The sequence below is a fragment of the Anticarsia gemmatalis genome, chromosome 26 (genome assembly GCF_050436995.1).
Source record: "Anticarsia gemmatalis isolate Benzon Research Colony breed Stoneville strain chromosome 26, ilAntGemm2 primary, whole genome shotgun sequence".
In the NCBI taxonomy this organism is placed as follows: domain Eukaryota; kingdom Metazoa; phylum Arthropoda; class Insecta; order Lepidoptera; family Erebidae; genus Anticarsia; species Anticarsia gemmatalis.
Window position 1 is genome coordinate 2,599,029 of NC_134770.1, and position 251,267 is coordinate 2,850,295.

Genomic DNA, 251,267 nt, shown 5'->3' on the forward strand with positions numbered 1-251,267 from the left:
AATGAAAAAAAGGGAAAATTGTAGATCAAAGAGGGAAATGAGGACGAAGCCGAGCGGCCATAATGCAATAAATTTACTTTTTCGGACGCGGTTTAAGCTAACATGGCGACAAATCGAATCGTAACGGTTTAACGAACGACGCCACGAATTCTTTTTGCGAAAACAAAATATCGATTTCTTTTAAGAGAGATGTTTTTCTTTTTGGTTTTGCATAAATATTGGGAAGTAAAAAAGCTGAAGCCTATTTCTGTTTTGTCTAATCGCCATCCGCTAATCTATTAAATAATTTCCATACGGTAGGTATAAGTTTTTTATAGCATGTATAATGCTATAAAAACAAAAAAATATGTTTTGTATTATATAGACGATATTGACATGCTAATAGGACATGAAAAAAAATATTCTTCTAAATTATTCTACCTAGGTAATTAAGCCACCGAAAACATAATTAAAATTACTTTATTAACCACTCTACAATCATGAGGCATAAAAATATAAATCTCATTGCGTGTTCTTACCCTATTAAACACAGCCTAAAAAGTTTTCAAACACGAAAACCGAACATTCCAATTGGCAGGAAAAGTAAAAGCGCGCGAAAAACAATATCCAAATGACATTTCCATGTTAAAGGGAGGCGCCATTTTGCACGCTAAGTAATTTTTAGTCGATTTATCGAATTAAATTGATAAATTTCTTTGATGTGGGTTCATATTGATCATTCGATTACGTGGGACTCGACTTTTCAATTTGCCGCCCCTTTTTACTGATGAAATGATTGGTGTAAGCATAAAACAGGTTACTGACAATTTAATTTTGTTTTAGCTGACGCAAAGGGCCTCTAGTACCGTTATAGTAGGGACTAGGGATGTTTTAGTGAGACATTAACTTAGTAATTGAATCATGAAGATTGGGAATCGTGTTAGGAATGACACAGATAGCAGGGGTTAGTAATGGGATCATGATCGTAGTTGCTTTGAGAAGGTCAATATGTTTGGACTGTTAAGCATGAAATAGGTAGGTAACAAGTTCTCGGGAGTTATTGATGAAACATAAGCCTTTGTTTGTAAAAAGAAAAACAGCGTTGAAATACTTCTGAAAACAATTTAAAACTATAAAAGGTTTCTACGGGTTACTATTACAGCTATAGAACGTTTTTTCTTCTTGCGAATTGAACCTTTAAATTATTTTCAAGCTTTTCTAGGTAAAATAATAAAACAAGTAGTTTCAACAGCAACATTCTACTGTCAAAACACCTTTGGAATAAATACAAACATCCTTACAATAAATAAGTTTAGTAATTTCGGAGATTATACTCCACAAACGAACATACGTACTCTTTCATAACCACAATACGTGTAAGCAGAAGCAAGTCTTCAAAATCACAGTAATTCCTGACATATAGCAGACATAGACGGACATACGTCCAATATGACAAGAGATACATATATTAGTCACCAAACTTGTACGGTGGGTGTGAAATAAATATTATTATCTAGATTGAATTAATCAATATGTTAATTTAATTACACGTGTATTTAAATGTAAATGTTTTTAAATATTTCATGTTGTGACTTGTGTCGCGAGGATTTTTACAAACATACAAACAACTGACACAAAATACATACAAGATCGCAAAAATAATTATTTTATTCCGTGTGTAATCGAACCCACGACCTCCCAAGGCAATAGTAGCGGCGTGGCGACCTTAACCACTGTGCCATGGAGGCAGTCATAGATAACGCTTGTCTTTATTAAGTAAGCAGAGGATAGATAGATACTAAGATAGAGTATTGAAAGCGGCCGACAGAAATCATAGAGAAATCTTGGTTTAATCTGCATTGCTCAATTGTGTAGGATACTATTACATTCTGAAATACAGTACCACCGTTCAACACGGAGTTTTGCCTTAGAAGTAGAGAGATGAACAATACTTTCTCAATTTTGTGTCTCTCTCGTGTAATTTTAATTTTAATGTTTTCGAAAAAAAGGAGTTCTATAGTGATAAGCCATTTTATCCCAATCTATATTATGGCGTTTCGGAAAGTCCAACAATTCTTACAGCTTTTCTATAACCTAGCTTTGCTTTGCTCCTATTAAAAGTTCGTATTTCTCGCGATGCACGTACTCCAAACCCCAATACCTCATTTATCTAAAAAGTCCATAGCCGCAAGGCCAATAACCCGCTCTTTAAACAACAAATAAAACAGCATTACTAATTACTCAATACCATTTAATCCAAGTTTATCCAACTACCCTCTATTTACATGTTCTCACCTCGGCGATGGCGTGGCCGTGCGTGACGGATGTTTTGGCGCGCGATTACCCGCCAATCCTCTTGATTTATTCGATTTTCGAACGACGCCATTTCAAGTCACGTGCCTGTCTCAAATGTGGCGGATGATGTACATGGTGTGGGTTTTTGGTTTTTTAATTAAAGTGGGAATTTGAGCGGTGATGTGAAATCTAGTTTTGGCTATTAAATTTAGCAAATAGTTATTTTAAAAACAACTAGTTTTATATTTTGCTCTTCGTACTGATTGAACGAAATTATTTTTATTGCTTACCAGACTAGATCTAGTTTTGTAGGTTTTTGCTAGTATTCAGTCAATATATGTTAGGATTTGAATTGTTACGTGTTTCAAACATCTTAAAACGCGTGGAAGCAAATCACTTGTTAAAAAAACTTTTTTCAATTCGGCAAGTAAAGATCATCTCTATAACACCTTTTAAAAATAACAATAAAGTAAGTACGATGTACACAACTTTACAACTTTTCCTCCTATTACATACATATCCATACATCAAAACCACATTTTTTCCTCATAACAAAAACACAATCATCCTGTACACAACACCCGACACCGTAATTGGAGCACTCAATTTACGCCACTTGCCGCCGTCGCGTGCCGCGCACGCGTCCCTATCAATTGTCTATGCTCTGCCTCTATAGTCTATGGCAGACAGTCTCTTTGTACAACTACGTAAACGTTACTTTATGGTTTTTTGAAATATTAATCGCTGATGATGAATATAGGCGATAAGATCTTTTCTTTTATAGGGATTCTGTAATTGTTTGGGGTTTGTTTCTCGCGTGTATTGTATTTGAGTCTAATATTGAAGAACAGTACATGAGGATTTTTTATTTGTGGGTTTTCTTTATTATTCTATACGTCGTGTGTATTGTATTTAAGATGTAATAGTAAAGGAATAGTTCATAAACTACTATTGCACGTCTGAAATTCTTGATATTCACTTTGGCGACGGCTAAATCAAGACCTACCCCGTCTTTCGTTCTTGGGGAAACATTAACTCATGAAAGTTCAGCATTAACTTTCGTTTCTTTAAACGTAAGTAAGCATATTATGTTTATTTCTGTATTTTTTTTGTGACATCGCACCTATTATACCGAAAGGTGGGCCTAAGAATACATCCTATGGACAGATTTACGATTGGCATACTGATAAGCTGTAAAAACATAATAAAGTAAATTAGAATAAGTAGGTACATCAATACTTTACACGACCTGAGAATCCAGCCCAAGACCTCGCAATCATCAGTTGTATACACTACCGCCTAAACCTCAGGGGCTTTTACTACTAAAAATACAACAAATATAAACAATATTACAAATTATAATAAGACACTATTGTTCAAACCGTTTAAGACAGAATGACGGTAACAATGCACATTTTTTACAACCATAATTTAACCTCCTTTCACAACCTTTTCGCACCTAGGCGTCATAAATTTTGCTACCGTGGTCATCAATGAGCGTTTAGAAAAAAAAACGTGAGAATTTGTCTACGGCCCGGCACATCCTTTGTCGAAAATTTGTCAGTTCCGTTTAGTGAATGGAGTTTTGTATTTTTTATAATGGATGTGTGCACAGGTGTATATGTTTGTAAATGTCTGAGACCAGCCCCTGTCTGTCTGTCTGTCACAGTTTGGTTATTTGTTACAAAATAAATATCAAGTAACATGTCGTACGAATTGGGATAGGTTACAACAAATAAAATGGTTGATTGAACACTTGCTACTGTGACGACGATGTAGGTACTGATGTTTGTCAATTTTAAACTTATTCGACAGTACATTTATATAGTCCGACTACTCAATAAAGAGTTTAGTCTGTGCCTCGGAGAGCACGTAAAGCCGTCGCGTCGGTCCTCTGCCTGACCTCTCACTGGTCGTGTTGGTTATCCGTCCCACCGGGTTATGAGAGCAAAAGAATAGAGAGTGTACCTGTGTATTGTGCACACACTTGGACACTATAAACAAAGTCCTGCACAGATGGCCAGTTTCAATGAAACTGACCGCCGTAGTCGTATATCAGCTGGGAGGACATTAGAGAGTCTAGGCATAGATTATAGCAGTGAAGGAAAAAATTGTGATGGATTCTTACATGCCTAAAAATTGTTTAACGCATTTCTTGAGGGAATAAAAGATCCTCTACTCGCGCTTGGCCAAGTTGGTGGACTCAAGGTCTAACTCCTCCCTCAAATTCCTCAGACCACCGTTAGGTTCATATGTCTGCGAATCTCTGATTATCAATTTTTTATTTATTTTGTACACCTCCGACAATCTAAATAGGGCTATATCTATACAACAATATATCGCAAGCTACGACTATATAGCAAGGACTATGACCTCCAACCTACACAATCACTGAGAATTTCTAGCGCAAATGACAAAATACTGAATCTTAGTTTTATGTTCTTAATGTAATGTTTAGGTTTAGAAACCATGAACATTATTATTTGTTATCCAGTGGCTTATTCAATGGCTACCTAAGTGCTTAAAACGCAAATGAGCGCTTTTATTGAGTCTGCTACCGCCTAACCTGTTTAGTAGCGAGCACCTTGAATATAAAGAAAGTCATTCGAGATAAACTCGGCCATAACACAGAATTAAACTTACACATCGCTACCACCCTTTAAAAAAGTTTTAATTCTAAATTTAAAACTCGCCGAGCGTTGGCGGCAAAATGACCATAAACAACTTTATTTTTTTCTCGCCATGGCTGCCGCTGTCCCGCCTTTGTGGCCGTATCCTGCCCTTTTCATTCGACCTTTTTAAGGAAGAAATTTATAATGTATACTTTTGGCCATGACCAGTAGCCGTTTTTAATTGTGAGTTATGGGGTTTATAGGTTTTTTTCGGTAACTTTTTTACTTGTAGACGTTTCCTGACCGATCGGAAGGTCATATTATTTGTATTTTTTTATAGATGAGGATTTATTTGAGATGTATTTTTTGTATAATTGATTTAGTTACAGGTCCTTTTCGGGATTATTCGGACGGAACAGGATCTTTAATGTGTTCAAATATAATAAAACGGATGTTCTCATATGAATGGATAGACAGGAAATACCCTAATTTAGTTTCGGATATGATATAGGAGTGATATTTGCTTAACTGTTTTATTAGTATTTACAGCTCCTAATATAATTTTATTAAATATTTTACTCACGATAGTCATGATTATAAATAAGCAAAAAAAAACAAATTATGCAGCATCTTCCCTACAACAATAGACAATAACGTGCGTCTAATTTTAATCGGATTAATTACCATACATAATATATCTTTTACAGAACAAAAAATATCTCAATAAGATGCAATTCCTAAAAAGTAAATGCATAATTATATAAACAAAGTATTTGATCTTTTATTCTAAGATTAGCGACCTCCCGTAACGAAGGGTATATTGTTCGTCAAATCTTTATGAAATTCTTTAAGGGTTGCAAAGACGTATTGTATCGGAACGTCCCAATTAAATAGTATTCTGCACCCACCTGGACGGAAAAAAATGTAGACACGTTTTTTGATATTGATTCTTTATGGTCGACGGGTATGTATGTCTGTCTATGTGTATGTCTGTATCGTATCGTTTTTGATGCAACTTTTAAGAAATTGTAGTAGACATGAATAGTTTAAGTACGATGACTTAGCAAGTTCGCAAATATCTTTTAGTCTTTTTGGCTTTGTCATAACCTACATAGCTATAAAGATTAAAAGTGTTATATGTTTATTTTTTAACAACACTCTTCTCAATTAAAGAGATTTCCCGTGTCCCACTGACCAATTACCGTACGTAAAGATTTAAGGTAATATAGATTTAGCAATATAAACATAAATATCTTTTGCTAAAACTGAAAAATGAAATGCATGAATACCTGTCTAATTTTAAACTTTAAAATACCTCAAAACTCAAGCAGAACCGGGTGAATACCCAAGTAAAAATCTGTAACAAAAAGCGACGCGGATTCTTCCAGTAAAATTATCATTGGCAATGAAGCGTGTTCCTTAATCCAACGATTCACGTATTTTTTCGCGACGAGAACACCATTTTTATATTCTTTTTTAATCTTCAGGGTTTTGCGTAACGGTCTTTTAAGTTTTTTGTCTATTGGTGCATAGGCTGTTTGCAGTTGTTGCCTTTGCTAAAGTTATATTATGTCAAAATTTCAATCTTAACAATCTATTTAATGGAAAAAAAATTTATGTATTTTACGTAACCTTCAAGCTGATTTACAATGTAATACAATATATTTCAAGATTTTTCTTTGAGATACAACTTCACTGTTGGGCCAACGTCTTATCCTCCTCCTCGCTGACCAAGTCCGGGTCGGAGACTTTGCATATCTTCAAGAACTGTGTTACAGTACTCTTAGGAATGCAAGGTTTTGACGGTGATTTCCTTCACTGTTAGAAGTGTAAAATATTTAAACGGTACCAGACGATTACGTGAAAGAAATGGCCTTAAATGAAGAAATACTTAATACCTATATGTATAAAATATTCCAAACACAGATTTCTCAAGGAAAAACTAACCTCAAAATCATACACACACACATTTCGTAACCTTACACACACTATACCTTTGTTCTATACAATACATACCTACATAATTTCAATTAAACCATCTCAAAATTGCCCAATTCCCTTGCGTTTGGAGCATTTACTCGCTATTTAGTTACTGAGGGCCATTAATATTGTATGCACTATTAATGGCTGTCAGAACGAGACGTAATCCACAAAGACTGCCTACTCCCTTGGGTAAAGCGTTGTGATAAAGGTTAGGGCATTGTTGTGTTAAGGGAAATAGTTGTTTTGTAAGATGATGTGAGGTTTCTGTCATAAATATAGTAAATAAATGAGTCTAATTGCGCGTTTTCTCGAATACATAGGTGTATCAAAATATATTACGTTATATTTCGTGACTAGCTAGCTCTCGCAACTTCGCTTGCGTCACATAAGAGAGAATGAGTCATATTTTTCCCCGTTTTTGCAACATTTTTACTGGTACTCTGCTCCTGTTGGTCGTAGCGTAGTGTTATATAGCCTAGAGCCTTCTTCAATAAATAGGCTATCCAACAGTAAAATAAATTTTAAATTCGCACCAGTCGTTCCTGAGATATAACTCTTCAGCTTTATAATATTAGTAGGTATAGATTAAATTTTGAATGAAAATAGCTATAGACGTCGCCAAACAACTTGAACATAATTTGCTGGATTAGAAATTAAACAGAATGTAGGTCACCCAGTGCAGAGGACACTTGGTTGGCTGTTATACCAGTCGGGTAGTCGAAGCTGAAACGCCCTCGCCTTTGCGAAAACTATTATACCTAAACTGACCTAAAAATCGTTCACTAAGATGTAGCGAAATTGTTCAAGTTGTTTGGCGGCACCTGTACCTATGCTACGCAGATTTTTTTATAAATATAATTTTACATGTCATTATGCTTATTCCTTCACTTTCGTTGTTTTGTAGTGTGATGCTATTTAGCCTTCCTTATGAATGGCTATCAAACACAAAATAAAACTATAATCCGATTGGTACTTGCAGTGATTAGCGCGTTCAAATAAACAAATTAATATCGATCTGAGTTAAGATAAAGTATTATGAATAATGGGTTGAAAAATTCGTGTCACAGATTTTTTAAATAGTTTTGCTACTTTTTGCAGTGGTTTCTAACTGGGAAATTAAATTATATCGACTTATCTAGTATTAAATACTAGGACGAGATGGGATCTACTTTATGTTGTTTTACTAAAGTTTATTAAACATGAACTACTAGCCCGTATAATTTAATTCAAATCCATCAAAAATTTTCAATTTAATCACGAAAAAAATAATACACTTTATAATTGAATACCATTGTGATCTACGAAGTAAAGCCCAGTATGCAACAATGACTAATAGAAAATTAATAAACCGTATAAAATGCTTGACATGCCATCCCAATATCCCACGCAAAGGGCAATGTTTCAAAAAAATAATAATTGATCGAAAAAAATAATAATCCACATCCCTAGAGGATTACACGACAAACGCATTTTGGATGGCCACACTGAACCTGGGGCTTCCAAATTCAAATTTCAAAAAAACAACGCCTACAAAATATTTGTCGTTGGTTTCTGTCTACATTTTGGGGTTCCGCTGAAATTATGTGTGTTTGTTTATATTGATTTTCTATACATTTAAAAAAGCTTTTAAAAATATGATATCCTTTAGTAAAATTTGAATCGCGAAAGTTTCTAAGTAAAAATGGATGTATGTTTGTACTCATTACGAAAAAGCTACTGAACAAAGGAGAATGGGCACTTCTGGGCGGTCGGCGGCCATTAATGAAAGTAGTGTCAAATTAAAGTAATGATAACTAGGAACAACTTTTACTAAGACCGTTTCATTGCAATCCTTTAAGGTAACAATATATTTACATGTAAATATAATAGAATTTCATAGAACATAATAACGATTATTTCGTGTCTGTAATGCATTGAACGTTGTGTAATAACGTTACATCTTCTTATAAACAACAACCGTAACAATATGAATAGACAAAGAGCAGCATTCCAACGTATCACCGGCGATCAGCCTTTTTTCGTCTGTCAGAAGATGATGATGATGTATGAAGTGAAGTAAGCTCGTAGTTAGTATGCTATCTATCTATCTATTATATGGTTAACTTTTTTTTTTTTTTTTTTTTTTTTTTTTTTTTCGTGGGGAAATGCGTTGCGCATACCCTGGTCCCTGGGTGGAGCCCAGGGTTATGTGGGACTCTCCCGCCAGAAGGGCGGTCATACCCACTAAAACCCCACGAGTGCCTGCCTGATCCGCGTATGTGGCGTGCGACGGGATAACTGCTTGCGCTTAGAACCGCAAGTCGCACGCCACGCGGTTGCCCCTTCCACGGGGGCCCTTTCTAGACCAGCTGGTTCGATAGACCGGACACTACGGCCATCGACCTTTCTTGGAGTCTCGCCCCAAGGTGACAGCGGACGCCCAGTCCACTGTCAGAGACCCAATTTAGGGTGGGCGGCGGTCATGCGCCGCTCTCCTCCGTCCGACGCGGCGTTGACGCATCGGGTGTGCATTCGGGTCTTGCTCCCGGACCCTCTCCGCATCCTCTGATTATATGGTTAACCTAGTGTCAAAGTTGTTCAAGCCACCCGAAAGGCCTTTAACATGGCTTAACGACTGTTATCTTAGTTGACAACAAACGGGACCGAGATTTTACGTGCCCTCCGAAGCACAGAGACGCTCAGTTCAAATACCACTATGCGGTCACCCATCTATAGAATGACCGCGCCAACGCTGCTTAACCCACAGATCGTATACCGACTAGTGAGCGCAACTGGCTATGAACGCCTCGTTATTGAGCTGAGCATTCAAGACAGGCTTCTTCTAATAAGAAGAAGATCATGAACAACAGATAAGTCGTCTCAGTGAATATGTTATAGAAGAGCAAGATGTTTACTTCTTACGATATTTATATATTTACTTGTTATGATAGTTCGAATATTAATAATGTCTATATTTGTATGCAATATAAGAAATAGTACTTTTTATTTAATCTCCGAATATAAGCCAAAATATGTTTTATACTATTAAAAGTGCTCAAATACAAAAATGTATTTTATTCGTCATATAAGTGCGTCGCGGCAATAAAACTTCTACAGAGTAATTATAGGACCAAACTACATTAAAAAATACCAAAATCAAGTTTGGCCGCGGATCGCCCAGGCTCCATACTATTTCGCCCATTCTCCTTTAAATAAATTCTAGTACACTGATAGCTTAAAAACGTCGATTTACACATTAGATACTTTTTGCCCGGGAAATCTTTTCACGCGGACTTCAACTCACAAGCAGAATTTAGTGTTCTATAAATCTGTATAATATGTTTCTTAAGGGATATTGTAGTGGTAGAATTTAACTGAAAATTTTGAACACGAATCTCACTATCCTCCTGAAAATTAAAACTCAATATTACTACGCCAAGATATTATTATCTTCCGTTATAGAAAGTTTGCTATTAAACGAGTGTGAAACTAAAGCCATACTAAATAGCTCTGCCAACGCGGTGTCGTAGCAACTAAGACTATGACGTAGTCGTAGCACTATCTACGAATTACGACAACAAGCTTTCTATGAGAATAGTTATCTAAGAATCAATTTGATTGTTGTAGAAATTACTATGTACTTTCTAATATAAGAACTGATTCTACTATTTTGATACTTGTAGGAATTAGAAAGTACACAGCCTTTCTAATATTAGTACCTACAACGAATCCTACTTTTAAATATAATATTATATGCTAAAGTGTGGATGTCTGGATGGATGTTCAATGCAAAACTACAGAATGCATTTTGATGAAATTTTGGCAGTGTTTTGTAAGTATAAGAAAAATACATAGGTCATAGGAAAAATGACTTCGCGGTCGAAGTCGTGTTGAGGTTGCATAGAAAAAAGGACAAATTTGCGTGAAAAGTTTAGAAATTATTGGTAAAATCCATTCTAACGGGCCGTTGGCGTTGGCCGTTTCCTTTTTAGCTTTCAAAGATACTAAATGATTCCTGAATTATATATAACTTTAAGGCCACAAAACTGAGCGAAAGAATCTACATTTCCTATAAAACCTGTAGGGTTAGTTTCACTGTACAGAACCATCCAACCATCACTACACATCCAGTGACAATTGTATCATTTTTTCATCCACATATTGAATAGGTGCGATTTGATCTCAATGACAGGGCGCAAGTGCTGCCACCTGTCGCGATCTGTGTGAATGATCCACACATTTATCGTCGATCAATGATTTAGCAATAACTCTACAATGGAACTACTTGGGTAGCCATTTTCTCTTGTGACACGGGTGATGTGTCCGGGTGGACATTGTTATTACGTGTGACTTGTCAAAAACTATTCGTGTGAAATGTCAAAGCTTGCATAAGATTGAAAGAATCTAAGATGGGCCTTTCTTAACTGATAGATACATTTTTGATGTGATTCGGATAAAAAAATAATTTCGAAGTTTCTAAAACACGGTGAAAAAAGAAAAGAATCTGTGTTACTGAATATAGTAAGTTGGGTTTTTTGGTTTTCTATTGTGTTTGATAACAGTCTTATATTGCTTTGATGAAGATCTGTTATGACTATCAAAGATTGGTACCTTCTATAAAGAAGAATACCTGCAAAGCTATTTTTGCCAACTTTCTTTAACAAAATCATCCTTTAAAAGTAAAATCCCCTCAAAATTACTTAAAATAAGACTAAAACTTTCACAAGATTGCCCAAACAGCCTGAGGGCGTAAACTAAATATACCTCTACCGGGAATAGCGCCCACGACCAACGTATTCCGATACCCAAAACCTGACCGCCTTATAATAATTAACATCAACATTTCCAGTTTCCAATTTCATATTTTTTACATAAAAATATGAGCACATAAGCAGAGAAATACGACACAGGTTATTTAATAAGAGCGCGCGTTTAAAAGGATTATTCGAACGCCGCCATGACACCCGAGACCATCGACAAAAAGAAGAGTGACCGTGAGGATTAGCTGCCAGTGTCAAAGTGTTAAATATCGAACACCGTCTAATTTGACAACTGCGGTTGCATGAAAAACTTGTATCAGTGTTGCTATACTAACATGCTTTAAGATTTACCCTTAAATGGGGGGAATGTATGCTTAGTAACATAGTCAGAGGGAGGTCTTCACCCTTATCGTAGATGTACACCTTTCATATTTACGCCTTTCTTTCTAGGTATGGAACAGTCAAATAAACCAATGAAAACTTAATAGATATCGAGCTATCCTTAATAGATATTGATAAAGTGATTGATATTTTAAAGAAAGATCCTTTTACTTTATCGTGCCGGACAAGAGTCTGTTCCCAAAACAAAATTAAGTACATATTTGAAATTACTTAAGCCCAGTACGTTGATCAATCAGAATTTGCGTTCTAAAAACCATTTTGAAACAGAGCATCTCCTTTGAAATGAGAGAGAAGTAAGCCTTGCCAACATTAAGTTGACCAAATGCGAGTATTTTGCGTTCTTGCAGTTCTTACGCGTTATATTTTTAAAATTTATATTCAAGGAAGCCTTCGAATTGTACCTAGCAACCCCGAAACACATTCCTTGTCATTATGACAACAAAAAAATCTGTCAAACGTGTCACATTTCAGTTAATTTTGACAGTTTGTGTGCGACGCCCGCGCCTGCGCCGAATGGCTTAATGTTTGATCGTCGTATTTCAACAAAAATTACGATTAGAATTATATTTGAACATCAAATAATGTACGACAGGTTTCAAAGATTAGTTTCATCTGTTTAAAACTGCAGTTGTTTTGAAATGTACCATGTTTTTAATGAAGGCTTTTGGAATCAAAACACAAAATATTTTTGAAGAAATTTTGTAATTTTAATTAGGTCGTAGGCGGTTAAAATTAAAATTTACCTAATTACTTTGTACTCTGGTAAAACTGATAGCTCGTAACTGCTACGTTATGAGAGCATGAAGTCTTGGGTTTGATTTCTGTGACGGCCAAAGCGCTATTGGGATTTGTCGATTTCTGTAGAAATAGCTTCAATAGTAGTCCGAAATTTGGATATAGCAACTGAACCAATTTCGATGAAATTTGGTAAAGAGATAATTGAAGACCCAGCACCATTCGAACCAGCGTCTTTACCTTTAGATTCCTGGTTTTTGTTCAGAAATCAGACCCCGAAATAGGGAACGAATATTAGTCCATACGACAAGATATATTGATGTAAATGAGGCAAGGGAACTCTGTAAGGATCATATCAAGTGGAGTTGTTTGGTCTCGGTGAGAAAAATACATGGTTTTTTTGTATGTGTGTATGGTCCATCGAAAAGACACAGCTAGAACATATTTAATTTATTTCTATCAAACATCTAACGGCATAGTGACGTCACAGACCACACAATGATAATCCCATGACTAGTGCCCTCTGGCGGGCGATCTGATCGAATTGTTTTCAAACAAGTATCGGGATATATCGGTCATCAACTGGCATCTGGTTATCAGAAGATCTTAAAGAAATTTTAGAAGCTGTGTGGTCTATAAGTGGTACTAGGTACTATGTACTATGTACTAGATGACTAAAGGATTATTGTTTGTGACTGCCCCCCAAAAGTCTTAAGTTTGATTTCTAATATTCTGTAAAGAATTTCCCAGTGATTTCTTGGCGTCAGGAAGTTGAAGCTCCAGACCTGGTAGCCGACAGCACCACGGAGAACATGTAAAGCCGTCGGTCTTGGGCTTCACCTATCACCGGTCGTATCGGTTATCCGTCCTACCGGGCTTTGAAAGGCTCTACTCGGACTGAAAATATTCTAATTGACCAAAGTTTACGATAACACCCAGATGACATACTCGTCTTTTCTCAAGCCGTAATTTTGCACTTGTTATGTTCAAATAAAAAACCGTACTTATCCTTAATTTAAAATACACTTTCGCCCAAAAACATAGTACGACTATTCCCAAGGCTTCGAAATTTAAACGATCTGCATTGACAATAGAAAGCATACGGCCAGCAACAACGACAAAATATTTATGACAAAAAATTATCGCCGCATCAAAGTCCCGGTAGACCAGTAAATGTAAAATGCACAATCATCTCCAAAAAAATACCTTGTTACGTATCAAACACTCGAAAATAAAAATAAATACTCCATATTGATCGAGATACGAAATAATCTTGTCCACAAACAATGCCATTATACTTATGAAAATAAACAACTGATTTGAAGCTTCCATTCGATATTTAGAAATTAAAAAAATAAAACCTTCGTAGACACGATGGCAGTGCGTTCGAATTTCGAATGAAACTAGGGCAGCTGTTAGGGTTGTCACCGATTAATGTAAGGATCTTACGAGGTTTGTGTTTTAGCTGAACAAGCTTGGTAGTTAGACAAAATTAAATGGTGTTGAGCTAGCCATTTCTTCCCCACAGATTCTCCACGATTATCTATCTGTCATATAAAGATGCTACCTCGGTACAAGCCGTAACACTCGTAGGAGAGATAGAGCCAGGTAGGTGTGGCAAATCTCTAAAGTACCTATTAAAAACACAAAAAGCAACTACGTCAATATTTTACGTATAATTTTCACCAATGCTATTCTATTCCCTAGCCTGAGCTTGACTAATCAATAACAAATAAATAAATCGTTCTTTTCAATACACCTACATAAAACCAAGCATTTTTCTATAGGGGTTGGCACAAGAAGGCAGAGGCCATAGAACGCCACTGGCTATGATTTAAGACCATTTCAAACTTCCTTTTCTTCATTCCCATTTAACAAATTGTAGATATAAGCTATCTACAATTTGTAACATATTTTAACTACCGATACACCCCTACTAATTCTATTACGGCCAGCCCTGACCATAGAGCCGTGTGTCACAAAAAAGCGCGCGTAAAATATTTTGATGTTTGACAACTGTCATGGAGGATTTGATGGATATCTATTTATTTATTTAAATGCTTATGCGTTACGTTAGACCCGTAGACGTTTGGATTATTTGCTTTTTTGTACCAGATGCTTCTGCTTTGTAGGTATTATACCTAACTTTAATTGAGTTAATATATTTTCTGGGTGAAAATTAAATTAATGTAGGTATAGGTACATGCATTAAAAAATCGTCATTTTTTTCCATGTTTGGTGAAAGAAGTTTTAGTTCACATGACAAGCGCTCAACGGGCTGTAAGTTTAAAGTGAGATGTAGAGACTTAAGCAAGAGATATTCTTTAGTCTCTAACTCAGTCTGTATTGCTGCATATCACAGGAACTTTTAACGCCTGTAGTAAAATCTATATCTTGGACTATTAATTACTCTATGTCTGTAAGATTTTCAAAATCAATGTTATACTTTTCGAGATTTAAAACCTACACAAACAGACCCACTCAGGACTACTTGTGTAAATCTTAACTCTCTACTTCAGGTCATGTGCATAAGATTCGTCTTCGATGTTCAAATCTCCATGCTAAACATCAAAATTGGTTTAATTATTTATCCGCAACAAGTAACAAACAGACTTGACTTACACAGAGTCACATTAAAATTTACGATAGATGGGTGACCGTCTAGTGGTATTCGAACTGAGCGTTTCCGTGCTTCGGAGGGCACGTAAAAATTCGGTCCCGGCTGTTGTCTATCATCTAACAGTCGTTAAGCCACGTCAAAGGTCTTCGGGCGGCTTGAACAACTTTGACACTAGGTTGACTAACGAATAATAATAATAGTTATGTCTTCCATCCTTCACAATTGTAGTTATAGTATAAAACAATAGCGGGCACAATGACAATGGCAGCCGGATCGATAGTAGACGAAGCCGGGGAAGCCTTACGACGCGACATCGACACCCGTCGATACCGTACACACACTCTCTTACTTTATAATAAATATACTAGTTACCTGTGACTTTACTTGCTTAGAATTTGAAGAAATGTAGCCTATAAGTCTGAATACGGATTGTAACTGTTAAATGGATATACTAAATAGGTAGGTATCCGCGACTTTGCTTGCTTAAAATTTGAAGAAATGTAGCTTTATGTCTGACTACGGAGCTAAACTAACTCCTTGCAAAATTTTGTGAAAATTGATTCCAAACTTTACCCGTCTAACCCCCGGTTTCTGAGGTACATTTATCTGAAGTTTATCTAAAAATATTCGATTCCTTCGTTACTATGAAATAATACTTGTCTTAGCTTATGTACTATCGAACCAACTGATTCATGACCCATTTTGCCGATAATTCGCTTGACACCGTCAAAACAGTAAGAATTTCGTCTCTATCGTCAAAGTTGCACTTAGGACATTTTAAACATGCATACGACTGTGTTATGATGTATCTACGACTACATACAACTTTGACCTTTGTTATTACATTGCGTAGATACGTTTTCGATAAATCACTCTTAATTTGAATGTAGAATGTAAATAGTCTAAACTCTTTTCACTACGAAAAAACCTATTTGTGTCAAATATCAAATAGCACGTCATTTAGAAATCTGTGAAACGATTAGGGTAACCATTACAGTCATTGCCCATCATACAGTGATTGTCAATGTTAAGGAATAATACTTTTATTTTAATTTCTAAAGTAACCAGTTCAAATTAATTGCGATATATGTCATTTTTAGAATTTTGGTAACATTTTTAATTTATAGAACTCATGTCCGACGTTTGTGCGACAGGCGTGTAGTTCGAAAAGAAAAAGTAAAAGTTTGTTGCAATATTTGTTAAGGATAACACATTTGAATTAACAGTATTCGCTAGTATTTATGGTTTTTAAGTGTTTTATATTGAATTAGTATAAAGTTATTGAAACAAAGGACTGATGTTCTTTTAGAAAGAATATTTAAGTTGCGTTTATAATAGAGTTTATGTCAATGTTCTACTAAATAAAGACACTATTGACCAAAATTGTGTATCAATTCCTTAACCGGGTAATAACTATGCTGGTTACCCTATATTATTTATTTTTTATAGTTACATTATTTCCTATAATGGCCGAATAAACCATGCCCTGAGTGGGTATCGAACCCACTCCTGACGCGTCGCAGTCGTAACATCAACCCACTACGCCACGGAGCCTGTTGAAAACGGTAGCAAAGCATTATTGTATTGGCGCACAAAGATTTGTCGCAATAATGACAGATAACAAATTCATTACCAAGGAAACGAAAGGTTCAAGCCAATTTCGACCTACGCGTATATAGACGCGTTTTAGAAAATGAGCACATGGTGGGTCATGATTCAGTTTGTTCGATAGTACGTTCGACTCCGGGATATTTAAGTAAAACTTTCGCGTTGTATGCTAGAATATAGGAATTAACGCGAACATTTAGTCTTTTACCTTAGAATTCCTGACGTTTCGGCGCTTTTTTATATAGCTTACGTTTGACTTCAAATCTATCTCTGTGCTAACTGTCAAATAAATCAGTGCAGCGGCGGAAGGCTCCTTCCTTTACAATTTATTGTAATGGACTAATTTATACCCCTAACTTCAGTCCCTGCGGATTTTCCGATGTGAAAAGTAAAAATCCGCATAGGTACTTAATTAGATTTATCGCAAACAGGCAGACGATAGGCGGTCTCTACCACATTATTTTATGACTTTCTTGTAACTTTAAACTAAATAAGACCTATACCGTACAGAGATGTTTACAGAACATTTAAACATTAGTTTCATTGGTAAATCATAAAATTAATAGTATTTTGTTCTACTACAGTTACATAGTAGGGTTGCCATCTTCAAAATTTGAAAAACCGGACAAGACGCATGAAAACCCCGGATTTTAAGTCCAAAACCCGGACATGTCAACAAGAAGAGCAACCGCGACGGGAGGAGTGGGGGAATGGTAAATATACTTGGTTCGTCGGTTGATCGTGGTGTGCAATTTTTTTTTATTTATTATTTTTCTAAAACCCGGTCTACAAATGAAACCTTCCCCGGACGCTCCCCGGATGCCCTCTAAACTAGGACAATTCCGGGGAAATCCGGACGGATGGCAACCCTATATAAAGTAGATATTTCTGAGGTGTCTTTTCCAAACATATTCACTTTCCTAACTGCTAACACTGAAAAAACGATTGGTGTGATAATATTATTAAATTAGCCATAGTCATAATATAACAAACACGGGGGTAGCAGCTGTTGGCATGCACAGCTGTAGATTGTACTACTAGAGCCATCTCGCGTTCAATTTATGCAATATGTGTCACTATAGCACCCTATAACTATAACTAACTGACACTTTTTATGCTAGATGGCAGCACCATTGCATAGTCATGTTATTTTTACCCTAATGCTTTATTAATATTTTTTATTAGATTGTAACAATTTTAGGCGACATTATTAAATAATTTTTAAAATTCACTGTAATTGTTATCATTTTACTAATTTTGGTAGCTTTTTATTTTTTAGACTTCCGTATGGAAGTTTGAATGTTCAAAAACATAGCAACATTATATCAAAATTAAACATGGCGCGCGTACACACAGTTCCGCAAATTTTACATTTTTTCCTTTATTTCTCATTTATTTTATGTTGTTTTACTGGTTTTGTGAGTGCCAATCGCGAGTTAAATGAAGACAATTGGAAAGATATCCTCGAGGGAGAATGGATGGTCGAGTTGTAAGTATTTTTTTGGGTAGCCGGTTTTGTCCAATTCACAGGAACGTGTCAGATTTTTTTCAATTATTTGAGTGTGAATTATGGACTTATTTGAACGTGAAGGCCTTGAAATGGTGTTCGCGGTCCTTATTAGAGTTTTTTGTTGGTACATTAGGGGGAAATACGCGTAATTGTAGCTTTTGTTGAAGATTTTGCATCCCACTCGTTTGGGTTCAATAACCATTACAAGGTCGGTAGGGTCCATGTAAAAGAACCGTTTTGAAAACCGTGACGCATTGTCTATTGTCGGGAAGTGTTTGGCATACAACCTTTTCACATTACGTGTGAAATTCAGTCCACCGTGACCGGAATTGTATGCTAGGAAATTAATTTGAATATGCCGAATTATATTTCCTTACGCTTGAACCAGGAAAATATAAATGCATAGTACTGATATTAATTAGGTACCTAATAATATTACAATAGTCTTATCAGCAGGTAGATTATTCCAAAAGACACCTACAACTTCCTTTAGCGCATAGGTACCTAATTAATTTTAATTTGTTCAAATGAATGCAGTGTTAATTATAGAGCCTGCTTTGTTTGCCAAACATGCTAATAGAACTGCAAATATTCTCCTTGCAAGTATCTGTACCCTGGAATGTACTGTATAGCATTTAGATTCCTATAAAATACTGAAAATGAATAAGCCTTTAACATAAAGAAAAAGACTAAAAGAAAAGGTAGGTATTTCTATGAATACTAGACACTACCTTTTAAAAGTACATACAGCTAATACTTCGTATGTTATTTAGGAAATAAATCTATTTATTGCAAATATATCACTGGAATTTAAAATCTGCTCATTCTAAAATATTCATCATACAATACCATTTCCACAGCTTCTATACAAAAATAATATCACTGTTAATGTTTTCAAAAATTTCATAACAAAAGCCTATTATACCAGAAAGCATTGTATTGTAGGTACCAAGACTATCTATCAATCAAAATATAAAAATGTCCATTAAAACAATATCTACACTAATAAACACCTGTAACACAATTAGGTCATACAATGACTCACACTGCACTTTGAAAGGTGTCTGGATATTACATCACAGACTTGAATATATATTATGCTAATTCAATACTTAGTCATAAATAAACCTTATTGTTATTCTATTTATGTTTTATGCTTGAATATTTATAGACAAACCTCTACAGTATAGAATTGATATCACACCTGTTATACTTGCAGGTGTAGGCTGCTAACTGCTAACTGTATGATGTAGACCCATGGCAATAAGCATCTAAGTTAATGACTCCTATGTTATATCTAGTGTCGACATTTTAGGTAGCATAACCAAAATACTGGATTCTGTGAACTTAATAGCCAGTTTTTTTTATTTGGAACATAATTATGACATTACATATGGCCATAATGCACATTAAGGAGATCACATTGCCCTCCAAGGATGAGAATCCATGCTCAATAGACTAAATTGAAATATAAAAATCTATTTGTGTGGTCTGTGGGCACTAATATACCAGATTAATTATAAGAAATTCTACGCTTAACAATGTCTACAGAAATCTGAAGATTTCCATAGATGTTTTATATGAGGATTTTTTACATGCATAATATTTTTAAAACAATTCCTTTACTGACATGTGGTGCAAGAATTTTAGTGATTGAATAAGTCTTATTTAGCTGAAGGAGTGGCCAAACAATCCATAAAACTCGATATTTGTCTCTTTATCTCAAAAACAATGTGTCTGAGTTATGTTAATTACATTGTTTCAAAGATAAACCTTGTATTAACAATGATCACTAAAATAAACATGACACGGTCATGTTTGTCACATTCTTATGTTACCTAGTATTTATGAGTAAGGTGACTTTTGATAATATTCGTCATACAAATTTCTTGTTCAAAGCTGACTTATTATAAGATTAAATTTACATTGCAGTTTTCCTTGCTATTTATGAAGGTAACGGTATATGTCCCATATATCGTAGCTTGATCTTATATCCTCAGTCCTACACAAATGGGTTTTTTGAAACATAAATGGTAGATCCCAAAATAATTATCCTGAAAAATGGAACTAACACTTCTTTTGGTTAATTACATTGGGATGATATTACTAAGTAGGCAAGTAGCAATAAAGATAAACTCTTGGCAAATTACTAGGTATTTTTCTTTGCGCAAAGGTTTGCTTGAGGTTTCGGCACAATATTCACTGGCTGTAACCGCATACTCCATATGTGTCTTCCTCCATGCAGCAAATACATTTTGTAGACTTCACTTGAAAACTACGTCTTAAAAAAATTCTATCAAGTACTTAAAACTTTTATTTATTCATAGTAATCGTTGTTTGTTCGATCTATTGACAACATGCTCCATGTTCAATGCTCATAGCCATCGCTCACGTAATTATTGTAATGGATATCGATTTTATATGTCAACAAACTATTTACGTTCTAACTTGTTTGACTTTTAAGTTCATGTTTTTATCGAATATTACCCGATTTATGATTCTTTTAAGCAGCGCGGTTAAGCAAATAACCCTTTAAATACAGGACTAGTTATCTGATAGCACTGAATGGCTCCTTTCGTATTAATAGCCTATTCATCTTTCTGTAAAATTTGAAGACGTATTTTTCTCGCACAACAAAATTACCCTTTGTCTTTATGTTAAACCTAAACAGACTCGAATAACACAAACAACACACAGCTGATTTGAACCCCAAACACCGGCTATTAACAATACCCTTAGCAAATAATTTCAGAAATTCTCCACACCAACAATAAAGTCCTTTTAACATTGTCACCATGTACCATAACTCTCAGTCTTTTCATTCCAGCTACGCCCCCTGGTGTCCGGCCTGCAACGCGCTGGCCCCCGCGTGGCGCGAGCTGAACACGCGCGCCACGCGCAAGGCGCTCGGCGTGAGGACCGCGGCTGTTGACGTCACCAAGTCGCCCGGCTTGAGCGGCAGATTCGTTGTCACCGCACTGCCCACTATATTCCAGTGAGTATTGGAGATATATGCGAATAAATACGTGTATTGAATAGGAAAAGTTACGCTTTTTGAAGTCCAGTTGTAGCATATTTTAGTTAAGCTTTTTCTATATAAAGGCTTAGAAGAAAAAGCTTGAGCTAAGTAGCAGTTCCTGTAAAAACCAATAAATGATTAGGTACACTTAAAGCTGTAAAAACTTTAATTTAAACAAACAATAACTGAAGGGTAACAGATTCATCTAAATAAACATTATGCGTAAACTGCAATGAAAAATCTAATGGGTTTCTGGTTGTTTTTTTAAAACAATAATTGTTGAATCCTTTGACAAACCTCCACTGTCTGTTTATACCAACTCTGCCTACCCTTATGCACAACAGTCATAAACTTACCTATCTATAGCTGTAAGTAAACTCCACAACCAGGCTCAAAACAGATACTCGTGGCCATCACACAAATATTTATCCAAAATTTTGATACGAACCCATCACACTTAGTGCTACGGTTATTGCAGCAAAATGACCACTTTATCAAACATGTATTGAAAAACTCAATATTTGTTGTACAGTGTGATCGAAGGCGAGTTCCGTCAGTACAAGGGCCCTCGTGACGTGGAGTCCATGCTGGGCTACGTAGAGGATCAGCGCTGGAAGCAGACCGAGCCTGTGCCCGGGTGGAAGGCACCCCACTCCATACAGATGAGCCTTGTTGCCGAGTTCTTTAAGCTTAGCCAGGCACTCAGGGTATGTGGCTGTATTGTCCTAAGGTCTATTATTGATAGAAACTGCTGTCATGATGTTTAGTGATGATGGATAAAATGGTAACGAAGCCGCTGTAGAATCACGAAGTTTTACTCGATTTCTTCACGGGAATAAATGTTTCCAATTTTTACAGCTTTCTTAACTAGTATGATTTACTATTTTGGTTAAGTCATAGTCAATCGCTTTATGGACAATAATAACAAGGTTCTCTAATATAATTAGCAATTATCAAATTTACAGTAGTCGCTCGAATAACTATGCATCAATGACAAATAGCACAGAATCACAAAACTACGTCAAGATATTGTTTCAAACTAAAACTGAACTGTTTGCGTTCCCTATATAAACTAACTTACACAGTTTTAACTAATCATGATTGTTTTAATTACAGAGTGTACACAACATGCTGATGGAAACCTACGGTCTGCCGACATGGGGCTCTTATCTCATCTTCGCCGTCGCTACTATATTCATCGGAGCTCTACTTGGACTGGTCAGTAGTATTAACAACACTAACACAATTACGAACTGTTAATCAACTATTACAGCAATTAGGAGGAGGCTAACTAACTACAAACCACATGGAACAACCTCTAAGGTTGAAGGGTGACCATATTACACAAACCGAGTTTGAGAGACTGTCATTTCAAAAGAGCTTTGATAGTAGGTACCAGTAGTCAGAAGTTTGAAAGTCTGACAATGTGTAAGTATATTAAAAAGAAATGTAATAATCATACAAAAAATTTTAAATTTTGTACTCATTCGCTGACCATATTTTGACTTCCACTGACCACTGGTTGTGAACCACTGTTCTAAACAAACGTTGTCTTCGTCAGATGTTGGTGTGCGTGATCGACTTGCTGTACCCGCCGCGTCGCAGCGACAAGGTGTTCGTGTCCCGTGCCGAGTACGACAAGAGGGCCAGAGGAGACCAGGACGCCAAGGAGAAATCTGATGATGACCAGGTAACTACTTAAGTATCACGTGATACTTATAATTATAGTGCCAATATTTCCCTATCAGCTGGTATTTCAAGGTACCATGCATCGTTTTAAAGTACTTGCTATCTATTGCTATACAAAACTTCATATATGTCTATTTAGCAGGTAAATGCGATAAAGGTAGTTTAAAACTACCAGGCATCTTTGTAAAACAGTAGTTTCATATATAATTTGGTTAAGTACCTAGTACATATATTCATATAACGTACTAACGATTGTCGTGTAAATATTTATATGTGTTATATACGTTATATTTCTTTAATATCTTTAGACTATCTGGGCTTTACTTGGCTAACATGTAACATGTTCTCAGGAGCTGCTGAACGACGACATAGTGGACGACTCGGAGCAGGTGCACAGCAGCGAGGCGGAGAAGCACTCGGCCAGCGATGTGAGTGTGTCCCCTGAATTTGTATTAATAATAATATGCTTGCCCTAATCTAATCTAACAGTTTTTAAGTTTTGTGCAAAGAGATATAAATTTTTAGTTTGTAATTAAATATTTATTTTACAAATCATGATGCATCCTAGCGCTAATGAATACTAGAAAAAACTTAACATGTAGATCTAATTACTGGATTCTAGCTGATTTCTCATCAGAGATATGCTAGATAATAACAATAGCGTATTTAGTAAAACTCTACCAAGAGGATGACCTGTGCTTATCTCTGCTATCTATCTATGCTATTGATGGTACTTTTCGCGCCACACCTTCCTCAACTTCAACTTATAGACTGTTGGTTTATTAACCACAATAAAAACATTATCTTACTTATATCCCACAGTCATCGGAAGAAGAGAAAGAGTCCCCGGCAGAAGGCGGAGGCGACACGAAGCCGTCGGAGGCCGACCGTCCCGCTGAGGTCCGGAAGCGAAGGCCTAGGAAAGCCGACTAGGTAGCACATGTAGTACATGTAGCGCCTACACACCACATAAGAGCGAGGCTTCAGGGAAACACGACAACACATATTGTGACATAGCACTCGGTTAATTGTGTTTGTATGTTCTGAATTTGCTGTTTAAATTGGACTTATATTACTGTACGGTAGTCTTAAATGACTCAAGATTACAGGTTACGATACCTTTTTTATCCTACGTTTCATCCAATTTGCGGCGGTGTTGGTCGCAAAGAGGCTCTTTGCATTGTGTTATTATGAGTAACTAAGGCTTACTTATGCCAGAACGAACCCACGCAATCAACATTGAGTTAAAAGTATTATAGTCTCAAGACTTATTAAAAATGGGTGTTAAATGTAACGCTATATAAGTCCATTTGTTTTGGCAGTTGAGTAGGCATATAAACATGATTAACCAAGTGTAGTATCACTATAATATTATGCTAAATTAACGGCCTGAAAATTACGAAATTTATGTCTAAAATATAATCAGTCTCACAATAATATAGATAGATATAATGTCTTGTCTTTTTTAGTGTAGAAATAATATAAAATTTCATTGTTTCAATAAATATTGCTGATAGCAAACTTAAACATCATTTTTTAAACAGTTATTAAGACTGTATTTTTTATATTTTTGTTTCATAAAATTGCGCAAATCTGTAGTAACAATTTGCACAACTCTACTACAGGTTTTTGTGCAAACAAATTTTGCGTAAGTCATTGCTTTGACTCTTTAATTTTTGTTAAGACTTTTGTTTGCGCAAGTCATAACTTTTTTGTGTTGTATTAATTTTTACATTATTTAATTTAAAAATAAACTAAATTGATAATAGTTTACCCTGAAACCGCGCTCAGTCGACATTAACTCAAGTAATTATTTAGCAACATTGTATGTAGTGTTAGTCCCAGTTTCACCAGTTCTGGATATGTGCCGGTTAGCCTATCCGATGGAGTTTAGACAGTTGTTCTCATACAATGACTGTCACTATCTATTGGTTAGGTTATTGGACACTAATAGCGGTGAAACTGGTCTTTATTATCATTAAATGATCATTTTGTTGTTACGAACTTAAACAATTGTATTCTATTTCTTACAATTAATGTTGGAAAAGGATAAAATTGTTTGGTACATCCAACAGAGAGTCATTATTATTGATATTTTAACTAATATTATGGAGTATTTTGATCGCTTATTTTTGTTAAGCTATAATAATTTTAGGTTAATTAAAGCCATTAAAAAAAACTTAAAAAAAATGGATGTCATTTATGATGTTTTAACACCTAACCCTGGCTCTAAACTCGGGTTATCTTCTTCCTACTTATACCGTGCTAACTCTTTAAATTCTATATCGTTATTTTATCAACGTAATATTAAAAGCTTTCTATGGAAATAAGTAGTCAAAATATTCCATAATATAAGTTAAAATTTCACAATATCCAAAATTATTATCAGTGCTTAACATATAGGTACACGAATCATCGTAATTTTTATTTGATGTTTGTTTCTCACATCCATTTTGAATTGGAAAGTTATCCCTTTTTAGTAATAGATTAACAAATTATATCCTTCTATAGTTATACTTGTTCCAAAAGGTATAATAATGGCATTTTCACCAAGAATTTTGGTGAAAAATACAAAATTTTTGCCATAAGATAGCATTTTGGTCGTGAAACTAGAAGGTGTTGCATCAAATGTAATTTTATGTGAACATTACACTCGTTTTTCGTCGTTGTCGGTTTTGTAATCTCACTTTTTTGGATAATTGGGAGATATTTGCAATATAGATGATTTGAATTACTGTCTTACTTAGCAATATAAAACGGATATAACATCTGTTATACCCGAAGGTATTTGAAATACACCCGCAATTGGCTTATTACAGTGTTAGTCCCATGTAATGAGCAAGTTAAGAAGTCATCTCACAAATAATTGTCTCGTATTGAGAGGATTATCTCAATGAGACTGTCAAACTTATTTGAGAGAACTTTTTGCATTTTTTCATTGAAAGTCGTAATGTGTTTACCGATGTAGAGGTCTAACCAGCTATAAGACAGTGTAAAGTCATCTATTGTTAAATATCGAAGAACTATCCGTATTTGCATTTATCATATTCACGAGTGTTAGTTTGCGCACCAAATTAGTGTAAAAACTATATTTTATTTAGTTTTATTTACTTGGCTATGGAAATCAGTCTATTGACATTTCAAAAGATATTCACCTAACACCAGATTTACGTGTCCTGCAAAGTACGGAAACGCACAAATGTCATCACATTCTCAATAACCTATCTGCAGTAAAGGTTAGTAAACTATCCATAGTAAGCGGTAGGTCCTGGAACTTGTTTTAAGTGCTTACATAAGCATGTAAAATGTAACAAAAGTTTGTAATGTCAGTGACTGATTTCCATGGTTAAGTCAAAATCATATTGTAACGTTCATTCAGAGTATTATTTGTCTTTTATGATTTTTTTATTCGTATTTTTTATATTTATTTTTGAACTTTGCTTTTAAACGTTTAGTCTAAAAATACGTATGGTTTAAAAATCAAATTGTCTATTAAAAGACGTGATTAAATTATCATTTTATCCAGTATCGAAAGAAAGGTTATTGTTACTTTCTAGACAAATCTTTCAATGAAACAAAATACTTTGAATTTAAAGATATTCGAAGTTAAACATTTAAAAGCATAGTTCAATCAAATGATTTATTTTTTATTTTTACAGAGAGTATAAAACGAAAATTTGAAGATGAGAATTAACGAAATCATGTGAAATCATTGTTTTTTTTATTCACGCTACGGCTTTGCCTTTTAGAATACGACTAAGAATAATACACACGATAACTGACTTGCAAATTCTATTAAACATTATTTTTTACATTTATAGAAGTTAAATCTTAATCCAATATATTAATTATGGAACGGAATTGCATAAAACAAAGATTCTGACCGCGTTAGTCTATGTGTGCTTATTCCTTCTAAAAAGTGCAACTCATATCGTTTTCATTTTCAACCCGTATTCCTATGGGATTGCGAAAGGCTGTATTACTTTTTCTACATATTTTTAATAATACAAAAGAAAAATAAACTCTAGTCGTATTCTTCAAGACATGCCTAATTTCACATTCCTCTTGACGAGTTATTTATATTGATCGCTCAATATTTTAAATATTAAATGTACGTACTTACCGAGATTAGTATGTATTAGGCCTTTTTAGTGACATCTTGAACGTTTCAACTGAGTTACTGTTTAAAAACCTGTTACAATGAAGTTATAACATTAAATGTTTTAGACATACAGTTTCTGAATACAAATAAATACAGAACTTTGTATTTATATATTTCGATTTACGTATACGCTCATTGCGTGCGAGTATATGAGCGTGTACGTTTTGGTATACGCAATATGGAATAATAATGGAAATAATATATGTAAAGTTCACGGTCTACTACCATTACGGATAAGTGTTTGTACTATTTAGTAGAAAACGTGATAGAAAATGTACTAAATACATTGTCAGATACGCTAATCGACGCTTATCTTGTGGAGTAGACCGATTGTTAAATTGGTTTGTTTTCTTGTTGAGACTTTTTACTTAGGTTAAACGTTCAAAGTGTTGCCTTTATATTATTGTGTTGCAATACTCAAATTATCTGTTTCGCTTTTATCCTATGTTATGTATTGTGACGAATATTATTATTACACGAACTTAGAGTTAAACATATAGTAACTGTAACTAACGGAGTGTTGTGGGGGATGCGTTGTGTAAAGGACTTGTTCACTTACAATATACACTAGGAAATATTATAAAATTAAATATATTTTTAAATGGTTTTAGTTCGTCAGGTATAAATTACTGTAAGTAGGGGGTGGATCTTTCTTTTTCATTATTGATTTATTCGACATAAAAAATATTATGAAATTGTTTTCTGCTCTAAATCTGAAAGGTATCTATCTAGCTAATAAAGTTTTTGTCTAAAATCCCAAAATCTATATAGATATATGTTTTACCCTGAAAATTTGTTTTCAGAAGTATTTATTGTGTATATTGTGAGTGTGTGAGTTCCGCGGTATCGCGTTGATAATGTTAACACGAAATTGCCTTGTACAAAGACTTAAGATTGTTTTAAGTGTTGCGTTTATATTAACTATTGACCTAGTGACTTGCTGAATAAAATTGTATTTGTATATCTGTGTTTTTATTTACCTCAACATAATACATCTAATTAAAAATTTATGAGTTACGGCTACAAAGGTTAAATCATATCGTCAGATAATATTATTATTTATGCAATAGGTTTTGACATTAAATAAAATGATACAAAATTCATTCAAATGTTTCTTTATTCAGATATATTTACATAAAATAATTAAGTATTGAGATAATTCACATAATGCAATTTAATATTAGACAATAATTTAGATTTACAATAAAATTATAACGAACTGTAGCTGAATACAAAATGGAGGGCTAATAGTTTAGCAAATATTAAATAAACATTCGTGTTCATGATTCTGTGAAGATATGTGTACGTAGAGAATGTTATCAGTACATTAACAAATGTATTAAATAGATTAAACAACATATGGACAATGTTAAAAATGATACTGAAATAGAAATTGGTCTAAGTATAAAAATGTCGATGAAGTACTCACTGGATATATATTTTCGGATATGTGGTATTTAAGCTAGAGAGTGCCAAAAATGAGTATACTACAGAGTACAGGAGACGCTTATACATCGCGCATATTGTCAACGTGAGGATAACCAATACATTCTTGTCATACACAAGCGTACTTGTTCATTATATAAAATGCACTTTAAATATCAATTTAGCAAAATCTACATATCTAAACCCGTTGCGTATTGGTTTTTGGGGACTTTTAAATACATTTTCTTTATATAACCTTATTCACTAGGGCGTAATTTCGATCCAACAAATTTTGAGATACATTGTTATTAGGTTATACATTCGCCAATCGTTATTTTACATAATTCTTTATATAATTTTAATAATATCAATTGACAATAAGTTAAATGTGTAGTGGTGTGACGTCGATTATCGATAGCTTGTGGTGCAACTAGCGAATTATCGAAACTATCGATAAACGATTAGTTAAGTGTAAGACAACGGAATGTTGTTGTATTTGCAAGATTGCTGTTTATTTATTTGTACTGACATTATAGTATAAATAAACATTATGAAGAACTTGAAAGGTACATAAATAACTTGTTACATTTCCAAAGAAAAAAATAAATAAACCACAATCTCGCATTTTGTAGATAATTGATTGAAAGCTGTTTTTAACAAAATTTGTTCTTAATACCACAATACGTTTACAATAATATACACAAGTATATAAAAAGCAATATACAATCAGTTCTTTCTGGTGCATATTCAATTTTAAAAACTAGACTTTTTGACAACTAAATCATATTCTCGATACATTTTGATTGTGGACAATAATACCAAAATGTTATAAGACTAAACATTAAAAATTGATAAATTTTCGTACTCAAAGGTAATATTTTGAAAGAGCTAAAATTTTGAAATGCAATCATTACATAGGCTTTGATTACGATAATTTACCAAATTGGAATTAAATTTTGAGATAATAATCATTAAATACATCGTTTTCAGATCAAATTACTGCGCAATACATTAGAATTCTGGCATTCATTAATAATTCATATACTTTGCATTTTGCGATTTCAAAAGTGAAAACATGATTCGACATGCTGAATTAGTTATATTTAATTGTCATTTCTTTCTAACGCACTGCGCAAAATATTGTCTTTCGCGATAATTAAAATTTAAATACATTCGATACAAAGATCTTTGGATAACTTATATTTCGTCGATGTTTATATAAAAAAAGAGAATACAAAAGACAATAATTATGTATACATCTGGAAATAGAGGGCGCCACTAGTTAGGTTTGGTAACTAATTAGAATTTTATTATGTTTTTGTACAGGACAATATTGTAATAAATATGAAAATAAATAAAGCGTTTAAACTATATTTTTATTTACTTAATAAATACGATGATCGGTTTTTTTGTATGATTAGTCGAACCAAACCTAACTTTACCAAGATGGCTGACAGATAGACACTAAAAATAATGTAACCTATAAAAAATCTCATTTGTCTAAATCGAACTAAATATACCTAAAATACGTGAAGACGACGTGGTCACAATCCATTACAGTCGAATATAAACAAAAAAGACTAGATTGTTAAAAAAAATTAACAATTATTACAAAAAAAAATATTGCTTACTTGTTAGGTGAATAATCACGAAATAATAATGAGATTTGTTTTACAATACAGCGTTAATACAATAGTGTGAATATGTCGATAAACAAATATTACAAATAAAAACACATATCTTAAAACATAATTTTAAATGCACAATTTTGATTTATTTCAAATATTTTTTTGCTATTTCGATATCATATTCATGTATCGACATATTGCTAAAACAAAAATCACTTTACACACAAAGCATATTATATCAAATAAAGCGAAATATTATAAATTAAAACTTAAACATTAAATGTGACGATTATTTTGGTAATATATTTTTTTTATATCTTCATTTAAAAATTGAAATAATCACATTATTACTTATTTAATATACAAAACTTATGTATACAGTATACATTTCTAGCGAAGAGGGTTTTTTATTAAAATAATTATTAAATTTTCAATAAATATCGAATTGCACATTTATATAGAAAATGTAATTGGATGATTTATTGAGTGGAGTTATTCGATATTATTTAAGTGATGGGATGACGTTAAATCGATTAATTTATATTCGATAAAAATCTAGGGACTTTCTATCGATTGACTGTGGAATTTTCAGCTACCTACCTATACAGGAATGGCAGTGATTCTCTTAATATATCATTGTGAATACTATTAAAAGCAAATTACATTATTTGAAGTCTTTCAAAACGACTTTATTTACCACATTAATAAAAGTCAAAATTAAAGTTTTCCATTATTTTAAAATTGAAACAAAATTATCAATCGAAATACTATTTTTTAAGACAGAAAATGTATCATCATTTTAGTCTTAATTTATACATTCATAGAACATTTTTCTTTTAACAATATCCACAAAGACTTCAAACAATTTGGCCTGACCTCGTCACAATTTTATTATTATTTCATATTATTCATATAATCAATAACGTTACAACTTGTTCGTGTATCAAAATAATAGTATATAACATAAAATCGGCGGTCCGTTTACGTCGGCGACGTGGAGTATTAAACAAAAAGCAATTAAATACAATTTGGTTAGTAAAAATCTACAACTATTTTATTTATATATTATATTTTGTTTGCTCAGCAATGGGATTTCGAAATGTTATGTGAAATATTAATTAACAGCTCATAAATAAGCGATTTCGGCCAGTGTTATCTGTGCCGAAACGTCAAGAAAATTTTAAGAGAAATATTGCTGCATTTTTCGTTATTGTTGCTAGACACATATTTGAAACGAATATACTTAATGTAAAGTTGGAACATTTTATTCTCGTTCAAAAACGTCTTGCATACCGCAATTGAAATTGAACCTAATCTTTTAACCTTTAAGTTCAGTTTAACACTACATTGCGATGAACTGCAATACAATAATATCTGTCCCAAGTATAACAATGTTACTAGTCTTTCAAAAATATTACTACAATGAAAATTAAACCTTAAAATTGTACCCATAAGGTATATATTTCACATAACATTAAGAAATTTTGTCCATCGCTTCGCCGTTGTCTTACGTCGATACAAAATACGTCAAGTTAAGGAGATGTCTAATTGACCTACAAGCCACATTGGGTCTATATAACTATATGTGCTCGCCTTATGTATTAGAAATAGGTATATTATATATATAATGTAAAACTATAGGAAATAATCCATTAAGTTATGCTTATTTATATAAATAAAAGGTTTTATCGAAAAAAATGTGTAACCCAAGAATCGAATCTTTCACTTCAGAGAATACGTATTCAAAAGGCATTTGAAAATACAAGTAATTATTTTTCAAAATAAAATAATTTACTTGAATAAAATCTATACCGTTAGGTAAAATGATAAATGTTTTTCTTTTATATATTGTGTCCTATTCCTAATACATACCGCGCATGAGCACTCAGCTTAACACTTATTTAAATTTGTTTTATTATCGCATAATGGAAGGTACTGTATTACACGTCATGCTGAAAACAATTTCACTTTAATTTTATTACAGTTAAATAATTTAATAACTTTGCAAAATAAATCTTCCATATAATTCATTTAGGAACCAAATATATTGACAATTAATTTATTTAATTAACTCCGCACCGTGTTCTTATGAGAGGTATAATTTAACAAAGTTACCAACTACTTTACAGTTTTATTCATAGTATGGTTAGTGGTCAACCTAGTGTGAAAGTTGTTCAAAACGCCTGAAAGGTCTTCGACATAGCTTAACGACTGTTATCTTAGTAAACAACAACCGTCGTTTTACGTGACCTCCGAAGTATGGAAACGCCCAGTGGAAATACCACTAAACGTTCACCAATCTCTAGAAAGACCGCGTCTAGGGTTGCTTAACCCACAGAGAGCATATCGAGATGAGAGCATACCGGGATGAGCGCATACATTTTTTTTATCAGACCTCTCCTTTTAGTACTAAAAATCCTGATAGATCTCATACATATTATAATTTAAGATCAGAAAAAAACCTAGATTTCATTAAAAAAATCCTAATAGAACTAAAATTTTCAAATGAACGATCAGTCTTAAAATTCATAATGTTGGCGACTGTACATTTGTTAACTGTACCTCTCATACAAACAACTCATAAATATATTTAAAGCGTGTCACTTTGCTAGACAATAAAGAACTCTGATACAAGTGCGTAAGGCGCACATTAGTCTGTCGCGCGCTCGGCCGCGCTCGGCCACGCTCGGCAATGTCCGGCCACACTCGGCAACACTCGGCCGCGCTCGGCTGTGTTCGGCAAATTATACTAACAGAAGCATGCGAAGAAACGGGACATGTCTAACGTCCAGTTTGTGTTTGTTGGGTTTCTGGAAATAATCATACATGGAAGCTTAAGAAAAGTATATAATAACTACGCTTTTTTTGTGAATTCTGTCTGACATTTTGATCAAAAGAAAACAAGTTACGTCAATCTGGGTAATTTTGAATCATTTGGGTAACATTGACAGTGGGAATATGAAGTACTTTCGTTTATTTTTTCATATGATATCAACACAATTGATAAAAGTTTGTTTTAGTTTTGCAAACTTTTATCAATTGTGTTGGTTTAGCACTATAATTATCGGCTAGTTTAGTATTTTAATCTACAATCTGGCGTTTAGTCTGTCTGACTCTTATCTATAAGCTGTAAAACTGTTCATTTGGTTTCACTGCTTATCGATATTATACTATCCAATAGATAAAAAAATTGTCCCAAATTCCAGTAGTTAATAACTGGCACTTATCGAGAGGTAATGCAACAGGTGGTAAAGACTAAGAGTACACGTACCATCAAGGATCGCAGGGGTGCGGCGGCGAGGCGCCGCAGCTGCTGTCCTCCGAGTGCAGGCCGTCGCCCAGCTCCGTGCCCACCTGCGGTATACACAACTACGTAAGCTTTATGAGAACAGCTGCAACTACTTTTACAAGCACACTTACATTGGTTTACATTATCAAGTAATATTTTTTACAATGGACCTTTAATTCATGGGTTCTGTGGTCTACACATTGATTTTATTAATGTTCGGGTAAAATTATGACAGAAAAGAACTGTATGTAAGTACCCAGCAATAGCTCTTTCCCGGATCGAGGGGTAAGGCCCAACTTGACCACATGAGAGAGAGTTGGGGACTAAATATACTTTCAAGGACTGTATATGGTACTTGACGACAGTCAAATTAGCTACCCTTTATGAAATGTCAAAAACGCATTTTCGTACAAAAAATACAATATAATGATGTCACTATTTCGTGTTTTGGTTGGCATCAAGTAAGTGCCTAATTTAACATTTCAATATGTAATAAATTTAATTTCTACAGTATTAACGAAACAAAGCCTGAGCATTTTAGATGAACCTTTTGCAAGTACAAATTAATAATTTTCCGTCATTTACCCTATTAACTAAGAACACAAATAGTGGTGGCTAAATATGAATATCCTCACCTTAAGTACATCGTGTAGTGAGCTCATGCTGCCGAGACTGAGCGGCGTGATGGAACGTTCTAGAAGTAGTGAACCGCTGCCCTGAGACCCGCCGCCTATTGACCTGGTAACACAAACAAACATAATATGTTATTTTTTATAATAGATAATTCCCACAATAAGAATTGGTCTTGTGTCGCGAGGACTTTTACAAACATACAAACAACGGACACAAAGTAAAACCAGACGCGAAACAACTATTTGTGGACCGCACCAATATATGCCCCGTGTGGGAATGGAACCCCTCGACAAAATATAGTTACCTGTCCATAGGCCTATGGTGTGAGAGCGGTGGTGATGGTGGCGCGTCCGTAGGTTCGCGGGTTCGACCCCCGCTACGCCATGAACCTGCACACAACAAATACGTTATAGTATCAACATATTTACATACCAATATATTATTTATAGTTGAAGTAATACATACCATTATATGATCCAGTGCCGTGTGATATCGTTAACGGTGACGTCCGTTTACTGCTCTCTCGACTGCTGTACATCTGTCAAAAATATGTATTAATTAGTAAATATCTAAATTGTAATAATCTATTCAACAGACTATCCGATATTCAATGACCGCAAATGTCTGAATACCTCCACTTATTGTATTATCTTAAGAAAGAACAAAATGTTAAATGTTTATTTTAAAAGTAAATAGTTTTAATCCATTGCTATCATAAATGCTAGAACTACATTGTCTGTTTGTTATTCTTTTACATCTAAACTACTAAACCAATGAACGTAAAATTTAGTTTAGCGATATCTACATCAGTGTTTATTACACAAGTAAAACAACGGGATCAGCTATTAATATTATTATATTACATACAAAGAAAGTTATCTATTACCTGTGCTAAGTCGTCCGCAGTTTCGACAGTGGTGGGCAGGTCGAGTAGACGTTGTGAGCGTATACCATCGCCGGGGCCCATGTGCGACAGGTGCGCGAAGTTCGTCGGCGCGGAGATCAGGCGGGAACGACGCTCCGATCTATAACAATAAAAATACAGTTTAAAAAGGACATTACATTATATATGTATAACCTAGTCTTGCCTTCGCCGGCCAATTTTGTAGAAATCGAACAACTGTGTAGGACTTTGTTTATAGTGTCAAGCATGTGTGGACAGTGCACAGGTACACTCCCTATTCCCTCACTCTCATAGCTCGGTAGAATGGTGACCGAAGCTATAGGCGAAAATTTAGGCGGAGAATCGATAACTCTCCGAGGCACGAAAGTCTAGAGGTAATATAAGAATAAAGTAATAATTCTCAAATATAATTCTCGAATAAATATATAATTCTCAGTTTCATGTGTCGTTTTCTTGATTTACTTAGATATGTACATTAACCAGTAAATATACTGTACTTACAATCTGTTATGTGCTTCGATGGCTTGGTGTGACTGCTCGCGGACGGAGAATCGTCGCTTGGTGCCCCAAATTGACTGGTCTAGTAGTAATGGAGGATCTGAAGCGCGCGGATCTGTAACAGAATACAATATAACCGATATTCCTCTTCAATTAAATCATAACTCTTGCACCTATTCTCCCTTATAAATCAACTCGATAGTAATAATTTTGATATTTTTGTATTTAAATAAATTATTAAATAATTATTATCACTTAATATTTCAATCGAAATTATGTTTCCTTTTTCCATTCATGGTAATATAGAATTTAGATGACTGGATGTTGTTAATTTATTTCTTATTGATCTTGCAATAACTTAACAATATAAAGTTAGAACAACAGTAATTGCATCGTTGTCAGTAATGAATCCACTATATAATAAAAGTTCAAGTAATAAATAATAAACGAATACTAACGTGTGAGCAGTGGTCGTAGGTATATGATGTAGGGCGCCGCGTCACTGGAGAAGGGGAACCCGTTGCCGCCGCCGCCGCCCACGCCGCATATCCAACCTGACTCGTCTAGTGGACGAGCGTTGGCTGCAACAAAACATATACTTATAAGACATTTGTATATATCATATATTAACTTAGCCTTTCTTCCAAACTATGTTGGAGTCGGCTTCCAGTCTCACCGGATGCCGCTAAATACCAGTATTATACATAGAACGACTGCCTATTTGATGTTTAACCTTAGCGTCTCTTTGCATCGGAGGACACGTTAAAAATTGGTACTCGTTGATGTCAATTATGAAAAGATAGGTCTAATATTGAGACGTGAAGAATTTATTTGCGTCAATTTGCAGCATTTTACAAGCTATATGCAACATCTTATTACGGCAGACATCACGGTAATTAATTAGATCGTTTTGCGAGAAAAAATTCAGTTCAGCAATATAATGACAAGGTATACTCACGTATATTCATGGTCTGCACCCAATCACCGGACTCGATGTCGTACACGTCGATGTGCGTCGCCGTGAATATTAGCAGGTGCGTCTCATTGATCGCTGCACAAAATAAAATATTATATTTATAAAACATTGTTAATGCGATAATATCGAACTCCTATCGATCAAACGTCAAACAAGCAAAGTCCTTTGCGATATTGCCCCTCCTAATAAAATAAATAAAATAAATAAATATCATTGGACAACTCACACACGGTCATTTGATTCCAAACTAAGCAGAGCTTGTACTATGGTAACCAAATAACTTACGAACTTACTTATAATGAACGAATGCCTTGTTTTTATTTATTTTTAGCCTCCGGTTCAATGGCTTCTTCCAATATACAGACACATCACGTTAAATTGGTGGTAAAGAAGTTAATAGCAGTATCAATATTATCGGTGTTTGACGATTTTTCGTTTAAAATTTACTTGAAAATATTGTTCCTGTTGCATATGTACATACGTTAAGAGCACTCATCAGTTATTAATATATATTTTTTGATAGTTACTCGAATATTAATATTCATATATATGACATCGCCAATGTATAGTTTTCAAGTGCTAGAGTGAAATAGACATATTGTCGTCATTGACGTTTTCACACAAGCAGTTGTGCGGTGTACATAAGCTTGAAGGTCTATAGTATCCGTGTGCTAGAATGAGACAGACATATGTTAACTAGTGACGTCACTCACCATGATGTAGCGGGTGTGCTGTATACATAAGCTCGGTGTCTCTCGCGCGGTGTCCGTTCCTGTCCACGTACAGCGCGAGCGAGTTGAACACGAGCAGAGTGTCGCCGCTGTTCGGTACCGGCGCGCAGCCCAGTGGCCGAGCACCCGAGTGTGATAGAAATACGTTCACTTGGTTCTCTGGGTGTACTAGTGCTGTGAACAAAACATTTGATACAGTCTTTGGGTTAATTTTAGAGGATGATTTGTGAAGTCCCAGTTTGCATGGGTATCAGATGGAAATTTGTCTAGACGAAAGGGGATTCTTTTGGTTATTTACCAAAAATTATTCCCAATTCCAACACCTGGGCAAAAAGTAGCGTTATATGGTGTTAAAAATATATCGCCACACATAACTAAGGTTTCCAGTGGTCAACCGCTTAAGGTCAGACAATTTAAAGTCAGTAACGTAAATAGTGCCCCTAGAGGCTTAGATATCTTAAATACAATTTTATTACTATCTATAATACACAACTAGTCAATTGGATTTCATAACTGTGGATTGTTCATTCGGTATTTCCATTCAAAGGTTGGTACGTAAATAAGTAGTTTGTAAATGTATACGTACAGACGGCGGGCTGGTCGTGGTGCGGGCGGCGCGGGTCGGGCAGCGCGTGCGCCGCGAACCCGCCGCGGTAGCCCAGCACGAGGCGCGCGCCGCTCAGCTGCACCGAGCACACGGCGCCGCACGCGCGCAGCTCGGCCACGCGCACGCGCCGCGCGGCCGTGCGCGTGATCTCGTACACGTTCACTACGTACGCGTTCTACAACAACCGACACAGTGTTTTTTACTTTAAATCGATTGTTTTATGAAGTAGAAATCTGTAGAAATCTAGCAACAGTACAACACCGAAGTATGCTGAATAAAAAAAGCAACGGGAATTGCATAAAGAAAAATTAAAAAGAAACTGCACGGTTAAACTATGCAACATTCTGGCTTCACGAAAACGGGGCACCAAAATCTCCATAAATGTATTTTTTTAAACTACACTAGTCTCTATTAATCATGAACTTTCTTCTTCATCAATCATTGCTTTAGTAATAATCCATAATCAAAATATAAACAGAACAACACTCTACCTGTCGCTTACACAACACGGCGAATCCATGCGAGTTATGTGACAGCGCACCAGCAGCCAGCGCCAACGCTCCTTTGCTCTCAGCCAGCTTGACGCACTCCACTTCAGCGCACTCCAGCGCGCGGATCGGCACCAGCCGCACGTGCCGCCCGCGACCAGCTATCACCACTGAAATAGAACGACTCACGTTACTACTGAACTGTAACTGTTTAAATGGACAAGAATACGCAAAGCATAGATATAGGTGGGTTTATACTTTACACCCATAACAATTATTATGAGGCTATATCGTCCCACTGCTGGGCAAAGCCTTGCCCCATAGCTTTCTACTGTAAACAATTTTCAGCGGTCTGTACCCATTTCTGGATGAAGAATTCAATTTCATCTTTTACGGCGTGTATCTCGCCGCCCAATATTTATAAAAAATAATAAGTTTCAAAAACAGTTTTAACAAATTTAAGGTGTTTTTAAAGTTATAGGTGTATTGTGTAAAGCGCCACCTATCGGCCAAATCTGATACATTTCTTGTCCGGCACGTGGAAATGGCAAAATAAAAAGTCTTGCACGTGCAAGTAAGCCGACAGTTTAGGACAGGGTTCACTACTACATATAAATAAATACGCTTTTCATCATATACAGGGTGTCCCAAAACTCAACGATAATCCGAGACAGGATGAAAGGCCAAGTCATACCGGCTATAGAAAAAATAAAAATAAAATTCCATATCACTTAGTTCAGCAATAATAGACACTTTTCAAAAAAGTTGAAATTCCACACCCTTGGTCGCATTTTCAAGTCCTGTGATCACCAATGTTACAATTTCGCTGTGTTTTTTTGAATTTCGTGATCTTAATTAAATATGCTATTAATCGTAAAACAAAATAATGCACAAAACATTGTTAATTTAATAAAAAAAGTTAAGTTTTAGTGAGTCATCTTTCTCAAAAATATCGTTAGTCAACTTTGACGCTTCATACTGAAAAAAAAATGTACTACACTACCCTTGGCAAGTTATTTCAAAAGTTGGCGCATTTAATCAAGATTTCAAAATAGTATAACACTTGCCACTTTTCTTGCCATTAAAAATGTTATTTTTATTTGAACGAAGAGTATCCTCGCAAATGGATCGGACGCAGTGGTACAATTTTATGGCATCCTCGTACCCCCGATCTAAATCTAGTAGATATTTTTTACTAGAAATGCATAAAAGAAAAAGTTTATTCAAAATCAATACAAAAACTATCAGAACTTCGCCAGAAAATTGACACAGCGTCAGAAGAAATAAATGCAAGGAATTTTGCTTAACTGGTGAAAAAATCTTTTGTACGTCGTTGCAGAGCCTGTATTCGTGCCAGAGGAAAGCAATTATTTTTAGTAAAGATGTAATTGAGTCAGTCCATAACAAATATTTAATGTAATAAACATAATAGGTTATAATAATAAAAAAAAAACAATGAACGAACCATCGATCTTATTTAATTATTCTCCTTAAACTAAAGTAATTCCGAATTGTTTTCCTCTAGCATGAATTCAGGCTCTGCAACGCCTTACAAAAGACATTTGCACCGGTCAATCCAAATTCCTTGCATTTATTTCCTCTGACGCTGTGTCAATTTTCTGGCTAAGTTATGATAGATTTTGTATTGATTTCGAATAAACTTTTTCTTTTATGCATTCCCAGTAAAAAAATATCTACTGGATTTATATCGGGAGAACAAGGAAGCCATAAAATTGTACCACTGCGTCCGATCCATTTGCGAGGATACTCTTCGTTCAAATAAAAATAACATTTTTAATGGCAAGAAAAGTGGCAAGTGTTATACTATTTTGAAATCTTGATTAAATGCGCCAACTTTTGAAATAACTTGCCAAGGGTAGTGTAGTACATTTTTTTTTCAGTATGAAGCGTCAAAGTTGACTAACGATATTTTTGAGAAAGATGACTCACTAAAACTTAACTTTTTTTATTAAATTAACAATGTTTTGTGCATTAATTTGTTATACGATTAATAGCATATTTAATTAAGATCACGAAATTCAAAAAAACACAGCGAAATTGTAACATTGGTGATCACAGGACTTGAAAATGCGACCAAGGGTGTGGATTTTCAACTTTTTTTAAAAGTGTCTATTATTGCTGAACTAAGTGATATGGAATTTTTTTTTTATTTTTCCTATAGCCGGTATGACTTGGCCTTTCATCCTGTCTCGGATTATCGTTGAGTTTTGGGACACCCTGTATAGTATCAATAGTAGAAATAAAATCATTCGTAAATACAAATATTGTCGATATCGCATTCATATTTTTTGTACTTTACATCGGTATATAAAATACAACTCAAAAATAAAACATTCACAACATCACAACATCGAGATTTACAAATCTACCCTTTGTATTAAACACAACTCACACACACGATGATGGCCGAAGGTTGCCGATGATATACGAAGCGCAATCGCGGGGAATGTCAACGGATGTTATTATATTGTTCGTGAACGGAATATCCGTTGGCATTCACCGAGATCGAACAACGAAAAAGTTGATTGTGGTCTTCTTTATGATAAAAAATAGCTTTTGAGTGCCAAAAGAATTGACGACCCGAGTCGAAACATCGGGTAATTATAATAAGTTATAATAAATAACCTATACAATTTTCACCGCGCATTAAAACCGTTTACTTCTTAGTAAAATATATAGCACGTTGAGATAAAACGAGAAAGTCAAATAAGACAGAAACATACACATAATAATCATTTAGTCGTACACAGTTCATACGCACAATAGTATTAAGAACAATAAATAAGACACACGGGTTATATACAGAGTTATACACAATTTAACACCAGGTTAAACGAAAATATATACACAGGAATATATGGTATGTTGTGTGACTGAGCACCAATTTATATACACAATAGTACAGTCAAGTTAAATTGCAGTTACACATAGGTCAAATAAATCCGAATAATACACACCATTATACTGTATAAATACACACATATAGTACAATACATAATGATAAATCTCATGTTATAATATTAAAGTAGTTTAGTTGTAGTCATAAGAATGAATTATTTTATGACCACCTTTTCACTGGCGATTTTCAGGTCACGAATGTTCAGTAAGTGAAGGTAAATAGCACACAAAGTCACAGAAAAATTGTATACCGAACCGCGAATTCATACAAATATTATACACACATTATATTAAATACATACACATAATATATAATTACACTATTAATATTAAGATTTAGAGCAGTAGTGTTAGGTTAGTAGCAAGCTGCAAGTTAGTCATCTGTTCATCCGGTGACGAGCATGATGTTAGTACTACACGGTGGTTTCGGCGGTTGTTCAACCGTGACACTACATACAGCATGGTGGAACAACAGCCGAACCACAGTGCAGTGTCGTTAGTAGAAGGCTGGAAGCGTTGGGAGAAACACAAATTACACCTTATATATGATCAATATATGTATGAAACATGTTCTAGGAAAAAAAAAAGTTGAGCCGGTGAGACGTGCATGGTGGTTAGTTCTACACGAAACCATGCTGTTGTTACACCATGAAGCTCATGGTGATGCAACAGCATGGTCCAATGCAGTAGTGTTAGTAGGAAGCTGCAAGTTAATTATTGTTCCGCCGATGAGCCGTGCATGATGTTAGTACTACACGGAACCTTGCTTTTGCATACACCCTGGAATCCAGGGTGACGCAGCAGCAGGGCACAGAGCAGTAGTGTTAGTAGCAAGCTGCAAGTTAGTCAATCTGTTCATCCGATGAGACGTGCATGATGTTAGTACTACACGGAACCTTGCTATTGCATACACCCTGAAATTCAGGGTGACGCAGCAGCAGGGCTCAGAGCAGTAGTGTTAGTAGAAAGCTGCAAGTTAGTCAATCCGTTCATCCGATGAGACGTGCATGATGTTAGTACTACACGGAACCTTGCTATTGCATACACCCTGAAATTCAGGGTGACGCAGCAGCAGGGCACAGAGCAGTAGTGTTAGTAGGAAGCTGCAAGTTAGTCATCTGTTCATCCGGTGACGAGCATGATGTTAGTACTACACGGTGACTTCGGCGGTTGTTCAACCGTGACACTACACACAGCATGGTGGAACAACAGTCGAACCACAGTGCAGCGTTGTTAGTAGATAGCTGCAAGTGACACGAGAAATAGAAATCAATTTTATACACTCCGTAGCAAATCTGTATGAAGCACATAGTTAAACTATATAAATTATTAACAGGGTTATAAACAAAAACGTACATAGGTCACAGGGTCGCACGAATAATTATAAGTAAGGTGATACAAGGGCATGTCATTCCGCAAGTTATATGTTATTCACCGCCTAGGGACCATCAAATTTCTACATAACTATGCGAGTCACTGTCCGTTTCCCATACTATAAGAACAACCGAGACCGTATTTATACACCAAACGAACGCTAAATAGAAATCAAAAGAGTTATACGAACTCTCACGCAAGACGATTAGGTACTTTTTCGATTACGCATTGTTACAGTAGGCTATTATAATCGTAGGCGCGGCAAGGCTTGTGTTTGTTAAAACTTCGAAAGAAAACAGTATATTGTTTACTATTATATGTCCAGTTATACACAAATACACAAAATCATTGATTCATTATTGTAAGCCAAAGCTGAAAAAAACACATTTTAGTTAGAGATCAAACACAGTGAAGCGCAAGTTATACACACATAGTCGATAAAATATACATACACCGTGTTATTATACAAATAATTATACACACATTAATTACAAATATATACAATAAATATACATAATTATTATCAATAAGCTACCCCAAAAGCAAAGCTTAGAACATCCACAAAATTAGCTGATGCTTTAAAGACCACGGCTGCATTTTGGTCGATATTATGACACAATCTTTTATATTTTCTTTCACGTACTTTAAGAAATACTTGACGTTGACGTTAAAATTCTAAGCTATGCGTTCGAGCTTGCTATAAACAAAGGGTTAGAATATCAAATGCAGATGTTGATTAAACGAAGAAGCAGCACACGTCGTTCTGAACATCACCTCGAGAAGATCTGATTGGTCACATAAGTTGAAGTCAGTCGGTAGTCAGGTTGACAGTTGACCACGCAATCGGCGACCACTGACTTTCAACCAGGTGCCAATATCACGAAGCTTTGCTATCACAAGCTGTATGGTCCATCGCAGTCTCTGATGTTCCCAATATAGTTGTATAAAAGAAAGTGAGAACAAAAGCTGAGTAGTGGAAAGTTAGATGATTGTGAATGATGGCGTGCACTACACAGACGGGTATGGTTGGATCTGATCCATGCAACTAGATACATCACGGCTCAGATCCAGTCATCCGAGTCGATGTAGTGTTAGTTCACACTATTTGTAGTTCATCCGATGAGACGTGCATGATGTTAGTACTACACGGAACCTTGCTTTTGCATACACCCTGGAATCCAGGGTGACGCAGCAGCAGGGCACAGAGCAGCAGTGTTAGTAGGAAGCTGCAAGTTAATCATTTGTTCATCCGGAGACACGTGCATGGTGGTTAGTTCTACACGGAACCATGCTGTTGTTACACCATGAAGCTCATGGTGATGCAACAGCATGGTCCAAGGCAGTAGTGTTAGTAGGAAGCTGCAAGTGTAGTATTGTTAGCTGTAAGTGCACACGATATAATGAGAAGACCAAAGGTATGGAACACATGACAGATAATTGAAACGTATTATAATAACAAGTTAACAGTACAGATATAATATATATCAAATGTAAATATGTGACAAATGCATCCATGAGAAAAAAAATTGTCTATAAATGGTCTAAAATCAATACGTCGTTATAAGTAATTTCAAAGATTTTTTTGTAGGTTACCCGGCGAGACGTGCATGGTGGTTAGTTCTACACGGAACCATGCTGTTGTTACACCATTTGACCATGGTGATGCAACAGCAGGGATCAATGCAGTAGTGTTAGTAGCAAGCTGCAAGTTAGTCATCAGTTCATCCGGTGCGACGAGCATGATGTTAGTACTACACGGTGGTTTCGGCGGTTGTTCAACCGTGACACTACACACAGCATGGTGGAACAACAGCCGAACCACAGTGCAGCGTTGTTAGTAGATAGCTGCAAGTGACACGAGAAATAGAAATTAGTTTCATACACTCCCTAAACGAAGGAAATATGTATGTATTAAACAATGTTCTTATGAAACACAATTGTATAATCATAGATAGAACTACACAGGTCACAGGGTCGCACGCAAAATTATAAGCACGTCTAGAGCAGAATGTTTCTTTCCACAGTTTCAAACATATTAGAATGAACAGCTATGAACGACATAGATAATATCACGCCTTTTTCCCATAGAGACCAAAGAACGCCACTTTGTGCGATCCTCACAAACTTCCTTTGCCTCACTAACGAATTTGTTTATAAAATAAAAGAGTCTTTACGCTGATCCTAGATTGACAACCGAGACCGGATTGATACATCGAGCGAGCACCGACACGACTTCAATATTCAAACTAACTGAGTAACACAAACTCTTACGCATGACAATAGGCCCATTTTCGCTAACATGATATAATTGGTAAAGAAATTATTCCCGGACGGCACTGCTTGTGTTTCATTTAAATTACGTGAATGATAAATGATTGATGTGCTATTATTTGTTCAATGATTAAATACACAGTTAAAAACAGGATTATACACAGGATATTTTACAAGTGTCAGTATACATTATATACAAGAAACTTCGTTTTAAACACGGTTAATTACATAAGTTTACACATGAATACAAAAAATGTATAAAAAATAAGAATATAGGAAAAGTTACATGTGGATGGTTGTGAATGATGTCGTGTACTACACAGGCGGGTATGGTTGGATCTGATCCATGCAACTAAATACATCACGGCTCAGATCCAGTCATCCGAGTTGATGTAGTATTAGTTCACACTATTTGTAGTTCATCCGATGAGACGTGCATGATGTTAGTACTACACAGAACCTTGCTGTTGATACACCCTGGAAACCAGGGTGACGCAGCAGCAGGGCTCAGAGCAGTAGTGTTAGTGAATAGATATCTGGATGCGTCGAGGACTCAATAAACCTGCTGTTAGCGGTCGCTAAGCAATACAGCATATTTTTATACAAGGCAAGTTTTCATAAAAACATAACGGGCGATCATACAAGTTAATAATTAAGATCATCCGGTGACACGTGCATGATGTTAGTACTACACGGAACCTTGCTTTTGCATACACCCTGGAAACCAGGGTGACGCAGCAGCAGGGCTCAGAGCAGTAGTGTTAGTAGAAAGCTGCAAGTGACATGAGGAGTCCAAAATATCTTCATAGAAGGTAATTAATTATTCATAAAATCATAACGGGCGATAATACAAGGTAATAATTTTGTTTATCCAGTGAGACGTGCATGGTGGTTAGTACTACACGGAACCATGCTGTTGTTACACCATGAAGCTCATGGTGATGCAACAGCAAGGTCCAGAGTAGTAGTGTTAGTAGGAAGCTGCAAGTTAATCATTGTTCCGCCGATGAGCCGTGCGCGGTGGTTAGTACTACACGGAACCTTGCTATTGCATACACCCTGGAATCCAGGGTGACGCAGCAGCAGGGCACAGAGCAGTAGTGTTAGTAGCAAGCTGCAAGTTAATCATCTGTTCATCCGGTGCGACGAGCATGATGTTAGTACTACACGGTGACTTCGGCGGTTGTTCAACCGTGACACTACACACAGCATGGTGGAACAACAGTCGAACCACAGTGCAGCGTTGTTAGTAGATAGCTGCAAGTGACACGAGAAATACAAGTTATTCCATACACTTCGTACATGAAGTAAATATGTATCAAACCAGCTGGCTTACTCATTCGACACATTATTTCCAACAATTTAAGAATTCTGTTAGAGAACTTATCAAAGGTTTTTACTTCGTTGCCTTTATCTCTCAATCAACAATCAAAATCTGAAAAAAACCAATATATTTGACCGCGCTATACTATGACATTAAAGAAAAGATTTTGACAGAAACGTAGCGGGTTCTAAATTAAAAGTATTTTTGGAAAAGACAAGCAGTATTCGTGAAACCTATTGATTAAATGCCAAGTATATTTTCTTTATATGCTATCTGATAAATGCATTAATAGTTGTACTTTTGAAATTTACAAGAGCAAGCCAGCGTTACGTACGTTATTGGTTTCATACAATTTACGTGACAAGCGATATAAGTCAACTATTTAATTTAAAAAAGTCTAGATCATTCGGTGACATGTTTAGTACTACAGGGAACCCTGGTGTTGCAGTACTATGGTAATTATTGTAAAGCTACACAGTGCCGTAGTTAGTAGGAAGCTGCGAGTTAGTCATCTGTTCATCCGATGAGCCGTGCATGATGTTAGTACTACACGGAACCTTGCTAATGCATACACCCTGAAATTCAGGGTGACGCAGCAGCAGGGCACAGAGCAGTAGTGTTAGTAGCAAGCTGCAAGTTTATCATCTGTTCATCCGGTGCGACGAGCTTGATGTTAGTACTACACGGTGGTTTCGGCGGTTGTTCAACCGTGACACTACACACAGCATGGTGGAACAACAGCCGAACCACAGTGCAGCGGTGTTAGTAAATAGAGTGATCGCTGGAAAAGACACTAGAAATGTTATCGGATAAGAGATCATTGAACAAATAATGATAGATTTATGATAAAGACTTTGTTTTTAATATTATTGTATATCTAAAACGTTTGTGGGCATAGACATTTATCCATTAAAGCGAAAATTATTGGACGGTTTGGTAGTTTATGTATCGGTATATCAATAATTATTAGAAGCCGTGCCGCTTGTTTTATAAGACGTTCATATGCATGTTCAGATCCACTCTTAACTAAGAAGTAAATATCGTTATAAATCCGATGTCCGTATGTGATGATCAACAAACGAATATTCGTTCAAAATTGTATATATTTTACCTCGGTTAAACCTTTGTAACGGCGCTAATAGGATCGTATAAGGTTCCTACATGTTATCATAAATCGCAGTTTAGAATCGTTTATCGTAACAAACCCCTAAAATAACTTATTTCCATACAAGTGATATTACAAAAACAACGAATTTCACGTACGACCGAGTGACACATAAAATACATTTTAAAGATATTTGGAACATAGCACTGATATAAAGTATGTGTTTAATATAAATGATTTAGTAGCAGCGTATGATGATGGCGTGTACTACACAGACGGGTAAGGTTGGATCTGATCCATGCAACTAAATACATCACGGCTCAGATCCAGTCATCCGAGTCGATGTAGTGTTAGTTCACACTGTTTGTAGTTCATCCGATGAGACGTGCATGATGTTAGTACTACACGGAACCTTGCTATTGCATACACCCTGGAAACCAGGGTGACGCAGCAGCAGGGCTCAGAGCAGTAGTGTTAGTAGGAAGCTGCAAGTGACATGTACAATACGAAATATCTTCATAGAAGGTAATTCATCATAATCGGCTATCATACAAGTTAATAATTTTGTTCATCCGGTGAGACGTGCATGATGTTTAGTACTACACGGAACCATGCTGTTGTTACACCATGAAGCTCATGGTGATGCAACAGCAAGGTCCAGAGCAGTAGTGTTAGTAAGAAGCTGCGAGTGACATGAGCAATACGAAGAAACATCTTACATGTAAGAAATATTTGTATAAAACCTGTAAGTCGTAATGTTCCATAGATACATAATAACAAGCGATTATACAAGCTAATAATTTTGTTCATCCGGCAAGACTTGCATGATGGTTAGTACTACACGGAACCATGCTGTTGTTACACCATCGTAACTATGGTGATGCAACAGCATGGTCCAGAGCAGTAGCGTTAGTAGCAAGTTGATCACTCGTTCATCCGATGACGCGTGCATGATGTAAGTACTACACGGAACCTTGCTATTGCATACACCCTGGAATCCAGGGTGACGCAGCAGCAGGGCACAGAGCAGTAGTGTTAGTAGCAAGCTGCAAGTTAATCATCTGTTCATCCGGTGTGACGAGCGTGATGTTAGTACTACACGGTGGTTTCGGCGGTTGTTCAACCGTGACACTACACACAGCATGGTGGAACAACAGTCGAACCACAGTGCAGCGTTGTTAGTAAATAGCTGCAAGTGACACGAAAAATAATAATATGTTATTGCAAACATATTCAATATGGACATATAATAGTAATCTGTCAAATTCAAACCTAAAAACCGTATCGCGCAGTTTCGTTTAGTATGTAGCCAGTAGCATTCATAGCACATTTTAATTAAACCATCACCTATAGGAGGGGCCCACATCCTGAACGATAATCAATAAGTATTCACTTCCGGATTCTCGTAGCGAAAAGACGTATATGATTTTGTATGGTTTTATGTTTGTAGCGAAGCTTGTAAGCACAATAATAAAATTAAGGACTATACTGTTAAATAACTAGAAATGACAGTGACTACGCATGTTCACGAGCGAGTTACTACCGAGTAAGCTGTGTACATTTTTGTATAATCGGTAAATATAACAGAACCATATGTATATGATATAGCTGTTTAATCCAAGGTTAGTAGTGGCAAATGATGATGGCGTGTTCTACACAGACGGGTATGGTTGGATCTGATCCATGCAACTAAATACATCACGGCTCAGATCCAGTCATCCGAGTCGATGTAGTGTTAGTTCACACTATTTGTAGTTCATCCGATGAGACGTGCATGATGTTAGTACTACACGGAACCTTGCTATTGCACACACCCTGGAAACCAGGGTGACGCAGCAGCAGGGCTCAATGCAGTAGTGTTAGTAGGAAGCTGCAAGTGTAGTATTATCAGCTGTAAATGTACATGATGAATAGAAAGCTCAAAATAATTACGACCGAAGATGTATGAAACATAACTCATAATTTAACGTGTAGACAATTCAATATAGAGCAGTAAAATTGATAAATGTCATCAATTTCTTACTTTTAGTAAGTATGTATGTAAGAAACTCAGGTGGTAATTTTTCAGTACAAAAACGTTACCATTTCAAAAATATATACATTAATAAATATATAGTTTTATACACTTCTTGTAGTTCAACCGACGAGCCGTGCATGGTGGTTAGTTCTACACGGAACCATGCTGTTGTTACACCATGAAGCTCATAGTGATGCAACAGCATGGTCCAGAGCAGTAGTGTTAGTAGGAAGCTGCAAGTTAATTATTGATCAGCCGATGAGACGTGCATGATGTTAGTACTACACGGAACCTTGCTTTTGCATACACCCTGGAATCCAGGGTGACGCAGCAGCAGGGCACAGAGCAGTAGTGTTAGTAGCAAGCTGCGAGTTAATCATCTGTTCATCCGATGCGACGAGCATGATGTTAGTACTACACGGTGGTTTCGGCGGTTGTTCAACCGTGACACTACACACAGCATGGTGGAACAACAGTCGAACCACAGTGCAGCGTTGTTAGTAGATAGCTGCAAGTGACAGGAACACAACAAAACAACTTTTTTACACTCGGTCTATTGCACAAATATATGAAATATATATGTATGAAACCTAGTATTAAAGCCACTATAACTATTAAAGAGTAACATATAAATTCTCAGAGTTACAGTAACGCGTCGAAATAGTAGATGTTGAGGTATCTTCCTCATCATATCAAGCAACGCATTTAGGTAACAAAGACACGTATGCTCCAGAAAGAACCGTGAATGAAATTCTATAGCAATATTTAGTTTTGACTTCGCCATTCCTTAACTATAAGACAACCGGGACTGGGACGCTCGAACGCTAGAATACAACGTGAATTCATTTATGAAACTAAGTCGCACAAACTTTGACATATGCCAAGGTATATTTACGATAGTGTGTTTCTGCAATAGAACATAATTGTACGAATGTGATCATTGTCAAGTTATTTCGACATTATTCCCGCGGTGTAGGGTTTATATTTCATTAACTTGATGTAAAAATTGAACAGTCTGTAGTATACTATTTTTTGTTCCGTTGTTATACACAATTGAACACAGGGTTAGTCATACATTAGATTAGATATTAGCTACAATTATATACGCATAGTTAATTCGGATACATAAGAGGAACAAATTACCATATGATCATTAAAACGCCACACGAAAATTGGCGCCTAAGAATCGTCATAGAAGTAAATTATTTTATCCATTTCTTGTAGGTTATTCGGGGAGCTTGATGGTTAGTACTACACGGAACCTTGCTATTGATACACCCTGAAATTCAGGGTGACGCAGCAGCAGGGATCAATGCAGTAGTGTTAGTAGCAAGCTGCAAGTTAATCATCTGTTCATCCGGTGCGACGAGCATGATGTTAGTACTACACGGTGACTTCGGCGGTTGTTCAACCGTGACACTACACACAGCATGGTGGAACAACAGTCGAACCACAGTGCAGTGTTGTTAGTAGATAGCTGCAAGTGACACTGTTACGTACAATACAAGTTAATTTCACACGTGTAGCAAATGTGTAGGAAACTAGCAATGAGCCAGACGTAGGCGACAAATCTTTTGTATAATCTGTTTCGATAATATATGTTTCATCTTATACAGATAGTTAGTTCGTGGGGTAAGCTTTCTAAAGACAAAGAACGAGTGAGCGCGTGAGTGAATCTAATTGCAGTATGTCCCATGTGATCATTTTAAAGACATACAAAAAAATGGTGGTCTATTATACATGGTACAAGTAAATAAGTTATAACATATTTTATAGCTGGCACCAGTGACAGGGCATGATGGTTAGTACTACACGGAACCTTGCTGTTGATACGCCCTGGAAACCAGGGTGACGCAGCAGCAGGGCTCAATGCAGCATTGTTAGTAGGAAGCTGCAAGTTAATCATTGTTCATCCGATGAGACGTGCATGATGTTAGTACTACACGGAACCTTGCTTTTGCATACACCCTGGAATCCAGGGTGACGCAGCAGCAGGGCCCAATGCAGTGATGTTAGTAAGTAGATATCTGGATGCGTCCGATGCAAGATGGACACGATAAACCTGGTGTTATCAGACGACCACACGAGTTAATTAATTTATTCATCCGGCGAGACGTGCATGATGGTTAGTACTACACGGAACCATGCTGTTGTTACACCATGAAGCTCATGGTGATGCAACAGCATGGTCCAGTGCAGTAGTGTTAGTAGGAAGCTGCAAGTGACATGAGCTGTACAAAATATCTTCATAAAATCATAATGGGCGATAATACAAGTTCAAAAATTGGTTCATCCGGTTAGACGGTGGTTAGTTCTACACAAAACCTTGCTATTGATACACCCTGAAATCTAGGGTGACGCAGCAGCAGGGCACAGAGCAGTTGTGTTAGTAGCAAGCTGCAAGTTAATCATCTGTTCATCCGGTGACGTGCATGATGTTAGTACTACACGGTGGTTTCGGCGGTTGTTCAACCGTGACACTACACACAGCATGGTGGAACAACAGTCGAACCACAGTGCAGCGGTGTTAGTAGATAGCTGCAAGTGGCACGAGAAATATTTTATAGAACGAGCTGACTCACGCGGCTCCGAATGACATAACCGAATAGACTACCTACGCGGCTCAATCTTAGATCGCCAAAAAGAATGACGCTATCTACTTTGTACCCGTGATCCACAATAAATACACTTGGACTATGTGATAGTAGAAGACTCGGAGTCAAAAATAAGCTTATTTTTTCTCAAGTTTTTTCTACCTCAATTACAAAAGAGCGGAGCCTCGCGGGTCAGCTCGAAGTACATAAAGTTACAGCGAGTTAAGTCTGCATTTGTTATATGAAAGAAATATGGTCTAAAGGTATAACAATATTCATGATTCATGAGTCGAAGTGGCAAATGATGGCGTGTACTACACAGACGGGTATGGTTGGATCTGATCCATGCAACTAAATACATCACGGCTCAGGTCCAGTCATCCGAGTCGATGTAGTGTTAGTTCACACTATTTGTAGTTCATCCGATGAGACGTGCATGATGTTAGTACTACACGGAACCTTGCTATTGCATACACCCTGGAATCCAGGGTGACGCAGCAGCAGGGCACAGAGCAGTAGTGTTAGTAGCCAGCTGCAAGTGACATGAGCAGAACAAAATATCTTCACAGAAGGTAATTTTTCATAGAAACATAATTGACAATCATAAGAGTTCAAATATTTGTTCATCCGGTGAGACGTGCATGATGGTTATTTCTACACGGAACCATGCTGTTGTTACACCATGAAGCTCATAGTGATGCAACAGCATGGTCCAATGCAGCATTGTTAGTAAATTAATAAACTGGAAGCGTCTCGAATACGATAAACCTGTAGTAAAAGATTGTGTAACAGACAACCATAAGTAAAAAAATTTGTTCATCCGGCGAGACGTGCATGATGGTTAGTTCTACACGGAACCATGCTGTTGTTACACCATGAATCTCATGGTGATGCAACAGCAAGGTCCAGAGCAGTAGTGTTAGTAGCAAGCTGCAAGATAGTCATCAGTTCATCCGGTGCGACGAGCATGATGTTAGTACTACACGGTGGTTTCGGCGGTTGTTCAACCGTGACACTACACACAGCATGGTGGAACAACAGTCGAACCACAGTGCAGCGTTGTTAGTAGATAGCTGCAAGTGACACTAGAAATATAATGTGGAACAAATAATAGTAGATGTGACTGTTCAATTCACCCTTGTAATTTTATAAATGCGAATTTGTATGACGATGGTTCAATAACCTATTTGAAATGGAAGGATTAGTTGAGTTGGTAAGAGGCACAGATAGGAGTTGTAATACAGAAGATCAATAAGTATCATTTAAGATCCTATTGTTAAAACATGTATGAGTTTGCATAGCTTTTGGTTTGTATTGACGCTCAACAAAATTCGAATACAATAAAGACTATTTTAAACACGACCGCTTTACCTTTTTTAGTGACTATTACTCCCTACATTGCATTTTTACGTGCGGGTTGCGACCAAGTGAAGCCGTGACTACATTTAAGTATTTAGAATATCAAGTATATATGGTAGGCAGACATAATTATAGTCATGATTCATGAGATGTAACGGCGTATGATGATGGCGTGTACTACACAGACGGGTATGGTTGGATCTGATCCATGCAACTCAATACATCACGGCTCGGATCCAGTCATCCGAGTCGATGTAGTGTTAGTTCACACTATTTGTAGTTCATCCGATGAGACGTGCATGATGTTAGTACTACACGGAACCTTGCTGTTGTTACACCATGTTGACCATAGTGATGCAACAGCAGGGCACAGTGCAGTGGTGTTAGTGAATAGATATATGGATGCGTCCTGGACACAATAGGCCTGCTGTTAGCGACCACACAAGTTAATTATTTTATTCATCCTGTGAGACGTGCATGGTGGTTAGTACTACACGGAACCATGCTGTTGATACACCATGAAGCTCATAGTGATGCAACAGCAAGGTCCAGAGCAGTAGTGTTAGTAGCAAACTGCAAGTGAATCATCTATTCATCCGGTGCGACGAGCATGATGTTAGTACTACACGGTGACTTCGGCGGTTGTTCAACCGTGACACTACACACAGCATGGTGGAACAACAGTCGAACCACAGTGCAGCGTTGTTAGTAGATAGCTGCAAGTGACACTGTTACGAACAATGCAAGTTAATTTCATACATGTAGCAAATATGTAGGAACCTAGCAGTGAGCCAGTGTAGGCGACAAATCTTTCGTATTATCTGGTTAAATATGTTTTATATATTGTAGATTGATTGTTCGTGGTGTAAGCTTGCTAGTGATGAAAAACCAGCGTTCGCGTAATTTAAAGCAATAACCGAGTGATAATTAGGACGACATACAAAAAAATTGTCGTCTTTTATACATCGTACAAGTCAATAATTTTATACAATTTATAGTTAAGCTAGTAAGATGTGCATAATCGATAACACGAAGGACTGGCTGCCGATTTTCCATGTCTATGGAAGTTCAACAGACAGCCTCTAGAAATGTTGCGAACATTACAAATTCATTTATAAACATTGGACATATAGATATATAGCTCTCAATTCATATATTAGACGGTCATAGCATACAACTGGCAAGATGTTCTCTATTGCAGTAAGCTATTACAAACAGTAGCCCGTGGTAGGGTATTTGACTTCTGGTCAAATCACTTTACGAAAGTCAAAAATGCTTTTTTGTATGAAAATAAACATAGGCTAGTGTTATTGTTAATAACAAATGAGTAATCGATATGTTGTTTCTATCTGTAATAGTTTTTGATTGAACTTTGTGAAAGAATGTTAGCAAAGCTTAAGCATTAAAATTCTTATTAATCCCCAACCCGCACATGGCCAGCGTGGTGGACTTAAGACCTAACCCCTACCTCGTTTGGGAGGAGACCCTTGCCCAGTAGTGGGACAGTAATGGGTTAAAAAGAACATTTCGGGGGTACGTTTGTTTTATCCCGATAAGTTTTTTAGAAGCTAGTCAAATACCCTATTGTTAGGCAAGCTGAATTTAACTTTATACAGTGATGATAAGGTCTACAGTCAAAATATATACAGTCGATCAGTTAGAGTATAATTTCTTCTTGTTTTCTTTGTCACGTCTGTCGGTGTAAGCGCTGCTGTTCAAACGATTCAGTCTAAGCGGAACAGCCACCATACGTCGTGATAGTACACGATGGTAAATACTAAACGGACGTTTGGCGGTCGTTCAACCTAGCAAGTTCCGGTGCTGTGTTAGTTGAAAGCTGGAAAGCGTTATGAAAACACACACCACTTTAATACACTTTGTATAGGTGCCGCAAAACTTCTTGAATAATAGTAATGTAGCTACATCAAAATGAACGATTTATGGTTTGAAAGAATTGGAGGGCGTGACGGTGAGGACTATTGCGATTTGATCGCCCGATCGATAGAACTTTTAATAGAAAGTCCTCTGCACTTGGGCTTAATTCAATTTTCTTTCTAATACGCTTGTGTTCAAGTTGTATGGCGACACCTATACATAGTAGAAATACATGAAGATCAATCAGAAAGTTTTGAGAATGATCTGAGAGGCGATGACAGAAATCGGCTCGTTGGCCTCTGTATGGATGAGTGCGCATAAAAAGAGAGTTCAGAAGAAGCGAAACTAATATGAAAATAAAGTATTAGCTAGGTTCAACCAATAATCCTACAAGCTAACGTGGAAATAGAGTTAACAGAATTACTGGACAAGTCTACCAGAATCCTTTGGGAGGTTATATAATTTTGTCATATTTAAGGACAAACCCCCTATTATGTATTCAGATTTTAAGTATTTAAGAAAAATATGTATATAAAGAAGTGAAAGCGTTTAAGAAGGGTTGGAAAAAGTTATTTTATTAAATTCTTTACGTGTTTAACACTGAATTTAAAGATGACCAACGAAATCTACTGTGATGGTATATATTTTTATGCACAGTAGTTTTTTTTAAGTTTCCCAAAACTTTCTGAGTGTCCCGCGTATGAAAATTGTTACAGGCATCTTTTTAAACAATATATTTAGCAGGATATATTACTAATTAATCGTATTGTTCCGGCGGCGAGATATGCATGGTGGTTAGTACTACACGAAACCTTGCTGTTGATACACCCTGGAATTCAGGGTGACGCAGCAGCAGGGCACAGTGCAGTAGTGTTAGTAGCAAGCTGCGAGTTAATCATCTGTTCATCCGGTGACGTGCATGATGTTAGTACTACACGGTGACTTCGGCGGTTGTTCAACCGTGACACTACACACAGCATGGTGGAACAACAGTCGAACCACAGTGCAGCGTTGTTAGTAGATAGCTGCAAGTGACACTGTTACGAACAATACAAGTTAATTTCAAAGATACATTGACATAAGTCCGTAAAAATTATTTGCATAAAATTTGGCGACAAAATTTTAACCTTTATTTAATAGGGGTGTCTCGGCTTCACTCGATTTGTATGGTCGGTTTAAGGGGAACGCGTAAGCCGTAAATTTATCACTATCACAGTTTATATAACACATACATTTTGATTTAGGAGTAACAATACATACATAACATCACGCCTGTTATACGAAGGTATAGGTGTAAGAAATACACCCACGTTTCGTCATTAACAATCTGAGTCCCATGTAATAAGTGGACTAGTGTAATGCCATATACCGAACACGTTACCAAACTCCTGGCTATAATTAGAAAACGTTCTAATATAAACAGGACTTACCCCCGGTTTCTGAGTCCTTTTAACGATAGTTTATCTATTCAATAGCGTTTTTTTATATGAGTTTAAACGCTATTGAATAGATAAACTACCGCTCAGAAAACGGGGGTTAGGGAATAACTTTTTATCTTTAGTAGTTACAGCACAAATAACTAGAATATGTAAATAATAAGATTAACGAGTGATGGTGGCGCATCTAATGGTGTCATGTACTACACAGTCGGGTCTATTGTGATCGGACTCATGCGACCAAATTCATCACGAATCAAATCCTAATATCCCAAACGATGCAGTATTGTGAGCTGTGCAGAGATAAAACCTTACAAACTCATACATTAGCATCCAAAATTATTAATCAATTTTATGTATCTTCCTTCATACAAGTACTTTCAAATATGTATGTACGCGTCTTACATATTACAAATATGTTCGAAACGCGTCTTAATATTTATGATAAAGGTGATAAGGTTTAAAAGGTTTTGATTGCTTTAAGTAACGATATGGCGACCGCGCAAATCAAACGGTCGCATTAGTCGAGATAAAAGACTATTTACAAATAAATACAGCAGTTCGTAGCTGTCCGAGCATGTTACACCGTCACGGTGACCAAAAACAGCAAAGAATGTCGATATATATGTATAGTCTTAATTCAATTAGTCTAATAGACGTGCCTATAGCCAGTTGCGCACACTGGTTAGTAAACGATCAGTGGGTTAAGCAACCCTTGGTACGGTCATTCTATGATGGGTGACCATTGACTGGTATTTGCACGTAAAAAGTCGGTCCCGGTTGTTGTCAAGTTAGATAACAGTCGTTGAGGTATGTCAAGCCTTTCGGGCGGCTTGTACAACTTTGACACTAGGTTGACCAGTGACTAAAATTGCCGCCAAATAGTAAATATAAAAAGTAAAATATATTCGACAGCCGCTCCGTGTAAAATACTGGTATTGAGCTGCAACCAATAAGATTGGAAGCCGACTCCAACATATTAGGAAGAAAGGCTAGACTGATATCATTTGTAGTAACAGTTCCTTAGTGAAAAAGGCCACGTCAAAGGCCTTCGGGCGGCTTGAACAACTTTGACACTAGGTTGACCACGTACCATACGATAAGAAGAAGAAGTGAAAAATACGTTATACAATCCAATCTAGTAAGACTAGATGCCGTTTCTAAATTAATTAAAATATAGTTAAAATCAAGCGCAATGTACAAACAAATTCAATATAAGTAACAATGTAAAATGTCATCTACATTGCTAGTGGGTATTTAAGTCCGTACGAAAAAGTGTCCTGTAAAATATTTGTCGAATTGTAGAAATAATATAACGTCTTTTATACGCAAAAGCGTAGACGTACGTGTCCGTATACCTGTGCAATGCGTGTACGGTTTGTACGTCCCATACAATAAGAACGGAGATAGATTATAAAATATATTATTATGTTTAAATATACACAAGTTTATAATAATATTGTACAAAATATTTTCTGCGCAAGCCAAAAATCTCTTTGAAAAGAGAAGGCTTAACACAAACTCTTATAAATGTATAAAAAGATTCTTATAAGCATTTACTTCCCACTATTAAACCTGAATTAGACTTTTGAATTAAATTTGTGAACTGTATGAAGCTTTTACCTAACCTTATTTACTGCACTGTGTCAAAAACTCCATACAGTTCATACTATTTCCAAACAAAGTAACACATAATTATAAAGTAAATGCCTGTAAAAATTAAAGTCAAAAGACTGTTTTCGTACACTCCTAAAAATAATATAGAAACATAAGTTTCTAGTAAAATACCTCATTGTTAAAATACTTCATGATATGGTGTTTAGTATGAAAACAATCAAAAGACTTGCAAATTAACCAATTGCGACAACACATTTTTTTAACATAAAAATAAAGTCTATGTGTATTTGATACACAGCCACATAATTGATTTTAAAGTAGTCACATTACACAAGTGCGTGTCGCAAATGGTCTTCAGCTCTGCCGTCCGTTAACTACAACGTCGTTTTAATAAAAAAATACGGAGTAAAAGTTATAGATTGACTGCAAATAGCAGATAAAGTTAACATTTAGTCATCAGTTTTTTCTCAACATTTGAAGTACACTACTTTTAACTGAAAAACAAGCATTCAAAAGTACAGTATTTGGACTCTACCGTAGTTAAAGACCATTACCTACATCTATAACTGGTGAACATGAAACAAACGCATTAAAGTATTCGTTTAGTAAACTCCCGTAGTTTAAGACTGCCTACAAGGATTCAACTCAATACATCAAATAAACGCATTTAAGTTTTCATTTAATAAACTAACATCAAGGTTGTAGCACAATCTCCGTATACATCAGTGACGTCATAGCTACCGTCGGACAGAGCCACATAAAGCATAGTACAGGAGCGTGTACGTACCGAGCAGCTGTTCCTTGGGCACGTAGGCGATGGTGTGCACGGGCGCGTGCTGGCGGCGCGGCGTCAGCTCGGCGCGCTCCAGGTCCACGAGCGCCAGCCCCGCCTCGCCGCCCACGCACACCCGTCCGCGCTCCAGCACGCATGCGCATAGCGCGTTCCGGACTGTAGCTGCTGCTGTTGAGTCTAGCACCACGCAGGCACTGTATACCTGTCATAATAGAAAAGTTTGTTGTAAACAATGTGTCGATTTAGAAAACGTTAACGAATCACTTCAATCGGAAAATTAGTTAAATTAGTAGTTATATTAGGGAAACCAAAATGCTCAATTCTTTTCATAAACATAATATGTTACTTTACATATTTCCTTTTGAGCAAACCAAAACATGAACAAGATGTGCCATAAATACCTAAAATTACGATAAAAATGTTTTTAATTTTGACATCACACCGACGAAAGGATAATTACAAACTATAAATACAAAATTAAAAAGTAACCAGTATAATTCTGTATAAAAAATGAAGGTCCTTTTATTTTTACGGTCCTTCCTTCCACCCTTAAACACACCTCCCTAGCCCCTTCTCAACTCCTACGCACAAGCTAAACCTTATTAAATAAAATATTTCTATAAAAAACGTGTGTTAATATAAATACTTACACATTTGTCAGGCAGGTTGTTTCTCTTGAGTATCCTGTGCAGTTCGCTGAGCGCCACCACCCACTTGGTCTTCTCTGACTCCGACTCCGCCAGCATCAGCGTGTGAGACCGCTTGCCGCCTTCCAGTTGAGATGTTGATATCTAAACAATATTTATAATTATAACTCTTAAACTCTCGTGTTGCATGTTTAATGTAATCGCAATTAACGCGAACACGCATTTTACTTTAATATTTATAATTATTAGATTAATGTAATATTACCAATCCTACTAACAGTATAAATGCAAAATGTGGATGTATCTTTATCACAAAAGACTACAGAATTAATTTTGAAGCTTTGTTTGCAGATAAGTAAAGAACCAAGGTCAAACTCATATGGGATGAAACTTTATGCGGGAAAAGCCGCACGAGTCAATTAGTATCAAAAAGTAGAAAGTCTATATGTCGGTTAGGACTACCTATGAAAATGTAAAACCAATCATGACAAAATTCTAAAAAGATATTTGAAGATTTGAGTTCAAACATACGCTACTTCATATCTTAAGAACCATATCATAAAGCTCTGAAATAGCGGAGCCCCGCTTACTAAACAAAATGAATATAAAAAGTATATAAATATAAATAGAAAACTCACCCTAAATATACAAGGTATATCCCTTTTATTTGCGTGTATAACATCGGAGTCCTTGACCGACGTCACGCTGAACTCAGGGTCCCTCATGTCCAGCACTTGACTGACGCACACCGACGGTAACGCGTTCCTTACAGACAAACGAACAAACAAACAAAGTATTAACACATTGTAGTACATGTATGTTGTTATTATATTAGTATTTGTTCCTCAGACTGTTAGCTAGCTGATTTATATCATGATGAAGATCCCGTTGTCCGCAGCCGACGATCAGTTATTATTGTTCATCATTAGTGTCTATGGATTTTGCAATCCATTTTGGCGTATTGGCAGATAATCTAACTGTATTTGATTGTATATAGTACTCGTGGCTTTTTTAACTACAGCCGCATTGATCGATCTCTGAGGCTAAGCTACGCTTGCCGAGGTTGTTCTGTGGATGGGTGACCATCTTATACATATCCAGTACTACATATTTCGGGAGGCACGTTAAATTGTGGATCCCGGCTGTCATTATCAAAGATCTTTGACAGTCAACAGTAGTCAGAAGCTTGAATGTCTGACAACCAGTCTTATCGAAGTGTCAAAACTTCGTACAGTTTCAAAGTGAATGAAATCGTTAGTTAAGCACATTAAAAGTCAGTTCACATTGTTAGTCGCTAAGCGTTAGAAAAGTAAAAAGGATTTTATGTAGATCAGTGGGATAGAAACCAACATCAATTATTATTCTATTAATATTGTTATGAAAATGTTACTTTGGCATCAAAAAATGTTAGAAGAGTTATCTGACAATCTTATGGTTAGACTAAAAGCCAATAACACCATATTAAAGCAGTAATATAATAGTAAAGTGATAGTTACCTGTCCTGCGAGATGTCGTATAGGAATAGTTTGAAGTCGCAGACGACCACAAACTGCCGCATCCAGCCTTTCTTCACACCTCCGGGTTTTGGCACCTGTGTACAAAAGAGATTTTTGAAAATGTGTTTAAATTCAAAATGTATAAAAATATGTACGAGGGCTTTTATACGGGTAAGAAGTTTGTAGGTATCGGACCAAAGCATACTTCCTGTTTTCATAGAAAAGCGAGATAGTATGTCTTCATTAAATCTATGGGTAGCAAAAATTGCTAAGATTTTTTATTCTTTACAGAACTTTGTATACGCTAATGGTGATAAAAATAAAGGCGTCTGTTTACGTTACTCTACTAGTATACGTTCGGGGACACTCTTAGGTATACGTTTGTATATGTATGTTCGTAATAATTTGCACTAATAATACAATAGTGTAATAAATCAAAATATGGCACAACTTCAAGTAGATTTAGCACCATAACCTCACCATATTTTTTGTCATTATTAGTAACAAAATAATATATTGATCTATTTCATTTTTAAAACACAAAGAGTTTTTTGGTGATAAACAAGCTATTCGTCTATTCTGATAAGAGTTGTATTTTGAGTGTTGTATTAACCCCCGACGCAAAAAGAGGGGTGTCATAAGTTTGACGTGTCTGTCTGTCTGTCTGTGGCATCATAACTTTCGAACGGATGCAGCGATTTCAATTTAATTTCTAGTGGGATATATTGGTATACGCCTGTTAATTACCTTGACGTATCCCTCGTAGGCGGTGCCCTGGCCCCTGGCGGGGTCGATGCCCAGCGGGCGGCGCGTGCGCTCGGCCGGCAGCGGGCAGCGCGGCGCCACGCGCGCGCAGCACCACGTGTGCACGGCCAGACCGCACGTCTCGCACACCACGCCCTGCCGCGTCAGACCGATCTGTGGGGGGAACACAGTTACACATGAGATACAGGTAGATGTGACCAGATCTCTTCTATTAGACTACAACTCGTACGAATCAACTATGCAACCCCTTCCCGCTGCCCCGTGCGGCGCCCCGCATTCGCCGCAAGCGCTCAGTAGCGATAGAATTGCAAATGGTACCGTCCAAATGACGTCACAGCGCGAGGTACACAGTTAATTCGTACGGGTTGTAATTCCCTTTACCTTTATATAACCAAAATGGCTAGAAATCGTTTAACAGTAATTGGCATGAAGTTCGCCTATATATATTGTACGTATATAAAGTCTTAAACTAATTTATAATTATTGTTATTTCTAAAATTGAGGCTATTACATATATTGAGCTAGGGTACAAAGTTTCGATTATAAATATTGTTAGTGTTATTACATTTCCTAACAAGGAGTTTTAAGTGATAGCATAGAGTTGTACAATAAATCACCCTAAAAAATACTAATACGATGTACGGCCAATATACAGAAATTACCCTATATAAAATAAACATAGTATTAAAAATAAAACTCACCATAAGCGATGTACAATGGTTGCACTTGGTGGGACTGCTGAACGTTCTCACTAAGAACTGATGCACCTTCTGTTTGCCCGGCACCACGGGACCTAGGGACGGGTCCTGGGAACAACACCCGTATCATTAATCAACAATTCAATTAACATATAACATGAATTGTAAGTTTGGTTACTAAAAGCCACTAAAGCTGCAAAAACTGAGTAGAGAATATATGCAAGTTTCGCGGCTGGAGAAGGTACACATTTATCTGAATTTAGGACATCAGTGAAACAAAAGACTTATGCAGCCGTCGGTAGGCTATTTGATACAGCCACTTTATTAAAATCGTGCATATCAAGTATCTAAGTTATAGGACAGTAGCGACTGAATTTGACACCCATTACTAGACTTAAGCCCCTAGACAATCAATAATATTGCACGTAAAGATTGCATAACTTGTACATGCAATATATTATATGCATATAATATATTGGTAACTGGTAGGGCTCCGCGAACCATTTATATATTTATTTAGAAATGAACAACATTACAGATTACTCCAATTCGTTGTACATTCGAGGTGATTGAAACTACTAAGTACAATTAAAAAAAAAAGATTTCATTGTTAGTTTATTAGACTAAGAACCACTTTTCTGATCTAATAAAATAACAATGATAGAATAGCCAGATGCAAAAACCGACTGAGGAGACTGGAAACCTAAGAGGCTTTTGCTCAGTACTACATAGAAATAGGTTAAATAAAAATAATAAACACTTACAGTAGACATTTCACTGGGCGAACTCTTACTGGATGCGGGTGAGGCTGCTCGTGGCTCCAACTCATCTTGCAGTTCCACGGAACCACTGAGCGCACCCGACTGCTGGGAGCCGTACATTAACTGTATAAAAACGTTATATTAGACTGTATATAATGTAGATGGGTAGTTATAAGTTTAGTGACAGAATATAGGTCTACTTCAGTGTAGTAAGGAAGGTTTTTTTTTTCTATTAGATCTTATATGAAAATAGCTAGCTTGGTAAATAAATTATAGACAACCGTACAATAGGTCGTTACAGTAGAAAATACTGAATTAAATGTAATGGTACTCAAGAGTAGTTTCTACATCGAATTTTGAAGGTTGATTAACAGCAATCAATCTAATACGTTATTAGTAAAAGTAGGACAAATGTTAGCTTTTTGGGTTAGTAATGAATGATTCGTGTTAAGTTTGTTAGTAGTATTAATGCAAGCTAATACATTCGTCTTGTTTGTGTAAAACAGGAAAAGTTTAGCTCGTTTATTCAAGTCAATATTTAATTGGTCGCAGATATAGATAGTTACAGTGTCCCTTAACAGTTCTAATACTGTTTTCGGATCTACTTTAACGTGAGAGGGAGTATTTTTTAGAATGTTATTTATTCCCGTATTTATGGGATTCAACATCAAGTCAAACAAGTAATAAAACTACTAATACTAAATAACAGCAAAATATAAGAAAAATCTACAAAAATAATAAAAAATAAATGATACCTTTGCATTGCAACAATGCTGATTTCTGTATCTGTAGTGCGGCGACATCTGTGCGGGCAACAGATAACTAATAATGCGTGGCAAATTAAACAGTAAAGCGATTTAATAAGCACCCGTTTTATAATATTTAAGAAAATTATATAGTTCTATCTTTCTCTTTTCTTAGTGAAAAGAGAGAGCAACAAACAATATATTGCATCACACAACATTTTCTAAATCTTTAAATTATTATTGGCCAAATTATTGAGCATTTTCTCCCGAAATGCGGACGGTTAAGAATGGGAATTTTTTTTTTCATGTTATTAGGATATTATAAAACGGGCTAACGATACACGTTTGTTTTAAGACTCCGAGATGGGAAAAAAATATTTAATAAACACGTAGCATAGTTAAATCGATACTCGGAATTTCAAAAACAAACCAATGTTGAATGATCAAAATGATACTATCACCTTATAAATTAGTTACAATATTAAGCTTTGAAACATGTTCCAATTTTATACAAAACCTTTGAAAATGGCTAAAAAAACAAAGTACCACTCTAAACTGGAAAGGTGCTAAGTACTTTGCCTTTTAAATAATTCTATAGATTCTCTTTATTGCCAAAAGTATTTATAAAATCATGTTATCTGACTGCTCTGGATCATCATTTATAGCAATTGTACTGACTTTTAAATCTAAAAAACAATTTTCTTGAAAAAAAAATACTTTAATCAATATTGGAACAAGTTTCACCAAAAAAAAAAACAAAAAAAAAATGATCGTATGACAGAAGCGTAACGTCGTATGTACACAAGTTATTGTTCTAAAACATACCTTCTGTTCGTTCATAGAAGCCACATTGTCGTAGTGACGCTCCGTCGGCGCTTCCTTGAGGAATTGGTCTAGGTAGCTCATTTGAGACGGCGGCCGGTCCAGGACTGTAATATGAAGAGTGGAGTTAGATTATGTTTCTTAGGTAATAATAGTGCTCTGTTCCTATCTGAAATGTTTGTAAGTTTATTGATATTAAAAAAACTTGAATACTGATTATGATGTGTAATGAAAATAGTAATTACAAGAAAAATGTTTTCTCCCGGTATGAGAGGGGTTAAATATGGGAATATTTATAATTTACTTATTTATTGATAGAATATTTCTTTCTAAAACGGACTACTACTTTTTTAATTCTTCAAATAGTCCGGGCAATGATTTACAGAGTTATGATATTTTTAATTTTGTAAAGATATTTCAGTACAAAATTTTCAGAATCAAAATTGTTTTGCACAGGAACAGAACACTACAATTCGTACACAAGTAAGGAATATTGAATACTAATATAATGATAATAAATAAAAAGGTAGGTAATAATGAAATAAAACACATAAACCAAATCCCAACCCAAACCACGTTCACAAAAACAATTAAATTAAATAAAAAACGTTACAATATTAGATTTTATGAGACGTATAGTCGAGCACAAAAGCGTTAGAAAAATATCATTAACTTAAGCAATATCATAATTGAAGGCCGCTTTTTCCACCATCAAATAATTCAATCGACGAATAACTTTGCTTTGACGGGTGATGTATTAGATCCATGTCAAAAAGACAAAACAATTCATCGGCTCAAGTTATCTGACGATGGAATCAGCTTAGTTGGCTCATTAAAAAATGAAATGTTGTAGAATTAAAGCTTAAATGACGACCCTGTTTAGTCCTATTTATATTATTAGCAGTAAGATTAATCCCTAAATCCCTATTTTTGATCTTATTACTATAAAATACCAACTTAGAACTAAAATTTCACCCACAAACTAATTAAACGTAGACCTAAATCAATCAAAGACTGGTTCTAAAACGTATATGTTTTGTGCTCGACCGTACACGGATATATTTTAGTCAGTACAAAACCGGGAGTATGACATGCACTGGACGTTTACAATAGACGCTATACAAACTATGAACATCAGCACACGAGACAATAACCCACATAACACGTGACTTAACAAACACAATTTCAATAAATAAACCCTTAAAAAATTTACTCCAAAAATATAAAAAACATTGAAATTTACTAAACACCGAGAGATAATATCTTTTGTAATCCATTAAAGCTACACCTAAAATGCGAAATTCGTAGAAACTTCAATACATACTCGTAATATCGGATAACATCAACGTGCACGTATACGCGTGCACGTTTGCGTATACACGAACTAACTATCGAACAGTCTTCAAATTAACTACACTCTCTTTAATAGTGATAGAAAACCCACTCCAAAGGATAGAAATACAAGGCCATATAAACCTAAACGCCATGACCGTCTCGTGTGCTCACGTAATCGAGGTACAAAGAAAGTATACAATAAAAAAACAGATTAGTCAAATACCTAATGCGTATACAAACAAGTGTTAAAGGAAAAAAAAACCAATCGCTTAGCGCGTTATGTGGTGTAACCTATGGATGTAGAACCGAGATTTTAGTTAGAAGCCTCGGTTTCGTTCGTTTCGACACATCCATGCCACCGCAGTAAGCTCAAGCAAAAGCGAAGCGATTTGCAATAAAAAAGGGACGTTTCATGTTGCTTTTTGTGAAATTTTGAAAGCACGCGTCACTGTTTTGGAGTCCGTTAAAACGTATTTTGTGAAAAAAAATATATTTACACAAATGGCGAGTATTAAACACCACATTTATTAAAATTTTAAGATGAAAAATACAAAACAAATATAAATTTCGCTAAAACTTACAAAAAATATCAATTTTCTTTTTAAATCAGTATTTTCACTCAATTTATCACCTCTTATTTAATATAAAATATGCCAAAATATACATTAATTAAGAAAATATTTGACCATCGACCCACAAAACAGTGACAATAAAATTTTAAAAACCAATTAGTCTAATATTTCCCTTGACACTTGCTCGTATTTACAATGGACCGCTTCGTAGACAAAATGAAACTAGATAGAAAACTACGTACGCAGCACAAATACTAATATAAAAAAAACTTACACCTTTATATGTTAACAGTACCTGTTGTTATTTATAGATAAGAAAAATTTTTTTTTAATATGGGGCCTATAATATTTTAATTGTCAATTTTTAAAGTTCTATACGTATTAGACTCATTAGAGATATTAAATTCCCTACCCATCAGAGCATTAACGCAGATACATTTTGAAAAAACTTTAGTACAGAATTTGTATTACGATTTTGTAATACAACAAAGAAATAGTATAAAACTTTTAAATATACCTTTCGTATCTCTAGTTTTATAAAAAAGTAAGAAGTCTATAGATATAGAACCTCCAAACGCAGTTAAATCATTTCAAAATGAATAATATTTTTCTAAACGTAACGATAAATCTAGCTCCGAATTAATGTCAATGAAAAAACATTGTCAATAAGCATTAATCATGTTTGATGAACACAAAAATATGTACACAAAGCTGTGAAGATTAATAAAAAATATCAGTTATAAACCAATCACCCCAAAAAATTGTGTTTTAAAGCTATCAATAACTAGTTATCGTTATTGTGAAGCGTTTTATATAACAACAGTTACTGTTATAGGGACAAAATAACACACAAGTCACATACGATGATAACTACTTCTAAAGGATATTTAATAACTAAATAAACGAACCGTTTTCTTCTTTGCCGCTCCAATAAGTTGATGATTTCGCTGATCCTTGCCTTGCTGCTTGCGCATAACTTTGTGTTTTATTGTTTTGATTATAGAGCTCAATTTTGATATTGTAAACCTTTTAATTTCTAGTACTTTAGATGTCAAAAAATGTTGGGGTTTTTGTATCAAAATGAAATTGCTCATGTGTCTCAATTTTGTAGGATATAAAAAAACAAATACTAAATGTGTCAAACAAAACGAAATGCGAACAAAAAAGAACAGAAAAAAAATAAAAACAAAAACTATATAAATACAACAAAACTTTTAATAAGTTATGTACAAACACTGTACGGTTTTTTCACTTCGAGACCGAGTAGTACAGTACGTGCACAGTATTTATAAATATAAACAACTAATAGTAAAAATAAAAGACACGTTAAATGCAGATTAAATGTGCTGACAATAACTTAAATTAAAAACATAAATATGCAAAAGAAAGTCAAGATATCGCTCGTTTAGTTTTAAGACTACACATTGGATAGTTCGATAACTGTTATTCGTTACAACTAGTTATTTATCATCAATTGTTTTTCGTTTCAACTAGTTATATATCATCAATTATTGTTTTTCGTTTCAACTAGTTACTATCGACATACTTTATTTTGATACCGATATATATTCGTAAAAACCGTTTTTATATAGTTACTTCACTTTTTAAGTAAATTTAAGCTGAAGTTCTATTTTACACAAATCGCGGAATAATTTTGTTAAGTTCACTTATGATGAAATACTGTTCAGTACTTATTTTTCAAGATAAAGCGTATATTATTTGATGTTAACCATAATGTATGGTCTTAAAACTTAACAAAATAAAAACTGAATGAGATTCTACAGTTGAACTAATAGAAAAAAAACTTATATACTAAGCAATAAATAAAAAAAAATGTGCTGTCAATATTTTTGTCAATCGAATTGTCATGTGATTTACGTGTGTGATAAAATTACTACAGTTTCACAACTTGTGAATAAGTGTCAGATACCCAATCTAAATATAGTTTTTTATCTCAAAGGTCACAGACTGACTGACATAATGATCTATCAACGCACAGCCCAAACCACTGGACGGATCGAGCTGAAATTTTACATGCAGGTAGATTTTATGATGTAGGAATCAGCTAAAAAATTATTGTGACCAGTTCGACCCCCATAGGATGTAAGTTCGTCTGAAAATTCTATCCTGAGTCACAAACCACGCGGACAAAGTTGCGGTCAAAATCTAGTTTGATAGATAGTATTAGATATTGATAAAGTAACAGACAAAAATCTGTCGAAAAACCTTCAGTTACGTTAACCGATACTTATTTCAAAAGTGGTGAAAGTGTTCGTAAAAGCAATCCGTGAATTATTTACAATTGCCCGTTAGCGTTTTTAAATAACTCGGCTAAAAAAAATAAATATAAGCTACCAAATAAAAACGTAATACAAATTGTTGTATTTGAAACTGGCTGTAGCACTGGGTTTGTTCACATTCATTTCTTTTATGTATTTCATTACAGTACTTTTATTTCAAAAGTATCATGAAACTTTGGTAAGGTGTTTCCATACAAACATTTTTCTTTACATTATTGAACCGTTTTTTAAACCGTATATGGGCATTTTAGATGTTGTAAGTTGGCCTCTTGGGCGGCTTGAACAACTTTGACACTAGATTGACCACTAACCATACGACAAACAAAAAAGTTTCAGCTAAAAAAGTATTTAAATCTTTTCTTTGGACATACATATTGAGATAGATAGACTCTCAAAAGCAATATAGTGGCCGCAGGCTGACTATAACTGTTCTAATATCATCAGTACAGTAATATCTGTGAATAAACTTCACTTGCGTTGCGCAGTCGGTTAAAATTATCACTTCTTTCTTGGTCGAACTTAGACATACTTATTCCCCCTTTGTTACACCTATTTAAAACTGTCATTCTTGTTTAAACTGTTATTCTATAGCTCTTACTATAAGTCTTGATCCTTTAAACTTTAATTAAAAAATAGTCCAACATTTGTATGGAAACCCCCTCAAAACATCGACTGTACCTCACACGTCTTCAAAAGGTTTATACCATAGTACAGGACAAAACAACACACACACTACCTTATAATCTGCATTGACACAAACATACATACAAATATTTGACCGATCCGATTGCAATGACTAGTTCGAAACGGCCGAGATTCAGTATCGTTTTGTGCAAAAATCTTTGGCAAATCAAATATTTCGACTAGATTATAAATTCAAGACTAGATATCAATATTTGGTGAGATTATTAGATTAAAAAAGCTATTTAAGTAAAATTTTCAAATAAAATCGATTTAAAATATAATCATAATTTTGAGCACTAATTTTGTCTAAAATTTTTGTCATTTAATTTTCTATGAAATGATTAAAATGTGTATAAAAGTCATGAGTATAAAAGCTGCATTGATTTTCATTTAAAATTGATTAAATATTTATTTAACTTCTATTCTATGGTCACGACAAAGTCGATAATAACATGATTGTTTCCTTACAATTTTAATACTGGCAGTAAACTTCTTCATCACTTAAAACCTCGGATAAAATTTCATTTAAAAAAATCACATTTAATCATTGCCGTGACTATAAAACAACACCATGTATCAGTCGTATATATGGTGATACACAAGTATGGCAACACCCCAAATACATGACGTCACGCCTATAAACAACGGTATGTTTCGTCTCAACCATAATCGAACTAGCATTGAAAATATTAACAGCACACATACATGTAATACACCAAAAAATACATAAGTTTATAACAAAAAGAAAAAAGCGTTAAACGCATTAAAAACAATAATAAATGCCACAGATAATACATGTTCGTTACCATAGACATTATGAGCATAAAAAGTTAATTTAAAAAGTGGATTTCGAATTTCAAAAACCGATTAACAATTTGTTTTTTTGGAATATCAAATCACAGTTCCAATTTCAAACACAATAGAGTCCATAAGTCACATTGGTTTTTGTTTTTTTTAATAAATAGTGTTGTTCAGTTCGTTTATTTCCGTTTTTTTCGTCGCGGACGACGTTGGACTTTGTGGTGGGAGCCCAAGATTCCATTTGACGGTAAAAGTGCGGTAATCGACGTGTTTGTGACGTCACATTAAAAGTTTCGCATGTGTATTGGGTAGGAATGTGCGGTAACATGTAACGAAAACAAAAAGAAATGGTGCACTAAATAAACATATTAATTTTATATAAGTGCTGTAACCTACGAGTGTATACGACAAAGATATTGCACACAAAATGTTATTTATGTACATCAACCCACACTCCCTTTTTACTGTGGATGGCTGAACTAACCCAACTCTTTTGGCACACAGTAAAAAATACAGATTTTGCTACAAAAATACAACTCCATATAAAAGTTTATAACGATCTGGCGATTACTGAAATAGACTAAATATTCTAGACGTACTCTCCTCAAAACTAAAAACAATGAGTGTTTCTGATCATCATCAGATAGAAGACAACATTAAGATTAGAAGCTTCAAGAATTTAGTCATATGATAAAATCTTTTACGAGTCTTTAACTTTCCTAGTGTGAAAAACAACTCATTTAAACAATCAAACACTATTCTGCCATCTGTGAGAATGCAGAAACACTCACTAGTTATTCTTTCACTTCCAACATCTGATTTAAATATGACAATTTATTAACAAACTAAACTATGCTATGTTATAGCTGGCAAGAATAAAACCGCGAACATTAGCTCAATTCAGAATTTAAATTTACAGAAATCGACCTACAATTTTAAGGGACTTGACGTGTATCCTATAAAAAGGGGGAACGATTTAGGAAAGGACTTGAGCCCCTATTGCCATTGACGGGTTCAGGATTTTGGTTCGAAGAAAGCGGAATACACTTTCAAATGTTTTACACTAATCGTGAAGCCAATAACCTCAATTGAGAATAACTTGCGAGTTTACAACACTCAAGTTGATCAGCTAGTTGTTCCGTAAGCACATAATCCACGTGAAATCTCAATGAATTGTCATATAAACCAGAAATCGGCAGTAAAATATACTCGTACTTTCATCAATAGACGGTATAACTAATAAAACAATATGTAAATACTCACAGGAGTTGCCGGGCTGGTGGGGCGCGTCGAGCCTTGCCTGCATGTCGCGTATGTGCTGCTCTTTGCGCTTCATGTCGTGCGCCAGCGAGTCCAGTCGCTGACGGGTTTCCAACAGCTCCCTGGAGGAAATTGTATGTTATAGTAATTTCATATTTAGGTGATATGATAGTCTTATGGCCAAATAATCAATATTATGTTATAATACTTCGATATTTAGGTGATGTGGTAGATTTAAGGGCCGAATACTCAAATCTATTAAGTAACGCTTTATATGTCACATTGTTTTTATCAAAATGATAGATTGGTTTGAGCTTGACTTGAAATTGAAATACAAATATCAAAAAGAATTACAGTCACTTAACTTAAGTAGAATTTTAGTATTTGGCCAATAAATAATTTGATTTTCTGGTATAAGATGATGACGATTATCGATTTTCTTCGTTATGGAAGAATGTTTCGATGGAAATGGTTGTTGAAAGTCACGTTTGTGTGTTTGAATCAAAAATTTTGTAAGTATGTTAACATTTATGTGGGTGTATCAGTTTAAGGCTGGGGCATCTGATCAATGAATGTCTGAAATGATTGATAATATATCATTTAGTTATGATATGATATGGGTTCATCGTTTTAGTATATGTTATGTTACGCGCTTAAATAGTAGTTCCCAAGCTATTTTAAATTATTCTGAATAGTTAATTCTTACAGAGAATGTATATGTAGTTATTCTAGTGGGATGCACTTCAAAACTTTTTGGAAAAACTTCAAAAATGTCCACAGATTAACTCTTCATAAAAAAGTAATTAACGATTCAATGTGACAATTACTGTATGTCCACACTGAATCTAAGAATATATTCAAAAACATTTATTTCAAGCACACACTAATATTGAGAATATGAAAGAATAAACATCAAATTTTTACTCATAAACAATGAAATATTTAAGTTAATCAGTAATTTTAGAAAAGAACTCTTTTTTGTATGGCAGTAAATGTGGCACAATTTCTAAGATCGTACAATCTAAAAAGAGCAGCTATCTTTTTACGAGTCCCATACCCGAAGGGTAGAATGAAACCTTATTACTGAGACTGACTAATTTATTCTTCATTGAAGCCTGATTTAAATATAAATGAAAATATATATTTACTTTTATCAGAGTAGTCAAAATGGTATCAATCTCAGGTTTACTATGTTATTAGCAGCAAGATAGTATTATCCTGTAATCACCAGTCCCCATACAAATAAATATCCACTGATTAACTTAAACATAATATGTAAGTTTATGAGCAAAAATATAAACAAAATGGACAATAATTGATCAAAAATCGTGCATATTCATGAGACAAGAATGAACATGGAACAAAATGATAGCGTGTGGGTGTATGTAATATTATGAAAGTGGCAGGTCATACAAAACTAACACATAGTTGTAAACAACTCAAGTAATGCTATAGTACGTCTGTATCTCTGACTTTATACTGAGTGAATACAATCAATAAATTTAAAGATGTGAATTTATTCGTCTTAGCAAACTATACTATTCAAAAAGTATTTCATAATGAAAAGAAATTATCACGTTTCGTAGAAGTATTTTAAAAAAATAGAGAGATAGTTCGAACTCTAATAGAATTAGAACAAAGATTAATTATTGTTGCAAAATTATTCCAGTAAAAGCTTATCCTGGAAAAATTATCCTTAAAAGCTTTTATAAAATTTCTAGTAGAAAGTACATTGTAATATTTAACTTAAATAAAGATTTGAAAAAAATTGTGCTGTTTGCTACAACGAATATATCCTGCCTTCATCTTTATCGATTGTTTCAAAACCTCACCCAGCATTGATAAAATAAAACCACCAAAAATATGAAAATAGACATGCCCAGTATCGAGTGATATAAGTTCTGACATATAAACACTCTAATAACATCAAATCTTACATGCCCAATAAAAACCTATTCAGATATAAGTGATATACCAATACCATTGTGGGTAGCGACGAACACCTACATTTTGCTAACACCAGATTTTTACAAAGAGAAGAAGAAGAGGGTATATAAAAAAATACAGTTCAAATGAGAACCCCCTCCTTTTTTGAAGTCGGTTAAAAATAGGGTAATAATAGGATAATATTATTAAAAGGCTAGCAACGTAACTAAATTATTTAAAACCCTAAGTTATATCAGTTTAAAGTCCGTTTGTTTATTATTCTATGGTGCAAACGTATACGACCGTGCACGATCGGACGTAATCAGTTCATCACCCATCTTCGTTACTATACGAATCAATAATAAATATAGAAATAGTTCGATGGCTATTATACGAAATGTAAAAAGTTAATTTATACGAGTCAAAAACATATTTTAGGTTAAAGTTCTTATTTTGAATTTAGGACAGTATGGTTTGCCAATTCCCTTGATTTTCGCTTCCCACAGCGGTAGAGTATATAGCTTATATCCGAACCGGTACACTGCAATAACTTACGGTCTAATAATTGGGCTAATATTATGAGCTTACTTGTTACCCCGACACCATGGTGGTTCGTAACTATGGGGAAAATATATCACATGTCATATCATGCCTGCCAACATTTGAATAGAACAAATGTATTTGGGTTTTTTCATAAAAATATGGATATAATAAACTGTGGGTTTTATTTAAAATTTGGAATAGGTATGTATTGTTGCCTGATTTTACTAATGTATGGTGTAAATAATTTGGAAAAAAGGGGTGTAGTAATTATAAATAACGATATCACTACATTGATCCCTGTGATAGAAATTAAGTGTTAAGTGAATAGCAATAAAAATTCTATTACAAACCAGACAATATGACAACTGGATCAATGTAGTATTTGTATTGGGACCGCGGTTACGTTCAAATTAGTATGTAAAACGTATACGCCCGTAAATGTTTAAACTGTAACTATCATTACACGAACGAATATCTCAATATTTGCGCGAGAACATAAACGCGGTCTTTACAATATTCATGCTAAACAATCGTGTCAGATAAATTAGCACGTTTTTCTACTTCATCAACGGTAGCCGAGGTGATTACCAGACCGCCACCACTGACGATATAACAAAGTCTCTGCGACATAAGAAAGAGTTCCCAATCCGACCTGATTTGAGACTAACTTTTCCATTGTCAGATAATGTTATTCGATAATCATTTTTTATGAAGTCATCTCAAAGAGACAATATCAGTACGATTCCTTGAGCCAAATTATTTGCCCAAGAAATTCGAGCCTTAGTGCGAATTAAGACCTTAAAAGACGGCATACTGACCTCTGACTGGCCAGCAGCTCGGCGCGGGTCCTGCTGAGCTCCTCGCCGACGGCCTGCTTGGCCTGTATCTCGGAGTGCAGCGACGACTGCAGCGTGAGGATCTCCATCTTGTCCAGCTTCTGCGAGCGCCGGTTGCGCCAGCCGCCCGTGCCGCCGCGCCCGTCCGTCACCGTGATACTGCCGCCAGGACCCGAGGGGGGCGAGGAGGCCACCAGGGACGAGCGAGACGCGCTCGCTGGAACAAACATAGTTTGGTTAGTCATAATATTTAAGTGTTTGCTGGTGTATACTTATAATCAACAAATATTCATTCAAGTCGAATGCCCTATACTGCCAAGAAGATTGTTTATTTCATTCTACATTTCCAAGTGTCGAATAAATGTTTAATATTATCCCTAATTCTTTACAAAACTGTGTTTAAATCCCACTCCCCAGCCCACTGTTTGGTATCAGTCAATTGAGCTTTAAACAATTTATTTAATTAGTAGTGCGTTTAAAACATGAAGAACTTTAATGATGAAGACATGATTGAACAAATAACATTCATAATCTCTCACCATGTTTAAGGTACTCCAACTCCTCAGTCATCTTGGTAGCGAGCGCCTGAAGGTAGCCGCGAGCTTCCTTTTCATCAGCCACCCACCGAATGATGTCCGCAATCTGGTGACAAACAAAATAGGTTAATACGTTGGTTAAAGGTCTCTACAATAAAAAAACATTTTTAAGAATTCGACTACCAATGTAAAATGTTGTTAGATACCTTTTAATATTTTATAATCTCTTTCATTCCCTTTATTCTTACGAAATTTACTACTGTCTGCAAGCGATGTCATCTTGGGAATTTATTGATGACATAGAAATTGTCAGTATATTGAAGTATTAATAAGTTCAGAAGAAACTGGGGTTTGTAGTTTTGGGATCAGTTTCACAGAGCATAAAAATGTGTTAGGTAACCTATTTGCTAAATAAAGTGAATGGCCCTACGCTGTTTGTAAAGTAATTGTAGTATTTCTACTCCATCGGCCTTTACGTTAGTCTCATATGTATATTAAATCTAGTCTAGTATTATAGTTAGTAGGCATATGTTTTAAAATTAACACCTTAAAATGCGCCTACATTCGTATTGTGCGTGGTGTGTGTGGCATATATAACAACATGTAATATGTGCATAGATAAGCAAATGAAACAAGAATTATATTAGTAAAATAGTTATAAAAGTGTATTTACATCACTGACCTGCGTCTCCCAGTGCTGCATGGTGTCCCTCTTGGCCCTCAGCTCCTCCAACTCTATCTCCATCTGCCGCCTCTCCGCCTGCCATCTTCTACCGTTCTCGGCCAACTGGGGACAAAAGAAAATACGTTGTCATTTTGTTCTAGAAGGCTAAGTATATACAATACAATGACGTTTTTCTCTCTACTTGTGCATGGTTTAAATTGGAATAAGAGGATATCAATATTGAATGAGTATCCCTTCATTTTATATTAATTTCGGGTTCTTTAAGTCTCACTTGGACTCAGCCAAACATATATAAGTTATTGATGTAGTTTATGAGAGTTTTTCCCAATAAATGCGGGCGAGAGAAAGTTATAAATTAACCTCCACCGAAGGGGAATAAAGGTCATATTAGTAAGGAAATAACGTCACAACTCCTTGAAATCTACCGCTCAAAAAATGTCATACAGAGATGCTACCGTAACAGCCGTTTACACCACTTCTAGACAAATCTATACTAACATTATAAAGCTGAAGAGTTTGTTTGTTTGTTTGAACGCGCTAATCTCAGGAACTGGTCCGATTTGAAAAATTCTTTCAGTGTTAGATAGCCTACTTATCGAGGAAGGCTATATATCATAACGCTACGACCAATAGGAGCGGAGTAGCAATATTAACTCAATTAATATATTCTCGCGGTCCCAAATTAATGTTGGGGATAGTTGTTACCGTCTGTCAATCTACCACTAGCTTCTTAAAGATAGTAGTTTCCGTCTGATAATCTTTGTGATAGCAGTTGTGAAACCGGTGCTAAAAACTTAAGTATAGTGTTAGTAAAATGTTAGAGACTTTGGTATTAACTGCGTCGAGATCTTTGGCCAGTTTCCTGTTCTCGTTGATGAGCATCTGCTTGTCTTCGCTGTCAGTCAGCTGTTCCAGGCGGCGGCTCTCTAACTTCTCTTTGGATGTTTGTAGCTGTTGACAAGAGAATTTCATTAGTGACTTTTAGGATATGGGTAATAAAACTGTTCTAATTTGTTGTGTAATTTGTATTGATTTTGTTATTACCAGGGAAAGGCTGTTAATCCATAAGGTAAAGTTTAAGTGTAAACAAAAAAATTGTGTGTTGAAAAAGCCTTTTGATAAGCCTGGTGGAAGGTCAGACATAAGGCAGACGGCTTTACGACCTCTCCGAGGCAGCGAGGTCTACATCCTCAAAACAAATCCCTCCGGACATTCTCTAAGAAGTTCTTAATAGAAAAACTCAAGTTAAACTTTATGGCCTGACCTGGGATTCGAACCCTATCAAATAAAACGTAAACATCCATATTATTTTAAATATTTTAGTGTTGGATAGCCTATTTATTGAGAAAGGCTATAGGCTATATAACATCACGCTATGACCAATAGGAGCAGAGTACCAGTAAAAAATGTTACAAAAGACGGGGAAAATTACAACCTACAATATGTTTAGGATAAGTAAAGAGTATTGTTTTATACATACCTCTCTATTGAGCACGTTGCGCATAGCATCTCCCTCCTGCAGCTGGTCGTTGAGCGCCGCGAGTTCCGCCGTGAAGCGAGCCTGCTGCTGCGCCAGCGACTCTTTGTACTGCAACTGAACATACTAGCGTTAATATACTGGCTGTGTGAGGTTTATAGTATCGCGTGTCTAAAGATTTAAGGCAAGATAAAATGTTTTATGTTCTGACTTTGTTAATGTCAACGGTATATGTGTAGGTGTGTAGAATACATCGGCATTTTGTAATCCATACTGATATTATAAATGTGAAAGTAACTCTGTCAGTCTGTCTGTCTGTTACTCAATCACGCTTAAACTACTGAACCAATTTGCATGAAATTTGGTGTGGAGATATTTTGATACCCGGAGAAGGACATAGGCTACTATGATGCATTCCCATGGGAAAATTCAGGTGGCGGACGAAGTCACGGGTAAAAGCTAGTTTATGATAAGTCAATATTAAGTAACCGATGACAAAAGAGCAGTGAAGTTACGTTTTGAAATATACATACAAACAGTTTGTAAAAACTGTCTGTAGTTCAAGTGTGAGTGTATGTATAGTGTATATAAGTAAATAATAATATAGTTACCTCTAGCGCATCAACTTCGGCCTGTAGTCTCGCCACGTCAGCTGCGGCGGAGGGCGGCGCGCCCACCTCCACTCGCTGTTGTCGAAGTGTTTCCTCACGGAGTTTACGTTCCTGGAACAAACACAGTTATATTATGACTTCATATTTATTTTTAATTGCATTTATTGATTTAAGTGAATGTGATGTCTTGAAAAGATTGACAAAAGTCCGGTTTCAAATAGCGATGTTTTGAAAATAGGCACATTTAAGTAAACAGGTCACAAACAGGTCACTTTGAAAAGAAATTCTCATTAAGCGGATATTTTGAGGATAAGGCACTTGCGCAGAAAAAATCTACGGTAGACATTTTACGATGGATCTCAATAGATTGTGTAAAATAACAAAAGCTTGAAGAATTTGAAAGTACTCGTATAACAGCAGAACACAAATAATTGAAGAAACAGGTGGGAAGAAAGGGTTACTTGTGAAAAAAAAACTGTAATATCAATATTTACCTTAGTAGCCTCAGATATAGCGGTGTCGAGCCTCGCCTCAAGCTCCCGGCGCCCCTTCTCAGCGCGGCGGATGTCTTGTCGCAGCGCGTCGATCTTCTGCATCGCCACCTCCAACTCTTCCTCCTTATCTCGTACCTGAGTAGTAAAAGAAAAGATTTATTAAATACACGTTTCATCAATTTAAAAATTGTTAAGTCGGTTAAGAATCCATAAAAATCTGGGCTTACTTTTAAAACGCGAAAGTCTTGCTGGCCATTACATAACCATTATAGATTTTCAAAAAATGTTGCATGAAGTCCTAAGATCAAATTTTAGTCCAATACTCATCCCCTAAGTGGATCTAAGAGGGCAACCGCGGTTTAGCCAAAGGCAAAACAAAGACTACAAATCAGAAGTATAAAATGTCGGAACAAAATTCAATACGTCAAATTCATGTAAAAAAAGTCTCCAGTTATTACAGTATTATACAGTTATACAAAAGTTTGTAAGGATCATACCAAATGGCATTGTTTGATCTCCGTCTATCCCTATGAGAAGGCGTGATTTTATGTATGTTTGTATGTACGTAGAAGTAAATAAACCAGCCTTTATAAATGTCTGAATAGCAAATCAAATTCTATCACAACGTAATAAAGTATATATTGACCTGTCGCGACAGCTTCTGTTTCTGTTGCCTCAGCTCGGAGAGTCGTTCAGTGACCTCGTTGTACTCCGTCATCGCGAGCTTGCGTTGTGAGAGCGCGTCTTTCAACTCTTTGTCCTGGGAACAAACACAAATATATATTACATATAGAGAACAAATATATAGAATATAATTATGCCTACTGCTTATTCGGTTTGGGATTTTCAATGGTGGTTACATTGATAAGGTATTCAAGTCTTGATAATTATATCATACGCTCAATTTATCAATGTAATTACGATAACTATAACTGAGTGTAAGTTTCGTTCCCACTTATTTCAAGGGCCGCAATTGTGCAGGTTTATTAGACGTTTGTAAAAGACAAACTAAAACTGTTTGTACAAGTCTAAATGTATCAAGTCACCAAATTTGATTGACATATTCATATAACGTCAAAATTTTTTGATATTCATATATCGTCAAAGTTTGACTAGGTAATTTAATTTCTAATAACAATGTAATTTTTTTGGAAATTAAGCTATCTAAAGCCGGACATTACTCCAAAACTCTATAATGAAAATATATAAAGTAATAGATTTACCTGTAGCCTCAATTTCTCAACGGAGTCCGTCTTATCTTTGACTAGTTCTTCTTTCTCGAGGGTCAGCGCTTGTATCACCACCTCCATCTCTCGGATGCGAGTCGTCATCTCCTGCGGTGTGCCTGGCACTTCCTGGGATACACAAATAGTATACAGTTATCCTCTTATTCATAAACACACTTTAAACCTATTTTAGTTAAACAACTACTAAAATATGTTTTCTCTCTTTCATTTCGCTAAGGAGTGAAAGAGACAAAACACTTTATAAGCCTTTCATAACATTGAGGGTTAGTTTACAATACATAATAACAATTTGATAAGCCCATGGCCAGTCGCGGTCACCGGACGGTAAACGATCTGTGAGTTAAGCAAGCTTTGCCGCGGTCATTCCACAGATGGGTGACCGCAAAGTGGTATTTGAGATGGGCATCTCGTTAAAGGGTCACGTTTAAAGCCGGTCCCAACTGTTGACAGTTAAGATAAGAGGTCAGTAAATGTAATAGTTACCTGTATATCAATGCCAGTGTTGAGTTGTTCGTAGCATCTGACTTGAGCCTCAAGTTCGGTGTTCCGTTTGGACAACGTTGACAGCTCCTCCTTCAGTTGGATTAGTTCTTCTGCGAAACAATAGCAGTTGTCGTTAATAAATTAGTTTGTGATGTAAATTAAAGAAGGATATTACGAAGGTACAACTGACTGTACAACTGTTAAGTTCAAATGGGTAAACCCAATAGCACTTGACTCTACATTACAGAGCAGACTCTACATTACTGTCAGAGTCAGAAATTGAACCAGTGACCACATGATCGGGAGTGCTAAACATTCTTATGGCTGCTACACACATGCCACGCAGAGCTGTGAAATTGCTCAAATGAATCGCTCGAATGTTAGGAACAAATGACGCCGGCACACGTAGCTGCCAGGCCGCCGTAAAGGCTCCTACACTGTGTATAAAAGCTCTTACTGGAACCACGAAACTATCAATATAATATAATAAGTGTGTACTGACCACTGCCCGCGTCCAGCGCCGCCCCTCCTGCCCGCAGTTCAGCGATGGTCTGTGCGAGGAGCGCGTTCTCGCGTTCTAGAGCTTTGACTGCGGCACGGTCACCAGCGTTCGATGGTGCCTGGAATAATAAACAAATAAAATGAATGCCAAAGAATACAGAATTTTGTAATCTATAGGATCCGTTATCAAAATCCGAGCTAGTTTTATAAGTATTGTAACATAAATTAGTAAAGTCCATTTGTACTTTGTCCGACCCAAGAACTCGAGAACTCGAGAGTTCAGAGTCGTATACATATCACCCAGACTACAAAATCAATTACACATATTTGCTTTCTTCCACGCAACAACTACAACTACTAAACAATTTTTTATGCAATTTGATACACAAGTTAATAACCTGAACCTTTTAAAGCCAAGTTACACGGGCCGAAAAAAATGCAGAAATAGTAGTCGACTGTTTAAACGCAAGGAATCTTACAAGGAGTCACTTACACACATGGGCAGAAGTTAGTAAGAAGTACCTACATATTATAATGAACATACATAACAATGTACATGCGTACCTGACTGGGCGCGTTCTTGGCGGGGCTGAGCGGGCTGGCGGGCGCGCCCAGGTCGGACAGGCGCGAGCCCGCCGTGAACGTGAAGCCCACGAACGGCAGGTGCAGGCCCGAGAACGCCGACGACGCGCTGGGCGGGGGGACCGCTTCCGATAGCCTGCGAACGAACCAATGACATGTTTATTAAATATTTAAGACAAACTTTACTTATTCTAGAACACTCCAGATACTTCTTGCTACTATATAACAAGGGTCTCATCCCACCACTAAAGTTTATTACTGTTTCAACCCTATTAGTTGCAAAGTTCATTAAAATCTGCTAATGGACTGATGATGAATAGACATAAAATGAATTAATCAATTAGTATTGCATGACAACACAGTTTTCGTATTTCGATTAAAGAGAAAACCTGGCTTTCCTTCCCAACTAAAATTATTCCACGAATAATCGAAATAAAATATATTTACCTGATGTCAGTATCGTCGACATCGAAGTTGGAAGTGTCGGTGGGACTTGACACGTCTGGTACGAAGGGAGCCTGCATCTCACGGAGATTGTCCCAGTCGAGACCCGCGAACCACGCGTGATTCTGAAATAATAACATAGATATTAGATCGATCAAAGGTAGGTTAATATAAAATATTCAGATAATTATTCAAAGTAAATTTCGGTATATTCTTGTACTAGTGGGTGAGTTTGATAGTAGTATATTGAATGATATTTACCTTAAAATCTTGCAGTCCATTTTTCCCTAATCTATTTTCAGACGCGCATATTAGCCTCCTTATTAGATCCTTCGCTTCCTCAGATACCTGTAAGTATAAAATAAAATATAAGTATCACATGTTATAAAAAAAGATTTATTTAGATGAGATAGATGCTAGAAATGATTCATGAACATTGTATAACAGACACATTTTTAATAACTTTGTTAAAAAAGCCAAAATACTGGTCAGTCAACTGGTCAGTAAAAAATATGTTTCAAAATCCTGCCTAACCTTGCTTGCTTGCGGATTTGAACCGAAGTAAGAGGCAATCATTTTTTTTTAAGAAACTTACGGGTCAATGTTGATATTATAATGACTGGACAAAGTCACAATATACCCAACAACCCAAAATAGACTCTAAATCAAAGCATATAAGGTGGTATATTAACCTGTGCCGCATGTTCGTCAGGGGGTGGGCAGTGGAAGGAGCGCGCGTGGTTCATGATCTTGCCGTACGTCTCCACCAGCGACTCGGCGTAGAACGGGGTCTCGCCGAACAACATCTCGTACATACATACTCCTGCAAATTTGAAAATAAAAAGTTATAGTAAAATATGAATGTGTTAAATAAAGATTTTGTTCTTAAAAAGACGAGTCCCGCACTAAGAATTGCTATTGTTTCGCGGACTTTTACAAACATACAAACAACGGTCACAAAACACACACAGGCCCGAAACAATTATTTATGGATCGCACAAAGTGTGTTAGATAAATCGTGTTTTAAATCTACAGTATACATTGCGAAGGTAACTTGTGCTACATACTTAAATCTGAGTTAATTTTTAGCTGTTCATATCTATAGACAGAACGCGTGTCCGTTCACGTATAAAGCCACAATGCGTATACGTACACATCGAGAACCAATTACATATGTACGCATTTGACAATATGCTGTGCTGTTAAGTTTGTGTCACACAGGGTGTCTGTATAATGACAGATTGAATGTATAGAATTTATAAATTAGTATTGATACTCACCTAAAGACCACCAATCACATTCAGGTCCGTATCTGCCTTGTCCGTCCTCCATTGCCTGCACAAACAAAGACATATTAATACCATAATCATTTTTTTTTTCTATTTCTGTGTCCCACTGCTGAGCAAAGGCCTCTCCCCTAGACTTCCAGTCCTATCATATATAACAATATTAAATATGCTTCGGTGATAAATATATTAATATTTACCCGTAATATCTCCGGTGATATATAGTCCGGTGTTCCGACAGCCACGTTGCTTTGCACCTGAAAAATACAAAGAAAAACTAATTAGGATTAATAGATAGACGTCTCTCGGGAACAGTATTTCGTCACATGATATTTAAGCCGATCGAAGGCTTAAGAAAAAGTTTCTTAAGTAATCTATAAAATTGAAATTTTGATAAAAAAGTGATAATTTTATTGTGATAGTCAATGATACAGAGAGTGAATTTACCGCCAGTTCGGAAGGTAGGGCCAATGAGAAGAGCTGGCTACTATATCTATATGTAATGTGATGTGATACACACCTTCCCATCGTCGCCTAGTCGTAGACAAGATCCAAAGTCCGCCAGTCTAATGTGTCCGCTCGCGTCCAACAGCACGTTGTCTGGTTTGATGTCTCTGTCAAACAAACAAATTAAGATATTAGTTAACTTTATCAATCTCGAAAGCTCTTAATTGTGATAAAAATATCAATCAAGTAATTCTATCAACATCGCTATATCCATTCAGATGACGAAATATCTGCAAAACAATAACCATTCTAACGGCTCGCGGTTCAAAATATAACACTCAAAAATCATTTGCAGCCATCAATATTTCAACCCCACCCCTTCTCCCCTACCTCTTCAACTATTGCCAAACCCAAATTATAGCCCCCCTATACATAATACCACCGCATAATCCCTACCCCTTTTAAAAAGTTTTTCATTCATCACCCCCTAAAAACCTTCACAAATATGTCCACCTTATGAAGTCCCCCCCCCCTCCCATTATTATCTTAAAAAAATCCCTTCCACGCACCATTCCTCTCAACGAAAAATTACAGCAAAGTACATAATTAAATGTGTATGAAAATAACAAAGTACATATTCACCTGTGTACATATCTTAGTTCGTGCACGCTCTGTATAGCGAGCACCATCTCCGCTATGTAGAACTTGGCCATGTCTTCCGGCAGCCGGTCCTCGAACTTGGACAGCAAGGTTAACAGGTCACCGCCGCAGTAGTAGTCCATTACTAGGTACTGGAATATAAGAAAAAAATGCAATTAGTATATAGTTAAGTAAAAGTTTTAAATTTGAAGTTTGTTATGAAGTTAATAAGTTTCGAGGGCTAAGTGAGAGTTGGGGTCAAATGATATATTTTTTTCATTAATAATTAATATAAATCAAATCAAATCAAATAATTATGGTATAGCCCGGAGTTTGTTTACAGGAGGTAAGGTCTTCGTCTTTGAGATTAAGATTTGGGGGGGCGCGGATAGTTAAGAGCTACAGATTTTTAAAGATCTCAAGCCCAAGCTAGGGTAGGATGAAGATGTTGAAGGAGAACTTAAGATATTGATATTTGAGTGCCTAGATTTTAAGGATTTAGATGATAGTTTGGGATTTTGGGGGAGGGGCTTGAGATGTTTAGAGAGGGAGGGGGGGCTTGGTATGTTTAGGGAGGGATGAGGGTCTTGATATGTTTAGGGAGGGATGGGGGTCTTGATATGTTTATGAAGGATGGGGGTCTCGAGATGTTTAGGGATGGATGGGAGGCTAGAGGTGTTTAAGGTGTGAGAAGGTCTTGAGATGTTTATGGAGTGAGGGTGTCTTGAGATGTTTAGGGATGGATGGGAGGCTAGAGGTGTTTAAGGTGTGAGAGGGTCTTGAGATGTTTAGGGAGTGAGGGTGTCTTGAGATGTTTAGGGATGGATGGGAGGCTAGAGGTGTTTAAGGTGTGAGAGGGTCTTGAGATGTTTAGGGAGTGAGGGTGTCTTGAGATGTTTAGGGATGGATGGGAGGCTAGAGGTGTTTAAGGTGTGAGAGGGTCTTGAGATGTTTAGGGAGTGAGGGTGTCTTGAGATGTTTAGGGATGGATGGGAGGCTAGAGGTGTTTAAGGTGTGAGAGGGTCTTGAGATGTTTAGGGAGTGAGGGTGTCTTGAGATGTTTAGGGATGGATGGGAGGCTAGAGGTGTTTAAGGTGTGAGAGGGTCTTGAGATGTTTAGGGAGTGAGGGTGTCTTGAGATGTTTAGGGATGGATGGGAGGCTAGAGGTGTTTAAGGTGTGAGAGGGTCTTGAGATGTTTAGGGAGTGAGGGTGTCTTGAGATGTTTAGGGATGGATGGGAGGCTAGAGGTGTTTAAGGTGTGAGAGGGTCTTGAGATGTTTATGGAGTGAGGGTGTCTCGAGATGTTTACTGATGGATGGGGGTCTTAAGATGTTTAGGGAGGCATGGGTGCCTTGAGATGTTTAATGTGGGAGGGGGTCTTGAGATGTTTAAAGCGGGAGGGGGTCTTGAAATGTTTAGGGGGCTTGAGGTGTTGAGGGAGAGGGAGGTTATCCCTGATACTGACTGGGTTAGCAAGTGACTAGCTAGGATAAATACTGACCAAGTTATGTTCATCTTGAAAGGCGTAGTGCAGGTTGGTGATCCACCGCCGGTCTCCGAACACAAGTACGTCACGCTCTTCCTGGAAGCACGCTGTCTCTGCTCTCTGAAACATGATAGAAGAGACATGTTAATAAAATTGTTTAAAAAAAAATATCAAAAACATTTTGAAACAAATTGTGAAAATAATAATCTATCCAAAAAGAAAACTGAAAAATCTGTCATATAAAAATTAAAAGTTAACGTAATAAGTTGTTTTCTCACCTTAAGCATTTCCCATTTGTTAAGTATCTTCATAGCGTAGACTCGCTCCCCAGTCGTGGTCGCTACCGAGCCGGCGGTCGCCGCCGCCATGTTTGCGCCACCCTCGCCGCCCTGCAAATAAATAACAATATAAATTATTATTTTATGTAAAGTACAAGAAAAAAATCAAAGTAAAAAAAAATAAAAAAATATTTGAAAAAAAAAAATTGTTTCATTTAATTGAAAATCTAAACAAATAATAATTAAACCAATTAAAAAAATTCAGAACCCCCAACTGACGACCAAAAAAAAAAAAAACTCAAAGTCCGAAAACCGAAATAACCATTCAAAAAATAAAACCGAAATACCAAACTATAAATCGCGAAAACCTAAAATCAAATCACTGTCCTAAGTCCTAACTAAAAAGAACAAGATATACACACCGAAATGAAAACGTAGACCGTCCATTTTGAACAAGTGTATTATAATATAATTTATTTGGTTCGGGTCTGTTACCAGGCGGTGTAGCGCTTTGTCCACAGCCTGGTAACCGACTGGCTAGGTCCCAGCGCCGCGCTCAAGAGCTAGATTGATCCCCCTCCATCCCCCACCACCCCTCTCTACCCCCCTCCCACCTTGCACCGGCGCGGCTGGCGGGTGGGGTATGGGTTACATGGCGCGCGCATAGGTTATTGAAACGGTCGTTTCAAAGTCACATTTTTATTGTAATTATTCCCGATTTATTGATAAAGAAATGTTAGTTATGTCTCGGAATTATGATCGAAATGAATTTAGCGGACGAAATTAGTTTAGTTTTATTAAGTGCCCGTACACATTACCGTATATGATAAAACGTATTTAAAAAATCGCGATTTATTAAAGATTTAATTTTGAATTGATGAAAAGTATTTCGGATATAAATTGTTATAACTCACAACGTACCGAATTTAAGATAAAGGGCCACCATTTTAAATGATGTTGAGAGCGTCACACAACGGAAACACGGACCGACTATGCACCCCGGAGTGCACGATGGAACTGAACGAGACGATCAAAAGGTAAAGGTGACTTTGCAGTTTCGACACAGGCGCACTAGATATCCAGATTTATTGATTCACCCTCCGCCTCCCCTTGATTGGCGCAGTCTGCGCCACCCCCCACCCCACTTGCATCCGCAGCAGTTTGGGCGTTGGCCGAATCAATATCAATTTTATATAGATATATTTAACTATACGTCTGCGAACGTACACGGCAATTATTTTACAAAGACCGATCATTTCGGAGTTTCAACGCATACAATTTTTATTTGATGTGAAACTGAACGTTACACAGCGGAAATCGGTCAGTTTTACGAAAAATGTAGTCGCGAACGACAAGAAAGACGAGAGAAAAATATTAATACAGATTTACACGGTCCCCGTAATATTTTTATATTTTGTATTATATTATTTAAGAATTTGGATTTATTTAATTTAAAACGAAGACTTATTAAAAACCGGTAAAAAATTAATCCACCCACCATTAATAGCAAAATGGTAAAAAAGTTTCATTTAAAATTGAGCGTAACACAATGGAACGATCCACCGAACTAAATGCGTGTTGAAGTTCGCGATAAAACTGAGCGATGCGACGCAACTATGAGGGGTCATCTAAAGATACGGCACAGGCGCACTGCATATCTAGATTGATTGATTTATGCTCCCCTACACCTCATGCATCTGCAATTTGGGCGCGGCTCGAATCAATAAGCCCGTCTGGACTGGACATTTAATTTAAATTGTATGCATACGACTGCGCAGTGAAATATGCAAGAATTATAAACATCGCCAAATAATAGTCTACGTTTAGAGAAAAAATTAAAGGTGCTACATAGTTCGAGACTAAGAACTTAACCCGCTACATGAAGTTAAAAGATCTAAAATTTTATGAGCATCACACGGTAGAAAATCGAAAATAAAATTAAACGAACGTTTTTGATGTGAGAATCTAAGAGATTTTAATAATTTCACGCAATTGTATTTAAAACAGTCGTTACCGACCCATTATTAAGAGATTTATCGCCCGAAGGGTAAAATAATACTAGACCGAAACATGAGAATCCCGAATAATCTAGAGACGCGAGACTGGCGCAAGTGTCTAGACCGATTGATTTGCAGCCGACTTACAGCTGGGCGTGGTACAAGTTTTTGAAAGCTTATACGACGAGAGAGAACTTGAGATACCAATGCGCACACATAAATGCAATCAAAAGGGCGTTAACGCTCAAAACAAAGTACCTATCGATATCTTTCGAATTGCGATAATTTCATAGAACTTTAGCCGAAATAATTTTAAGTGTTACACAAAGTTTCTACAGAACTAAATTGTATGAGCACCCCGAATAGCACTATGAACCAAGGGATAGACTGCAAAGTTAATGGAGCGCGCACAGAATGCCTAAATCAATTGCTAAAGCTTATCTTGGCACGAAATTATACAGCTTGATGTGATGGCGCATACATGGTTTAAATGATGAGGGCGTTAACTATTATCTTTAAACTCTGAAGCTAAGCGAAGCAATCGTGATTAAACAAGTTAACTAATCATGATAATGTTAGAGACCAATGAGCCGGTGATTTAGGAATCGAATTTAAACCTTTACTAAGGCACCTCGAAAGGTAACTCTCAAAATTTAAATTAAATTGAACGTTACACAACGGACAATTAAACCGAACGATGGGACTACGCAATTTTTATTCGCTTATCCGCATCGCAGATTTTATTTAACTAGAAAAAAATGCAAACCAAATATATCACACCGAAAATCTATCAGACGGAGCGCGCAGAATGTCAAAGTAATAAAGAAATAAAATCGCCAATCAAAATAAATCAATGATGTAAAGAACTTACCATCCAAAATAGGGAGAGCCGCCATTTTGTTGATGATCATCGCGAGTTACACAAAGAAAAACTGAGCTATTTGCGAAGAAAATGAATTTTTACTAAAACAAATAACTTGCAAGTGCGTAAAATGAGACCCCATTTTTAGAATTATTCGCATTTGGATATAATGACGATTTTACGCCATTTCAATATATATCCGCGAATATTCACGAGCAAAAGTACTTTTAAAATAATAAATATTTTAAAGTTAAGCTAGCACGTTACACAATGGAAAATAGAATTATACTATATACCCCCCCCTTTAAATATGGAAGAAGAACTAGGTGTTGATCAGACGAGACGCCGCTTGCAAGTGCGACACAGCCTCACCGCTGCCTCCTTTTATACCTTAACCCCCTTTGTCCCCACACCATCGCCAGGCGGGAGCCCCTGATGCACTCAGATTCTAGTGCGCGCGCATCAATTAAGACCGGTCATGGTGTGGGGTCTATTATTTTACATTGTTTTATATTGAAAGATGGAGATCGAAAAACCCCTGATTTGAAATACATTCTAGACTTAGGGAAATATGCACATAAGCATAGAATCTCGCAGCATATGAAGAAACAACTAGACTGCACAAAACGCAGAAGTACAAAAACCCACAGCTTTCATACATCGAATCTTATCAAGAAAAATCACACGTTACACAGCGGAAATAAATAGATTTATATGTGCTAGAGGCTACACGGCGGAACAGGGCGTTGGTGAGGTGAAGGACCGGGGTGCGTTGCAGATGCGACACAGGCGCACTAGATGTCCAGCTAGATTGATTTATTCCTGCGCGCATCTGCAATATTTGGGGTGGCACGTATGTGCTACATAAAACATGTATTCCACGGCCATTATGTATCAGACTATTTATCGAGATTGACGATGATGATTTAGCGGGAGGTAGTGTCAGAAGCAAAATTAGATTTATTCTTCAGACGTAATAAGCTATACTATTTCGAGTTAGCAAAGTTTTTGGTTTAACACTATTGTTATACTTTTCAATTATAACAAAATTTTAAACATTTTTAATACTCCGAAGTAAAATTCCAATCATCAAATGAATGGTCAGGGGCTGTTTAAAATAAGTAAATAAATTGGATAATTTAATTTTACCCCGACATTACACAAACATTCGACAGATCTTGTGTTGCGGGAAACTAAGATAATGGCGTCTTAATTATTGTACCAAAAATTGTTCATATCAAACATATTTTACGCGTTACACAACGGAAATTACAATCGAGTATTTAATTTTTCAAGGTACATAGCAAATTGGGCGTTGGTGAGGGAAAGGCAAGATGGTGAGGGGTGCGTTGCAGATGCGACACAGGCGCACTAGAACTCAAGATGAATTGATTTACCCGTACTTGCATCTGCAATATGGACGAATACGAACAGGCGAGTAAGAAAGTGTCTGCCTTGAACCATGTAGAGAGAAATTTATGTTTAAATATCTAGTCCTATTAAATTTTACATCAATGTTCTTCGAGGTAAAATAAGGAATTGTACTGAATTTATTAAAGAACCCGAATAAAACAGGTAAGGTTGTTAGCTTTACCTGTGTCGTCAAGTGTATTTAATTCAGAAATTAAGGCTGTGGGATAACTGATGAGTTCAACGGCAAATAATTTAAGCCACTTGATGTATCTCTAAAAATTGAATTTTACTATCCGATAACGTGCCACTCTAGAGAAGAAAATAATTCATATTCGGCCTAGCACATTCAACATAATAAGTAAGTAAATAATAAAATTTGTTTGACCTATTACTGTCCCACTGCTAGGCAAGAGTCTACTGCCGGAATGATTATTCATTTAATATTTAAAATTATGATATGTAGCGTCAGCAATGAACTATTGAAACGTACTAAATATAGTGTTCAAAAAGTAGCGTTTACATAGCGCCATGAATTGCAATAGGAAAAATCTATAACTATCCAAGAGGTAGGAGTTTTGAGTATTGACAATCAAAATCAAATTGTATTTAATTCATTTATTAAATTCAAACTAACCAAGTTTTTTTTTCTTGGAAGGGTAAAATACATCCATATATTCTCACAAACTTTTGAATATGTTATAGTAAGTAAAATATTGACACTTATTATTTTAACGTTACAGTTATACATTGGCCTCCGGTCCAAAAGATAGAGCCGATAAGAAGTACTATTACTAAGTCACTATTTCTTAAATAACAAGTACTTATTTACAATTTTTGTTTACGTACTATTTATTATAAACAAGTAAATCTCTTAATATAATTATGATATTTTTTTAATTAGTTAAATAATTCATGTTTTGATCCAATAAATTATTTTATGATATAACTGCGCTCTGTCGTAATTGGTTATTGTTTCAGCATCAGTATATACCATAAACATTTCAAAGTAAATTTAGTTAAAAATATAAATCCTTCATGTTTTCATAAAACAATTTAATAAAACTTTTATTATAGTTATTATTAAATCGATCTGTTCAATAAAACAGTGATCGTTTACCTTTTTGCAAAATGACAGATTCTTGTTAAAAAATTGATTATAATATTTCTCCATAGCTCAAATGTATTTTCTATTGAGTCACGAGCATTAACAATATCATGGAAAATGTTATGGAACATATCAGAAAATCTATCACACGAACCAAGTCGCAAGCAGTACAATAGCAAAGCAAACATGTCATAGATTTTAGTTTCATTTAAAGCACTAAGGCTTATTGAAAACAAGTATACAACAATATAAATATGAGCTTAAATGTAATAAATATACTACAAACATCAATATAATATAAACACGTTTAACCTAAGTCAGGTACCTGGCCTCGAAATGGGCGGAATACAACACCTCTCGGCCAAAATTCGACATTAATGAACGTAGATAAATGTTCGGTGGGTACTCTTACCAAAAATGAATTAAAATTTATATTGTAACGAGACGGCAACTGGTCGACCCGCAACGTGTAGTTCGCTTTCGCTTGGATGTACTCTACGATATCCTCGACCTTGGTGGAGCAATGAAGACGGGACACGTACAGCGGCGTAACGGGAACATTGGGAGCCAGCATGCGGCAGGGTCCAGACGAACCGGTGTCACTCTGGTTACGTTGAGATGACTTTTTCTTTTTCTTTTCGACTTTTATGAAGCCGTCCTTGTCGCAGTCAGTCGTGGCAGGAGGGGACTGTTGCAAATCATCTTGATTCGATGTCATGGCAGGTTCACGGAAATCGCTGCGTTTATATGCGCTGGTGTTTAGTCGAACCACTCTCCTTGATTTCCGCATTGGCCGTTCAATGGGCTGGCTGCTATCGGTCATATCAGTGTAGTACTGGTTTGTTGCGTCCATGTCAGAGTAATGCTGGCTGCTTGCGTCCATTTCAGTGTAGTACTGGCTTGTTGCGTCCATACCAGTGTAGTGTTGGCCGGTCGCGTCCATTTCAGTGTAGTGTTGGCTGGTCGCGTCCATATCAGCGTAGTGTTGGCTGGTCGCGGCCATATCAGTGTAGTCATAGTCTACAGGTGGTATAGCAGCATCGGCCCATGACATATCATTAGTAGGATCTACGGTGGCTTCTGCTCTGTCTTCGGGAGCCGACGCACGCAAAATTGCCGCCTCAAAGCTGTTACAAGGCTCATTTTGATAGCGTCTTGTGTAATGCGATGACGTGCTGGTATATGTAGTGTCGTCATCGTAAAACGATGCCCGCGCACGTAGCTCACCTTTACTTTTATCGCCATCTTCCGATCGGGACTGCATTTCGGCACAACTTTTTAACAACGTTGTCCTTCACCAATCTCGTCCACGCGGTCGCAACTAGCGTTTTTACGCAGCTTGCTCGTCACGAAAGCTGTTGCGCGTTACACAACGGAAACTCGGACCGAAATCTGTGTTATCGCGATCAATTCGACGCTGGTATGGGGAGGGGTGCGTTGCAGATGCGGCGCACTAGATGTCAAAATTAATTCTCCCACGCGCACCTGCAGTACGAACACTGCTCGAATTTATAAGGCATTGATGTATGGGTTTCACGCATATATTCGTAACATCCAATAATTTCGTAGCATCAAGTTGATGTCTAAATAACCCAAAAAAATAGTTTTGGTGTGTATTTTTTGAGAGATAAATAGCTATTGCGTAATTATGAAAAATATTTTTATAATTTTCGACTGATGCAACGGCACCAACAAGATGAGGAAATGGTCAGTAGGGTCAAAGGTTTACGTAAGATTATGAATTCCTGACAGAGTCGATTTTCATAGGGCTCATTGTTCTCACTATTAAGAACGTGTAAGTATATTTTTTTCAAAAAATTACTGGTCGTTACACAGCGGAAAATATTTCAAAACCGTACGAAACGATCTTAGCCCACGTACCGAATTCTAAGCCTACAAAACTGACAAAACCAACCTACCAATTTTTAGAAAACCAGTCATTTCGGAAGCGTCACACAACGGAAAACTTGCCGAAAAATGGCGTACCGAATACCGAACATACATGCAAGTCAGAGGTGCATGTTGGTACTGGGCGTTGGTTATGTGAAAGGTTGCTTGCAGTTACCACACAGGCGCACTGGAAATCTAGATTTTATTGATTGCCACCCACTGCAGCCCGGCCGGCAGACGGGGTGGCAGCCGGCGCGGGCATGCGCCCGGTGCATATGCTTGTATTTATACATGTAGCAGGGCGTGCGTTTTGCTTCGATACAAGTATACGTATTATAGAATGATGTTACAGCAACGCTTTACAATGGTTGAAAGTATGAAATGATCGTAAATAATAGAATACATTATGATGCCTAATTTCACTGACACTGTTATAGTGTATATCCGAAACTATTATATGAAAAATGTTTATCTAACTAAATGTAATAGATATCAAATTAATCAATACCTAGTTTTTAAATAGTCCTTAATACGAATAATCGGGAATTAACGAAATCATCACCTAACTATGTATCAAATATGACGAAGAATATTGAATTATAAATATAAGGGTCTAAAATTCACATTCAACGTTTCCAATAAATAAATATTAATGTGGAACCTGTCTGCACAATTTTTGCGTAAAACAAAGACCTCAATAGGCAATAATGCGATTTATTATTTATATCTACTATCTTTGTTTTAAAATACTAATGAGTTTCAAAAAGCAGAAACGACTAATTCAGGAGAGTGTTATATAAAAGTTAAAAAAAATTGGAAGGACAATAAAAATATAGTTATATTCAAATACGTGTAAAATTATTATCGAATAAATATGCTTAAAATACTAGGATACAAAATATAACCATAAAGATTGTAAAAATTACAGGGGTAGCAGAGTTGCCCAGCAACATCGAAATAGGGTATTAGACCATTCAAATCAGTTACTCTTAATAAATTGACAAAAATACATGTTAGTTTAGAAATAGAACACAGTTAGCTCACAATGTCGTATTTTCATTGGATTGAAATGGGTGCTGAACATAAAGTTTCAGTCTGTAATAATTTTAATTTCAACAATATTTACGAAAAATATATTAACAAAAAAATATGCATTTTGAATGTACCTTTTACGAGTACAAGTTTAGTAATTATTCGTTAACCCGGTGCGACTACCTCATTTGAATCTTATCGGGCAGACAAAGACATTGCAACACATTGAAAACGCCACTGAGAAACTTCTATAAAAGAAAAAAATTACACACAAAAAAATATACTGTACATCAGAAATAAAACCAGATCAAATATAACAAGTAATTTTGCATCAAACAATAAACTTTAAAATATACCTGAACAAAGAGCAATCGCTAAGCAAAATCACGACACTCGCAGACAAAACCGAAACAAACCCATAGTAAGTAATTGCTTCAAATAATCTAGAACCTCATCTAAAAATCTCTCTCTCTCTATTTTTATTAGAACCTAGCAGATTACTCACCTATACCTAAAATTAATAGTCTAATACTCAAAAGATACTGAATTTTAAATTATTCTTAAGTCTCATACTATGACTGTTGCTTTGACGTGTATTGTAACGATATAAATAAATTTTGATTTTCACTTAAAAATGGTTGTCGTTTTGAAAATTCGGCTGTTAAATAACTAAGATGCCCAAGGTTTTCGTTACCTACACAACAACCGTCATTATGTTATCTATAACAGGCACTCAATTTCAAAAACATAAGGGACCAATTTCTATCTACGATAAAACATTCTACATAAAATTTCCGTTCAAAGTAAAGTTTCCATTCGGTAACTTACATTATTTACCGATAGTTAATTTTCAAACAAAAAGATACAAATTCGTAAGCTATTACTGGCTTTCGTTATCTCAATAAGCTTCAACTCACCCAAAACCGTAGTTAGACATCGCATGGTCACAAAATCAATTCTCAAACAAAAATTTCCACTTAAAATATTTTCCAACACTACAAAACTGTTCACTATGGATAGCTTTATAAAACTGCGAGGGTGGTACGTGTACAGGGAGACGTCCAGACATATCGATTGTACCCCCACATGCATACCCAGACAAATTAGCAGACGAATCAATAACTTATGTACATCTCCCTTATGTACTTAGGGGAGAGATGCTTTGTACCTGAGTACAGACGAAATGTAATTTAGGGTTAATTAAATTTTTTGAGTAGGGTTTGATGTTGTGTTGTTTGTTACGTTTTGATTTCAAATTGGTTTTTGCTTTTGTAGTCTGGAGGGTTATGTCAATGACTGCTGATCATGAAGTCTCGGGTTTGATTCCTAGGTACTGGTAAGTTTTTAAATACTTTCCAATTACTCTTGAATAAGAGCCGGGAGAATAGTAATATTTTATCATGCTCTAGACTAGACTATTGTCATAAATATAGTATGTTTCTGTATACGGCGACAGGCTCACCCCCTATCACATGGTGCCAATATGATCAACATCAAAAATGGTCGTATAGTCTAAGATACACATCTGCCCACACCGTTCGGTATAACAGGCGTGATAATATAAAAGGATCAGACCCATCAATGTTTTAGAACCATCACGAATGATCGCCACAATTTCACGAGAACAAATACCGAAGTGCTTCTAAGAAATTAACAATGCATCAGAGATGTATTTCCCAAAAGACTTACGCAGAGAAACATTTGTACGCATCGAGTTAAGTATCTTTAAGTCTCATAGGAGATTGGTATAAAAACGGATAAAGAGGCGTTTTGGGCTCAAACTGGCCTATTTATTCTTGCTTAATTATTACTTAGGGTTCCTATTAGTCTATCTCCAGATAAGGTTAGTTTGTTAAGTTGCTATACAACACCAGCAACTTTACACAAAGTGCTTTTTTTAATGGGACCTGAACAAAATACTACTTTTTAATGTTCCCATAATGATTATTTAATTGGAAATACTTCTGTTATTCCCGTATCGACGATGAAGTGCCAATACCTCCTAACTGACATTTTGTCGATTTTTTTATTTTGAATGCGTTGGACATAAAATTGCATTTTGCGTGTACTCGTCAAGACACCTAACTAAATATGTTGATAGTTTTGAGAGAAAATGCTAATAGAAATAGCTGCTAAGTCAATGTATGCATTCATTTAGCAAGACCTGCTGACATTACATCCTAAATTCAAGTGTAAAAAGCTTCTAAATTACTTAACGAAATTTTTGATGCCAAAATCTCCTAACTACGCGACGCGTTTTTTTCTCCTTCTGTAAAATGGTGATTTTGTAGTTAAGAGGTATTGGTACTTCATCGTCGATATATCAATACTTAAACTTACTTCAATCCAATACTTATTTACTTAATTCAATACTTATGTCAACGTCTTTGGATGGCATGATCGTTAAGTTGATGACTGATATTTATATCTCTAGATAGTTTATTGGGAAGGTCTATTACCATGTCGGATTTGCCTAACGTTTGGGCTGTACGATACGACTACTCGAGTTCGATTCCCGGGTCGAACAAAGGCTCACTATTACAAGAGACTATATGTTCATGACAATGATGACGAAACGTGGTTGTATTTTATACACCTCTACCCACACTGTCGTGTATAGTAAACGTAAAATTTCGAATATAAATGGTTCTCACCTGCATGAACGAAGCTCGAACCACGCAGACCTCTCCGAAGGCGCCTCGTCCTATCACCTTGACCAGCTCGAAGTCATCGCGCGACAGTCGGAGACGCTTCAGCGCTGTTGCCACTGGTTTCACTGTTAACAACAAATACATTTTAGAACAGAATTCATCTAATACTATGGAACCGTCCATTTATCACGTAAGTTTTAAAAGGTGGCCTATATAAATCACGAAATATCATGTTTGTCTTAAACCTCACCTAGGGGGAGGGGGGTAAAATGTAACAGCCCCTTGGTACGTTCATCGTATGCTTAATTACTGGTCTTTTACGACTACGTACAAGAATATTGTCATGAATTATGCAAGCTCCTTGCGATAATTTGAGCTAAGGTAGTGGATTAAATTTACATATAGCAGTAAATAATTATGCCATCTACCGAGCAGAGACGAAAACAAAGGAGAAATGGCAGAGTCTTTTGCTCATGTTGTTATGGGATAACTATAACACCGAAAGGTTGGTTGTATATTCTTTTAGTTAGATTGCAGCAAAATGAACGTTTTCTCAATTGATAATTCGTTAGAACGGCCGAGAAAGAACTTAAAATGTCGATGGAATACTAGATTTTAGCTTAATAGGGATAGCATTACGGGAGGAGACCCTTGCCCACCAGCAGTGGGACAGTAATAGGTTAAAAAAAAAAAAGGTATAGCATGTCAAGCAAACACCAGCATCTATTGCTCAAAAAGTCATATCCACAGAATACAATTCCTTCAACTACTCACCATATTGTATAAAATCAGCGACGGCCTTCTCCCTCCGAAGACTACTGTTGCAGCACTCGTCGTAGAGCACGAGTAGCATGTCCACCAGTGTCTCCACGCTGAGCCCGTGCGTCCTAGGACCTTGGAGACGACGGGACAGGAACAGCGTCTCGATCTGCTTGAGACGCTTGATGCCCAGCACTGGAAGATGGAACCACTTTAGTATTTTGTATATGATAGAAAATTGTGGAAAGAAAGTGTTTTCAATAGCAGCTCGGAGTTTGGTAATGTAGGTAAATGGTAATTTGATTGCTCCTTATTACCATGGTTCCAATTTTTGATCAGGGATACGTTGGTGTATTTTATTAATGCACCTCTTTATAGTTTTAAATCACCAGATGTCAACAGCCGTGATGCTATAAAATCGAATGTCAAGCAAAGGCCTAATAGAAAGACACAGAACCTATGGATGCCAGCTTACTCCCATGGGCACAGCAAATGCCTAAGGAGATTCTAGGTCCTAAACATACATTAGTAAACTCTATACATGTAAGTGGTACACTTATTCCGAGGGGAATGGAATTCACGACCTGACGCAATGGTAGTAGCGTAGGGCCACTCTGGGCCACCTTAACTGCAGCACCACGGCCGTCAATTAAACTAATTTTAAACTTATATAGATCGCCTCCCTAATTAATTCCTAACCGAGTTGACATCCAAACTTCCTCAACCATGCATCAGAAACATCCCACAAGTTGTCAAAACAAAATTACAACATATTATTTATTACAGGTAATTGGTCCTTAGAGCAAAAGTTGGAAATGACCCAAATGTACGAATTAACCAGATTTACAGATCCAGTGGAAAACTGGTCGTTGTTGAAAGATTAAGTGTCTATTTGAGACAGCTATTGAACATTTATGAAAGCACGGTTACATTTTTAAATTAATAATAAAAAAAGTTCGGTTTGGAAAAAAGTGTTGGTTATATTTAACTTTCCAGTTCGATTAGAAGGGCTATACTAGATACTTACTCTCTTATTCATAAACACACTATAAACATATTTTAGTTAAAAAGCTGCTATAATATGTTTTCTCTTTTTCATTTCGCTAAGGAGTGAAAAACACACTTTATAAGCCTTTCATAACTACATATATTTTTATGAATAAGAGGGTTAACTTTAACAGGACTTATCAAGCTACGGGAATCACCCTTTCAAACCAGGGTCCACAGTAGTAAAAGAGAAAGCGACAAGAAGAAAGAAGATTCTTTCAGACGAATCGTATGTTAGATACGATAGGCAAAACTTTGAATGCAGCAGCACTTAAGAAGAACAAATTATGCGGATGAGTAAACCATAAAATCTGGTACAAAGTGGTATGACCCAATACTAGGATAATGCACTATTAAGGGGCGAAAGTAAAATAAGTAAAATGCGATATCTGCCAAGACCCATTTGGCTAGGAGAACAAAATACAACCTTTTCAAACGTCTATACGAAAGCAAAAAAGGTTGCCAATTTGACATTGAACGCAAAACACAGTTTTGCATCATCCTGGCATCGAATCAAGAGCACAGAAAAAATCAGAAACAGTCTTCACATTACGCATACAATATTTACAAAGGAAACTAAAATTTGCAGTCACTGTAAGGCGTTTGCTTCTTCAATTAAAAAGTGAGTTTTTTTGCTGCGCATTTACTGCATTGAAATCGGACCGTAAGGATATGTTACTTTGTATTCATTTCTATTACATCGAAATCCAATGGACGCAGTACCATATAAATAAATATAAAGTGACGTATGTATAGAAATAAATTTATATATTTCGACGCAGTAGAGACGCAGCTTTATACAACGTTTGCGTTGCCGAAAAGTAATTAAAAACTTATACATAAATAATGGCACGGAGGTATGGAGGTTCGTTCGCTTGTTCACTACAGCGTCAAAAATATATTTACCTCTCTAGAAGCATTTTCATCAACGATAATGGTGAAATTACTACTGTTTATTACCATACATACATACATACATACATAAAATCACGCCCTTTCCCCGTAGAGTGACGCAGAGACCAAAGAACGCTACTTGGTACGATCCTTACAAACTTCCCGGTCCACATTCACATTTAAATTAAAATAATGATTTGTATATTAACCTCAAAGTAATTTAACAACCACAGCGTAATGTTCGTTGACCAATAACAATAATAAAGGTTGATATTTTCATATAAAAAATACCATTGAAAATGAGACATTCCATACATATTTTTGACACTGACTGTACGTATATTAGTCTAACCTTTCTTCCAACTATGTCGGCTTCCAGTCTCACCGGATGAAACTGAATACCAGCATTTTACATGGAGCGACTGTCTATCGGACCTCCACAACCTAATCACCAGAATTATAACACGATACCCATCAGTAAGATTTTCAAGCTTCTGACTACTAGAACGAATGTCAAAGATCTTTGAAAATGACAGCCGGGATCCACTAATTAACGTGCCTTCGATCTTCTCTTGTAACTTAGCCACGAGCTCCTGAAGCTGACTGTACGTATACGGGAAAATTACAAATAGTGACCTAAATAAAATCATCACTTATTCAATATCTGTTGTAACTGTAGCATTTGTTAGTAAATACATGATACAATACTGTTTATCCTTATGAAAGAAAATAATAACAAACGTATTTAGATCACACACTTACGTTGAGCGTGCGTTGATAATTTTACAACTTTAAATATAATTTCCTAGTAAATTCAATTCTCTCTCCCTATGGCTCTCCCTATGGAAAGAAGCATCATACGTTTTGGAAAAAAAAATATGTTTCTAGAATTTCTTTGTCTAGTTTTAATAAAGAAGATGTTTTCGGAATCGGACAAACTGATTTTGAAATCTCTTTTGCTAATAGAAAGCTAGATCAGCTCTGATTAACATTTAAGCACTATTTTTAATCTAGGTTATCGCAAAAAGATTCTAGGCAATCTTCAGATCGAAATTAGCGTGGTAGTGGATGAGGTGGTAGCCAAAACACGCGGGTTCTCGAGTCCCATACGAATCAAATACCCTTATTATTCCCAAATAGTTTTATCGGGTCTGATTTTACTTTGTGCCCGTTGTTTGAACCTATTTTTCTAAAGGTACCCTCCTATTCAAAATACTAGATTACAGACTACATTTATCCTAGTCTGAGAGTAGTTTACAAACAAAAAAAGTTAACGATAGAGTTTCTAATAAACATTATCTAAAAGTTAGGAATGTTTATGCTAAAACCGAATCCAAAACTAAATGGTGGACGTTCAATTACATAACAAGGCAATCACGGCTGTGTTTTTAACTTTTTACTACCAAAAGTTTTATAACCAGCCCACGATATACATAATAAATATATATTATTATACATGGCCTAGTCTCTCTTAAATATCTAAAAGTATTAAATTAATTTTATTCCAGTTTTCACCAATGGTGAAAGTTTAGTGTGTATCTTATTGCGAGAGTCGCCGATAGGGTATGCACTGGTTAACACTATCTACGGGAACTCGGTCGGTGTGGTCTGATAACAATGCCGAACTTCAGGTTGCTATGGACGAAAATAACTAATATAATTCATAGAAAGAAAGGATGCAGTAGACCAGGGCTAAACGACTAGCAAAGTCGTCTTTTGGGTAGACGCTTATAGCCAAGTGCGCATATCAATCAGTAAGCAATTTATGAGTTTGTAAAATGATGGATAGCTTAATAGTATTAGCGATTCCATGCTTTAAAGGGTACCTTAAAAGTCGGTACCAGAGGAAACCAATTTAGGTACTATTCATACGAAAGACTGAAAGATATTTCTACAGCTGATGCTGTAGGTGTATGTTAAATAGAGGTTTGCTTAATTGATTGTAAACAGTGGTTTATAGCAGGTTTGTAGAGAGAGGTATAAATTTGTAAGATGGTTGATCGTTTAGTAGTGTTTGCAAGCGTTTCCGTGCTTCAAAGGGTACCTTAAAAGTCAGTTTCAAGGGTAACGAAATTGGCTGCTATTCATACGAAAGAGAAGAAGATATTTCTGCAGCTGATATTGTAGCTGTATGTTAAAAAGAGGTGTAATTTATGCTTAATTGATTATAAACAGAGGTAAATAGTAACCATTTGAATGATTCTTCAAAACATAGTAGAAATCATCACCTTCGAGAAACGTAAGCTAATTTTAACACAAAAAATATTCATAAGTATACGAGAATCTTTTAAAACGGCCGCGTCAAGAATATAGTTATAATGTGGTCAATATGTCAGACAATCTGTGGATGTTATACCATTTATTTTTGTATCAACAGGAATAAAGTGTAAGTAGGTATAGTAAGTAGTGTATTATATTAATTGTGTCGATATTTATTGACACTAAGGGTGTTAAAATTACCGACCCTGAAGTTTTTACGTGTTCGTGTTACTGATTCGGTGAGAATGGCAGGATGATCTAATTTGCGTTTATTCCAAAGGTGCTCTTAGCATCAAAAATCCTATTATTTGATCACTCGGTTTGTTTTTATATTTCATTCCATATCACCCAATTTGATACTTGGAATTGCTCTTTGCGTGTTGCTATTGGCCTATTTGAGTGTGTGGTCTGAGAACGTGACTAGCCCCCGGTTTATCTATTCAATAGCGTTAAAACTCATATAAAAAAACGCTATTGAATAGATAAACTACCGCTAAATGTACCTCAGAACTCGGGGGTAACACGTGTAAGAAGACCTGTAGAAAGATATGTGGAGGACATAATGAGGTGTCGGAAGAAGCTGGATACGGGTGGCACAGTACAAGTACAAGTCTTCACCTTTCGATAGACAAATAAAACCTGAGTGGTGAATAATCCAGACAAGATTATTTCTCGCAAGATTTCTATGGTTGTGTAGTACCAAAACACAATAAAAAACGAAGATACTTAAAGTTCCTCTTACTAATCTTTTTATAGGATAGAAACAAATGCAGAAACGTATTCAATAAACATAGGAGCGCATTATACGCGCCAAACCTACACAAAATCTATTAAAAAGTGTCGATGAACCTCCGACGCGACTAAAACCACGTTACGCAAAACAATCATACAGGAAACATGACTAAATTAAAAAGGACATCCCATCACTAAAAAGAACAATTATACAAATACATCATGAACACACATGGTTACAACATGAATCAGAGTAGCTGTTTGTTAATTAGTTTACAATGGCTGCTCAGATAATTGACTGAATAGGTAACCATAGCCTTGGTTAGGTGAGAACATAATAAAAATTAGGTGTGGCATAAATATCCGCCTGGTTTAGTTTAGGCGCGAAATTATTCTATCCTGTTCGCAATCGCGTGAATAATTGCGAGCTAGATATAATGTAGTGCATATTTTTATTTCCTAGATAATAATATACTCAATAATATTTACAGAAAGGGTTTAATGACTGATTGGAAGACTTACAGAGATATTCAATTAAATAAATAAGTATGCAAACAACAAATATAAGCAATGGACTGCAACAAAGAGGATAATACATTTCATAAACATTCCTTTTCCAAGAATCATCATTACATCGATTTTAGAAATAAGTGCCTACAATCATTTCAAATTAGGTAGGTAGCCATTGACTCTCAGATTAAGTAAATCAAAGATTTTCACAAAAGAAAAAAGCATTCATAGTCAAACAGCTAAGGAATCTGATTACCAATCAATGATCAGATAGATGGGTCAAATCCCTCTGATTACTCTACCAACCATCACCACCATGAACTACTCCAGGTCCTATGTGATTGTGAATTGAGTAAACCACAATGCACATTATATTAGTATAAATACTCAAAGATCAGAGTAAGTCTCTAACTTATTCTTATACAAATATTATACAGACTCTTTGTTTACTATAAGCTAATAAATTATGATTGATGACTCTACCCAAGAGTGGGAGACGAAACCAGTCAGAACTGCTCCTTAGATGACAGCTCAATCATGACAAATGACCGCAACCTTATCAGTTAAACCATGTACTGGCTGATAAACTATCTTTGATAACAATCTTAAATTAACATATTGATAGCCAGAGATTTTATCTTGATTGTGTAGTTTTATGGATGCTTTTATATTTAAATTAGTGTGTAGTTATAAATATTAATCTGAGGAGTGGTCTGATAAAGAGAGAATGTAATTCTGTAATTGTTCTTGCCACTTATTCTTCTTCCTCTTGGTCAAATCTAGTGGTTATATTGGGTAGGTCAGTTTCATAACAAGATGATTCTTTAGTTACCAAAGGTTTTGTAAATAGGTAGAAGGTACTGCTTGTGTTTTAGTGAAAGGCCATAAATGGAAACATTTTCATCTCTAATGTATAGTTTATAATATACATTTTGTTACATAGGGAAAACTACAGGTAAATATATGCATAATTTAATTGCAATTACAGGTAAATTACCTTTTGACCTACCTTTTACAGGAAAAATTGTTACTGGTTATGTAAAATTAACCTTATTAGAATTAAGATTGTCTACACTGTTTCTAAATACTTCAATATCTACTCTACTTCTTTTAAACTTTACATATTAATATAATAACTATCTCCTTAAAATATAAAAAGACTTAACTTATAAAACAAAACAATTTAGTTTGTTCTGTTCATAAGGATGTAAACAATAATAACATTTTCTTATATTAATATAAACAAATAACTCACCAGGCACATTATTGGTGGCCACCAACGCCCGATCAGGCGACGAGTCTTCTTCGTCCGACATATTGGCTCCGTTCACACCATCAACCATTGATCACTCACTTTAAAGTCAGCGGTCCAATCACTTCATGTTACACTACACTACCTAAGAGATTCATGTATAAAATCTACTTGTTATAAAACAATTAAGGCAAGTTTATTGTTTTATATGTGTCATAGTGTTCCATTGTACAGTCTCCAGCATCTGAAATAAGTTTTTGTATTGGCTGAATGTTGTTCTGACTTGTGCCTTGTTATTAAAGTAATTCAAAATCAGAATAATCTTAGGAAATTTTTTTTTTTTTGCATTTATGGTATTCTAATAATTTTATTTGGTTTTTATTAAGTTTCTCAATAAGTAAAGTGTCCAGTGCTCGGATTAAGATATTATTGTAACTACTGATTAATTTATAGATAATAATGTTTACATACAATTCTTTGTTATTCAACATTTCCTTGATAACATAATAATATGTAAACAAAATATACAAGTATAAAACTATTTTTTTATCTTTCAACTTCCTAACAAAGTTACAAATGTTTGTTATGAGGTGTTTCATTGTTTTTTTATTGTCTCCTTATCTTTATACTTGAAGGATTTAGAAATATTGTAGATTAGGTTCTAAGCCCAAGTGACGGGTTATGTCTAATTAGTGTTATCATTTGTTACACCCATTTAAGGGCCTTACTATCACACTGATAACTAACTGATAAGGCGACTACTACAAAACGCGTTCTATTTACAAATACAAGTATGTTTGTATTTTTTTTTTTTAATGAAAAAGGATCTATGTTGATGTCTTTGGATAAAAAGGAAATGTTTTGTTAAAAATAATAGTGGTATCTATGATCTGAAATAGGAATACCTGCATACGATACGACAACACCCAATTAGATCATAAAAGGAACAGCTTTTATAAATATAAACACAATCTTTTTATACAAAATGACTCACACTGCACTTGATTTAATTCCATTTTAAACACAAATAAGGAAAACAAGGCGTTATTAATACAATCAGTAGGGAATAAGGCGGTGTTGTGACATTGTCTCTACGACTGCAGGTACTAACTTCTCGCTACTATGATCGCGACTAGGGTCAACAGGAAATTAATCACGATTTTCGCCATTGTCTAACAAATCAAAAGGCGACTACTGCTTTCTATTCGCTCATTACAAGGTTGCGGGTGTCACACAATACGAGAGCGCTTTCGCAATCCCTTACAATTGAACTTTTATATACATTTTAATACCAAAAAAAGAATACTGATCACCATGACATATTGATGCGATTTCCGCATCGCGACTATAAATAAACAATAACGTATACTTGCGTGTAACTAATATATCGATCCGTTGATACATTTCTATTTTCATTATATTTTTATATCGCTCCGAACTGAACACAATACCACTGAGATCTTAACCTATATTTTTTCTATCGATTGTTATGCAAAAACACTTAGATGAGTCATCATATACACTTTTATCAAACACCACGACCATGCCTTCGTGATATTCACCTGAATATTCTGTTGGGTATAATTGATTTTGGCTATGGCTACTAAATCATTTTGTATAAATTATTTTCGATCCTTTCGAAGCAGACATTTTACTCGGGACACTGGCAGTATTGCCAATAATCAAAATCTGTCGCATTTTTTTCTATTTAAAATAGTAAAATCAAGATAACAATTTAAAAGATTATTTATGAATTAAATTTATTTAATAAAATAAGCAATTAAAAACAGGAATACTTGAATTGACTTATTTGTTTATTACCCAAATAATGGACAAAATTACAGAAGGTTCAAAGGCCTACGAAGTCGTAACACCCGTAATATTAATTAGCACAATTTACAAGCATAATACATAATAATTTCATAAATACTGATTGTATTCATTTTATTGCGTCATATCTTTTATTTCCTCGAAAACAAATCAAGAAAAAACTCAAAAATGTAGCTACTGTTTGCTAAATTCAGAAGTCGTCAGACTGGCAACGTCGTTGCCGGATGTGGAATCGGAAATAATTGAAATTGTTACATCGTTTTTCTATTAATAAATAATATCTTTATTGTGTTACACTTATTATTTAACATAGTTATATAAAAATTCAAATATAATTTTTTAATACTTATTTATTGGTAAATTGTGAAGCAATGACATCAAAATATGATAAATTCCAATGAAAAAAGTTCGTCCATTGATAGAGCGTCATTTGTACGTAATGGAGTCGATGTTCTTTTCAACAAGTTGTAATTGAAATAATTATATAATTTTCAACGAAATATCACATAAAACTGTTTACCATTGTGTGTTATTGGATTGCAGTGAATGGTTATTAATAATTTATGGATACCAAAAGCAGTATCAAGCTTTCAAACAACCTCGTTTTATCAATGGTATGTGTGACATCAAAATATTTTGGAAAGTTCATTGATTATCTTATAAAAATAGTTTATTGGTGCATATTCTTTTGTAAATACAGTAGTATTTGTTCAAATTAGTGTTTTGTGTATGTTTGTGACTCGATGTTATGTCGTAATTGGACAAAAATTCGAAGGCTTTGTCGCCCGCGTAATTGAGTAGCAAAACGGAAAGGTCATGCATTCATATTCAGCTTTTTGTTTCCAGAACGATGATCGCCTTTATATAAAAGCTATTGTGGAGCGCGAACAACGCATATTATAAAATCAGAAGTGAACTGGGACTAGTGTTAATGGTTTTGAGGGGGCACCTTTGTGGACCACAGTCAGATGAAGGTATGGCCTCTGATCAACCTGTGAAAAAGAAACAGCGGATCGACGCGCCTGATATCGACGATGGTAGCGACAGATCTACGGAAGATGTCCTCACTGACATATTCGATTCGGAGACACCACCTGCTGAGACATCAGAGGAGTTTCCATCCAGGAATGGTGAGTCACCAGACAGCGGTACCGTTAGTGAGGATGCTGTGGACTGCTCCAGTCTCCTGAGGCTCCCTAGTGATACTAATGTAGAAATTATCCCCTCATGTTCTAACTCAACCCCACATTGGAATTCTGAAGATGATAAACTGCTCGCTGAACTACGGATATTACAAGATGGCCTTGTTGGCCAGTGCTTGTGTAGGTTTGATGACGAAGTAGTATCCAACCTGTTTGACCGACGACTTAATATTGTTTCCTGGCCTTTGACATGTTCCCTTACTTATTTATCCACTATGCAGCTAATGTTCGATATATATTTAAAACAAAACAGTACAGGCACCATATGTTCAAAAATAATGCAAGCATGTGACATATTTGTTAGAAATAGGCATGATTGGATAACTGAGGTTGTTGAATTGGCAGATCATAAGAGTAAATTCATAACATTTGTAGCCAGTAGAGTACTAGCTAGTTTTCTAATAGTTTCCAAGGACACAGTAGATGAGAATTGGCTTCAGCAAATTGCAGAGAACATTTACCTATTTGACAGAATCAATAGGATCACAGTACAAAAGATAAACTTCAGTCTAGATATTATTAAAAGGATAGTTGAGTGGAAAGATGTAGAGCAGCATCCTCTTGAGGACAGTAGTTACATGAACCAGGCAGGAAGCACACAGGTACAAGAAGATAATCCATTTAGAAGTAGTATAGGATACAGTAGTGGCAGCGAGATGCCTTCTAGTTCCCAAAGTAACTTACCCAACACATTTTCGAACCTGCAAACAACAAGCACCCCATCTACATCATCAGAGCAAGAGAGGCCATCAACATTCAAACTCAATGAGCCAGTATTAAAGTTATCAAATAATGAGCAGAGAGATATGGAACAGTCAGAGTCCCCTGAACCTCCTCAGTCAAGGATAGAGAGGCTGAATGAACATGGTTGTGTGACTGTCATACTTACAGACTCGGAATCATTTGATACTTCACACATTAAATGCTTAACAATCAAAACATTGGAACACCACTGGCCTGTGCTAGTGAAAAATATGAAGCTCCTTCTACTAAGGTACCTGAATTTAGCTAATTCTGAAAACTGTATTTTAACATTCTTCTCACTATGGGAGAATATTATCAGTGTGAAAGCGAATCTCTCTGTTATAGACACCAAACCATTTTATGCGGACTTACAGAGCTTTGTTGATTTGTTGAGGAATACAGTGCTGCCCAGTTTAATATATACTCATTTGCTAAGCTTGTTCAATGAGGTCTTGTGTTATGGTTCCACATTGGCACTACAAGACATATTGCCTGAAGAAATATGTTGCCTTGCTCACTCAATAGTGAGATTTGTGAAAGACTTCAGATTGTTAAATGATGTAAGAATTCAGACAAGTAGAAGTGGTTTTGGGTTCTTAGGGCATGAGTGCACAATAATAAGAGATTATTCTCTAGGTCCTGAAGTAGCCCCATTATCGTCTTCCATTCAGCTTGTAGACCAGAGTTATGGAGAAGATGAAAATGACGATTCTGAACAGTCAAGATCGGAAGTTGATAAAACGATGTTGCAAAGAATGTCTTTGTTAGTGCTCAAATCAGTTGCTGTTACAGTAAAAGAAATGCGATGCGATTCATCAGACAGTTCGATAGACTCTTCAGATTATAACGCAATACAAGACATGCAAATTGTCGAAAGATCGATACGGGATGTTTTGAAAAAGCTAGATGTTTTCATAAGAAACAGTCTAGAATTCCATCCAGAGACGCCTTTTACGAAAATGTTGATACATTTGTTCAGTGAACAAGATGACTATTTGATAGAATCAATGGTGTGCACTCTTGATATCACTGTGGGTATAGTGTACAGGAACTCAATGTACCCAGACCTAATACCAATGCTGAATCCAATATCTTCATTTATAGAATTTCTGAAGGTAGTTTCGCACGACAGTGATGTGTTACTCGACTATTTAGTCAGCAACGAGACATGTTTCTTACTGTACTTGTTACGATTCTTGAAATATGTTAGAAGGAACTGGGCAAAGTTCCTAGAGACTTGCCAGCAAGCTGATTCTGGGGGTAGTAGAGGTCTTGAAGATACTATGGGGGTTCTAATAAGATTGAGGCTGCAGATAAGCCGGTTGGTGTCAAAATCACTATTCCCTTACAACATAAGTCCTGTGCTAAGATTGCTTGAAGTGTGCGAGAGTCTATATGAAGGCAATGAGTTTAGCTGAATATCAATAAACATCTTGTAATATATGATTTTTTATACAGAAATGCTAGACAAATGCTGTTGACATCCAATAACAGTATCTTTGAAAGATTTTCTTATAATGTTCCTGAACTTGGTTTTGAAAACTCTACAATGTCAAAGGTCTAGCATCCCCTTGAATTGAAATAAAACTATTCTACAAAGACTGCCAATTCATCTTACATTCCAAACATTTCTAAAATATCGCGTTATAATGCCTAGTACGTAGCTATAACTAATTTATATTAACTATAATCTTGTAATATTTTGTAACAATACTTTTAGTTAAGTTTTAATGTAATTATGTTACTCAGTCTTCCTCTTAGAGTATGTTCCTTTTGCAATAATTTTAAAACTGTTGGGGCATAATGTTGCAGCTATAGATAATGGTCTATTAATAAAAAACGTAAAAAAATATATATAGAAAATTTGGTTTAAAGAAACAGTATTTAGTTACACCCCACAATGTGCCTTACCATAATGTAAAAATAGGGTGCTCAGTAATAATAATTTTATTTAGAATAACGCGTTTTTCAAGAAAATTATATTTATATAAATATGTCTTGCATAATAGCAAATAGGATTATTAGAATTTTAGGCGATTTTAGCGTTAATTTATTTTAGTAATTAGTTACTCGGTTGTATTATATATTTAGTTTTTTTGATATTGCATATAGAATGCGGGTTTAATACATTTTTTTTTGTTTTTAACTAAATTATATTCCATGCCACAATGATGTAAATAAATGCCATCAATTACCATTTTATAAGTAAATGTAATCAGTATTAATACAATATCCTAATTTATATCAACATTATAATATAATAAAATATTATTGTTGCTTTGTAAACTTGTGAAACTATAAATCGGAGAAATAATTTTGTTAAGAGATGAAATGAGTTATTGCTTACTAAAATAATATTTTGAAAAATGTAGGTTACTATCATAATATTATGACTAAAATTATGAAGGAAATACACCAATATGGTATTTTTTCCTTCAATTTAGTTCAACCATAGTTAAATCTAAAACAGGTTTTGACCAAACTTGACTGTCTGTATAGATAATGATTGTGAAGATTATAGGAAATGTATTGTATGGTTTTGGAAGATTAAATTACTTTACCAAAACCATACATTTCCTAATCAATTATGATACCAACTTTCAATTCGTACTATTGATATCAAAGTAGTCCTCTGGTTCAAAATGCTTTCTGGATCAACAATAGTAATTATAATAGCCAGCTTTTGATAGTGCATTGGTTTTGACATCAAAAGTACAATTTGACATTATTTCGAAACAGTCTCGATGGTTCGCAACTCGCTTCGATTGGTAGTAAGTTTCACAAGTTTACAAAGTAAAGAAAATCATAACATTTGACTACGGGATCTTATATTATGTTATATTAATAGCTTTAAGTTATAGAATGACAACAGACTGTTATGTAGGTATAAACGTGTCCATTTTGTTACTTCCATGTAGTTATAAGATGTTATTGTAGTATTTTCATTGAATGTTATTGGTATGGTAGCTGAATCTCAACATTTTTGGACTTTTTGAAGCTCAATTTCAACACATTATGAAATAGACGTCCAAAAGGAATTGAGTAATTACAGTTTTACAATTTTAGAGAATTATACTCTTACATAATCTTGCCAAGAATGCTAATAAACGATGATTTTTATAAAGGTTTGAGCAGGTAAGGGACTTTTGTCTGAAACGGACAATAATAGAGTGAAAAGCCATACTTTGAGTACGCATTGGGTTATGCAGTTTTTATACAGAGAGAAATGTGTATATTGTATTATGAATTATCTACGAAGTACTCACGATTTTCCGCAGATTAAAGTCCTTTGCCTGAACAGAACCTATTGCATACTATGCTTATCTTTAGAGCAGTATTTTTAAACAATTCGAAGTGTGCGTTCGCGCAGCGGAATGTTGTTGAATTTAAGGATATTAATTATGCAGATATTTAGTGTATGACGTCGTATAATTGTGTATGGTAAAAAAAAAATTGTGCACGCAGCCATTGTGGAGAAATTCACCAAAAACTGATTCCGCTGGGCGAACGTTGTCCTGGCGGAACTTATTTTAATCCATAGACTTTAGAAGAAAAGAGGTGTGTCCAAAAATTAGTGTGTATTTGTGTGTAATTGTGTATGTATGAATAAAATGAGTGCATGCATAAACTTCGGAGAAATTCAAGTTTCCGCTACGCGAACGTTTGGCCATTAGCTAGTTTTCATATAAAGCGCTTACATAGAGAGCTGTAGATTTTTACATACGTTGTTTTGAATTTGTTTATATTTGTTTAAAAAACAGATTTAGAAAAAATCGTAGGGCTTAAAAGATAAAAATATAAACGTAAAATACACTTAATAGGTCTTAGTTCTTAAAGTATGCACTTTGGGGTCTAGATTTTCACGTTTATACAAACCTTGTAAGTATCTGAAACATGTTGCCAAGTATCAATGATGTTCCGTTAGTAATTAAAGAGTTAAAGGACAATTTTACCATGAATAGATCACTGTTTACAAAACAGTCAAATATCACGACGTTCTAAAGGAATTGCATGGTAAAATGTATGCCAAAAATTAGTTTATTCATTCAACTATTCACATGCAAAATTTCATGTCATTAAATTTAGTAATTAAAGAAATCAATTAAAATACTGACGAAGCATCGAAAACCTACATAACCCGACCAAGTTCGGATAGCTACAAAAAAGCGTCCATGCAATATATTTAGGTAACATCCCAAAATTTACCGTATAATACCGGTATTGAATTGGTATAGGTGATAACACAGTTGTTGTTTCGATATAATTTAAAGGTCATTTATTTTTGTACACCAAATTGTTGTTCAATTGTTCTGATTTTTCAGCTCCAGAATTGACTGGAATAATTCCGGAGTTCCGATAGGTATTCACATTTTTTAAAAGTTAATATTTTGATTTAATTATATTCTTGTGAACGCACGTAATTTAACGTCTGTGGAATATTCCACAAACTGCTAGTCGAACAGGACGCGCGCGGCTTCCCGCTTGAAACGGTACTTCCATCCTTGAAGAAAAGAGAGGGCAATAATATGTAATATACTTAATAAAAAAAATTTTTGTACACGGATATTTAAATAGAAAAGTACTTGTTAATTGAAGATTTGTTTTTATCGTAGATAGTTGGGTTATTATTAAAATAATATTTTTAATTCAAGAAATGCAATTGTTTTATTTTTTCCTAACGCTTGTGTACGGAACTGTACCATATTAGTAAATACTATATTGTAAGGTTAAGAACGTCTCTTAGATATATGGCTGGGCCGCTTTTTTGTAGCTATCCGAACTTGGTCGGGTTATGTAGGTTTTCGATGCTTCGTCAGTATTTTAATTGATTTCTTTAATTACTAAATTTAATGATATGAAATTTTGCATGTGAATAGTTGAATGAATAAACTAATTTTTGGCATACATTTTACCATGCAATTCCTTTAGAACGTCGTGATATTTGACTGTTTTGTAAACAGTGATCTATTCATGGTAAAATTGTCCTTTAACTCTTTAATTACTAACGGAACATCATTGATACTTGGCAACATGTTTCAGATACTTACAAGGTTTGTATAAACGTGAAAATCTAGACCCCAAAGTGCATACTTTAAGAACTAAGACCTATTAAGTGTATTTTACGTTTATATTTTTATCTTTTAAGCCCTACGATTTTTTCTAAATCTGTTTTTTAAACAAATATAAACAAATTCAAAACAACGTATGTAAAAATCTACAGCTCTCTATGTAAGCGCTTTATATGAAAACTAGCTAATGGCCAAACGTTCGCGTAGCGGAAACTTGAATTTCTCCGAAGTTTATGCATGCACTCATTTTATTCATACATACACAATTACACACAAATACACACTAATTTTTGGACACACCTCTTTTCTTCTAAAGTCTATGGATTAAAATAAGTTCCGCCAGGACAACGTTCGCCCAGCGGAATCAGTTTTTGGTGAATTTCTCCACAATGGCTGCGTACACAATTTTTTTTTTACCATACACAATTATACGACGTCATACACTAAATATCTGCATAATTAATATCTTTAAATTCAACAACATTCCGCTGCGCGAACGCACACCAATTCGAAAGCCTGAAAAACCATTTTACATGAGATCATAAAAAGTGTTAAATAAGTTTTTTATTATTTAATTTCGGCCTTACAACGTGTACCTATTATTCCTAAATGTAAAATTTAGATTAGCTTTGTGGAAATTCAAAATTTTTGTATTTATACTAAGCAGTAATTTAAGCACTTGTTATTGTTAAGTAACAATAATTTAATTTAAATAACGACATTAAAATGAAATATTTTTGTACATGATGACAACATTTTTGGTTTTATTTTTTTTACTATTGCAAAACAAAGTTTCAACGACAGCTTATTGTACTACCCTGTGCTTCACCGACTCTACGCTTTATAATAGTTAGTTTTTTCAGGAACTTCTGGAGGACATCATATTCATCTCACTCCTCGTTAAATTCTAGATATCGTTGCCTGGGCATTATTTCAGTTAGGCGTTGCTTAATTAAGCAGAGTTATCCCTTGAACCCAGATAAAAAGGATTTCTTCAACCGATTATAGGCGGCGCTCAGAGTGGTGTAAGTTGTCACTGCACCAGGAGGACATGGGTTCAAATCCCACGCAAAACGGTAAATTGTGTGATCCACAAACAGTTCTTCGTGTCAATTGGTACTTAACCGATGGTCCCCTGCCACAAAACACTCAATCTTCGAACAAAAAGTTCCCAGGTTAATAAAACGAAAGTAAATACGTATCACCAATTGTATTTCTAATCATAATTTACAACATTTAACATACATAGCATTGTACACATAGTCTAACGTTCATACACAACACATACCCTTGCTCTTATTGCTTATTGGACGCAGTCTCTATCCGAGGGTGAAAGACTATTGCTAATATAAATATATAACAAGACTATGACAATAGGAAAACAAGATTTCCCACACCACGCTATGTCAACTCGATATAAACAGAAATATCGATCTAGGCACGACTAAAACTTATTTTTGAGTACTCAGTACTTGAACCTTTAGAACTGTACCTTTCAGAACAATTTTGTCTCGATATAATACATTTTTTCAAAGATCTATTTATAGAGCGCTTTAGAACTGTGATACCTTCGTATCAAGTATACAACTCTAGACAAATATAATTAGTTATTTGGTTATATACTCAAATTGTTAGGGTCAGTTCCGCGACTAAAAAGCAACCTACAAACAAGATAAATGTCAATATGTGATAATGACAGTGCAGGTATAAAAAAATCTGCCAATATTCCACTTGTTGAGCTAACCGACACTTAACCAAAAGTTGTGAATCTGGCATGAATGATTTTACACAAATATTTTTTTGTTGGTGTGGGAATGTATGGAAAATAATCTAACGTGGGTAAATCTTAATCATATTCCAGTATTAATGAAAGAACAATGAACAGTGTTAACAAACTTTAGCTTTCGTAATATAATCCTTTTGCCTTTACTTAGTTTATTTCGTTTCTAATATTGACATATTCCATAGTTATATTTACATTATGTATGTATAAATTTAAAGGCGACGGTTCGCAAAGAAGACGGAGGACTAAGACTGCGACCGCCACGACGCTTACTTACGATCTTTCTTTTTTTTTTTAAAGACAAGTCCCGCACTAAGAATTGTTCTTGTGGCGCGGGGACTTTTACAAACATACATCGGACACAAAGTACAACCAGACCCGAAGCAATCATTTGTGGATCGCACAAATAATTGTTCCGTTTAGGAATCGAACGACCCGATCCCGGTGCAATGGTAGCGGCGTGGCGACCTAAACCACTGCGCAACGGAAGCAGTTAATTCTATCTCTTGTCTCGGTCGTGTTTACAAATTGTTTTAGCTATAGTCCCTAGTTACCTATAGTCAAGTAACGGTCGCTTTCTCGTGTCTTTGTCTCCTGTCTCACTTTCGGCGCGAACCGTCGCCTTTAAGTTGCAAAACACGCTATCCGTGCAGCTACGCTAAAAGATTTGGCAGGGTACATCCCGTAGCAAATGTTACAAACTTATTGCCTCAAACATTGGTTCTATAATATTTACAAGTAATATGCTTGTTTAAACAGTTTTCGACTTATTATACTGACTATAGTCCAGTGGGAATTGATAAAATAAAGTTAGTTGAACACTTTCAATTTGAAACTACGATGAAAAGTAATCAACATAAATTTAATCCGCTACTGCCTCACTTCTGAGGAAGGGTCTCCTCCCGTAATGAGGAAGGGGTTAAAATTTCTTGATAGAATTAACTCAGAATTAGCAGAACAGATTTTTATAATATGCGTTTTTAGACTATCGCCGCTTGTACACATAATAATGAGATGCACACGGGTCTTATGAGCAAAAAGGTAAAGGTACTTTGATTAATACTTTAGTACTTTGATTGATACTTTGTTTATCACTCTACGTTTATTTACAGACTTCTTATAGCTTTATTATCAACTACCACTGGACATACAATATACTTATAACAACGGTGTAGATAAATCCATAATAAATCTGCGTGTGCGTTAATTGTTCCTCAAACGTTGACTTAAGCGATACAAACTACATATTGTATCAAAAGTATCAAGACCATTTAGTTTCGCTTACTTATGACGTAGGGTCTACGAACACTGTAGCACGTACGCTACGAACACTTGTAGCGGTATAATTTCGAAGCGCCCTCTATAATGAACAGATTGGCAGAAGATAGGTGAATAGTACATCAGAAGCAGTTTACATTATCCAGGATAACAATTTAATTTTATTCAAATACAAGATGCAAAATCACTAGAAAACTGTATTTTGAAATTAATAGAAAAAAATCTTGAATAAAGTAATTCGCTTCTGAAGTATTTCATTTGAATTTGTATAAAGAAAATGTGTACGAGCATTTCACAAAGGCCTCAAAACGCGAGACCGTCCAATCTCTACCAAACATTACTTAATTATACAGTCCAATTTTTAATGTCATCGTCACATCAAGCTCACTGAATCAAAAAACGGCTGAGTCTAGAATTTGGTTAGAAAATTATAGGCTGGCATTTAGAAAACAATACCTTTACATGGTAATTTTTTTAAAGATACTTTATTAATTTCTTAATTTAATTAACAGCTTCGTTGAACGACGTTATTTATTAATCTGACAACATTAGTCATCATCTGTCAGTTAAAACACAGTGTTGCCAGTCCAAAAATACATAATAACAACTGGCATTACCGTATAACAAATGTTACCAGCCTAAAATTAACCAACCAATCTCCACAGCCCGATTACAATTGGAACACATACGTTAGACATAATGTGAATATAAAATAAACAATCTCATTCTTTCGAATAAAACAATGTTATGAAGTTTGAGATATTCGTTCATGTTCATGACTACTTAAAATCTAATTGGTAATTTTGACTGGCCATACTTTACGACTATTGAAGGATATAACGTTTTTAAAAATAAACGCTAATTAAGACAAACCTTAAAGACCAATGAAGAGAGTTTGCATTTTTGATAGAGAATAATAGTACGTTTGATGCAGTTAACTACTTTGAAATTAATGAAAACATATAAAGTCTGTAAAATTTCTCGATGACAGGCCGGTTGCCGGTAGTCGATAGTTATAGAGGATCGAGCTACTGAAAAGCCTATAATGACGATTACTACGTTTTGTAGTAATGAAATTTCACCATTACGTCCATTATTATTTAGCAATCCGGTACCTATAATGAACTGCATTTCATGTGGCGTTCTTATTCATTGCGGTAATTTTGGCCTTCGTAAATATAAGTTTACATTCAAACGGCAGTCATACCACTCATTTACAAAAATTTACAGCTAGTTTTTCGTTTATCTACAAGGCTTTTATATCTTACTATAGCTTTGTATATAACAACAATAACATCGAACAGTATAGCAGTGCAAACATTAAATACAAAACTAGGTGACATAAATAAACCTCTCAAAGCGACTTCAAATCATTTTACACACAAATAACACACACTTTAATCTCGTTCGAAAATATCAAAGTCAATGAAAATTATAACTACAATTGCCAAAAAACATCAGCGAATATCTTCAAAACTGCAGCATACAAAAAAAACAAATAATTTTACACTGAAAACTTACCATTTCGTATTCTAAATTGGTAAACAACATGACTTGACCGCGATATTAATCAACCGTACGTTTAAAATTATAAAAAATTCAAACAATCAATGGTATTTGTTCAAAAAAACTACCATAAATTAAAAAGATAAAACTTACATAAATACACACAAATATTCGATATTGTGCCTGAAAATGACTAACATTATTGAATATACTGTAACAAGAAGGAATGTAGCAACATTTTATTTTACAACTAGCAATAAATACGGGTGACAAATATCGCGTCAAGGGAATAATAAAAACTTAAAACAAAAACAACCAAACTTACAAACATACTCAGGTATCATAGTCTTCGTCTATCTGTAGGTTGCCGGAATTCAAACTGTCTATATCCACAGGGTGTACTGGAACTACAGGGTGCGTCACTATCGGCTTAACTTCGATTTTCTTAACTTCCGTTTTCGCCGGCTTAGAATTTTGCCTATGCAATTGTCTTACAGAATTCTTATCGTTCTTAGGTACAGCCACGTCTAGTAGTTTTATCTCGGGTTTTGTTACATTTTTAGAAAAATCTATATTTAGTATAGGCGTGACTGGTGTTTTGGGTGTCGTGGGCGTCATTGGTTTGATAGGTCTGATAGCTGGTATGAGCATAGGTATGTTTAATTTATTCGCCGGCGCGAGACCGGAGAGTCGTCTCGGTTTATCGGCGTATGTTTTTTGTGGTGGTAACGGTTCTAGTTTTATAGGTTCTGGGGTGTAGCTGGTTGAAGGTTGTGGGCTATTGTACGAGGGGTTGACGGTTATAACGCTCCGATGAGGCACGTCTTCTGTTAGTAATGTTTCTTGATAGAAGTTTGCTGTGACGACTGGTTTTTCTTCTGTTTTTTTGGAGAGGTCTATGGCTGTGTCTGTGTGGGTGGAGGTGACGGTCTCTGTCCGCACTGTCTTGTTCGGCAGTTCGGTGTCAGAGGAGAGTGCTCTCTTCACGTGCTCCCCGGGGGGCGGCTGTGTGAGGGGCACTATTTTGACGTCACAACTACTCGAGCTGTTTGAGTCTTCTCGTGCTATCCTTCGGGGTGGCACCGACATGTCTGAAAATCTAGAGAATAAAGGTCAAATTAGTGATGAATTTAAAACACAAATCGATTGAAAAGAGTCTGCGAATTGATCGTATTAAAATAAATCTAAAATCACAGTACATAGTTTATCTTTTTCACTATCTACTTTTAATTATATACATTACACGAAACGTGATATTTTTACTCCAGCTCGTCATGTTTATGAACAGCGGGGATAAGGGACTTTTTCAATGGTGTCAACGGGAATACAGTAATCGCATAAATAAGTAGTCGGTAAAGGAATAAAGAATTGAATTTAACAACAAAAAATAATAACATATGGCGGGCCCAAATTTCAACGTGAGTGTTGCCTTCCTATCACTCCAATAGGTCAAAGTTCTTGGCAACGTGTTATCAGATAAGTATATCATTTACCTTGAAGAATTCGGTGAACTCTCTGCGCTCATCATTTCTTTCTCTTCCGCCGCTGACACATCTGGGATGTTCTTCACCTGAAATCAATATAAGTATTTGTTTAGATGACTGAACAAATAATATAAACTTTATCATTTTTAAGATCGATTTGACCCAATACCCATTTCTACTATTATATTCGTGGAATAATTGATACATTTTGATAACACGGAAAAGTCGGAATAAAAAAAAAATAGTTTCTTCAACATCTGCCATGGATGAACACAAGCCGATGATGATGATAATGATTTTTTGTTTCATACTCGAACTTATAAAATAAAGTTTGTGAAAGAGGAATCTCCACCTCTTCGAATCTTCAAGTTATAAGCTGCTATCGAACTCGCCATCAACAGGTGCTATCGTATTCTCACTCATCAAAAGTCTTTGATGTAAGCTGAAGTAGCTAACGGGATTGCTAGTATCGTGCAAACAATATGCCTAGCAATCTTTAATTAAATAAAAACACAAATTACTGTTATTCTTTAAACTGTCAACACAAAACTTGAATAGCAGTGAGGTCCTTGACCGCTTGAAAAGATGCAAAGTCCACTAATCTATACTTGCCTGAGTGGTGGACTATGAACCCATCATAGCTAATGCTAGGCGATCAGAGCCTTGTAAAAAAGCATAACAACTTAACAACTAGCTAACTCTTCACTGAAATGCTGTCAGTTTTTTCAAGGAATAAGGAAAATGCAACTTAATTTTGGGTTACAAAATCTTTAGCAACTGAAAGGGTTCAGGTTAATGTAGCTAAATAGCAAAATGCTTACTCTCTGTCTTCGTAGGTCTGAACAAAAGGAACCTGGACCAATTACTTATTACACGCCCAGTACCAAAAAAAAAGAACTAAACAACAAAATAAATAGTAAAAAGACCACCGGGATTTGATAATGACAAGAATATTTAACCACGGCGCCTAGAAGCCTAATTAAGTTATGACCACTAACCACATGAAAAAAGGTCATTAGCTACTATGATTTCAAAGTTTGTGGGGGTTCACACAGCATGTTTCTTTTACCTCATATGGCAGATAGAGATAAGCTCCATCTAGCCATCGACTTTGCCATCAAATCGTCTTCCACGCAATCCATACCTCCATCCAATTTTCTTATATAAGTATATAGTAAGTATAAGTTCTCACCAGGTCCCTTAGGAAGTCAAACTTAGACTCAGCAAGGATGCACTGCTTCACGTGCGACGGACTGAGGGTCTTCGCGTTCCTCGCCACTGTCACCTGCATCGCTTTACTGAGGAGAGACTCCACGAACAGCTCCAGGGTGCGAGGTGTTTACGATAATAGCTGAGTTAAGGATTTAACTAGAAACATGTGGAAGAAAATAGGCAGTAATCAAAATACATTTTCCTTTGGACCTTTTTCGAATAAAACCACCGTAGCCCCACTGCTGGGCAAAGGTCTCTCCCCATGATCACCGATTTAGATAAAAATTTGCAGGTGTGTGTGTGTATCTTCAACAGAATAATGATCCAAACGAGTTGAAGCAGTGAAAATAATCTATTATTAAAAAAAAATCGTAACCCTGTAGTCAGTAGGTATAAACCCTACGCTATTTACAAAGGAAAGTACAAAAATCCAGATTATTGTTAAATGTTTCCGCAAAGAAAACCCAATTACAGTAAAAACATAAATACAAGCATACATTTTGTGTCATTCAAGAGATTAAATGATTAAAGAACATCATTCACTACGATTCCTATCTCTTAGAAACAGTGGAAATAGGAATAATAATAATCTTAACCTTTCGAACTTGATAGTCCAAGATCCAAGATCTGCGAATGCCTAAAAGTCATGTAAATCTTCTGCAACAGCGGTGTAGGTACATTGGTAAGTACATAAATAATGAAAATGCCCTAGATATCCGTTTAATTGTATCAACTAGGCCGGAGCGAATGCAGGCGTGTCCTGTTGGAGTAATTAAATGAAAGTTAAAATATATTGTACCGAGAACTACGTTACATCATGAATTGTCATCAACATTTTAAGCATACTAACTCAACGACGCGGATCCACTAGCGTAATAACTATCATTCTGCCTTTAACGGGAAAGATTTTTGATAAAAGAAGAAAGCCTCTGTTTTTATTTATGACAACTTCCGCACTAAGAATTGCTCCTGTGTCGCGGGGACTTTTACAAACATACAACCAAAAAACACAAAGTACAATTAGACCGGAAACAACAGTTTGTGGATCGCACAAATAATTGTTCCGTGTGGGAATCAAACCCCGACCTCCTGACGCAACCGTAGAAGCAACCTTAACCACTGCGCCACGGAAGCAGTCGAAAGCCTGAGTTTGGCTAAAGGGTTTAACACGATTAACGGACAGAGGTAAAAGCGTTACAGAGTAACGCACAGTCATTCGCAGATAAAACAGTTTGAAAAGTAATGATATTTACATAATTATCAAAGTATATTAAATATAGTTCATCATGATTAGCTTTTGTTAATTCGGAAATAAGTGGCTAATTAAAACTTCTCTCGTCATTCTTCAGTTCAATACCATTATCGACCCAACTTGCTTTCAGTTTTCAGAACAGTCGAAGGCAACACATGAATAAGAGACGAAGTCGAATAGGCTTACAACAAGCGCTACTTTAGGCACATTAAACATTAAAGACATTTACTCCGGGAAATGACGCGAAAATAAAAGAATAGATACTAAATTGATCTTCCATTTCCTTGGGTATCAATGCCAGAAAAACTGAATCGGCCGACAGAAAACTTAAATTACGACTTCATAGACAGATCCTCCATACATTTTCTGTAAAAAGCATTTTTTTATCGTAATATAAAGTACGATGTATGGATTTGAATGAGGCAAGAAAGTTTGTGAGGATCCTACCAAGTGGCGTTCTTTGGTCTCTATGTTTGCGCCTTTGGAAAAGAAAGCGTGATATTATGTATTATGTAATATAAAATTATCTAATGATGAAACAATTTAAAAAAATTAAAAGATTTTCTACAAAAATTATACCAATTAGAAACCATGGGGATACTTACTACTATTTAAGTCGAATAATCTAATTACAAACATGATACAGCTAAACATTAACAAATCCAACATCTTTTTATCGATCAGTACTGTTTAGGTACTGTTTACAATAAGTTCGTCTACCCGCCATTTGCAGCTGACAATGACATCATCCAGCTAAATATAACTAAAAGTGTTCAAATTATCTTTGTTGTTACGTCTACTGATATATTGTACATATAGGATTCAAAGAAATAAAAAGATTCTGGATTGTATCCAAGAAATCCTGCACTGTCAGAGTTATGTCTATTATATCAGATTCTTCTTTGAACACGAAAATACCTTGCTATAATACGCTCATTAGGAAATAAGTTGTCTAAAAGAAGAAATTTTAATCAGGCCCTGTTATACCTGAAAAAAATTGTTTTGCTTTTAGTATATTTGCTTCTTCTACATTCAAATGAAGGTTGTAAGTTACTGTAACCATGACCGATGATTCTAAAGACCGTACTAATAAGTTACTCACACTTTAAATACATTTAAAAGGCCATTGATATCTTCTTCAGTCATTACATACAAGTTTCGTTACTTAACTTTTGAATCAAAAAGCATAAATATATAAAAAGAGTACCATAATTTACCACACATTTTAAATGAAAGTGTGCACTTGGTTTAGTAGCACTTTTTCATTAAACTTAAACATATTTGTAATTAAATAATGTCACCATGATAGAGTAAAGATGCTACAGATTACTGTACTTAAACAGATTTATTTTATAGAACTTCCAATGTCGAAGTCCGTTTCATTTCATCCAAAAAGAAGACAGTAATACTTCTTTCATCTAACTCTAGAACGAGTTAAACCGCCATATGCATCCAGAACTTCCTATTTAACCTTTTAGTTCATCAATCATACGACGTAATAGGATCAGTTAAGTGCACAATGTGTTCTAGCGAGTGTATAACCTATTCTGGTCCATATGACTAATTCTCGACATATATGAACTGTGTGATTCAGTGTTATCAAGGAAGATTCAAACAATGAGCGCTTTGTTGCAACCAGTCAGGATTTTGCTGTTTAGTTTTAAAAATCTTTTGTCATCTATACTAATATTATAAAGCCGAAGAGTTTGTTTGTTTGAACGAGCTAATCTCAGGAACTACTGGTGCGAATTGAAAAAATATTTTACTCTTGGATAGCTTATTTATTTAGGAAGGCTATAGGCTATATAACATCACGCTACGACCAATAGGAGCAGAGTAACAACAAAAAATGTTACAAATTTTATATATTTAGAAGGAGACTCATTGACTAAGAATGGCTTTCGTAAATAATGTCGAAATCCAATCTGGGTATATACTAAGACTACGGAAGAAGTCAACGGTATCCAAATATGAGGAAGGACTAAAGCATATTGTTTGTCCTTGTTCTTTCTAAGTGTTTGGTCTCAGCATTATAGGGTGAAAGTGACGAATTCAGTTACTTTTGAGAGGGCTAACGAAATTCATGAGCCGTCTTGTCTAGACCCTTCAACACCCTGGCTTCTTAAGCCTCTTTGTTAAGTAAAGTTATCCTAGTAATTTGCAGGCAGCAGGAAAATTTACAAAAATTTTAACCGTCTAACTAGATTCGTTGGCAAAAACCACACATTCCTCTACTTCCGTTCTCAGAAAACATCATTCAATAACTATTTCCCAGTTAAAAAGTACAAACATCTGAAAGGGTATATATAAATAGTATGAGATATTCAAGACGCGTATTAACTATTGCCGCGGGAATTGCACAAAGAAATTATTTTTACGATGATGTCATGACCTTCGAATCGCTACCAGTGAGGATGCAAATATATCCGCGCAAGGAAATCTATGTACATAATTCTTTAACAAGAATAGAAAATGGTTTTATTATTATTTAAACATTTGTCTAAAGGCATCAACAACCCTTTCAAAGGCATCAGCATCCAACTTTCCCGAATGAGATTTTCTTATTGAAATTGACTAAGTATTCTTTGTATTTTCCTTCTTCTATTTCATTATACTGGATAACAACTAAAATTCTATATAAAAGACTATAACTGGCTAACTGAACTAGCAATCTAACCGGGAAACCACAGGGCACCTAAACTGTAGGACCTATTTTAATAAAATTACGAATAATACTTGGAAAACGACATTTTCCTTTAAGCGGGTTACGTATTTAGACTATTTAGAATTTTAATCGTGGCAAGTAGGTCTTAGCACATATTCTACATAGGTACTATTATTCTCAAAATATTTGTTTTGTCTACGATTCTTAGGAAAAAAAGACAGTTGGATAAAATAACAAAAAATCCGTTTCGTTTGTCTGATAAAAGATTTATCAGAGGGTTTGGTTATCATCTTAAGATGAACTACACAAACGATAACAACAGATTTGTACAATGTATTCTTATTTTATGCAATTTCCTGTACCTTATCTAATTATGGTGAAATACTTGTATTGTGATATGCTCATAGTATTACAAAATAGGTTTTGGAAAAAATATACATTGTTGTTGTAACCTATAGCCCTGCTTTCATACATACACGCATAATATCACGCCTGTTATACCGGAATATGTAAGCAAGGGTGCACGAAAAACATGAACGTTTCGCTTTTCCGAAACGGACAAATGAAATACAATATATGACTATTTCAAAAACTTTGTACTAAGTTTACGAAATAAAGGATATTTTGAATTTGAATTACTATTTAGTTCGTGGTCCGCGGAAGTCAAGATATGGTCCGCGAATGAGTATAAAATTTAAAATTTTCAGGATCATTATTACACTTTATTTTTAATACACTTACATAGTGGTTCCTCCTATAGTCTTTAAAATATAGCTTGATTAGAATGACAGATGTCAACCTGTTTTGACTAGGGTTGTAGAAGTATTGATCACAGTCGATAGCGAAAAAATCGAATCTAAAATAATTATATTCGATTCAATTATTTTTGAATTAGCTTTTTACGAATTGTTGTTGTGAATCTTATTGTTTAAGCAAATTCGTATAGGACGACCAGCCCTACTTTTAACACCGCACGGAGACCTCTCCTAGTTTAGTATTAATTAGGATCAATTAAATAAAACAATGAAATTAAAGTTAAATAAAATTAATTTATTCAGTTAATGGTGCAATTCTGATGATAGGGATGAAGATGGTAGTAATATAGGATGCGCAGTTAATGTTAATGTTAGTGCGCATCCTAAATCAGTATCATCCTCATCGTTATCATCAGAATCGCTGGAACAATCTTGGAGATTCATTATTAATTCTTGGTCACGAATAGTATCAAAGTGTACTTCGCGATTAACGATTAATCAGATGATTTACTCTTATCTATTGTGTCTCCTCACTAAAATTTTTGCAACATGACGTGGCCTTGTAGAGAGGTTGAAAATTATTAGGTTTATTTTTAAGACTAAAGAAAATAGTACTGATTTTTAGTTTAAAGGCTGATTGTATTGAATTATTCTGATTTCTAATTGAGGATCTGTATTTAAAAAATAGTTATAATGCTAGACAAGACAGATTTTTCGTGTTTCAATTTGTAATACTCGTTAGACGTCACTACAAAGTTGTGTGCTCCGTTTTGCTTAGAACTGTCATTTTAATCAAGCTATATTTTAAAGAGTATAACAAGAGTAATAAAAAAGTGGTCCCAGACTAAGAAAAGTTTGTGAGCCCCTGATTTAGTCCCATTGAATAGGGCACTATGCCCGACTCGGAAAGGGAACTCGCTGTCAACCAGCAGCCGCACACACTACCGTTCAGACCCCAGATGCTGTTTAGGCCTACTTCAATTTGCATGCACCCATGATTAGTTTAATATCAGCGATGTATAAGAAAACAAATAAACTTATGTTTAAAAGTAAACAATGAAATCATATAGAGCAGAGTTTTTACCTTGTAGTGTGATTGCATGTTCATCGATCGAAAACCTAGCCCGGGCATTATTTATTTGTAGGTCGATCGTAATGCCCAATCGAATAGTTTAATTATTTACTGCCCCGTGCACCGAATACGATACACACCAATTTTATGCTTTCTTTGAATTGCACCCTTTTCTCGAAATACCAAAGCAAATTGCTATCACCAAGCTTGGCTACTTGCTGGTCATATGGATTTGCCATCATGTCAACCTGGCGCTTATAAAAGTAACACCCGGTAAAATGAATTTCTGGGTACTCCTTTTTTCAGAGTAATAGATTGTTTAGTATCTGGACAAGATCTGTACCGTTTATCAAGAAAAGAGAAGAGAGACATACAATAACATAACACGAGAAGATAGGATATTGGAAGTCAGCCCCAGAGTATTATATTGACTGACACGATACGCGATAATTATTTTCAAATGACTCTCTTTTTTTGTGCTACCTATTCCATTGCTTCCCAAAGTAGATGTTTGGACAAAAAAAAAATACCTAGGTTTTTGTTCTTTGAGCATTGAGTTGAATCAAGTAAATAACTAATGTGTCGCAAGCGATGAGAGAAACACGCATTAATCTATACTAATATTATAAAGCTGAAGATTGTTTGTTTGTTTGTTTGAACGCGCTAGTTTTATATAACCCGATAAAAATATAGGTCGAAAACTCTTTATCCTAAAATACTCCCATATCTGTATACGAATGTTTGAAACGCAATATCTTTTGTTATCCCCGAATCCCGAGTGGCGTTAATTCAAATAAAATCGACAACATATGAACAAATATTTACAGTCTGCATGAAGATGTGTTTACATACGATATTAATTTCGTCTACACTTTATTTTGATAACCTAGTGCTCATATAGTCCACTGCAAAAATATGTACAGACTTTCACATTTTCAATCGTACTTTTTAATGAAAATACCTATGTATAATGCTATTGGTCATGAAACCATAGGTGGTTTTTGTAAAATTACTTTAAAGTTAATATACAGCAATAAATTCATCGTTTTCATTGGATAAAAATGCTTTTGAGAATGTCATCGTGTGTAGATATTTTTGACGCTGACTGTATCTACGTTTATCGGTTATTACCAGCCGGTAAAATTGTTATGACCTAATAAAAAAAATGTACTTAAATACATGTGTACACACGATTTGCCTAAAACATTTGAACCAATTATTGAAAAATGAAAAATACGTCAGCATTATGTTATTTTCCAAAGCCAACTTTCCTTATTACCTTTTGGGTTCTCGTTGCTTATTCCATATTATTATGTAGGGACATTATTTATTATATACGCCACGGTTGGCAAGTCCAGTTTGCAATTCAATTTCGCATCTTTTATCTCGATTATTCTATGTATTCCCCCGCTATCTACAGAAATGGCATACATTTAACAATTTTGAATGCGAAATTTTGACGCTTACTACCGAATGATAGACCGATGAAGAAAACGAACTCTAATAGTCGCATAATGTTTCGTAATAATTATTTATTAGATCAGTCTTTTGTATATTATATTTAGCAGAAGATAGGCGAGACGTAGACGTCTGATCGTCTGATCGATACACATTGCTTGAGTACTTGACCTTTTTTAGACAAAACAAGACATTACACGCGAATCATATACATACACACTTATTAACACAGACTCTTTAATTATTTGCTATGGAATAAAAATAGCTTAAAACGAATTAACTGTACCCAGGTAAAATATTATTCCATTATTCTTTTGTTGTTTTTGCTAATCATAGAGTAGCTTTATAAGACTAAAATATGATTAAATGTTTCAATAGTTTTCGACAATTCACTCCATAAAAACTTAGTACATAGAGACATAGGTAGTATAAGGCAGAAGAAATACATAAAATGCGTATAAGACTACATGAATCCGCACATTGATCAAAACAAATATTTTTAGAGATTCGTTCCAAGTCTGGGATATTCAAGGGCATACGCAAATACACTATAAATAAAACATAAAAAAAACGTATGTCTGAGTGCATAGTCTGAAGAATCGAGAGATATAACGTAATGAGAACATTCTAATATTATAAATTGGAAAGTTAATTTGGTAGATTACATGCGCTTTCAAAGCTATACCACTGAATCGATAATATGTATGGAGACATTTCGTAAGCTGGTGAAGGGGTGAAATGGAGTCTCCATTTCTAAATTTTTAAGATTAAAAACAGGTTTGATTTTTTCTTTATAATATACTGTTAGCTACTATCGTAGGTATATCGGTCTTGCCGAACTACATCTTTAGCTTTTTTTTTTTAAATTTCCGTTTTTTTATTCCAATTCGAAAAGTATATTCATAAATGCGAATATGTGAATAAAGGAATCTTCATTTATATATTCGCATTGACAATCTCAAGGGCGAAAAAGTAAGTAAAAGGAACATTGGAGAATCCAAGTATTTGTTAAATATATAACAATTTACCAACTCCGAAATTAGAAACGTATATAATACAATAATTGGTACCAAAATAACTTTATTTTTTCCACGAACTTAGGAAAAATTCTTTATTTCTGGATATTGTAGCGGATTTTTCCTCTTCCGTGGGAGGAAGTGGGTATTATTTTATACGAACAGTGATTTTAATTCAATAAGCTATGAATATACTTATTCTATGAGGAAAACAATAAAATGTAAATTTTGTATCTATCATATTTTAGGTAAAAATCTATATTCTATAGCGAAATATTTGTTCAGAATACACTACTAAGTCCAACTTCATACAAACTAGTACAGCGGTTTTACTGCCAATTCGCAAAAGACAGATGATAAACTTAAAAAAAAAATTAAGTGGCTGTACCCATCTAGCACTGACTTTTTTTTAAAGTTTGGAGGAATAAGCAGATGATCTTAATCATGTTAGGCAGATAATATATTATTTGAAATCAGTAATGATATAGAAAACTATGGCGAAGATTTTCCCATACACTGCAAAACATCGGCCATGATAGTAAATTTCCAATCATATTTCATACAATATCATCATGCCTTGCTCCTATAATAGTCAGCTACGTACATACACTCTACAAATATCTCTCGTATCATCCACATCATGCATTTTCGTCATAAAACTAGAAATAAAGAAATGTCATACACATTTCTAGAGTCATTGTCAACCATTTTTATGACCACAAATTATAGAGCTGCAGCAATAAACCTCAAACTTGATTAAAAGATTAGACAGATTGATTATACAGCAGGAAATGGAATGAATGACTAGTATTTTCTTAATACATACTAATATTATTAATCGGAAGGTCTGTCACACTTTTACTATGAAACAACCAAACTGATTACTATGAAATTAAACATTAAGAAGGCATAAAAACCTAAAAATTAAAAGAAGGGATGAGCTAGGACAGGGTTTTCATGGCAAAAGATATAATAAAGAGTGCATGAAAAGGGGGCAATGCCCAGCAGTGGGATGGAGCAGGCTAGCTGTAACCTATTATTATAAGCTTCCCATTAGTGATTCTATTACTAAGTAATATCATATTTCCATGAATTTGAAAAGCGAGTCACTTGGTTGTCCTATTTTCCCGCTCAATAACTAATATGATGGTGATAAACAACAACAATACAAGTATTATACTCTACTTCACATGTTATCTTATTACAAGCCTATAAGTTAGTGACCCTAAATAATAAAAAATAAAGTAATTAAAACATCATTAGTCATTACAAGATAATAATATGTTAATTTGGGATATCTAAAGAGGATTAATTTAAGTACAAATGGGGATTCCTTAAAGGATAACTTTATCACTATTGATTGTTACAATCTCAAATCAGCCGAGCCTGTCTTCCAAATATGTTGGAGTCGGCTTCCAGTCTCACCAGATGCAGCTGAATACCAGTATTTTACTGTATACGGAAAATCTACCTATATATATTTATTTTGATAATAAATTCTACTCTTATGAGTTTTAGACTATAATCTTAATGGTCATCTTTGTGTGCATATTTTAATTAAAGTATGACTAACCAGTCTTGTATTTTAGTATTAGTTAAGTACTTTGTTATTTAATATTTAATGATTAAGATAAGCTATTATGTTATTAGACACTATCATAGTAAATATAGTAGCCAATTACTATTTGTTTACTTATTAACTTATTCTAACAAGAATCTTAAAGATTATCTATTAGACAATAAAAATTCCGTAAACATTTTTAATCTTGCATAAAAAAATCATTCATCTCAATAAACAAGACTAAAGTATCTGATCATAGAGCCACAGTAAAACAAACAATCACAAATTCAAAAACGAGTTTGTGATTATATAAACCTTATAGTAGGTTATTCATGCGACGTTTTTATCTGTTATAAAAACTATCTATTATTATTAGTGTAAATTTAAAATGTAATCCAGTGGGCAAATGAAAATAATAAACTTATTAGATGATCATTAGATCAATGTAAATACGTGTGTTATGGTAACACAATACAACTATATTTACGATGCTATTTGAAAAGGATATAGATTATGATTGGCACAGCTTGGGCAACTTTCCCCACTTCCTCGTCAGTCTGCATAATCTTCTTGATTCGCCCCTACAAACAAACAATGTCATGATATCACCAATCTCTCAAAATTATTGACGAAAACAAAACCAAATTTCTCTTTGTTGCCTTTGTTTATATACGTTTTTCAACTTACGGCTGGAAACCTTGCATTGTATTTTCTCTTCTTGGTAGGCATTGTAATAATCCGTTCACTTTAACACCAATTAAATGATAAAATTAGCTCACTTCGCCATCAGAATGTTAATACTTCTCGCGCATTTTTGAGGTTATAAAAGGGGGACGTTCGCAGCCTACTTCATTTATATACGAATTTGACAGTTTCTCCACCATTTTTTATGGTCAATTTGTGATTTACCACGTAATCTCGAAACGTGTGAAATGAATCAGATATTAATTGTTACATGTATAGAATCAGTGATGTCTAAGTATTTTAAATTGATCAAATAATAAAATAATTTAACTTTTATAATTAAATAGGCTGAATGAGCTTTTACACTGTCTTGCTCAGGGTTGATTTTATTTTAAAAACTTTTGTTCGTCCTGAAACACAAGCTTTTTCTATTTTTTACCATCGTATTTAAGCTTAGCCATCACACTAATTAGTGGTTTATCGTAAGATACCTTCAGTGACAAAATATTTATGCAAAAAAATATGAGATCCTTGAGCAGTTTTTAATGTTAGATAGACTGTGACTGACCCGAATAATTTTGTACACTGACATTACAGCTTGCGTTTGGGATTACTGAACGAAATCCAAAATAACGTCAAATAAAATGGCGTCGCTGTCCAGGTGCGTTGTCCTAAAATTTATTTATTTTTTAGTTTTACTATCGCTATAGTATTACTTTTTCAGATTTAACTAGATATAATTTTTTTAGATACAGTAATAAATATATTTCATAACTTACACTGACTAATCATATTTCGTTTGGAGTACAAAAACAACAAATTGTAAACCCCATTTGTGAGTGATGATAATTTATTGTGGCGACGTAACTTCGCATGATTTCCTTTTATTCTTACTTGTAAATACAAATTCCGAAGTCTTGTATTCACTTTTATGTACTTTTATGGCGCAGATTTGTGACTATAATTACGATAATATAACCTCATCATGTAATTTGTAAAATGGTGATTTGATACTATTGTTGTGTTTTTCAGCTTGTTGCCAGCGCCCACACAGCAGGTGTGGGATCGCGATGACGAGCGGAAGGCGAAGCGCGTCGGGAGCGCACTGGTCGTTTCACAGAGCAGTGTCCCGCCTTACGGACAGAGAAAAGGATGGGTGCCAAGGACAGAGGACGATTTTGGGGGTCAGTTCTTACTTATCACGCTTTCACTAAATTTCATAAGATCTTTTATGCTTTAGAAGATGTTTTTAAGTTGATTTGGAGGAGGTTGTGGTTCTTGTTTTATTAGTACAGCACAAGTGTAGTATATGATACATGGTTGTCCCCTCAATGATGGTGTTAACAATACAATATGAAGACAATACGAAAATTATTTTTATTGTTGATGATTATACGGTTGACAAGCCCATTTAATAAATAAATATATGTATTTACCTAACAATTAAAAATAGCATGTCTTTGGCAGCAAATAGTAAAAACCTGTTTTCCCTCCCTGTATCTGCCAGATTTCTAATTTGTTTTTAACAATTTCAGATGGAGGTGCTTTCCCCGAGATCCATGTGGCTCAATACCCACTGGGTATGGGTGCCAGAGGCAAGGAGAGCACATCTAATGCTCTGGCAGTACAGTTAGATGAGTCAGGCAGAGTGAAATACTCGGCCATTGCAAGACAAGGACATAGTGCTGATAAGGTATTGCAAAAAAGGAATTTGTTTAACAATCTGAGAGATTTATGACTTTTATATTTTCGGAAGGTTGACTTAAGACTGCCTTTAAAATTTTTAAAATGATAATGTAAGATTTCAATGTTTTGTTAACTACAACCAGTATTTTGCAGATAATAAACACAATTTATTTTAGATTGTAGGATTTTTTTGCATATTGACACAATTTTTTTAAATCAAATAATTTTCCAATCTGTCCTTAAAGACACCTTGAACCTATACTTACATTAGAACAAATTTACTTTTCATATGACTAATCTTACTTTGTCCAATTTCAGATAATCTACTCAAAACTAACAGACTTATTGCCAGCAGAGGTACTGGCAGAAGATGACCCGTCACTACAGAAGCCGGATGATGAAGATATACAGGATATCACGGAGAAGACCAAACTAGCTTTAGAAAAGTTGACCAATGCCAAGATTTCTGCAGCTATGCCTGTTAAGGCTGCTCCCAAAGCTGTGAGTTGAAGTCTTTCTTAATTAGTCTTACTTTCTCTTACTCTGATAAAGTTGCATACATAGGTTGAATGTATGAATAAGCATGAGGTTGTATCGGAAACTGTACAATCGTGATGATGGCGACCAACAGTGTATTCAACTAATGTTTGCCACTAACCTTAGGGTAGGAGAAGAGATCCTTAGACCAGCTAGCATTACTTTCTCATGTATGGAGTTATTAATAGTTGCTGATTTATGAATCTGAAATTAAGAATTACATTTAATATTTGGTTAAAAGATTATTTGTCCATTTCTCAAATGCTTTAACACTGGATTGTTTCTTTGAGTAAGAATTGCTTCTGATTATGTGTTAGAGTTTTAGATGCTTGGACTTCATAATACAATCCATACTAATATTATAAATGCGAAAGTAACTCTGTCTGTCTTTCTGTCTGTCTGTCTGTCTGCTACTCAATCACGCCTAAACTACTGAACCAATTTGCATGAAATTTGGTATGGAGATACTTTGATACCCGAGAAAGGACATAGGCTACTTTTTACCCCGGGAAAATGACGCATTTCCCGGGAAAACTAAGGTGGCGGTCGAAGTCGCGAATAATCAATATTATAATGACATTGAATTAACAAAATTCCGTTGTCATGGCAACTGTTTTAATGGCGGATATGCCTTAGCGCGACTTCGTTATATTAAGAGATATAAATAATTTTGAGAATATTTTTCGTGAAAAAAAAAAACATATTTTATATCATCACGCTACGACCAATAGGAGCAGAGTAACAGTAAAAAGTGTTATAAAAACGTGGAAATATGTGACGCAAGCGAAGTTGCGCGGGTCAGCTAGTGATAATCTGGGGGCACGGAAGTGCCCCCGCAAGTCGAGCAAAAAAAAGCGGCACGGCCGTAACATCCTTTTCTCGAAGCAATTCGGGCTATTTTTGACACCCCTATAATTTCGTTGTGAATAAAACAAGAAGCCTGGATTTTCAGCAACTAATTAGTCATTGTATAAACACGGTATATTTAAAATTTCAGTCAATTTGAACCAGTAGTTTAAGAATGACAACTTGTTAAAATTTTGAATTTTGTCACTCACTGATTCACTGATTCACTGATTCACTGACTCACTGACTCACCGATCATCAAAAGTCTAAGGTACTTCTAGCAGACTTAGAAGCTTAAAATTAGGAATACAAATAGGGTTTAGTGTCTTAATCATGGGAAAAATTTAATATTTTCTAATTTCGGTCCAGTTTTCTAAATACATCAACTGCAACAATAACTTTGTAATCCCATATAAATGTATAAGATTACAAGGTTACATTTGCAGTTAATGAATTATTATTACTGTAGAAAATAAAATAAATAGGTGTTAATAGGTACCTACTATATGAGGCATAACGAGAGGGGTATAGGGTGGGTAAGGGTGTTTAGCCCATGAAACTGAACAACATTCCCATAGGAAAATATGTTGAATTATGAAAAAAAAAAACGTCTTTCCATACAAATTGGACTTATGTTCGCTCTACAAAAAGAAGTGAGATGCCATCAAAAACATTCTATAAAAACCTCAAGTCTCGCCGTAAAAAGTGGTGAGATCTATATAATACCAAGTCGATTAATCTATTTAGTCTCTACTTAAAGGACCTTCTGTCTTAAGTTATTACGTATGTTATTATCATGCCAATTAAAAAAAAAATACCTTTAAAACAAATAGATCGACTTGGTCATCGCAAGAAAACGCAAATTCGCCATTAACGTTTCAGGAGCATTAACTTCTCGTCGTGCTGTGTAGTGTGATACATACTAATAATTAAATCATGCGATGGCCAGGTCGGTCTATTTGTTTTAAAGGTTTTTTTTTTAAATTGGCATGATAATAACATACGTAATAACTTAAGAAAGAAGGTCCTTTAAGTAGAGACTAAATAGATTCATCGACTTGGTATTATATAGATCTCACCACTTTTTACGGCGAGACTTGAGGTTTTTATAGAATGTTTTTGATGGCATATAACTTGACTTAAACAACTATTAAATCTTTGTCCCATATTGTTCTGTGTTAAACATCTGCATCATTTAAATATTTGTCACAGTTCTTTGCCACTATTTTAGTATCACTCTTCTCAAATTCATGAGAAGAACACATCATTATCAATTGCGTTGATAGTACCTTGTGTTTGCAGGCTCCAGCACAATACATCAGGTATACGCCGGCGCAACAGGGCGGAGCATTCAACTCCGGGGCTAAGCAGAGAGTTATTCGGTTAGTATACTGTCTTTATTATTTGTGGCAATGGTCAGGTGTGTAGTAAGTGTTATCGCCGGCCCTATATGACTAGATGTATGGATGTTTGTTAGGATTGTACGAAGTGGTGTTCCCTTGTCTCTACCTACTCCTATGGGAAGGAGTCATTTTATGTAATGTAATGTTGTAACAGATATCCTACCTATCAAGCAATGATAGTGAATTAGAAACTACTGGTTTAAAACATTTTTTTTCTAAGTATTCTTCCTATTGTTCAATTTCACATCATTGTTGATTATATACTTGAGATTTAAACGGTTGACTTTTGACCTTTTATAATATGGTCTGTAAAGCTGACTATTTTATGTAAATTCATATTTTATGACGCTATATTGTATATAAATATAACAATTTCTTTAATCTATACTTGCAGCATGGTAGAAGCGCAGGTGGACCCGATGGAGCCCCCGCGGTTCCAGATCAACAAGAAGATCCCGCGCGCGGCCCCGTCGCCCCCCGCGCCGGTGCTGCACTCGCCGCCGCGCCGCGTGTCCGTCAAGCAGCAGCGCGACTGGAAGGTGCCGCCCTGCGTGTCGCACTGGAAGAACGCTAAAGGTACACCACACACTATTACCTACATTATGCCTACTAAAATACAAAGCTTTCGTTGATATTCTACCAAGACCACCTATATTTTGAACTTCACTTGAAGAAACATGTATAAAAGTATTGAGATACTGATTTTTTTTCCTATGTTTCATCTCAAATAGCTAGTAGGCTAGTTCATCAAAAGTTTGAGCTTAAAATCCCAATTTCTAGCTACCACTGATAATTTTCCCAGATCCGAGAATCAGACAGCTGTTAAACTTACCTTCTATTACTACACCGAACTAAACAGTACTATATTTTGTACAAATATTCTATGGTTTAACATAATATCAATTTATTCTTCTTTTATAGGTTACACAATCCCACTGGACAAGCGTCTAGCGGCGGACGGCCGAGGTCTGCAGCAAGTGCACATCAACGAAAACTTCTCAAAACTGGCTGAAGCGTTATACATCGCTGATCGTAAAGCCCGCGAGGCAGTGGAGGCCCGCGCTCAGCTCGAGAGGAGAATAGCTCAGAGGGACAAGGAGAAGAAGGAGGAGCATTTGAGGATGCTCGCGCAGAGGGCGAGAGACCACAGAGCTGGTGAGTTAGATTACATAGTGTTTTTACATCCAGGAGGTCAGAAGGGCGATTTTCTAGTACTACCAACTAGTGACCAAATGTTGTATGAAAAATTGATTGGCGCTCCTGGAGTGTTTCGCAAGAATTTTTTGCGACTAATGCTCGTCATGAAACAGAATATCGCGCTATAGGTTAATCTGAAGTGTGCTATTTTCTACTTTTTATAGACGAATGTAAAATAGTAACTTATTTCCATTAGAGTAGTGTTTAATTTGTCGATACAAACATATATACCTAAACATAATCAAGTTCAACTTCAAATAACTATTTGTAGAATACAGAAATATTTGTAATATCATACCAACAATCCCAAGTAGTAGTGGCAACCAAGTGACTGCCTTAACAACAACAAAAAACTAAACTTCTCTCCATCCATTTCCTACCACATCTCAAATAGCTTCACCTCTATACTCCAGGTATTCGAGCACCAGACGAAGAACAAGACAGCGCGGAGATAGATGAGAGCGGTCTCACGGCGGCCGAGAGAGACAAGCTCAGAGCCGACAGACATAAGGAGAGGCAACGTGAGAGGAACCTCGCCAGAGCCGCGCCTGATAAGAGGTAACTACAGATAAATACGTTTCAGATATTGAGAAAGATTTTGTGTATGGAAAATGAAGATTTTTGAAGTTTAGTCAATATTTATTAAAGTAATACGACAATAATATCATGTAGTCATGAAAACCACTACAATTCTCAATAAGCATTGGTCCTTTTTATTCTTAACTAATCAAGAAACTGATTTGTCGTGTTTGTCCTAGTGATAGAAACAGGGAGTCAGGTTCTTCATTAAATGAAGATTTCATTTATTCTCGTTAAAATTCATGTCTTTTATTTAAATTTCTCATATATTTTCTCTTTGTAATTACAGGTCTAAGCTAGTCAAGGATCGTGAGCGCGATATTTCTGAACAGATCGCGCTGGGTCTGCCCGCTAAGGCCGCGCAGGGCGGAGAAGCTATGTTCGATCAACGATTGTTCAATAATAGCAAGGGAATGGATAGCGGTAAGACACTTATAATTACATTGGATTACAAGTTCTTATGAAATTTTGGTACAAAATGGTCCTATGAGTACTACTCTACTAATTATTTTATTGTAGGTGTTGTACTGTGTAATATTACCTATCAATTATCTATAATATTTATAATATTATTAAGGAGCTCGTGGCTTAGTTTACAACAGCCGCACGGATCGATCTCTGAGGTTAAGCTACGCTTGCCGAGGTTGTTCCGTGGATGGGTGACCATCTTATACATATCGAGTTCCTCCGTGTTTCGGAAGGCACGTTAAATTGTGGGTCCCGGCTGTCATTTTCGAAGATCTTTGACAGTCGTTAACAGTAGTCAGAAGCTTGAAAGTCTGACAACCAGTCTTACCGAAGGGTATCGTGTTAATACCTAAGTAACTGGGTTGTGGAGGTCAGATAGGCAGTCGCTCCATGTAAAACACTGGTATCCAGCTACATCCGGTGAGACTGGAAGCCGACTCCAACATAGTTTGGAACAAAGGCTAAGCGAATATATAATTATCTATAATATTTGTCGCAAAATCGTCAAAACGAATTCCAATTCTTACATAAATCTTAACAACTAAGCATCAGTATGGATATTCTGACTTGTCGTCTTTAAACATTTAGCTTTCATTTCTATTTTTATTTTATTTTTGTAGTCTTTCAGAGACTACCAATTAATGCTCTGATTGTGCTAACATTCTGCTAATTAGTTGATTGTTTTGTTGTTGTTTCCAGGTTACGGTGACGACGAAGCGTACAACGTGTACGACAAACCGTGGCGCAACCAGGACAACGTGGGCTCGCACATCTACAGACCCACGAGGAACGCGGATAAAGACAACTACGGGGGAGATATCGATGCCATCGTTAATACGCGCAGGTCAGTATATTATATGAAGTAATTAGATAAAACTAGCTATCCGGTCTCGGCTTCGGGTACAGTTTACCCAAAGCTTTACAAATTATACACTAGAATCTTTTTCTTGAATTCCTCTTTTGGTGAAATCCGCATGAAAATCCGTCCAGTAGATTTTAAGACTGACAGACAGACAGACAGAAAGACGAGGGTATTTCATTTTATAGTATGTATCGATGGACGAAGCAGTATAGGTCGTAGATAGGATAGTGACTCAATATAAGTTTTGATAATGATCAGTCTCTAGTCCTACTTTGGCATGGTTACTCATTACTTACAATATGTATATTGTTTCAGATTCGTTGCTGACAAAGAATTCGCGGGCACAAGCAGTAGTAACACACGTTCAGGACCTGTACAGTTTGAGAAAGACGCGCCGCCTTCCAGAGACGAACCCGTAAGTTTCGCTAAAACACTGTCTACACAATTAAGAATATTCTCTCAATCATTATTCCAAAACTATAAAAACTTTTTGTACAATATCATTAACTTGAACTTGTAACCGAACACTTGAAAGTCCTTTATGGCGCAATAGTAGTTACGAACGGTGTTCTCACAGGGTGGTAGATTTGATTACCACACGAAACACTAATTTTTATTATTCACGAATAGTTTTTAGACCTTCCTTTAATATGTGTCTAATGTATGTATGTTTTATTGCAGAGTCGCTCTCAACCCGATGCGGACTTCGATCCGTTCGGTCTGGATCGGTTCTTGAGCGAGGCCAAGCGCGCAGACAAGTCCACACGCAAGCGAGACCATCACGACAGACATGATAATATGCATAACAAGAAGAGAAGGGACTAGAAGTACGTATCAACCACATTATATCTTATAACTTAACTAACACGTTTTGGTTTAAATTTCAAGTGATCTAGATTTTATGGTCATATATTGCTAAACTACCTAAATACCATAATGCACAACTTCAAGATATAAACGTTTCTTACCCAACTGAAACTTTTTTCTTCTAAGATTTGAAGTAAGCACGAAGAGCCTGTATAAACGTTTTTCGTACACGTTCGCCTAAGCTTGTTACTTAAGATTAGGAAACTCTTGTTAATTATTTTTATACATTTTAATTCCCCATTGATTGATTGAGGGAAATCTTTCAAAAGACTAACGTTAGAATAATTGTAACGATGGTATAATCCGACTTTTACAGTGTTTTTTTCTGTTTCAGGTAAAAGACGCTGTATATAGACTAGCTAGTTTTATTAAATCTACATTTAAGATGTTTACTGAATGTTTTTGTACTGCAATACATTCTTATAGTGCATTATAAGTTCATGTATTGATTATTTTTTAGGATAATTATGTAATTATAATTTGGTTGCAAATATGATGTTTTATTGAATCCCCTCTCATTCTCGTTCTATATATTATCACGTTGTTCCTCAATAAATAGACTACTCGACACATTTTTTCAATTCATTCGTCTTTTCTGAACAGACATGAAAACAAGCTGTTCAGTTGTTTTTATATTATATTATTATTACCTGTATAGATTGCACATACCCAGTTAGGCCTGTAGGACTTTAAGAGTTCATTTACCTGCCATCCAGTCGAGCAATAAGCGGCTTACAATTGATTGGTTTAGAACCGTGTCTGTGTTCATTTGTTTCGTTTCGCTACTATGTATGTAGATAATACATCAAATATTTTCTTAGGGTAATTAAAGAAAACGACCACATTTAGACAATATTTTATTGAAGTAACAATACTTTGTAACATACATATATATGTATAATGAAAAAAAACGGCAAATTATAACGACTCGTAGTCTGTACGCTAACCAAACGCATAACGTGCTAAACGCACACGCTAGTGCTAATAAGACACTTCATTTGACAATAACTTGCTACTTTTAAAAATATAAAAACATAAATTGTGATCCTTCAGATATAAAATTAAATATTATGCTTGTGCCGTGTGCGCCATTGCGTTGGGGCTTCATGCCACCCTTGGAAAGAATACACCAGAAATACGTTTTTACTCGTAGCAATTTATAAAGGACGTCCAAAATTACGTACAGTATTAAGTTAACCAGCAACTTATTACCGATATATAGTGAGTTTTATATTACATTAAGATGTTGTAAGCTATCCAAGGGTTGTGGTAAGCGTACACATGATATAATCTACTTGAGTTTAAGGATCGTGTTTCGCAGTTTGTCGACATTGGCGCCGGAAAACTCTTCGATTTTCTTGCCGTTCTTGACGAAGACAAAGGTGGGCATGGAGTTGATGTTGTATTCAGTGGCGATGTCCTCGCACTCGTCGACGTCGACCTGGAAACAAGAGAAACGGTTGGTTAAAAACACGTTATATTATATAGAAATACTGAAAATAAATTCGACTTGTGATGGAATTCTGAACTTTTAACTAGAGTTGCCACGAATAGTGAATTGGCCGAATACCGAATACCGAATATTCGGCAATGCGGTCGGCCGAAGCGCCGAATATTCGGCCGACGAATATTCGGCACGGAATTCATGGTTGTCGGAGGCGCGTTAGCTGGATTAAGACAAGTCGCAACCTGCTTTCCTCGTTGCGTAGGCGCGGCAGGCGACGAGGGGTGGAGCGGGGTGCAAATAAACACAACATATCGTAGGCGAGTATTGTTTCAATTGCTAGTAAATCACGTCACGGAACGCTTTGTCAGTGTAAAAATAATACATAAAATAAAACTTAATTACTATTTTGCTAAGGGACTAGCTTGCTAGAAGCTAAGAAGGCCGACCCTTACAAGTGGTGGTTCGCAAACGAAAAACAATACCCAAACCTTTCGAAATTTGCTAAAGTGTAAATAAAAAAATAGTTATTTTCTGAGGCTGGTATCATTTACGATGAAAAGCGTAATCGTTTGCTACCAAGAAATGCTGAAATGCTTGTTTTTATTCATCATAACTTACCATTGGTTAATTTTAATTACTAAAGTGTTGTAATTTTGGAAATAAATACATAATTGTGAGTAATATGCTTGTCTTTTTTACATGGTTTGGTATTCGGTATTCGGCCGAATAGTACCTATTATTCGGCCGAATACCGAATAGCAAAAAAAGTGGCCGAATAGGCCGAATAACGAATAGTTGCCGAATATTCGTGACATCTCTACTTTTAACTACAAAAGCATTTTTGTTCGTACTTTCTGTAATTTCTAAAACTTGTCTACAACAGAAAAAGTTCATGATAATATGACAATTACGCAACAAAAAAATATCCTGCATTTTTCTAAAACCTTGAAAACAACAGTTTACCAAGAAACTACGTTATGTTAGAACATTAACGGATCGATAGTGAACATGCATTAGTTTATAATTAAACTCTTGCCTTTGACTTCCTTCGTGAATAATATATTATGAGTTATACGATGACTTCACTTATCATTGGAGTACAAATTACGCATCGATACTTTTGCATATTTATAAGCATATAAAAGACGTGAAACGAAGCTTTTTTTTTCAACTGATTAAAGAAATTTTGAAGTTATATCTAGTCTGTTAGAAAGCGTAATTTTATGAATGTAAAGAAATTTCAATAAATTATGCGTATTTATTACGCGCTACTAGTTATTTGTGGGACCGAAAAATATCTCTGAAAACTTCAAAACAAAATAATTTTGTAGGCATCATTGCCATTTAACCGATTCATGGCCAATGACTCAACAGTTGAGTCATTAAAAAACCTTTAGGAAGGCCGATGGCTCAACTCTATATGCAACAAATGCTTGTATAGCGATTTAAAAAATATTCAAGATGTTTTGCGGCAGTTATACAAAAGGTTTATGACACCTGACTAATGAATGGGGCCTGGCTGAAATGTTCACGAAAATGAAGGTGGCAATGAATCGGTTAATTGCCTCTGCCTCAGATAGGAACAGTCTTGAACTAGACGACATTCGAAGGCAAGGTACAAGCAACCACTTTCAGATTTTTACAGCTTTACCGGCTTGATTTGCATAAAAAAAATTCTATGAGTCCCTGAGTAACAAAACCTTTATTCAGAATTTTAGTATAAATTAGTCTAGTACTATAATTTATTCTATAGTACTAGTTCTTACTAAGAACTACTTACGTTTTTATTGGCAATGTTTCGGTATGTGACTAGGTTTACTTTTCCCAGAATTATAAATTAGATCATACCACAAAATAGCTTTCTTTATATTGAGCAGTTCAGCCTTTAATTTCGTTTTTATCAACAAAAAAATATTTTTTTCATGAGAAGGGAAATAAAACACGAATTGATAAATTCTTTTTCAGTAAACATAAGTGACGAACTCATGAAAGGAAAAGTTGCATTTTTTAAATACGCAATATGAATACGACTATCACTAATCAGACAAAGGTTTCATTTCTAATGTAAAAATCGTGTTTGCGATTTATATCAACTTTGTAAACACTACACGATTATTATTCTACCAGACGTGTTATTTTTCCTACAAAATAAAGGAAAATAAATACTGATTTAAGTAGTGTTTTAGCATTGCACTATATTACTCACGATTGTAAGTGAAAATAAGCCGTTTCCTATATAAACATTGGATCATCTCGGTAGTTGCCAAGAATGATACAATGTTTGAAAACCTTGCTTTGAACTTGAACTCGAGAAATAAATATAAATAGAGTGAAAATTATCGGTTGAGATGTGGTTTTTTAGGAATAAAGCTGCGAATATTGTGTCAGGTGTTAGATTCCATTCGCATAATGAAAAAAATTTTTTCAGGTTGATAAAGAATTAATCAGCGAATAGATTTTGAAAAATGTAATGTATTTGAACAATAAAATAGATGCCCAGAAACCCTTTTTATGACGGTTCACGGGTAAACTGCTGAACCGATTTTAATGAATTTTAGCAAGGAGATAGTTGAAGACTCAAGATAAACCATATGCTACTGATTTTTTAAAATCAACCCCTAAGCAGTTAAAATAGGGGTTAACTCCGCACACAAGAAGGGCCTTGAAGTTAGTTTCTAACAATTCTACATGCTCTTATCAATAGTAATTTAAACTACTGAATACGGTCATAAATAAGGTTATATACCAACGCAATAAGGCTATTTACCATAATAATATAGTGTGTATTACCCTTCGTCTAGTTGATGACATTGATTGATATCCGACCTTCACGGTTCAATAGTTTATGACCGATTGATCCGATGCCAGCGTATGATCTACGGAATATATGTTGTGGAAACTATGGCCTTACGATAAGGCTTTGATGTGTTATAAAAATATTGATTCTTACATACATACATACATACATAGATAAAATCACGCCATTTTCCCATAAAGGTAGAAGCCTCTAGAATAATGGCGTAAGTAAAAGAGATATTGGTACATAGGCCTGGTCAAATGGACGTTGCGTAACGAAGTTTCTTAAATTTAGCCCATTACTGTATCATTGTGTAGTCTTCTTCCAGAATACTGACAGACAGATGGAAAGAAGAAACTAAAGATGGAAGGTTTAGGAACTCCTTTGAATTTAAGGTCAGATCTAAGATGATTTTGGGTATTGTTTCATCATATTTTTTTTCTCAGATCTACACAAAGTGACCGATCAATAAATTCACTGAGTAGACTTTACCTTTTGTTCCTAAAGAGAAGCAGTCACGCAAATCAGCTAGTTGTAACAGTTGGGTAAACTATTATGTGAAGAAACCATACAATAAATAAGTAAGAACAAAATGAATAAATATTGAAAGAGCAGTAAAATGAGGTTTACTCAGTTATACGAGTTTCGTATTCAACTAGATTGAGTTTTTATGCCACGAACAACAAACATTCGGAATTTGGAACGTTACCAACTAATGCTTATTATGTTAGTACATATTTTAACAGTTACAATGTAGGCACATTATAGGTAATTTACATAATTTAACGTATCATGGTATGTTATTTCCTTAATCATTTCTTTTGAAGTTACTCTTTTACTAAGAATTAACCCACGACCCTAGTAAATAGTAGTATAGCGTGATAGTAAGTAAGATTTATGCAAGATAAATGGTTTATTTGAAAACTTTCAAGATGTATGAACAATGTTTTACAAGTATTAGGGCTGATATGAACATAATAATATTATCCATGGATCGATTTGTCTACCTATAGTTTAATTTAAATACATTTAGTATGGAAGAAAAGTTAACTGAAGATAATCAAATCTATCCATGGATAGCACGTTGATATCGGCCGTTAAACTTAACGATACTGGAAGACAGATGCTTAAACAACTCCCACCAATATATTCCAACTAGCTGACCCGCGCAACTTTGCTTGCGTCACATCAGAGAGAATGGGTGAATTTTCCCCCCGTTTTTGTAACATTATTTACTGGTGCTCTGCTCCTATTGATCGTAACGTGATGATGTACCGATATAAGAATTTTCAAATCAGAATTCCTGAGATTAGCGCGTTCAAACAAACAAACTCTTCAGCTTTATAATATTAGTATAGATGTATAAAAATATACAATGCAAATGTAAGGAAAACTTAATACATCTTAAGGTTTTCCCCAACAAAACTGGTTGGTAATAAACATCAACGTACAAACAAGTTTGCTCGAGATTATGAATAAAACTTGTTTTATTACGTCATTGTATAAATCTTTCTCTTAAACAACTTTTTTTATCGTGGTCAAGGCAGTAAAGGTCCCTTTAACTGAATGATCGCTTGCTGGGTAGTGTAACTGGCTGTAAACGTAACGTATCTCAAGTAGTTTTAATTGTAATTGAAAAAAAAAAGGTTACATACTAATATAATATAATAGTTATAAATAGTAAGACTAATACTACCTTAATTTTAATGTTATTTTGCATTTGGACTATCAGTTTGCAAGTCAGGATTATTTGTGCCGAAACGTCAAGCAAACTATAGTAGACAAATACGTAATCACGTTGACTTTTCGGATCAACACATTGTATCAAAATCCTATAAATAAATTATCGATATATTCTATTTCTTGTTGTTATCTTTTGCACTTTTCTTTATTTATTTTCCGAGTATTGTACAATCTTGTCATTGGCTAACATCTGCACTCGGGTTTTATCCATTTATATCGTAGTATCGTATTTAAAAGATCAAGTTATACGCCTGCTGTGGCTTCGCTCATCTTTCCTGCGGTTAAATCATCCTTGGTTGCTGTAATTCTAGCCGTTAACACCTTGAACTGGACTACTGCATTAAGATAAACTCCCGCTTTAAGAAATTGCTCTTGTGACTCGAAGACTTTTACAAATATAACCGGACACAAAGTACAACCAGACCCAAAACAATTATTTATATTAATTATTTTTATTATTCCCCAATTTTGAGAAGTTGCCCTATTGAGAAGTAGCCCAAGTGAGAAGTTGCCCTATTGAGAAGTAGCCCAAGTGAGAAGTAGCCCAAGTGAGAAGTAGCCAAAATGAGAAGTGGCCATAATGAGAAGTAGTCCATTAGCGAGTCGGTTGCCATAATGAGAATTAGCCCTAATGCGCCTAAACCGATCGCACAAATATTTGTTTCGTGTGGGAATCGAACCCAGGACCTAACGACACAATAGTAGCCACCTTAACCACTGCGCCACGGAGGCAATTAGCATGCAGATTAGAGTCGAACCCACGGCTATTAGTGAGGAACTTTATAGGCGATGACCTATCAACTGCAGGCTACAGTAGCCCCAAATCGTCTTCAATCCCGCTAAGGTTACATGACGTCATCGTTGCAGAGACTTACGCAATAATTTAGATACAGTCACGAACAAAAATACGTATATGCGATTGTAAAATCACTTTGAAGTAAAGAAACAGTACAGCAAATATACTTTTTTCATTAATTATCACTGAAGTATTAGAAACAATTATTTCATTTTAGTATATTGGTTTTAACAGCGAAGGAAAACATCGAGATGTCTTCAACCCAGTCAACGTAGTGGACTCAAGACCGAACCCCTGTAACGGGCCCAACAGTAATGGTTATAATTTAATTCTTACTTACTATTTTACACTTTTTTCAATTTCACTGTTTTCACTTATAAAAATACCTACATTCACACTTCTTTTAAAATGTCCATACGGTGTATAAATATTTTTGCATTAGACTGTACCTTACACCCACAATCCACGTGTTAAGCACTCCAAAGTAATATAAAGTAACGTTATCAGTTAAACAAATAAGCAAGATAATAGCTGTTTGATTTGTTGATCGTGTACATTGAAATGTTCTTGATTGAAAGTCTTTATGGCTATTACCTACTTTCCTATTAAAAATACAACTTTGAAATATTTATACCCGAAGAAGGGTTCAAACTTATATTGGCCTATTAAAACTCGTAACCATTGCTAGCACTTCGAGCTTAGATACTATTACTAGCTTATTACCCGCGACTTCGTCCGCCACCTGAATTTTCACATGGAAATGCGTCGATTTCCCGGGGTAAAAAGTAGCCTATATCCTTTATCGGGTATCCAAATATCTCCATACCAAATTTCATGCAAATTGGTTTAGTAGTTTAGGCGTGATTGAGTAACAGACAGACAGAGTTACTTTCGCATTTATAATATTAGTATGGAAGTATGGATATGGATTTAAATATTAATGTTTTTAGAAGCCAAGAATTCGAATATACTACCTAAATCCGAAAGGTCCATGAATCCTGTATGACAAGATGCATGGGTGTGAATGAGGCTAGTGAAGTTTGTAAGGATGCCTACCCCTGTGTTAAAAAGGCGTGAAATTGTTTTTATGTATGTATCTCTGAAAATCTCTATAATATAGTAAAGGGTCCAAATAAAATAATGTGTAAAAAAATATTCTCATTGGGTAGACAGAGAACCTTATCAAATGGGTTTTGAAAAAGGTATTTTCGAGTTCATACCAGTCTCATAATAAGGACCTAAGAAATCTTTTAAAGAAGCGAAATTTTCCTGCTTCATCCGCATTTATACATACATTTTGCCAGCTACTTCTTTGCACGGCTTTAAAGAATATCATCTCGTCTTACTAAGTATATTACTATAAATAGTATTATATGAGTACTAAATGACTAATATGGTAAATTGTTATTAATTGAATAACAAGAATAATAATATTAGGTATTTTCAATAACCACTATTCTGAAGCATTTTCCTGTTTTTGTTTGAATTTAAGTAGGTACATAGGTTAAAATGATAAAAAAATCTGTTACTAATATTTTACAAAAATTCATTGCAAATGACGTCATTATATACATACATATATAAAATCACGCCTCTTTCCTATATGCTGAAACCAAATAAGGCAACTTGGTACTGGAATTTTATTGAAATTTGGCACGCAGCACATAGGATACTTTTCACTTCGGAAAATCTTTTTTCGGGGACGAAGTTGCGGACAAAAGCACGAAATAGGTTTTTTTACATTATCGTCATATAGCATTTTAGAGCCGACGACCAATTCTTATCTTTGGTCCCTTTTATTAATTTCTCTTTTAGACTTACCGCATTTTTCATAAGATAAAAAGTTTTCTGGCTCATTACTACGAATGAATATTTTTACGAGAAATAACATGTGTTATTTTATTATAGTTCACAAGTGATAAGGGATATTGTTACAATTGTACATATTTGATAACAGATGTAATAACGTAATTAATTTTCGTAAGGTCATTGTTAAAGAGATATCGTTCGGGAAAACAACATTTGATGACTTGAAATTCAGGTTGACTTCCTTTAAAAGAGGACTAATTCTTGCTTATATTAGGTCGGAAAAAAAGTGTTTTCGCATTATAGTACGTATTAACTTGTAATAAAATCTTTTCTCTACACTAAAAAGCTCGATATTTGGGTACCTTACGAGCTCACTGAAAGAAACCTAATGAACCGTGTACTCATTTGCGATTCTTGAAGCCAAAGAGATTGTATTACAAGTTTACTATAATTCGAAAAGACTTTTTTCCCCGACCTAATATTATAAAATCTGGGGGCACGGAAGTGCCCCCGCAAGTCGAGCAAAAAAAAAGCGGCACGGCCGTAACATCCTTTTCTCGAAGCAATTCGGGCCTTTTTTGACACCCCTATAATTTCGTTGTGGATAAAACAAGAAGCCTGGATTTTCAGTAACTAATCAGTCATTGTATAAACACGGTATATTTAAAATTTCAGTCAATTTGAACCAGTAGTTTAAGAATGACAACTTGTTAAAATTTTGAATTTTGTCACTCACTGATTCACTGACTCACTGACTCACCGATCATCAAAAGTCTAAGGTACTTCTAGCAGACTTAGAAGCTTAAAATTTAGAATACAAATAGGGTTTAGTGTTTTAATCATGGGAAAAATTTAAAATTTTCTAATTTCGGTCCAATTTTCTAAATACACCAACTGCAACAATAACTTTGTAATCCCATATAAATGTATAAGATTACAAGGTTACATTTGCAGTTAATAAATTATTATTACTGTAGAAAATAAAATAAATAAGTGTAGATAGGTACCTATTATATGAGGCATAACGGGAGGGGGTATAGAGTGCGTAAGGGTGTTTAGCCCATGAAACTGAACAACATTCCCATAGGAAAATATGTTGAATTATGAAAAAAAAAACGTCTTTCCATACAAATTGGACTTATGTTCGCTCTACAAAAAGAAGTGAGATGTCATCAAAACCATTCTGTAAAAACCTCAAGTCTCGCCGTAAAAAGTTGTGAGATCTATATAATACCAAGTCGATTAATCTATTTAGTCTCTACTTAAAGGACCTTCTGTCTTAAGTTATTACGTATGTTATTATCATGCCAATTTAAAAAAAAATACCTTTAGAACAAATAGATCGACTTGGTCATCGCAAGAAAACACAAATTCGCCATTAACATTTCAGGAGCATTAACTTCTCGTCGTGCTGTGTAGTGTGATACATACTAATAATCAAATCATGCGATGGCCAGGTCGGTCTATTTGTTTTAGAGGTATTTTTTTTTAAATTGGCATGATAATAACATACGTAATAACTTAAGACAGAAGGTCCTTTAAGTAGAGACTAAATAGATTAATCGACTTGGTATTATATAGATCTCACAACTTTTTACGGCGAGACTTGAGGTTTTTACAGAATGTTTTTGATGACATAAGTTTGTCAGGAGGACTAAGTCGCTAAGGGAAAATAGAATACAGGAAAAACAACATCCTTTTTTGTGTTAGGGGATGACATCAAATAGGTACACCCTAAACAAAGAATCGAATCGACAACCACATTTCCGAAAACTAAATTAATTGGTAGATTGGTTTTCCGGAAGTAATTTTGGGTTAATCCCGTTTACTAGTAACACATATATGTCATTGACCTATAGATATATTTAGTTGTAATTTGATAGGGTGATGCAATTAACTACGACAAAGAATAAGGCCTTATCAAATTTAACAGTTAACTTTGGCATTGATTAAATAAACAGATTATTTCTGAATAGTAGCCCAGAATTTGGTAAAGTACCCGGTAAATTCTAAAAGCATTCCTTAATTGCATCAGATTAACATTGTACAGAGGGAAACGCGAATGTATTACTCACAGCTCTACCTACACCGTAGGATGTAACAGGCTTTCCAAAATTTGGTAATGTACCCGCGATAAATGACAATAAACTCGCCCCTTATAACTTGCGACTAATAGTACTTGTACAGATTATATTAATGTAGAAAAGTTTTATTATAGTATAGTATTTTATAAATAGGTATATAGAATATAGTTTCGTATTTATAATAATATGGATCTGCGTGTTTGATTTAAAGAATAAATAAAATAAAGATTACATTTTCTTGAGTGCATGCAAAGTCCTCAACCCGCACTTGAGCGTGGTGGACTCAAGGCCGAACCCCTCTCTCATTACGGGTGGAAACCCTTGCCCAGCAGTGCGACATTACTGTGTTAAATTTATAATTAAAGAGGGAAACCAGGGCATATTTCATACAGCTCTGACTACTATGGGTAATAATGGGTATTTACCTTGACAACGACGATGGAGTCCTGCATCTCTCCGGCCATCTCGTCTAGTTTGGGCCCGATCATCTTGCAGGGCCCGCACCACGTCGCCATGAAGTCGATCACCACCAGCTTGTCGCCGGCCTCAGCCAGCCTGGTCTTCAGGTCGTCGGAGTCCTTGATGTGGATCGACATTTTAGCTGGGAACAACGAAAAAAGCTGGTGTAAAGTTTCAACTTTAGGTGCAAAAGGTAACTTCTAGGTGATGTTAGGTTTGCAATTTTTCGTACCATGAAATAAAATATTGTAGTGACTAAATAGTTACTGTGTTGCAAAGTTATGGTTCGTAAGTTACAAATAAAGATATTCGCAAGATTCAAAGAACGAATATTTTGAGGGTAGGGAGAGGTTTTGTTTGTATAATTTCCCCAGAATTTTGTAGAATCGAAAATGCATGAGGCTTACCCGGGTAAGTAAAAGTGCAGAACGGAAAATAAGTTGTAGCCACTAGTGGTGAAACGAGTTTTTTCAAAATATTACCCACAAAATGTAAAAACAAACAATATTTAAGAATTTTCTAGAAAAGTATACAATTTTACATAGTAGCAAATGTTGTGTTGAAACGTGACCTATAAGGCAATAGGTTTTCCTCCTATTAGAATTACCTAAATACTAGTCAAACATATAGGTGTGACTCCTAATTAAACAAAGTACCAATTAGGAAATTACGAATACATCGTGATCGCAAATCCCAATATCGGCCTACCCGCAAGTTTCCAGAAACCTCCTATACATTTTTTTGTACAACGAATAAGTGTTAAAAAAATTATCAAATCAAAAATAATTGCCTGTCATTATAGCGTTCGTTAGCGATTATAATTATAATTGGCTGTCAAAAGTCATCGACCGAATAATTATAGACTGACCGAAGAATTGCCGCTATCAAATCATTGACAATCGTGCCTATTGAATACACTATCAGCAAACGACAAATTTACAACAGTACTGTACATATAATATGCAAATTGAATTTTAGTGTAAAACTCGTTGATATGTGTCACCTTGGTTTACTGCCACTGAATAGCAAAAACACTATAATTTTGTTAATTATTACCAATACAATATAACACTTCGACACTTATCGATACTCAACACAAAATTCCACTAAAATATTAAATTTATTTATAAAAATTAAAAACGAAACACTAAACTTACCGTATGTAAAAATTAAATTATTAAAATAATATCACAGTTCACAATCAGACGAAGGCACAAAACTAAAATGCCTTGTTTTTTTAATGGCGCGTGCTCTCTGGTTCGCCTTCGAATGAATACTGAGGCTCTGAGCACAGACTATGGCGACCTATTGTATGTATTTTGGAGCTAATTGATGACGCTATTTCGTTCACAGTTACGGAAATCGAGCGCAAACTATTCTCTAACTCTGTCCCACTTATTCATACAGCGGTTAGTGTGACAAGGACAGCGAAACGTGGCGCCACTGAATCTATCGCCGTCTCGGTATATCTTTACGGACTATAATTCTTCGAGTTGTCGTGGTCTGACGTCACCTAGTTTTTTAATGAGTCATGACAGACGACCTTCAGAATATGTAGTGTCATGGTAGACTACGGAATAGTACGACATATAAATAAGATGATTCTCTTATTCCTAGTTGATATGTGGGACACCTAGTCATGCTTTCGTCATAGGGAGAACCATCTCGCTTGTCCAGTCACAGTGTAAGCAGAAATAATAAGGAAGTCTGCACTGATGATAATATCAGCGCATAGTTATTCAACAAATTCATGTTTCGGGATTTTCCTATTTGACATTACTTCCATTCCTGGTCTTAGATTGTTTGTTGATTAAGCTGCTTTGATATTTTCCACTGGACTTTCGCCCAGGGTAACCAGTACCTACATTTTTTTTCGTATCACTAAGATATGGAACTACTAACTTCTTTGAAAACTTTAAAACAAGATGGATACCCTGCTGAGTACAGGGTCCCCTCCCGATCCGTTACCCGGAGTCACTATTTTTATCATTATCATTATTTGCCATATTTCGTTAAAAATATTGTTTTTTTGCACTTATCCAATTATTATTTAATCAGTTGCTATCACTCGACATTAGGTACTTAGGTTTACTGATTATGCACTAAATAAATTGGCAAAATGTGCAGACTGATAAAATTTACGTATCAAAATCCGAGTGGGCAGTTGGTACTCCTTGATAAATTATGATGATTAGGCTTATATTACCCTTGTTTTTATAGTTTGGTTTACTTTGGGGAGTTTATTAGCCTTTATTGGGCACTGTTCCAAAGCAACGAGCTCCATAATTTCCTTGTGTAAGTATATTGAGTGCAAAGGCCTTGTTTTCAAGCGTCTAACCCCCGGTTTCTGAGGTACATTTAAAGGTAGTTTATCTATTCAATAGCGTCAAAACTCATACAAAAAAACGCTTTTTAATAGATAAACTACCGATAAATGTACTCAGAAACCGTTAGTTAGTACCAGATTGAGAATAAAATATCTCAGGATTAAGTAATTGGGCACTGATAAGGACTGGGCTCAAGAAATGTTGAGTTTGTGAGCATCAAAGTGTACCATATAAGATGTTGGTTTCTTGAAATGTTAAATACTTGGGGATTTTCTGGGGAAACTCCGGGATCATAACTGTTCTATAATTGGTTAGTTTGTGGTTGAATATAGACTAGTTGTTAGACGACTAATAGAAGGTAGAGCTGTTCAATTGGAGTTGGCGATGACGCAGTTCTTGCCCGTGTGATACAAACTTTGTATATTTGCGAGAATCAGTATTTAAAGACACATTTTGTTGTTGCTATTTTATAATTTAATGATATTTTAATGCCTTTATAAATGTATATAACGGTCTACTAGAGACTTAACGGACGCTGTTACTACACTGCATTTAAGGGCTTTTTTTGCAAGTCATTAAAAATATTCCAAGTGCAACTGCTAAAATATTGCGAAATAATGTTATCAAATACATTATCTGCTTGAAAATATACAAAAAATCGAGTTTTAACTATGACGTGCAGTATTTCCCAGTTAAAAAATAAATTCCACCAGCGATAAGGCTGACCGATATGAATTGAACCACAAAACTATCAATACAGTGGTTTTAGAGTGTAATCGGTCATGTGGACAACCGTAGGTCGAACATCCGGTTAAAATTAAACTGCTATACACTTGCTTCAAACTAAATCGAAAAAGTAAAGGGACTGAGTTTTATTTTGCTAGTAGCTGGCCTGGCCTTCTCCCCGGTTTGCTTATTATAACAATAACGATTTAAAACTGACGCGACTTGTACACATAATATTACTTAAAATGCAACGGGTCTTAAAGCCCGTAACCACGGTAGATGCAATTCGATCGAAACGTCGGGTAAACAAATAAGGTATCCTAACCTTTAATTTTCAATCGCGTTTAAGACTGGTTGCATTAAAATATTATCTATACACATTATTGTATATCCTATGTCCTTATGTAATAACTAGCTGATCCGCGCAACTTCGCTTGCGTCACATGAGAGAGAATGGGTCATAATTTTCCCCGTTTTTGCAACATTTTTCGTCGCTACCTCGCTCCTCATGGTCTTAGCATAATGTTATGTAGCCTATAGCCTTCCACAATAAATAGGCTATTCAACAGTAAAGACGATAATTTTTCAATTCGTACAAGTGGTTCCTGAGATTAGCGCGTTCAAACAAACTTTACAATTTTATGATATTGGTTGGTACAGATTAAGCTTAGAAAGAGTTTTCTGAATACGTTCGATGGTTCCCGAAACTCACAAAATTATCGCTCTCACTGTAAAGCCATTAGTAATAAGCAGATACAATTTTTGTCGTAAAACATTACATTTTTAATTTGGGAAGAATCATCAACGAAATCAAACAACAGTGACTAACACTTTCGAAATTCGATTGAGTACAATCTGTCGTCCAGTAAACAAGATGATTAAACAATTTCTGAAGAAACTGAACCGTTTTGCCAATTACTTGACACTGTTGACTAATACAACTTCAATTAGAAATGATTAAAAAAGAGTATGCATTTCACAGATGGGGTTTCGTATGTTTTAAAAAGATACGACTGTTTTTATAGTTTTAAACGGTTATCATCCCGCTTTTTCCCTAAGGAAGAAGAGACTTCAGAACTCCAATTAGTACGATTTCTGTACGTAGGCATTTTTAGTTTCAAACATTTTCCACCACGTCTTATTATTTTGGAGGCAAGCAGAACTACGAACCCTGAACATTTCTTTAGCTATATCCACATACATACATTTCGTCATTCATACCCGCTGAATTGCAGTACAGTCGTCCTGTTTGAAGAACATCACTGATATGAACAAATAAGTATTTAAATTAATTTTATGCTATTATTCAAACATCTGCCTCCAATATACATGATACTGTGATAGCAAACCACGAATTTGATTATGACGCCATTCCCAACAAAAACGTGTCTGGGTTTTTCAGAAACCAATTCTCAAAAGCCAAGTGTTTGGAAAAGTGCCCAGATGACTAGCTTTCGTGAAACCAATAAATTATTAGGTATATTATTTTATACATTTACGCCAAGTAATTATTACGAAATGTCTGTAGTTCAAAGTTCCTTTTAATACGGGTAGTTTGGAACGGAAGGTTAAGCTAGTGAGAGAGCTAAGAAACTCTAGGCTACGCTTATCAGTTTTTTGTTAACGCCAAAAACTTTATTAGATCGATTATTTTGTAGAATCAAAATGCTTCTACAATTTTTTTCTACAAGATGGAAGACCCTGTCTTTGAACGTCAAATAGACGCTCCTCTAAGGAGCTATAAATCTAGCTATACTCTGAAATTAAGTCTTCATTATAAACTTTTTTCACACGACCAACTAGAATCCAATAAAACTATTTTACGGTCCTTTTGTTAGTGTTAACTTCATGATAATGAGTTTATAGCTATCAAACAGGTTATATCAAGATAAGCTGTTTATATCGAAGCACTCGAGTACTGCGTTATACGTATTAAATTGAGGACTTTCTACCTACGTTTTCAATTTTATAGTGGCGTGAAGATAGTATGGAAACGGAAGATGATGGGGTTTTTATAATGGCTCTTTTCACCTTAAGTTACGGCCCTGTACAGCCTCGACAAAAATCTTGAGTCGAATTGACTCTAACTATAATAAGGAGTGGGCCCTTATTTTACATCAAGTTCGGTGATGAATTTACCATTCTATAGCGCGGACAATGCATAGATGGGTGGCCGCTGCCCTATTAAGACTTTGTGCAGCTTTAGAAACTTGAAGTTGAACACGTAACTTCTTTTTCTGGCAAAAATGGCTTTTTGGCTTCCTCTGAACTTAACTTTTTACTGTAATTACTCTAGAAGATTAACATCTATGTGAATATAGTAATTCTATGACTAACTCTTCGTTTTTTAGGTTAAAAATACCCCCAATGTAGTCCAAACTTACTATTTTCTAACTATTACATTTCACTGTATAATTCAGACTTTGTTTTTCGTGTAGACACGATTGACTTGATTATACAGCTAAGCATTTGCGCATTTGAATTGTTGTTGAAATCACATTATGAAGGTGGACCCCCATTTCAAACGACCTCTAGAATATGGCATGGTGTTGCGGTCACCTTGCAAAATATACGAATAGGTGTTTTTACATAATTCTAAACGCAGGATTCATGTAGGTAGATCTTTCGAATAATTATTTTCGAAAGATATTTCGAATATTTTAAATAGTTATTAGGCCGAAATAGACCTGCTATTTCGGCCTAATAACAGCGAATGGTTTGCAACTTTATATAGTTAAGTAGTAGATAAGCATGCCATATCCAGGAAAATAAATTATTTTAGATCGTAATTTTTTACCCAATCACGCAAAACGGATGTACATGTGAAATGTGGAACAAATACGGACAAAAAATGTTATCTATTTACCACAAGAAATAATTTTACTTAAAGTCACAAGGGAAAGTTGGTATTTCTTCTTTTTTAAAGTCAAAAATGTGTCTGCTTTCCGGCAATGCTGTAAAATAATTACCATACAATAGGTATGGTTAATAAAACTGGTGGCAAATACATTCATGGGAATTGTATGACCTTTAACCTTGTTAGGGTAAATGGTGACGATTATTACTTATTCCCACTTGTCAACTCATTTCCCTGTATTATTTTATATATTAAGTTGTTAGTAGCATGACTGGACATAACTGATCGTATGAATCAAGTTATTTTATGCTCTTAAGTAGCCAATAAACGTAAAGTTTTGTTTTGTCATCTTACTAATTTTTGCCTGCGACTTCGTACGCGTGAAAATATTTGCGGTGTATAAAAGAAAAAGTATTTGTCGTACTAAACTTCCCTAACATTCCGTCCCTAGTTTTTGAAAGAATAACAAACATACATACATCCTCACAAACTTAATCAGTGAAATTATATTCTTATACAAGAGTAACAAAAAAATTACAAGATACACTAAGATCTTGAACAACCACCTTATTACTCAAACAGATACCTTTTATAAAATAAAACCATTCTACATTTTCCACAAACATATTCACACAATGATATCATATAGTTCCAAGGATTTCATAAGAAACACTTCAACAGCCACTTTCTAAAAATAAGCTCTAACTGGTTAGAAATAGAACTTAAATTGCATCGCAAGTTTATAAGGAAATAGATTGATTAAGGAACACTGTGTTATTGAGTGAGTCATTTGTGTGTGCATTGTCTTACTGCATGGGATTCTCATGATCATTGATTTGTATTAAGATTGACGATGCATCTGTGGGGTTCCTATGGCATTAATTTATGGGATAGATGGGATATCTGTTATTTAAAAGTGTGCTTTAAGTGTAGTTAATTTTTATAATCATTTATTTTAATTTATTTATTTCAACTAAGTTTGTAAATCAATAACATTAACATATAGGATACTTTAAATGGAAATAATAGGTTTCAAAAAAGTCTAATAGCAGTACCTACATCAGATAATAAAAATCATCATACATAATCAACTTAAGTATATTCTTATAAATGTAATTAAAAGTTTGATAGTTTGTCATACTTTCACATTAATAAAGTTTAGTTATTTTTTCTACCATTATGCTCTACACACACCGAGATGTGTCTCAACCGCATTTTACTCCCCAAATTATAAGGTTGAATAATCTTAGGTATGAAACAGTTAGCTGCTACAATGTGTGCTACTGCCATCTCAGTATGATTTGAGTTTAAGGTTGTATAAATACTTAACAACCTATAGAATACAATTATGCCAACATAATTTGTATAACTTCCTCATTGTGTCCATTCATTTCAACCATATTTAATATATTTATTATCACTTGTTCTAGCATTGAGTCTCTAATAGGGAAAATGGTTTCTTTGTAACAATAAATTTAAATTAATTATATAATTAAGTTCTAATAATTCCAATTGATATCCATATTGATTGAGAGAGGAAACTCAGAATTAAAAATGCCAATGAATAAATGATACTACTGTTGGTCAATTTATTTTTATACAAGTAACTTATAATGTAAGTCAACTGCAATGCAGTGGTCGGTTCTTGGAAATCACAGTATTTAGAGCATAATGAAAGTGTAAAAAGTGGGTAACAAACTTAATTGTGTTGGTAAAACTGAAGCCATAGCAACTCTGTGCTACAAACCAACCTTTTCAGTAGTAACCTACTTGCTTCCGTTTTTAAATTATAAGCTGTATGAGACAACTGCGTCATACTTTTTTTTTAATTACCTCATTGTGAATAGTTAGGATGGAGAGAATTGTCAGTCAAGATTGCAGTGAAAATTGGTTAAAGAAAATCATGAATCATGTGTACAGGGCTATTAAAAACATACTTCAGGTGTAGCGATAGGACATAAAACGTTTATAACGAAGCGTTAAATTATGCCCATTAATAGTAATAGTTTCTTACAAGTACCTTCCGTGCGGCCGATTAATTTATCACTCTAAACTTATTGGATTTTGAAGCATAGAAGTATGAGGCGAGTCTGGTCGGTTATGAATAGCAAAAAATAACTAAGAACGCTATAAACACCTTAAAACTGACTAATACACGTAACAAAAAATCAATCGAAATGACTCGAAGTTACAAGGTCACATACAACCTACAATAACATGGAGTTATACTACAAAATGTATGTGAGAGCATAGAAAATGTGTTAATGATTACTCAACATGTAGAAATAGTAAAATAACTCACCGGAATTTGATGACAAATAAAGTTTTCGGGCCGGTGAAACACGCGGTGACAAGCGATCCAAGGCAGAATGAAGTACCAATAATAGTGATGTCAAAAATAATTAGAATTAGTCGATTATGTATTTATCGACTTAAAAAACTGTAAGATTAGGTACCAATCTAAAGTGGAAGAAGGCTAAATTTAAGCTTAAAATATTGTGTAAAATATTTTTTGCTAATTAGGTTAGTCTATACCTGACACCTATATCTACCCTAATTATATTCACATAAGGTAAAAAACAAAAATATCTGCAGATTTGTAAAAGATTTGACTTAACATTTTCGTGCCAGCCAATGTCAAGTATTAAAATAATATTCATTAGTTGTGTATTACTATTTAAATTTTCATGCACGTCATCCATGATTCAAGAAAGTTAAAAGTGTCTGTTTTTTAAACAAATTTGTTATAAGCAAGTGTTCGCTCAGGATTTACTTTGAATAGGTTACAAAAACTAACTTAAGTAAGAAGATGATACAATCATATTATACTCATTATTCCAGTCCTTTATTTACATTTATAATGCTAGTTATGCGTAGCTCTTCTCTCTCTGCATAGCGATTCTAATCGCTAATCATTTGAAATAAGGATAAATAATATAGTCACTTTGCTTGATACTACAAAAGTATCAAAGATTTAATACCTATACTTAATTGACAATGAGTCGGATTTCCCATCCCTATAGCTGAATCAAATGTTACTTGATTAGCATCTTAATTGTGATTGGTCTATAAACAATTTGACATCAAAATTAGCCAATCACAATTAGAATCATTTATCAGAACAACAATCAAAGATGTTTCGTTTCAATAAACCAATGAAATTTAACAAATTGTTATGTCTTTTTTGTACCTATAGTCAAAATAACACTCAATATATTAATCAGTCTTTACGTTGCTATAGATATTCGATGTTAAATGTTTAGTAATCGTTATTTTGATTAAATTAAACTATCTTTAGAAATACGACACATTTCATTTATCAACTAAAGTAATTCACCGATAATAATAAATGGCATTATTTTGAAATACCTGTCAACTTGACAGAATTAGTAAAGTTGCCAAGCCCAGTTTATTTGTTTGAAAAAATGGATATTTAATACATTGTTTCCCGTTGCTGTACAAAATTACGAATATATCAAAATTTAAAACACCAAAAGTGAATCCACAAGTTTTCTTTTTATTTTAAATAACATTATTTTTGTTAACGCAACCGTTTAAAACAAGACAATAATCTTGTATGCACGGTTTATCATTAACAATATACCTAATTGTTCTACAAAGACTGGCAGAGGCAAACACTGACGGAAACTTACAGGTAATCTGAATGAACACGCTGGTAACACTGCATTGTGCAAACTTGTGAAGTCAAGAGACCGAAACTATTTTTCGTGTTTCATTTTGTTGAAATTATTGTCTTCGGCATTCGAAAAAAAAGTGAAAATGTCCACGAATATCACAGAAATTGGATCGCAGAAAGTGCGCAATATAGCAAACGGAGAGGTAAATATTACTTGTAACGTAATTTATTTATTTTTACGGAAAAGTAAAAGTCGGCTTTCTCATTGTTTGTAAGTCATTTTGTGAAGAAAACTTTTTGTTTGTGAAGATAATGTCCGTGGGAGAGGATTCTGTATGGTATTACTTTCATGTAAACTTAGAATACGAGCCACAAAGTGTGTAATAGTTTCGTAACTGTGGAATCAGTGATGTGCGACGATTCTGCGGCGAATATATTGATACAATTACGAGATAATTGATGCAATCATGGAAAAACCGTACGCATAGAACATAAATAGGTAGACATGAACTAGATGCATTCATGTTCATACTGACTCATTCATTAATTCATTTGCTATGTTTCCACTCATTCTTTTTTTAAATTTATTTTTTTGTGATGATTTTTTTTATCTAGGTTCTCGTGCTTTTTTATGTGATAACTTAATGTTCGTCTCTACTTGAGACTACAGCCTTTAAAACTTGAATTAAATGTTTGAGCAACCAACCAAAGCATAGAACTCATGATCTCATTTAAAAATTGTAAATTAAATATTATAAAATGTTATGAAAGTAATATTTAGCGGTACAATTTTATTATTCTTAGGGACTCTAAAATCAAAGCTATTAATTATATCAAAACAATTACTAAAGGAGATCTGCAGATTTCGTACAGCTAAAAGTTTGTGTTGTTTCGTAACAGAATTTGTACCACTTATTAAGGGGACTAAGTCACTTATTCTTATTTGGGAGTATTATTTTTAGAAGTCCGGATTAATTAGAAAGTATTTGTTTATTTAAATAATAATTTTTGGTCCATGGCTTATATTTGTTGACAACTAAAGAAAAAGAAAATCTCATGAGACGTCACTTTTCGTCTGACGTCTACGCATCCGCCAATTTGCTGTTGTTTTGAATTGTGGTTTTGACAGCATCTGAGCAATTTAGCGAACTATTGGGGCTTCTAAAAATGGACATAACTTTTACCTCCCAACTTTTAAAAATATAAGAATTTTAAAATAAGCTTGTCTATCATATTAGCTACCAATTAAAACAAAACGTAAACCTAAACATGACATTTTATAAGCTGTACGAATTCTTCATATAAACCTGCCGTTCGCCTTTATATATTTCTAAATTTTCTTATAAGATTCCTGTTTCACCCCTTAAATAAAATGACAACTATATCACAGATTCGGTCAGTCCCAATTGTTAAGCTTACTAAGCCAGGGATGACATATTCAACTTAAATTATATCAGTCAAAAGCTATGTAAAAGTCATAAGAAATAAGTTTATTTCTGTCAGCGACTTAGTCTGCATGGATAGATTACCTAGGGAAAAGTATCTTAAATATTAATCCAGTTTATAAACTAACAATCTACAGACTCATCAAATTATCATCACATCAAAATAGATTCAGTAGTTTTTGTGTAAAAGAATGACAAAGATGCATATATCAGTTTTCACAAGCTTTCGCAATTAGAATATTAGTATGACTATCATACCTAAAGTATGTTTAAGTTTATATGCAAATGTTATTATGTTGTTGCTCCGGTAACAAAGGAAAGTCCTTATCAGTACTAAGAGTCACCAGGTTATCAAACTGTCTGCCTTATCACAAACTGCAAGAAAAAATGACTTTCATTGTTTGAATAATATGTTGCACATTTCTTAGATATTACTGTAATAAAATAGCACTAAAATATAACCCTTTTATTCTTGAACACACTATAAACCAATTTTAGTTAAGGAACTACTTTAATGTTTTTCTTGTTTCGCTAAGTAGTGAAAGAAACAAAACTCTTTATAAGATTTTCATAACTACATATATTTTTGTGAATAAGAGGGTATGTCTTTGTGTTACTAAGTATAGATATGACTCATATACCAGTACATTTGTAACTGTGATGCAGTTGGTAGTGTATGTGGCCACTGCACTTAGGTCTATAGTTCTAAATCCAGGATAAAAAAAAAGATGTTTTCTGTTACAAATTCTTCAATGGTTGCCTGGCTTTGAGAAATTGGGAATGTAGATCTCTGTGCCTTGGATAGCATGTAAAGCCATCAGTCCTGTCCTGTGTTTGATGTCTCACTGGTCATGTTGGTTATCAGTTCCACTGCTGTGAGAGTAAGGGAATAAAGAAGGCACCTGTGTATTATACACACACTTGGACACTACAAAGTATTGCACAGTTGGCTGGTTTCAATGAATCTGGCAATCAATGGACATGATTGATATACTTTTTTGGTGTGCTTAATTACAGTTTACCACACTTTGTTATTGTTTTATCAGTGATTGGATTACTGCAACCTATTGCATTGTTTTCAGCAATTTGTATGTCTTGCAAAATCTCCTTTGATGTAAATTTAAATGAATTAGATACAATTTCAGAAAGAGCAAGCACTGACTTTCTTGCTGTTTCTTCAAACAAACAACTAGCTTTACTGAAACTGTCAAAAAATTCTGTGTCTATTTCAAATACTTTGTACGAAGGTTAGGAGTTATAGAATAATTTGAATTGAATGTGAGTCTTTCCAAAAAAACATTAAACATTGAATATGAAGTTGAACTATAAAATAAACAGGGTCTTCTCATAATAGCTGGTGATATTTTGTAAAGTGACTGCCCATTCACCATTATGCAAATAAATTACCTTTTATTCTAAAATAAACACTGAGCAGGTTTTTAAACATGCCAACTTTCACATTGCATTATTTAATAGATTTCTATTCTAAGGGACTCCAAAGATCAAGCAGTTATTTAGTATGCATTAATAAAAAACTAGTTTATAAACAAAACTATGTTTTGCTTATTTTACCCAGTTTTGAATATAAAATTCATATCTAGTTATTGTAAAACTAGTTTTTAATTAGACTTGACATTGTGTATTGAGTATAAAACATCTCTACAGTTCAAACCTGTATTTTTAATGAATGAGCATTTGAAAAAAATATCTATTTAAACTCTTAACTTGTCGATCTGGGTGTGTCTATACTGTTAAATATATTTTTTCTTTATATTAAGTATATATTAAAACTCTGTGACACGATCAGCAGTCACTCACTGCTGCACTCACTCAGTGAGTGACTGCTGATCACGAGGTTTCGGGTTCGATTTCTGGGTAGGCCAATGTGTTACTGGTCTTTTCTAGTTACATTTTTATTAATACATCAATACATCTATACTAAATGCGGGTTAGCCGCAGCTTGGTGACGTATCCGGTATATAGCAATAGGCTCGCTTCTTATTGTTACATGGGACCAATACTATTGGGTCGGGGAAAAAGTCTTTTCGCATTATAGTATGTATGAACTTGTAATAAAATCTTTTCTCTACACCAAAAAGCTCCCGAAAGAAATCTAATGAACCGTGTACTCATTTTCGATTCTTGAAGCCAAAGAGATTTTATTACAAGTTCATAGAAACTATAATGCATAAAGACTTTTTCCCCGATCTAATATTAATGGCGAAAGATGGGTGTATTTTATACACCGCAGGCTATAATAGAGGTGACATTATGTATGTATATTGCTTGTATGTAACAGGTTGCCGAACTCAAAACTTTCTGGGAGAACCAGAATGTTGCCATCATATTCTTTCGCCGCTGGGGGTGTATGCTCTGCAGACTTTGGGCTAAAGAGGTAATACACACTGATGATTTTATAATTTTAATGTTGTATTGTAAATTATTTTGAGATTGAAACTCGGTTCTACAGTTTGGTCCACACTCTACACTCCTTTTCCGAACTACTAGTAGATTTAGGTAATTGTAAGTACTTACTATTAAGATTAATGTAAATGTATAATGTATAATATATTATAAACTTTAAAGAAAAGGCATCTTAAACCGACATAGAAATCAGACTGCTTGAATAGAGCATATCTGTGCTTTAGAGGCCAGGTGAAAAGACGGTCCTGGTTGTTATCATTCAAGTATGTATAAAGGCCTTTGAATGGCTAGAAAAACCTTTGACATTCGGTTGACCACTAACCATAAAAAATATAAAAATATTCAATTCCAACCTGTTTTTGCAGTTACCAAGTAAATTTTAACTGATTAACATAAAAACCGTCTGTCTTATTATGATAATATCACATGGAAATTGCTAGACCGTTTGTAGTAATATCTCAAAGATACGATAGAGTAATAATAAGAGAATTCCATTCAGATAATGTTGTGATATGACATCGATATAAATATTTTATCACCATAATATACAATATTCGATGATAAACTACATTTTTTATGTAATATTCGATTACCTACTGACGTAGTTTTTTAATTTGGTTATTAAACCTTTGTAAGACATGAATTGAAATGTTTAAACTGGGATAAGAACCTATTATGCGGTTTAAATAACTGTCGTATTTCTATTTTACTACTAATATTCTTAGTGCGAAAGGTTGTTATTACAGATGAATGTATTTTACGATTTCACTCAAAATCTGATATGTCTACCAGATGAAATAAATACACAGGTAATTCAAATGCTAGATTTGCATGTAGGATATTTAAAATACAGAAAGTAATTCCATGCGGTCGAAATTTCTCGCAGAGACTGAGTAATAGCAAAATGAACGATAATAGAATTCGGACTAGCATTTTCTTATCTTTTTCCTACATTCATATGTTCAATTAACTGCACGTTTGGCGCAGTGGTTTAAGCGGTCACCTCGCCGCAACAACCGTAGCGCCACGTGTGGTGGGTTCGAATTCCACCCACGACAAATCTTTGTGTGATGAGCACGAGTATTTGTTCTGAGCCTGGATGTTAGTGTATAAGTAGGTATGTATTTAGAAGTATATAAGTATGTTTATCAGTTTTTTGATTACCATAGTACAAGTTCTGTTTAGTTTTAATGTATTATATTTTAATTTCATTAAAAAAAAGAAAGAAATTGTAGGTATTTATATCAGGATTACTTCTTAATGCGTATGACCACATTAGTTATTTAAGTACATGAGATAAAGCTCATATCAGTGTAATCATGATGTTTTCGGGTGAAATGGCAGATACGCAATAAAACCGACACTGTTGGTGACTGGGCCATTTTACTGGGTTATCTAGTGCACACATACTGGGTTGGATTCCCACGTGAAGATTAGTGATAATTTATTAATAAAATTGATTCTGCTGTTGAGCTGTTGTCACTTAAAATCCAAAGTAAAGTTTACTGGAACCTGTCATGCTAATTGATTTCGTTTAGTTAAAAATACATAATTATAATAGAAAGACAGTTATTCTGTCCTTTATAATACTAGTTGGGAAATCCTTTTCAAACCTCATTTGCTCATGGGACGAATAAAAGCAAAGATACCGAAGAAAATAAAGATAATAATGATTTAGGGCTCAAAAGGTTTACTAAGATTTCCTAAGGTATAACAACGATCAATGTACGGGCACGTATACGCCCGTGCACGTTCGTTTTAGGCTTACTTTCTTCCTACGTCTATATCGTCGATCTAGACCACCCGACCACTGGTCCGCGGAAGTCAAAATATGGTTCGCGAATGATTTAATATACTTACATAGTGGTCCCTGCTAACAAGAATAGTATAAAAGTGGTCCCGGACTAAGAAAAGGATGGGTACCCCTGAATCTAGCGTGTGAACAGCGACGCTTACGTTCGTTGCAGATTTTTATTTGTTGTATAGGTATTATTTATATTTACTACGACGGCTTGGCTTTCAGTTGGGTGAAATAGCTCCAGTGTTGAACAAGCACAATATAAAGCTGGTCGGTATCGGTGTGGAGGAGGCTGGATCCAAGGAGTTCATCAATGGAAAGTTCTTTGATGGAGGTCAGTCTTTTTTTAGATTAGTTTTGCCCTTGATTATATAACTATGATAAGTTTGGTCACAAAGATGTTGTCAGTAACCATATTTACCCAGGTTAAAAAAGGTAAAAAGTTATGTACTTCAGATTTCCGAGATGTTTGGTAACTTATGATTTCCGTACTTTTTACTAATATTTCTTACTGCTATGGTGGATGGATGCTCATTGCTCTACCTTAACCAAATCAATGGATCTTTTTAAATATTGGCACATAGTTTATAACACAGATTTTTCTAACCTAGAGAATATTTTAGCAGAAGAATAAAGAAAGCTTAGTTGTCTTTAAAAGAAAGAAAACTATAACCAAATACACTTCTAAAGAAAAACACATGTTATTAAATTTCAGATCTGTACTACGTGGACAATATATCTACATATCAGCTCCTCGGCTTCAAGCGGTTCAACGTGGTGAGCATCATCACCTCGCTGTTCTGGAAACAGTCCAGGGATGCCATCTTCAAAGGGCGCGGCATGGGTAAGACTTGCCTTTAACTTTAAACACTGCCCCACTGCTGGGCACGAGTTTCCTTCGGAAATCAGAGAAGGGTTAGACCACTTCATTGGCTAAAATATGTTTAACCCTTTGACCGCCACGGTCGGCTATACTCGACAGCTTGGCTCGGCTATACACAATCAGAACTTGCTAACGACGCTATATTTTTGTTGACATTTGCCGATGAAAGCGTTGTGCACATTATTCCTATCAAACCTTGAATTTCTGGTTATAATTGTTCAACTATTTCTAGGTGTGAATTCGTTTCAACTTTCTTTTAAATTAAAATGAGTGGGGAGGGTTGTGTTTCACTTTGTTTTGTATGATTTAGATTTTATATACTTTGTTTTTAAGGCCCGCTTTCACGAAGGACCAGTTTACCTCACTAGCTTACTTTGGTAGCAAACATTGCCGGAAACCGTGGGTTCCTGAGTTCGATCCTCGGTCATAATGAGTAATATTATCAGGGTCACTGTTTTTTTTAAGCGCCTAAGTTAAAACAAAACCTCAGGTCTAGATTCAGACGTGGTCGGCGATGGGATGCAAAATGGCGGCTGTTTACTAGTTCTTAAAGGAGGCAGGATAAAATACCACTACGTAGCGGAGGGACCCGCTGACAGATTGCCCAACACGGACATTTTAGAGGTTATCCCCTAAATACAATGTAGGATAATACTTGGGAAACGTTATTGTTGGCCAACAAAATGTTGCTCGACATGCATTCCATTAATAACATTATATTCAACATTTCATAAAGTGTATTGTATTGTATAACTGAAAAGCCCGTTAACACATTGAATAATGAATTCTGGCAATCTGTTGAACGACAAGTTGGACAACGTGTTGGGTGACTGAGTCTGGAAACGACAAGGTCTGGTTATTTGTTTAAAATCAAAATTGGCGAAAGTGTTGGACAGTTGAAAAATGAGTTGGTTTAGTGAACAGTTTTGTTAGACAACAAGTTGTATGATGAAGTTGGACGACACAGTTGACCAACATGTAAGACAACAAAATGGCCAACATGTTTAGCAATAATGTTGGGCAACAAAATATTTCTCAAGTTTAACCTAGTCTTAACCCGTTGATTAGAATAGTAGATAGTAGTTATTGTATTTTGTAGCGTAGTATTTTGTGTGTATAATTAGGTCTAGGGGGTGACTTGAAGGGTGACTGGGTGCAGACCGGCGGTGCTCTGCTCGTTGAGAAGGGAGGAAACTTGCTCCGACATTTTGTTCAGACCGGCCCCGGCGATCATTTGTCTAATCAGGATATTTTGAAGGTTTGTTTGAGCTAGAATAAGTATGATTTTGTACTTAAAGTAGTTGTTTTTTCTATTTACTTCATTTAATTTACAAAGTACAATAAAATACTTTTTTAAGACTTAAATCTTATAGTTTAAAAATATTAATTTTCGCAAGTGTTGTGTACAAATTGGCTTTCATTCGAGCATTTTTTTAATTTTGGCATAAAGTTCAGTGTGGTTTTTTATTTATAAATTGACATTCATGCATCAAATCACTCTGATTACTAATTTTGAGAGGCAATTCGTGGTTGGTTTAGTATCCTTATAACTCTAGATCCCAACACGATCCCCTTACAATAATTATTTGAAATAATTGTATGTGTATTATTCCAGCACTTCGGCTTGGAGAACGAATACAAGCCTGAAACAATGGCAAATAAGAAGCCGGAGGAGAGAGGTGAATGCGCCGTGCCTGCTGTACGTATACTTATTTATTACTTTACTACTATATAATATACCCTGTTTTTGTGGGGATACTTATGACTGCTAGTGGGTTCAAATCCCCGGTGGAAGCAAAATGTTGTTCCAGATTTTTTTGTGATTGTTTGGAATGGAAGTTTGAGTCACATCAGTATTTGAAAAAAAAAGGTCTTTGCAAGATTGTTCCATATTGGCACTTATTATTATAATAGATGCTTGATTACGTTTCATAGTATTTATAATCATTGAAAATATATCAATTACTTCTTGGTCAACAGTCTTATACTTTGATATTTATAACATTAGTATATATTTGTTAGTAATTCATGTTTTTCATCTGCCATCGTAGTTAGCTCACTAATAAAACGTTACAATGATTGAATTCTTCAGACAGAGGCGTAACTGCAAGGCGTGGCTGCGCAGCTTGCAGGAGTACTCGCTCGCGCCGATACACACGATATGGACGGAGAGGCGATGTAGGCACACGTGGGTGTGACCTCCAATCCTTTGATTCGTTAGACTGTTTAGACTATAGTGACGTCATTGTTTCGTATTGAGAATTGGAATTAAGTTTTGTGTCTGTACTAATAATATGAAGGTGAAGAGTTTGTTTGTCTGAACGTACTTTTCTCTGCAACTGCTCTATCTAATTGAAAGAATATTGTTGTGTTGAAAAGTTTAAATAGTAAGAAAGGGTTTGTTTCAAAATGCTTATTTAGCAGTCGAAACAATGTGACAAATATTTGTATTAATACAGTGTTATTGGTTTGAAGCCAAGATCGTCATGAAACGAAATAAAAGGAAATTGTGAGGAAATAAAAATACAAGAGAACGGAGCTACGCGGGTAATCTGCAAAAAAAAAATATTTAAAAAAGGGATTATTTTTGTTTCGGGGTTACAATACCAAAATTAATAGACGTCACTATTTTCTTAACAAATAGGTAGTTTATGAGACTGATCAAAATATAAATTATGTTAAAAATTAAAATATTTTTATAGAATTAATATTTTAAATTGTTGACCTTAAGTCATCAAAAATATATATCTTCTATTAGGCTTTAGAAGTGGACTTAAAAAAACTGCAAAATTGTGCCTTGTACGCCATCTATGAGCGAGAAAGGTAAATATAATATATGCAAAAATAACGAAAATTATAGTTTTATGTAACATACTTCGGTCTCAAACTTAGTCAAAAAAATATTAAAATTATAATTTTGTATTAAAAAAAGGTTTGCAAATTGACCAAATATACCTAAGAATTAGATCTTGGACAGACGTATCAGTAGTCAGAAGTTAGAAAGTCTGACAACCAGTCTTACCGAGGGGTATCGTGTTATATCCCAGGTAACTGGGTTGTGGAGGTCAGATAGGCAGTAGCTCCATGTAAAACACTGGTATTCAGCTGCGTCAGGTGAGACTGGAAGCCGACTCCAACATAGTTGGAAGAAAGGCTAGGCTAATATATGTTTCTAACGATATCAACGGATTGGAAGCTTGGACAGTGAAAGATTATTTTTACAATTGTTGTATTTTTATAAGTATCTTAATTTTCGATTTATATTTATACAATTATTGAGGTGGAAGGTTTAATATAAGGTTTCTGACATGACAATTTGCATTTTAATCTATAAATGTATGTTTGTTTTATAAAAAGTGAATAACTTATATGTAATAAAAAATATAATAGGATTTAGCAAAAAAAGACATAAAGCGTAAATTACATAGCGCGGGCGCGGGCTCAGGCGTACGAACCATTCAACTATCTGTTTCTGAATATAGCAACAAGCCACTTTTTAGTAGATAACAAATGAAAACAATATATGTAGGCGAGGATTGCAATAGCTCGATTCTCTACAACTATCGACTACCCACAGCCGGCTAGTTAACGAAAAATTTTGCACGAAAATCTGATCAGCGCCTCTAGCGGGCTTCGCACTTTCCTACGCCTCTTGTAATTATTTCTTAGCTTTTGATAAATGGCTTTATGTTATATTCAGACGCAGAAAGTTATAATAAAATGGTCTATAATATATTTACAACTGTAATATTTCCATGTATAATAGAATACGGGAATTAACGCGAACACGCATTTTACCTTAAAATGACCACGGCGAGTGCAACCTGCGCCAAAACGTTAGGCATTTTAAGGTAAAATGCGTGTTCGCGTTAATTCCCGTATTCTATTATACATTAAACATGCAACGCGAGAGTTTAAAAGTTATGTAATAGTTCCGTTCTTATACGCTCGCAACCGCGTTATGTGATAGGCTTAATTTTCAAATAATATTGTTTTGTAGACTCTCGACTGCTATTATATCATCGTAATACCATTTATTATTATAATCCGATCATATCAAATTCTTTGATTCTATGATCCTTTGGGTGACTTATTATAAAAGTGAAATGTTAAAAGGAATTTTGTTTAAAATTATAGTCACATCTTCCAAAGATTGTTAATTTGGCAGTTAAATTTTATATTTAAGTATATTGTTGGTTTTATAATGACGCTAATTACAATGTTATAGAATATTTTAAACCGTATATGTTATCTCATACGTAACATCCTCGCTAATATTTTGGCGACAGCGGTTTACTACATTAAAACTCGCCAACTAGAAGAATATGATAGTGACTATATACACTAGTCCCAAAAATTAAGGGATATAAAAAAAGAATCCAAATTTTTGGGTGATTTTCAACAAGCTGTAACTCCGAGGAAAATGGTCGTACAGAAAAAATAAAAACAACAAATTGTAGCTCCAAGTGTCTAGTTTTTAGATATGACCATGAATTTTTTTTGTCATCGCCAGGTCTGGAGAAATCCTACGGAAACTACCAAAAAAAATTTTTCCCAATTTTTTCCCTCCTAAAAAAAGGTCCACGGGCTTCAAAAATTTTTTTTTAATTATTTCGTTCTAAAGTTCTTTTAGAAAATTTAATCCTCTTTAATTTGCCGTATTCAAAAAGCCTGTACGACGATTTGCCACGGAGTTATCGTCAATCAAAGCAAAAAAGTTATTTTTGACTTTGATATTCAATAACTCCGGAAATAATGATTGTATAGGAAATCAAAGGAGGGTTTTGAAAACTGCACAATATTCTCTATAAGAAAATGTAAACATCTTTTAAGAAAAAAATTTTTTGTTGTATTGAAAACTCTGACTGAAAAAAAGACAAAAATTCGCAAAATTAAGGATATTTGGATAACTTGGTATAACTTTGGATAAAATGGATGAACGAAGGATATCGTCGGTAATTTTTCAACCTCAAAGTGTCCCCTAAAATCCCTCAAAAATTCAAAGCGCTGCGATTTTTTTTCATTGTGCCCCGAAGCTTCAAATTCCTTGTTGTTGCAAAAACACCATTGTGAGCAATTTTGTGATTTTCATTCATTTTTTTAATGAAAATTTTTTTTTCTCTCTAAAATCTATATTTTTTCGATTAAAAAGCAAATCGCGTGCCTATGCTCACTCCACGACATCGTCGAGCCCGATTGGCTTATGCGCATGACCATCACGAGTGGGGTCGTAGACAGTGGACCAGTGTCTTATGGACTGACGAATCTCGATTTTGACTTCATGGCAGCGATAGACGATCTCTCGTTTTGCGATTTGCTTTTTAATCGAAAAAATAAAGATTTTAGAGAGAAAAAATATGTTTTATTAAAAAAATGAATAAAAATCACAAAATTGCTCACAATGGTGATTTTTGCAACAACAAAGAATTTGAAGCTTCGGGGCACAATGAAAAAAAAATCGCAGCGCTTTGAATTTTTGAGGGATTTTAGGGGACACTTTGAGGTTGAAAAATTACCGACGATATCCTTCGTTCATCCATTTTATCCAAAGTTATACCAAGTTATCCAAAAATCCTTAACCCATTTAGCCCAGCCGTGCCCAAACGAGGACGCCCTTACAAATACCCTCAACTTTTTTATATATTCGATTTTACTTATTTCTACTGTCGATATTTAAAGGTTAAGAAGATTTTCGTTTCTTAGTACACTGAAAAGTGAATGAAAATAGTTTATAGTGTTTTTTCTTGGTACTTTTTGGAGTGTTTTTATGCGTCAGAGATTACCTAAAGTAAGTATTTTTTATTATTTTGTTTTTCTTCTAAGACTTGTTTCTTTTTTGCATAAAATATTTAAATATAGTATGTACTGTTGAGATAAATTAAAACATAATAAATAATTTAGTAATTTTACCAGAGAGAGGGATTTTATAACAGTGTCCCTAATTGGGGCCAGTGGGCATATACGAGATAGATATTTCGTGTTTTTGTTATAAGGTATTTTTTGGATAAATGATGGCTAAACGAACATTCTGCGGTGGCAACGAGTACCACGGGCTTCAAGAAGCACTCCATGCTGTGATGATTGAGGAAGATGATGATGCAGTGCTAGAATTAGTTGCCATACCTCCAGAACCTAGTGTTCTTACTGACGAAGAAGAAGGTGATGAGGACAATATCGTCAGTAACGACATTCCACGTGACATTCCTGGTAGAGTTGAAGTATTCACAGTTCTAGATGAAGAATGGAACAGCAGTGATGACGAAACTCTTGTGGAAACCAAAAGACAAACTCAACTCTAATCCCAGGGACCATGTCGTGTTCTTTGATATTTTTTTCACCAGTTTTGATTTGCTTAGAGATTTGCAAAAATCTGGGTTCCGTGCAACGGGTACTGTACGTGAAGGTAGAACTAAAAAATGTCCATTGGTTGCTGAAAAGGAGATGAAGAAGAAAGACCGTGCTGAATTTGACTACCGTTTCGACAAAGTCAATCAAGTCATTTTTGTTCGTTGGCTGGATAATAGTGTCTGCACAATGGGGTCAAATTATGACAATGTTTTTCCTTTGGGAAAAGTAAAACGTTGGAGCACTTTGGAGAAGAAAAAAGTGGATGTTGATATCTCGCATGTTTTTCATATAACAAGGGAATGGGCGGTGTAGATCAAGCAGATCAGTCAATTTCATTGTACCGCACTGCTATACGGGGAAAAAAATGGTGGTGGGTGCTATTTACCTACATGTTGGACCTCACAGTTGCAAATGCATGGCGCCTTCACCTTCTAACAAATGATACCAAGCTAGACCAGCTTCAGTTTCGACGCTGTATTGCCCGTCATTATTTTAGACATTCAGGAGGTCAAACTTTGCGACTACCAGCCTCTGTGGTGCCAAGCTTGCAGCATGACAGAATAGGTCACTTTCCACAAAAACTTTCTAGACAACTGCGATGCACCGTATGTCATAAGAAAGCACGCTGGCAATGCAAAAAGTGCATAATAACTTTATGTGTAGAAAGAGAATGTTTCGAAAATTTCCACTCCATATGAGCCCACCGTCCCCATTTAAGGACGGTGTTTTTTTTCTAAAAACCAATTTCTTTTTTTCTAGTTTCTTTGTGTTTTCTTTATAATTATATTACCCTTAACAAATTACAAAAGAAGTTTCGTAATTTGCACTGGCAGATTTCATTTGGGGCCAAATGGGTTAATTTTGCGAATTTTTGTCTTTTTTTCAGTCAGAGTTTTCAATTAAAAAAAAAATTTTTTCTTAAAAGATGTTTACATTTTCTTATAGAGAATATTGTGCAGTTTTCAAAACCCTCCTTTGATTTCCTATACAGTCATTATTTCCAGAGTTATTGAATATCAAAGTCAAAAATAACTTTTTTGCTTTGATTGACGATAACTCCGTGGCAAATCGTCGTACAGGCTTTTTGAATACGGCAAATTAAAGAGGATTAAATTTTCTAAAAGAACTTTAGAACGAAAGAATCAAAAAAAAATTTTTGAAGCCCGTGGACCTTTTTTTAGGAGGGAAAAAATTTGGAAATACTTTTTTTTGGTAGTTTTCGTAGGATTTCTCCAGACCTGGCGATGACAAAAAAAATTCATGGTCATATCTACAAACTAGACACTTGGAGCTACAATTTGTTGTTTTTATTTTTTCTGTACGACCATTTTCCTCGGAGTTACAGCTTGTTGAAAATCACCCAAAAATTTGGATTCTTTTTTTATATCCCTTAATTTTTGGGACTAGTTTAATATACATATAGGAAATTCTACTCCACCTGTCTCATGTCTTGGTGTGACGGGTAACCGGCCAGTGATAGATTAGGCGAAAGACCGACGGTTTTATATACGCACGTACGCGTATACGTACGTGTACGTAAGAAACGGACGTATTCGAGAATGAATGAAAGGTGTCATTATAAAATCAATAATACATAACATATTGTTATTGAATTGGCTTATAGAAAGACTGTGAATGATAAAGACTTGTGTGAAAATTGTTAAAATAAGTATATAAATATATTGTTTTATAACTTTCTTTTGGTACTTAGTGAAAAGTCCAGTGAATTCTAAAGTCTATCCATATATTAACCTGTTTTGCTATCTTCTAGATAAGTATCTGTTAGCGTATCAAGTAGTACAGTGGTTATAGGCATGACGCTGCTGCACACCGCGCAGGTGTGGGTTCGATTCCCACATAAAACACGGTGGTTTGCTAATAATTGTTTCATGTTTATTTGTACTTTGTATACGTTTCATTTAACCACAGGAAAAGCTATCTGATACTTATCTAAAAGCTGGCGAATAAATATCTTCCAAAATTTTAAATAAATACTTGTCTATAATATGTCTCGATTTTATCAGATTGTTATGTTATAAAGCTCAAAGGTTTTAGAAATAAATTGTTTACCTATGGATTGTTGTTTTATTATGCGTGTATAGTGACGTCATGATGCAATATCTTGTTGCATAATATTGCATTACGACTGAATTCAGAAAATAACATGTCTTCTTTAATTTGTCCAAGTTTTCAATTTTATTAGGTACATTATTTCTTTTTACTGTTTGTTCAACTATGTATTTACTATTTTCACTAGTTTCGGGACGCACATAGTAGTGTTTAATATTTGACTACCTATTCAATTTAATTAATTTTGTAAACATTTTTTTAAATAGTTTCTTGTCACAAGGAGAAGCAGTGTCAGTTTTGGATCAAAGCGATAATCGAATATTTAATGTGTTTTTTTAAAAGAATTCCATCTTCAGCTGTTTTATTGGTACAAGAAAAATGGTAGCTTTTATGGTTTTATAAGTAAGTTCCTCGCACACATGCCTATCCCGTCTGTACTGATGATACTTGAAATAAGGTAAGATAATTAAGTTCTATACCTAGTCAGTATATTGAAAAATGTTCGAGATTCAGACTCCCCGCGACAGTTTACTGACGTCAATCATACGCTGTTGACGACTGGGGGTCTAATAAACGTCAACCTTATCGAACATTTACGTAATTATTATTATAGCACTTCTTTTAGTACTTACTAGAGTTCCAGCGCGGCTTGGCTTGCATCTAAAAAGTATCCTTTCGTAGGTATATATTGTTAAACTATCTCCATGCTATATTTAACAGAAAGGAGACAGTAATTTAGTCGTGTACCTAAGTCAGAGGTAAGTAAACAGATACACTTTCGAATGAATAATACAATTATGGATTATTTTAATCAGGTTTTAAGCGAATATTTTCTCTACTACTATAAGTAATACTATGTACTTCATTGTAAATCTACATGACTTAGGCTTCCTAAACACGTATTTTATTCGGCATGTTCGGTTCGGCAGTATTTATCGAATAACAAAACCGCTTTAGCGATGTCGAGCGGCATTTTTCCCGAACATTCATCTACACGACGTATTCGGTTTTGCCATACGGCTAGACCGACTAATGCCCAACCGAGTATCTGCGTAGTAAGCCTGAATTTGCCAGCAATAAACCTAATTTCTATAACAAGATGTTTGTTTCACTAAAAATCCGTACTGTTTTCAATTTCATAGGAAAAGTTTCCATTCCCAATGACCGTATATGACCCTTATAGTCATAATAGGGTCAAATGAACACTACAGGTCATCTTTATCACTGATAATACAGTTAAATACAACTTATAACTGGCAATAAGTAGAAAATATTGCAAGAGATTTCTAGCTAACGGCAGATAGAGTTAAGTTAATGAGTTAAACTGTAGTTTAAAGATAACCTGTTGGCAAATGAACCATGAATTAATAAGAATTAAGTGAATTAACGCATAAACATGTGTAATGACTTCATGAGTCATGAGTTGTATGATCGTTTATGTAATATGCAAAGTCCTGCATGCATATGCGTAGAAGCGTATGATTTATTTGATAAATTCTAGTATAAGGGGATATACCTACGTATACTTGTTAAATAAATATTGTGATTCATGTAACTAATGAGGTGATAAATTAGATTATTAAAAGATCTTAGGGAATAGTAAGATCTCTTATTAAACATGCAACGTGACAATTTTAGAGTTATGTCTAGGTTCCAATCTCAGTGGTTATATGAAACATTAAAATAATAATTTTTAAGTACACCTACACTCAAAATCAAAGATTCTCACAAATATTTGTTGTTCAAGTACCTAAGATAGGTAAGTAAGATAATACATGAACTGTCTCGTTGGCAACTAGGTGGGTTAAGTGATTGTAGTCTGACCTGCACGGTGAAAGGTGATCATTTCTACTGATATGGATAACCTCAGGTTTTAGTATTCTAGACAGTGTTTTTTTGGGAAATTACCTCATTATTGCAAAATTTATTGAAATAGGTGATCTTTCTTTCAAAATATTTTTTGGACCGATCAATTTCGAATTCAGCGCACCGATTTTCCCGAAACCCTCACTCGATCTTTAAGTTCAAAACCAATCTTATATAAACTTTAAGTAGTTTTTGAGACTATTTTTCTCATATATCGCCTTACAAGTAGGCACCTATTAGGTAAGTATTAAAATACTTACTTGATATGAAAATTTTAAAATCTGGTCAGTTAAAACCTTTGTGTTTCATATCAAATTAGTTAAGTTAATAATTATAGAAGCAAATAGAAAATAGGCCTATAGTAAGTTCCATAAGCTATTACAAGATAACATCAGTCTCTTCACACTGATAATAATCTGAAACAAGTTAACTTATGTATTAACTTATCTGCGAACAATGACTTATGACCACGTGCTCACTAAGTATCTATAACTCTATACAGAATATGTAAAATGACCATACGTCCCGCTTTATGTAGGGTAGTCCTGTTTTTAAGCTATGTTACCCGCTGTCCCAATGTTTTGGTTGTTGCGAAATTGTCAAGCTTTGAGTTTCTGCTTACGGCGAGAACAAAAATGTCCCACTTTTTCAGGATCGTCCGTCTTTCGGGCTACGAGCTCTCGTGCCCATCGAAATCAAAAATGTACCGACTTAGCAAATCTATTGGCCGATTGCTAAACGGCTCTCAATTTTAGGTAACCCTTAGGAGTCATACTGTCTTTGTAATTTTGAGTAGCATCGTAGAGACAGAAATGTTTTGGGCGGGGTAGCCCAAAGTTATGATTGAATGATATTTCTTTATTCGACTGTATGTTTCGGAGATTTATTGTGTATATATACTTATGTATACTTAGTTTTATATATTCAACTTTACTTTGTTAACAGATAGGTTGCCAGCAACTCACCGAGTAAGTTCACGAAACCTAATTAGTAGGTTTGTGGGCAGCGAAAGTGTTAATATAATTTTCTCCCTTTTTTCTTAATAACCTGCTTGTACATTTTGAGTACTTTTATTACACAACTGCTTAATATACCTATTGCAAGAGCTAACGCGCGAAATTGGTTCTGTGTTACCCCAAATATTAAAAAACATCCCGGGGTGACAAATAAAATATGGTCACAATAAATTCGTCGACTTCTGAGCATATCAAGACCTCATTACATAAACTGCACACAATATAAATATACATATATTTATAAAACATTGATAATACTATAACAAGATAGACACAAACATAATCATTTGTTGTTAGAACTTCAATGAATTAAAACATATTGACACGTTTAAGTGCAAAAGTTAAAAAAACTAGTGAAATAAGTGATCGTGGATTTACTTTTGTTTGACAACGAAAATAATATTGATTTGAACAGTGTCTTAACATATTTTTTGTAAGTATTCATTCTCTTTATGTAATCATAGTCAGTTAGTTTCTAGGCTTAGCCCTTTCTCAATTCTGGAGAAAATCCGTGCCCAGCGATGGGACAACGGATTAAATATACATAAGTAAAACATAAATAAATATCATTGGACAACTCACACACGGTCATTTGATTCCACACTAAGCAGAGCTTGTAGGTACCTACTGTTTTAACCAAATAACTTATAAACCTAAAACGACTCCCTTTATACATAGAATTTATAACATAAATGTTTCTTAAACTCTAAATTGTAGGTGCTAACCCAAAATCCTGTAGATTTCTTCACGATAGACTGAAGTTAATTGTTATAACAATGCAACAACCCGGTGTGTAGTTTCAATTTTGATCACTAATTCCAACTAAACTGTATTTTCATGATTGAATTCAGATCCAAAGCCTGATTGAATGTTCTGTAAAGTTAATTTTGGTTATTGGTGTCAGTTATTTCTAATTTAACTTTTTATTAGGAGTTTTTAGAGCTATATATCTACGATTAAAACAAAACTAACCATCTTTATGTAGAGATAGGTTGGTGTTTGACAAAAATCATAGGATTTCGCAAAAATACAAAATAAATCTCGCGTTTTATAATAAATAAGAGTTCATAAAACTATTAATGTGCGCAATAAAGTTCCAGAAAGTACTTTAAAGAGTTATCTAAGGCGTTATCTTAAAAAATAAGTACCCAATTAGTCGAATGTTTATAAACAAACGTTACCTACTTAATTGATGTTTTCTTAGATGGCGCTTCGGTTTCCCAGCTTCCAGGAAATGTGGACAATAATATTTATCACTAAGTTAATTATTTGTTTATTTAGTATCGATGAAGGGTAACTGGTAGAGAATGGCTACATAGCAACAAAAACATCTTTATACAGTCAAGTCAAATACTACATACTACATAAAAATATTTGAGTAATTACTTAGAACAGGCATACCTTTTTGAAAAAATAGACTTTTAAAATTTTTTTCAATCATAAACATTGTTAAAAATATGTGAGAGAAATCTAGGAAATAGTAGGAATGTCCTTCAGTGTAACGTAAGTGGATAATAAAACTCAGTTTTCACTTATTGAATATACATAACTGTAAGTCTTCATGGACAATGGACATGTACAATCACCTCATCCACCCTAGTTTAAACCATCACTAAGCTTCAGAACTAAGTAGTTAACAAACATTTTTCTCCACAGGTAGAATATGAAACACCTTATACTGCTATTGGGCCTAGTCATTACTTCAGTGTCCGGCCGAAGAATCTGCGACGCGTGTTTCGACGGCGTCTGTCATACAAAGTCTCTTATATTTGACGAGTACCCAGTTGTAGGCCAACTAGCTGTAGACAGAACAGAAAATGTTGTTTACTTCTATTACGAAGGCAGAAAGTCCACAGACCACACTGTAGCGTTTGACCTAGATGATATAAGATTCTTCACAATCAATTCACAATTTTCTTTCGCTAGAGCCGTTAATCAGGCCTCCAGAGAAGTTTATATAAGTGGGACTACAGGCATCTATAAATACCACCCTGTTACAAACGTTACAGGTTTCCACGGCCTTCAAGATAAAACTATCTGGCATATGCAGTTTAAACATAAATTGTACTACACTATACTCTCTACGAAAGGACTTTATGCATTCGAAAAGAAGCAGTCAAAAAGTATCACAGCATTAAACGATTATCACATAGATGATTTCATAATCGATCGAAACGATGACATTTACTTCATGAGCAATTTTACAGTTTATAAATTAAAGAAAGGGGATAAGAAACCTACTCTTTTTTCTAATACAGGTTATTATTTATCAACTGATATTTATGATAATGCCTATTTTGTGCTCAGAGAAAGCAGTGGTCTTTATAAAATTGATGAGAGGAGTGGTCGATTGACTGAAGTGGGTACTTTTGGGGGCGGGTCTCCTTTCAAAACAGTATTTGATAAGTTCAATAATATAATTTATTTTGATAGTAATACTAATGAGTTAAACTATTTAGTACCAAATCATGCGAGATGTAGGATAAGGTCGGCGGGTGCTGGGAGAAAGTTAAAAAAGATACTTTCATACGATAGTGAAGTGACGGCTAAACATCCGATAGTTGCTGTATCTGATAGTGATTAATATCAAACAATGCAGAGATGTGTGATTCGATAGTGCCATTTTTGATAGTAAATAAAATGTATTTTATTTATTTTTCTTTGAAGTTTTATTACTACTTCCTACTTCCCTAATTCCAATATTTTATATACAATAATTCTTTAAAAAAATTGAGCTGTATTTATCTGGATAGACTATGTCCGTTCCATTTTATTTGGTAAATTCAGTTTAATTAAAAATAACACCTATAATATAAAATTCTTTATTCTTATTGAACATACATATAACTAAAGATTAAAAAATAAAGTATTCAACATATAAATAAAGACTAATAATAATACGTTATTACTATTCTTCGAAAACATAAAAATATAGTATAATTGCACCGATATATCATTGAACTTGACCTAACCTTGTGTGGTCATCGTAATAAATATTATCTTAAACAATACACATTTTAATAAGTATTAATAACACACTCATGTGACTTTTATATAAGTGGAAAATGGTTCCATATTTCATTTATTGTAGAAAGTTTGTAGGGATCTTGCCGGGTGGCGTTCTCTGGTCTTTGCCTACCTCTAAGAACCTCTGGGAAGAGGGCGCGACTTTGTGTATGTATGTGCCTATGTAATTATGTATTTAATTTTTTATATGATATCGCTGGTAGCGAATCTAATTTCAAAGTTACTAAAGCCACCTTAAGATCTTTGACAGAGCTTTACGACATACCACCGGGCGGACTGTTAACTTCCTCTCATAAACACTGAGACGTTTAACTCAAGAAATTCAACTAAGCGGCTACCCATCTGTTTATAGCCCGTGGCAAAGGTTGCTTAGCCTGTAAATAGGTTACGAGAGCCTCAGTGAATTATAATTATGTCACGGAGACGTCCAGAAGTGTGATAGTTACTTGACCCTTAAAATGTTTTATCAAACAGTCGCACGCATCGTGAGTAGTGATAATAAAAGTAGGTCTGTATGCACAAATACTAATTAAACATTGTTTTTAATCCCACTAGTGTTATAATAACATATTGAGCGAGTTGTTGAGCAGTTATTACGCCATATTTTATTTATCAAAAATAACAGATGAGACTGTTATTTTTTTTTATTTAACCCATTACTGTCCCACTGCATGGCAAGGGTCTCCTCCCAAACAAGAGGGAGGCGTTAGGCCTCGACTCCACCACGAGATTACTATTTTATAACAGTTGATAATCATTTTAATATTATTATTTTAAACACTATCCAATCCAGCGAAGACCAGGCCAATATAATTTCACTGTACAAAAAACATGATAGTTCCCGAATAATGACTGCCTACGAAAATAGATGCATATTTTTATTCTGTTTACCTATATCTGGGTATTCCTTGGATATATACATAGATGAAAAACCAGACGTTGTTGAAACACGTTGGAAGCGCTCTAAATTAAAGTTGAGAAACAGTCTATTAAAACCAAAGATTGACCGAACTAAGCGACATTCTAGTTCCACACGCTTAAAAATATTATTATAATATTATAAAAATTATAATATTCTTTCCACAGAAAGAAGATGAACCATCTCTTTCTACTGCTAGGCCTCGCAGTCATTACTTCAGCATCAGGAAAAAGGATCTGCGACGCATGTTTCGACGAGGTTTGCTACACCAAGACTCTTATATTCAACGAACATCCGATCACTGGGCAACTAGCCGTAGACAGGCTGCTAAATATCGTCTATTTTCATTACGAAGGCATAACCAATCACACAGTTGGTTACGATTTGAATCATAAATGGTTTATTTTGATACCAGACTTACAATTTTCCTTTTCAAGAACTGTGGATCATGCAACAAGAGATGTTTATATAAGTGGTACGACTGGGATCTACAAATACAGCCCTTTGACGAACGTTACAAGTGTATATGGTCTACAAAATGAAACTATATGGCATATGCAGTATAAAAATATGCTTTATTATACTGTTCATTCGATGAAAGGACTTTATATCTTCGATGGAAATCAGACACAGAGTATAACAGCGTTAAAAGATTATCACATCGATGATTTTATTGTTGACAAAAGGGACGATATTTATTTCATGAGTAACTTTACAGTGTATAAACTAAAAGGCGGAGAAGAAGAGGCAAGACTCTTCTCTCATGTTGTTTATTCTTTATCTACAGATATTAATGACATCGCTTATTTTACTCAAAGAGAAAACCGCAAGCTCTACAGAATTGACTACAGGACGGAGAAATTGAAAGAAGTAGGTGATTTTGGACGTGGGTCGCCTTTTACAACTGTGTTTCATCGTTTTAATAGTATTATTTATTATGATACCGATACTAGTGCATTGAATTATTTGACTCCGAACTATGGAAGGTGTCCAGAGAAGCCTGAAATAAAGTTAATAAAAAATGTAACTAGAAATGATACTGTTTAATATAAAAAAAATACGTAAATGGGATTAAATGTAGGGGACTAACCCTCGGTTTCTGAGGTACATTTAACGGTAGTTTATCTATTCAACAGCGTTTAAACTCATACAAAAAAACGCTATTGAGTAGATAAACTACCGTTAAATGTACTCAGAAACCGGGGGTAAAACTGGAAAGTATCGTTTTTAGGTGTATCTATTAATATGTGAGCTAGGCTTGATATTATGTCTTCATATGCTCGTATTATGATTGAACAATCATGTATCATGGAAATATTTATTAATAAAATTAAACGTTATTTTACTGAATTTTATTTGTGCTTTTATTTATTCCTCTACATTACACACTAATCAGTAATATAACATCTAGGAATGGTCGACTGCCTCTGTAACGTGGTTGTTACTTTGTGCTACTACCGTGCAGAGGTCTCGGGTTCGCATCCCCGGTCAGGTCTTATATTTATTCCTCCTGAGTTGTGACAAAAATGTAGGTGATTTTTCCGGAGTTAAGAAGACCTCCGTGGCTCGAAATCCGTCGGTCCTGCACCTGACCTCTCACTGTTATATATTTTTCATTAGTGAAACAAATATGAAAATATTTATACATTCTTATTGCAATGGAATTCTGATAATGATAATGCCTTGTTTTCCTTTAGTTTTCTCATGAAACTATAGCATAATAGCAATATAATACATTTCCCATGGCTTAACTAAATTGTAAACACTAAAAGCATTTCGTCAACAATCATTTAGGCATTTGTAGCACATGCGATTTTCAGACTAAAAATCGTACCGATTTTAATTTTTTATTGTATTCTAGTCAAGGTATTTTATTTTACTCTTTGGAATAGTCTTAGTAAGTTAGTTTTGTGCATAGGGGAGACTGGGGAGGGTTGATCCCCCCTTTTAATTTTGGTCTCTAACTTTTGTGCTATAAACAGTTTTAAGTTTTATTTTAGGTCAAAATATTCAAAATTTATTTATTTATTAAATCTATGAAAGAGGGCAAGGCTGGGTGATATTTGGAGTTATAATTTAATTAAATGTCATATGGTAACTTGTTACCATGTGTCCCCTATATATGGGAGACTTGTTTCCTCCCAGTTGGGAGACTTGATCCCTGGGGATCAAGTCTCCCACACACGGTAACAACAATGGATTTAGCTTCATATGTCCGTGAGCTGAAGAATAAGTAATATATTTTTGAATAGGTAGAAGTAAAGAATAGTGTTAAGTACAAAATAAAAATATCAGATCTGTAATCATAATCAGCTTCGTTTATTGGAACTTTACGCTTATACACATTTCTTCTTCCTCTGTAAAAATCTGTGATGTTCGATAGTTTGGCTGGTATTGTATTTCGTCAGTATTTTTTCATTGTCGTTTATAATAACGTTTTAGTGTCATAAGAGGTACACTATATTGTTTTGCAGTACCTTTTAGTGTGCCTCCAGCCAATACAGTAGCTACAGCTATTTTAAGTTTGTCTTTATCTACCGGTATTCTTTTTTTATGGCATGGTTTCCTAAAAACAAAATCGAATATTAACAGAGTCATTAAATTTGTCAGCTAATTTTGACATAAGGTAGATTTGATCCCTAATAGGGGACACATGATCCCTGGGATCATAACACCCCTAAAGAAAAGGAACAAGTCTACCCATACTTAAAGATATTATAAAACATGTTTCTTTGCGAACCAATTTATTACTTATTTCAAGTTAAGTAACGTCGATCTGCAGAAAAGTAAACGTCTTAAAAGGTAAAAACATTTTCATGGAGTAGTTTCATAGCATAATATTAAATAAATTCAATCAAAACTTACCGTAAATTAAATATTTTAACACAACAAATTTTTCGTGGCCACCGTTTGTAAACCTTTGTCATCTGCCAAACAAAACCATGACAGAAAGTTAACATTGCTCTAAATAAATAAGTTTTGCTAGGCTAAGTAACTGTATCACGTTTGGTAGACTCATGCAGCAAGGTTACCAAGTGTCCCCTAGGGAACAAGTGTACCCAGCTTCCCCTACGCCTCTATTACATGCAAAAATTTATGAGCGATAGTGATGAATATCAGGTTTTCAAATTAAATAAAATAATTATGCAGAATGTGAGATTAGCAGGGCAGCAGAACACGTCAAATTAAGCGCAACAAAAACTAATTAGAAAAAAGGACTGTTTGAAAACTGAAGTAATTCTCGAAAAAAAAGCAAAGATTAAATAAAATGCGAAAAAGGTGGGTTCCGTTTATTTTTAAATTCGTCCCTTAATTTTAGGACAGGGAAAATTTACGCAAAACGAATCTTGGGGAAAAAGGTAATTATTTTTTTACCCGTAATAATTTGGAATGGAAAGAAAACAGGTATTACCTGCCGGGTTTTTACGCTCTACTGAGGGTATAAAAGTCTAATTATATTGTTTGAAATGTGCATTTTTTTAATGTGCAGGTTGTAAATTGTATTTTTTAAATCAGAAACTAGAGTAAGCAGAAAGATTGTAAGTTAGAATCGTTTAATGTTTTGACAATAATAAAAATGATAAACCATATTCACTTTCTTGTTAACTGTGAGGAATAACTTTAAAGTTGCTCATTAATTAGGGAACAGATTATAATGGGCTTGTAATAATTTTTCATTTCGGTAAAGAGAACTCAGTCTTCACAGTCGCATTTGATGTAGAAAATTCATTTATCGTAATAATAAAAATATTGATATGAAAAAAGAAAATATATTCACTTGAAGAAAGCAGCAGTTCTTTCGCATATCTCATAAAATAAAATACATGTAAATCGCAATGTCTGTCCGTCTGTCAGCAGCCTTAGTTATAGCTTTGTTTACACTTGTTATTCCCACATGGGTTTGCTTACATTCGGCTCGGTTTCACAGTACAAGCATCATCGTGTCACTCCTGAGTACCGCCTCTTTGAAAACACACGTCAAATGGTAAGTCATTGGTTTTTAGACATAAATTATATGAATGGGTCTATGATTTCTATTTAAATAGGTTTTAGCAAGTGTTTATCAGTTACATACATAGATAGAATAATATTTTTGATTGCTTTGTTTTTTTGTCAACCGTGGACCAATTATGGAATGGTTTAACTAAATCCAACAAGTTTTCATTGGACGATTAAGGGGTATGAGGTTTGTAGGCATATGAAGGCTACATTTTACTTCATTAAGAGTTCCAGTGTAAACCATAGCGCGATTTTCGCAGGTTCTATTGAGTATCGACAATTTGACACTTACATTGTACTAAAGAATTAGTTCCTACGAAACCCGCTAGAGGCGCTGATTAGGATTTCATACAAATTTGCTGATTATTAGTAGTTGTAGCATATTGCCCCACTGGTAGCGGCTGATAAACATCGTTTCTTTCAGTTGCCTATGCTGTTGTTCGCTACTGTGCTCATGAAGATAGACTTGGTTTGTCCTGGACCTATGAAACATTACAGCCCATCCAATGTATGTATACGCACTTTACTATTACTATTAAAAACAATTATTTTATTTAATAAAACGGAAACGTGGGGTAAACAAATGAGGTTTTCAAACTTTAATTTTCAATCGTGTTTTAGACCCGTTCGTTACAGCATAATACTACTAGAGGACGCCCGCGACTTCGTCCGCGTGGAAATCCTTCCTATGTAAATCCCGATCCCTCGGGAACTCCAGGATAAAAAGCCTATGTGTTAATCTGGATTTTCAGCTACCTATATACCAAATTTCATTGTAATCGGTTAAGTAGTATTTGCGTGAAAGAGTAACAAACATACATACATTCTCACAAACTTTCGCATTTATAATATTAGTAGGATGTGTCCAAGTTGTAAGAGTTTAAAATCGTTAATCTTATTTTACCTTTACCCCAAAAGATAATAAAGAAAATTAAAGGACAAATAACATCGTTTTCGACTTTTATACAGTCTTCGTGTAGTAGGAAGTGAGAGCTACTTCCGCGAAAAGGTTTCGGGTAAATTGGGTTCAGATCCCAGTTCCAGGAAACAGATGTTTCAATGTTTCTTATTTACGTAAATCATACGTAAAATCATCGATTTTGCATATTTCCGTCGTTCTTGTCGTTCTATCATCACGATGGTTTCTATCTATCTATCTAATCAGCCCGTATCCACCCACTGTTGAGTATAGGCCTCCCCCTCAGCACGCCACTTTATACGGTCCTCTGCTTGTCTCATCCATTTCGGCCCTACACATTTAACAATGTCGCCCGACCATCTAGTTGCAGGCCTTCCTTGAGACCTTCGCCCACGATGGTTTACTACTTATTAATAATGAATAGAGTATAACCCGAGTGATTAATGAATACATTCATAAAATCACGGCCTTATCCCATAAGGATAGGTTAGAGATCAAAGAATGCCACTTGGTACTTACATACATCCCTTACTTCATTCACATCCATACATCTTGTCACATGTGTACGTTCTTTTTACAAGACATTACTGATATGATCTGTGTATGTCTTAATTTACTATGTATTGTATGTGTATGTATTGAGGCGCCCATAGCCAGTTGCGTTCACCAGTCGTTAACGGTCTGTGGATTAAGCAAGCCTTGGCAGGGTCATTCCACAGATGGGTGACCGCATAGTGGTATTTGAGCTGGGCGTCTCCGTGCTTCTGAAGGCACGTAAAAAGTCGATCCCAATTGTTTTCAATTAAGATAACAGTTGTTAAGCCATGTCAAAGGCCTTTCGGGGCAGCTTAAATAACTTTGACACTAGGTTGACCACTAACCATACGATACATAGAATGTATTATTGTATGTTTTAGACAACAGTAATAAAACGTTACTTCACCGAAGACGAGGTGTCTCCAGACGAATCGGAGCAGTTCCGTATACCAGCTCCTTATCAATCAAAGAGTAATTATCAGTCGAAAGTGTTCAAGCCACCGGAGAGGAACCTCACAGAAGACTCAAAGAAGGCCGAGACGGAGGTGGAGACAGACGTGGTGGACAGAGAAGACCACATCACGCAGTACTTCGCCGATATGTTTGTAAATACTGATCATGAGATTACTAGCTTACAGGTTTGTTTTGTCACAAGTCAATTTCTCTATTTCTTAACAAGCACAAAATAATATTTTTTTAATCTTTATGTAAAAAAACTAAATTTTAATAATTAAATATTTACAATATATTACAATATAAACAAGAGGGAAATGCGTCATGCAGAAATCACTAAATTAATTATTAATTTGGAGTACGTTACGTAGGTTTGTTTATACTACACATTTTTAACCATTTATCCATAAATAAATCACATCGTTTATTTTAATGATATGTCATTTTTGTTGCCTGAAACTTTTAAGGTGGGAAAATAGTTAGAAGTTTTATACCTTTATAATTAAAATTAGCTATGAAGTCGGTAAGATTGAACAAATCAATAAAAATAAATACAAAACTTTACCACCGGGTAAGGACTTTCCGTAGGGCTCCCGTAACGGGGGGAGACCTAGATTTAGGTCTCATCAAGACGTTTTTAAAAATTGAGCTTGTTGTAACAAATGGTCATTTTCATGATGATAAAACGTATGACTTTTATATATAATTGAATTTATGTTTCAGGTTGCAGAACCGGAAGAAACGATTTATTCGTCAAAGTAAGTATTGATAGTATAATGTTTTCTTTAAACTATTACCCTCTTCAAAAAAAACTATATTTTAGTTTAAAAACTACTGTTTAATTATGTTTTCTCTTTTTCATTTCGTTAAGGAGTGAAAGAAACAAAACATTTTATAAGCTTTTCATAACTTGATATATTTTTATGAATAAGAAGGTTAGATTATAACATTATTAACAGTAGATCAGACTGTTTAAATGTGTTTAGTAATGGATAAATCTTTTTAATAAAGAATTAAAATGTCAGGAAAAAAATGATCCAGAAATGAATTTACCATTAATTTTTAACAGAAAAATCCATTTAAAAAGAAAAACGGATTTCATACAAAGCGTAGTTTTGTCACCCGATTTTATTCAAAAAGCAGTACATAAGCTCTTAAATCTTTTGTACAGAGCTCTTCTGCGAATAAACATGGAATCCAACGAATTGTAAGAACATTCTACAATTTGAAGCTTTGCTCATTTCCACGATTGAATTCGGGGAAATGTTAAAAATGTCTGGTATTGTGGCACTTTGAAGTCAGATAGTGGCTTTTATTATTTAGATAAAGAGTAATGGGGCTAAACCAAGTATAAATTCGTGTTAGCATAGATGCCATTTGGGTACTAAGGTCTAAGGTCTAAGGCTCTAAAAGTGTAATATTGAACCGTCGCTTGTCAAGAGACATAGCTTCTTATATAAGTACCTAATTTATTCAGATAGGAAAAGTCTAAAGACTAGACTATCCATGTGTTTTCTAGTGTAGAAACTGTATGACTTTAAAAGAGCGTTATTGAAATTCGGTAAAGCAATTTTGCTTGACAGTAACATCTCACAAAATTTTGTGTTTTTTATATAAACTATTTAGTAAGATTAATATAAAAAAATGCGAAATTTGTTCATTTATTTTACTGCCTCTGTGGCTTGGTCGATTGTAAGGTATTGGGTTTGGTTACCGGGTTGTTACTATCACCATAGTGGCGCGGAGATTGTTAAAGTAACCGGTATATGACAATAGGCTTGCCTTCTTTTACATAGCACTAACAATATAAATGGCGAGTCGTGGGCGACGGGCGTATTTGATGCATCTCTGCTTCCACTTATATATTTATGTTATTATTTACCATATTCTGCAACACTATTGCCTAACAAGAATATAGTGCCAAAGTATTTTCTATCAGTCAATATGTCAGTGCATCTCTCAACCATGGCAGGTGCAAATATATTGTCGTAGAAATATTGGCATTGGTATCGCCTTTTGTTATATGCTCACGTCATTAATAGCCTGCAGAATACACAAACGGCGTCCTTTTTAGAGCGAGACTAAAGCGTGCTGTCCTTGTCTTAATTAGGAATGATTCATGAAAGGTCTGATGATGTAAGGTTTTGTCTGGCGTGGTGCATTTTTATAACGAACAATTTTGAAAGTATATTTATTTACTAACATTGTAACTTACATGTATACCTTTTTTATATTAACAATTCATCAGCCTAACTTTTCTTAGTTCTTCTAATCTATGTAGACACGTCAACCTTATCTAGCCTTATACTATCAGCTTAACCGTTTTTCCAAACTATATTGGTTTCTTACCGGATGCAGCTGGATACCAGTGTTTTACATGGTGCGACTGCCTATCTGACCTCCACAACCCTGTGAGACTGATATATAATTGAATATTATTTATATTTCAGTGATAGAGACAGTTTCTTCGAGTTTCTAACCAGTCACGAAGCTATGATGGGGATGGACAGGATTGGAGAACAGCTCAACAGATGATCACGAAATATATAGTATAATACATAATAGTATTAGGTCGGGGAAAAAGTCTTTTCGCATTATAGTATGTATGAACTTGTAATAAATCTATCTATCTTTTCTCTACACAAAAAAGCTAGATATTTGGGTACCTCACGAGCTCACTGAAAGAAACCTAATGAACCGTGTACTCATTTGTGATTCTTGAAGTCAAAGAGATTTTATTACAAGTTCATACATACTATTCTGCGAAAAGACTTTTTCCCCGACCTAATATATATATTTTATTTAATAATTTTTTAGTTATAATATATGCTGATGTAACTTTGATATTAAATGAGCTTATCTTTTGTTGTGTAATTATTTACTTATGGTATAACGTTGAAGCTAAATATAGTGAGAAACGTTCTAAACAGTTTTTATAGCATGAGAACAGAACATGTTCGCTGAAAATGTAATTTCAGCATCGAACAACTAAGATTTCAGCATTGTACCTGTAAGTGTATAAATGTATACACCAAATTTTGTAATTTACAGTTCTGAATAAGAGGTGTTATGAAATGACCTCCATTTCATAACACATTTTATTCAGAGCTTATATCTCCAGGCTCGTATCAAAGACATTTTCATGTAAGTTAGATTAGCCCATAGGATTTGCCACAACCGGGAATAAAACCTAAAGTTTTGTGGTCTAAAGTTGCAGGTACTGATTAAAACACTAAAGCACCTCGAGGCAGGCATTAAATAGAATAGCATGGCTACTTATTCAATTAATTTCAAAATTAATATAAACTATAAAAACATGACTTCAAATAGAAAGTACAATAAAAATTCAATAAGTATTTTTGCACGTGTATATTAAAAATGAGAATGTCGTTAGACTGTCTCCACTGGCCCGAGCTGTACGTGTGGAATGAAACAAAAACATGAGATCATCGTCTGCGCAAGTCTTGAGAGATTGCTACAGATGCTGGGTAAAAAGTTTAATATCGTTTTTAATAAAGTTACATCATTTTATTGTCGGTAGTGCAAGAGGTCTCAGGTTCCAACTCTGGGTCGGGCCTAAGTCTTTTCTGTTTAAAAATTCGCAGAAATTGCCCGGAGTTAGGAAGTTGAGGTCTTAGACCTCCATGCCTCGGAGAGCACGTAAAGCCGTGTCGGTTTAGCTGTCCCACCAAACTATGAGAGTAAAGGAACAGAGAGTGTACCTGTGTATTGTGCACACACTTGGCCACTATAAACAAAGTCCTGCACAGTTGGCTGGTTTCAATGAAACTGGCTGCCGTAGCCGAAATCGGCCAGGACGACATCATAAGAAACATAGATACAAACATACATACTTTTTAAACATGCGTCACTTTACGAATTCTTCAAATCTCATCATCAGAAACTACAGCCAGCACATTGGTGACAAAACCACCATGTTTTCTCTAGATTGTGAAAATTTAAAGTTATAAATATTTTAGTAAATTTTACAATATTTCATGTTGAAAGCAAATAAATACTGATTGCTGCATACGTTCTTAAACGAACGTATAGTGGAGAGTCTTTGAAAGCACCAATTATCATAATAGGTATCATTGGGATTTTGGTGTATCTTTTATGTCCAAGAAACGTAACTATATCATACAGGCAATGGTTCGCTGCGTAAGTCAGTGGATAAATAACGTTTTAAGTTCGGAAGTATGCCGCGTACCTCATACAGAAACCTCTCTCGTAAGTTGTTGGACTATACCTCACATAATACCAAAATATCTAATTATAAAAACCTAACATTATATCCAGGAACATTGTAAATAGTATAATGCGTAACTGAATGAAGCACTTTACATTCCTATACACGAATAGTAGTTAAACACATTGCCCCATCTATCAAAATTTCGAATTCCACCAAACACCCAAAAAAGTCCATAATGACTCACAAAAACGGCAAATCTAAAAATAAACACGCATAGAATTTACATTGATTGTTTACAGACAGTTTGCCGCTCAGTTTTACATTTTATACCACGCTCGGGGTCACAATGATTGGGATTCGAATCTTGTCTAGGTCAATATCTGAACGTGTGAAGACTACACACATACTTAATAGAAAAAAAACCTTTGATTACATAAATGTACGAGTTTAGCGAATTTAATTATGCTTCTTTGTATGTATGTATGTTTGTAGGTTGAATGTATGGGATTTTGGTTGCGAAGGTTTGTTTTGAAGGTTTCTGCAACCCTAATTAGTTTCGAGCTGGCAAAGTGGTCTAAGAATGACATGTCTAAACATCGTTAAACATATTTCTTGAAGGCCTGCAACAAAGTTTTCAATCCGCACTTGGCCAGCGTGGTGGACTCAACATCTAACCCCTCCCTTGTTTGGGAGGAGACCCTTGCCCAGCAGTAGGACGGCAACGGGCTAAAAAATTGAAAATTCTGTCTGGCTGTTACGCTCACGTTTCAACGGTTAAACTAATTTAAATAAAATTTGAAATGGAAATACTCATAAATTTCACTTAATTCTAAAGTTATACAAGTTTGTAAAATATGTGTTATTGAAATTGAAGTTTAATCCTTTGACGAAATTCATGACACGCCTTTCCGATCTAGAGTAGAATATTTCTTAGTCAAACCTTCAGGTTAGAATTGGCTTACATGTTGGGACCAATGACCAATGTTGGACAAAACTTCTTCAGTTCATTTTTTTTTAATTTAATGCCATTTGCATTACAAGACTTTGAGTAACTTTCAATTCGAAAGTTTTAAGGATTCTTTACACTCTACTACTCTCCTCTACTCTACTCACTCTACTACTCTACTATACATCTTTACTAATATTATAAAGCTGAAGAGTTTGTTTGAACGCGCTAATCTCAGGAACTACTGGTCCGATTTGAAAAATTGTTTCAGTGTTAGATAGTCCATTTATCGAGGAAGATATATCATCACGCTACAACCATTAGGAGCGAAGTAGCAACGAAAAATGTTATAAAAACGGGATAGACTCTCACCCCTTCACTCTGATACGACGCAAGCGAAGTTGCGCGGGTCATTTAGTAATATATGCAATACCCGAAGGTATCGGCTTAGTACATCTCAAATACACCCACGTTGCGCCATTAACAATATAAGTCCCATTTAATAAACGGCGAGCCTTTTGCCAAATACTGAACAAAAATTTTAGTAAGACCTAGATGCTCTACTTTAGCGGACCTAAATCCGGTTCTTACTCGCTAGGCATCCTTCCATGAGTCATATTAAGGATAGTAAACTGTCACGTTTGCAATCAAAGGTCGACTTCAGGTAAATAGTATTTGATAAACAAAGTAGGGGTCAAACGTGCATTACTATGGTAATGAGGAAGGCTGTCAAATTTTGACCATGTCACTATGTTTTGACATTCGATTGGAAAAATACAGCAGGAAAATGAAATTAAACTGTTATTGTGTAGCTAACAATTGACCCGCGCGGTTTTACTCAACTATAGTATTGATAGAATTAAAAACAATATATTTAGGGCCCTAGTCCTCTAACGCCTCATTTCAGTCTTTTTGTGTCATTTTGTGTTGGGTTAGAGACCGCGCTGGTCAATTTCTAGGCACACAAAAAAAATATTTACAGCCGAATTGAGGACCTCCTCCTTTTTGAAGTCGATTAAAAAAACTCGAGAATTAGCCTCCCACGCAAGTGGTCAACGACACAATTCTGAGAAGGCCTAGGAATTCTTCAAATACTTTTTTACTAATAGATTCAAGGACAAGCCTTCATGTGTCACAATAAGTTTGTATAGATAAAGTTTTCACTTTTATAATGGGTAGTGGTATGAATATCCGTGAACTGGAAACCACTGGGCATTACTTTAAAATGGAAATAACCGAACAGCTGACCATACATTGAAAACCGCGTGATATGTTAGTATTCAACGGAACACTCGTTACCAAATGTAAGCGCCGGCTCTGCATACTAAGTACTCACGAAACTGATTCATGTCTTGATTATGTTCATGTACTAATTATTTGGTGTTAATAATATAATTAAAATAAATGGAAGAAGGTGTGATTTTATGTATGTGTGTAATTTATTTACTGCACGTTTGGCGCAGTGGTTTAGCGGTCACCTCGCCGCAACAACCGTAGCGCCGCGTGTGGTGGGTTCGAACCCCACCCGGGACAAATCTTTGTGTGATGAGACGAGTATTTGTTATGAGCCTGGATGTTAATGTATCTATATAAGTATGTATTTAGAAGTATATAAATATGTTTATCAGTTATTTGGTAACCAAAGTACAAGCTCTGCTTAGTTTGGAATCAAATGACCGTTTGTGAAAAATTAAATACATAAAAATCTCTCAGTGATCAAAAGGCTCTCTCGAAATTTGGAAATAACATCATTTAAAGCCCCGTGCTAATTTTGCCCAAATTTGTCTAACATAATGCCACTACTAGTTTAAATTCTATTTTTTAGTTTTCCTTTGGTTTTTCAGACGGATGTTTGTTACAATGAAACGATTTGGTATTTTAAAAAACCCGCACACGTGTTAGAACTAGAAAATAGGTTATTTAACACTGGAAATCACACGCTGATAAAGTTCTGGGTATTTTAGCAAACAAAAACTTTTATGTCACAAATCAGATCAACTATAATTTGGGCCAAGAGTACTCAATAAAATTATTGTTATTGCACAATGGGTCAGCTAAATTATTCCCTTGTTCTGTTACGCAATAACTGGGTTCAGAATTTGTCCCAGAACATTGAAAGCACCATGTAAACCACTCCTATTAGTATTTACAATGCAGGCCAAGCGCCAAATAGTACAATAGCTCAGTTTGGAACACAGCCATGCACATTTTAATATCACTGCACTTTGTTCTTATTTGACGAAAATTTATTTATTAATACTTCGTCAAAAATACTACTTATATAATAAGCTTAAATACTAAGCAAATATCTGGGCCGAAATAATGTGGTCCTGGCTGATATTTAGCCACGACGGACAATTTAATTGAAGCGATCTAAATGTGCAGGACTTTGTTCCATAGTGTGTTGTTCCATAGTGTCCAAGTGTACGCACAATACACAGATATACTCTCTTTTCTCTTATAGAGGCATGACTAGAGAGGTCAGGTGCAGGACCGAAACTCGAAGGTCCAGAACCTCATTTTTATATTTTCTTGCGTTTCGTTAAGCATTTCTTAAAAGAAAAAATTGAAATAAATCTTGGTCCGACTTGAGATTTGAAGCCACCAACTCTCGTGGCGGTACATATGCTATACAGAACCGGTCAATGGTCCACTCTTCTACTGTTACATGGATGGTCAAATGCTAGGTACGAGTCTTCTTTCGGTGGATGCAGCCCGAAAGCCATTTATTAGGTTATAAACTTACTACTTAGCCGATCAACAAAATCCATTCATTAGGTTTCTGTCCAAGAAAAAAACATCTATCACAAACTTTCGCATTTATAATATTACTCAAATTCTTAGTTAGAAAAAGTGTTAAACACTAAAAGCAAACTGTAACACGGCAAACTAGAAAAGTATGTTGTCACTCGAAGGCAAAGCCGAGACGTAATTGTAAGTAGGAAATCCAATAGAAGGAGAGCACGAAATTGTCGTTCGCTCCAACGTCGTATTTCATAGAATTTTCTAGAAAGTAACCTTCTAAGTTAGTATTTTTCGTCTTGTGAACTTATTGACGTTTTCCATTTAGTTAGCGAAGCTGCCGGAGTTGTGACTGTGATGTAGGTGAGAAATATGTTATAACTTTCAATATTAGTTGATGTTTGTGTGACACATATTATAGAGTAGTTTGACTACGCACACACATAATATCACGCCTGTTAATGAGTTGCTCGTTGTTGTTTAGGTGTAAGAAATATATCCGCTTTTCGCGATTGACAATATAAGGTATAATAGGGGACGAGTTTACTAAACTACTACTACTATACATATATCAGCTTAGACTTTCTTCCAACGATGTTGGAGTCGGCTTCCTCTCTCGCCGGATGCAGCTGAATACCAGTGTTTTACATGGAGCGACTGCCTATCTGACCTCCACAACCCAGTTACCTGGTATAACATGATCTCCTTCGGTAAGACAGGTTGTCAGACCTTCAAGCTTCTGACTACCGTTAACGACTGTCAAAAATCTTCGAAAATGACAAAAGCGGGACCCACGATTTAACGTGCCTTCCGAAACACTGAGGAACTCGATATGTATAAAATGGCCACTCATCCACAGATCAACCTCGGCAAGCGTTGCTTAAACTCAGATCTCAAATGAATATTAAATTATTATTCTTTGATAATATACATTTACATGCATGAATGTTTTTATGATGGGTGAAGTTATCAGAAGAATGTTTTGCAGTGGTTTAGTCTATGCTGCTTAGTGTTGTAAAAAAGCTCGAGTCGGCGCTTAAACGCTTGAGTCGACGCTTAGGCAGATTGCTAATGCTCAAGTCGGGACTCGACTGAAGCGCTCGACGCTCAAGCAGTGGCTTGAGCGTTATAGCTCGGGTTTGAGCGCGCGCTTAGATTACATAGCTAGGTAAAATGTAAGAAAAAGTGTATAATTGAAATAATATAATTTTTAGTGATATTTTCTATATTATAATTGAAAAATATCTAATATATAATTAAACAATACCATGAAGAAAGACCCATACTGGTCCGTATATTTTCGTTACTAAGTTTGTTCCTTCTTTTAGTTATGATAAGGCCAGCTTTCGAAAATGCCACTTCGCTTGGCACACTCGCGCTTGGAACAGATAAAATTTCGAATGTCAGGTTAGTTAAGTTTAGCAATGTAGATTGCTTATTTTTCCACCACGACATCATATCTTTGTTGTTGGATTGTTGTTTATACATTGAGGAAAATAATGAATTCCTTGTCTGAATTTCAGGTTCTTGATTTTCTATCCTATCTTCATCTATCAATTTTTATTTTTCTTAATGGTGTCGCATTGCTTTTATTCATAAAATTATTATTATTAAAACGTGGATCTAATATAGTAGCTATTTTTGTAAGGCGCTGTCTCCACGAGCGAGAGAATCGCGGCGATATTATCGTCGTGCCACGTATTTCTATACACTCTCTATGGAACCGTCTCCACACGGCGATAATATCGCCGCGATACGACGAGTGGCAACGAGCGTGCGAAACGTCAATACATCGTCGCTAGTCGGCCGCGACAAGCAGCGGGTCCGCCGCGCGATCGCGACGAGCGCGCAGCGAGCGCGCTGTCAAATGCAGCGTCATTTATTTTCAACTAGCTGACCCGCGCAACTTCGTTTGCGTCACATAAGAGAGAATGGGTCAGAATTTTCCACGTTTTTGTAAAACTTTTTTACTGTTACTCTGCTCCTATTGGTCGTAGCGTGATGATATAAAATATGCTTTTTTTACGAAAAATATTCTCAAAATTATTTATATCTCTTAATGTATCGAAATCGCGCTAAGGTATATCCACCATTAAAACAGTTGCCATGACAACGGAATTTTATTGTCATTTCAGTGTCATTATAATGTTGAATATTCGCGACTTCGTACGCCACTTGAATTTTCCCGGGAAATGCGTCATTTTCCCGGGGTAAAAAGTAGCCTATGTCCTTTCTCGGGTATCAAAATATCTCCATACCAAATTTCATGCAAATTGGTTCAGTAGTTTAGGCGTGATTGAGTAGCAGACAGACAGACAGACAGACAGACAGACAGAGTTACTTTCGCATTTATAATATTAGTATGGATGTTGAAAACGCGGGGATACCGTTACGAGTCGCCGCGGAATCTCTGCGATTCCGTTACGACTCGCGACGATACGCGGCGGAATTATCGTTCGTGGAGATTGTCCGACGATACAAGGGCGGACTCGTCGCGATTCTCTCGCCCGTGGAGACAGCGCCTAAGATCCGTTTTTATCAGTGAACAGTATTCATTTAATTTCGTAATTATACATCATTTAGGGATTTGTTTAATTTATTTACAATTTGAAAATGTTGCATGTGATCCAACAACGAGTCCATGAAGGGAATAACATTACCGTGACTTCATAGAATTATGAATTTAAACATTACAACGCTTGAACGCTTGAGCGCATAACTCGAGCCTGAAAGTCTAAACTCTCAACGCTCGCAAGCCTTAAGCGCTCAAGCGTTTAACGCTCAAGTCTAAAACGCTCAGAAGCGTCGACTCAGCGCTTAACGCTCGACGCTCAGCGCTCATTTTTACAACACTAATGCTGCTGCCACGGCAGATCGTGGGTTCAAATTCCAAGAACATTTTAGGGAGACGTATATAGTTTCATGTCCTTGCCTACTTTCCTGGCATAAATAGTGTTAAGTATAGGCGAGATTCTAAGCTCCGATTGCAATAAGCTCGCCTCTTTTTACCTGGGACTAACAATATAACGCGGATATTTCGCAAATCTCTGCCAACACTTTCGGTTATATCAGGCGGGATATCATGTATGTATTATTAAAAGATCACGTTTTATTCTTTTCTGGTAATCCCAAGTTATATAATGTTAAATATTCCTTATATGACTTTAGCCGGTGTTTCTGTGTTACATAACACAGAGCCGTGTCATAAGTAACAGACAGGCAGGCAGACGGAGTGCGTGTGTTAAATTTAAAGGGTTTGCTTGACACATCACGATGGGAATTTATCATTCTTCATGTAGGAAGGACTTGGCAAAACATATGGTTATTGCTAAGGTATGTTACTGCAATAGCAAAGGGTGTTTTGGGTTCGATTCCAATATAGTGACTGTTTAAATTTTGAGTCAGCTTTTTACGTAGTAATTGAAAATGAAAAATCGTTCATTTAATTTACTAAAGGCATAACATTGCCTGTGTGTTTAAGCTACATACATAAAATACAGCATATAATCTCGTTAAGGGTAGGTAGAGCCCTTAAAACGCCATTTTTATATCCCTGTAACCTGCAAACTTTTATAAAGTACTACACAAACACTGCTTTAGGTGATGTGGATTCGATTTCTAGATAAAATAGTAAGGTCGTTTTAAAATGTATGTATGTAATGTCTCCTAATTCGGAAGTTTTATCTAAATTCCTAATCACATATTGATTGACGTACAATAAGTGTTTTTTTGCAATATTTAGTGAATGAAACAATGAGATTCCCATCACACAGACATTAGCGTTATCTAAATGTTTGTTGTCACCTGCATGAATAATTTAGTTTTTGTTGCCTCGGTAGCCATATTGATACTTTGATGGTGAAGGTATGACTACTGATCGCGAAGTCCGATGTTCGATTCTTAGTTTATTTACCCTAGCTGTGGTATATTTTGACATATGTTATGACATTAATGCCCGGTTTCTGAGTACATTTAGCGGTAGTTTATCTATTTAATAGCGTTTTTTTATATGGGTTTAAACGCTATTGCATAGATAAACTACCGCCAAATGTACCTCGGAAACCGGGAATAAATGGAGTAGTCGGCTTTATAAAAGTAATTTCTTTCAAAATTCGTTAGGGACACTGATATTTTTTTTTAACCCGTTTTGTTCCACTGCTGGGCAAGGGTCTCCTTCCAAATGAGGGAGGGGTCTTAGGCTTTGAATCCACCACGCTGGTGGAAAGTGCGAATTGGGGATTTTTGCATGCCTTAAATAAATGTATTAAACATATTATAAGAATGGAAGTTTCATCATGAAGTTTTCCTTTACGTTAATTATAAAGTGAAGGAATAAAATACAAGCATAAATTAATTAATTTACGCTTGTATATTTTTTGATTACAATGCGATGCCTGACATGACAGTGGCATACAATTCAGAACTTGAAAACCAGTAGTTCACATGTATTTCTAAAACGCATTATGTGTTTAAAGGCTGCAAAATTGCCACAGTTTATCAAAATACTAAAGATACTTTAAAGTACTTCCCAGGTTCGATTCCCCGGCTAGTAACTCAGCCCTGTACGCAACAGCCCTAACACATAAGGTCGCGATGATCGCGCGCCGCATGTCAATGCGTTCACAATTGTCTATAAAACGATGCGCCTGCGCACTCCATTGAACGTAACTCAACGAAAATGAAGGTGATAACACGTTTTATATCTGTAGTGTCTGTCTGTGTGTCTGTGTTGTGTTTTTTATGTTAATTGTTAGTTTAATTTAGTGCTGTGATGATTTTGTTGTTGTGGAAAAAAATGTTGTCGTTGAAATTGCAAATAAAATATCGATTCCTTCCAAAAATTAATAAGAATCTAACCACTTAATAAATGTTTATGCATATAATACGATTAACTTTAAAATGATGAGACTAGTATTTTTGGGAACTATTTGAAACACTCATTAAGTAAAATCACCATACTTTTTTTCAAATATCTTTTTTTTTTATAATTTGTATTCCTACAGAGTCAGACCGCTAGTAAATATAACTTACACCACAATATTTCGGGTTCGATTCTCGTCTCGGATAAAACTCTATGGGCTTTATCCAACTCCTACATATTTACATCATATTCCCGCGTACTTTACTTGCCTAAAGAAATGAAAATAAGGCGTCTAATATCTTACCGATATTGGAAATAGCTAATTGGGGTTTGATATAAAATATATGTACTTTTGTGATATATTCAGTCAGGCATTTTAAACTACCAAAAAACGTCACACATGATATAAGTATGTACCTACGTATATATCTTAGGTCATGTGTTATATCGCAATGTGTAGGCATATAATATATTCCATGTAATACATAAGATTCGCTGTAAGAATACATAAGTGATATTATTACCCAAGTAAAGTGTTAAACCATGTTATGTAGAAGGTAGATCTTTAATGTCTGCCAAATATGTTTATCAGTCCATCTTTACAATAAATAACTATTATTTTACGTACATATATAGAAACATACAGTTTAGGTTCTAATGTAATAAAGATACTATGTGAGGTAAAAATATGGTTTAGATTTTTTATATTATTCATAATATCACACTTGCTAAACCCAAAAGTGTAGGCGTTTGAAATACACCCGTTTCGCCATTAAACTATGTAATAGTCTATTGTCATATATCGGGGACGTTACCATACTCCTTGCTAGTATAAACAAAATATTTTAGTAAAACAGAAAATACGTACAACCCTTTGCCTGACCCGGGAATGCAACCTGCCATCACAAGCCAGAGGGGCAGTCAAATTACTTACACTTTAATTAACTAAAGCCATGACTAAATGTTTTTAAATATGGCATTATTATTTGGCACTTTTACTATTATTCCATAGGTTCAAAAACATATAAGGTATTCATACGTATCGATCTAAAATAACAGTTAATAGCCGTTTTTAAATATAGACGTACAACACTCTAATTTCTACCAATATTCCACAGTCCATAAATTCAATTAAAACACTATATTTTATTAGCCAGGTCAGAGAACATGGAGTTTTTAACCCACGAAATAGTATTCATTGAGTTAAACCTTTACGGGTGGTTATTGTACCCGTTTAATTTCCAAATTTTAGGGTCCGAAAGGGTTTGTAGCAACCGTTATTAACCCAAAGGTTAATTCTGTTATGAAATTATTCCTTTTGTATTGAAACCGAAAGATTTTTCGGAGACCTCTGAAACACAGGTTTTTTGGATTAGGTCATGTGGTTTTTGGGGATAATGTACTAAATTGATAAAATTAACCTAAAATAAATTATTTTGAGAGAATGTGATGAAGTGGCTAATAATCAACTCATTAGTAGCTAATGGCGTGTCTTGTTTTATATTAGGTTTTAATCTAGGCTGAGACAAATTTTATCGACTTCTATAAAATTGTATTTTCTAAAATCCACTTTTTATTAGTATGATAAATGTGTAAAAAGAAAATAATATACATATAATGGTGGTTAAATGACAACTCTACTTATTCCTTCAGGAACGATTCGACTGAAAATGAAACTATAGAGATATTTGAAATGTCAGGAACATATTTTGGAAACCATATTGTATGCACATATTGAGTTCTCAAAAGTAGAAAATTGAAAATTCTCTCTATTCCTCACGGCATATTACATTTTGAGAGAAAATATTTGGAGAATTTGTTCATATTAACTTGTTTTGATGTTAAAATGTAGACAGAAAAATGTTGTTTTGTAACAGTAAATAATTTCTTAAAAATACTACGTGTATTAAATTTTAAGCAAACGAAGCCATCTGCGTATTTCATCGTACATTTTTATTATCATGATTAAGAAACTTTCTAGGGATCAACAGACACGTAGACAAACTAACACATTTTAATTATTATTTTCTGTGTGTTTTTTTGTTTCAATAAATAATCTATTTCTTTTCTTATTAACCTTTAATAATCTCCATCATTAAATTAGTTTTTAATTTCATTCTTCAGGGGCTGTTGGCTGTGATATCTTTTCTCGTGTGCGGGGCAGTAGCGGAGCCCCCGGCGCCGTACGCGCCAAGTGGCTGGAGGCCTAACGGACCCGCCTTCGAGCTCCCTCAGCCAGGACAGGCTCAACAACAGGTAGGACAGATGTGCGGAATAAGACTAGATAACTGCTCAATTGAATGTTTTGTTTCAATACGGTTGCTTAACAGTACTTAATTGAGTTTTTTGTTGAAACACCGTTGCTTAACCGTCGAAAAAATACTTTCTTAGACTAGACTTTAAAATATTTTATATAATACTGTGTTACTGGCGGAATTAGACATGAAGCTGAAAGCAAAAAAACTGCTAAATTGGAATTCTTTTTTATTTCTACGCTATCAAATCGAAACAAGAAGATGCTATGAATACAAGAGTTATAAAATATAATATGTCACCATTGTATATAATATGGCTTTTAATTTTTTTTAATTTAATTTTTAATCATCGCTTCACTGGCGACGTATTTCGTCAGGTGATAGTTAAAGTAAACCTAGTTATGGAAATGTATAACTTCGTGGCAGTACAAAAGTTGGCATCATACATTCAAACTTAAATGTTACGCATTGGGAATAATACTCAACACTAACTTACAAATCTTCTAGCCGGCCAGCTACCTACCGCCAATTGACCCTCGGAACCCAACTAGAACTCCCGACGTAGAATATGGCACTCCTCAAGAAGAAGACGTCTCAGTCCAGGGTCTGCCCCCCCAGCGGGAGGAAGCTGAGTTCTTCCAAAGGTCACCCATAAATGGACAGCAAAACGTTGGACCTGCTTTTACTGCTGACATCAGAAACATTAATCAAAATTTCCAGCAGAGTCAGGTAAGTTTTCAGTGATTTTATTTGATTAAGTAGAAACCGGCAGATAGTAAACCGAGCGAGCTATGAGAATGATGTGATAGGGAGTATAGATACCTGTGTATTGTGCACACATTTGATAACTATAAACTTAGTCCTGCTGGTCGGTTTTAATGAGACTTGTCGCCGTAGCCGATTACTGGCTAACAGGATACCACTTATGGTTATTACTTATATTATTAAGTCTATTCTCACATGCAAAAAATGAATAATGGTGAGTAACTCATAATTATTTTATTTCAGTATCAGCAACAACAGCAAATCTTCCGCGAACTTGAAAGACAGAGACAGCTAGATGCTCAGATCGCTGCCAACAGACTGCCAAGACCGCAAGCTCCCGCTGTCTTCGCGCCAAGAACCACCCCGGCAACCACAGAAGCCACCACCCCTGAGGCTACCACAGTAGCTTCTACAACCGAAATCAGTCTAAACGAAGGAGAAACTCTTGAATCACCGAAGAAGGAAAAGGTTTCAGTGGAAGTAACAGCCCAGAAGATACAGGAGTATCCCGGGGAACTGTTCTTGAGCTCTCTAGCCCAATTACAGCTTCAGCCTCAATTCGTGCCTCTACAGTTCGGTCAGCTCAAAGCACCTTTATACCTTCAGCCTGTTCAAGCTCAGAAGCAAGTAGCTGGATTCGATGCTCAAACCCATTTTGCCGCTTTACCTTCAATCATAGCTCAGCAAAAACTTCAACAGCAAAACGCTGAACAGGGTTTCCAGAATCCAGCATTGTTGATCGCTGAACAACCCCAAGCTGTTCCTCAGTTACAGCCGGTTACTGCTTATCAGCAACCGCAGTTCCAGACTGAACAGGTTGCTGTGCAACCTCAAGCGTTATATGGACAGCCTGAAGCTGAACCAGTGGCTCAGTATCAACCAGTGAACTACCAACCTCAGTTGCAACAACCACAGTTGCAGTTGCAGCCTCTTCCTCAGTTTGCAGCTCAATCTGTAGCAGTACAGCCACAAGCTCAGTACCAACCTCAACCTGTGGCTTTCCAGCCGCAACCAGCTGCGTTCCAACCACAACCAGCTGCGTTCCAACCACAACCGGCCGCTTTCCAGCCACAACCGGCCGCTTTTCAACCACAACCAGCCGCTTTCCAGCCACAACCAGCCGCTTTCCAGCCAGCTCAGTTCCAACCACAGCCAGCCCAATTCCAGCCTCAGGCTCCCCAATTCCAACCACAACCGAACAACCAAGACGCAGAAAACATTGACCAGAGCTCTTACCAGCCCCAGCTGTACCAATCGCCATTCTTAGCTCCTCAACCTGGCCAACCACAACCTGGATACATCCAAGCGCAATTGATCAATTACCCTGGACAAGATTTGACACAGTTCCAAGGCCAATTCCAGCAGCAAAGTCAGTTGCAGCCGCAAAAGCAAGGGCCTGATGCCCTTCAGAGTGGCTTGGATGTGAACCAGCAAGGAAATGGCATTGAGGAACCTCAAGACCAGGAGGAAGACGGCCAGGACGAAGGCACCACGGCCACAGCCGTCGCGACAGCTTTTGGTACAAGGTCAGTATACTTGTATAGAATTTTAATGTTCCAATATAAGGACAATTGCGGACCAACGATTGATGATGTCGCAATAAAGTTTTGTATTCAGATTTGTGCTATAGTTAGGAATACTAATATAGTTAGTTAGCATTGAAAGCTTTAATTGATTATTCTAGTAAGATTTTCCCTTGAAATTTCTTGCATATTGATCGTAAATTATAATTTATTCATGTAAAATTAAGTAAACAAACAAAGTATCAAGAAAATCATTATTACACATAATTCAATTTAGATTTCCTGCACTATAATTGTGTTAACCCCACAAAGATTAGGTAAAAATCGCAATTTCAATACTGCCGTCGTAAATGTAAACACAGTAACTTAAGTTACTGTGTTTATAGTTTGTTTAGTTCTTTGGAATCAGGAGACCGCGGGCTATTTGAGAAAGTTTTCGGTTTGTTTGTACGATGGATAGTTACCGAAATACATTAAATAAAAACACAGTATTTTTACAAAAAAAACATTTTTTTTAATAAAAAATACAGTATCTGTGTTATTTTAAATTAAATAACAGTATCTCCACTACTAACTGTGTTTTTTTAACGTGAATAGATTTACTTTTTTTTATTTTGCTTGATTATAACACGGCTTCTTCAGTTACTGTGATTGCGTATAAAATATTGTTCAAAGATAAACAACAAATACTTGAATAAATCACAGTATCTCATTTACTGTATTACTGATTTTATACGTATTTCTAAGAAACATAGTTATAACACAGTATGTACATACTTACTGTGTCGTAATTCCCCTAATGTTAATATCTTTACAAAGTTACAACACAGTAATAGGTAAAACTTGGTTACAACACAGTAACCGTTGAGTTACCGTGTTGTAACTTAAAAAAGAAAAAAATATTATATTATTACCCTAGCTTAAAACACATTATCTAATTTTATTATTTATACAATAATAATATACTAGATATATATATACAGAATCAAAGATTTAACTATATACTAACATTAAAAGTTGCATGAAATAATATACAATAATTAGTATCTTCATGAGAGCAAAAATTAACCATTAAACTTCAACCGCGTTTTTCTCAAAACGCATATTTTGAAGTTACTGTGTTTAGATTTACGACGGCAGAATAGATGACCTAATTTTTGTCAAACATATTTATATTTGATCAAATATATTTTAGTTTAGCTCAAAGAACGAAAACACAACAATTTTAACCAACGCTAAGCAAAAATTCGAAGGTTATACCTACAAATACATTTCTTCAAAGCCAAACGTGACAGTCCAAGGAAAGCACGACAAGTCCTTGCGACAAATAAATCGCATCACTCACGCTGACCTTACAACGATCACGTATGTCGATAGTAAATGTAAATTGGTCGCATATACCTGTGACATTACGCTATTTTGTTCTGAATATTGATGTATTTTAATTCGCTATGTGCAGTACATTGTAATGAAGGGACCTTCGCGCTTGTTTGGTTTTTGATATCATCTGCATGTATTATATCGATAGAACAAGCTACTTGCTTGTATTGTATTGTACGGTAGGATTGTTTGTAGTAACTTAGGTTTAAGCTTAGTTATAACTGTAATCGTAAATGGATTTAATAGTTAGATAGGAATAGGCTTCGTTTGGCCTCTGTTCTTTTAGAAAACAATGTTTAGGTAAATCTTGTTATAACTTTTTATTATTATTATTTTCTTTTAAAAATAGACAACTAACACTTTAGTGCACGACAAAAGAACAATTAAAAGTTTAGAGACGATGTTTTCAAAAATAATTACTCGCGAGATGCCGATAACCTATTTTTTAGGACACATTTATATTTGATGCAATTATTTTAAATTAGCTTTATTGTTAATCCGTAATCTTTCTTTACTACATCCTTTTAATTCTATTAACAGGACTCAACCTCGCGTGTTCACTCAATACGGAGCTCCCTTCCCCGTGCCTAGAGTGCAGGCCGCTCCTGCACCGACCACCACCGAAGCACCTGTAGAGGTAAGGACTTGACCGAATATCGGAAGCTTTAGGACTTTAAGGGATGGTTCATATCTGACGGAAGATGCGTTGGGCGTAACTTAATTTGAATGGGCTTGAGTTTGAGTGTGAACGGACGAGTGTTTTTCTATACATTTGTCCGTTCTAGCGTTGCGCGACCGATAATACGCGACGTATGTTCCGTCAGATGTGAACCTTCCCTAACAGCTAATAATAGCTGGACAAAAAAACTGTAAATTTTTGCATTTATATTTTCGACAACTCACACACTGTCATCTGATTCCAAACTGAGCAGAGCTTGTAGTAATCAAACAACTGATAAACATACTCATATACTTTTAAATGCATACTTATACATTCATTTACAGCCAGGCTCAGAACACATACTCGTGCTAATCACACAAATATTTGTCACGTGTGGGATTCGAATCCACTACACGCACTACGGTTGGTTATCTTAAATACTGCTTAAGTAACATAACGTTTTTTCAGGAGGTAACTGACGATGGACCAGTCGTTGCTCACGCGGTTGCTATTGCCGATGGCAGCAGAAAGAAGAGTGCTAAGCTCAGGTAAATTTTAACAAACATACATATATAAGACCTATCTACCCTTTCCTTAGGAGTTGTATTTTGTATAGTATACCGGTGAGTAATTTTTTCCTCTTTGCTTTTTCGAATAAGAGAGATTAAATTCGGTTTTGCTCACTGTTTCTGTTTACCAAATTTAAGGCCATCGCCTATCGCCAATGATTTTCCAATTACAGATAGATCTATGTAATTTAAATATTAAACTATACTATAATAACGTACTCACCACTGCTTTGAAAAGTTAACTCAAACGAGAACATGCGTTTTGAAATGCCTGACGATTCGGCGTAGGTTACTCAGACTGTGGTCGCGTTAATTCTCGTATCCTATTATATGACGAACATGTAACGCGAAAATTTAAAAAAATATTATATATAAAAGTTATTTTTTATTAAATTTCGTATGTCTTTTCCAGGAGGAGTCGTATTCGCCCAATTTTCACGTTGGACAGATCCGGACACCTAGTGTTGGCTCAAGGACAATAAATCTAATGAAAAGTGCAATCCAGTCAAAATATCTATTTAATTATAAGCTCAATACAGACTAGTACCGAGCTGTCACGTATCTCAGATGACCACTATTTGAAGTCCACTATGCTGTACATTGTTTTCTTCCTTAGATTATAGTGATCACACGTTACGTCAAAGCAGCAATGTACTGAATAGTGACCATCAATTTGACTTACCCTAGTTGTCAACTGAGATACGTGATAAACTCGCTGATAAGTGTTGGTTAGGAATTAATAGATTTCCTTAAATATTTTCTGTCACTTTATCTATCGCTATCATCAGATGGATAGCCTATCCAATAGTTATAGTGACAGTGTTTCTGTAAAAAAATCAATTGCTAGCCGACACTTATTCAGACGTGATAAATCCAACCGTTAATGTTATAAAGACCAATAACTGCTTGTAGAAATGGTGTTTGAGTTGAAGCCATAAAATATAATCACATTTATGTTGTTCGGAAGGAATAATATAGTTTTCTTTATTATTTTAATTGTGACAAAACAATCTCGGTCACGGTCGGTCAGTCAGTGTACTAAAGACTAGGAAAGCCCGGTGATATTCGGTCGGAACTTCGATTATACATCTATCTCGTTTAAGATTAACAATCGCTGACATCCATTTTTTGTCACAATTAAAACTAAAATCACATAAAAACACCTGTATTTACGAGTATTCCTTCGAATAATGTGTTGTATTCAGAACTAGCTGACCCGCGCAACTTCGCTTGTGTCACATAAGAGAGAATGGTGAAATTTTTCCCCGTTTTCGTAACATTTTTTACTCGTACTCTGCTCCTATTGGTCGTAGCGTGATGATATATAGCCTATAACCTTCCTCGATAAATGGGCTATCTAACACTGAAAGAATTTTTCAAATCGGATCAGTAGTTCCTGAGATTAGCGCGTTCAAACAAACAAACAAACAAACAAACAAACTCTTCAGCTTTATAATATTAGTATAGATTACTTATATACTTATTTATTTGGAAAAACTGTGACTAAAAGTAAATATTCCGATGTTCTGTAGACGAAAAGCTTTGGTTATTAAATTTTGTAAAAGATGGTGATAATTCACTTGCAAAATAAAATAGATATTTGTTTGAAGCCGTTGTCAAATTTATTTATAAAAGACCTACGTATCATTTGACATTAGCCTAGCCTGGCCTTTCTTAGAGTTTCACCGGGTGCAGCTAGTATTTTACATAATTATCATTTGGCAATAATGATAACATTGCAATGTCTTTTTGGAAAGTTGACAAAGTATTGTGAAGCCCATCAAATTGCGTGACGCGCAACGCGTCCTCCATGTGTCCATGTGTCAGACATGGAGTCAGTATTATTATACTAACCTAGATAAAAATATAGAGCAGATTCTAAATTGTCCATATCAGACATACACGACAGTCAGTCTTTTGCACAAAATTCCACCCATTTTAATAACTCCGGATTAAAAATGTTAAATTAGTTTTCCCGTTCCCGTTTTTTTTGTCCAAAAGTTAATTTGGCTGGCAACCCCAACTTTTTTTATTTATTACCGATTTTTATAGCCGATTGAGGGGCGGCCATTATTTTCGAAATTAGGGGAAGAAAGTAAACTTGAGTAGGGTCAAATACTTCGTTAAATTAGGTACAATCGTAAAGTACTAATATTCAGTATTTTTAATTCAAAAGTTATGATCAAACTTCCAATGCTGAATGACGTCACAAAAGCCAATTGGTAAAGTACGAGTGTTAAGTCTTACTTGGAACCAAATGCGTATTTCTTCCTAGATTTTTTATTTTACCAAAAAAGCCACTCAATTTGATCCTGAGACCTTTGACCCTTAGACCAGTAAAAAAGCCAGTGCTTTCATAAAAAAATAATACACATCTGAAACCAAAGTTTAATGCTTGGAAGTCTAAAAACAAAATAGATTTCAGCTCAATATTTTTTATTGAAAAACCAAATGTAAAACAAAGACAATTTAAAATCCCAATCAAAGTGACATCACTGTGAACACGCACTAAGAAACGCCGAGTTAAGGTCTTGCTATCATCATAAACACTCCATACAGACAGAAAAGTAACATTATGAAAGTAGGAACAGTTGTAATGACTAATAAATTTTCCCTTAAGAATGCCATAGGAGCTGCAAAAAGGAATTTGAAATGTCTGAGCCGACCATTATTCTCTAAAGGCAATTGGGCTGTAGCAACCGATACAGTCACTGGATCCCCTTTACCAACTTCCACGTGATGTGGTACCGGTGGTTTTAGTATCTCGAAATAATCAGGACCAGCATGAGGCTTCTTCAACGTCTTAAGAGACAATTGCGACCCTGTCTTCGGCTGCGGGAACGGTCTCTCCACACTCAATTTCAACATCAGTTCGTCAATTATTTGATTTTGTACCAAATCACATTGAAGATTCTGATCAGTGATAGCAATGTAGTTTTCTTGAACTGTCCGCACCCCTCTTTGAGGACTTGCTTGAACACATCTCTGGGTACTTACTTCCTCAGTTTTTATCATAATGAGCGAAGTATCTTCCAATGGCATTTTAACATTAGGTTGCACAAATACCGATAAAGATTTCCTCAACTCTTTAATAATTTTATCCGTCAAATTCTCTTCCAATCTCTTCATAGCCAAATCTAGTAAAAAGTTCATACGATCCCATACTTCAGATAAATCAGATGGAATAGTATTATTAGCTCTCACTTCTTCCGAACATGTTCTTTTCTGTGACTTTTCAACTTCAAGTACAGCTTTTATTGTCGCCTCGTCAGGTAAAGTAAGATCTAAGCGTTTCTCTCTACTGTTTTGTGTATTGAAAGGTTTCGACAACACGTTTCTTGGTAGTTCATTTAGATTCCTACTAGGATTATTATCTCCTGTACTATTTAGATTAGTATCTGCAGGGTTAAGATAATCGATTACATTATCAGTCACGATTACAGCGTTTTGGGCGTTCCCATTTCCAGGCGAACTGGTGCATGGAGGCAATTCAGTTTGTACTAGATTAATAACAGTGTCTAACAAAGTTGTTCTTTTAGAAACGGTCTCGTGTAACCCAACCGTTTCTATGCTATCTGCACTACTCTTAGGTAAATCTTCAATGTGTATTTCTGCTTCAGAATTGGATAAAAGTTCGAGTTCAGAATTGGCACATGAAGGATTGCAATCGAAACTACTCCGCGCTATTTCATAAGTATCGTCGTTACTCTGAGCTGCCGATAGTGTTTTCTTTTCTATATCAATGAGTGTTTCAGCGCTAAAGTCTTTGTCTTGTAGTTTAAACTCTTCTGCGCCGCGTACAGGTGTTTTTTCCCCGGCTTCAGAAGCCGTCTCAGATGTAAGTTCCATACCAGTAAACGATATTGTATCGACACTCGCTCTTTTCTGTTTATCAGCCGTTTCTTCATCAGCAGCAGGTATCTTTTCTATAACCTGTTTGTTGTTCGGTAATGATGGAGTGTAAGCCACTGCGACGGCAACATTAATGATGTCTTGTTTAAATGGAAAAGTATTTGGAGGCATTGGCACCGTGGAATGCACAGACTTGATGCTGTAAAAATCATCACTTTTGAAGGAAAATGAACTGCCATTGACCAATGTTTTTTGACTTGAATAACTCAAAAACGACATTTTAGTTGTTGCCGCTGAAGAATCTAGTGATGTGTTGTCAGTATCGTTATAACCAAAAACATCAGTCATAGAAATCCGATCTGTATCATCAAATAAGTTTTCTTTAGCCAACACCTTTTTCAGTATGCGTGATCTAGAAACTACTTTTGATATTGTGTTGGAATAAATTTGCCTGATCGGCGCCGACTTAGAAGTATTAAACTTCGTCTTCTCGTAGTACTTCTCCAGCCTTCGGGCAAAGCTATTTTTTGTATTCTTATATTTAAAATGTACATTCTTAAACCTTATGACAGGTTTGTATTTCTTTGGTTTTCTTTTCAATAATCTGTGGCTTTGTTTGTATTTTTTTATATTTTTCGAAGCATTGAATAGAATTTTTGGTTGTTCGTCCGCCATTTTGTTATCATCTACGACGTAGCTGTCTGTTTGAGGGGACTTTTTATCTGAGTCTCCGAATTGGTTATCGTCCAATATATCAATTTTAACTTCGCTGTGGTTATGTACTGACGGTAGAGGGTAGGAGTCATTGCTTGAGTTGATTGTAAATGTTTTTGTAGAAGTTGCAGACGCAGTGGGTGACACAGGCTCTGTACATGTTACGCCATGTTCTTGGTTACGCTTGTTATTAAGTACTTTTTTGACTATTTCTTCATTAGGTTCATGCACAGCAAATGCTACCACAAAAGTGTTCATCCTTTTCGGATAGCGTGTTGCTGACTTTGGCCTTTTTGCTTTTTTCGGTGGTTCTTTTTCGGTTTCCATTATAATTTGTCTTAAGATTTATACTGAATACCTGAAACAAATATTAAATTATACAACGAATAAATCAATTACTGAGGTGTGCGACAGGCAAAAATGAATAACGAAATTACTCACAAAAATAATAAAAAACAAACTTCTAAAAAAGTATTTATTATCAAAATAAAATCAATAATAAACTAATAGTGTATATTCCATAAAAACATCAAAAACCTAAATCGGAGAGCCTTAAACGTATATCTGTAAAGTTTTCAATGGGCGATCTTTTCAGAGTTCTACCGATGGCCTTGTCTTTTTCGGAGAAAGATAGGAAATCTTTTATGACAAACGAGTAGAATAAGCACAGTAAAAGAAAAACAGGGATCCACAATAACAAACAGTAGACACATCCTTCACCGAAACCCAAACCGCGAGGTTGTTTGCATGAACGACAACCTGCTTCCTCGTCCAGACAGCTGCCGAGTGAGCTGCAGTCTCCAGCAGTCGCTACCCTTATACCAGATGAAGACGTGCAACAAGGTACAGTCTTCTTCTTCGACCAAAAATGCTTCTTCTTTTTTCTCATGTCTTTAGAGTGACTGCATCTCGGTGGACTATAATAACACTTGTTCGCACCTCGTGATTTCACACAATTGTCACAGAAAAACGCCACTAATCGTTTATTTCTTTCCGATTTGATTTCGAATAATGATTTTGATCTTGGAAAAGAACATGTTAAGGCTTCATCGGTGAATTGATGACTACATTTCTCAACCGCATTTGCTTTTGACGTCATGTCGGTCACTTTCAACACTGATTCACTGTCAATCATGCGGTAGGACGTGCTTTTTTTTGTAAGTCTGTTGTAGAACTCGAATGCATCCATTTTACGTTCATTCGCTAATCGTACCACCGACTGTGGAAGTCTTTTATGAAAGTCAGAAGTTATCTGTGTCGCTTTAGATGGATATAATAAACTGATTACTGCTTCACATCTAGAACTTGAAGTATTGTCACTAGCTTTTACAGAAATAGGTGTTTCTTTGGATTTTGAAGATTCCCGGTGGATTTGTTCAGTCACAAACTTTTCGGCGGTCGTCGCTAAATCTTTGATTACAGTGCGCAGTTCATTTATTTCCTGTAATATTTCTAATTCATTACTTATGTTGCTTCGTTCTGTGATAGTTTGTTGTACGTCTGTTTTTTCTTGAGAACTGATGTCGAAAATATATTTAGCTTGACTGACGGCGCCGTCGAGAAGTGGTATAATTCCTGGAGTACATTGAAAATCACTTATTTGGTCTTCTTTTTTGGATTCTGGAACTGATAATTCTATGGATGGTGATGATTCTAATACAGTGGGAGTACATGTCTCACATGTTGGATTGGATTCTAATTTAGAAGATTGTACATTGTATAGTAGAGTAGAGCCTCCTTTAGTCTCATAAGCCCCTAATGTAGGGAATACTATATCGCTGATTGTTGTACTTGCGTCCTTAGTTCCGCGTTCACCAGTAGGAAACACGTTTATACGAACATCGACTTTCAGATTTCTATTGCTCTCATAATCAGTGAAGAACTGAAATATATTTTGGCAATTCTTAAAGAATTCTCTTCTTTTGACCATTTTGCTTATGGTCTTTTTGTTCAAGACTCTAAAATGTTTGTTATATTTGTTACTAGCTCTTGTGTATCGTATTATTTTGTGACTTCGCCTTTTTTTCGTATTTTTCTCTCTTCTTTTAGGCTTTTTACGTGCATGTTTTATGTTGCTTTCCATCTGTGTACTGTGTGTAGTATTCTTGAAAGTTTGATTGATACTCGAATAAGTTATATTTTCATCTACAATTTTTTTTGCAACGTTACCATTGAATTGTTCATCTGCGTTATTATTCAAATTGATATTTCTATTCACCGTGACATGAGATATGCTATGTGTTGTTATCTCTTCAGAAATATTTCCGGTCATGGTATAATTATCATTTTTATTGTTGAGTTGTGAATTTTTATCAACACATGAAGTACTCACATCCATGTCGTTTATAAAAATATCTTGTAGAACACTAGGCATATCTTCAAGGTGGCTTTTCTTAAGTAAGAAGTTGACTTTGTTGATTTTATCATGTCTCGATGTACTTGTACTGTCTTCGGTAGCACTCTTGTAAAAAGGTTTCGGAAAGAATACGATACGTTTCTTCATTGCCTTTACATTTATGTCATAGTTAGCACATCTTTTTGTGAGTGATTTTGTAGAAATTGCCATTAAATTGTAATTTGACGACTCTAATTTTTTTTGCTGTTTTCTATGCTTGTCCTTATTGTTTTTGAGTTTATACGACGAGTGATGTCTGCTTTTTTTGCGAAACACTTTTAGTTTTTGTTTGTGAAAAATTCTTGGGATGCTCAGAGTGGATATAATTCTTATATCTTTATGGTGAGGTATAGTTGAATTTGACGAAGAATCTTTTGAGCCTAAATATGGCATTTGAGTTTTATCATTGCACGATTTACACCTGCATTCGTTGCAAATAGTTTGAGGGAGTTTCTTTTTGTTTTTAATTTGACGTCGATGCGCTGCATCCAATATGTAAGTAGAATCGGACGATCTGTTTAGTTCATTCTTTTCATCATTTAGGTCCCTTTCTATTTTATGAAGTATTGAATCTAAAACAGATTCAAATTTATGCTGTGTATCTTTATTGTATAGTAAGTATTTGCAAATCCATTGATTGAGTAAGTTTTTAAGATTATCTAGCATTAATGCTTCGATATCTATGGGAGCGTTGCTTTTGATCTCGCTTATTTCATTGTCACCACACGCGCTGGTATCAGGGAACTCCTCAATTGTTTCAACTTCTGTATCCATTAAAGTAGAATATTTAGACTTAGCTGAGCTTCCTCTGTTCGAAGATTTCTTCTTTTTACTTCTATAATATCTCCTCAGGATACAAATGTCCGTTTCCACGCTCAAGTCTCTTTTAATTTTTCCTTTGTCTAAGTAGTACTGGTTGTTTTGTAGATTCTTTCGTATTTGTAGAAAACCACTCTTTGTGACCAGTTGTGAAGCGCCTGAACATGTTCTAGAGTATGTTATCAAAGTGTTATTGGACATTTTGAAGAGAACCCTCGTGTCTCCATCTTTCTCTCTCAGTTTCTCTTCTGATGGTTTACCCATGTCTTATAAATCTTCTCGCCTCTTCTGAAACCAGAAATATTAGTATTCTATTCATCTGTTATTTTCTATTTATCAGTTGGTTGTTTGTTTGCAGTTCTTCAGATATAACACTTATGAAGTCTCGTTCACTTAAAAATATGTCTTCTTTACTGTTTTATGTTTATGAATCTACTTTTAAACATTGCTAGGAATATCACGTACAAATCCGTCGGGAAAGGCTAAGCCGCGGTGCGACAAGTTGCAGTGTTCAATACAAAGCTCTACACACGTAATATTGAAACAGTGATAGAGATAAAATACCTATAATATCGAAGGTTTAAAAAATATATTTATAAGAACCACGTGTTTGTAAATTGGTTGTCAATAAAATGTGTTAGAAAACTATTAACTGCGTTAAGGCCTTATCTACCTCATAATCCTAATATATTATAGTTAGATGCATACAGAAATATGTTCGCCATTACAGGAGGTTTATTTAGGGCCTAGAACTTTGTGGTAAAAGCCTTAGCAAAGACGCAAAGCCAGCCATGTTCCTGTAGAATATCTAAGATGGCAAAAAGGCTATTAAACGGTGACTTTACTAATTACTAGGCTCCAGGCGCATTCGATATATTTGCCGATATGTGTACATTCGCAACTGTATAGTGCAAAATACAACTAATACAAGAAACAAATATTTCTATAAATACTTACTAAGTATATAAATTCCTCATAATTTGGATATAGTTCTTGTACTAAAGATTTCCTTTGTCATGCGTTATATAAATTTCAATATATTTCATGAGAATACAGAACAAAATTTTGCTTTCTTGACATTGTAATGACGTAAAAATATCAAAACTTTCTTCTTGAAGTTTTAGTTTTTCTTGACTTAAAAAGTTTTGAATGACAAAAGAGTTTTTATTAAAGAAATAGAAGTACCCATTCTGTTAGTGTTGAACCGAAATAGTGGAATACTTACATATTTTTTACTAATATGAGAATTCCAGCTTTTGCGAATATTTATTTCCCTGTATGGATTGTGGGCTTTGCCTGAAATTATAGCTAATGGACCGATGGAAGAGTCTAGAGGCGTAGCGTCGCGTGTGGTGGGTTCGAATCCCGGAACAAATCTATATGTGATGAGCACGAATATTTGTTCTGAGCCTGGTTGTCAATTTATCTATTTATATAAGTATGTATTTAGAAGTATATAAGTATGTTTATCAGTTATTTGGTTACCATAAGACAGTCACTGCTTTAGTTTGGAATCAAATGATGTTTATTAATTATTTATAACTTTGGTCAACCTTATCGTATAATACACCAAGCAATTACCAACTGAATTAAAGGGATTAACTGGATTCAGGTGATTTTCTACACGTGTTTGCAACTACTCCATTCACTCGCAAATATCCTTCAAGATAGTAATGAATATCTAACTATCTGAACTTGGAAGATATTAACAAGTTTATATTAAATCAATTAAACTTCAAACTACGCCGCTTTGATGATGTTTGGCAATTTTGAATATTCACCAGTCATTTTGAATCGAGTTTAGTAATATTGCAGTATTAGTAAGTTAGTAAAATGATCCGAGATTACTAATCTGCCTCCGTGGCGTAGTGGTTTAAGTCACCACGCCGATACCATTGCGTCGGGAGGCCGTGGTTTCGATTTCCACACGGGACAATTATTTGTGCGATCCATAAATAATAGTTTCGGGTCTGGTTGTACTTTGTGTCCGTTGTTTGTATGTTTGTAAAAGTCCCGGCGACACAAGGGGAGTTCTTAGTGTGGGAGTTGTCTTTGTTAAAACAGAATTTTCTGCAAATATATCGACAAAGAAAATCGCGTACGCCATTGTTGACTATTAGAGGACATAATATATGCCTTTTAATGTATTAACATAATATATTATATAGTATTTATTTAAACCTTAAGTTAACAAAAGGTAGCTTCGTATTACTCGCAAATTCTACCAAATCTGTCCACGTCCAAATCATCATAATTTACAAAGATATTTGAAGAGTTCTTCACAACTTGCTAATTCTATTAAACTTCGTTCGGTCAAGAGTAGAATGCGGTAAACAACATTCCTGTATTTGTTGTTTGTTTGATATTGTTTCAAGTGTTTTGGGCATTCCTTCGAATAATAGGAGCCACGAGGATATTGTCTTGTTATTGAGTTTAAAATAAGTATTTAAGTTTGGTTCAAGGTTAGATTTAGGTCTTAAAGCGCCCATAGCCAGTTGCGCTCACCGTTCGGTTAACGATCTGTGAGTTAAGCAACCCTCGGCGCGGTCACTCCATAGATGGGTGACCGCATAGTGGTATTTGAACTGGGCGTCTCTGTGCTTCGGAGGGCACGTTAAAAGTCGGTCCCGGTAGTTGTCAATTAAGATAACAGTCGTTTAGCCACGTCAAAGGCCTTCGGGCGGCTTAAACAACTTTGACACTAGGTTGACCACTAACCATACGATAAGAAGAAGAAGAACCATATTCTTGTATGTTCAATGTTCTGATAGTGTTTCAAGTGTTTTGGGCATTCCTTCGAATAACAGGAGCCACGAGGCGATTGTCTTGTTATTGAGTTCAAAATTAGGATTTAAGTTTGGTTTAAGGTTAAAGTTAGGTCTTAATATAGTGTTTTCAATGTGGCACGTGTATTGGTATTGTTCTAGTAGTTTGGTTGAAGGTCTTTATAGTATCAGTGGTTCGGGTTAAGTTGATCTTTAATTTTCCTAGTCTAAACTGAATCGTGACTGGTAGTAATTTTGACCACCGTTTGTGGGCTGTATTATGAACTATGGTCGCTACAGTTTAGAAAATCGTTTTGTTGCCTTTTTGTCTCGAGATTTCACTCATAAAAAACCTTAAGGAAACTGACAGTATTATAATAAAACAAAAATACTAATCGTAGAGAAATAAACAGGTAGACGCTAGATATACGCTACTATAAAAAAATTACACATGATGGTTTTCTCATAAAAGATAAAAATCATGTCCTAGCATTTTGCCACTTACTTCATTCTTACCCACAACAGCATGACTTTATGTAGTTTACACGATTCTGATTAAAATCATTTGTAATTCGTCCTATCTGAGCAGAGGGACAAACAACGATTGAGCCGAAAGGACTGCTCAAACTTTGATTAGATGAACAATTATCGCTCCAAATGACTTTCCTTTAAAACTTAGGGCATTTCACTTGATTATTATTTCAAAGGGTTTGTTCAGAAGGTTTTGATTTGATTTTGTATCGCCGAAGGTTAGAATACTGTATGAAAGACAGAAAGGGTTATTCGACCGCCACATACCTGTCTTATCCTTCTTAGGCTTGTTACACACGTATTCTGTTCGGCATATTCGGTTCGGCAATATTAGTTTCTTCAGGTCCGATCGTCTCAATTCTAAAACATTCAGACGTGTTGATGTCCAGCGGCATTGTTTATTTATTTATTTTAAACTTCATATACATAGTTGTATTTAGGCGGACTTAATGCCAAAAGCATTTTCTAACAGTCTACATTGTTCCCGGATGTTCATCCACACATATTCGGTGTTGCCGCCCAACTAGGCCGATTAATGCCGAACCAAATATGTGTATAGCAAGCCTCGGATCGACTCCGCGCGGTTACAGTTTTATATGCAACCGTCTGAAAACTTACGGCGTTTAAGTGCGTACAACCACAATGCATATTTAACTGTTAAAAAGGGTTAGCTGTACAGCTACTCGCTACCGCGGTGAGCCGTTAGTGCGCAAGGGGCTTAAGAGAACCATGCGACGCGATGTTATATAAAAACGTAAGTGTATTTTGTACACCTCTACAAACACCTTCGGGTGTAACAAACGTGATATTATACATGTAGTAAAATCTATAGACACTTTGTAAACAAACCAAAAACCCCCTAAAAAGCAACCATTCCCATAAATATTGTAAATCTATACCGTTCAAAGTAGACCACCATACGTCACTCCATGTGAAATTGGTCACCTTTCCCCATAGATACGGGCCAATGAGGGTGTCGGCGATAAATCATAGGACGCATGTCAAATGGAACCATATCTCATTGGCAACTGACGGTCGGACCGATAGAGCTCTCGGACCTTTAAAGCGGCAGATATGGCATTTGGTTTTAAAGGTAATATACTTATAATCTTAAAGACGTATTTTTGGGCCATCAGCTCAGCTAATTTCATCCACTGGACAAATTAACGATCGGTGGGTGAAGCAACCTTTGGCTCGGACATGCATAAAATGGCTGACCGGTTTAACCTTTTAGATATTCCGTAGATGAGGTGCTGGCATAGTTATGTGTCCCTCTTGCATGGAAGGGCAAGTTATCAGTCGTAGCCAGTTATAAAAAAATAAGTTAAGCCTTGCAAAGGACTTCAGATAGCAGAATAATTTTGTCAGTAGAAAGAATGGAAGCTAGTGAAACAATTAACTTGAGTTCGCCCATAAAGGACTAAAGTTCTTGGAAATAACATTTCTTATGAAATACGCTAGGAGATCAAATTTTCAAACAATTAATTTATTTACTCGGTTGTCAATAGTTGCAATTGGCCATATATATTATTTTATACCTGAAATACCTCCTCCATAATATATCGTACCTCTAGCACACACCACTTCGGGGCGAGCCAAGACTACGGCAATATGAATGCAGGGAGAATTCAATTTTCAACTCGTATTTAACTGAAAAAATATTTTTCACGTTCTGCAAAATATGCTTAGAGCGATTATTAATGAGATGTTTTTATCGTTTTGGAGTAAAGTTTGTTTGTTTTTATGTTACTTGGCATGATCAGTGTTTTGCCTTTTTTCATTGTATATTAGGTATTTTAAATATGAACTTATTTTTTAATGGCTATTATAATTAAATAGTAATTTGAGACACGAAAATCTGATTGCAATCATTTATAACATTAGTAGGACGCAGGATTAAGACAACAGTCGTTAAACCATGTCAAAGCAACGGTTTGAACAACTTTGACACTAAGTTGGTCTCCAACCACGCGGTAAATAAGAAAGAAAATCAAGGTACATATATACATGAGCATGTCAACCAATAATTATTAAATACGACTATATATATTGAGATAGATAGTATGTAGATACTCGAAATCAGTTCTATAACAGAAAAAAAAAACAAAAATGCCTGACCCGAAATTCGAATCTAGCATCGTGTAAGAATTACCGCATTAATCCTTAAAGCAGTGTAATACATAGCACAATTACTTTTAGTCATAAATATAGAAAAATAAACGTAGTTTTTTTCAGAAGATATATTAGCGAGACAATATAATGTCGTTAAGATAAGGATCACGTATTTATTGGCAATTAGTAAGCAGTTTTATTAATAGTTTATTGCTTTCCACGATAATATGTATTAAAGACAATATATTATGGACCTTTAACTATAAGAAATAAGATTTTATACGTATGTTTATACGCATCACAATGGTCATTGTTACAGAAAAATAAAGGATATAGAATTTTATTTACTATCTGATATTATACATAGATAAACGCGGTGGGTTCGACATACTAATCTCAGATTTGACAGTGCAACCTGTGCCGAAAAGTCAAGTACAATTAGGTATAATAACACTAGTCTACAAGGAAAAGTATCCGAAATAATTTAAACTAATTTCTGCTTCTCTGTCCATGCAAAATTCGGATTGATAACTAAAATTCATTTATTAGTTTGAGTTTTTACGATAATCGTATCTTTCTTAATGGAACTACCCACATTTAACTTCATAATGTTTTGACATTTACATAGTTAGTTTGTATCAAATATTCGAAATATTGTGATTTAGTGCTATTTTCTCTTAAATTAAGCGATATAGAAGTGATAAAAGTAAAAAGTATAATACTATTTTATAGCAAAGTGTCTCGAAAATGTGTTAATAATCCCGGCAATTTTTGTTATATCTGCGGTGAGGTGATATTTAATAAACAAAGGTGTTGTATATCGCCTATAATAAAAAAAGCCTAATTTTACTAAACCACGTCGCAATTCCACTAATGAATAAAATAACGGTATAATTTCTGTTATTTTTTCAAAAAACTTAAAAAAAAATTTTTGAAGAAATGGAAACTAATTAAAAAAATATAATTGTAATTTCGTATGCAGTATGTCAACATAAATAAAAAAAGCTACTTACACTAGAAAATACTTTTACAAAATCAAAATTTGTATACTAGTGTAATTATCACTTTAAACCCCGGGTCTGCTCAAACTAAACGCTGTCCAGTCGTGTCGGTTTCCTGTCCCACTGCCTCATGACAGTGATGGATTAGAGAATAGAAAGTGTATCTTCTACAGTGTAACTAACCCGCGGTTTCTGACTTACTTTTAGAGATTGCCCGGAGTTAGGAAGTTGAGGTCGAAGACCTCCGTGCCTCGGAGAGCACGTAAAGCCGTCGGTCCTGCGCCTAACCTCTCACTGGTCGTGTCGGTTATCCGTCCCACCAAACTATGAGAGTGGTGGAATAGAGAGTGTACCTGTGTATTGTGCACACACTTGGACACTATAAACAAAGTCCTGCACAGATGGCCAGTTTCAATGAAACTGACCGCCGTAGCCGTGTATCGGCTAGGACATTATTATGCCTCAAAAACCAGGCATAAGTCCTACATATTTGGCTTAGCAAGAACTGTTATTCAAAATTTCAAGAATCTTTGGAGGTTTTTTACTCTGCTCTAAAGCTCAAGCTGTGTATGGTATAGTTTATTTTCAAGCATGTTATTAACTAATTATAATTAGTAATTATCACTAGTTCCAACGGTGAAGGAAAACATCATGATGAAACTTTGCATGCCTGAGAGGTCTTTAGAACAGTTCTTGAAAGTATGCAATGTCCCCAACCCGTAATTGGCCATTTGGTGGACTCAAGCCCTAACCGCTCCCTGATTACGGGAGCAGGTCCTTGCCCAGCAGTGGAACATTAATGCGTTAAATATATTTATTTACTTAAAAAGCTGAAAACCTCTACATAATGCACTTTGTCATAACCATTTAACAAAATAATGTCAAACTCGTAGTAATACGTTTCAGAATGTCACCTTAATATGTTTGCCTTAGACTTTAGTGCGATTACATTGTAAATACTATTAGTTTTGTGCTACATTGTGTTTTACGAACCATATCGATGGTGGACAAATAGTTCAAATTGTTCCACACACGGTAGATATAACGGGTTTTATATCTTAGATTTAGTTGGATTACTTACACAAGAGATTCTTACTAGTACTCTTCATAACTTGGATGGCCTCTGTGGTGTAGTGGTTAAGGTGGTCGCTACGCCACTACCATTCCGTCGGAAGGTCGTCGGTTCGATTCCCACATGGGACTCCATTAATCTGAACACCTAATTTTTTTCTAAAAAACCTGAGAACTTGCTCAGCTTTTACTACCACACAACCTCTCAAAGCAGTTTAACACTTCAAAAAATCAATAATCATCAAACTAGTGTATTTACTAAAACTATTACTCTTTCTAAGGCATTACAGTGAATAATCGTGGAGGTGCGATAAAGAATTATAGCAGTGTTTGACCTCTATAAATTACAGTGTGTACACTGCGTACGGGATAAGTGCTAGTGCAAACTAGGACTAATAGACTTGATTTGTTTGAATTGAGTATTTTTGCTTTGAGTCAGCTTGACTTGAGGTTAACTGCATGTTTTGCGCAGTGGTAAGCGTAGTCATCTTGCTGCAATAAAGGAGAAGAAAGAAGAGAAAGAAAGTATATAAATTCGTGTGATGAGCACAAGTATCTGTTCTTAGCCTGGTTGTGAATTTGTGTGTAAGTATGTATTTATGAGTATATACCTAAGTATTTACATCAGTTGTCTGGTTATCATTGTATAAACTCTGCTTAGTTTGGAATCAAATGACCGTGTGTGAGTTGTTCAAATATAATAATTCGAAAAAAAAATTGCCACAGAAGAAAAGTGGAGATTTTGTGCAATCTGATTGGTTTATATTTCTCAGTTTCTCTGCTCAGGTGGACAGCCTTAGCCAGCAACGATTCAACGTACTGGGGTAAAAAAAAATATTTTACTTTAACTTATTTATACAATGTGCCGTTACCATGGCTTATCTCCTTTAACGTATGGGTAGGGCTAGAAGTCCGTAGTGATGTCAAAATACAACAATTTGTATTATTATTAATTATCAAATCATTTACAATTAACTTCATTAACAAATTTCCACTGCCTGTACGTAATCAACTCTAATAAAGTTCATTCAACGGTCTCACGAGTCATACGATTTTAATGTAAATATCACTGGAGAATTCACACACAGTTATTTGATTCCGAACTAAGCAGAGCTTGTACTGTGGTAATCAAATAACTGATAAACATTATATACCTCTAAATACATACTTATATAGATGAGAGTGATGAGACATTAACAACCAATTTGGAGTCAATGAAACCAAAATGAGAAAGAATGCTACTACAATAAAGCCTCTCTTTCCTTGCAACTCTGCTGGCGGCGCACGCGACGTTGCCGCACCGTTTGATGTACTTTGATCTATCCCGCCAGTGCCGCCCGAACCTGTGGCCATGACACATTTACCGGTGCATTCCGTGTGCTAAAAACTAAATAATTAAGTTAATCTTACGCAAAAAAGACGCTTATTTTTAGTGTTTGTTTGGGTTTTTAGTGTAATTAAATAGTTATAGTAACAAAAGAAGATAAGTTTTGTATTGACTAAATATAATATATATTTCTATAATAATATAAAAGTGTATAACTACCCGCCATAGTGCAATTCATTGTTTATCATTATTAGTGAGTGAGTGTTTGTGTGGTTTTCACTGTGCTGATGATGCTGGGATTATTAATAAGTAATAATACCTAAGTGATTATAGCTCATAAGTGGGTAGGTAAAGCATTCGTCGCACGCAGTGTCAGTGTCGTCACAGGATCGAGACGCGCCGGTGCCGAGCTCGCGAGCCTTGCTACGTAGCCGGTCCAGCGTACGCGTAAGTAATCATTTGTAGTCCTATGATGATGACGTATGAATGAATGATTGTACAGAGTGATACTGTTTTGATTACACCACTTTAATATTCAGTACGTGTAATAAAAAAATAAAAAAAACATTAGCCAACTTTCCTACTTTTCTGTTTGTCACATGCTTACGGACGGAGGAGCTCGTGGCTTAGTTAACAACAGCCGCACGGATCGATCTCTGAGGTTAAGCTACGCTTGTCGAGGTTGTTTTGTGGATGGGTGACCATCTTAAACATATTGAGTTCCTCAGTGTTTCGGAAGGCGCGTTAAATTGTACGTTCCGATTGTTATTATCAAAGATCTTTGACAGTCGTTAACAGTAGTCAGAAGCTAAAAGTCTTATCGAAGGATATCGTGCAGTGGCGAAGGGTGAGTTTTGTTAAAAGGCAAGCCGGAGCTAAAACTGCTAAAGCTAAAGTTAAGCAACTCTTGGTGCGGTCATTCCATAGGTGGGTGACCGACGCGATAACGGGCGGCGGCTTAAACAAATTTGACACTAGGTTGACCACTAACCATACGTTAACAGAACAGAATCGTTGTATTGCGATCCGATTTACCAAACTACTTTCATAGTAGGTAAGAACTAAGTAGGTACCTACCTACCTATGAACGAAATTATTGATGAGGAATGATTCTATCTTATTACTTCAAATTTCATGTTAAAATAAGTGTTTTAATTTTTAAATACAACTTTGATTGACTCCAAATGCTATCTACTAGAAACAATCGGAGAAATAATAAAAACACTTTACAGCTAGGTACCAATAAGCCATTGATGAATATATAAAGTTATATCGTAGCGAATAACTAAAGGGAATGTTTAAAATACTAATTACCTATATCCTTTGCATTCTGTATTATTTATTTTGGTAGATAGGTACATGTTGGCACTAGGAGCATTTTGAAAACAATGTCACAGAATAATAAGTACTAAAGTAACAATGTCATATATATACTAATACAATACTAAATACAATACTAAAGTGACAATGTCTACACTCTACAACATTAATTTACTGATTAATAACGAATTTAACAATATTTATTGCTTCTACTTCTACCTACTTGTTGTCCCTGATCGCAATACTCAAACAATAACAATGAAAGTAATAAGTACTTACAAATACATGTAAGATACGACCAGTACATTCACACAATCACCACGATTTTACACTAAATAATAACATTCATAGATAATTTAACACAATTTAACTCATCCAAATATAATAAACATAATAATCCAAAATAACCTAAAATAGGCGCGCAAAATGAAAACAAAACTAAATCTAAAATCATAAATGTCATCACAACAATTGCATTCATTGTCTCTCTCTCATTAAATATCATTGCATCTCACTCACACATTCGCTAGTTGCCGCGCCGCTCGCGCCGCTGCGCCTGTCGTACCTACTAGTCGCCCAATAAGCCGATGAATTCCGGGTTACCTCGCCGGTAAAACGCGCCATAGAAAAGTACGTCCGCGTGACGTCATCGACATCTTTTTCGCTTTACGCGATTCCTGCGCGCGCCGTCGAGTTGTTTGACGGCAATTTTCGGTATGCAACTTTTGCAATGACAAATAGAACAGGCGTTTATTCATTTATTTATTTTTAATTAGTCGTATTGAAAATATTGATGAATGCCGTAATAAATATAGAATTTAATTTAAATAAACGATCTTTTCTTGAGAATAATACACATTTATGTGACGCATTTTAAGGAGTGTTCCGAAGGTAAAGCCGGTAGGAATCGGGTTATAGGGAGCCTTCGCCACTGATATCGTGTTATAATCCAGTTTTCTGGGTTGTGGAGGTCCGATAGGTAGTCGCTCTATGTAAAACAGTGTTATTCAGCTGTAACGGGTGAGACTGGAAGCCGACTCCAACATAGTTGGAAGAAAGGCTAGGTTGATACGCATGATTTAGTAATCTAGCCCTACCCATACGTTGAAAGAAAAAAACCATGGTAGCGGCACGTCGTATAAGCAAATATGTACATTTGCATTTCCCGTATTTAATCAACAAAAACATGTTACATGCGTGTAATTCTATAACAATTAATCAAATAGCAACGTGAGGTTTGAAATAAACTGTCAAAACAACACAGCCTCCTAATTATGGTAACGGAGTTTTACTGAGTTTCGCGGAGTTTTAATATAGCTACAATTTACTGGGAAAGGTAATTTTGTTTTTATATATTTTTAGCTAACTCCGCTGCCGTAAAATATCAATTACTGTACTTTTCCTACTTGGGTACTTACTGCTCTGACCCATTTTTAAATATAAGACCATAATTTTTTGTTAAAACATTTTGTCGTAGTATTCCTTTTCAGGAAGGCATCATCTCTCTCTATAAATGAATCCTGTATTTAGACGACTTTTATAAATTAACCTACTTATTTTTTTGTAACTCATAATAATATTAAAAGTAAAAACAGACCCGAATCAGCTATTAATTAATGAATTGCAGAAATATTTTTGTATGATTGAATCCCATAGAACATAGGTCACTATTACACTGTGCCCCCGACCGGCACTAGCATTGTTTAGGTGACGGAGATAATCTGTATTTTAAGTATAAATAAAAAAGAAATGAAGTTTTTATTTAGGTAATTTATAGTAAAAGATATGTGTTATGTGTGTGTGTGTGTTAATCAGACTCTTATGTAATTCTTCCTTTCGCTACAAATAATTACCAATTCGCCTTGACCAAGAAAACTCCTAATTGGTTAGATAACATTCTCTTATCACTCGCACTGCCGCAACATTATCTCGACATGAACTTTATTCACAAATACTAATACAGGCTTATCTTCGGACTGGAAGCCCTCGGATTAGTTTGACTGATGGGAAGGGAAACTGATAATCTATGTAGCATGTATTTTTCCGTAATTATGTGGGAATTAGTTGCTTATTTATTATTTAATTGCTTCTGCATGCGACTTTTTTCACGTGAAAAAAGATATAACGGGATTAATAGTTTTCTTATGTGTTGTAGGGGTTAAAATCTATCTGGGTACCAATAGTTAACCAAAATCCGTTCTGTTCGTTTACCGCGATGCAATTCATTCACAAAATTTTGCATTTATAATATTAGTCGGATTAAATAAAATAAGAACGCCATTTGCTACGATTCCAACAAACTATATAATATTATCGTACATACTTTTTGAAAAATGTTGTTGATTTATAGACACAAAAATAAGCAGAGTTAAAAATCAGCCTTAGTACGTTCTAACTCAATTTTTTTTTATAATATGAGTGTATTTGTTTGCTTGTCTCTACAAAAATTGCTGAACCTTTGTCGACTAAAGGCGGGTTGATAGAAAAGCGTATACCCCTTAATTTTCACCAAAAATAAGTGAAACCGCAAGCATTAGCTAATGTTTTATAACTCCTATATAATAGTTCTGTTATCAGTTGTTATTCCAGGAAATTGGCTCAAATAGTGTGGTTTAGAATCTATACTTACAATAGATATTGTGAGGAAGGGTCGGATTGAAGGATTAATACCGACCTTCGGGATTTATAATTGTTTGAGGGTCAATGATCTTGGTGATTAGTGGGGGCATTGACCTCGCCTATTATGTTTTAGTTAACTCTAGTGTTTTCGCAAATTCTGGGAAATAGTTTGGTAATTTGATTTTATTTCGGACCGTAGTTGTTAGCAGTAGTATGTAAATGCTATACATAGGTATAGACTTAGCAGTAGTATGTAAAGTCTATACCTATGTATAGCCTTTACATACTACTGCTTATAACTAGCTATGTATAGCGTAATCGTTCTTTTATTAAGTTGTTTCTTTTTTTTTTCCTTGATCAGTGGTACTGCCTGGGAATCAAACCTGCCATCGTATATACGCGGTTATTTAAAAACTCAGCTTATAATACAATGTTGACCATTATTATTACGACTATTTTACATTTAGATTATGAAGGTAGTGGCAAATATTTCGCGTTGCTTTCCAATTTTTATTTCAAATGTAAGTATAGATATAGTTGATGTACCTGAAAACCATCTGATCACCATAAAACAGAAATTCCTATGTAAAATATAAGAGATATCTCGCAAACCGTCACTAACTGTCCGTGCAGTAAATATTTTGTCGCTAGCATACCTCCGAACTGGCTTTTACGTTGTTACCTCGCAGGGAATATGGTGTAAGTATTTTTTTTAAATTTAGTCCTATATAGGAGACACCCGTAGCCAGTTGCGCTCACCGGTCGTTAAACGGTCTGTGGGTTAAGCAAACCTTGGCGCGGTCATTCCATAGATGGGTGACCGCATAGTGGTATTTGAACAAGGCGTCTCTGTGCTTCGGAGGGCACGTTAAAAGTCGGTCCCGGTTGTTGTCAATTAAGATAACAGTCGTTAAGCCACGTCAAAGGCCTTCGGGCGGCTTAAACAACTTTGACACTAGGTTGACCACTAACCATACGACAAGAAGAAGAAGTTCTATTTAGAGTTTGTGCCGAAAGTTTTTGTGAGTAAATAAGCTTGTTGGTTTTTTGTTGCTGCTGTTTGATTGTAGGACGTCAGTTATAAATATTAGGGCAAACTAACTTTGAACTATAAGCAACACAAATGCGATTTATGATAAAAAAAACGTGGTAGGCCATGAAAATTATAAATAACATAAAATCAGCATACTACAACGGTGATTATATTCTAATAAATTCTAATAAAAGTATTTATAATAGTTATCCGATCCGAGTATTGCAGATCTCGTAATCCGCCGTAATAAGTGTATGCAATACACCTATTACCGCTCTGATTACACAAGGAAAAAAATATCTCTATTCAGTATTTATTGCAGTTTTTTACCTTTATTATCATACATCTTGTACACAGGCTTAAAAAACATTTTTCACTGTACATTTTTCCGTGCAGAAAAACCACAAAAAATTGACTTACATAATGTCACCGGTGCAGCGCAAAGCGTATTTGCTCCCGTATATTTTACGATCAGCTTTCACGCGATCGACAGTTGACGTAGTCATATATTACATAGGAGGCTGTGTTTTACAGCCTTTTGCACTTACACCCTTACTTAATGAGGGCTGAGCTAAGATGAGCTATGTTTTTATGCGTTTTAAATCATGCGGATGCTGGCAATTTTTTTCTGGAGATATTCGTTTCGCATATTTTTGTGAGATGTTTTATGTTTTGGCTTCTTGCCTTGTTAGTTTTATGCCAAATATTATGTATAGTTGGAGAAAGAAAGTCATAACGTTGTCTTTTAAATTTCATATCATTTCATTTGTTATTCATCATTTCAATTAGAAACACATAACTAAAATGCTTTATCATATTGTAAGGTAAGTATATTTACCAATTGATATCTAAAATAATAGAATTCACAGTAACTTCGTAGCCACATATACAGTGTTCCTAAATAACTAGAACTTTGGCCAAAATATTGCTTCAACTCTACCAGTAAAGTACGAATATATTCTATTTCTACACCTTGTATACTGAAAACTTTTATAATAACATTACAGCTCCCTAAAATACTTTGAGCTTGTGTGTAACATATAACTTAAGTTTTGTTTGCTCTATGTAGAGTTTAGAAATTTAGGAATAAATGGTTTTCCAGTCATTGTATCACATAGTATAATGCTGCTGCTATCGCGACTCAAGGCCTAACCCCTCCTCCTTGTTTGGGAGGAGACCCTTGCCCTGCAGAGGGACAGAAATGTGTTAAAAAAACCGTTCTGGCCAGATCCTGTCAGAATTGTGCGCAGGTACAACCTTCAAGCTAACTTAATCCAATGAGGCGGTAGGCCGATATGACTGACTGTAGAAGCAGCTTTTTTGGAAAATAAAGAAAATATCAAGTCCCAATATCTAGACTAAATCTTTTCACAACGAAATCTCCGAATTTTTTAAATGCATTTTATCCCGAGAAGGTCTCGAGAAAGAGATTTTACATGAACCAAAGATAACACCGCTTTGTCTTTTCGTCGTAAAGACCTATCTAAGACTTGTCTGTAGATTTAATAAATAAGTTAATACAATAATTGATGCTTTCTTTTAGTGAATGTACTAAAAAAATGGAACCTGACATAAAACTTCGTAGTCAAACTCTACAAAACATTTCGACTCCACCTAAGTGCTATTTACACCATCGAAACTACACAACAGACATGCTCTCCTGTCCGCACTAGAGGTTTACGTTTATAGGTAAACTTCAGTTCGTGACTCTACGTAGAGCTGTAGAGTTCCAAATAACAATTGTATTACATACAGTTGTAAAATATTATTGTATTACTGTTTGTAGAGTTCGTAACGTGTACAGTTTCTGTTCGATTTGGTAGAGTTCTTTTTATGTTCTTTTCAATATACGTAGAGTAGATTTAAGTTTATAAATTTTATTTTTAAGGCTCATTTTACAGTTAACTATAACACTCTACTTCTGTATTTCAGGGGCTCATAACCAATTGTTTGAAATGGTCGTTGAACGAAATAGAAATAATTCTTCCATCATAAAAACTTTTAAATGTTCAATTTTTTCTGGGAAATTGACATATGGACTGGCAGGTCACTAATAAATCGCTTTTATAGGTATGTGCCTTGAAACGCACGTTAGAATATCAGTATCCTTGGTATCGGTGGTAGACAATGGCATAGATTTGTTTAAAGTCTGTCAAATGAAAACGTAATAAAAATAGTCTTCAAATCTCACTAAATAAGGACGAGGCATTTACTTACACCTTGAAAATTCTCTAGTCATTAGTCATTATAAATTATTCAATGCACTTGTATAAGAATGGTACTTAGATCTACGAACCTAATACATTAAACTAAATCTCTTCAGCCGACTTTAAATATGACACAGTTATTCTTCAACAGAAGTTAACAAAAGTTAGTTTTGCTTCAAAACATTATGTATTTATGTATAAAACTTCTGAATGCATTTTGAAAACATTGTGCATTTGCATCAAGATATTACTCACAATTTATGTAAAGGAAAAAGACAAAAATATAAGTTATAAATATAAATAAGTGAGGTAGCAATATTTAAGTACTCCTCCGAGTTTTACCTGCACTTACCATATTGTGGTTTTACTGTAAAATGCGGTAATGCTGGTGATGTAGTGCTAGTTATAAAATATCGGTTATTATTAAGGAACCTTTTTCCATCGTCGTATGGATTAATTTTTTTTTTTAATATACATTTCAGAACTGTCTCACGAGATGTTCTTTCTAAAGGAAAAATATCTTTCTGAAGTTCCAAGCAACAATTTCGTTTAACATGACAGTTTAAATACTAAGTAATTTATCCCTATACACATTACTGTCTAATCACTTGCGTTACAACATTGAGGGTTTCATTAAAACCTGATTAAATCATTGAGAGTGATGAACTCCTCAACAAAATGTAGGCTCCAAATTTTATTAAAAAGCTGAGTTGCTTAACCTACTAGTAGTTTGCTTTCGCAGTGATCGCTTAGCTATATTTTAAAAAAGCTATCTATAGCTACGCTCTGGAATACGTGCCTTACCGTTTACGTCCAAACTTGTCCCAGTGTCGTGTAAAGCTTTTGTCCACTGCCAGCGAATTAACGAGATGCATTTGTTGGCAAAAGCGATTATACCGAGTGCTCCAGTTGTGGGCACGAGCCGCCAAGTGCTGTGCTACTGGAACTTTCAGAGAAATACTTGTGCGTTATTCTATTTTAATATGTTATTTGTTTGCGTAGAGTTTTATTCTACTGATGTTCAAAATACATATATTTAAATAAATTTTAATCAATTTCAAAGAGGTCTTGATTCTCTAATATTCAAAATACACCCATTCTAATATTTTTTAAGACATTTCAAAGCGGTCTTAAATCTTCTTACTTTCTTCTTCTTTGAATAGGCGGATACATTACATAAATTTAGTTTATATTACCAACGGAATTAGTTAGTTTTCAATGTTTTCATTGAATATTACTGAACTGTCTGATTTTCTAAGTAATAAATAAGACTATGTGCAAAAAAGGAGTTGCAAAACCTAGATCAGACTATTACATATGGAAATTTGAAATTTAATATTCTAGAAGACTGTTCAAGACTGGATGATGGCATTTTTTTCATACTATACACCCAACCGTAGGTTTTCAAGATCCTAATATTCCATTTTACGATTTCCATAGAAACAACATAAAATATCCGTATTTCCATGAAATTGTCGAAACATCTTTAGCTAACACCCACCCGGATATATTTTCCCACGTCCTTTGAATGTCATATCCGGTATGCCGGAACCGGATATATGACTTCTATTTACAAATAACTGAGTTGAGCTGAACGTTTGACAGTTTCCTGTAACGGTACCAACATTATATAAATGGGGTTTGATTGGTTTTACTTATTTCGAAGAAATGGTGTGAATTAACTTACTTTATATGTTAACTTGGTTGCTCCCGCGACTTCGTGAGCGTAAAAAAGTAACTTACGTGTAAATCTAGGTTCCAAACTTTATGTGTACTGAATTTCATGAAAACCTGTTCAATAGTTTTGGCGTGATCGAGTAACAAACATATAACGTTTAATAATTTTGCTATAAGATAGATTAGCGCAGTTATAGCAACCGTTTGAGTCAAGTCAAAAGTCAAGTAATGTGTAATTGTCTGAATTTCCGTGTAATATCAGTTTAAGCTTGTTAGTAATTACTATCACTGTTTTATTATTTGCCAAGTCAATATTGTATTGGTAGTGTTTGTATTGACTTCTGATTCTGATTGACATATGTTTAAAGAAAATCGTGTCGACCAAAATTTTTACAATGGCTGCGAACTAGTATAACTTTGACCCGAATATCAAGGTTATTTATGGTTGACTAAAATAAAAAACATTTCTCTGCCTATACATTCACGTACATGAGGCGTGAAGTAAACAAAAAATAAAGAGAACTAAAATGATCTATGGTTGAATACATTTTTGGCTATACAAAAGTGTACATTAAATATTCTTTTTGGTTTTTACAACGCGACACCCGCTGGTAATAGTCTGTTAAGCATTTAATATAAAATATAGTGAGACGGCTTGACATTATAGAGCTTTAACCGTAACACTTGGCCCGCTTGTCGAGTTTCTTTGTACGGTACAAGTGAAGAGAGACGAGCGAGTCGATAGTATTGCTGGGCTGTTGAATAAGTGTGGTCTTGGTCGTTGGCTATTGTAAAACTTTTGTGTAGAAGGTATACAACAACTCAATTCTTCTATCAACTATTGGCAGCCGGCAGGCTACCGAGAAATTTTGTATGAATATCTGATCATAACTATTTTTGCAGTACATTTTAAATGTCAATTCTCGATACTCGACAGTACCGACTGTAGAGAATGGTGCTACTGATTTAGTCCTATTAATTAAACTTGAGAATGAATATTAGATTAGTCACATAAATGCAGCTGTGTGCGCTTATATTATAATCGGTAAAATTTCGTTTGCATTCACTTAAAGACTTGGAAGAAATTAGTAAAGGGCTGTATGTTTTTAGGGGCTCCAAAGAAAGGCATTGGAACGATCTCTGCAAACTTCCCTTGCCTCATCCACATTCATACATTTGGTCTCTGCCTACCCCTATGGGAAAAGGGCGTGATATTATGTATATATGCTTTTATCGACTAGACACTGTATTAAAAAATTACCTGATTGTTATTTCGTAATTCTAATTCCACCAACCTTTTGATTTGTCACAAGTCCAACTATCCTAATAAATATGCATAAAGGTACGATAACTTCAGCCCGCCATTATATCTAATATTCTGAATTTTAGAACAAAACAGATTATAGATTTAAATAAAGTCTAAAACGCTATTTCTTTTATCTTGTACCAAACCACAAACGTGCAAAAGGAGTCAAGATTATTCGAGATCGTAGCTGTTTAAGAAAAATAGTGGTTAACTTACAAAAATAACCTGTTTACTTATTCATTTTGAGACTTTCAGACTGTTACTATGAAAATGTTACTCACTTAGATAAAAGTAACAAAATAATTTGGTTGTAGAGTACTCTGTTACATTTTAGAGTTTTAGTTTTTTACAGAATTTTGAGACTTAGAAAATTGCATTCTAAAAATGTTTATGAATTGGTTTTTCAGTGATAATGTGAGGGAATTAGATTCTCTGATTGTAATTTTTTAACGATATTTTGTGGTGTACGTGATTATTTAAAATATTATATAGTTTGTGAGCTACAGGTTGTTTGCACGTTTACCTGATTTGTTGTACACCTTACCGAAAACAGATAATTTAAGCATAGCAACTAAAAATAGGAATATTAGGTAAAATATTTCCTAAATTCCTTACTGCAACTACTGCATTTCGTAGTACGTCACATTTATGAGCAAAAACTACTGGCTTCCGTAGATGATACAACTAAAAAACTACGTATATAAAAGCTACGTTCGTAGCTGTGCTACGAGAGTCGTGACGAAGCTACGATTTGCTACGCAATGAGGCTAGGTTTTAAGCAAAAATTGAAATCATTTGCTATTGTACTCATAGATGTGGTAATTATAAGTATATTTTTATATGAACTCAAACTAAATAAGCCTTAATAGATTTTATTCAGGCTCTTTACAGAATGAAAAGAATTCAATCACATATACTGTCTTGTTATATATAAATTCTTTTCGCTTTTTTACTCCAAAAACCGAAAAATCTTTACATTAAGCTAATATTCCAGCACGTTTTGTACCAAAATATTATACATGCAACAGGACTGTTTCTCTAAATCCTGATGCACGAACTAAAGCCTTTTTCTCCTACCAGTACGTGATGGTTCTCGCTGAAAAATAAAAATAGCGTCAGAAACACGTGGAAGGCAAACAGTTGAAAACTGAAACTTTACTTTAAAGAGAACCTTTTCTGTATTCCTTTGGTATAATAGATTTAAATTCGCTTCGTAGGATGTATCGGGAATTTTTATTCAGGTGCGGTTACGTTGGTTTAATGTATTGAAACTGGGTGGGGAACTTTCAGTTAAGATTAGAAAACAATAGAACAATAAATTGGGATATATTTTAAGTTGTCTGTGTATACAGACATTATTATATATAAAGAAATTACCTTAAACATTGAACATACGTAAATTTTACATAATATTACTTAACATTATTTTTTTTCAACAAAATAATCTCTCGTGAACCCAAAATCGAACTTATTAAAAAAAACAGAAATTTAGCGATAATAGCATAACAGACGCTTCTACCCATATCTTAGTACTCGTGACACAATTTCCTAGATTAAAACTAAAAATATCTAAAATCCTATGTGTTTCTTCAAGATAAACAAAAAGGTACCAAATTTCTTTAAAAAATATTAGTTTTTGAGCATAGTGTTACTATATCAATAACATTTATTGTTTTTTTTTCTGCTAACACTTTTTTTGAGCAAAGACTTCCCCAAACTCCTCGACCACCCAGAGAGGTGTCCAATAGTCAAGCCACCTTTTTCTCAGCCTGGAATTGTTTCTTCTTCTATAATCTGAGTAGTATTATTCCGGATCAGTAGGAATAAAAAATAGTGCATAAAGAAATAGGATTCTCGCCTGTAGCGTGACTGCATGCTAATTATACAAAAACCCAATTCAAAAAAGCAGTACTAAAATTTAATTACAACACACAGTATTGCCGTAGGTAGATAGCAGACAGGTTTCCGGGCCGTGATCGATTGGCATAATTATGTGGCCACAATCTACCAGGAAGCGGTTAATCAATCAAGACCTAACGTTTTATATCGTATGTGGTCTAGACTTTATCGGTGGATCTAGGAATTTACAGAAATGTGGTAGACTTGTCTGAATTGTTAGTGTGGTTTGTTTGATTGATGTATTGCAAGTTTTTGGGCTCTAGCCAGGTACGAGTAACCAAAAAAAACACTTGTTTTTTATATACCCAAGTGCTTGTTGGTTATGCCTAAAGGTAAAAAACCTTCTGCATTTAAAGACACATAAGTTTCGCCATATTTGTATTGTTGGTCTCAAGTGCTAGGCGGTGAGTATGCAAGTTAAAGTACTTACTTATACATAATTTAAAGATAGAGTGTCTTTGAACTTCGGATTACTATCATATAAAATAGAAACATTACTTATTCCGTAAACATCGTTTTGTTTTATGTACCCATTACATTTAGTAATGATTTCAGATTTAACAAAAATAATAAACCTGGTATAAAGGTCTTCCTCAATATTTGGACTTTGAATCCACTACGCTGACCAAGAAAAGATTTAAGGCCTACTTAATTAATGTATACCTACTTTAAAATATTTTTTTTCTTTCTTCTTCTTCTTAATGTAGGTATGGTTAATGGTCAACCTAGTGTCAAAGTTGCTCGAGCCGCCCGAAGGCCTTTGACGTGCCTTAATGACTGTTATCTTAGTAGACAACAACCGGGGCCGACTATTAACGTGCCCTCTGAAGCACGGAGACGCCCAGTTCAAATACCAGCATGCGGTCACCCATCTATGGAATGACCGCGCCAAGGTTTGCTTACCCCACAGAACTTTTACCAACCGGTGAGCGCTATAACACAATACTACTTCAGAAAATAACAAGTTTAACAATATAATTCAACCCTCCTCCAACCTCCATTTCAACTAACACATTTCAACGACAACCCAAAAAAGCCATAGTCTTTTAACCCTGTAATTTATTTGCCTAGAGTCCTGCTTAGGTCTCTCAACACGTACCGTGATAGGCTGACTTACACACTGTCTGGACGGAATGTTAATAGAAAATGGGGTTCAATGACCTTTGGAGGCCTTAGGCTTTGTATTAGGGTTAGAAAAGACTGTTGTTTATTTCTGGGTCTTATGTTAAGATTTTTTATGGTTTATTTGTTATCTTTTTATATATCATTCTTTTGTAAGTGTGTGTCACTGAACTTCTCTTAAAAGACTGGACCGATTTTGATAAATTTTTTTGTGTGTGTTCAAGGGGATCTGATGGCTACTACACACATGCCGGCGGTAATGCCGCCGGCACAAGCCGCCCAGAGTCAATTTACCGATCGAATGCTAGAAACAAATGACGCCGGCAAACTGTTAACCCGTCGGCACAATCGGCGGCCATGCCCGGTGGCCTTGCCGCCGGCATTGTGTGTAGAAGCCCTGAGAATGGTTTAGATTCACAAAAAAAAAAAATATAAAATATAAAATTCTCGTGTCACAGTTTTCGTTGCCATATTCCTCCGAAACGGCTTGACCGATTCTCATGAAATTTTGTGAGCATATTGAGTAGGTCTGAGAATCGGCCAACATCTATTTTTCATACCCCTAAGTGACAATATATTTTTTTTATGTTTGCCGGGTCAGCTAGTACATATATAATATCACGCCTGTTAAAACTGAAGGTGTATGCAGAGGCGTATGAAATACACCCACATCTAGCCATTAATAATATTAGTCGACTCAGGAATCGAATTCGAAACTTCATGATTAGCAGCATTACTGAAATATTTACAACCTTAAATAAATTAATATCCGTTATCGTTAGTTCTAAACCACAATATGTAATGTAAATCAAAGCCTATCAATTACACGAGAATATAATCTAACCCACCTTTGAGTGTTTCAGAGAAATGCAGCCCCATCGATTAAACAGCAAAACCAATTAAATCACATTGCACTACGAACACAATTAATTCTACGCCTCTACACATACAAACACACACACACACACATATATATACAAACACACACATACAAACACATTCACACACACGCACACACATATACACACACACACACACACACACACACACATACAAACATACACTTTATGTATTTTATTCTATACAGCGTGTGTAAAATATAACTGATTTATGAATTCACGTTACTCAAATTATTAGCGCCCAATAGAAATATTAATAACTTAGAGTCAAATTTTTACATGTTAAAAAAAACTGTTATATGTTTTTAAAGACAACTCACTCTTGACCAAAACATATTCCAGTCCTATTCACTACTTTAACATCAAATGATAAATAACATAGTTTTAGTGTAATTTAGTTGGTTTAGTATTTTCCAAAAACAAAACACGCTATATAACCCCACTAACCCGCAACACCCTACATTATACAAATTCCCGGAAGAAACGTGAAGCCATAAATTTATTATCATATTTGTTGGGAAGTGAATTGGACCGAAATGGCGTCATATCTAATGATAAAAAATACTCAAATATCGGAAAATAGTCAGCTTATGGCGAAATACATAATAAATTGCCCAAAAATCTATCAAAAAGAGTAATGGTGTGCACTATTATAAAAGTTACTTGTGGTACAGTTTATAAGAGGTAGCGATAAGCGATTTTTATCGACTCAAAACTACCGAAGTAGTTGTAAGCTTACTGTCTCAGCGGTGACAGAATACCGTTTGCTTGGTAGACGCATCTTTAGAGGAAAATAATTTAAGCAACAAAATGTAAGGTTTATCCTCCATCGCACAGTTTAAGGGCGCTTGTAGACGTCCGGTTTTTTCACCGGAGAACGGACCGTCAATAAACGGCTATCCTTGTATACATATATATTTTTTACCGGATGAATGTTACCTTGGACTGCCGTCTATATGCGTTAGTTTTGAACTGGTAGTCAGAGATTCACACGTGTGAAATGTCGAATATTAAGAAAAAAAACTCATATGGCCTACTATTTGTACAAGAAGAAACAAAAAGAAATAGAAAAACGTAAAAGGACATCGTGGGTGCATCCTATATTATTGGAAAGGGAAGAATATGGTGCATTTCATACTCTTTTTACGCAATTAGAAGAAGATGAAACTAAATTTTACAACTATTTTCGGATGAAGAAAGAAACATTTCAGCTATTATTAATAGCCATTTATGATAAAATAAGACACGAGGATACTGAAATGCGTAAATCTATTACCCCGGCGGAGAGATTAGCCGTTACGCTAAGGTATGTTAAAGACATTTTCAATTTCAAATTATAGGGAAATATTATTGTACTACGATTAGTATTAAGAAGCTAAAAGGCAAAACTAACAATTCGGTATGTAAAGTTTTTTTTTGGAATTAATTTTATTTGCGCAATCCAGAATCTTTAAACAATTTTATGAGATTTTTTTTAAAAGAACGCAGGTAGACGGCACACAATTTACAGAAGCAATACGTCCGGCAGCGTCAACACGCACCAATACACTGGCGTGGATGACCGCTCTTTCTTACACCGGACCGGTGTCCGTCGCGCCGAGGGGAGGCGGTGGTGCATCCGGCGTAAATTGTTCGCCGGACCGATGTCCGGTGCGTGTACACATACTCATTATAAACCCTACGCCTCCGCGTATCCGGCAAAAAACACGGTCCGTTCTCCGGTGAAAAAAACGGACGTCTACAAGCGCTCTAAGGCTGCCAATAACGTTGACTTTGTTAGTAAAGGTTAAGTTTACATACATTTTGATTTTTAAAACATTTTGTTTACGTGACTGATTTGTGGTTATATTTTAGCAAGCCTTACAAATAATCAATATACTATTTTAAATAATCAAAATACTATCTATACTTATATACTTATTACTTATAATATTATAAAGCTGAAGAGTTTGTTTGTTTGTTTGTTTGAACGCGCTAATCTCAGGAACTACTGGTCCGATTTGAAAAATTCTCTTAGTGTTAGATAGTCCATCTATCGAGAAAGGCTATAGGCTATATATCATCACGCTACGGCCAATAGGGGCAGAGTACCAGTAAGAAATGTTTCAAAAACGGGGAAAAATTTCACCCATTCTCTCTTATGTGACGCAAGCGAAGTTGCGCGGGTCAGCTAGTTTTAAATATATCTGGTTTTAATAATTTACCAACGTATGTGTAATAGACAAAAGTTATATATTATGTAGTGAGACCTTTGACGGCTCTTGATCCGCTGCCGTACACTACCACTTGATAACCTCTTTAGAGTCTCGTTACTAGGCAAGAGTCTCTTCACACACTGAGAGAGAGCTTCAAATTTTAAATTACATAAAATGTATCCTCAGGTGAAAAAAAATCGCTTCGCCTATAACTTAAAACTGTATCACAGAAAAAAGTTCACGGTGTTATCGTTTGGTCGGTAAATCAAATATATTACAAGTTATATCGGCCACTATCGCGCGCTCTCAACTATTGCGGTTTATTTACACCCCTAATGTACGGAAAACTGGAGAGATGGGGAATGATAAGTGAATCAAATCGGGTGTTTTTTGAGGTTATTTTTTTAATGGAATAAAACATTTAATTTGCAGACAGGTTTTTATTCGTGTGGAGGAGAATAGCCACCTTTTCACACACACTCTATCGTGCATGAAAGAACAATGTAACGTAAAAGATCACACGTATAAAAGGTGTGCAAGGGGAAAGGAAAGACCATGCGCCGCGCTCATCAGTCGTGTGCCCGAAGAAAATCGCGAGCGAAGACCGCGCTGCTTTCCCGCGCGTAATCTTGTACGCTCTTAAGAACGCGCGATAGTGTATGTGTAAAGCTGGCTTATCTACGGAAAACTGGAGTGATGGAGAGTAAATCAAATCGAGTGTTTTTTGAGGTTAATATTTTGACTGCCTCCGTGGCGCAGTGGTTTAGGTCGCCACGCTACCATTGGGTCGGGAGGTTGCGGGTTCGATTCCCACACGGAACAATATTATTTGTGCGATCTACGAATAGTTGTTGCCGGTTTGGTTGTTCTCAGTGTCCGTTGTCTGTATTAATTTGTAGACAGCTTTTTATTCGTGTGAACGAAAATATGACTAACGTGGTCTCGAAGATTTTGTATACGACTGCTGAGCATGAGGTCTCGGGTTCGATACCCGGGCAGGTAAAAGTTAAAATTGAGGTTTTTCTTCTTTATATAGTTTTCTAAATATTAGTTCAGGGTATGGTAATGTGCCCATTTTATTACGAGCCCTATTTTATTAGCCCGAACCCCCTATTACATAGAACTATCATTATAAATAGTGAAACGTGGTCGTATTTTATACACCTTTGCCTTCACTCACGGGTGCAAAATGCGTGATGTTATAAAAATATATTAAAAACAAGATGTGAAAAAAGATTGTTATCCATTGCGGCAGTGAGGTTATGAATTATGTCATTTGTTACCACTTGACTCGGTTGCTTATAGTCTGAGAGCTGCATCTTGTAAATATTAGGTCGGGGAAAAAGTCTTTTCGCATTATAGTATGTATGAACTTGTAATACAATCTCTTTGGCTTCAAGAATCACAAATGGGAACACGCGGTTCATTAGGTTTCTTTCAGTGAGCTCATGAGGTATCCAAATATCGAGCTTTTTTGTGTAGAGAAAAGATTTTATTACAAGTTCATACACACTATAATGATAAAAGACTTTTTCCTCGACCTAATATAAAAAAAACTCTACAAAAGCAAGATTTTTTTTATAGTCACCTAAGAGTTTCAACCCTATTATCACTGCCCTACTCCCTGGCAAGTGTCTTATACTGGAATTAATATCAATTGATTTATTAAATAAACAATGTTTTTATAAAAAAATACGGAAAGTAACTGAAGGAAACCATTATTACTGGTCTTTCTTACTTGAAATTTCTTCAAAGAATGATTATGTGTGTGGTACAGTCAGCGCCAAAAGTAGCTGATCATACTCAATCTTTTTAAACCCTGAAATATACTGAAGTGTGCACATTATTCCATGGAAAAATCAATAGCCATCGATTGAAGTGTTTAATTCTAACTCATTCTACCTGGTTTTGATCAGCTATTTATTAAAGTTACGTAGAACAGAGGTTTTGAAAATGTGACGTATCACTAAAATAGTGCTTCCAGGGTCTATTCCGGTGCCCATCGGTGACACAGTTATTATAGTTCAAACTTATTTAGTATGTTTTCATTCCAGGTTACCTCGTATAATATGAGATGATGTGCTCGAAGTTATTTAGATAAACAAAAACTGGATGTATCACAGAACAATTCGCATTCACAGTCCAGCACTAATTCTGTCATCACATCTGAGAGTCATAGCCGGGTTATATCGAGCTCAAACTGGGTCAAACTGTACGTGTACATGTCCGATGCACTGGACTGCACTACGCTCGTTGTGGCTTACAGATTATTGTGTGAGTTATTAGTAATGAAGTTGGAATGGCAAGTAGTTATCTATACATTTTCTAGGTAGGTTCGTTCGTTCGTCGTATGGTTAGTGGTCAACCTAGTATCAAAGTTGTTCAAGCCGCCCGAGAGGCCTTTGACGTGGCTTAACGACTGTTATCTTTTGTGAAAACAACCGGGACCGACTTTCTACGTGCCCTCCGAAGCACGGAGACGCCCAGCTCAAATACCACTATGCGGTCACCCATCTATGGAATGACCGCGCCAGGGGTTGCTTAACCCACAGATCGTCTGTATGTCTGTTACGCTTTGGCGGTTCAACTGCTAATGAAAATTATATCATTTTATTATCTTGGTTGGTCCCCAACCCGCACTTGGCCAGCGTGGTGGACTTAAGGCCTAACCCCTCCCTTATTACGGGAGGAGACCCTAGCTCAGCAGTGGGACATTAATGGGCTAAATTTATAACCAAGATAAATTGGAGTAAAACTTAGGTCTTTTTAAAAGGCTGACATAGGGGTTAAATTTGAGTTGCCCTGATTACCTAGCACGTATTATTATACAGTACTATTTTATATATAAAACTATAGACAACTTAAATGTACATAACATATGTCATAATTGTAGTATACGGTTAACTAAAGTAAATAAGGTTTAAGAAATCAAAGATTAGCTCAAATAAAGAAAATGGGACTTAGACTATGCCTTGGAGAGCTTGTTAAACTGGTGTCTATGGTAAACTAAAGAAAGAGTTATAATGCTGTCGTTTTCTCAAATCACAGCTACAGTAATTTATATTGTAATAGAGTAATACTAAGGTCGACAAGACCAATCCTCTCGTTCCAATTCCTAAGATTAATAACTACCCGACTTTCTATACCATTTCATCTAATAGTACAAGCTGTCAAATGCCGACAGACTATTAATGACAGAAATATATAAACCTAACTTCTGAAACTAAAAAATGATTAATGGTACCTAGCTCCTAGACTATAAAGTCCTTGAGAGCAAAATGGGGTGCCAGGAATTAATGAAACCATCGATGTTAAGGGTATCAAAATTTTTCTACCATTTCTACATTTTCCACCCTACCATTTGTCTTTACAAAATTATATTAAAACACCCCCTACTTCACCCCCTCTTTGACCCCCTTTTCCACCCCCAAGAACTCCTTTGAAGGCATTTAAGGATTAATTGTTTAACTTTTTATCTTTGGAAGGAAGCAAGGTTTGTTTAAGATGACGTTTTCATTCAATATTTTGAGTTTTTATCATTCGATTTGAATAAGACGGATGGACAGTTTGTAAATCAATTACTTGTCGATATCGCAATCGAAATTCTATTGAGATTGTTGTTCGTAATTTTGTTACGAAAGGCTCTATAAAATTGTTGATTTTTGGGTTTCTAAAAATTTAGAAAATATATTTGTGTTTTTTTGATAATTAAGTAAGTCTCCCTCATGATTTTACTGAATCAGTACAAATCAGTAGAAAACATCCATTCTATCTTTGTACTTGGATGTTGATTGGCCTTCCTATAAATAATAATGATTATAACTGGATTGTTGTAAATAATATTAGTGGTTAAATCGTGTATCCTGAAAGCGCTTACCCTCATAATGCTTTCATGTGGTTTGATCATCTTTGGCACTACGTTGATCGCTGTCGATCATCAAAATAATAATATCCTATCCAATAACTGTGACGCCAGTTATAGCTCAACAGCTTTAAAGCTTTTGCAATATCTATAGTTTGTCATCTCCACTTTACAACGCAACAAAACGACAGATAAATAAAAATATCGCAACAATTTTTCAATAACAAATACAAGTTTTATTATTTACGTTTTAAAACAAAACCAATCATATTTTATCATTCATAAAACTGTATCTCCGTATAAATATTTTAAGGTTTCGCTTCGAGCAATCTCATACTTTTATTATACACAGTGGACGAAAAGTTTTCAACTTAAACGACTTTTCAACAAGAAAAATCGATGACTTAAAAATGCATCTTGTTTTACATGTTTTGTTCGTGTAGCTACAAGCATGAATATGTTTGGATTTTACACTGTCACATTAAGTTACATAATATTAGGTCGGGGAAAAAGTCTTTTCGCATTATAGTATGTATGAACTTGTTATAAAATCTCTTTAGCTCCAAGAATCACAAATGAGTACACGGTTCATTAGGTTTCTTTTAGTGAGCTCGTGAGGTACCCAAATATCGAGCGTTTTTGTGTAGAGAATAGATTTTATTACAAGTTTACACATACTATAACGCGAAAAGACTTTTTCCCCGATCTAATATGTAGATTATGTAGGTCTTAATTTATAAGTAACAAAGAAACTTTGTTTGAGCGATGAAAGTACTTACAACATCAGCCTAGTCTTCTTGAAACCGGCTTCCAGTCTCACCACTAGCCGCGTCGGTAGTCGCTAGTAGTAGATAATCGAGCTACGAGACTATATTCGTGGAATGTTTGTTAAGTTTTTGCTTCATAGTGTGTCAGCTTAGCCTTTCTTCCAAACTATGTTGGAGTCGGCTTCCAGTCTCACCAGATGCAGCTAAACACCAGTATTCTACATGGAGCGACTCCCTATCGGACCTCCACAACCCAGTTACCTGGGTTATAACACATAATATTGCCTGTTGCACAGGTAATAAACTTATTGATGAATGGGCTGCTGCAATGAGCGTTACCCTAATAAACAAACTACAGATTGGTGTTTCTAACAATGGATTAAAAAAAGGTAGTTAGTTGGTAACACAGTGTGTTCGTATTTATGCTTGTGACAGTACTGTAACGAAATATATTGTCAAAGACAAAGAATTTGTTTAGAAGTTGAAGTGGATTTTGAAAATTAGTTGCAATTTCAGTTTTTAGTTCCTTTTGATTTTTTAAAAGTTTTTGATTGTAAGCTTTAACACGCACTGCTATTTTTGTAACTATCTTATTTATTCTTTATTTTACATATGTCGTCTCAATAGTAATTTTATAAATTCGAAATTCTGTGCATCTGTTTGATACGCTTTCAAGGCAATACTACTGAATAGATTTTAACTTAATTTAGCATAAAGACCCTTAAAGGTATCACAGGGACTATGATGGACTTCATTTTTATTCAAGAACTTACTCAAAAAATACATTTAAACCGCGAATACTCGCAAAACCGCGCGGGTCATCTCACAATTTCCATAAACATAAATACAGCGAAACATCAACGGCGTACAGTACCCACAACTTGCGCGACCGTTCTAAACTTACACCGCATTCCGTTGCCCAGGGCTAGCAATATAAGTTACAAGCCAATACCCAAGCTGTTAGCTACTAGCCAATATGCCCGCGGTTGCAACTATTGCATATTGTTCGCTATCCTCTGTAGGCTAATTGTTAGAGGATTTTGATTTACATTCGGATAGGGATTGTAATAGAAAGATCAGGATTGGTTCAATTTCGGAGCTTAGTTTTAAGTAGTGTTGGAAACGATTTCGGTTCCTATATAGAGGTAGATGTTTCAGATCTTTGGTTGCAATAATACAAATGCATCGAAGGGAACAGCATGAAATTTTAGAGTCACAAAACAATAAGAGTATTTTTCGATTATTAACTTCCGCCGTAATGATTATTCTAAACGGCTAAATTGATTTTATAACAGATTATGACTAGGTATAGTTTATGTATTTTTAATAAGACTGTTAAGGGCCGACATTACTAATTTGCAAACTATAATGGTGCGTGTGTATTATATCTGTAATTTGGTCTGAAAGTTCCAGGTTGGGTTTAAAGGCAAAACATAGAAACGAACTGAATAGTTCCCATTATATAGTGTTAGAGGAAGTAAAAGAAATGTGACGTTGGTCACATGACCCGAGTCCATAAAAGGGCTGCGAGCTCATTCTGAGCTCTCTTTTCCATAGGATTCACTAGCTTAGAGGTACCTCTGCCCGTTTGAATGGTCACGCTGTATTTTTCCTATTCATTTGTCTGTAATTGATTTTTGAAGTGATTCAGTTTGTGTGTAAAGAGCTTGTTAATTTGCTAAAGATTGTGACTTATAGTAAAACTGTTCTATGTGATAAGTATTTTTTTTTATTTGCTTCCACTTCTGGTTTTCCTAAAAATAGTTTATCTATAACATATAAACAATTGACCTAAACAAAGATCTGACTATATCACTCACAGATGCAAGAATGAATCATTCACTCCATTGCATCTCTTGTAACCGAATGAATGACAGACCGAGTGAGTGAGTATGTATACGTATTTGCAGTATATTGACGTCAGTTTGTACCGGGATGCACTGAATGTAATTTAGCGCTTGCTTCCGACTGCCACGTCCATCCATTAGCCGTCTTCATCATAATAAATTACCATGACGACTTGCGGCATAGTAATGAGAATCTAGAATGTTCGGTATAGGAAGGTATGGAATCGAATTTAAATATGTTACTAACCCCTTGTTTCTAAGGAACATTTAGCGGTAGTTTATCTATTTAATAGCGTTTAAACTTATATAAAAACGCTATTGAATAGATAAACTACTTCTAAATGTACTCAGAAACCGGTCATTACTCTTGTATCTCGAAAGACAAAATTCTTATACAAAAAGTGGCAAACGATCCTCAAAGTTAAATACTAGCAAATGAGTGGGAATCAAATCCATAATGTATCGATAGTAGCTGTGTGTTCCTTAACCACTACGTAATAGTTTCCCTTTTGTGTAAAGGGTTAAATACACATAAAATAATAATTGATGATCATTGATGGTTTATTTTAGTATCCATAGATTTTAATTCAGATCAAAATCAAATCAACGTTAATTTCCTTAACAGTATGTAAGGAGTTAACTTAAGGTTATGTGTTTAATAAGTGTAAAATAAGCCTATAAAGCCTATATCAGCTACTACACGAGCACAATGTCGACGCGTTAAGTACCCAATTACGTTTTAAAACTCAGTACACGCACATAATTTGTCAAAATTATGCCTCAACTGATTCTACGAAATTGAAAAGAATGTACAGTCGGCTACGCAATCTGCTAAAAATATTTGCAAGTTAGTATAATTACATTTTAGGTCAAAAATAAATAAGTAGACTCGTATTTTAAATAGGCGATATTGATTTAGGCTACTGTTCATTCAATTTTGGTGTTAAATGTACATATAAGTATTTATAATATACATATGCTCGTCGATGCAAGATGTACCTACTTAACTTGAGTAGTTTCTAGCTAAATTAATCAGAAACGTAAAAAAACATTACAAATAATATAACGCCAGTTTCATGTTAGATTGTTGTACATTTTGTGTCTGGATAAGTCGATGCCCTAAATGAATATCCACAACACATTTCCAATTGCCAATATCGTTTAAAATTACTTTTCAAATTAGTACTTAAAAATCGCTGATCAACCATCTATCTTTTTGAATGCTACTCGATACTACTAAATAGTAATTATTTTACCGTTTGATCAAGGCCAAAATAAGAAATCTAGGGTCCTTAAGTATCTAGTCAAAATACTCACTTTTGATACCAACCGTACAAGTCTTTAATATTTCAACGTTTTAAGGATCATCAATCCTTTTTATGGCCTCAGTATGCCATCATTACCGTAGGGTGACCATCTTCGACGGTTGGTAGAAACAATGCTATTTTTTTGGCAGTCGTTTGTGAAATTTATTGCTCCCAATTATTGCTATTTATTGATTTGTAAGTGTGTTTTATTGTGTATCAAATTGGGCGTGAAATAAGTTTGGTTTTTGGAGATATAGTGAAGGTGACCGTGTGATGTAATGTTTTGCCAAGGTTTTGTTCCTTAAGATTCGGTATCAAATACGAATATATTACAATAAATGTTGGTGAACCGGTGATGTAAAAAATGTGGTATAAAATAACCCTAAATTAATGCTAATTAAAAAATGAAATGTATTAAAATTCAATCGCGCTGTTATTTTCAGTTAAAAAGCAAGCCCTATTTTAGGATATAATTGCATAAGTACGTAATTATGCTAAATTTTATCTTAATTAGTTCGGCATTTAAATTTGTTGTCTGTCATCTTTTTTCCTTAAATTTTTGGTATTCACCAGCCAACAATTAAGTTTCTGCATAATATTTTACAAATGATTTAACACTACTACAGTCCATCAACATTTCACCAAAATCCTTTCATTAAACCCCATACAGAATCGCAACAAACCAAGCAAAGCCTTCGAGCACAGCCTCGGAATCTATTACAGAAGGCAGCCATTCATTCATGGCACTTGTTTGAGGTTCCCTCGTGTTGACGTCGTGTGTCTCCCGGAGTTATAGTCTATGGCTAGCTGTAAACTAGTGGGCGTCTTTGCTACTGAGTTAAAGATGTTTGGGGAAAGGAACGTTTCTATTCATTGGGATGTTTAGTTGTACTATTAAAGGAAAAGTATTGAGAAAAATTTGAGAGTTCAAAATAAAATCATTCATTGATTTCGGTCAAATGCTAACACTTATGATAGTCAATGATACAGAGAGTGGATTTACCGCCAGTTTTGAAGGTAGAGCCAATGTGAAGAGCTTGTTCACTTTTTCTAATCGACAAATTCTTTTAATAGGATTGAATAATATTTCTGAAAGGGAGTTCAGATAAAATACAATTGAAAAAAAAGGTTACTATTTTTGAAATTTTAAAGTTAGGCTTTTTAGTTAGTTGTAAAATAGTAGTATTTTTATTTTTCAGTCAAGTGGATGTTTGGTTTTCAAATTACCTTTTGAATTTTGTAAATTGCTGCTTAGTGGCATTTAAACTGGACGTCTACGTATTTCGGAGGGAACCTAAAAAGTCGGTCTTGGCTGTTGTCAGTTAAGACAACAGCCCAAGCTATGTCAAAGGCCTTTCAGTCAGCTTGAAAAATTTTGACACTAGGTTGGCCACTAACCATACTAACATAGAAATAGCGTCAGAACTAGTCTATCGTAAACTGCTTCAAGTTAAGTTAAGTTACTCGCAAATCCTTATCCTTAAAATGCGGTTTTACATTAAAAATGATACCCACCCTACTGCTAAACGTAAAATTATCAAACATTAATTTGCAACTCCACGCTAAGTAGTCGGCGTGCAGGTTTTATTGATTTAAATTATACCTTCAGTGTGTTACCGCTTGCCTATGGGGTATTACCCTAATGACCCATACTTAGGGTTTTGTTGGGTATTAAGCTGTTTGTAAGGTATTTTGATCACTTTTTGTGTGAGCTTTTAAATTGTTTTTAAACGATTTGTTAGTGGGTAAAGTGATTGGCGGTTGGTGTGCGTCGACGACGACGTGAAAATATTAAAATAAATTTTGCTCTGAAGTATTGTGGTACCAATTCTTTTCTATAAATTATTTTTTTCGTATTTATACATAAGTTACAGAGGAAATTAAATTGCAAAATTTCCTTTGGCTATTTAAAAGGGATAAAAGTCTTCATTTTCATATTTTTAGAACCTGTGCTCACAGAAATGTAAGCGCTATCTAAAGAGAAAAAACGATTTATGTATGTGCCTCACTAAAATACATATATTAAACTAAATATTAAACATGGCAAAAAGATGATGACTTTTCCACTATCTAAAAATATTCACACGTCAATTTCTTTGAATCAAAATACCAATAAAAACATGCTGTTTTCTCACAAGTAGGTACAAGTGCGATGAGTCAGCCAGTTAATTACGATCTACATTGTTTATTTGTAATCTTGAGTGGACTAAAAGCTTATAAACATAGAGATATTTAGTTTGTATATAAAACATACTGCTACTAATTGTTCTCGAATGTATTTGTAGAAAATTATCTAGTTTCTTGAAACATTTGAC

The 251,267-nt window shown here is 35.1% G+C and overlaps 11 protein-coding genes across 28 annotated transcripts; 7 read left to right on the forward strand and 4 right to left on the reverse strand.

Annotated features, from left to right (window-relative positions):
* Window positions 1–18,301: 18,301 nt before the first annotated feature.
* LOC142984121 (thioredoxin-related transmembrane protein 1-like) lies at window positions 18,302–28,314 on the forward strand. The gene is made up of 7 exons (XM_076131508.1): window positions 18,302–18,462; window positions 21,311–21,478; window positions 22,035–22,209; window positions 22,619–22,720; window positions 23,064–23,192; window positions 23,542–23,619; window positions 24,014–28,314. The coding sequence occupies exons 1-7, from the start codon at window positions 18,311–18,313 to the stop codon at window positions 24,122–24,124; spliced, it is 915 nt and encodes a 304-aa protein (XP_075987623.1). The 5' UTR covers window positions 18,302–18,310; the 3' UTR covers window positions 24,125–28,314.
* A 142-nt stretch (window positions 28,315–28,456) lies between these two features.
* On the reverse strand, window positions 28,457–106,689 carry gek (serine/threonine-protein kinase gek). Of its 17 annotated transcripts, none has more exons than XM_076131494.1 (49): window positions 106,572–106,689; window positions 105,013–105,253; window positions 98,331–98,510; window positions 97,560–97,681; window positions 86,607–86,717; window positions 86,344–86,448; window positions 84,844–84,992; window positions 84,275–84,368; window positions 83,955–84,011; window positions 83,749–83,803; window positions 83,161–83,291; window positions 82,730–82,816; window positions 82,472–82,593; window positions 82,007–82,160; window positions 81,444–81,561; window positions 80,942–81,051; window positions 80,435–80,566; window positions 79,858–79,971; window positions 79,212–79,346; window positions 78,718–78,828; window positions 78,110–78,223; window positions 77,467–77,580; window positions 76,627–76,731; window positions 75,948–76,050; window positions 75,391–75,625; window positions 74,618–74,647; window positions 72,107–72,225; window positions 67,967–68,020; window positions 65,155–65,258; window positions 64,339–64,386; window positions 63,587–63,706; window positions 62,826–62,930; window positions 62,107–62,277; window positions 61,360–61,454; window positions 60,502–60,628; window positions 59,867–60,007; window positions 59,211–59,418; window positions 38,536–38,702; window positions 38,024–38,219; window positions 37,420–37,611; window positions 36,689–36,781; window positions 36,189–36,311; window positions 35,734–35,845; window positions 35,215–35,353; window positions 34,794–34,866; window positions 34,633–34,717; window positions 34,331–34,433; window positions 33,678–33,775; window positions 28,457–33,216 (listed from the first exon to the last, which is right to left on the reverse strand). In XM_076131494.1, exons 2-48 carry the CDS (start codon window positions 105,098–105,100, stop codon window positions 33,680–33,682), a joined length of 5,547 nt encoding a protein of 1,848 aa, XP_075987609.1. In that variant the 5' UTR covers window positions 105,101–105,253; window positions 106,572–106,689; the 3' UTR covers window positions 28,457–33,216; window positions 33,678–33,679. The 17 variants fall into 17 exon arrangements, with proteins under 17 accessions (XP_075987609.1, XP_075987607.1, XP_075987606.1 ...); XM_076131492.1 differs by having other exon boundaries at window positions 76,618–76,731; XM_076131491.1 differs by having other exon boundaries at window positions 77,455–77,580.
* A 584-nt stretch (window positions 106,690–107,273) lies between these two features.
* lin (protein lines homolog) lies at window positions 107,274–114,959 on the forward strand. Its single transcript, XM_076131791.1, has 2 exons — window positions 107,274–107,453; window positions 107,686–114,959. The coding sequence occupies exon 2, from the start codon at window positions 107,771–107,773 to the stop codon at window positions 110,201–110,203; it is 2,433 nt and encodes an 810-aa protein (XP_075987906.1). The 5' UTR covers window positions 107,274–107,453; window positions 107,686–107,770; the 3' UTR covers window positions 110,204–114,959.
* Window positions 114,960–115,049: 90 nt separating this feature from the next.
* On the reverse strand, window positions 115,050–131,738 carry NC2alpha (negative cofactor 2 alpha). The gene is made up of 5 exons (XM_076131792.1): window positions 131,584–131,738; window positions 131,405–131,477; window positions 121,098–121,240; window positions 119,915–119,991; window positions 115,050–119,520 (listed from the first exon to the last, which is right to left on the reverse strand). The coding sequence occupies exons 1-5, from the start codon at window positions 131,623–131,625 to the stop codon at window positions 118,755–118,757; spliced, it is 1,101 nt and encodes a 366-aa protein (XP_075987907.1). The 5' UTR covers window positions 131,626–131,738; the 3' UTR covers window positions 115,050–118,754.
* A 402-nt stretch (window positions 131,739–132,140) lies between these two features.
* Window positions 132,141–140,516, forward strand: Bx42 (Puff-specific protein Bx42). Its single transcript, XM_076131630.1, has 13 exons — window positions 132,141–132,241; window positions 132,613–132,764; window positions 133,116–133,273; window positions 133,585–133,767; window positions 135,952–136,031; window positions 136,447–136,628; window positions 136,974–137,207; window positions 137,663–137,807; window positions 138,118–138,251; window positions 138,996–139,140; window positions 139,474–139,573; window positions 139,840–139,985; window positions 140,360–140,516. Exons 1-12 carry the CDS (start codon window positions 132,225–132,227, stop codon window positions 139,981–139,983), a joined length of 1,674 nt encoding a protein of 557 aa, XP_075987745.1. The 5' UTR covers window positions 132,141–132,224; the 3' UTR covers window positions 139,984–139,985; window positions 140,360–140,516.
* Window positions 140,517–140,869: 353 nt separating this feature from the next.
* On the reverse strand, window positions 140,870–159,526 carry Trx2 (Thioredoxin 2). Of its 2 annotated transcripts, none has more exons than XM_076131512.1 (3): window positions 159,373–159,526; window positions 151,127–151,302; window positions 140,870–141,466 (listed from the first exon to the last, which is right to left on the reverse strand). In XM_076131512.1, exons 2-3 carry the CDS (start codon window positions 151,295–151,297, stop codon window positions 141,317–141,319), a joined length of 321 nt encoding a protein of 106 aa, XP_075987627.1. In that variant the 5' UTR covers window positions 151,298–151,302; window positions 159,373–159,526; the 3' UTR covers window positions 140,870–141,316. The 2 variants fall into 2 exon arrangements, with proteins under 2 accessions (XP_075987627.1, XP_075987628.1); XM_076131513.1 differs by lacking the exon at window positions 159,373–159,526 and adding an exon at window positions 152,318–152,473.
* Window positions 159,527–160,734: 1,208 nt separating this feature from the next.
* Window positions 160,735–175,680, forward strand: LOC142984086 (prostamide/prostaglandin F synthase-like). Its single transcript, XM_076131404.1, has 7 exons — window positions 160,735–160,910; window positions 164,452–164,547; window positions 166,600–166,708; window positions 167,090–167,218; window positions 168,382–168,515; window positions 168,873–168,956; window positions 169,350–175,680. Exons 1-7 carry the CDS (start codon window positions 160,851–160,853, stop codon window positions 169,359–169,361), a joined length of 624 nt encoding a protein of 207 aa, XP_075987519.1. The 5' UTR covers window positions 160,735–160,850; the 3' UTR covers window positions 169,362–175,680.
* Window positions 175,681–178,812: 3,132 nt separating this feature from the next.
* LOC142984292 (uncharacterized) lies at window positions 178,813–181,198 on the forward strand. Its single transcript, XM_076131786.1, has 2 exons — window positions 178,813–178,990; window positions 180,214–181,198. The coding sequence occupies exon 2, from the start codon at window positions 180,221–180,223 to the stop codon at window positions 181,139–181,141; it is 921 nt and encodes a 306-aa protein (XP_075987901.1). The 5' UTR covers window positions 178,813–178,990; window positions 180,214–180,220; the 3' UTR covers window positions 181,142–181,198.
* Window positions 181,199–186,398: 5,200 nt separating this feature from the next.
* LOC142984069 (uncharacterized) lies at window positions 186,399–191,239 on the forward strand. Its single transcript, XM_076131380.1, has 5 exons — window positions 186,399–186,488; window positions 186,927–187,010; window positions 188,339–188,596; window positions 189,135–189,169; window positions 190,862–191,239. The coding sequence occupies exons 1-5, from the start codon at window positions 186,399–186,401 to the stop codon at window positions 190,944–190,946; spliced, it is 552 nt and encodes a 183-aa protein (XP_075987495.1). The 3' UTR covers window positions 190,947–191,239.
* Window positions 191,240–200,940: 9,701 nt separating this feature from the next.
* LOC142984244 (uncharacterized) lies at window positions 200,941–209,914 on the forward strand. The gene is made up of 7 exons (XM_076131716.1): window positions 200,941–200,975; window positions 203,277–203,408; window positions 203,915–204,136; window positions 204,416–205,698; window positions 207,616–207,712; window positions 208,205–208,284; window positions 208,718–209,914. Exons 1-7 carry the CDS (start codon window positions 200,970–200,972, stop codon window positions 208,785–208,787), a joined length of 1,890 nt encoding a protein of 629 aa, XP_075987831.1. The 5' UTR covers window positions 200,941–200,969; the 3' UTR covers window positions 208,788–209,914.
* Window positions 209,915–213,400: 3,486 nt separating this feature from the next.
* Window positions 213,401–216,294, reverse strand: LOC142984070 (uncharacterized). Its single transcript, XM_076131381.1, has one exon. The coding sequence runs from the start codon at window positions 216,284–216,286 to the stop codon at window positions 213,401–213,403; it is 2,886 nt and encodes a 961-aa protein (XP_075987496.1). The 5' UTR covers window positions 216,287–216,294.
* Between the last annotated feature and the right edge of the window lie 34,973 nt (window positions 216,295–251,267).

Bases quoted from the DNA above. Each gene is read 5' to 3' on its own strand.
- LOC142984086 (XM_076131404.1), top strand. From the start codon at position 160,851: ATGTCCACGAATATCACAGAAATTGGATCGCAGAAAGTGCGCAATATA. The intron at 166,709-167,089 runs GTCAGTCTTTTT...ATTAAATTTCAG, and splicing joins TGGAAAGTTCTTTGATGGAG to ATCTGTACTACGTGGACAAT. The intron at 168,516-168,872 runs GTTTGTTTGAGC...GTATTATTCCAG, and splicing joins CTAATCAGGATATTTTGAAG to CACTTCGGCTTGGAGAACGA.
- Bx42 (XM_076131630.1), top strand. The intron at 132,765-133,115 runs GTCAGTTCTTAC...TAACAATTTCAG, and splicing joins GACAGAGGACGATTTTGGGG to ATGGAGGTGCTTTCCCCGAG. The intron at 133,768-135,951 runs GTGAGTTGAAGT...TTGTGTTTGCAG, and splicing joins TTAAGGCTGCTCCCAAAGCT to GCTCCAGCACAATACATCAG.
- LOC142984121 (XM_076131508.1), top strand. From the start codon at position 18,311: ATGGCGCGCGTACACACAGTTCCGCAAATTTTACATTTTTTCCTTTAT. The intron at 22,210-22,618 runs GTATGTGGCTGT...TTTTAATTACAG, and splicing joins AGCTTAGCCAGGCACTCAGG to AGTGTACACAACATGCTGAT. The intron at 23,620-24,013 runs GTGAGTGTGTCC...TATATCCCACAG, and splicing joins AGAAGCACTCGGCCAGCGAT to TCATCGGAAGAAGAGAAAGA.
- NC2alpha (XM_076131792.1), bottom strand. From the start codon at position 131,625: ATGCCTACCAAGAAGAGAAAATACAATGCAAGGTTTCCAGCC. The intron at 131,478-131,583 runs GTAAGTTGAAAA...GTTTGTTTGTAG, and splicing joins ACAATGCAAGGTTTCCAGCC to GGGCGAATCAAGAAGATTAT. The intron at 119,521-119,914 runs GTAAATGATATA...TTTATTCTCTAG, and splicing joins AGTTCACCGAATTCTTCAAG to ATTTTCAGACATGTCGGTGC.
- LOC142984070 (XM_076131381.1), bottom strand. From the start codon at position 216,286: ATGTCCAATAACACTTTGATAACATACTCTAGAACATGTTCAGGCGCT.
- LOC142984069 (XM_076131380.1), top strand. From the start codon at position 186,399: ATGGGTTTGCTTACATTCGGCTCGGTTTCACAGTACAAGCATCATCGT. The intron at 186,489-186,926 runs GTAAGTCATTGG...CGTTTCTTTCAG, and splicing joins TTGAAAACACACGTCAAATG to TTGCCTATGCTGTTGTTCGC. The intron at 189,170-190,861 runs GTAAGTATTGAT...TTTATATTTCAG, and splicing joins GAAACGATTTATTCGTCAAA to TGATAGAGACAGTTTCTTCG.
- LOC142984292 (XM_076131786.1), top strand. From the start codon at position 180,221: ATGAAACACCTTATACTGCTATTGGGCCTAGTCATTACTTCAGTGTCC.
- LOC142984244 (XM_076131716.1), top strand. The intron at 207,713-208,204 runs GTAAGGACTTGA...ACGTTTTTTCAG, and splicing joins CCACCGAAGCACCTGTAGAG to GAGGTAACTGACGATGGACC. The intron at 208,285-208,717 runs GTAAATTTTAAC...TGTCTTTTCCAG, and splicing joins AAGAAGAGTGCTAAGCTCAG to GAGGAGTCGTATTCGCCCAA.
- lin (XM_076131791.1), top strand. From the start codon at position 107,771: ATGGTTTTGAGGGGGCACCTTTGTGGACCACAGTCAGATGAAGGTATG.
- gek (XM_076131490.1), bottom strand. From the start codon at position 105,100: ATGGTTGATGGTGTGAACGGAGCCAATATGTCGGACGAAGAAGACTCG. The intron at 82,161-82,471 runs GTAAATATATTT...GTTCGTTCGCAG, and splicing joins GTCGACGATACTGACATCAG to GCTATCGGAAGCGGTCCCCC. The intron at 37,612-38,023 runs GTACGTATACAT...TTTTGTTCACAG, and splicing joins CCACGACCAGCCCGCCGTCT to CACTAGTACACCCAGAGAAC.
- Trx2 (XM_076131512.1), bottom strand. From the start codon at position 151,297: ATGTCGATCCACATCAAGGACTCCGACGACCTGAAGACCAGGCTGGCT. The intron at 141,467-151,126 runs GTAAATACCCAT...TCTTGTTTCCAG, and splicing joins ACTCCATCGTCGTTGTCAAG to GTCGACGTCGACGAGTGCGA.